A 288358-nucleotide genomic window follows, 5' to 3' on the forward strand; every position below is an offset into this window, starting at 1 on the left:
CTTGCGTGGGGTCATGGTGGGTGTACTGGAGGAAGGTTTCAGGGTGGGTAGGTGGGTTAATAGTGGATGGGTGTGTAGGGTGGGTTAATAGTGGATGGGTGTGTAGGGTGGGTTAATAGTGGATGGGTGTGTAGGGTGGGTTAATAGTGGATGGGTGTGTAGGGTGGGTTAATGGTGGATGGGTGTGTAGGGTGGGTTGATATGCAGACTGGACGACAGAGAGCTTGAATTATTATCACAGTCATGGAAGGAGTAAACGTGGCTTTCTTACCAATAATACAAATTAAAGTTTTATTTAATCAATTTTGAACGAGATAAGTCACTATACAATCTTTAACTACAGATATATGAAAATACTGGACCACGAATACCCTCTCCCATGAATATTGGTTTAACATTACACAAGTTTAAAACAAGTGGGATATTCTGTCTGTCATTCCTGTAAAGATTATGCCTCAGTTTACTGTAGGTGAGAGAGAGAGAGAGAGAGAGAGAGAGAGAGAGAGAGAGAGAGAGAGAGGGAGAGAGGTACATTCTCAATACACAAATAGTCATCATGTATCATCCACGGTGAATAATACATCGACTATAGGAGGGAACAACTCAAGCCACTCGTGAAATATGACAAGTTATCCAACACACCTGGCAGGGCAATACAAGATAATGTTCGGGGGGCTCTTCCTACACTACACCACTGTACTGAAGAAAGAGTATTCTGTGCGTCATGAACAGAGGAGCTCGTATACAAATAACGTAAGGAATAACTCTAGAAATGCGAATGGTTTTCTCTATGGTTGGAAATAAGTACAGAGCATCAATGAGCACCTTGGTATTGTGTGACCATCATCTTGACGGCTGTCCATCCACGCCTACAAGTGAGACAGCTGCGCACCTCACATTCCACCAACTTTATTGTTAGGTGGATGGTTCGTTTTCCTCGTCTTAAAAGAACTGACGTCATACGGTAACATTTTTTTTTACGTGTTCTTGTTTGTAATATGAGTAATACATAGCTAAGTGACATCTTTATACATTATTACCATTATTGTTTCCCTTTTGTTCTCTTATTCGTTTTAATTAGGAGGGAAGGTATAAAAGAACAGTAAGATAATATATATATATTCATTTACAATTTTAAGGCATTCCTGCAAACAAAATTGGTGTTAAGGTAAACTAAACTGTACCGCTACCGTTATAATTTTAAGCATTGGTTTCACCTTTACACTATGTAATGACTCAGACGTGGCAAGGTGACCCGTTAGTGGAGGAAGACAGTAACCTGAAATTCTTAATAAAGAGAACAGATGGTCCTCAAGTGAGTGCCCACGGACAACAGCTGGTGCCTTATTGAGGACAAGGAGCATGTCGTTTAGAGTTGAATCACTGGTATGTACTCCAAGAAGCGTGAAGCGAGGAGCTACCAGTGTATCGAGTATTACAGCAAGTGTGAGTGTAAAGACTCAAAATATCGAATCGTAGTTAGGGAACACTGACAGTATTTCAGAGGAAAGAACATTCTATAAACAATTTCAAGAAATTGCATCTCTTCCCTAAATTGAAACTTAAATGTCCTAGGGGTGGTTATATAACTTATTCTAAATATTTTACAAACAGTGAATATCCATAATTTAGCCCTAAATTTGTTATTTATAATAATGTGACAGCAATTACAGAAGACATCATCAAGAGGAAAGTAGAGCGAAAATCTCGTTTGTTACCTTCCTTAATACTTTGGTCCACTCCTGGGGGTTAAAATTCTTTCTGGCTGGAACAAGATAAAGAAGCCACAAGTACAGAAATTTATCAAAGCAAACTACTTTGGAGTAAAGACTGTGAACTCTTGGAATAAACTGCGAGACGGCACCGTGTCTGGGCTCACTTACGGACTGACTCGAGTAACACTCGTGATAAAGGAGGTACCAAAGGAGATTTGCACTCCACTAAGATTCTTATTCAGGACTGCAAATCAGCCAACGTCACCCCAGTACACAAGAAGGGTATGAAAAGTGCAGCAAAAAACTACAGGCCTATCAGCCGAGCATCACATATACGCAAACTCCTTGAGACAATTCTGAAGGACGCCATAATTCAACACCTGAGCGAGCACAGTCTCATCAACGCATCACAACACGGTTTCATGGAAAGAAAATCCTGCCTGAAAAACTTACTCACGTTACTTGAAACGATAACAGACTACTTGGACCAAAGCTTAGTAGTGGATGTGTTGTACATGGATTTCTCCAAGACGTTTGTTAAAGTTCCGCATGCACGACTAGCCTCTAAGATCCAGGTATATGTCATCACAGGCAAGATTTTGAAGTGGATTAACAGCTGGCTCGAAGACAGGCAACAAAGTGATAATAAATGGAGTACATTCTGAATGGGAAAAGGTTCTCAGTGGAGAACCACAAGGCTCTCTCCTTGGACCCACCTTGTTTGTGATCTACATAAACGACATAGATGAAAATATATCAATCCAAATTGTCAAGCTCGTGGACGACACGAAGATATTTGGGAAGGAGGCAAGTCATGGTGTTGTCGCAACAATGCAGAAAGACTTGCATGAGTTGTTCAAATGGTCTCGAGACTGGCAAATGCTCTTTAACATTACAAAATGTAAGACCCTACATGAGAACACGTGGGATACACCAGCCCTAATCACTACTATTCTGTTAATAACACTTTCCTGGATACTGTAGAAAGGGAGAAAGATCTTGGCGTTGTGATAGATTATTCACTGAAGGCAGAGCAACAAGTTGGGGGGGGGGGGAGCCATGAGAAAGGCAAGCGAAGATTTGGGAATAATAAAGCATTCCTTTGAAAACAAAGATAGGTAAAAGCTCCTTCAACTGTATAAATCTCATGTACGTCTCAGTCTGGAATACTGTACACAGGCATGGAATCCCTACCCCAAGAAAGACCTAACATCTCTAGAAAAGGTGCAACATATTGCTACTGAGATGATTCCAGAACTATGTCATCTCCACAATCCAGCATGAGAGGACATAACTACAAACTCTCTATGTTATCATGCAGAACAAACATAAAAAAATACTTTTTCACACAGAAGGTGGTAGAGCTGTGTGGAACTGTCTACCAGCCCAAGCTGTGGAATCAAGAACAGAACTTGGCTTCAAAATAATCCATGATAAAATTATCAAGAACAATGGAGGCCACTGGCCCCTCCCTCTAGTGGGTGACCATTAGGTAAAAAGAGTAAGGTAAATTGTTAATTACTACTACTGCTGTTACTACGACTACGACTAATGTTATAATAATAATAATAAATTATGTGATTAATAATAATTATATAGTTGTGCGAGCTATTGATAAACAATTTGGTGTGAACATACCACTAACTTTCCCTCTCGCACTGAACAGATGGTACACAGCCACTCGCCTGTTTTGTTCTCACTTCCCGTGTACACACGCACACGCACACACACGACTGTTGTGTTTAGACGGTAGTGTCGTTCTGAACAGTTTTTTTTTTATTGGGCACTCCCCTACATCCTTGTGTAAGGTGAAGCGCAGAAGCGTTTACAGCGCCCAACACGGAAGCATGCTAAGTTCATGCTTGCCTTTATGTCTCATGAGTTAAGGGCGTAGAAGTCTGAAGAGTCAAGGGCGTAGAAGCCTGAAGAGTCAATGGTCCTTCATATCAACACCCGAGGACGAGTTACTTCACCACGTGAACACCACACCATACGGTGTCCCCATGACCACGTGAGGTCCTTCATATCAACACCCGAGGACGAGTTACTACACCACGTGAACACCTCACCACCTGATGTCTCCATGACCAGCCCAGGCCCTGGCCATCAACTGCAAACTATAATAATTTGTATGTTCATTTCATGTTCCTTCTCGTTTCAGTAATGAAAGCTTTTGTTAAACGACCCACCCACCCCATGTCTTTGTATATAATAAGTCATTTTTGCCCAATGTATATTTTCAGTCTTCGGGCTGCAGAACTTTTTCAATAAACCGTTAATTATTATTATTATTTTATTATTATTGCAAACCGGTTACTGACTGCAATGCATCTTTTCGGACAGTGCATTGTTCAGTGTCCCTGGACTGAGGTATTAAGTGTGGATGACGTAGAGATTAAATGGAGAGAAGTCCGTCAGTCTACACGCAGCTGTCCTGTTGTGCATGTTGACGACACTGCTGGTCCCGTATCGACCTCTCGAGTCACCCCAGAGCTCACCAACGAAGGTGACATCCCTAATAACTCATATCATTGCATCATAGCTGGATGATCGTCATACTCGATTCTGAGTGTATGTGTGCGTAACTGTGTTTAGTTACTGTTTGTACATAATATTAAGAGACTAATTACTTATCCTTCTTGAGACTTTTGTTAAACTTCTTTATTCATTGTTACTGAAGCCTTTTCTTGTTGTCATAATATTTCGTGACTAACTCAGACGTGTAGTGAAAAACAAGCTCACTATACCGCTGTACCACCAACCATAAGACTGGCATCACCACACACACACACACACACGATACACATTATCCGCACTGACAGATCCCTGAATACTGCATGCGGGAGTGTTGTAAGTCTTGTTATTGTGACTCACAGAGCTTGTTGTCATACCCACTGCTCTTACTCTGGTTGACAATATAGCGGTCACAGGCAGTCTTAATCATCTCTGACCTTCTATTCTAATTAACACTCTGAGCTCCGAATACTACATGGTTGTTTCTTAAGACAGACACAGACGGGGATTCAGATCAAGCTGTTGAGGGATTTTTCTCATGTAAGTCTCCGGAAACACGACAGAGCGACTTTGATTTTGGATTGTCGAACAGAATTCAGAATATTGTAAATAGAAACGAACTTGCAGATGAATTTGAAGCAATATAAACAAGCAGAAACGGACATTAGTTTATCTCTTGTTTACCGTAGACGAAATGTAATCTGCATAACGTATCATGTATAAGATCCTAAAACCTGCAGATGTTCAGACGTCTAAAGTGTGCAGTTTACTTCCATACACATACACATAGCAGACGTACACAAGAACACACACACATCAGACGTACACAAGAACACACACACCAGCTACACAGTTAAACACATGCAAAGGGCATGTAGGACATACTAGAAACAAACACACACACACACACACTGACGGAGCATGAAGGTACAATACCGACTATAGATGCTGGGGGACTGGCCGGTACTGGCTTGACTGCTCTCCCGTACAGTACTAATTGTTGACCACTTACAGCCATTGTGTGATCCAGGATCTTCCCTCCTGCCCGCCATATAATAATAATAATGATAATGACTTATTACATACTAGGATATGGTGTGGGTGGGTCGTTTTGCAAAAGTTTTCATTATTAAAAGGAGAAGGAACATGAATTGAACATACAAATTATAGTTTACAGTTGATGGCCCGGGCTGCTCTCTTGCCCTACTATGTGAGGTTCACGTAGACCACGTGGTGTATTGACTCGTCCTCAGTGGTCATGGAGACACGGGGTGGTGTGGTGTTCACGTGGTGTAGTGCCCCTGTTACCGCAAGCAGTAATGACGCTCCACAAGGAAACACCAGAACATATTAAGCCACCACAACAGCAACACGCGACCTTCTGGAATAAGCAGCACATCATAACAGTATCTCATCACTCACATCACCAGCTCGTCAACCTCTCCAACCACAGTTAAATAAATATCTAAATGTTTGTTTTTCCATTCATATGACTAAAAATGCACAAAAATCTGTTCATTTCGTTTAAATTATTATATATTAGGTCTGTTAATTTGGTTCTAGCTTTGCACTTGATATGTTTGGGAATGTCTATAAGTGATTAAATAATACCAAGGAGGTGTTTTGAGAATGGGAGTGTTTGAGGACTGCAAGGTTGGAGTGTTTTGGGAATAACCCCGAAACACTTTAGTCAGTGTACCACCATTTACAGGGAGGAGCAAGTAGAAGTATTGTCTGAACCTTAGAGTCTTTGACCTTAAACAACAACCCAGAGAGCTTAAAACTGAGCAGCCATAACCTCGAGAGGGGAACCTGGAATGTGAGGATACAAAATGATAGCGGGAAGTATGCAGACGATTACAGGAAGATTAAAAAGTTACAGTGCGACAGTCTACCATTACGTGAAGAAAGATGGACAGGTTTGAATACCACTAATGGAAAAGAATGTAATTTCAAATATTAAGGTAGTGAACAAGATAGAGGTATTGGTAGTTTTATAAAGCAGAAGGTGGCTATTAGACAGTGTAAGACAGTTGAATTAGTCAAGTTTACTCCGAAACTCATGGAATTGGCAATAATTTATAGGAAACGAGGAGAAGATATCTTAGACAATGTAAGATTTAATGGAGGCAAAAAAACTGTGACGTTTAGGTATAATGAGTGATTTTACATGCAAAGCTGAGAAGGGGAAGAGAATCATTAAATAAAAGGCCACAAGGTTGGGTAACATGTAAAGGAGAAAAGATATTTTTTTTTTACAAAGATACAACGATCATACTACAAATACATGGTTTCTACATCACCCAAGGCATTTTTATACGTGAAAAATAATACTGTCAGGAATCAATTATGTTTTTGATGAAGAAAAAGTCAACAATCTAAAACCAAGATTTACCATGATAACTGTCAGTGAACTATCCCAAGCCATCTAACTGTACAGTATCATGGGGAGCGATGCTATTTTAGGAGGTAAATCATATCCTGTTTTTATGCGGGTAGGAGAGCTTGCTTGCTTGCTTGCTTACACATATTACTTATATCCGTGTCCAGACCTTTATTCGTTTATATGATCCTAAATATGTGGTAATCGAGCGGTGGTATGTAGCGCTCGCACACATGCTCAGAGCTCTGTAACTGTACAGAACCCAGTCCAGCCTAGTCGTCTCTCAAAGGTCAACACGCTTGGAAGTGCTACATCATGCTCACAGAAGCGAGTTTCGTTCATCTACAAAACGGAAGGAATGAAAAGTTGTACTGGGTCAGCTTGGTCTGTGCACGTGTCATGAACAACTTAAAACTGTTACCTCTGATAATAATGTTACGTGGTCACATTATAGGCTACACTTCTTCAGTACACATTCCTAACATCACCTGGAGTGTGTGCTATCATATCCTAGGGTTATCTGTCGGTTACACCGTTAGTGAAATCTTTAACTCTTTCAGACGACCTTCAGGACTACAGTAGCTCAGTGTTGCCTTAGTCATATACATATAATGTACACTGCCATCAGACGTCATCATAATCATCATGTTCAATAGTCTTGTGCTAATTACCCACTTCAAACGGTAGGTAATAATAATAATGAAAATAATGATGATTATACGTATTATTATTATTATTATTATTATTATTATTATTATTATTATTATTATTATTATTATTATTATCATCATCAGTGTCATATTTTTCTTTATTATCAACAAATAAGTGAAGATTGGCCTCCATAAATCAGTGTGAAGAAGTTAACGTCATCATCATCAAGACAATGTGTGGCCCAGTAAAACTACCACATCATCACTACTACCACTCTGATCTAACACCCACGGATAATGATGTGATTCTTGAGCCGGCAACATTAAAGAGCAAACGTTCGCGTAGCTTTTCTTCCAGATTGTTTCGTAGTGAAGATATGAGGACCTATAAGGACCCATGAACGACGATTCTTTTTCATGTCCAATGTGTGTGGCGTGGAGGGTGATAATGAAGAGAAGAACCAGAGAAAACACAAACATCTTGACTAGGTTGGGTTTCTTTAATTACTAACGTTTCGGAAATTTTTTTTTCTTCATCAGAGCCGAGAAAACAGACAAAAGGTTTAAATAATTACAGGTAGTATACAAGAAAAACGAAACATTATTCTAAACGTTACCTTCCGCAAAACTTTTCAAAGCTACACTGCATTACCGATTTAAAACCACTAAAATGAGCGGGAGATCTAAGTACAAAACTAAAATCAGAACAAATCAAAACATACAGAGAAAGTTACCTTAAATTGAGACGAGCCTTAGTGAGAAAAACACACAATTCACAGTAATGGTGGTCCTAAAAGAGTCAAAGATCCCAACACAGTAAACAGAGAAAATGTATACAGATATCCCATCCATGGAGATCGCATGAATGCTCGTATTACAAGAGAAACGTTGTCCTCACATGAAGATGCACGAGGTTTCACACGAGGAAAAGATTATAATATACAGGTATTCACGAGAGCTGCACGAAAGTTTGAAAGCAGTATGCTCGCATTTTTATGAGACACCCTGGTAGCCAATTTAAATTGATGGCATGCCATTAGACAGATCTGTAAAAACAATTCTATCAATACTGTTACCGCCACAGTATGATAAACTAGAAGAGAGAGAGAGAGAAGAGATATAGTGTTGACGACGAATTTGCTGAGGTGTTTTAATACGAAACAGATGGACCTCGCCTCCAGGCTGAGATTGCCCTCGGATTGCCCTCGAAGGTAGTCTACAGATTTCTACAGGACAGACAACACGTTGGTTCAGCCCACTAGACCCTAAAACGTGAGTGATCGTGAAGTATTAGAATCTGCTAAGAAATCCTAAATAACTTTAATAAGTATATTTATGTACTGTAATTTGATCATATTATACAAATTGTCTCCTGATCTATCAACAGTTATAACATGTGGGTTATATTTAAGATGTTAACAGGCTATGTACTGTATATTGATTGTATTATTCATACTATGTGTCCTGAGATAACAGCATTTGTTATATGTGAATTGTTCTTTGACAGGTTTTGACCGAATTATATGGTATGAGTCAACGTTGAGGGTTTATTTCTCCAGCATCAAACCAATAACGCTCCTTATCAAGCCTACTATTTATTTTTTTTAGCCGTTCGGGTGGTTGGTTCGTTCTTTGTTACTTTGTTATGAACTTATTGTACAGTGTTGATTTAAAGGGGAAACCAGAGGAAACCTGTGATGTTTGGACGAGGGGTTTGCAGTATACAATAGTGGAGCAGGAAGGTGGCCTGCTCACTTAGGTAAGGAATGGTCTGTAAATGGATCAAAGCCCACAATGATAAAAGTATTCGCGATCAACAATTTACAGTAACGACAGGAAACAGACAATTTTCGCTGTATAACATCTGTTCGATGTAAGCGTCCTGACAACATGTGTAGTGGTAGGGAGGAGAGAGGGAAGGAAAGGGGAGAAGTCGAAGGAAGCAATGTGAAAATCAGGCACCAAAGAATTGAAAAGTAACTTCACTGTGAAAAAATCAGTGAGTTTGTTGTGTGGAGTCGGGGGTAAGAATATCCTGGCAAAGTGGGGAGGGAGAGTAGGAGAGGGGCTGAGGCCGCGAGGAGTCGGGTAGCGTGAGAGGGGTCGTGTTGCCGTCAAGACCTCCGACCAAGTCAGTGGCTGTTCAACCTTCAGCTCAGTCGACTGAGAGTCGTAGTGTGGAGCGGTTCTGGGTTGCGTTCTCTCGTTAAATTGCCTAGCGGCGTGTTGGTCGGTTGTGCAAGTTATTTGGGGTTTGTTGAGTGATGGTGTCCCGCCGAAGATGATATAACGAATGGTGCTGAGTAGCAGAATCAACAGGAATATGAATGTCTATCACTTAGAAGGTAAGGGTTATATGTCCTTTCGTTATCTCAAAGTGATCTCAATACAGACAGGCATGGGTCAGTCAGCTTGGAGGCGCACAGCTTAACCGTACATAACCCAGTTTCTCTAATCCTTACCCTGCCCTTCGTGCTATAAGGATTTAATGAGTTCGTAGATGAAGTCAATTTTTTTACCCAACAAAATAAAAAGCATGAAGTGACTGATTGCCATGTGGCTTAATAATTAATTTCATATTAAAATGCAGTTACTTATACTGTTGCTATGATATATTTTCAACCGAGCTGGAGATTTTAATAGCCTTTTACTCTTTAGTTTTGTTTTACGTTGGAGCCTGTTTTAACATTCTTGTTCTTATAATATATGTTCGGTAGGTGTAGGATCTTTGAGCTTCGTATATATCGTCTTATATCTACTCTAAACAACAACTTTCATAATTTACCAGATACTGTGGGCATTAGGCTACCTATGGATGTCACTGTAATAATGGGTTAATGTAATATGTTGTTGATAACCTAAATTGTGTATAAGCTGTGTCTTAATTTTTCTGTCTTATTTATAAATACTGTAAATAGGATGATATTGGTGATTTAAGTAGAATGACTTATGTGACTGAACGATTTAAATGACGGTAATTTGATTGAAAGGTTGTGTACGCTGTGGCCTGACGAATTTCTACAATTTTCCTTGTGAATTATGGTTCATCACTCATCACTTCAAAATGATGTACAATTTGTGGACTAAAACTATAATACCGTTGTATGAAACGAGTCTGACTGGGAAAGAGGGTGTGGAGTATGAGGTCATTCATTTGTTGGGGGAGGGCGAACACCTTCTGATGTCATGGGTCAACCTTGACTGCTGCTCTTACAGTCTGTCGAAATACACAAGGAGCCATTTTCCTCCATTGTTCTTACACGGTTACATCCCCAGATGCTGTTGTACCTGGGGCAGGTGAATTCTTACACCCCGGGTGCCGTTTTTGCACTAGGGGGCCGTTCTTACACCCAGGGTGCCGTTTTTGCACTAGGGGGGCCGTGCTTTCACCCAGGGTGCCGTTTTTGCACTAGGGGGGCCGTTCTTACACCCCGGGTGCCGTTTTGGCACTAGGGGGGCCGTTCTTACACCCCGGGTGCCGTTCTTACACCCTAGAAGCCGTCCTACGAAGCGTAATGATTTCTAAAGATTCTTGGATAATGTAAATAACGGTGAAACTACTACGGTAATAACGATATATCGTTATTTCAGCTCAGCCTAATAAAAAAAGTAACCTCAGCTGAGGAAAGTCACACTTTGTAGTGACTTAAACTTGTAACATTGAAAGGCTTTACTTACTTTATTTTGTGTATGAATATTATATTATTTAAAGAGAGTTTGCTTTTTCTTTCAATATTGTAACATCCTGGGGGTTTTCTAAGTGTATTTTTGTTCAATTCAATTCAATATGAGTTTATATGTCTTGTCCCTATTACTAGCTAAGTATACCTTGGTGAGCTTCACTATATACCCGTATCATTAAAGAGAAATTACACTAAGTTTACCGCGCCCATAGTAACCGCCCGCAGGATTACCCAAGCTTATCAACACAACCCAAGCAAAACTGAACTCCATAGCTAACATTTTCTTGTTGCTGTAAGGAATATATTCTGAGTGGCCAGTTACTTCTATGGGGGTGGAGTTTATCTCGTGGTTCTTGGTGTAGGGTATCTGGTGCCCCTCAGTGGGTGACGAATGATAACGAATTGGCAACTATTCCCTGCTGAAAGTTTTACAGAACACAAGCTCAAATTTCCTGCCTTTCCCTCTAGTTACAACGGTTGGGTATCGTGGGCATGTAGTAGGCCTCGTGGTGCAAGGGCGTGAGCTGTGGGTGTCCCTTTTTTACAACATGGTTCTAAACTTTCATTCTAGGACCAAGAATGAAAGTTTAGAACCAGTTTTACAGGAATGCTGGAGTGGAATGACGATGCTTTATACACATAATGCAGTTTTATTTCAGTGATAATTGTTGTTGTGGGACCCAGAGAATATACATTAGACGGTTTTGGGACAAATACTACCTGAGCCGCGTTAAGACTTAGAGGAACGAGCTAGTTGAAGTTTGTTCACGGCAGTAGTAAGAAACTGTTAAGTAGTTTTGTCAGTGTTTTGTACTGTCTTGTTATAATAAGGTTGAAACAAACGAGTCATCGTGGCGGAGATGGACGGTTACCAGTAAGAAATATCGAGGATCGTTATATTAACCAGACGACAGTCGTGGTGCCATATAATTTATCTCGTTAACTTTTAACTCTTTGAAAAGCATCGGTAATGATCACAATTTAAAATAACTGTTTACGGGTTATAAGAGGATGCACCTGGGGCGTACCAACGGTAAGGAGGCATACCATATGTCCCAACGGGATGAAGAAAATGTACTAGTTGAAACTGTGTGTGAGAAGGACCTAGGTGTGTATGTTGACAATGAGCTGAAGTTCTCGGGCCATTGTGAGAAGAAGGTAAATCAGGCAAATAAATTATTGGGTCTTATAAGAAGGTCGTTCAGATATCTAGACGGTCCGTCCCTCGTGACGATCTTCAGGAGTGAAGTGCTTCCCCATCTGGAGTACTGTCACCCCATCTGGTCCCCGAGATATGCTAGGGACTGTCAGTTGGTTGAAAATGTTCAAAGGAGGGCCACCAAACTGGTGCCTGCACTTCGGCATCTCAGCTACCCTGAGAGATTGGAGCGCCTGAACTTGCCTAGCTTATACTACAGACGGGCAAGGGGGGACCTAGTTGAGGTTTATAAGCATCTCAGGGGGCACTACTCAGTTGAGTGTCCTTACTTGGAGCTGGCGGACGCTCGCCCCACAAGGGGTCACAGCTCAAGATTGAAGAAGCCGCAAGTCCAGAAAACCGTGAGGGCAAACTTTTTCGGAGTGAGGTTGTAAACTCTTGGAACAATCTACCAGAGAGTGTTGTGACGGCACCGAGTGTGAGCTCTTTCAAGACCAGACTTGACCAACACTGGAGCGGGTTCAGGTACATTCAGGAGCCGGTGCATGCCCAGTATTTGCCAACAGTGCGTGACAGAGACGTGACCGATCGCCCGGGCGGCTAGCGAGCCGACCTTTTGGTGAAGAATATAAAGGAAAAGAGACGTGACCGATCGCCCAAGCGGCTAACAAGCCGATCAGTGGCGAAGAGGATAAAAGTAAAAGTAAGTAAAGTAAAATAATCGGACCAAATAAACATTGTTTTTCTGGGATTAAAAACCCAGATTCAAATTAATGTACACTGTTACAAAATTCCAGCCTTATGCACGTACATGCATAATAAAACAGGTGATACAAGAATAACATAGAAGTGGCGCAACAATGTGAAATCATTATTTTGTGGGAACCGTTTTCTACCTTGATGAGGGTATTCATTATTATCGGCTAAATGGTTACTGGCAGAAATATTATCATTTAACAATATAAGGAACACCTGCAGATTATTCCCCAGCTTATTTCATCTTAACATTAATCACCATAATGCTAACTTAACCTGATCCCCCCAGGTAGCGTTAAGGCGTTGAATCATTAGGTGAAAGAAACGTGTGGGGGCTATCCTAATCCAGACTATTGCGGCTTATAGTCTATACATTCATAAATAAAGGAGGTTCCCAGAAACACAATAAACAACTAAGACAACATTTAGTCTGTCAGGAAGTTGTGCCAGACTTGTGGAAACAGGCGAATGTAGTACCCATATTCAAAAAGGGAGACAGAGCATCAGCGTCAAATTACCGGCCGATCAGTTTGACGTCAGTAGTGGGGAAATTTCTTGAATCAATTATAGCAGATAGCATCCGATCGCATTTAGAGAAAAGCAAATTAATCTACGACTCTCAACATGGGTTTACAAAAGGAAAATCTTGTCTAACAAATCTGCTGACGTTTTTTAGGAAAGTCTTCGAGGTAGTAGATAATGACGAAAATTACGATGTTATTTATTTAGACTTTAGCAAAGCATTTGACAGAGTACCGCATCAGAGGCTTCTGAGAAAAATTAAGGCTCACGGTATCGAGGGGAAAGTTTTAAATTGGATAAAATCATGGCTCACCGATAGAACGCAGAGCGTCAGCGTAGATGGTGTTAAATCTGAGTGGGGCTGTGTAACCAGTGGGGTTCCCCAGGGGTCAGTACTAGGCCCACTCTTGTTCATAATCTACATAAACGATCTAGATACTGGGATCAGCAGCGACATGAGCAAGTTTGCGGATGACACCACAATAGGGCGGCAGATTAATTCAGGGCAGGATGCAAATGCACTACAGGAGGATTTAAATAAACAGCAAGGGTGGTGTGAAAAATGGCAAATGAAATTCAACACCAGCAAGTGCAGCGTACTTAATATTGGAAGAACAAATACTGTCAATGTATACAGCCTTAACGACATCAACCTAGATAAGTCGACTTGTGAAAGAGACCTAGGGGTACTTGTAAGCCCGGACCTACGGCCTAGAAAACAGTGCGTTAATGTTCGAAATAAGGCAAACAGAGTATTAGGTTTTATATCTAGAAGTGTAAGTAATAAGAGTGCAGAGGTCTTATCGCAACTATATCTTGCGCTAGTCAGGCCACATCTCGATTATGCGGTTCAGTTCTGGTGCCCATATTATAGAATGGATATCAATTCACTGGGGTCGGTGCAGCGAAGAATGATGAAAATGATTCCGGGACTTAGAAACTTACCATATCAAGATAGGTTAAAGAAACTAAACTTGCATTCCCTAGAAAGACGAAGAGTGCGGGGAGATGTGATAGTAGTATTTAAGTGGGTGAAAGGAATCAATACAGGAGATATAGATAAAGTTCTTATAATATCCGAGCAGGATAAGACTCGGAGCAACGGATTTAAGTTGGATAAGTTTAGGTTTAGGAGGGAGATAGGAAGGAACTGGTTCACAAATAGGGTGGTGGACGAGTGGAACAAGCTTAGCAACTTTGTAGTAAGTGCTGGAACGCTGGAAAGTTTCAAAAAGAGGCTGGATATTCATGGATGATAGAGAGTGGTAGTAACTCTCGACAGGAGCTGCCATGCACAGGCCAACCGGCTTATTGCAGACTCCTTATGTTCTTACGTTCTTATGGGGGAGGGGGGCAAGTCCATCCTCTCTCCCACGCTTTTAAATAAATGTCAACGTCTATGGCTACACTATATCCGCGTTTGGCAAAATATATTTGCTAGTTTACACCAATCCCTCGATCACTGAGGCAGCTGTGTTAACTTTCAAAAGTAAAAGGTGTATTGAAGAGAAAGTGTTTTTTCACGCTTTGTGCATTACCTGTTGCGCTGCTGCCGCTGATGAATATTTATTATTATTATTATTATTATTGTAATTTGTTTACTACAACAATATAGGAAACTCTGGATCAGTTCTGCTGTTTCCTGGGTAATGAAATATAGTTATGGTATTGTTTATCGCCATAGTAATCATGTACTGACATATTGCACATCTAAATGTAAGGCCAGAAAAACAGATGTAAATGATGTTATCATGAAGTGACAAATATTATGATAAAGATGGCAGTATTTATTTAGAGTTGTCAACAATACTTTTATCCTTACATTACGTTATGTTATTCGGCGAAGGCTGCTTAATCTTTGGCAATATACTGTATTCCAGCACATTGCACCCTGATAGTAGTGTCACTATTTGTGGTTGATTTTATATATATATATATATATATATATATATATATATATATATATATATATATATATATATATATATATATATATATATATATATATATATATATATATATATATATACGCGTATAAAATACTTCATAATTATAACAAATGTATCCATTCATCCAGGCTACGGCTGACCTGGATTGCTTACTGTTATTCGTACTTCAATTTGCGCTCATTCATGGGTATATGCAATCTGGAGGTGGCAGGCTTGGAAGTGTGTGCGTTCATTATGTTTATGGTAGCTGGCTGTGTTCACTTCTGGTAAAGTAATTAGCCAGGATACTAAACGCCGGATTCAATTAACTTGCGCCGCCTGTGTGATAATATCTCTGGTGTTGTTTCCAGATTCCGATAATTAATACACGATTTTGATACATAAATTGCGAGCGGTAATATACTCGTGTGTGTGTATATATATATATATATATATATATATATATATATATATATATATATATATATATATATATATATATATATATATATATAATATATATATATATATATATATATATATATATATATATATATATATATATATATATATATATATATATTGTATTGATTCTCATTACCATCACCTATTCATTCTCACCTCCTCAACACCACCATCCCACCACCACACCACCCCCCCCACCACACTCTCACCACCTCCCCCACCACCCACACCCCCACCACTCTCACCTCCCACCACCCCCACCACCTCACCCACCACCCCACCTCACTCCACCACCCACTCCCACACCCACCTCACCACCCACCACCCACACCCTCCACCCACCACCCCACCACCCACCCACCTCCCACCACCACACCCCCACCACCTCACCCCACCACCCACCTCCCACCACCTCTCTCACCACCTCACCCACCACCCACTCACACCCACCACCTCTCCCACCACCACTTCCCCACCACTCCACCACCCACACTCCACTCCACCACTCCCCACCTCACTCCCACCACCACCTCCCCCACCACATCCCCACCACCACTCACACACCTCCCCACACTCCACCTCACCACTCATCCCCCACCACCACCTCCCCACCACCCACTCCTCACCACCCACTCTTCACCACCCACTCACCACCACACCCCCACCACTCCACACCACTCACTCACACCACTCTCCACCACCTCCCCACCACCACCTCCACTCACACCACTCCACTCACCACCACTCCCTCACCACTCCCTCCACTTCACACTCCCCCCCACCCCTCTCTCACCTTCCACTGTACAATAACTACGTATCGTCTCCTTCCGCTGACTCACTAATTGGCCACAGTCTTCCTGTTGCTGATGATCTTCTTGCTGTCACGAAAATACAGTTTGTGTTCTATTGAATGGTGGTAGTGATGGGAGATAGTCTCTCTCTCTCTCTCTCTCAGTACATTTATTTTCTCCGACTCAATTTCACACTCCTTCCTCCCTACAACTCTCATTTTTTTTTCTTTCCGGACCGTCTTCTTCCTTCCTTCCTTTTTTCCTCTTTCTAACACTTCCTCCTTCTCTTCCTTATACCCCTCTTCTCTATCTCTTCTTTATCCTTCAATCCGTCCTTAGTTCACTTCTTCCCTTCCTCTGTCCTTCCCTCCCTGGGTCGAGTTGCAGGAAACAGAGGAATGCAGTTTTTTTTGCCAAGAGACCCACAGCTCCTGAACTTGGCGAGGACGGTCTAGCTTACCCTCTGTCTCTCTATCTTTCTTTTTGTTTATCTCTCTCTCTCTAATTCTCTATCTTTCTTTAAATAGTTATCATCCTGTTTATCTCCATCTTTCTTTGTTTATCTCTGTGTCAATTCAATCTATCTCTTTGTGTACAAGTTATGAAATTTAAATTAAGGGAAGGAAATGTAGGATGATAGCTGGGTGGTGGTGTGGAAGGAGGTTGGTGGGGTGAGGGGTGGTGTGTGGGAAGGAGGTTGGTAGGGGTGAGGGGTGGTGGTGTGTGGTTGGTGTAAGGGGTGTGGTGTGTGTGGTTGGTAGTAAGGGGTGGTGGTGTGTGTGGAAGGGAGGTTGGTAGTGGGTGAGATGGTGGTGGTGTGTGTGGTTGGTAGTAAGGGTGGTGGTGTGTGTGTGGAAGGGGAGTTGGTAGTGGGTGAGGGGTGGTGGTGGTGGTGTGTGGTTGGTAGTGAGGGGTGGTGGTGGTGTGTGGAAGGGGAGGTTGGTAGTGGGTGAGGGTGGTGGTGGTGGTGTGTGGTTGGTAGTAGGGGTGTGGTGGTGGTGTGTGTGGAAGGGAGGTTGGTAGTGGGTGAGGTGGTGGTGGTGTGTGTGTGGAAGGGAGGTTGGTAGTAAGGGTGGTGGTGTGTGTGTGGAGGGGTTGGTGGTGGGTGAGGGTGGTGGTGGTGTGTGGAGGGAGGTTGGTAGTGGGTGAGGGTGGTGGTGGTGTGTGGTTGGTAGTAAGGGAATTGGTGGTGGTGTGTGTGGAAGGAGGTTGGTAGTGGGTGAGGTGGTGGTGGTGTGTGGAGGAGGTTGGTAGTAAGGGGTGGTGGTGTGTGTGGAAGGGGTTGGTAGTGGTGAGGGTGGTGGCGGTGTGTGGAAGGGGTTGAGTGATGGGTGAGGGGTGGTGGCGTGTGTGGAAGGAGGTTGGTAGTGGGTGAGGGGTGGTGGTGGTGTGGTTGGCAGTAAGGGTGGTGGTGGTGGTGTGTGGAAGGGAGGTTGGTAGTGGGTGAGGGTGGTGGTGTGTGGTTGGTAGTAAGGGGTGGTGGTGGTGTGTGGAAGGGAGGTTGGTATGGGTGGGGTGGTGGTGGTGTGTGGTTGGTAGTAAGGGTGGTGGCGGTGTGTGTGGAAGGAGGTTGGTAGTGGGTGAGGTGGTGGTGTGTGTGGAAGGGAGGTTGGTAGTGGGTGGGGGTGGTGGTGTGTGTGTGGTTGGTAGTAAGGGTGGTGGCGGTGTGTGTGGAAAGGGAGGTTGGTAGTGGGTGAGGGTGGTGGTGTGTGGTTAGTAAGGGTGGTGGTGGTGTGTGGAAGGGAGGTTGGTAGTGGGTGAGGGGTGGTGGTGGTGTGTGGTTGGTAGTAAGGGGTGGTGGTGGTGTGTGGAAGGAGGTTGGTAGTGGGTGAGGGGTGGTGGTGTGTGTGGAAGGGTGGTTGGGGGGATAATGATGGTAGAGACGTAGTAGTGTGTGTATTGTAGGAGTGTGAGGTGGAGGTGATAGGACAATGTTAGTAGTGTGTGCGGACGCGGACGCGCTTGGGAATGACGGTGGGAAAGTGGTGGTAATGTGTGTGTGACGGTGTGAGGGTGGTGATGATATCATGTGAAGGTAGTAGGAATAATGGAGTTTAGTAAGGGATATTAGTGTGTGTGTGTGTGAGGACTGTTGCTCTACCCACACTCGCGTCATGCTGCCAAGACTTTCTACGACTACTTGGTGATGTTCGACACGATGTGTAAATTGACATCGTCCTATAGACGAGAATTTAAACACTATTTAAACACAACTATTAACTTCAAAATGCTTTGCGGATTTCCTTTTGCTTGTGGAAATTTCTTACGGGACCTTGAGGCGTCTTTCCGGTCTTAATATGCCTGACAACATCCCCTTCCTCAGAATTTCTCAGATCGTCCCTTCTCATGTGACACAAGCGAAATGTTTCAACTATAGTTGTGTCTTGGGGCGCGCCCTGTTGTTTCTGACAATAGTCCCACGGCTCCTTGGAGAGTCTAAACCTTCCCTGCTGGCAAGTGACAGCTTCTTAAGAATCCCAAGGTGTCGAAGGACTTCCTTGTTTTTGTCCCTGACAGCTTCCCACTGTCTGGTGGTTCACTATTGTTTCTCGTGAAACTTAGTATTCCACGCGGCCTCTTTGTTCGCTACTGTGGATTGTCGTCCTCTGTGTTGGTACGTTCAAGTACTTTCTCTTTTTCATACTGACGTTCTCGTCCTTTTCCTGACTTTCTTTTTTCTAGCGCATCGTTTATGTCTTTCTGGCAATATTGTGTTTTCTACGGCATTCAGTTTCCTGATGATTTCACTTCTTGATATTTTGTACGAATTATTATTATTATTATATTTTTTTTGCTGTGTCCTCCTGTTCTCAACCTTCATCATGTCATGTACGGCATCGGCTGGCTGGCTGGCAGGTGTCTTTTTCTGTGTCCTTGTGTTGTTAGTTACGCTGTCACCGTGTTTTATGTTACCTTCCCTCAGCGTGTAGTGGATGGCTCTTTTCTATGTGACTTATACACTTGTTTTCCTGATTTTCATATCCATTCGTGATTTCCCACTTCTTTTCCGACATTACCATCTTTCCTCTTCTTTAAGGATGGGTGAGAGTTGAACAGAGAAGTGCATTATCGTGATGCTAGGGCGTGTAATGTTGTCAAGCACAGAACAATAATCTCCAAGTTTCACACTAGACAACAGTTACTGAATATATAGATATACAATACTTGTGGTTGTAAAGGGAAGAGGTGACAGGGAGGAGGAGGAGGAGGAGGTGTTGGTGGTTGGAGGTGCAGGGGCAAGGGTGGAGGCACTGTGGAGAGGGTCGGCAAGGTGGGAAGGAGCGAGACGGAGTTGGTGGTGAGAGTAGGCGAGGCAACAGGGTGAGGTGGAGATTGGCAAGAAAGTAGTGGTGGTGGTGGTGGGAGAAGGCGAGGCAGGCAACTGGAAATGATGAGGCGGTGGTGGTGGCCGGGTATGCAGGCTGAGCCATGGGTTGGGCATGGGTCAACGGCACCGGAAGGGGAGGGGAGGTAGTACAGAGAGTTGGTTGGGGAGGCGGAAGGATGAATACAGGAAGGGGCTGGGAGGGCTCGTGATGGGTGAGGTGGGGGTAGATAAGGGGTTGAGAGGGAGGTGGAGGGACCAGGAAGGGGGGTGAGTAGGAGGGTGCCACCTCTCCACGCCGACTTCCCCGTTAGCTTAGGCTAGGACTCGGGGGGACATTTTTTCCAACCTGTAATAATTATAATGTGTATAATACCGAACCAAATGTAAGGAATACAGTTGGGAGACTAGTGGTAAGTGAAATCGCCGAGAGTATAAAATATAATCCTCTACGAAAAAAAAAACCGGAAGTGGACACTGTTGCCATGTCAGGTCTAGATTAAACCTTATTGGACACATCGCTACAAGACCAGTGAGAATTAGAAGAGTCGTAAATACAATCACAGAACGTACTGGTAACACCTGGCGTTTTACAGTACACCCTTCGGTACGTTGTCAGCATATATGTAAAGCACACTTTGCCGGAGACTAGTAACTTAACTGTGTATTCAACCAGATCAATTACCAAATTAGTTCTTACTAATCACAGCTCAGCCTTTTCATTGCGTCCGGTCATTCGTAGCTTACATAAAAATCTATTTCCAAACAATTTAGTATAAACTGCTTGCAAGAGTATATAGCAAATACACGGTATAATTGTAGTACTGTAGAAGTGTACTGTAGGATGGGGTGGAAATATATAGCGACTTGGGGTCAACAACCATCAACAGGAGAGGTCTATTATTAATATGTCAAAGTCAGAGAGAATGGCGACAAAGAAAAGGGGCAACACGCTTATGTGACCTCTGGAGGACGTTCACTTGACGCGTTCTTCTCTGGTTACTCAGACCTCGCTAAGGTCTGCCTTTATTCACACGTAGTCACCCTCACCACAGTTTGAGTCAAGAAGGTTGCTGTGGTTGATCTCACTAGGATGATAAATTAAGTATGGACAAATTCGACTATTGTTGACATGTTGCAGTACCTAATACCAAGTACGTGTGTGGTGGCCTTGTTTAAGAATCGTCTCCAATAACCAGATATATCAGGTACCTGCAATAACCAGATATATCAGGTACCTGCAATAACCAGATATATCAGGTACCTGCAATAACCAGATATATCAGGTACCTGCAATAACCAGGTATATCAGGTACCTGTAAATAACCAGATATATCAGGTACCTGCAATAACCAGATATATCAGGTACCTGCAATAACCAGATATATCAGGTTCCTTTACAAAAAAAAAATCTTATCACAACTCATTGTCAGTTTACAATACATTATCCATTTTCTGGCTGTACTGTAATTAATGCATGACGCAGGATGTCTAATGAGGATTAAGGAAGATTTTAAAGAGATAGATTTACAAGTTTTCTCAAAAGGTTCCTCATCAACTGGTTTGTGATTATTATGTTGGTCTGCAGGCAACACCACCAGTCGGGTTGGTCACATGGTCACCTTTGGAGGCTCACACACACCTAGCAAAGCAGGATGGACACATGGGGTACTACATAGAGAAACATACACACAGAAACATACACACAGAGAAACATACACAGAGAAACATACATAGAGAAACATAGAATGAAACACAGATACAGAAACACATACATTTATTATTATTATATATTTATTATACACAGAAACATACACAGAGAAACATACATAGAGAAACACACAGAGAAACATACATAGAGAAACATACACAGAGAAACATACACACAGAAAAAACATACATAGAAAATACACATAGAAATATACACATAGAAACATACACATAGAAACATACACATAGAAATATACATAGAAATACACACATAGAAATATACATAGAAACATACACATAGAAACATACACATAGAACATACACAGAAACATACACAGAGACATACATAGAGAAACATACACAGAGAAACATACATAGAGAAACATACATAGAAACATACACAGAAACATACACAGAAACATACACATAGAAATATACACATAGAAACATACACATAGAAATATACACATAGAAACATACACATAGAAACATACACATAGAAACATACACATAGAAACATACACATAGAAACATACACATAGAAACATACACATAGAAACATACACATAGAAACATACACATAGAGAAACACACACACACACCACCGCCGGGCACTCACTTGAACTGGGCACCTCTGAGGGAGAGAGGATAGCAGTCCCGTCTGGCCACCAAGATAGGAACAAGTAAAGGAAATCCTGATGTTGTATTTATGTTTCCTTTATGTATATTGAACTATATATGAGGAGGAGTGTCACCGGGGCTGTGTTGACGTATTTATTTATTGTTCCTCACGCGTCTCCGACCATTCCTCTGTTACATATGAACTTGCACAACACCCACATAACTGCGGAGTAACACCACGTTCCTCCGTGTGTGTGATGCATGAATGACAGATTATTAAGGCGAAATTCAACAAACGGCTATCGGTAGTCCATTGCAACTCTCCCTCTTCCCAGTCGTTGCAACACTTGCACCACTGGATCAGGAAAAGGGAGAGCCAAGATGTGTGGGTGCAGCCTGCGCTCCTGCCTCACCACATAAGTCAGCTAATGTGCAGCCATCACCCAGCTCATCACACTCCTCATCATCATCAAACCCCTATACCCCAAAAGTCCTATGGCGACGGACGAGTGGCGGCAGGGACAGGCAGAGATGACTGCCGGGAGTCTCTAGTCACAACTTTGCACATGGAGCCATCCACATGTGCAACATCTGTGAACGACCTGCCGGTCTCGTATCGGCCTCTATAGTCACCTTAAAACTCACCAACGAAAGTGACATCCGTAGTAACTCATAACATTGAATCATTGCAGGATGATCGTCATACTCAATTCCGAGTGACAGCAAAGTAGTAGTAGTAGTAGTACTACTTCAGTATTACTTACTGTATATACTGGACAACGCTTGTTTATTTTAACAACTGTACCTGCCCAAGAAAAAATAATACATTTCATCGTTGTCATGAAAATGTACCTTTAGCAAAACCTGTACCGATATACATAATGGTAATAATAACAATGATAATGAAAATAATTATAAAATAATACAAATAATAATAATAATAAAAATATTACTAATATTAATTGCTGTGTCTCAGTAGCATTGAATGCTAGAGGACTAATGGTTCGTTACGGGTACAGTAGTTTGTATTCAGCGCGCAGGCAGTGAGGCCAGGCCGGCACTGCACCTGACCGCCTTTCACATCCCAACTAATTAGGTACCCATTTACAGCTGGGTATATATATATATATATATATATATATATATATATATATATATATATATATATATATATATATATATATATTAGATCTACAACGGTAACATGGAGAAGCGAAATCTTGATAAAACTCACAGAAAAGGAGAAACACTGGAGCATCTTAGCTTTCGTCTTTATGCACAACAGTACAGTACAGTATACGTATTGTTTGCTACAGCAAATATTTCTACCGGTAAGATGACGTGAGATGTGTCAAGACAGAGTGGGGGAGGCGTCCCAGCAACACACACTGACCCACGTCATCTTACCCCCACGTCCTTGTCAAACACCCTTCCCTCCCTCTCGCCTTTCCTCCACACAGTCCCTTATCCCCACCTCCCACCCAAGCAGGTTCACCCCACGATATTTTACCCTCATAGGTGTCTCAGTGGGGAGCCAGAGAAAGTGAGGAGGCGGAGGGGAGGGAGTGAAGTCATAGGAGGGGGGGGGTGAGAAGAAGGGAAGTGGGAGGAGGGGGCGGGGGTCGATGAATGAGTCAGGGGCAGAGTCTTGTTGCTTCCATCATCGCTTAAGTATCGCTTGTTGGGCTTCACTGTCCACACACACACACACACACAGAGTCTCAGTGATGTAATTTGATTATATTTCAAGGTTCAGAATCTATGTAACATTAAGTATTGTTTAATTTTCGGGTAACCTGAAAGATTTTTGCCCCCCACCCCTCCTCCTCCCCCCAAAAATCACCTTATGTTTAAACGCTCTTTCATTACTGAGAAGGGGTGACGGTTAGGTTAGGTTAACATAACTGAATAATCTTTGGTGAAATAAACTAGCTTAGGTTAGGTTAGCTTAGGTTAACATTAGTGTGAATAATCCTTTGTTTTAGCTGGAGATATGCTTACAATTACAGAAGTTGTGATTCGACATCTAGTGTTTCCGGATGCTTTTGTTAATTCCTTAAGATATCTGTTGGAAATCCACGTTTTAGTATTTTTTTTTGCTTATAGTTAAAAAATCCACTAAAGGATTTTTTTTCTTAACAGCTAAAATACATGTTTTATTCTTCTCACAGCTAAAATTCGTGTCAGTACCTCTCACCTCCAGCTATAATCCATACCCTGTAGCTGTTTCTCACAGCTAAATTCTCACCTACAGCTATAATCTATGCCCTGAAGCTAAAATCCGTCGTGTATTTTTAACCGACAGCTAAAATTTAATCTTGTTTTTGTCGCATCTAAAGCTAAAAATAAATATACTATACCTTTAAATTTAATTATCTTGTGTGAATGCAACTTACCGGTACTAGCTCAGTATTTTTCTATGCAGGTATTTTCGTCTATACGTATTTTATTAGGATTTTTTTTTTTAAGAAATCTGTAGCTTAATGGGAAACTATTTTGGGGGGTTAAATACGGGTTAAATTTCAGGCACAATTTCAATAGCTCAATTAATATCAATAGAACATTAGCTTTCAAACAAACTTTCAATGTCAATTAAATTTTATCAGTTTCGAATGACAAGATAAATGGCCTGTGTGCGTCAATCTACGAGGGCGGATATAAGGTAAATTTTAAATGGCAGGAGAATAACATTAATTTGGTGATTCATCGTAAACTTTAACTCTTGTAAAAAACAACGTAAGAAATACATAATAAGTTGTTCAAGTTAATCGTGTGAAAACTCGTGAGTCGGGTGATCAAAATACGGAGGAGTCATATTTTGCGAAAGGAAAAGATGTTGAATCTCTAGTCTCTTAATTAGTTCATTTATAATTAACGAAGATATAATTGATCATACAAGGGAAGTAAAAAAACAATGCTTGATAAGATTTGAATTGAAACAGTTTATTTAGCCAGAAAAAACACAGATACAGAGTGGATAATAATAACAATATTAACATGGCTGAGCCAGTTGAGAACCTGAGCTCTCTTTGAGGCACCTGATATATACTATACATTTATCTCAAGGAAGTATTATGTAACATTTAGTATCATCTGGAATAGTACAATAGCATGGTGGTAATAAGAACATCTCATAATGTTACCACGGTTAGCACTTCAATATTTATTTATCTTATTTATTTATTATTTTTTAGTTAATTTTTTTATTTATATTATAAGTATATACATGAATAACAGTGGAATTGAAAAACATAAGTATAATGGGGGAACAGTACAACCTGGGTTGTACAGTAATAAGGTTGAACAAGAGGACAGAGCTGTCAGGATTATGTTTAGTTGGCAAATATGTGTATTGCAATGGTAATTACTTATCTATTTACATGATAATTTCCGATAAAACGGTTTTGATGGTACAATAAAAGCAGGTACTGTAAATATAGTAAGTGTTACAAGAAATATTACTACTTAGACAATAGAAATTTTTAAAGAGACGATTTAAAGGAAGGGAGCGTAGTCTTTGCTCGGATGGGTGGGGGTAAGTTGTTCCACACCTTCACACCGTGATATTTTATGGAGGTCTGGGACTGAGAGGAGCGCATGGGGGGTGTTCTTAGTAGCTCTGGATGCTTTAGGTTGGATCCCTGATTATTCCGGAACTGGAAATAATTATTGTCAAGCAAGTGATTGATAGATTTGTAAGCAAAGAGGGCACAGCAGTAGGTGTTAATATCTTCGAATTTTAACATTTTCAATTTCGCAAATTTTTCGTATGTGTAATTTTTTCTTTTCTTTTCAAGTAGGTCATTGTTCGTACAACTCTCTCTTGTGCAGTGACCAGGGATTGTGTTTTAGAAGAGCCAGAGGCCCCTATAGTGTGTGACAGTGTATCAGGTGTTGGTAAACAAGATCACGATAGATTTCTTTCATTGCTGTGAGTGAGTGACTATCAGTGTAATTAATTGTGAGACGGTGTTATGTCAACTAAACTGTTTAGGTCCGTATTTTAGGTTCGTATATACACTATTCATCAACACTCAGAGAAAATAAACTTTATTTTCCCAGGAGACCTTGTTAGTTCCTGAGCGCATGCTGGGAGAAACACCACCACCACCTCCTGCCTCAGACTCAACTCACAAAATTTCGTACATTTACAGTTTCACTTAATCTTGGAACGACAGAATACGTTTAGGTCTAGTAGAGTCTCAATTCAATCACTATATTATCTGCCTAGTAGCTTGAGTGAGTCAGATTCGTTCTCAATCATGTCCAATAGTGGGAAAAGTAAAACGAACGAAGCCCTGTGAACCCGGAGACTGAAGTTAGTGGTCAGACGACATTTTTGTGCTCAGTACCTGTAGGTTGTCAGGTGTTGTTGCTACTGCCACCCGGGGATTCCTGACCCTCCCGCCGTACCCCTCACCTTCGCTTTATTCTACCCTCCATTCTTTGTCTTGGTGTTAATTATCTTCCCCCCCCCCTTCCTCGGTTTACTCAAATAATTCTCCCTCTTATCTCCTCTTTCTTGTTCCTCATTCCTCCTATTTCCCTTCTATCCATCCCTTCCTGTCCGCTCAAGTGGGGAGGTGACCAACTTGTATTAGTCAGGGAGGATTATTCACCTGTCTTCTTAAGTCCCTTGTGTCGTGTCTCACCATCATCACTCTGTTTGCTGTCTTTTGTCTCTTACAAGTACCAACGCTTCTTGTTTACCATATTGTTTATATACCTCTGCACTGTCTATTTACATTGTGCACCTGCAGTGTTTATATGTATGCTAACTCAATGTAAACTTTTCTACTGATTTTACGGAATAAATATTTATCTCGTTAGACTGAATTTATCTGTGAACTATCCATCTATCTTTCTTTCTTAATTGTTTGCAGGGCAGATCCATGTGGGGGTCCGGATCCCTCTTTTCATGAAAAAATTCAATACTTTTTCTTTAGTGTAGCATTGTACTCAGACATTATTGTATAGTAAAAATAATTACTAATGTCATCAGAATATTTCCTACTATCAAGTGCATATGGCTTCAAAATGCCCATGATGTTGGGTGAGATTTAAAAAATATATATATATGAGGAGGGGGGGGGGGCTTATATCCCATAAAAATATATAATACCGGCACCCAAGAATGTGGTTTCACGGTACAGTCGCGGAGTCACAGGAAAGAACATCTGAACTCACTTTACCCTTGAATGTCATTTGGCGTGGTTGTGTTGTTTCATCTCATGTGGGTCCGCGTTTCATTTTGGGAGGGAGCGAATGTTTTACCCCGAGTGTACCTATAGTGTGTATTCAAATTTTTTTATCGTTCTTCCTAAATATTCCTGGGAACATATTTACCGTATGCTGTAACTCATTGCTTTATTTATTCCAGAATTATTATGAAGATTAGATTTTAAAAATGTTTTCCAAATAAGGCGCATTCATAACATGGAAAAATACAAGTAGGACTAAAGTTTTCAGTTCACTGTAAACATTCTGTACTCTATATACATGTTTTATATGCATATCCCTAATTACTGTTCACAGGTCCTATTTTCAGTCATTGATTTGTCACTTATGAAGGTTGGAGAGTTAAAAATGTACGTACAGTAACATGAAAACCTTGCACAGCATTCATTTATGGCATTTTAAACGTGTCAAAAATTGCTGTTTTAAATCCTACCAACCCTGCACTCAAACCTTACTGTAATATACGGGTATCTGACTTTATTAACATATAAAAGCTACAAAGGTAACCTATACTACTCATATAGTTTACAAATAAATACTCACAGGAAGCGTAATTTTACTGTTCACTTGTGTCTGGTTGTTAGGTATAGCAAAGTTGTAAATAAACATATAATTATTAATCTCTCCTCCCTGACAGATGTTACACAGAGAAGAGATGAGAGTGACAGATGTTAGAGAATGGGGGAGATGCCAGATGTTATAAGGGAAAGGGAGATTGAGCGACAGATATTAGGGAAGCAGAGGGCGAGGATTGACGTGTTATAGCAGGTTGTGACAAAGAGTGTTAGGGGGTGAGAGGGCGACTTGAGTTTAACAGTGAACAGACAGTGACTTCGTTATCGTTAAAGGTCAGGGTTTGCTTTCATTACTGAGCTTGTCTGGATGACGTCACGTTCCTCCTACCGCCTCAGTACCCCAGAGTTTGTGACTTCAAGCAATTAGACCACACAATTTATTCCATCTAAAGATTAATCAGCATTAATACTAACCTAAACTGACCTGATCAACATTAAAAAATATAGATATATATATTCTGACAATACAAATATATTACCCATTAAGTTATCGTCTTTCTGTTGCAATTTTTATGTTTTAAATGAACTTAAATTTTATCACATGCATACAGATCACTGGGTAGGGAAAGGAAGGTCCATCTCGTTCTCAGGTATTTTGCCTCAAGAATCCCACCCATGTCACCAGTTAATATTTCCTGGGCAGTGCTTCTCTCCCTCCTGGCATCTCTTGTTTTGGATCTCCAGTCTCAAAGATTCTTACATTCAGTTATCTTGGTAGTTGGGGGTAAAGATGTAAGGAGGAAAGTTACTTTAAGCTAAGTCATAGAAAAGGCATCGAAAATGGAGTCGATATTGCCCCCAGACTCTACTTTAACTAGAAACTGGAGCCTCAAGAATTCGTATATTTATGTTTTCTTGCAGCCGAACAGAGTTGTAAAAAGTACTGGACTTTGTTACTTAAGTAAGACTATTGTTACATTGTTAAGTAAGACTATTGTTACATTGGCAAAATGTTACTCAAGTAGAAGTAAACAAGTACAGTATCTCATTCTTAAAGTACTCAAATACTGAAAGTAAAAAGTAAAAAAATATTTGTTTCAAATATTTAAATAAATCCAGAGTAAATTATACAAAAAATGGTTAACTAAAGACAAGAACATGAGACAGGTCACACTTGCTTATTTGAAAAACTTTCTCTTAAGATTAATCAATAACTGATTCTCAAAATTATAATTGTCTAATCAGGATCTTTTAGGCCGAAATATAAACCCAGCATGACCTACCGAAAGATAATACGTTCAGCCGCTCTTCTCCCTACAATCCATCGCAAGGAGAGTGAACTGGCTGAAAATATGTCCATCCAACACTATGATAACTTTCTTCCTTATCCACACAAGTATTGTCGACGTGGATTTATGGTCCAAAGACATAATGTTGCCTCTGCTTGCATTAGGTGGAGGATGACCCGCACGAGTCTTCTCTTCCTGTAAACTCTGTTACTGTCCCAGATGCTAACACCCTTCAACGTTACTGTATTGCCTTGACTGTCCCACTGTCAGTGACCTGTCACAGGACGAGTCACTAACCACTGTAAGTCATCACCTACTTATTCGTAATAATTTAGATTTAATTCTTGTACACTACCAACGCTTTGGTGGTGCTAACAGTCATTGTCTTTAAATCATATCAATATTGTCTTCATATCACAACCATAGCGTGTCCTGCGAGACAAAAGCACCAACGTTATAGTGTCACTGCATGGTCTTGTGACTAGGGTTGTCCCCCCCCCCCTGGGGTCTAATAAATCAACTAAATAATAAATAATATGCCCAACGTGACTCAACAGACGCTCACAAGCACATGGGGTGTTAAGCTTCGGAGATAAAGCTACATAATGTTGGGAAACACCTCAGTAGCTCCGCTCCATTCCATCCCCAAGGACCCACACCATACACTTTTACTATGGTTAAGAATTAATTATAAAATATAATACTAGTTTGCCACAGACATTAAAACTCTTTACTTGTTTGTTTGAGCCATGTAACGATTTTTATATTTCCAAATGTATTGGAGTAAAAGTATTAGAAAATCATAAGTAAAATTTTTTTTTTAGTGCTTAAATAGCGACAGTTAAGACCGTGACCAAAATGGCGTCGATATTACTCTTAAGACCGTCATTTGGTCAAGGGCGGAACCTTTTAACAAACGAACCTATAAGAAATTGAACACGAACAAAACTTTAGCGTAAGACGGAAGCAGAATTCAAAGCTCAAGGCCAATGAACACTGAGCCCTGCAAAGATCAACAAGTTCATTAAGATGTATGTATGTATCACTCAGTCAATTCTCTTATCGCCAGTTCTAGGTTGTCTCCCGTGTATAAGAGTCATATCAAAAGAAGCATTGTTGAATCTAGCCTCATTAATTCAGTACCCAATTTTTAACGTTTCTGATGGTCATTACACCTTTTCTGATATTCATTACACCTTTTCTGATGGTCATTACTCCTTTTTTATGGTCACTACACCTTTTCTGGTGGTCACTACACCTTTTCTGATGGTCACTACACCTTTTCTGATGGTCATTACACCTTTTCTGATGGTCACTACACCTTTTCTGATGGTCACTACACCTTTTGATGGTCACTACACCTTTTGATGGTCACTACACCTCTTCTGATGGTCACTACACCTTTTCTGATGGTCACTACACCTTTTTTGATGGTCATTACACCTTTTTTGATGGTCACTACACCTCTTCTGATGGTCACTACACCTTTTGATGGTCACTACACCTTTTGATGGTCACTACACCTCTTCTGATGGTCACTACACCTTTTCTGATAGTCACTACACCTTTTTTGATGGTCATTACACCTTTTTTGATGGTCACTACACCTCTTCTGATGGTCACTACACCTTTATAACATTAATGTTACAAAGTTATTGATTTAAGACTTAATTCCCCCAATGGCTGTGAACGATCCACTAGGAGGATTATGACAACAATACGGCTTCCTTGAGAGAGCGCAGTGTGTCGTAGGTGTGTGTGTAGTTGTGTAAGTCAGGTGTACAACAAATCGGTTCTTCACATTACACCACCAACAGCGCCTCTGGCTGTTGAGATTTACGAATAACGGTCCAATCCCTTGTTTACGTGTTACCTCACTTGTTTTTCACGGGGTTAATATTCCGTAGTTATTGGCGAGTTTGGATTTGATGAAGATTAGCTCATCCAGGCTATTTTAAAGTGCGGGGAGATATGATAGAAGTATATAAGTGGGTGAAAGGAATCAATAAAGGGGATATAGATAAAGTTCTTATAATATCCGAGCAGGATAGGAATCGAAGCAACGGATTTAAGTTGTATAAGTTTAGGTTTAGGAGGGAGATAGGAAGAAACTGGTTCACAAATAGGGTGGTGGACGAGTGGAACAAGCTTAGCAACTTTGTAGTAAGTGCTGGAACGCTGGAAAGTTTTAAAAGGAGGCTAGATAGATTCATGGATGATAGAGAGTGGTAGTAACTCTCGACAGGAGCTGCCATGCACAGACCAACCGGCCTATTGCAGACTCCTTATGTTCTTATGTTGACTCCTGGTGGCCCATGACGCCCACACAATGGCTGGGGTGACGACCTGACCACAGCCTCACACTAACGCAATAAAGCTCAATGGTTTTGTTAATTTTTTACAACAGCTGGTGGCTCTGTCGTGGGTTTTATTTAATTTGCTCGTGTTTGTTGTACTCGTATATAATGATACACTTAAATGTGGATATTGTTTTTTGCCGACAGTATATCAACTGGTGGGGTTATTTAAACTTGTGTAATGACTGGCCGGGTATCATTGTTTCTTCACTGAAATTTTGTCTTATCATTATTTTAGTGTAAGAATTTGTGTAATTAAATTTTCTATAATGGGAGTTCGTCAATTTTATTATTTAAAAATGGAATATAGTCCAGCAGGAAATTTTATGGAAGAAGTTTTCGTTATCGTGACTCGCCACCTACGCCCCCTGCAGCTGTTGCGCAAGGCGAGGCGCAGCTGTTAAGTGAGAGTGAGTGAGGAAAAGTCCCGTGCGCGGGTTGCCGCCTGCGACCAGTTGACCTTCATGCAAGTTGCCAAAGGTATGGGATTAGCCGATTCTTCCCTTTGCACGTAGCAGTACTAATTATTTTTAATATTATTATGTGTATGAGACAAGGTTACTAAATTAGCCTTTAAGTGCTTATTTATTCACAGTTTAAATTACATCATTTATGACACTGCCACCAGATAAGAATTCGCGTACCTGTACTGTTAGCTTACGTTATTACAGACATGCTGTACTGGACTGATGTTGTGGGTGCACTTTCTAATACTTATGGTTATCTACTCTAGAGTCTCGACGCTTGTTTCATTATATATACATGTGACGAATAGCTACAGAGGGATTGAGAATATTAAGGAAATGAAGAAACCGACGGGAAGTTAGCAGGGTTGGTGATGAGCACTGAGCAGGCCACCAAGTGGGGGAGTTTCACCTTCACCTGCCTGCGGCTTCCTGTAGAAGGGCTCCCGCATGCGGGTCTTGAAGACTGGTTCGTGATCTCCTCACCTCAATGTGAGTGGCAAGAATTTCACAACTACTCCACAGGCTGGTGGTGGCTGAAGGAACCTGAGGTGCGGGTTCATTGTTTGCCCGTTAGCGGGTTTCTCAATCTTGGAGTTTGAGAGTTCAGAGCACAACAGTACACAGAGATGAACCCACCACCAAACTCCTTCACCCTAATGATAAAACAGGCAAATTATAACTAGCTTAAGGTTATTTAAGTCCTTCCAGCTCGTGAAAACCAATCTCCCTTACACACACACACACGAGAGGAGTGGGCGGTGGGTGGGTTGAGGTCGCCAGAGGTTGATGTGTGTGGAAGGGGTGGTGTTGCCTTGAAAGGAAGGTGTGGTTAGGATAACAGAAACACTCTCTCTAAGTCCTTGTGTTAACTCACTTTATTACCCTCCAACTCATCAGGTGTGGTCAAGTTTATGAAAGGTTTAGTGGTTGTGAGGGGGAGAGTTGTGGTGATGACTAGGGAGGATATAAGGTTGAGAGAGGGCTGGGGAGGAAAGAGAGGGCTGGGGAGGATAGAGAGGGCTGGGGAGGAAAGAGAGGGCTGGGGAGGATAGAGAGGGCTGGGGAGGATGGGTAATGGTGATGGTGAAGGGTGTGGTAAAAGACGACAGGAGAAATGGTGATTGCAATGGTATTTTGTGGTGGTGGTGGTGATGGTAGGCTGAGTGATGGTAATTGTATAAAGTTGCAATAACAATGGTGGTTATGATGAATGGTGGTTGCTGTAGGATAATGATGGTTGTAGGTAGTGGTAGTGCACTGTTATAGCTGGTGTTGAATTAATTTTTAACATGACTCGAGTTTGTTGCGTCTTTCCAGGAGGAAAAAAAAAGATGCTAGTCACCTCACCTCTTGTCACTTTCTGCGCGAGTAAGGGAGAGTGATTCCTTAATACCTGTTCTGGGTTCGAATTCTCTTGTAAGCGACACGAGAACAATATCCAGTTAAGTTAGAATCTCAGTGTAATGTTGGCGTCATTCTTTCCTTCGTTTATCTTCTGTAAGTTAAGTGAATCAGTTATATTCATTGTTCTCATCCTTAATTTAGGGGAATATTTTTGGGGGGTTCGAAATTTAAATGCTTCTTTAGAGGGTTGTTTAAGGTTTTATTAAGGTTAGGTTTGGAAAAGATATGTTAGGTTGGATTAGTGTTAGGTTAGATTAGGTTAACGGTAGGTTAGGATAGCATAGGTTAGGGTAAAAATCATTAAGTTAGAACAGCTAGGGTGTCGAAATCTCCAGGTTAGCCAAAAGCCAGACCAAGAGCCGATTGTAGCGAGATGGTAAAACGCGGTTGGCAAGTTTCCCTTTTGTACTTTCACTCTCATGTCCAAGACGACAGGAGGCGACTTTCCCCACCCACTCGTCTCCCCCACATCACTTACGCTCAACCCTCGTCCGTCACGTCGCGGTGTGAGTTGGGGGTGGTGATGGTAGAGGCTGGAATAGTTTTAGTGAGGAGGGAAGTGAGGTGATAGTAGAGGTTGGTAAAGCATTTAAGAAAACTGTATAGGGTTAAGGAGAGGGGGAAAGTGTTAGAATGTTGTGGGTGGAGGAGTATAGGATAGGAAACACTGTGGAGGTAGAAGGATATAGTAAGGGGGGTAGGAGGAGAAGGAGGATGCTGAGGGAGAAGAAAAGAGACAGGGAGAAGAAAACTGTGTCAGGGAGAGTTTATGGAGGAAAGAGCAGTCAAACTATTGGGGCTGTGAGAAGGGATAAAGTGCATTAACCCCAACTGTTTAATGAGAAGGTTAACATCGTCATTACCCGTGATTAATGAAGGTTACGTCAGCCACACAATTACCTAGAGGGGGGGGGGAAATTAGGGGGTAGGGAGGGGGGTGGAAATCAGGGGGTAGGGGGAGGTTAATGATGGAGGGGTGAATACACACGTGAGGGAAAGAACTTAATAGCCTTATGAACGTCTATATATCCTAGAAACATCTGTACACTGTTATGACGTACACACACACACACACAAGGCGTCAATCTCCATATCTAGAAAATATGATGAACACGATAGCAAGAATTTCACTCCTTTACAACAAAGAAAAGTTGGCTGTAGATCTACTGTTTTAAACCTATACAATTGTTGACTTTATTAACCACATTTAAAGTTAGTGTGGTGAACGGATGGATAGATGGCAGTCACAGATCAAGTCAATCAAACAAGTGACCTTTGTTGACCTAGACTGTGAACCATGTGGTAGTGATGCAATGAAACAATTGAAACTGTTCGCTATCACCGTATGTTTTATGACGTTATCACAATGTAATGTGTTCCTTCTACTACTGGATTTATACAAGTAGCTCCGGCAAAGTTACGTCTGTAGGTAACACAATTTTTAAGTTGTTTTTTATGGCTTCTGTTTAGAGTGTAGTGTTGATGGAATCCACTATTTAACATTTTACACTGAATTTGTATTGAATATTAATTACACAGAATATGTAATTTTATGATACTTTCATCGCAGCTTCACGGGGATAGAGAGAAGAGAGAAATTTGGATCAAATGCCTGATTTGCTTATTGATCATCAAATTGAAGCCTCAAAGCAGCCCCGTCAAATGATTCTCTCGTGATACCAACAAATGTGTACGTGTCATTAGCTGAGAGACTACACCTGCCTGTTTCTGACCTTTACTAGTTAGTGATGATGGGTCCATAACGAAATCCCCACCGGACAAAATCCACGCGGACAAAAACCCCACCGGACATAAATCCCACTGGAGTCGGTGCAGCAAAGAATGACGAAAATGATTCCGGGACTTAGAAACCTTCCATATTAAGATAGATTAAAGAAGCTAAACTTGCATTCCCTAGAAAGACGAAGAGTGCGGGGAGATGTGATAGAAGTATTTAAGTGGGTGAAAGGAATCAATAAAGGGGATATAGATAAAGTTCTTATAATATCCGAGCAGGATAGGACTCGTAGCAACGATTTAAATTGGATAAGTTTAGGTTTAGGAGGGAGATAGGAAGGAACTGGTTCACAAACAGGGTGGTGGACGAGTGGAACAAGCTTAGCAACTTTGTAGTAAGTGCTGGAACGCTGAAAAGTTTTAAAGGGAGGCTAGATAGATTCATGGATGATAGAGTGGAAGTAACTCTCGACAGGAGCTGCCATGCACAGGCCAACCGACCTATTGCAGACTCCTTATTTTCTTATGTTCTTATGATATATAATAATAAGGTGGGGAGAAGGTTATACTATAGGGCATTTCAACATAGTGACTGTGCAAAAAGGTAACATTAACTGGGAGTGAATACACTGGTTGATTACGAGTTGTTGATAATTTTTACAATGGTTGGGACTGGGCTGTTCTTATAGCGATCTGTTCATGCTCGTATGGGCTGGATGCGGTTGTGGTGGAACAGCAACTCGCAGACGAAGGATCTCGGGTGGAAGTAGGAGCCGGTGTCGAGGATGGTGCAGAAGCTTCTCACCAAATATTTAGATGTGTGTATGTATAAATATTCTTAGACCACTACCGTGTGACTCAGGGCTCTGATAAGACTTCATTCAACAACGTAATAGGTGGAAAAGGTTACGAACATGTGTACCCAACGACCACACCGGCGGATGAAGGCATTGCACGATGAAGAGGCTTCTAAGGAGAAAACAAACAAACTGGTCTATCGGCAGTCCATTGTAACTATCCTCCCTAGTTGTTGCGTCACCACTGGATCGGGAAGAGAAAGCCATAACGTGTGGGAGCAGCCTGACTCTCCATGTAAATCAGCTTCTGCGCAGCTATCATCCAGTTCATCACTCTTTTGCCATTATTATCATAACCTCCAAACCGTCAAGAAATCCTACAACGGGAGATGAGTGGTAAGGGATAGGCAGAGATGACTGCCGGCAGTTTCTATTCACAAATCTGCACATGGGTGGCACGGATAAGACGCTCATATATGCACCGAGATTTTGCCAAGAGTGCAATCAGGTCGTGTCTGTGTGACTTGAGCAGCAACATTCAGGAGCCACTTTACTCACCCAGCCTACTCGATACTCTCCTTACAGGTTAACTGCGGTGAGAATCATGAAAAAAGTCAGATCAGATTCGGCAACCTACTGTGTGTTTAAGATATACCACATCAACTACAATAAAATATCAAACTCCAAATAAATTAAATGTATTATGAAGTGAGCGAGAATGATGAATGGGGGGGGGGTGTGAAGTGAGGGAATGTGGAGGTGGTGTGGGAGGTGAGGTGGTGTGGGAGGTGAGGGGCAAGGGAGTATATGAGGAGGGTGTGAAAGCCGAGAGGTGAGAAAGCGTGTGGGGGGGCAAGGAAATGTGGGAGGCTAAGGAGTGTGGGGGTGGTATGAGAAGTGAGGGAACGTGTGGGACTGGTTAGGGAGTGTAGATTGGCCTCTACACTGACCGCTGGCTGCTTGGTCCGTTAGACAAACATTGGAAACAGGAGATGAGATAAACATGGGGAGAGGAAAGACGAAGGAAGGAATAAAATTTAAAAAGAAGAAAGGAAAAACACCCAATCATTATACACCACTAGACAAAGATACAAAAATAAGTCGGTATTGAGTTAAAATAAATGAAATTGTGAAATCGTAAAAAAAAAACACCTGTATTTAGCTCTCGATCTTATTTTGTTATTTTTCCAGTTCATTTAATTACTAGTATTAATCTTTTTGAATTATTGTTTTTCTTCAAAGTTTTATCATATATATTACAAGGGAAGGTATATTGAGTTTAAACGAATTTCAGAGACACTTTACCACACATTAGTATTGAAAAATTGAACACAAACGAACATACCGCACACATTGTATCGGAGTACCACATGCCTCTGCCCCCTGCCCAAAGCTTGTACAGCAGGTCTATACACAAAATAATAAGTCTCTCTATCGAACACTGGCTCAAAAAGGACATAAGTTTTATCCTCGCTACCACCCTACCCTGTACCCTCAAAGTGACTTATCTCTGTACCCTTAGATACATAATTAAACCATTTGAGAACTATGGTTTAAACTATTAGTCCCCAAGAGGTTGACCACCGACCTGAAAGGGATTATAATACCTCTAAAGATATGGTAATTTTTGGTTTATATATCAATAAGACTTGTAAATAATGTAAATATTTATTATACCTAATAAATTAACAAATCGACTGTACGTTGGAGTATAGATCAGACGAGAGGCTCCGTATACGATAATTAGAACTATTACATGTTTGTGTGGGAAGTGTGATGAGATGTCTTGTTGTGCCTGTGAGTGAAGAGGACCAGAAAGAGGATCGAGAGGAAGAGTGAGAGGAAGGAGAGAGGAGGGGGAGGGGCGTGGGAGTCTGGGAATGAGAAGCCCAATTCAATTTATGGTTCTATTGTGAGAGGAGACGCTGGTGGTGGTTGATTCCTGCGTCCTGGTGGTGGACTCTCTCCTCTCTCTCTCTCTCTCTCTCTCTCTCTCTCTCTCTCTCTCAAAAGTTATTCTGTTGTTGGTGTCGAATTTAGGACTTATCGAACTCTGCCTAAAGACTCTGACAGCTGTAGTTTCGTAAACACGATAAACAACTTTGTATCCCACATCGATTTATCTACCTATCTACCCGTTAATATCTACCTATCTACCCATTAACATCTGCCTATCTACCCATTAATATTTACATATCTACCTATCTACCCATTAATATTTACCTATCTACCTATCTACCCATTAATATCTACCTATCCACTGCTTCTGAAAACTGTAGGGTAGAGAACTATTGGTAGAGAACCACACTTGTCCCCAGTACTTGACCAGTAAACTTCCTCCCTCCTGCCTAGCCCTCCCATCTTAAATTGTCTCTTCATGTTTCCAGGACGATCAGACATTACTCCAGGTGGTGACATAAAAACTGGAAATCTTAGCCAATCCAGGGTTAAAAAAAATGATGCTTGTTATATACCCCACAATTCTTCCAGTGACACTCGGATTAAACTCAAAAGGTTAAAGCCTCATCTTCCGGGATATCACCTTGATCCATTATGTGCTTCCGGGATAAAGTTATCATCACGTAAATTATTATACCGGATTGATATTTCGATCGTGACTGTTGGTTATTTGGCGGCTAGTTTTCTCCCTCTAGCTTACCACATCTATTTAAGCTATTTAACATTCGTCCATTAATTATTATTATTTCTTTAGACTTTATTATTTTAAGCCTTCAGTCTATCTATACCTTACTTTACTGATGCAGCCTCCACTCTCCCGGACTGTGCTGTACCAATCCGAATTTGGTTTATCCAGCCAGTCACTCACCCGGAGGGAGTGGGGGTGAGTGAGCCAGCTATGTCACAATGTATACCTTGTGTTGGTGGGACCTGACCGCGGAAGTGTTCACTCTGGCAACACATACCAGGCCTCCTCTGCGTGTGTGTGTGTAGTAATAATAATAAAAGGTTTATTGAGAAAGTTCTGCAGCCCGAAGACTGAAAATATACATTAGACAAAAATTACTTATTACATACAAAGACATGGGATAGGTGGGTCGTTTAGCAAAAGCTTTCATTACTAGAAGGAGAAGGAACATGATTTGAACATACAAATTATTAAAGTTTACAGTTGATGGCCCGGGCTGGTCTCCTGCCATACTGTGAGGTTCACGTTGGCCACTTGGTGTAGTGACTCGTTCGTAGGTGTGAAGGTGGTGAAGATGGTGGTGATGGTGTTAATTGTAGTGATGATGGAGGTGATAATGTTGATGATGATGGTGGTGGTGATGATGATGATGGTGTTAATGATGGTGAGGGTGGTGGTGATGGTGCCACACTATAGTCACACACCATACCCATCGGTGTCTCCATGACCACTGAGGTCCTTCATATCAACACAGATTACAGATTGCCCCAATAAACTAGCCCCCTCCGGGACAATTATCGCTCATTTGGTCGTAATATCTTCAATGGCCAACTTTTAGAATCGATAATAAGAGTGTTACTTATGCTCACACTACAGAAGTACATATTTTTAAAAGTTTTGGTCATGGGTCTTACGGTATATATTTTTTCCCCTTTAGATTTAAGTTTAACACGGTATACCTTGCTTATATGAGCAATAGGGGTTGGGTATAAATGGGACTGCCCAGTATGGGCCAATAGGCCCGCTGCAGTTTCCTCCATTCTTATGTTCTTATGAACCAAGAAAAACTGATCTCTTCATTTTTAATAGTTGATATTAAGTGTGTGATCCAGTTTAAGATACGCGTTTAGTGGAGATAGTGTACTAACCCCTTGTGTGCGGGTGTCTCCAGTCGGGGCCAGGACCAAAGGCCCCCCTAGGACAAAAGCCCCTCAGTAAAAGTGCAAAACAGGACAGAAGCCCCCTGTTTTTATGTTAAAGAGGGGGCCATTAGAAATATTTAAAATAAATAGATTTAAATATGAAATTATTACAATTTGAATAATTATAATATTATAAGTCTTTAAATTTTGATATAGAACATTATTAAATAAATAGAAAAGAAAAAAGACGACATATTTTACCTTCATGCTCATTCTGTATTTACTGAGGTGACCCGAGGGCCCAGTGAGGTCACTGAATGTCAGGGGAGTAATTACCCCAGTAGACAAAACATACGTCATTGTAGATTTAATAAACAATCCTTGTATACTTTTTTATAACTATAACAGAATTCCCGAAGGTTAGGCCAAGTTAAGATAGGTTAGGTTAAGTTAGGTAAGGTTAGAGAAGTGTTCATAAACTGTAAAAAAAATACAATAGTTATTATAAAAATTCATATTATTACTCCTGGGGGACTTTTGTCCTATGGGGGCTTTTGTCCCAGGGGGGCTTTTGTCCTACACTCCTCCAGTCTGTGTTCGCCAAATAAAGTATTAAAAGTAGCGTCCCCGTAGTGAAGGGGTTAAATACCTCAGTTATTGAAGCGTAATAATATACTAACGTGAAACAAATTTTATTCATGTAAATATAGAATTGAATTTATAATTAAGATGTACCAAACACGTTACTAAGAAGAAATAATTAATTTTAACCAAACTTAATTGTTGTTTTTTACTTAAAAGTTTAAAACTAGCGCAGCACTTGGCAATTACCTTCCTCTAGGTGACTTGATTATTGCAAATGGAAGGACTTTGGGGGTACTGGTAGACTACACATTACGACTACCCCCGTATAGTACTGTACACTAAATGGAGTTGATGAAACGAAACATACAGTAAGTCGACTCGTTGTGCCAAAAGATTAAAATAAAATAAACATGAAAAAAATTCCGTCCTGATAATAATAATAATAAAATTGTACAATATAACACTTGGATATTAATGAACAACAGGTTGGTAACAGTTCCAGGATCAGGGTTTTGGCGTCGCGGGGGAGGAAGAAAGAAACCTAACAAGGAGACTGTTTCACATTCCAAGTAACCGACGTGATGAAATTTAACGGAAGGATATACTGTATTTCATAATTTACTGTTGAATATCGTGGTGGGTGAGTTATCTAGGGTTTTACAACTTTCGTGACATATGCCTCCGTTATCAGCTTAAACTAGGCGTCGCTCTCACAGGAAGGTGCCATTAAAACTGTCCGACTGACTGACTGACTGACACGGGGAGTACAGTAGCTGCTGCTGCCGCCGCCACCATCCATCTCCGACACTCCACCATGACATTATCGACTAAACCACTAACGTTATTCACTGACATTACGTTTTGTTTTAAGACTTGGTTGTTCGTTTCCTCCTCCAACCATAATATATTGTCGCCACCAAACAATCAATATTACCACAACAATCATCACCATCAACCACAACAGTACCTCCCTAGTAACAACCACAATCATCATCACCCATCACCACCAACCACAACCATCATCATCACCCACCATCGCCACCACAAACAACCACATAAGTTCCCCAACCAACACAGGAAGAAGACACAGACAGACACACCCCTATATCAAGCCTAGCACCGACGTCTAGCCCAAGGCCGGACACTCATCATGTTACTACGGTTCCTCCCCCGCCTCTACTCTTCCCGCAACCGCCTTTGTAACGGGAGGTGGGGAGTGACTGTATAACTGTGATTAATTACCTACTTAAGTTCTGTTAGTGAATGCAATGTATTATCAAATTGTTAAGATAATATATTGCTTCACGAGGCATAAGAGAGCAATATTTGGTGTTAATTTGGTGTGCAGTCTACAAAGATTGCTTTAGTTTAACGATCTAACCCAGGGGTCACCAAACTTTTTTCACAGTGGGCCGGATAACTGAAAGAATGACGAGCGCGGGCCGCATAATCATTCTGTTCAATACTTGCAAGCCAGAACGAAAGCTCTGGTAACGTCAGAGCATAGGCGGAGCTACCACGAGCCGGGGAAGGACTTGGGATCCGGCCCGCGGGCCGTAGTTTGGTGACCCCTGATCTAACCTAACCTAATCTAAATTTGCCCAGCAGTTGCGTGGGACGCGGGGGAGGGGGGGGACTGGTTAGTTTTATTACGTCGTTCAAGGAAAATGAAAAAAATTGGAAAGTTAACTTATTCCTATTTTACTGAGCCAATGGGACACAATATTTGATTATCTGGCACTGACTAAACCTAAAATATTTTGATACCATACACAATGCAGAAAGGAGGCCTATGAGAATGGAAAAGGCCTAGTGATTAGATAGCGAAATAAAAAAAAAAAACTATGAACTACGGGTGAAGACTTGACTGGAGGTGGTGGGTGGGTGGCGGCGAGGCAAGGTTGACAAGGCGGTAATTTCGTAAGCAAGTGTTAATCCTGGTAATGGTAAAAGTGTATGAGGGAGGCGGTCCTTCCACGGTAATAGTCAACTGTTGGGATATGATGTTGTGAGTCCTGTGTCTTCATAAAGTTGGACACACACACAAACATCATCATCATCAACTGGTCATCGTCCATCCGTTCACCATCATTCATCATAGCCATCCATCCACAATTGTCATCATCTGTCATTCAGCATTCATCCATATGATTACCGTCATTGCTATCACACTTCACCACCACCAAGTTCCATATTTTCTCCCCACGAGTTGTTGCTTCATCCATGACGCAGAGGAAACCAAGCACACATTCACACGTACACCCACAGTTATATATACACACATACACACACACACAGACCGCGCTCGGAGCAAAGAAAACATACACAAACCCTACACTACATCAGGATATGCAAATATACACATAGGTACACAAATACAAACCAATACATATACACAGAAACTTTGCCTGTTGAGACGACTGGCAGAAAGTGTAGTCACCCCCTACCCGCCGGCCCGCACACACACACACACACACACACACACACACACACACACACCCCTTTTGTTCAACGACCCACATACCCTATGTCTCTGTCTGCAATAAGTAATTTTTGCCTAATGTATATTTTCAGCCTTCGGGCTGCAGAACAAACACTGTCAATGTATACAGCCTTAACAACATCAACCTAGAGAAGTCGACTTGTGAAAGAGACCTAGGGGTACTTGTAAGCCCGGACCTACGGCCTAGAAAACAGTGCTTTAATGTTCGAAATAAGGCAAACAGAATATTAGGTTTTATATCTAGAAGTGTAAGTAATAAGAGTGCAGAGGTCTTATTGCAACTGAATCTTGCGCTAGTCAGGCCGCACCTCGATTATGCTGTTTAGTTCTGGTGCCCTTATTATAGAATGGATATCAATTCACTGGAGTCGGTGCAGCGAAGAATGACGAAAATGTTTCCGGGACTTAGAAACCTTCCATATCAGGATAGATTAAAGAAACTCAACTTGCATTCCCTAGAAAGACGAAGAGTGCGGGGAGATGTGATAGAAATATTTAAGTGGGGGAAAGGAATCAATACAGGAGATATAGATAAAGTTCTTATAATATCCGAGCAGGATAGGACTCGTAGCAACGGATTTAAGTTGGGTTTAGGAGGGAGATAGGAAGGAACTGGTTCACAAATAGGGTGGTGGACGAGTGGAACAAGCTTAGCAACTTTGTAGTAAGTGCTGGAACGCTGGAAAGTTTTAAAAGGAGGCTAGATAGATTCTTGGATGATAGAGAGTGGTAGTAACTCTCGACAGGAGCTGTCATGCACAGGCCAACCGGCCTATTGCAGACTCCTTATTTTCTCATAAACCGTTAATTATTATTATTATAGTTACACATGCACACACATAGAGATCCTATAGTGTCTTGTCCTCGCCTGTGGTCATATACTGTGTTCTATAGTGTCTTGTCCTCGCCTGTGGTCATATACTGTGTTCTATAGTGTCTCGTCCTCGCCTGTGGCCATATACTGTGTTCTATTGTGTCTCGTCCTCGCCTGTGGTCATATACTGTGTTCTATAGTGTCTCGTCCTCGCCTGTGGTCATATACTGTGTTCTATTGTGTCTCGTCCTCGCCTGTGGTCATATACTGTGTTCTATAGTGTCTCGTCCTCGCCTGTGGTCATATACTGTGTTCTATAGTGTCTCGTCCTCGCCTGTGGTCATATACTGTGTTCTATAGTGTCTCGTCCTCGCCTGTGGTCATATACTGTGTTCTATAGTGTCTCTTCCTCGCCTGTGGTCATATAGTGTGTTCTATAGTGTCTCGTCCTCGCCTGTGGTCATATATGTAGTGTCTCGTCCTCGCCTGTGGTCATATACTGTGTTCTATAGGTCTCGTCCCTCGTGGTCATATACTGTGTTCTATACTCGCCTGTGGTCATATACTGTGTTCTATAGTGTCTCGTCCTCGCCTGTGGTCATATACTGTGTTCTATAGTGTCTCGTCCTCGCCTGTGGTCACTGTGTTCTATACTCGCCTGTAGTCATATACTGTGTCTATAGTGTCTTGTCTCGCCTGTGGTCATATACTGTGTTCTATAGTGTCTCGTCCTCGCCTGTGGTCATATACTGTGTTCTATAGTGTCTCGTCCTCGCCTGTGGTCATATACTGTGTTCTATAGTGTCTCGTCCTCGCCTGTGGTCATATAGTGTGTTCTATAGTGTCTGTCCTCGCCTGTGGTCATATACTGTGTTCTATAGTGTCTCGTCCTCGCCTGTGGTCATATACTGTGTTCTATACTGTGTTCTATAGTGTCTCGTCCTCGCCTGTGGTCATATACTGTGTTCTATAGTGTCTCGTCCTCGCCTGTGGTCATATACTGTGTTCTATAGTGTCTCGTCCTCGCCTGTGGTCATATAGTGTGTTCTATAGTGTCTCGTCCTCGCCTGTGGTCATATACTGTGTTCTATAGTGTCTCGTCCTCGCCTGTGGTCATATACTGTGCTTCCTGTGTTCTTTTGATCTTTAGTTTACCTGGATTGGTTACCGGTGAGTTCTTTTCAACAATTGACAATGCCAAATTAATGTAAGTTCTACCTGGGAACGAAGAGCGAACATTAATTTGTTTTATTCTGCTATGACTAACAACTATATTGCTTAATGTAAAAAAAAATGTGAAGGTAATTGGTATATTATTAGATTACGAAGCATAATTCTGTGATATAAATAAATTAGCAAGCTATAACAAATATGAAAGTTGAGTAAATGAAAAGAAGGTTGCTGGTGGGGTTGTTTGCAGCAACTTTTCCGCACTAGGCTAGATTGTGTTGCGTCAGGCCACTAAGCTTCCTTCCTCCTTATAACAATGAAATTTGAACAGTTGTTGCGCAAAATGTACAGTGTATAAAAATATTTCCAGTTTACAGTGCTAAAATAGGTTTAACAGAGATTTAACTAAATTAATATTATCAACATGCAAATGCAAAACTCATAAAGACAAGTTCTAAACACACAACACACCAATATACTGTAGTACTCAAGTACGGTACGAAAAGTGAATTTAAAATCCCATCTAAGTTCCTGTTGGACAAAAATGTGTCAACCATTTTCACCGAAACACTGTGAAGCAAAACAAACTAAAGCACCTAAAGAATTTACGAAGTGTGTGACTAATATATTGGCAGCTGGATAATGATGGTTGAGAGAGTAAAGTGCCCATTAGTCTGGGTCCATGACTTAGGCAATGTCTGAAACAATTTATTATAGATTATACCAGGATTTTGTTGGTAAATCATTATATAGTGTTTTTATTATTTTCATTTGTGCCTCATACTTATGACTCTAGAGTAACTTCACATTGACTGCACTGTTTCTTCTCTTCGTGTTGTGTAACGTAATATCTTCGTGTATTACTCTCTCCATTAAGACACCCAAGAACTTATTTTCCCCGAATTTCAGAAATAAATCCGATCTTGGCAACCATAAGGTCGCCATCTTCATCAGGAAGAATTTTACCTGTGATCGGATCTTCGTGTTGGGGGATCCAGCTAAGGGTCAGAACATTATGCTCACGTACGACCTGATTCTGGATTGATAACATAATATGGTGCTCTGACGTTCACGAGGCCCGAGGCTATATAAACACCTGGAATTCCCTATGTTTCAGGTCAGTTGGTGTGGTGGAGTCGGAGGAGAGTGTTATGGAATCTTCAGCGGGTGAGTATCGGGCGATGAGTCTTAGATGTTTGTGAAGATCTTGATAGCTCTTAAAAGGGTGGAAATTGTGATCGGATTGTGTATGTGTGGTGGTGTGGGTTGGGTGGGGGCATCCGTGAGTCAGTACCTACAAGTTATAGTTAACGAGATGCTGATGAGTGTCGAGGGAGAGTTGTAAGTCTAGACCATACTAGACTAGTGGTCTTGTTTCCAAGTTTTGTAAATCTAAATATATCTCACACAGACAGATAGACAGACATAGAGACAGACACACACACACGCACGCACTCTTGCCTTTGACCTTACCTTCCCTGGTTTCTCACTCTCCGACCATCAGCACTTTCCAAAAGCCACCTTTCACCACCCAGCGCCAGCATCACCCAGACAGACGCAGAATAGTGATATAACAAGATGTATTACTCATTGCCTCTCACATATAACGTGCAATATATTCATTTCTACTCCTGCACAACGTAATCTTTGTCACACATAACGTGCGCACTCACCCATGCTCATCTGAGAGGGCTGAAGCCTTTTCTGTTGAAATTCCATTTTGCAGACATCTACATAACAAAATTCACTTAACCCGGACTAACACTCACTGAACTCCCTGTCATGTTGTGTTTTTGCTGTGTCATATAACCACCACCAGTTCAAATCATCCTGCTTTAAATATCTTCCGTCATTAGCATTGGTACACAGGGCACCTTGATGGATAGCTATCAGACGTCTCCCTTCGTGTTTTATTTGCTGAGGATAAAATTAAATGTTGTTCTTCTCTCACAAATGACGACGACACTTGCAGTCTTACTATCAATCTATGTACAGTATAAGATTGTCTTAACATAAACATCGATTTTTTTTACTGATTCTACGGGTGATTTCTAATGTTAGTTCATGGATTTTTTTTTTTAAACTGAGATAATGACAAAAATACTCTGTACTTTGTATGCCGTTGCTTATGTTTACTTCTGTTTAACTTAAAGCCTCGTTACTAATTTAACAGTTAATACATATATGCCAGCGCCAGTTCCATTCAGTAACCGGAGAGGTTCCTTCTAGGCTACGAACCTGTTAAAGAAATTTTCCAGATATACTTATATCAGCAATAGGGTTCAAATAACTTTAAAACACCTTGTAAATTTATTATTTACTTTGAGTTAATTTATTACGGATATACTGTAGATGACACCATGTTCACTCATTTAATTAGAGCCTCAACCTTCCCATTAATACCTAATACTTCAGGCTAATAATACCTGTTAACCTAAAAATCTTCGAAACTTGTACCAGTCACGTTTTTAGGTTACCTGCTTTATATTTAGGTTACCTGGCCGCTTTTTTAGGTTCCTGCTCTATTTGTTAAATTTACCTGCTCATTTTTTAAGGTTACTTGCAATTTATTTTAGATTACCTGTTCGATTTTTTAGAATACCTGCTTTGTTTTTTAAAGTTACCTGCGCTTTTAGGTTACCTGCTCATTTTGTTAGATTACCTGCTCATTTTTTTAGATTACCTGCTCATTTTGTTAGATTACCTGCTCATTTTTTAAGGATTCCTCTGTAGTTGTTTTTTTTAAAGGTTAGAAGCTCATCACACCGGAAATTATATCAGTCACGTCTAAACCACAAGAGTAATACACAACAAAGGATATTCTGGGATTTCCTAGACAACAACAACTACGACGATAATCAATGATGATGAGATGTGTATTTTCCGGAGTAGGACACACACACACACACACACACACACACACACACACACACACACACACACACACACACACACACACACACACACACACACACCTACCTTTGATGTCTTTGGTGTATTCATGTATTCCTATCACCTGAAGATTAGTCCAGGCTCCTCTCCACGAGCTTATTAAATTTACCTGATAACTAAACACCTTCATGCTATACCTGAGGGGTTAGGTTTAAGTTTGGTTAAATTTTAGATAAAGATAATTTAGTTAGATGAGATTAGGTTTGGTTAAGTTAGGTTAGCGGTAGATTGGTCAATCTTAATATGATATAAACTGTGGGGAGTGTAACCAAATATGTTCATGTGATTCGAATATTCTGACAAGTTTGTAGTGTGTGTGTGTGTGTGTAATGTCAACACAACCAAGTACAACCCCCTAAAAAATAGGTTGTCTGACGGGTATGTTAAGACGCTGTTTAGATTTGCCCGTTGCTTGTTTTCAGTTTGTTTCGACCAAGCAAGCAAGCAAGCAAGCAAGCAGGTGGTATTTTCAACCCCTGATATAATGCATCCAATATGTAAGCATAATTTATAGTTTTGCACACTCGTAATGTAGGTAACGTGTAATGTAAATCTTAAATTCTAAACTTCTAGCACAAGTGTGAGTGTGTGTGTCAACCTTTGGTGTAATGGTCAGCATGCTCACATCGCAAGCGAGCGGACTCGGGTTCAATGCCCGGCCAGGGCGAAACTATGGGCAAATTTCTTTACGCCATTTGCCTCTCTCTACCCAGCATTAATTGGGAACCTGGATGTTAATCGATTTGCGGATCGTGTTCCGGGGTAATGGTTTGCCAGTGCAGTTGGCGAGTTGTCCGGCCTTCTCGGACTATTCCTTGACACTGGGTCATGCAACTCGTTAATTTATGACGTTGTTGTTGTGTTGGCGACAGCTTCTGCACCTTAAAAACAACTTCACGCCTAGGTGGCCCTTGGGCCGGCAATCCTCGTTACACGAGGGGCAACCACTATTATGTGTGTGGTGCTTAAGGTGCCAGGATTCTTACCACTGATGACGTACGCTGAAAAAAAAAGGACCTTGGGTTAGATTTACTAAACCATCAACTTGTTTGCGGCTGGTGCTGGATGTAGAAATAATATTGTTGTCTTTCGTTGAGTCTTTACCTGAGCGCTATTTCTCTGCTAACAATGATATTCTTCAATTTTTAGTGCGTTCGATCATTATGACAGCACCGCACACGCACGCACACACACACACACACACACACACACACACACACTAAATTGGCTGCTAGCTTCTGCACATTTTCGAGCTTAACGTTTTGTGACGTTTTCCGAAATATAAGGTCGAGCTTAACAGTATAGTATAGAAGCAATAAAAAAAAAAATACAATAAGAAGAAGTTAAGGAACACTACTCATGATTAAAGATGATTCGGCTGACTTTAACTCGGTAAAAACAAATTTCACAGTTGGTTAAGAAATAATAGGATAACTGCTCTCCCATCCCCCTAAACACGATGGCTCTGTCGTGTGATGATCAACTTGTTCTTTACAGCTGTGTTTTCTTTCCTCTCAGTAAGGTGTTGCCATGGTGTACTAGAGGTGGTGAGGAGAGAGATGTTGGTTCGGGGGCCAGTCAGGTTCTCGTGAGATGACAGGGTGAAGTTCTCTGCTGTTGGCAAGTAATAATAATGCTGATAATACTGTATATTAAGATGACTTCTTAAAACTTTTCATGACGTCCACCAAAATACTTAAACATCTCGTAACGTCCACCAAAATACTTAAACATCTCGTAACGTCCACCAAAATACTTAAACATCTCGTAACGTCCACCAAAATACTTAAACATCTCGTAACGTCCACCAAAATACTTAAACATCTCGTAACGTCCACCAAAATACTTAAACATCTCGTAACGTCCACCAAAATACTTAAACATCCCGTAACGTCCACCAAAATACTTAAACATCTCGTAACGTCCACCAAAATACTTAAACATCCCGTAACGTCCACCAAAATACTTCAAACTTCTCGTGATGTCGACTAAAATACAATAAAAAAAATATTCTGCACCTCGGGATCTGACAGTCTTCGCAGCGATCACTGACGGAGGCCATGTTAATTTGGTAAGGTTGGTACTTCTACTTGTGTTATGCATTGTGTAACCAGTACGATGTATTCTGTATATCATGTATAGTTGACAGGAATACATATCAAACCCATGTTGTTCAGAATTCTTGGTCCGGTGTGTCATATTGTAAAGGTACAGAATTTTTTGTTGACTACATGAACCATATTTTCAGATGTTCGTAAGTTTTTTTTACAATTACTGAAGCCAATATGACTGGCGGCGAACACGACTGTACACTGTAGTTCTGCTGCAAGTAAATGAAAACTCTCTAAAATATGGATATTTAGGGTCATTCTCAGTAGCGTCGGAGATTTGGTGTTCCCCTAATGCTGGCAACTGGTCATGACCCTCTTATCACCTTGCGCTGTATATTATATAGTCTACAATGTTCTGACAATAGACGAGTAATGCATATATACCACACACCCTCTATCGGCCTACGAGGGCATGTGGAAGGACCCTCAGCTTTTCTGTTGATATTTCTTCTTTTTTTCAGAATTTCTGCCTATCTGAAGAAATTTATACTCCGTAACCTACTAAGCATCCTGTGAAACTCCCTGCCATTGATTTGTTCCTCTATTATAGTACCACCGGCTTAAATCATGCTGCTTCTAATATCTTCAGTCTTTAACAGGGGGACACTTCGGGCAATAGATTCAACTGCACTTGCCAAAGAAAATATTGCTACAAATAAAAAGTGTTGCAAATTACCAGAAGTAGAGGTAGCAGTTGACCCACTTAAACCACACTTACATTACATCTCTCTCTGTCTATTGTAAGAATTGCGGTCACAACACACAGCCAAGTAATGTTAGTTGACAGTATATATTATAATTTAACACCAGCTACATGATTGCACACGTTCACAATAGCATAACTCGTCTTGTGGCTGGCGGTTTAAACCATTAAGGCCATTGCTGTATGTCTGTGGCAATCCCCATCTTCCCTAACCTTCACCTCTCTCTCTCTCTCTCTACCTGCACATGTTCCGGCCCGTCTCTTTTCTTCCTACCCCCGAGCCGTCCCATCTCCCCCTCCCAGCCGTCCCATCTCCCAGCCGTCCCATCTCCCTCCCAGCCGGCTAATCTCTCCCAGCCGTCCTGTCTCCCCTCCCCAGCCGTCCCCACCCCCCCCTCCAGCTCCATCCCCTCCCCAGCCGGCCACCCCCTCCCAGCCGGGCCCATCTCCCCCCTCCCCAGCCGTCCCATCTCCCACTCCCAGCCGTCCCATCTCCCTCCCCAGCCTGTGGGCCACACCCTCCCTCCCAGCCGTCCCATCTACCCCCTCCCAGTCCCATCTCCTCCCAGCCGTCCCATCTCCCCCTCCCAGCCGGTCCCATCTACCCCTCCCCCTGAGATCTCCCCTCCCAGCCGCCCATCTCCCCTCCCCAGCCGCCCATCTCCCAGCTGGCCACCCCCTCCAGCTGGCCCACCCTCCTGTCCCATCTCACCATGTCCTCCAGTCACGCCCACTCAACTTTGCTTCCACTTCATCTCCTACTATTCTCCAGATGGGCCAATCCAGTTCTATGGCACTTAGATAATTGCAGAGACAACTTGACACAGTTTACCTCATCTTAAAAGTGATTGACACATCAGTCAAATTATGCCAGTGTGCTGATTGGTCAACGTCCACCATAATATCTATTGATTGGTCAACGTCCACCATAATATCTACTGATTGGTCAACGTCCACCATAATATCTACTGATTGGTCAACGTCCACCATAATATCTACTGATTGGTCAACGTCCACCATAATATCTACTGATTGGTCAACGTCCTCCATAATATCTACTGATTGGTCAACATCTGCTGACTGGTCCTGGTTCACCCCTCCCAATACCCTCCCCTCCTTCTGTCTTCATCCCTTCCCCTCCCCTTCGTCTTCACCCAATACCCTCCCCTTCTCCCTGTCTCCACCCCTTCCCCTCCCCTTCTCCCTGACTCATCCCCTTCTCCCTTGACCCACCCCTCACCCCCCCTGTTCTCCCTCTTCTCCTCGTCTCCCCACCCTTTCCCTCCCCTTTCTCCCTGACTCCTCCCTTCCTCCCTGACTCCCACCCCTTTACCCCATGTCTCCTTCTCCCTGCTTCTCCCCCTCTCCTCGACCTCTCTGTCTCCTCCCCTACCCCGTCTCCACCCCATCCCTCACCCTATCTTACCACCGCTTGCTTGTACTGAACTAAACAAACAAAGTACTGGAAATACTCTTGAACACTCAACGCCACAACATCCTCACCACTGGGATCTGATAAACACCCTTTGTGATCTCTCCTCTGTACGTAATCTCCTTTGTGCTACCGGTCACAGGCGAGTATGGGGTGCATAGTAAACTAGCTTCTGTCCCCGTAAAAAAAAAAAAAAAAAATCAATCCCCACCCCTCCCTTCTTTATCTCTCCACCTCCCCCCACCCACCCACCCAGTCTTCTCGGGGAAGGGAAGGCGGTCGAGAGCCAGTGCCGTCCACACTGCCTCCTTATTTGCCGAAGGTTTAGAATACAGTTTGCTTTATCTCCACTACCCCTACCTTATGTGACAATGTGGCTTTTTTCACAACATCTTTAAGTCTAAGATGATGAAATTTAGTTTTTATAAACGTAATCAATGATCCATTCATTATTATTGTCCTCACCCTGTGTGTGTGTGTGTGTGTGTGTGTGTTTATTGGGCACCCCCCTACATCCTTGTGTAAGGTGAAGCGCAGAAGCGTTTACAGCGCCCAACAGGGAAGCATGCTAAGTGAACTAGCCATAAAGCATATGGACGAGACATATATTATATTGGGTAAAAATAGCGAAATCCAATCGTTGTTTTCTTCTTTTATTGAAAAAATATTGTTTATATAATTCCTGAGTGTAAATCAACCATAACTTCCACTATTTATGAGTGTGGAGGGAGAGGACGGCGGCTGTGTAAATAGACCGTTTAATCACGTCCGTTCGATGTAAGAGTATGAGTGTGACTGCCGTGAGTAGTGACCCATCGAGGGAGAACGGAATAGGCACGTCGTCCTCCCTCGAGGGAAGACGGAGCCATCCACGATGGCTCTCAAATAACGTCTTCCTCTAGTCAAGGATATCAAACTACTGCCGCTTTGGGTGGCCAGAAAGCCGGCTACTAAATGCCTTAACTCAGCATAATATGACGCAGCTTTCCGTGGGCACACCTTATCACGTGCACGGAACATGTCACCTCATAGCCAGTGGAAAGTTACAGGGGATGAATCAGTATATAAATCAAATGTAATTAACCCATTTATATAATTCTTCTGTTTATGTCTCATGAGTTAAGGGCGTAGAAGCCTGAGCAGTCAAGGGCGTAGAAGCCTGAAGAGTCAATCGTTTATGTCTAAGCAAGTTATTGGAAGCTCCAACAACTTGTCCCTGAATAGGAATTCGCAATTTTCGATTTAGAGCAGGTACCTACTTTGCTGCTAGGTGAACAGGGACCAAGGGAGGCTAGGAAATGTGTCTGAACAACTTTCCACCGGCCCGGGAATCGAACCCGTGATATCTTGCTTGCGAGGCAAGAGCGGTACCGTTCTACCTACCGGCGCCCCTATGTGTGTGTGTGTGTGTGCCTTTGGCAGAGTCCGTACCCGTGTCTTCAGCTGTAGGGAGCTGAAATTATCTACAAACTTGCATGTATATCGAGCAGTGGTCCTCCCCACCCTGCTATATGGCAGCGAGACATGGGTCACATACAGGAGGCACCTCAAGGCACTTGGAAACTTTCACCAACGTAGTCTACGTTCTATCCTCCGAGTTCGCTGGGAAGACAAGAGAACAAATGCCAGTATTCTCGCCGACACCAAATATGGGAGCATCGAGGCTACCATTATCCATGAACAACTACACTGGACTGGCCATGTTACCCGCATGGACGACAGTAGACTTCCAAAGCAGCTACTTTACAGTCACCTAACGAATAGTAAATGTAATGATTGCGGGCAACTGAAAAGGTTATAAGGATAGTCATAATACAACCCTGAAAAAGTGCCAAATCGACCCCCTCACCTGGGAGACGATTACTGCACACCGTAACGCTTGGAGCACCACACAAGAAGGTATTAATACTTTCGAGTTAGCCCGACTGCATACCGAGGCAGACAAGCGCCAACGCCGGAAAGATGCTGCCGCTGGCCCTCCAGCACTAGATGCAGCTCCCCACATGTGCATCATCTGTGGACGACCCTGCCGGTCTCGATTCGATTTCTAGTCACCTCAGAGCTCACCAACGAAGGTGACATCCTTAATAACGCATATCATTGTATCATAGCTGGATGATCGTCATACTCGATTCCGAGTGACAGCTAAGTAGTAGTAGTAGTAGTAGTAGTAATGTCTGTGTGTGTATTTGTTTTCCCCCCAAATAACCTTGATAATAAAACTTTGGTGCGTACAGTATTATTCAATTATCGCGCAGCCTTGAGGCAAAACATCAATATACAGACTTGTGTGGTAGACGAGTGAGGGAGGTATGGGGTGGGGGCTTGACTGTTTCCATCACCATTATCTTGCTCGCTCAGCCGCTGGTGATGTTACAAGTTGCATACAGAGTTGCTAATCTCTGGGCAAACGGCTGTGAGGCAGAGCAGTAATCTATATTGCTTGGCTCTGTGTGTGTGTGTGTGTGTGTTACCGTATACTATACTGAAGGAGACACTGGTCTTGATGTTTGCAAACCTATGAAGCCGAACATAACGTAACGTAACGTAACCTAAACCCTGTCTATCAAACCTAACCTGATATCTACTCAAAAGTAACATAACTTGATATTAAAAAAAATAGTCTCGAACTTAACCAAACCTATGTTTAATCCACACGTGAATTTTACCTACGCTTAAGCAGCACTTAAATTTAACCTAACCTTACCTTTAATTTAACGTATTCTTAACATAACCTTAAATTTAAACTAACGTAAAATACTATATTAACGCATCTTTTGCCTAACCTTAGCGGTAATCTTAGATGCTAACCTAATCTGACAAACCGATTCCAATCACCCTGTCTTAACTCAGGCTAAAGAAAACATGCCCAAAATAACCTAAATTAACCCAAAAGTATTAAAACTTGATAAAAGTTAAACCGTTTTAATGCTGTCAACTTGTTTCACGTGTTTTGATTTTATTTTCTCGCCAGGAATTATAATATGGGGTTTTCCAGTGTGATTCTGGCTTCAAAATACTCACCTGAAAAATAGACACCTCGGTTTATTTCACCTGGAGAATAACCACCCAAATTCTACCTAAGGGAGGGTAAGGTGAGCGTTAGGGAGGTTAATCTTCAGGTGAAATAAGCCAGGGTGTCTAATCTTTAGGTGACCTCTGGTCTATTATTATTACAATGGTAAAATTAATACTGCATACTGTAGTGAATTTTGTCCGACTGGATTTTGTCCGATGTAATTTCTTCTACAGGATGTTGTACTGTATACAGTAGCCTTGTGGGATATTTCATATTGTTTTTTGTTTTTTCATCCAGTGGGAAAAGCTTCACACGATAATAACCGCAGAGGAAACTGTGTGGTGTGATATTGTAGCTTCTGAGGCGTGACGGACGAGGTTGGTCATGGTACGGATGAGTGCGTGATTAGCAAGTCCTTTGTGTGTGCAGGTGAACGCCGGAGGTAATTAAGCTATTGTGTACTTGTGTCTCGGAAACAATCATGGATCTGGCTTAACAAATTTCACATACGTCAACTTGCCCATTTAGCTGAGACCTCAGAACACAACAAACATAGCTACGATACATAGAAGTATTCTCAGGTAACATACGTAATTGTTTTCCTCCTAGCAAGGGGTATGAACACGTATCTAATTGTCTTACGCATTTTACGACACAAATATTGTTCAGCAGTATACTTCCTACTGAACTTTCTCCACGACCTTAGGATACGCGCAAAGCTCAGTAGTTCGTTTTTCTTAATTCAAAGTTCAGTGATTGTTTTTGTTTTTTTTCAATTCGTCGAGGGCCTGTAATAGGCACTGGTATCATAGATATATTTGCTCAAGAGGAAGAGATTCTTTAATCCATCGGGAGATTGTGAGATTTATAAACTACAAAAATATTCTCTGGCCTAAACAGTTGTTCCTACCCGATTAATATTATTATTATTATTTTATTCATTAGTTTACACATTCTTGTAAACAACCTTATTCTTGTCTTCTGTAGTCTTGTTATGCTCTGGTATTTGGCCTCAAGCTCTTGTACATTTGAGCACATCGCCACGACTGTACAAAATAAGCAGTGACCCTGAGCTTAAGTAATCTATTCCTCACACACACGCAACTCGGGAAATACTGGAATACCAAGCGAGGCTGTTTGCTTTCATAATAACAACACATGATACTAACAATAATGATCAATAAAAATACAAATTAATGATGACAGTAAGCAACGACAGAGTAATAAATATATTTTTGTTAAACGAATTTCCAGTATACAGATACAAAGGAACAAGGAACAAACACGGCTACAGATAATTCATATTACAGTATTGTCTCGCCTCCAGGATATACAGTAATGTGTATGCATGTCATGACTCAGGCTGAAACTTTTTACTCCGAATCTTGTCCACGCAAGATACTGCACCAAACTAACTCACCCATCTTGTTACTGCGTAGAACCGTAGATAGTTAAGACAGAATCCTATTGTTGGCCTGTCAGCTCCTTATCTGGCTCAAGTTCAAACACAATGCTCAGTAATTTACATCGGGTGTATTAGTGAGTGATGATGTTTTACCGGCAAAACGTAGGGTTCACATTTCCAAAGGTTTTACGTGAAACTACATATTGTATTTATAACCGTATGCTACCTCTAATGAAGGTAGAGTAACAGCAATTTTGACCCCATTTTAGGTTGTCAAAACTACACCGTAAGTTATGTGAAACAGTCAGAATAATTTAGAGAACCTCATTTTGAAGTGATTTTTATAACCCAAAGCTTTAAGAATTCGGTCCCATTAATCGAATAACGGTTAACCCCTCTCCCCCAACTCTCACGTCAATTGTTTCATCCACAGATGTGTGATGAGAACTTCCTTGTTGTTAACTCAGACCCACGATTGACGGTTTTATTTTTTTACTCACGATCATTTTTTTGTATCAAACGGATTTCCTGAGTTGGTGTGTGTGTGTGTGTGTGTGTGTGTGTGTGTGTGTGTGTGTGTGTGTGTGTGTGTCTCTCCACACACAGGGTGGTGAAATGCGTCTAGTGTGGCAGCATTATGTTAGTGTTCAGGTGCAAGCACTGCTTGCTCCGTCTCACTTTCAGCTGCCGCCGCTGGCTAGCCCTCGTAGCGAATAGGGAAGCAACTTGCATAGGTCTTCCCCTACCAGTATACAGCCTCCTCACCGTCAAGACTCCGGCTGTGCCTCCTCGTGGCAACACACGGTAACTGGGTGCCTCGTTAGCACAGGCTAGATCAGCAGGGGATCTCGGAGTAGCAGTGGGCCCAGAGGGACGGTGCATAGGCTCACTGGCATGTGGACACGTCCTGGCGCCTACCAACCACCGCCCCGCTACCTTGGCAGGTATAAGGTTATGGGAGTAAACTCCGAACGAAAAATCTGCGGTGGAGCCCCGCATCAGGCAGACATGCTTACAGAGCTCCAACAAGACCCCCAACGGCAGTTTAGGAAGAAGAGGTGACCACCATGGAAACCCAACGACTACACCGGTGGACGAAGGCAATGCCTGATGGACAGGCTACTAAGGCGAAACCCAACAAGCTGGGCTATCGGCAGTCCATTGCAACTCTCCCTCTCCCCAGCCGTTGCAACACTTGCACCACTGGATCAAGAGAAGGGAGAGCCAAGATGTGTGGTTGCAGTCTGCGCTCCTGCCTCACCACATAAATCAACTAACACACAGCCATCACCCAGCTCATCATACCTCTCATCATCATCAGAACCTCTATACCCCCAAAAGTCCTATGGCGACGGACGAGTGGCAACAGGGACAGGCAGAGATGACTGCCGGGAGTCTCTAGTCACAACTCTGCACATGGGTGGCAGAGATAAGATGGGTGTTTATGCACTGGGATCTAGGCAGCAGTGCAATCCAGGCCTATCTGTGCGACTGAGCAGCCCTTCCGAGGAGCTACTCTGCTCACCCCACATAGGGAGGGGGCGAGAAAAGGTGCCCTAAACATAGCCTGCCTAAAAACCAACCTGATTGGACAACCGCACCCAGTAAGGTCATCCTTATGCGATCGAAAACACAATCAAAATCAGATCCAAACAAAAACAAACTATACAACCTCTTATGGTCGCTGCATGGAATGTCAGGACCCTTCTGGATACTGGCACAAATGCACGTCCTGAAAGAAGAACTGCTCTTGTGGCAAAAGAACTGGCTAGGTATAACATCGACATAGCAGCCATCAGTGAGTCCCGGCTCCCAGACGAGGGCCAACTCACAGAACGGGGGTCTGGCTACACCTTCTTCTGGAAGGGGAAGCCTGCTGCGGAGAGAAACAGCATTTATGGTGTTGTCTTTGCCATCCGCCAATGCATCCTACACAGGCTAACTGAAATGCCTATTGGGATCAACGAGCGCCTCATGACTCTTCGAGTCCCACTGAATCACCCACGTCATGCCTTCTTCATCAGTGCATATGCCCCAACACTGGATGCAGAGGATGACATCAAGGAGGCCTTTTACACCGACCTTGATAGAGTGCTAACCTCTATCCCCAGAGAAGACAAGGTTGTGCTCATTGGCGACTTCAATGCCTGAATTGGCAGAGATGCTAACATTTGGCAGGGAACCATAGGGAGAAATGGACAAGGCAAGTGTAATCCCAACGGCCTACTCCTCCTCAACAAGTGTGCTGCTCATAACCTCACTATCACCAATACCTTGTTTAGGCAGGCTGACAAGTTCAAGGGTTCGTGGCAACACCCAGATCCAACACTGGCATCTCACTGACTATATCATTGTCAGAAAAAGCGATTGCCGAGATGTCCTCATCACCCGTGCCATGCGTGACTCAGATCTCTGTGACACCGATCATCGACTTCACATCGCCCCAAAACGGCGAAGGCACCAAGCCTCCAGAAGAGGTTTTAATACTAAGCGTCTGGAGGATCCAGCGGTAGCACATGCTTTCAGAGAACAGCTCGAACGGTAACTACATAACTAAAGACGACGAAGGCCCTCAGCGCTGGAAAGAGCACTACCATTCATTGCTCAACCAAAACACAGATGTGGATGTCCTGACTACCCAGCAGGTCCCTCAGCATCCAGAGCTGACCCACCTCAGCTTTCCTCCATCCCTGGATGAGGTAGTTACTGCCATCAAACAGATGAAAAATAACAAAGCCTCAGGGCCTGATGGAATCCCAGCCGAGGTGTACTCTTATAAAGCAGAACCTCTGCTTACCAGCTGTCTCCTCTCTCTCCTGGAGAATATATGGGAAAAGGAAGAAATCTCCCAAGCTCTTAAAGAACAAGGGAGACTGGTCAGACTGTGGCAACTACCGTGGGATCTCGCTGCTCTCTGTAGCTGGCAAGATTATCGCTTGAGTCCTCCTAAACAGACTTCTTCCTGAGGCAGAAAACTTTCTCCCAGAACCTCAATGTGGTTTTAAAACGTCACGTGGCACCACTGACATGATCTTTTCTGCCCGCCAGATACAGGAAAAGTGCAGAGAACAGCGTTGTGACCTGTGCATGGCTTTCATCGACCTAACCCATGCCTTTGACTCGGTCAACAGGGAGGCCCTCTGATGGACCCTCAGCCGTTTTGGCTGCCCACCAAAATTCATCGCCATTGTGAGGCAACTCCACGATCGCATGAACGGCAGTGTCCTGCACAATGGCACCCAGTCAGAGTTCTTCCCCATCCAAACAGGGGTTAAACTAGGGTGTGTACTGGCACCAACTCTCTTTTCCATCTTCTTGGCTGCCTTCCTTACTCGTGCCAGTGCCAATTTAGCCAGCAGGGTGAACATCATGTACAGGGTGAAGGGGGGTCTTTTCAACATAAGACGACTCCAGGCAAGAACAAAGGTGTCGGCAGCTTCCATTACTGAACTTCAGTATGCAGACGACCTCACCCTTGTTGCTCACACTGTACACGACCTACAGGAGATCCTGAACACCTACGCAGACGCGTATGCACACTTCGGCCTTGAGATGAATGTTCACTCACGTGCCATAGTTTCGATGCCCCCTCTATCCCTACTCCTGGCTCGAGGGAAGTCGTAGTCAGGGCTGCAAACCGTATAGTGATGTTAAGTATAGTGATGCTAAATAAAGTGTTGTGAAGTCACTAAAAAACCTGTATCGTGCATATATTCTCTCAAATATTACATCATGAACTGCTATTCGTACAATCCGGCGAAGCTTCGAGCTACCACACCACTAAACGATTGGTGGGGGAAAGTGAGAGGGGGGAGGGGGGGGGGCGTTCGGTTTGAAGCCAAGGTTACGACTTCCATCGAGTCAAGAGTAGGGGTAGTGGCGGACAACTATCCCACTCGTTACAGTCCTTACAGGGATTTGTACGTTCCGGAGCTACGAAAAGGAAATTACTGATCTTAAATGTGGCTACGCATCGTGATTATGATTAACTTTGCGTCAGATGCATTTCCTGCCTAAATGAGAAACTCAAACTCCAGGGTATGGTATTTATTTATATGAACAATAACTTCACTATTAGTAAAAAAAAAAAAAAAATTGCCTTTTAAGTATTTATCTTGAAGTTTGTTTTTTGCTTGAGCTGTTGATTTTCATTATCACTAATTGTTTAAGTGTTTATTTATCTGTCAAAGGATATATCATTGTTAGGAAGAGCAATATAATAACCGTAGACGCCAAATACACAGTAATATTTGCTTTGAGTAAACAGATATTGTTGCACAGTATGTATATTTCCCGGGGTGTGAGAACGTTCCCCTCACAGGACAACCGGCTGTTGCCCTTCTTGGTTCACCGGACATTATCCCTTACCGTATTGACAACACGTGGCGTGTGTGTGTTTCACACCACAAAAAAATTTACGTAATATATAAAGTGCAGCTCGAAAAAAGAGCACATTACTGTACTTAGCACTGAACTCCCATTATAGAAGATAAACCCCAGAACAACAACACTAGTGGGATTTCAGTGTTTTGATTATGTTGTATTACATATTTTTAAAGATGCGTATTTAGGTTCTGACCATTTATATAAATACTGTACTTTCCAAAAACGTTTTATGTCAATAAAGCTCAAAATAGATTTAAATGCGAATCAAGCTTAGGCTGACTTGTTCATACACCAATGAACACACTGTTCATTCATACATACATACATAGCGCCAAAGGAAATAACATTAAAAGGGAATCTGAATAGAGTTCATTCAAAAGTCTGGCGCCATTGTTATTCTAAGAAAAAAATATATAGAATGAGAGAAATAGACGTAAAAATTTTTTTAAATCTACTATTATTTTTTGTTCTGTGCAATGAACGTTCTCACAGTACTTGGCTCCTCCCTCCCCTCGGCTCTTTAATGTTTCACATCCTCGCAGCTCCTCCCTCGGATAAAGTAACTTTGTTTGGTGCTTTGGGATATATAGAGTGAATTATGTTAGCGGTGGTTAAGTTACATAAGGATAGTTATTATGGATTAAGTTAGATCAACTCAAATAACATGGTTCGGTTAGATTTAGGTTACAAACACACACTGAAATCCACGAGAAAATGATTGCAACTTATTTGGTTTGGTGGACGAATTAAAACAAGAATAGAAATGGGTGAGGAACATCGGGTGAATGTATATATTGTTTTTATTTTTAACTAACATGCGAATAAAAAAAAGTGAAAGGTGAAGGAAAAAATACGAGTGGCGCCGAGAACCAGGAGCAGCACTGAGGTGAAGAAGGACGAAGGGGAAGGGGAAAGAGAATTTGTTATGGTGGAGAGGTAACGAGCCTAGCAGCTGGACGCACGCAGGCAGTGGCGTCTTGTCCACCCTCCCTCACCCCACCTCCTTGAATCATCCACCATATGCGTTCCACCCCTCTTATAATTGAAAAAGAAACACAGCATGCATAGTAGCCACATTTTACTACATATTAGCACCTTCACCACAGCAAGCCTAGCCCTAGAACCACCACAGAAAAGCCTAGCACCATAATCACCACATCAAGCCTAGCGCCAAAACAAAGGCAAACCTAGCACCATTACCGCCATAACAAGCATTGCAGTTCAACTTTACAAGACTAACATCAACACCCATAACATGACACCATAACCAGAACCTTGGTGTCATAATTACCACCACCACCACAACCTTAAGTGTCATAATTACCACCACAATAAGCATAACAACACCATAACCAGAACCTTAGTGTCATAATTACAACCACATCCTTGACCACCGAAGGGTCAAGACGTACCTGGCGCTCCTCTCGGAGCAGCCAGGTCAACTGTTAAGTTGGCCCATACCAACCCCCTCCCCTGAACCCTCCTCCCCACCGGAATATCAACAAGTTCTCGCCAGAAGTTACAATTTCATTTAGGAAAGGAACGGAACCAGTGTTAAACAGAGGTGAACAGTGGTGAACAGTGCTTAAGTCAGTGAGAACAACTCAACAGTAACAGTCGTACCCAAGTTAACCTTCACACAGTGAGGTCCCAGGTACCCAGTGATAACGGCCCGCGAGACCCAACAACAACCAGCGATGTGTTAATCCGTCTACGATAGGAAGGCCTGGGACCAAACCTCACTCATATAACACCATCTGTGAGGGAATTACTACACCACATGTCCCTCATAACACCATATGTGAGGGAATTACTACACCACGTCAAGTCCCTCATCACACCATCTGTGAGGGAATTACTACACCACGTGAGGCCCCTCATAACACCATCTGTGAGGGAGTTACTACACCACGTGAGGCCCCCATAACACCATCTGTGAGGAATTACTACACCACGTGAGGCCCCTCATAACACCATCTGTGAGGGAGTTACTACACCACGTGAGGTCCCTCATAACACCATCTGTGAGGTAATTACTACACCACGTGAGGTCCCTCACCATCTGTGAGGTAATTACTGCACCACGTGAGGTCCCTCATAACACCATCTGTGAGGGAATTACTACACCACGTGATGCCCCTCATAACACCATCTGTGAGGGATTACTACACCACGTGAGGTCCCTCATAACACCATCTGTGAGGTAATTACTACACCACGTGAGGTCCCTCATAACACCATCTATGAGGGAATTACTACACCACGTGAGGCCCCTCATAACACCATCTGAATTACTACACCACGTGAGTTCCTCCTAACACCATCTGGGAGGGAGTTACTACACTACGAGTTTGCTGTTCAACACCTACATTAATCTGTATGTTCACTGTATATTCCTTTACCTTTCTCTAATGAAGGCTTTTGTTAAACCACCAATGTATGTAATAAGTCATTTATGTCCAATGTATATTTTCAGCCTTCGGGCTGCAGAACTTTTTCAATAAACCGTTAATTATTATTATTATTATTATTATTATTATTATTATTAACTTTAAATTGGAACCATAACCACAAACTTATCACCACAACAGTTACAAGTTGAAAACCACAATCATGGCATCCTAAACACTCTAAAGTAATTTTGCACCATAATCAAGGTACTATAACCTTCCCAAGCGTTCACCAGTCACACGTTTAACACCCTTTTAATAACACCATAATGCCCTAAACTTATACCTTGTCACAGCACCAATGTTTTGTGACTTTGTGACACCAAATACTAGTCGAGAAGTGATTGGCAGTCCGATTTATTCATCTAGGACCATTATTTGACTTCATTCCGACTATATTTGGCTACATTTGGGTAATTAGTCGGACCCTCCTTGCTGCGTGCGTCTCTTCCACCAGTTATTACTATGAGTTTCTTAATTTTTTTCCTCTTATGTTGTTTATTCTTCTTTACTTCTTTCATTCGCTATTATTATCACCTTATTTTATATTTTCTAATTTGCTGGTTTTCTACCTATAATTATTTACCTTATTATTGTCTCTGTTTCCTTGTTTTATTTTATTTTTTCCTCTTGAAAGTTTACTTCTTTATTTCCCTTTTTATTATGATGTTATTGTAAAAAAAAAAAAGTGAGATCCTGAAAACATAATATGAACTGACGTCACTGGGGCTTGTATTACAGGCACAAGTGCTTATGATTAACGCTATTATTATTATTGTCGTTGTTGTGAAATACGACTACTTCTCTCACGCCTGCTTAAGTTTCAGTATATGTCATGAGTAGGCTTAGGATAATTATGCATATTTTAACTATTTTTGAGCTTAAGTGCATATTTGTAACTTTTCTTTTCATATGGCATATTCTTGAAAAGTTCTTTGGTATTTATGATAAATTGATAAATATTATATATATATTATAGTACTTTGTCATAATTTACTCATAAGTCTCATAATAATCATAAGGGCCATAGATAGTGACGTCTATACGGCTCAATAGCCTGTGGATGGCTAGGCCGTAACTTGCTGGTCAGTGAACGCGGGACAACTGTACATGATTGATTCGTGTATCGGACATGTGACGCACCAGGGTACAGAGGGTTGTCATTCATGAGTTCCAGCGGCAACTGCTTAGAGTTCTTGTTTTTACTCCATTGACAAGATCGCTCCGGAGATAATCCCCCCCCCCCTTTTTTTTTTACATGTAATACATAAACATACTAACTAATCTATAAAGTGGTCCTTTTGACATTGTTATATATACTTCCTGGAGGTTGCTGGTGGTCCGTGCTTCCGGGTCCTGTGTGTTCCACGTTAACGTAAGACAATCCCGCAAAATTTCACCAGAGAAAATTACAACTGACCATATTCGACAATATTTCACCACAAGATTAGTTGAGTTGACTGGATACTACTTGTTCGAGTTTCTATTATCCTTTTGGTGAGCTTTGGTTAACTGGGATTTTCCTTTCGTTTTAGAGAAATGATAAAGTTATCAAACACACCTACACATATCCCAGTAGACTTGCTTCCTGTTGTTACAGCGGTCCGAGCTTCCGGTGTCGTTCTTGCCTGGTCATAACGAATGTGTTATTGTTTCAAAAGATGACTTGTTGGCTTTCATAAGAACAAAGACGCTCATTGTGCGCAGATTATATCATTTATGGCTATCATGTACACGGTTACACTCTCTCACTGTTGGTGGGTGCTCTCTATTGCTCTTGGCCGGCAACAAGAAAATAGTGTGCGTCCTTCTATCCTTGTTGTTGTTTATCCGTCCATCTACTAAAAATAGTAATTTAGACGAATTTCTATCAAGTTGTGTGATGGATGAACCCTCCAAGGTTTCGAACGAGTTCCATGGTCGGCATTTTCCCTCGGTACAGTATTTTCGAGAAACAGTATATTGTTTTCTATTCCCTCTTCACAGCTACGGGTAACACTGACGGTAACTCGTTATACTTTTGTATTAGAAGACACACAAGCAGTAGTCTCAAATGCCTATAAAGCAAATGTAAGCAGTTCCCAGGTAGTAGGCAGCTATCAAACAGGGAGGTACTACCGCCTGGGAAGATATTGGAAGCATAATGTGTTGTCTAACGGTAGACCCTGCTGCCATATGGCATCACGAAAATTGTGACCAAGTCCCAGGTTGCTGATCTGTCTTTCTGCCACATTTACACACAACTGCAGGGCCTCAATTGTCTCTCTTACTATTGACAACACAACATATATAACCGTACTCACTCTTGATCTGATCTGTTCTATTCTTTCGATTCCTTTATTCTCCTCTGATGGCAGTTGACAATAATACTGAAGCGGGTCCTTCTCGGATGGGTCCCACTGGTCGGGAAGGTTGTGGACTCCAGGGCCGACCTGATTATCATCAAACTACTGGGGCCTCAACTGACGTCATCGTTGTTGCTGGAGGATCGGCTTTTTTCACACTTAATTTTTCCAACATTCGCGGCCTGAGATCCAATTTTCCTTCTGTGCAGCACCATCTATTAACCTCTTCCCCCGACCTCTTACTATTATCTGAACTTCAACTGACCAAAGCAGCTTCACCCAAACCTTTTCAAGTCTCCAACTACAACCTTTATACCTCTTTCCGTTCTAAGGGAGGTGTATGCGCCTGCTGCAACACACGCACACCTACAGCTCGACTCACGGATCTTGAATATTCCCTTTATGATGTCATCTGGCTCAAAATATCTCTACCACCTATGACTATTTTTATTGGTTTCCTATACCGTTCTCCCAACTCTACCAACTATTTAGAACTCTTTCAGTATCTCACTTCTTGCCATGAGTCGTTACTATCCACACACCCCAACACCGAGATCCTCTACCTAGGGGATTTCAATGTACATCACAGAGAGTGGCTTGGCTCTGCAAGGGATGACCCAGGTGGGCTCAGGCACTCTCGTTTTCCTTACTTAATGATCTGGAACAAACAATGAAACACCCTACACGCATGGTAGAAGCCGTACCGCTCTTGCCTCGCAAGTCAGATGTCACGGGTTCGATTCCCGGGCCGGTGGAAAAGTTGTTTGGACATACTTCCTAGCCCCCATTAGTCCCTGTTCACCTAGCAGTAAAGTAGGTACCTGTTGTAAATCAAAAGTTGCGAATTCGTATTCAGGTAAAGTTGTTGGAGCTTCCAATAACTTGATGACAAAAACCATTGACTCTTCAGGCTTCTACGCCCTTGACCCTTCAGACTTCTACGTCCTTAACTCATGAGACATAAAGGCAAGCATGAACTTAGCATGCTTCCGTGTTGGGCTCTGTAAACGCTTCTGAGCTTCACTTTACACAGGATGTAGAGGGGTGCCCAATAAAAAAAAATGATAATTACCTGTGTACTGTTCAGCTCTCGAACTTAAATTTATCCTTATCTATGCATTTAAGAGATCTTGGGTGATTATTATCGTGACATACACAGTTTTTAAACCCCCTTTAATTTTCCAATTTTATCGCGTTATGTTAGAGATATCTCCAGTCGTTAACCTGTATGTTAGTAACCCACTCCCTCCACCTGTATGTTAGTAACCCACTCCCTCCACCTGTATGTTAGTAACCCACTCCCTCCACCTGTATGTTAGTAACCCACTCCCTCCACCTGTATGTTAGTCCACCTGTATGTTAGTAACTCCCTCCACCTGTATGTTAGTAACCCACCCTCCACCTGTATGTTAGTAACCCACTCCCTCCACCTGTATGTTAATAACCCACTCCCTCCACCTGTATGTTAGTAACCCACTCCCTCCACCTGTATGTTAATAACCCACTCCTCCACCTGTATGTTAGTAACCCACTCCCTCACCTGCTAGGAGCCCACTGTCTTTTAAATGCTCCTAATGTTAGAAGCCCCACTATCTTGCCCATAAACCCACCCCTAAAGTATATTTTAGACTGGCAGTCATATTTGTATCGGTATAGTTTAATAAAGATAAATATATTGATGTAATACCTTTATGATATCAGGTTAACATTATGTAACATGTACGAATACGTTCATGATTTAGTTTAATGTTTCTGTTCATTTATATGTCATGGTTACTAACGTGGCTATCATGTTGCAATGAGATACTACAATATACGACTCAGAACGTTAGCTTCCATCTAAAGGAATTTGCATTTATCTGTATAAATGACGAAGAAAACTAACTGCAGTAAAATCACCCAAAAAAACAACATTTTTAGTTTAACAAATTTATTGGCAGAGCTTGTAGTACAGTTTGCCTATTCTGAGTAATTCAGTCAGGTCTTGACACTGAGGGTGGTATCACTTCTCACTGTCACGCAGGACAGAGGTTCACACACAAAGAAATACATCATGTTCATTAACAACTATAAATGTATAGAGGTCAGATTCATATGGATAATGTCACTGTTCACTGCCATGCAGGACAGAGGTTCGTACACAAAGAGTTGCATCATATTCATTGACAGTACATATACATATATGTAAACACACACACACACACACATACATATACAATACATATACGTATATACATACACATATACATGTACACGTACATATACATGCACACACGCACACATACATACATATACGTCGGTCAGATTCATGTGGGTAATGTCACTTTTCACTGCCATACAGGACAGAGGTTCGTACACAAAGAATGCATCATATTCATTGACACTATATATAGGTCAGATTCATGTGGGTAATGCCACTGTTCACTGCCACGCAGGACAGAGGTTCGTACACAAAGAAGGAAATACATCACATTCACCAGCAGCATATATGGGTCAGTGGATCACATACATTGGAGTCATATTCTAATTGAAGACTAATCAGTGTGGGCTAGCAAATTTGGGATAAACAGCAAGAATGTCCTCAAGCACACCTGATTCAATGAAGTAATTACATAGTTCAAGATACAGTAAGTCAGGTGGCCTGAAGTCTTTGACAGTGTCACATTCAATAATATAGTGTTCAAGTGTATGCTTTAAAGGTTTATCACAAAGTTTACATGCTGAGTGAAAAAACAACAGAAAACAGTATACTTTGGTAATCCTTCACACGATGACTGAGCTACGTTCTTTCTGAAGAAACGTAAACAACTGACGTCACAAGGCAGCCACTGTTGCCCGGCTCAGTTCGTCAGTGTTTGGGTCATCTGGTATAATCTTAGGATTGTCGAGTCTTTCAACTATTTGTATGAAATATGTATTTTTCACCTGGCAAAAATGTGGGATCATGGAAAGTCTTATGGGGTATATTAGACTTAAAACATTTGCATAATGCAGTTAATAAATATTTTTTGTGCTGATAGACTGGCATATCTCATCCAAATACAGCAGGCGAATTTGATATTGGGCCTTCTTAATGGTTGTTTTCTAATGCTTAATCTTGAGCACATATATACAGGTATGTTAACATGGGTATATTACAGTACATTGGATATTACTATTTTATACAATGAGATATCTTATACAATGAGATATATACAATGAGATATTTTATACAATTAGATATATGTAAATGTACTATTTCTGCATATAGTATTAAATAATATTACTAATTACTATAGCTTGACACTCCAGATGAAGAACAACCCAAACTGAACTATTCTTGTTTCTCGTAAGCTCACTACGACGAATTTCCAATGTTCGATTCTTAATGGAAGAAATCGTAAATTAAGTAAACACAATATCTGTAGTGTGAAGGTGTATACATGATGCAAATAAATTTTTCAGTAGGAGAGAGATTTTTTGTGTCCATCCAAGAAAGTGATTTATTATACGTGTGAAGTCCCCCCTTGCCCTTTTTCTAGCCTTCCATGAACGAACAAAAACTAAATATAATATCATTGTGGTGTCCTTGTTCCTAGCCGCTACCAGTACCATCATCACCAACCATGATTCTAGTGCTCATCCATGCGTCATTTTATTCCTTTAGCTTAGATCAGGGTAAAATATCTAGTAACGATGGGAGTCTTCGTGCGCTTTAGTTGTCATTTTGATTTTTTTTCCTGTGTCCTTTATCTTATGTGGGTTAAGTTAGGTTCATTCTCACAAGTTAAACGGATATTATTAACGTACGAACCTTTGAGAATCCGGACGATGAGTGCCAGACTTAACAACCATCACTTACACCAGCTTTCATCCCTCCCCACACCCCACCCACGCCCTCCTCCCCTTCCACCCACGCCCTTCGCTCCTTTCCTCCCCGCCTCTCACACCACCCACATCTCCCTTCCCAACACACTACCCACACCCTTCTCCCCTCCTCATACACAATTCAAGCCTTTCTCCCTCTTCCTCAACACAACACCCACATCCTGCTTTCCTCTCCCCCACACACACCCTTCTTCGCACACTACCCACACCCTCCCCCTCCACTGACGTAGTGGTACAGAAATACAAGTCTGTAAAGTCATAGATAGCCGTCAGTGCTGCCTTACCAGATCCCACGTCCGGTGTTGCGGGGGAGGGTGATGTGAGGGCGGGGAGGTGTGTGTAGGGGGAGAAAGGAATGGTGTGTGTGTGTTTGTGGAAACAGGCAAATGTAGTACCCATATTCAAAAAGGGAGACAGGGCATCAGCTTCAAATTACCGGCCGATCAGTTTGACGTCAGTAGTGGGGAAATTTCTTGAATCAATTATAGCAGATAGCATCCGATCGCATTTAGAGAAAAGCAAATTAATCTACGACTCTATACATGGGTTTACAAAGGGAAAATCTTGTCAAACAAACTCTGCTGACGATTTTTAGGAAAGTCTTCGAGGTAGTAGATAATGACGAAAATTACGATGTTATTTACTAAGACTTTAGCAAAGCATTTCACAGAGTACCGCATCGGAGGCTTTTGAGAAAAGTTAAGGCTCATGGTATCGAGGGGAAGTTTTAAATTGGATAAAATCATGGCTCACCGATAGAACGCAGAGGGTCAGCGTAGATGGTGTTAAATCTGAGTGGGGCCGTGTAACCAGTGGGGTTCCCCAGGGGTCAGTACTAGGCCCACTCTTGTTCATAATCTACATAAACGATCTAGATACTGGGATCAGCAGTGACATGAGCAAGTTTGCGGATGACACCACAATAGGGCGGCAGATTAATTCAGGGCAGGATGCAAATGCACTACAGGAGGATCTAAATAAACTGCAAGGGTGGTCTGAAAAATGGCAAATGAAATTCAACACCAGCAAGTGCAGCGTACTTAATATTGGAAGAACAAATACTGTCAATGTATACAGCCTTAACAACATCAACCTAGAGAAGTCGACTTGTGAAAGAGACCTAGGGGTACTTGTAAGCCCGGACCTACGGCCTAGAAAACAGTGCATTAATGTTCGAAATAAGGCAAACAGAGTATTGGGTTTTATATCTAAAAGTGTAAGTAATAAGAGTGCAGAGGTCTTATTGCAACTGTATCTTGCGCTAGTCAGGCCGCACCTCGATTATGCTGTTCAGTTCTGGTGCCCTTACTATAGAATAGATATCAATTCACTAGAGTTCGTGCAGCGAAGAATGACAAAAATGATTCCGGGACTTAGAAACCTTCCATATCAGAATAGGTTAAAGAAACTAAACTTGCATTCCCTAGAAAGACGAAGAGTGCGGGGAGATATGATAGAAGTATTTAAGTGGGTGAAAGGAATCAATAAAGGGGATATAGATAAAGTTCTTATAATATCCGAGCAGGATAGGACTCGGAGCAACGGATTTAAGTTGGATAAGTTTAGGTTTAGGAGGGAGATAGGAAGGAACTGGTTCACAAATAGGGTGGTGGACGAGTGGAACAAGCTTAGCAACTTTGTAGTAAGTGCTGGAACGGTGGAAAGTTTCAAAAGGAGGCTGGATAGATTCATGGATGATAGAGAGTGGTAGTAACTCTCAACAGGAGCTGCCATGCATACTGCATAGGCCAACCGGCTTATTGCAGACTCCTTATTTTCTTATGTTCTTATGATTCCGGAAATAATATCATGCCAACCATTGAAAGAATCGCATAATATTTGTTATGAGTCAATTGCAGATTTATGTGCATATTGATTTTCAAAAACAAAAGTATAATACAAGTTGGATAAGTCAAGTCAATACCAAGTTAGGTTCACAGGTACTGAGCGCGATATAGCATGCTTACCAACCCTTACTGAGTTATAGTCCCTTGAATTGTGTTGAATCTCTAAAATGGTACTCACTGCTTGTAGTTACTTGTTCCTTGCAGAACTTGTAATCCACCAGATCCACATTGCACATGAATCATCACATTTCACACTGATCTCGGTCCTGTCGGCATCCAGTACAAGAAAATGCTCCTTTTTATATAGCATGAAGAAAGTGAAAGTTTGTCCCAGTAGGCATGACTGACTGTGTAGTGGTTTACTCTCACTACAACCGCCGCCGTCCTCGCTTCAGCCAATCAGCAGTGAGTTCCATACCACAGCCTCCGCTCCTGAACCGCTCGCTGATTGGCCACCTGCCGTCCTCTCCGCAGCAAATTCCAGACCACAGCTTCTGCCCCTGAATCGCTCGTTAACTGGCCAGCTACCGCCCTTGCCACAGCCAACCAGCGGCGCCTTTCATCTCGCAACTCGAGATCTTGAGTAGGGATAATCGCATAAATACCCACCTGCCTCGCCGTGAAGGAACTGTAAAGCCAATAAATACTGTACCTTCAGGTCAAGCTTCAATCTTTCAATTAAACCAAAAAGTTAGGACCACCTCCTTGTGAACAAAAGTAGCAAGTTGGATCCTACACCTCTTCTTAGAAATTAAACTTCCCTACTATAAACAAAACGCTTCAATTCTCTAAAACAGAAACAAATTTCATTAAAAAGATGAGAGTTACCAAAGGACACTATCCTTGGCCTCTCCAACACTTGTCTTCTTGCCCCTTCCTTCCACTCTTATTAAAACAAAGGATACGTTGCTCAGCCAGCTCCACAAGAACCTGGCTAGAGGTCGTCACCCCTTCCTTGGAACAATGGCTACTGCAAAAATAAACATATTTTTAACTGAATGAAAAAGGCTTGAGAGCTAGTACCTAATCACGCAAGATGTAAGTTCAAATATAATATTATACCTCAGCATATCTGGTTGAGCCCGGATGCTGTCAATCTCTTACTTTCCTTCAAATTTCCTCCCTCTTTTTCCTTGATCCTAAACCAATCCTCCTCTCCCCCAAATTGCCATAAAAGTACTTCCAATCCTAATCCCTGCCCTCCCACTACTCCACGCTCTCAAACCGACAAGACCTCCTCTCAACAAGCTCCTCTACAACACAGCAACTCCCCAGCATCTTAGTGTACTGAACATACAATATATGTAAAGAAAACGCTATTGTGAGTTTCCTTTCTCACCTCCATCCTGAGTGCGAGATCTCCTTTATGAATGTGTATATGTGGCCCTAAGGAAAGAGAAAGCTGACACGTAAGAAAGAGAACTTTAACTAACTGCGCCACATATACTACACTACAATTGGTGACCCCGGAGTGATGCACTCACACAGGATGGACGAGAAATGGATCTCTCTTCCAGTCTTCAATCACAACACTGAAGTCTGGCGAGTACATGATGTGGAGGCAGCTCTCACCGGCTCAACAGCCACAGACGAACAGAAGTACGTCACCCTGGTCTGTTCCTTGCCGACAGAAGTCGCCACACAAGTATCAGAAGTCATCACCAACTCTCCAGATGACAACAAATTCGCACCTCTACGAGATGCTCTCAAGAGGCGATACCAGCAGTCTGGCACCAGTCTCCTGCAAGACCTATCAGGTATGTCCCTCGGCAACTCAACAACTGCACGTCTCTGGGATGAGATGCAGGGACTGAATTCTCCCCACACCGACATGCTTTCTGACACTGTTCTGTGCCAGCTTCATGCTCAGAAGCTCCCTGCAGAAGTTCGTCTCGCCCTGTCAGCACTGAACTACTCTACAACCTCTGCAGCCACGGCAGACAGCGTATTCCATGAATACACTTTTGTGCGCCATGCTGCTGCGGACAACTCAGTGGCCACGCCATCACTTAGCTCCCATCTCGTCAACCGGATCAACGCTCCTCAGACGAGCAACATCTCACAAGACATGAGGGACCTGCTACAGTCTCTACACTGCAGGCTGGACACCCTCGAGCAGCTCTACTCCTCCAAGCCTGCTGCTGCTCCTGCCCCATGCATTGTGTCCTACCAGCCCCGATGTCTCCGTCCTGCCTCAGAGGTTGCCGTCAGCTCCCAGCACAGTGCACCTACCCTCTGCTGGTTCCATCAATACTGTACTTTGGTGCTAACGCTAGCCGTTGTGAGGCTCCCTACAACTACTTGGGAAATGACGTCGCCGGGGATTGGTAGACGCCACAACCTCCGTTATTTCAGGAGTCTCACTGCTGCACATCACTGATCGCATTTCCGGCAGGAAATTTCTCATTAACACAGAGGCATCAGTCAGCATCATCCCTCCCTCACCGCAAGACATGTCAAAGTAACCCTCATATGATAGTTCGCCGCCAGCGATACCCCCATTGCCTCCTATGGCACACACATCCTCGCTTTAGACCTTGGTCTTCCCAAGACTCTGTGCTGGTCTTTCATGGTGGCAGAAATCTCTCAACCCTTCCTTGACTTCAACTTCCTCACCTTCCAAAAGCTCGTCACTGACTCAAGCAACCTCTGCCTCATCCACGAGCCTACATCACACACGATCTGGGGTACACGTGCTTCAGTCACCGACACCATCCCATGTCTCTAGCCGTCCAACGAGTTCTCTTACCTGCTCGAGGAGTTCAATGAACTTTTATCACCCCGAGTCTCTTCATCACTATCAAGCAGCACATCACACGCCTTACCCTGTTAGCGCACCCTGCCCCCATCGCCCAGACCACTCACAACAGATGCTTCCTCTACTGCCGTGGGTGCCGTCTTACAACAGGAGATCAATGGAACTCTCATACCCATTGCCTTCTTCTCACAGCGGCTTCACCCACCTTAACTCAAGTACAGTGCCTTCGATCGAGAGCTCCTGGCCATATATCTGGCTGTCAAGCATTTCCAGCACTTCCTCGAGGCCCTTCAGTTCACCATCTTCACTGATAACAAACCCCTCATCCATGCCTTGGCTTCAGCCTCCGGGGCTCATACACTTCGCGTTCTTCGCCAATTGGCTTACATCTCGGAGTTCACCAACGACATCCAACACGTCAAAGATACATCGACATACCCAGGCTCCCTTAGAAACCTTTCCTATACCCAAAGGACACTTCCAGGTAGTGCACCTCGACATCCTGGGACCACGTCCAGCATCCTGCGGCAACACCTACATCTCCAACTGCATTGACCGTTTCACCAGGTGGACAGAAGCCATTCCCATGCCTAATGCTACAGCAGAGTCAACCGTCCCTGCTTTCCTGTCTGGTTGGGTCTCCCGTTTCGGTCCTCCCACTACTGTCATCACTGACCAAGGAGTCCAGTTTGAGTCACAACTCTGGCATAGTCTCCTGCAGTTCCTCGTTACTACCAGGCACCGCACTACTGCTTATCACCCTCAGGCCAACAGCATGGTAGAGCGGTTTCATCATCAGCTGAAGGACGCCATCAAGGCACAGCACGACCCCTACAGCTAGACGGATGCTCTACCCTTAGTGCTCCTTGGCATCCGCGCATCACACAAAGAGGACATGGACTGCACTCACCCTAGGCGAGCCCCTTCGCCTACCTGGGGACTTCTCACTTACTCCTGACCTTGACCACTTCACTCCTGCTGTCTATCACAATATAATGCAAACACTACGACAGGCAGTTTCTGCATTCAAGGCTACTGCCCCATGCCAGCCTTCCCATCACCCTGAACACATCCCTCCTGCACTACTCATTGCTGAGTATGTCTTCATCAGGTGCAATGCTCACCTCAACCCACTTCAACGCCCGTATGACGGACCCTTCACCAGACACCTGGGAGGGGGTTTTCTAGGCATTTCGCTGAAGACATGGAGGAAGCAACTCAAATTTTGAGCTTCTTAGCAATGCAAAGATTTTCCTTTTGCCAGATATGGCAAGGTGAATGTCTGAGGGTACTTTGGACAATTGGCTATTGCCTTACAATGTATATTTAAAACAAGTTTCTCTAGGCATTAAGCATCACGACCATTGCCAATAAATTAAGTGATGTAACTCTGGTTTTTCTTATATATGGGGAAATATTATTGTTTTCTTTTGTCAGATGTGGCAATAACAATGTCACGGTCTTCTGGAGGACCTGATATTTTCAGAGCATTTGCAGGCATTTATCCATTTATCATAAGTTGTCTTATCTCTGGGAAATCTGTAATACTTGATGTACTCTCTGCTTGGGATCTGAGCATTACTGGTGCACCTGTATGTTGCACAAATAAGCATAATTGTAGATACATTGTTCCTGGGAACAGATGCGGGCACACACGAAGCTCACCAGATGACGTGTATTTACAACAGTGATGTCACCGATCTGTGCATTGTGGGTAAAATAAGTGCTTGGTGAACTATCCTTGGTACTACCAACAGCACCAGCTGGATGGACTGGGAATGCACCGGAATTGAGCCAACGACACTTATAAGAACGTTGTAACCTTGTAATCATTTGTCTGAAAGAAAAAACTTCTAATTTGATTTGTAACCTTTTTGTTTTATGTATTTGAAAGTTTGAGTGTGCCAGTTTTCTTTTCCACCATCATTTGGTATCTTAAGAGTAAATACTGGATTACCAAAATTGTTGTAGAGTTAGTTTAGCTTAATTTATCAATACTGTTGTTAAGCACTAACATTGTCTTCTGGTGTTGCAGGGTTTTTGTGGATGATTCGTGTGGGCCGATGGAATAAGGGACACCGTGCCCTCATCACCCTCATCATAGGGGCATCCCTGTGCCTGCTGGTGCTTGCCTTTACTCCGCACCCCGACGCAACACTTCACCGGAGCCCCTCGCATGGCATACGTCGCATCCAAGAAACCGACGACTACACAGGGCCTAAACATTCTGGTCAGGCGCCTCCAGAGGATAACCCCAGCTTGAGTTCCACAGGACCAGAGAACCTGCAGCAAAATTCCCCGCACTCTGCAGCTGTTCCTTCTTCGTCCGGCCCGTACAGTTTGCCGTTCCTCTCACAGCCGAAAATTCCGGCAAGTGATTTTCAGGCTTGTTGTGCAGTGCAGTAGTGGGATGGGTTATTAATACTGTACTGTACTTTAGGTTCAGATGATGTATCCTCAAAACTAAAATTATATTGGCCTGTTAAAGAAATGTTGTCACTCATTTGGTTATCAGAAAACGGTCTTGAATTTTAGATTTTTGAGAAATTTAACCCCTTTGGAACCATGCCATACATATTATGTCATGTAAAGCCTGGTTGACCTGGCTTTGATATAGCTCTTATGTCAAGATATGCCTGGACAGTATGGCACTATTGGGAGTGCTGGGAGGTTTGGCCTTCACTTCATGCACCCAGCTGAGATCTGGAATGAATATTGCCAGGTCTCCTTGGCCAAATTTCCCTGTGGCACCCTCAAAACATTCCCCTTTTGTCACAAAAGTTTTGTAATATATATATATATATATATATATATATATATATATATATATATATATAGCTTTAGCGCTCTTTTATTCAAGACGCTTGAATAAAGAAAGCAAGGTATATTTCCATTTTCCCGCAGATTTATCAAGATTTATCTATCCACGTTTTCATTGTGATTTACATGATATATATATATATATATATATATATATATATATATATATATATATATATATATATATATATATATATATATATATATATATATATATATATATATATATATATATATATATATATACTCTACTGTACATATTTATCTTAAAGTTTTTTGGTAACTTTAGTACTTTTTCATTTGTTTTTCTGTCAGTGTAACTTATTTTTAACATTCACCTATAACAGGGGTCACCAAACTACGGCCCGCGGGCCGAATCCGGCCCGCGACGTCAGTTCATCAGGCCCGCCGACGGTACTTGAATTTGCTTGATAAAACGTATGGAACTTGCAAGTATTGAACAGAATGATTATGCGGCCCGCGCTCGTCATTCTTTCAGTTATCCGGTCCACTTTGAAAAAAGTTTGGTGACCCCTGACCTATAACACCAAAACTGTACCCAGGAAACTTCCGGGATGCGCGATTTTTTCTATGGGATAAGAAAATTCGTCTCCTTACCTGGAAATCTCTCAAACCTGGCTAATGGGGAGATTACTACATGCAACATTCATGCAGCTGCATACTGTATTACAGTTGTGTGTGTTATATTTAACCCTTTCGCTGCACTTTCCACATTACCATTTTATTCTGGCTGCTGGCAGACGATTTTATCCAGCTTAGGGTAACCTCCCGAAGCCAAAGGGCTAAGGGTATTAACCCTTTTATTACACCAATCGGCTAATCTTGCATACCCCAAAAACTAAGAAAAAATAAATTAAAATAAAATACAGTTAAATGAAATAAAATAAAAAATCAGAAAAAAGTCATTTGTGGTTTTTGTTATTACGGTTTCTTTGAAAGTAGTTTATAGTGTGTGGAAATGCAAGACAAAGTCCTATATGGGCCACCTAAGTGACTAAGTGACGTAATCGACCATCATAGATGAACAGCTTCACTCTTTATGGCAACCACCCAAATGAAGAAAAAATAATAAAAAAAGTCTTAGGTACTTTTAGGAGTCCACTGGTACAAAGACGGGTCCTGGCGAGTGGTGGGTGGGGCACCTGATGTGGTAGGTGGGGCACCTGATGTGGTGGGTGGGGCGCCTGATGTGGTGGGTGGGGCGCTTGATGTGGTGGGGGTAGCACCTGGGGCGGGGTGGGGGTACACCAGGACGTGAGTGTCATATCTCATTTACTGAGCAACTGAGGTACATTGCTTGGCAGGGCTGGGAGACAACTGCCTGGAGTTGTCACAAATCGTTTTTCCCTCACTTATTAAATGTTACTTTCATTTGGCACTTTAAAGAATGGCGCACAATTTAAAAGGAATACAAGGCCACACCCAACATCATTCGGCAGGGTTAGTAAGTTGTACTTATGTACAGTACTACTGTGGTGTCTGAGTTCGCATGGAGAGTCTAGGAAAGTAGCATGAATTTTCACTTAATTAGCATACTTCAAGAATCCATCTTCCATGCAAGTTGTGATCCTCCTTTATATTACTTTGTTCTTGTTTAAGGTGAGGCTTTGTTTCTCCTCTTTAGTTCCAAACATATGTTACCTTATTTAATTACTTTGTTCTTGTACGGTACAGTTGGCAATGGACATTCCTCGAAACAAAAAGGAAGTAGAACATGTTATGAAGGCACAAGAGACAGCAATAACAGCCCTCCAGCATGGATACAAACTGACAACTAACCAAAAGAACCTTTTGGCAAACATGAACCCCAAAGATAAAAAAGTAGCGGAGGAGAGAGTTTCAAAGGTATTCTATTTATATTTTTCTTGTGGCTTGAAGTCCTAATTAAAGTTCTGTAACTGGTATTATAGTACAGTACAGTAGAATAGTCAGTCTCTGGGTTGAAAACTTCAGTAAACCCTTCAGTAATGTGGTGAATACTTATTCTTTAATACTGGTAAGTTTACTATAGTACCAGGTAATTAACACTATTTCGCAATTATCTGTATTCCTATTTACTGTGAAGTGTGTGTGTGTGCGTAATAATAATAATAATAATAATAATAATAATAATAATAATAATAATTAATAATAAATAATAATTAACGGTTTATTGAAAGAGCTTGGCAGCCAGAAGGCTGAAAATATACAGTTACATATTTGGGGAATGGGTTTCGAATTACAAGTAATATACATGTAACATAAGTGATACAAATAAGATATATAATAACTAGATGGGGAAAAGCTCAAACTACAGGGCATTTCAACATAGTGACAGTGCAAGAAGTAGTATTTACTGGGAGTGAATACACTGGTTTATTACAAGTTATTGATAATTTTTACAATGGTTGGGACTGGGCTGTTCTTATAGCGATCTGTTCATGCTCGTATGGGCTGGATGCGGTTGTGGTGTCGAACAGCAATTCTCGGGCTAGGGATCTCAGGTGGTAGTAGGAACCGGTGTCCAGGATGGTGTAGAAGCTTCTTACCAAATTTGCAGATGAGGTCGTGGTGATGGTCAGTGAGAGTCAAAAGGGTCAGTGTGTTGAGCGCTTCTTGATATGTGGAGTAGGAAGGGGAGAGGATAATCTTGCATGCCCTCTTTTGCACTTTTTCTAGGTGTTTACATTGTGTGGCATTTAGGGAGGAAGACCAGGTAGGGAGGGCATAGGTGAGCTTGGGAAGTATGAATGTTGTGTAAACACTGAGGCGCTCGGGTGCAGGAACTCCGAGGGACTTGAGTCGGCGGAGGAGGCGGAGATGGAAACTGGAGGATTTGACAACTTCACTAACATGTGGTTTCCAATTTAGTTTGTTGTCTATGGTGACGCTGAGGAGCTTCGTGGAATCTACAACCTGGAGTGTGTTCGGACCTAAAGTAATGGAAGGAGGTGGGACAATGTCGGAGGAGAGGTTGATGTGCATAACCATGGTCTTGGTATGGTTGATGGTGACATGGTTGTTGGTGGCCCAGTTTTGGAGACTGTTCAATAAATCCTGAAGGGTGGTATAGTCGGGAGCAGAATTGTTGACGCTGATCCCAATGGTGGAGTCGTCAACATATTTCCAGCGAGCAGGAGTTTCTCTTAGGGCATCATTGATGAGCATAAGGAAGCAGAGTGGTCCCATCTTGGTGCCTTGGGGGACGCCACAGGTGAGTGACTGAAAGGTGGAGACAGCCCCTCGGAAGCGTACAGCTCGGCGTCGGTCACTGAGGAAGTCTGTAAGGCATGAAATTTAAAATGTATGATGTATAATCTTAAGATTTAGAGAGTAATTCAAATTAACAAATACTGTACTGTACATTGTATACTGGTTCCCAATACAATAATACTCAATTCTTTTTAAGTTACGTACGATGCAGGAGAAGGCTTACTTGATGCATCTTCGAGCGAAGAAACAAATAATTCCACTAAAAGGCGGTGGCGAGAGAATTACGTCAACACCACGCATGCAAGTACGACTCCCAGTGTCCTTGAAGAAGCTTCCTCCAGAGCAGTGGCCACCACAGCACAGGATTTTCTCTAATTTGTGAGTTTACACCAATTCAATCTCATATACAGTACAGTAAGTCCTCGCTTAATGTCGTGGTTCCATTCCTGAAAACCATGATGTTAACGGAATCAATTTTTCCCATGAGAAATAGATAAAATATGGGAGTTATGTTCCCCAGCCTTCCTTTGCCCCATAAAAAACATTACATATACAGTACAGAAATTCAATGGCATTTTTATAGAAAATAAATAAATAAATAAATTATATATATATATACCGTATATATATACCGTGTATATATATATATATATATATATATATATATATATATATATATATATATATATATATATATATATATATATATATATATATATATATATATATAAAACAGGAATAAAAGACGAAAGTGCCCGTTGTTTCTTTTCCTGTGATTTTATCAAGATTTATCTTATTCACGTTTTCATTGTGGTTTCTATATATATATATATATATATATATATATATATATATATATATATATATATATATATATATATATATATATATATATATATATATATATATATATATATATACAGTATATATATATATACACTAAATAATTTTGTATTGTACTCACTGATGGACGGAGGTGTTTGGTGGGTGGTAGAGCGGAGGAGGATGGCGGGAGAGGAGGAGGAGGAAGGCTAGTTACTGAGACCCAGCGGGTGGCTCCTCTTCACCTTTCTCAAAACGGTTTAAAACCTCCATTTTTGTAGCAAGGCTAATGGTCTTAAATTGCTTCTTCACAACACTTGCATCAGTAGCACTTGATGGGTGCTTGGAAGCCATTTCAAATGGTTAGAGTACAATTTTAAGAGCAAAAACACTTAACACGCACAAACGCGTGGTAGCCTGACAAAGACTGGGGACGCCGTGACGCTCTGCAGGTGGGAGTGTAACGCATCAAGATGAGATGCGCCATACAAAGTAGTCCATGACGACATTATACTGAATTGGCGGGACGTTATGCGAATCATGGATATCTAAAGAATAGCGACGTTATAACGAAACAACGTTATCGGGGGCAACGTTAAGCGAGGACTAACTGTAATTGGAAATGGAATGGTTACTGGTTGAGAGACAATACAGTAAACCTTCAGTAGAAATGTATAAGATCTATTTCCACAGATTCCACGTAACACGTATTTATGATTTTGTATTTTTAAATAACCATCTCCATTTTGATCTACAGACTGAGGTCATGGCAATATAAATTGTAATACAGTTACTGTACAGTATAGCCTTGTCTCTGACATATTGGTATGCATTAATCAGAGACCAGTTACACCTGCACAACCAAGCTGATCATCAGGAGAAAACATTGGCATGATATACTAATGGAAGTGGCTGGGCACAGGAAACTAGTTGTAATGAGCTGGTGCACTGCAATCGTATTCTCGGCAAATTCATTTGCAGTTCTAGCTTACGCCATTGTACACCCTCCTGAGTTTGGGTCATTGTCTAGGCTAGGGGCTACCCTGTACCTGGGTTATGACCCCATAGACTTAATGGGATACTATACGAGTCACTTAGGCCAGACTTAAGGTGTTCGGTGACCCCTCATTGGTATACTCAAATGATGGGTTGGTTCTTTACCAGAGTGGGTATGAGCAACATGTGCCCACCATGGCTCATTCCCAACTTTTTCTATTCCCTCTTAATTAGTCTTCTGATGGTGAATGGTTTCCATTTCTGAAAAGTCTTTCACAAATTTGATCCCATTTTTCTATTGACTCTCATTAAAAAAGCTGAAATACATTCCACTTAAAAAAATATTCCCCAAAACATCTTAAAATGCTACAATGTTTTTAATGGCAGTTTTTGGTGTACATAATGATTGTATGCCAATAATAAACATGAATAGTGAAAAGCATCCAATACAGTACAGTAAGTACGTACTTGAAACTGCACCACTAGTTGTAATGCAGTGCTAGACTGCGAGGCCCAGCCAGGACATATGGTTTTAATTTTGTAGCGACACATCAACAGTGAGTCTACTGCACTGTACATATATACACTGTGAGATGATTTGCTTTCACCGGATTTAATTTTGATGAGGTTTATCAGAAGAAGAAATTCTTTCTACTGACATTAGATCAAACTCTGAGTTACTATAAACATCAGTGTTCCTTGTCAAAATAACCTAGCATCAGTATCTTGCTACTGCTTCACCCAGTGACCTTGTGAGCCATGATTATTAAAATATTACATGTACAGGTATTTTATTTTTAGCTTATTTAACCAGTCTTAATACAGTGCAATAATGTACTGTACAGTATGTTTTAAATTTAATTGTCTTTATAAACTGACCAAAACTGGTATGGAAAACTGAAATGCCTGTGTCAGCACCTCAACATCTTCCAATGCTGCAAAAAACAATTACAGTATATAAGGTTTCATTTTAGCTGTTCTTTAAGATGATACTTTACTGTAACTAAGTTATTAATTCAGTACACCAAGATACATTATCTGTGAGTCAAGAGCAGATAAAGCTGTAAGACATTCAATTCATTCACCAAGACTTTTATTTAATGGTTAAGTGTATTAGATGATCATTTTCTCAAACACTTCATTTGTCATTAGCATAGAACAAGGATTAGATTGTTTGCTTTTCATGTCCCTTTCCATGAATTATTGACCAATGGTCAAGATCTTAAATAAGCTTATAATACTAATTGTCAGTACATTATTGTTGAATCACAATATCCCACTGAGGAAATCCAGCCACATTGTTTTCTAAATGATAAAATTCCACCTCTTAGATAATAAAGTGGATAAAGGCTAATGGCTCAAATTTTCTCTTATGACATAAATCATGTTAATTACTTTCAATTCAGTTATTATAGGTGTTAAGAGTTGTTCCTATAACCAAGAGAGACTACAGCGAATAATTTTCTTTTTGTGTTTCCAGAACGCATTACCCATGGGTAAAAAATGAGGAGTGCGCCAACTACAGTATCACTTTCAAGCCCTCAGGATCACTCCCCACCCGAGCACTTGTCTCCTTCCCATCTTCTGGAAACACTTGGATCAGGTACATGATGCCTCACACAATGGTACTTTGTTTTAACATAAAAGCCATATTACTACTGCAAAACAAAGCTGAAGGTGAACAGGGGATGAGGAAAGTCGGAAGCTTCTAGAGGGGAAGAACAATAGGTATGGCGTATTGTTGAGAATGAAATGTGAAGTTGTGACAACACAAATTGGTCAATTGTAGAAATTTTGAATGATACTGTATAACGTAAAAAGTGGGACAATGTAATTGCAATTTATACAGTACCTGTACAGGAAAGCCTCCCATAACGATGATTCATATTTAAGACCCTGGTTAATTTAGGACCCAGTTCAATTTACACAATTATTTTCTTCGTATTTATGACGAAAATATTATAAAAAAATAAAGTAAAATTACATTTTCATATAAATAATAACTAAATCCTGTTATGTAAAAAAAAAAAAAAAGCTTTGCACACAGAGGCTGCCGGGCTTGTGAGGGTGATGCCTTCATCACTAATATAAACAGTCGCAGTTGGCGGGCCCTTTGTTTTCACGCATCTGAACAGGAAAAGGAGAAAAACATTCTCAGGTTTCTTACGGGATATTTTTCATCTCTATTCAACATGAGCAAGAGAGCAAGATATGATAGTGCTGGTTCAACAACTAAAAAAAGTGTATAAGCTTCGCCGAGAAACTAGATGTGTTTAAACGATATGAAAAAGGTGAGATGTCTGTGGATATTATATGGAGCAAGCAATGAATATATTATTATTTTCTGAAGAGGATCCATTAACAGAACAAAGCATTAAAATTAACAGGGGTGTGAAAAACACATAGGACCTCTACATACAGATGTACTGTATACGGTAATAAGAAAAGAAAGAGGCTGTGAAAGGTTCTTTTGACAGCTTTATTATTCAAAGGCCTAAACCACCAACTTCAGCTACACCAACAAATTCAGTATCATAAGCAGCTTCAGCAACAACTTCAGGTTCAGTAACAGTTTTAGCAATAGCTATGATATGATAGAAGTATTAAAGTGGATGAAAGGAATCAATAAAGAAGATATAGATAAAGTTCTTATAATATCCGAGCAGGCTAGGACTCGTAGCAACGGATTTAAGTTGGATAAGTTTAGGTTTAGGAGGCAGATGGAAAGAAACTGGCTCTCAAATAGGGTGGTAGATGAGTGGAACAAGCTTAGCAACTTTGTATTAAGTGCTGGAACACTGGAAAGTTTTAAAAGAAGGCTAGATAGATTCGTGGACAGGAGCTGCCATGCACAGGCCAACCAGCCTATTGCAGACTCCTTATTTTCTTATGTTCAGCTTCAACCAGAGTTGAACCTGATTGACGAAATCATCTGAGTAAAAAATCGCACAATATTCATTGGCTGTCCTTATGTTTTAGACTTTACCACCATTTGTGAGTAGAATTTTTTTTTTACATTAGTAAGTATTATTTGAAACATATATGAACAGTAATAACCGTTGCTTTCATATTCTTATGTACAGTACTTGAGAAATGACGATGTTTTCACATACGTATATGCACTTACATACGATGGCGTTCCCAATCTATTTCGTTTTTTTTTTTATTAATGGTTAGCTACTTCTATTGTTCCATTTATTAACATTAAGTAACATTAATACATACATATTCATTTTTTTACATTAATTTTACTACAGCAACAACCAGGGTCTTATTTCTTCAGTTTCTTATGTAGAAGTAGAACCATCTTCATTTGCCACGGGTGTTGTAAACATGAAGGAAAACAATGCTGTCTCGTCTCGTGTGTTTTAATATTATACGTATTATTAATGAATTGCATTGTTTATTTCGCATACATAAACATTAATTCAATCAAATACATATTCAGTAATAAACACTAATGAATCTTTGTACATATTCTTAAGATAAATGACGCGGTTTCCTTGAGGGCACAAGTATACATTGCCGTTCCACTATCAATCTCTCTTTTTCTTTAACATCAATGGTTACTTTTACTGTACATTAAATAACATTAATTAAAACAAACATATTTTTTTACATTAATTTTACTATAGCAACAACCAGGGTCTTATTTTCTTGTTTCAGATGGATAACTGACATTATGGGTGTAAACACGACAACAACAATAGCGTTGCATCTCCTCTTGTGTGATCTTATTATTGATTTATATTGTATAAGGTGCATTCATAAACATTATATAAAGATTATAGTTTGCATTTTTCATTAATTGTATTGTTTGGGGGAAAGAGAGGGTAAAAAGCCACACAAAAGTTATGAAAATGTCACATTGGGGAAGCATCTCATTATTTTTGCTTTATTATAATGGTAATTAATGATTCATGAAATGACGATACACCTTACACTGCAATATTGGAGGACATATTACCGTCGTTATTCGAGTCTTAACTGTCCAAACATTACTAGATCTTGCACATTGCACCTTTATTTTTTTTTTAAGTTACTGGCTCCCATATTAAAAAAAATCAACTTAGGGATCCTTCAAGTAGTCTTTTAAGTTGATATAAATCCCTTCTTCAACTTCTAGTACTATATGAGATTTAATTTATCAATTGTCAATATACAAACACCACAAGTTAAAGAAATCACCCCTCTAGTATATTATGGATTTTATCAAAGAATGGTCTACATTTACATTACTACTCTTATACTAACATTATCCCATATTGAAAAAATACCCATATACATGTATACTATTTTGGTGATTAAAGTATATCCCATGTAGACCTCAAGCTGGTAAAGAAGGGTACTGTACTATATTGTAAATTTATCATTATGTTGATAAAGGGTAATGTAGTGAAGTTAAGAGAGTACAGTAACATGTTTTGATGGAAGTGTACTTTTTAATTAAGATTATTTTCATAGGATATCAAAGTCCATCGCACTACCCCCAGATTGTTAATATAAAACCTGTTGTTGCTTCTAGGTATCTTATTGAAGGAGCTACTGGCATCTTCACAGGGTCACTCTATGATGACAGCTCTCTCACCAGGAAAGGTAGGGTAACTTTTTGTAACTTCAATTCAGTAGAACCTGTAAAATCCATTACTCTAAAACCTGAACATCTAATGAACTTGTTACCGCCAATGAGAAGAACCAGGAGATATTTAAGTTTCGGAGACAACTGGGTAGTGAACTTGGAGGGAAAGGGAGAAAGGTAGTTAATGGAGGTGCCAGGCAGGCTTGTTGACATGGTGAAGACGCTGGAATGTTAATAAGAACCAGGCGCCATACATAGCTCAGTGGCCCCCTCTACTACAGCAGGAGGGCAGAATACTCTTGTAAGTCGTACAAGGAACACCCCTACTCCTCTCTAAGACCCAAAAATACGTAAGTCTGTTTACGGAACATTAGTGCATATATGAGTTATGTTCAGGAATGTGCTCCACCCCTTGGTGGCCTTTCCGAGCATGTGGTAATGTTATACTCTATTTATAAATGGATTGGTAACATGATGAGAGCAGTTGGCAACAATATATTTTTTGGGTGATACTGTAATGTATTTCATTCATAAAGCGATTCCAACATTGCCACATGTTCGGAAAGGCCACCTAGGGGTGAAACATAATACCTGTGGGCAACTGTACAGTAGCTAAAACAACTATCTGTACATACTTTGTGGGAAACAATATTAGACCATGAACAAAAAAATTCTGGTATATGAGGGCTGTCACTAGTCACACGTAAAATTTCGGAGCATATCGCCCCCCACCTGCACAGATAGTTGTTTTAGCTACTCTACATATGCACATGGAGACCGTTGTCAGTCAGGCCATCTGACTGGTCGAACAAGCTGTCCTGCAGACTCGACCTGTATATTTCTAGACTAATGCATCATTTTACAGCCATATTACATTTTATTGCAGCCTTTGTTATAGTTATGGTGCAGTATTAGAATATTAGCATAAAGAACAAAAGGGGGCAAACAATGACTCATTTTATTTCCCATATGTACTATCAAAGCAACATACACTTGAGAGATGGAGAGATAACATTTAGTGGTACAGTAAAAGTATGGACCCCATAAGTCACTAACTTTCTCCTCCCTGTCATAAAATGGGACTTCATATTTTAATCCTTCCTTCCTGTTAACCACACTAGAGAAATGATTTATGTATGTTTATGTGAATACATGTTTACACATAACCAAGGGCACGTGGAAATGTGTCCAGTCCTGTACACATATTCATTTTTATTATGCATACATCTCCTTACACGTCCTTTTGTATGATTGCATTGTTTTAATTCATTGTGATAATTGTGTATCCTTCTGGTTGTTGCAGGCATGTATGGTGAAGGTATAGTATATGACTCTGGCATGACGATTCTCCAGAAAAGTCACGGATACACCACTGGGGATGCCATGAAACTGTCTCATGAAGAAAGGGTAAGTAGTTTTATTAAAGAAATTCAAATTAATGCTTCAGAGTAAAATTAACTTTTGTAATAGTTTTTTTTTTAAATTTGTCCACAGGGATTTTGAGTAGGCTATACTAGAACAGTCCTAACATAGTAGGAAACTATTACTGTATTAATAATCAATTACCAATTTGAGACATATTTAAGTTTTGGATATTTCTCTTGCTCTTTAGTGCCAATTCTTTCACTTTTAACTAAGTGCTCTACACCTTTTTTTCCATTGATGACAGCACTTTTACCAGAATTTTGTTTATCAGTGAGAGCCCTGCTGCTCTTTGAACTGCCTCTTAAAACTTGTTCCTTTATTGTGCCCTTCTGGATCCTCACCAGTCTCTACACATCCAAGACACATCAACATGCTCCTCTTAACTCAGGTTATGAAGTTGTATTCATGCATTTGCTTCAACTTTTTTCTAATTAGTAACAGACTATTTTGACATTATAGTTGCACCTGTCATCTAAAAAAATTAATTTTGCATTTTTTATATCTTTCAGCGAACAAAGAATCACATGGATGAGTTGAGCCATCAAGGCGTCTTGGTAATCCGCAACCCATTCAAAGCTCTTATCTCCCATCGCCATTTGGATGTTGGTGGTCACACAGGCTATGCTCCAAAAGCACACTTCCTGGGCAAAGGTATGTAAATAAAATTTTGTCTAATAAGAATTATGTATGAAAATGGAATAGTAAATGAAGACAGAAGTCTCACAGCTTAAGCTACTGAGCAGAAAGAATGCTTGTTAAGCATTTAAGCAGTGTACAAACACTGTAATTCTCGAGAGGATAAACAAATTTGTTATAATTTTTTGAATCATTAATTTCACCCTCTTTAGCTTGGATGGATCAATGGTATGATTCTTAGAAGAAACTAATATAAATTCATCTGTCCTCATGTTAGTTGACATGAGGGAAACAAGACATAATTTGCTCAAGTGCTTTAAAACATAATGTCACCGCCACGCACAATTGTGCGCACCAGCAACATGTGTAAGTGAAGATACAGGCAGAATAGAAAGAGTAAGAGGGAGAGAGGAGAGTAAGAGGGAGAGAGGAGAGAAAGAGGGAGAGAAGAGAATAAGAGGGAGAGAGGAGAGTAAGAGGGAGAGAGGAAGTGAAGAGTGTGTTTACAATTAAGATAACCAACTAAGCGACTGTAAAGAAAAACACTTTGTCCCTACGGGCCCACAGCTACCCATGAGATAAAAAGGAAACAAAACAGCTAAATTGTTACACTGGGGCATGGTAGTGTTTGTGGCATCAACTGTATGAGCTTGGCAGTTGTGTAATGAACCCCTACACTGTTCTGTGGTCTCTGTTGTCGTGTCGGTGTGACATCGCTCGTGCGTATGGAGCGTGTTTCAGTGACATTACTCGTGCGTACAGCACGCGTTTGTGACATCACTCGTGCTTATGGCACGCATCAGTGTGACATCACCTCCACCTGTGTGATCTCTATTGTCATGATGATAATAATAATAATAATTAACGGTTTATTGAAAGAGTATGGCAGCCGGAAGGCTGAAAATATACAGTTGCATAACTGGGGAATGGGTCTCTTGATTTACAAATAATATACAAGTAACATAAGTGATACAAATATGATATATAATAACTAGGTGGGGAGAAGGTCAACCTACAGGGCGTTTCAACAGTGACAGTGCAAAAAGTAAGATTGACTGGGAGTGAATACACTGGTTGATTACAAGTTATTGGTAATTTTTACAATGGTTGGGACTGGGCTGTTGTTATAGTGATCAGTTCGTGCTCGTATGGGTTGGATGCGGTTGTGGCGTCAAACAGAGGCTAATACACAGGCATACAGAGAGTACCCCAATAAGCGATGCATATAGGGACCGTGAAAAATTGTTGGTTAGTGAATCACCATTTATCGAAGCAATTAACCCCTAAAGAATATAACAAACTCAGGGGGTCTCACCCCCCCCCCAAAAAAAAATAATAAATAAATAAATAAAATCCCATCTACCCTTGATATATCTATGTCATGCACAATGTCAAGCAAGAAAATAAAGCAGACATATAAAGCAAGCATAATAAGCCTTAAATAAGGAATGTAAAACATAAATTGAGACTTATTTACCTGTGTTGAGGATGGTAGAACCAGTCTAGGGTGACAAGTTCAAGTCTCTACCAATCTCTGCTGATCCATCACCACTCTCATTAAGCCTTATCACATCACATCAGGCTGCCTAAAAGGGGCAGCACAAAAGGAACTATCACTGGGGTGTTTAGACCTGATTGCACAACACATGAAGTCGGAAATAACAAAAAAATACGAAGTCGGAGACACATGGTAAGTATAAACTAGTGCAGAGACGGGAATGAGTCAGAGGCAGTGAGCAGAGCCCTCTCGTGGCAAGAATTCGCACCGTACATCCACCCGCCAAATTCAAAACAGCTCTGCTGCTCCTCTCCTGATCGTCGAATCTCCGGGGTTTCAACGAAACTTGTGGGGTATAGTGTTTCTCCTATATGTAATCGGAGGTTATGTGAATCGGCGGTTATTGGGATGTGGATTTTCAGGGTATACATGTATTATTAATGCTTATTATTGACCATATTTGGGGGCTTTTCATAAGATAATAAAGCATATACAATACTGTATCTAATACTGTACAGAAAAATTTTCTCAAGCTGCACAACCATAATCCAGTATACAACTGACTTGGTTCCTGATGTTGTAAGTTTGCTTTTGCCATCACAACTATAAAGACCAAACAAAGGTTTTCTACACACTCAAATAAGTGGAAAAAACAAAAAATATTTTTACGGGTTTCTTGCATGCTCCTCTGTCATTTCATCAGTTCTCCCTTCACTTTTTCTACCACAGCTGTATCAGCTGATGCAGCCTCCCCAATGAGTCGTGCAGCATTGCCTTGGCCTGAATCATCAGGCCTTTCATTGCAGCTTTACATTGTTGCATGCCCACTACACAAATCTTTAGAGCATCCTTCATTTTTTGGTACAGTGGCAACCATAAATGCTGGGTGGTCTTGATATGGATGGTTGTGCATATGCTATAAAAGATTTGTCTGCCTTCAGTTTGAAGCTGCAAAACATGCTTTCATTTACCCAGTGTTAGCTTGCCACAACTGACAAACTTCACTGTCTTATTCATCCAAAATTTTTACTCTCTCATATAAATTAAATGTCTTTCTCTTCTTTTTTCACTTGAACTGGAAGCTGGTGAGTGTTTACTGTAGACATCTTGGTAAGTGGTGCATGTGGTAATTCAAGGGGAGTTGCAGGAGTAAGAGAATTTGTCCTTGACCGAGTGAACACTGGCTGAATGACACTGACTTTAACTGGGAAGGTGCTCATGCGCAGTAGTTAAATCGACTTGGCAGTTGATTTGAAATGGTTCCAGCCTGGCTTTTCTCTTGAAATAACACACATTCTCGCACTATACAGTACAGAAAAAATTAAATAATTAAGGTATCTGGTAAATAAAAAATGCCTAAAATTTCATGAAATGACCAGAGGCTACTGTATTTGTATGTAATAAAATAAAAATACAAAAATATATGTAGTTAGTAAGGATGAATATTTTATTATGAGCCACGAGGTATGTCACCCCTATGTCACTATTACTCATCATAACACCAATCCCGACTATTGAGCCGAGCTCATGGTGGCACGCATTATTCAAGAATGTTGCTACGGTACTCATCCACTGGGTAGGGCTACCAACATGTGCAAATGGGCAGGACGACCGGTGGTTGGTATGCTCTTGGTCAGCTGTCACATGCGGCACTTGATTTAATATGTTTCAGGATGTTATTACAGTGATATCTCCGTTAGCCGGAACAATTGGTGCAGAGCACTTCCGGGAATGTGAGATTTCTGGGTAACGAGACGACTCTCAAAGCCGGAAAAAATCCCTCATCCCCGGAATTTTCCAGGTAACGGAAAAATTTTCTCAGAAGTTCCAGAAATTGCCCATTTCATCATCTCTCAAACCTGGCAAAATATCCCCATCCCTGGAATTTTATGTAATTTTCCGGGTGCGAAATTTTTCTTGGAATTTCTGGAAAATGTGTCTGATTTTCATCTCTCAAACCCAAAAAGAAAACTCCCCCATCCCCGGAATTTTCTGGGTATCGGGAAATGTATCCCTCAGAAAATCGTTTCCAAAGCCGGAATTTTCCGGAAAATTCAAACCTTACTAAATGTACAGTATAGTATACAGTACATAAGTGTAATCACCTTTTGTGTCTTAACACTGCTTTAATGATATTCTTGGCTGATAAAAACTGGTACAGTAATGTATAGTACAGTACTGCACAACACGGTTGTCACAAAACAGCAGTGATCAAGTGAACAAGCTTGTACGATGGCAGCAGACAATGAACTCAGAGTGTCATGATGCAAGAATTTAAGAAGATAGGTTGTGAGATACATCAACCAATCACAGGCATTCCATGCAGTCACATGACAGTGGTGGCTAATCATAGCTCATGAGCGCTCTGAGCCTACCCACCCACTCACCCCTCTCGTTCCTGCATCTGATACATTCCCATGCCCAGAATGGAGAGATTTTTCCAGATTTTTCCAGAAATGTGCATGATAAAATCCTTGAAAATTCGTTCCCATGTCCAAAATGAAGAAATTTTCACCAAATTTCTTGGAATCTTCAAAAAATCTTTCCAGCTATTGGAGAGTTCCGGGATAGAAGATTCCAGCTAACTGTGCAGTACAGTACTGTACATAACCCTGGCATTATCTCTAATTATACAGACAACATCTGCTTGTAGAGGTTCTCTCCAAGTAAATGTTGATGCTTCTTCTAAAATACTGCCTGCAGTACTCAAGACTCGAGTAATGGTGGCACAATGTTTGATGATGCACGCTTATGATCAGCTGAGATTGTTTAATGCTTGAAATTAACCGACAATCTTTGAATATATATGAAAACAAGAATTTTTATTACCAGCAAACTCATTTCTCATCAGTTGTGAATATATTATCAATAAAGTGCATTATATCAAAATTTGGAGGGTAAAAAAAATCTGTACTCACTGGGACTGTTACTACACCCCCTCCTGATGAATTGTTCCAGAGATTCAGATAGGAGACCCAATCTACCGGGACTGCCTTTGGGCCTGTAAGCATTTCTGAATAACAAACACCATTGATGCTTCCAATTGGTTAAGTGGAGTATAGTGACTATGAACACCCCCTTAGATTCCAACCACACACACAGCTACTCTCAACCTTTGCAAATGGTGGCGGTTACTTTTGTCCAACTGGACCCTTCCTGACCCTATACCGTACGGTATTATGTTAAAGTAATAATATATTCTCGATTAGAAATGGTTGAGGTAAGTTATAGCACTTGCTACCATAAAATAAATCAAGCTGTGTAATCAGTTATTTTATGAAATGACTAAAATTTTAGTCAATTAGTGTAATGAATGATTCACTCAGGTTTCATAAGGTTGGTTAATATTTTTCTGTATAAGACAAAGATTGAATCAAGGTAAACAGTATTGATAATTTAACTTATATGTCTTCCGTTTTTTCCAGGTTGGACTGAGTTTGTGACTCTGAAGGTTGGACTATGGAAGGACTTCAATATTGACTGGTTGACACTTAGTAAGCCAAAGGATATGCATGTCACTTTTTATGAAAATCTAAAAATTGATCCAGTAGAGGAAATGAGAAAGATATTGCGTTACTTAAAATTACCTGATGATGAGGACCGACTCCACTGTGTAGGCTCCAACACTGATGGCCTATTTAAGAAAGCCTCAAAAAATGTCCCATTAGACTTTAATCCATTTACAAGTGAGCTAAATGATGTTGTATATAAAGCTATACATGAAGTAAATTCTGTACAGCAGGAAAAGAAGGGCTCCCACTTGATAAATATGAGCTATATGACCAACAGGAAGCAAATGGGATAATATATAGCCTATAGCGGTTAGGAATTTCAGAAAATTTTGAAAGTAATTCAGATGTGACCTCCAGTGTGAGACCATAGAAGACAAATAGCCATTTTTTGAGCAATTATCAATTTTAATGAATTATGAAAAAACTCCCAAGAAAATATTTCTAGCCAAATGCAAAAAATAAACAAACTACATAAATTAATGAAAAAGAAATACTCGTGGAACCTCATTTGTATATTGGACTAATCAGGTTGGTTTAATAAAGCCATTTTTCTGATAAACCCAATACCAGACTTTCTATTGGACACAGTCAACTGATACTAGAGCTTCACTGGAAGAAGTCAACTGAAATTGGACCTTCACTGGGAGTGCACCATGACTCAGGCGAATTTAAATTTTGGTACAGTCCAGTTACGTACTACTGTTTCTGTAGTACCTAGTTAAAAAATACAAATCATTAAACTTAGCATATATAAATTCCCCAAGTTACAAACATCTGACTTCCAAACACCAAGACACAGCATCTCTGCTTGGTGGCTATACTATACTGTATTACAAGAAATAAATTTAATGGTCAACACTCATGATCCTAGCAACACCACAAGTTGGACATGAACTTAACAACTGGCCCCACACACACACACACACACAGAGGATGTATAAGACAATTAAAACTACTCAATGTAATATTCGGTGGGGGGGGGGGAGGGGTGCTCATCAGTACAGTAGTTCTTGCTGTAAGTCATTAAATATTTACGGTGTAGGCATACATATATGTACTTTATGCCCATATATAAAGCAGCTTCAGTTTTCATTGTACTGTTCTATACATAGAGCACAGCAATTGGCCAAGCCTCGGACACACTATCAGATTTATACCAGTTTACAGTATCGGGTATCCTGGTCTCATGGGTGATTGGTGTCTGATAAACCTAATTTCCAAAGTATCGAATGTCCAATATAAGGAGGTTCCATTGCAGTAACCAAAAAAATAACCACCAGTACAGTACATCTATTTTCCATAAAACTTGAATGGCAAATTGTTACACATCTTGAGTCTCAACATAATGTCAATAATCTGATTCAATTTACAGTTTCATACCTAATTGTTATGATTAAAGACCATCAACAGTGGTAGGTGTATGTCAGTTATGTAAAATAAAGTGCTCAGCATTTCAGTTTTGCTCAAATATCAATACATTACGACCAATGTGTAAAATTATGAAAACATGGTCCTTGATAAAATAAATTGATGTACTGTACTACATTAAAATCATTTATTAATAGTGATTAATGGACCAAATTTTGATATTATAGGTGCATAGTAAGGTCTTCCACATGCAGAAGGACTGTTAAGTATTCTCTCCCTTAACTAGATATCTTTTAACATAAAATCTCCTGTAATCGTAACTGGGGGATTCTCTTCTCCATATTTGAAAAAAAAAATCTAGTCTGCCACATTGACCCCAGTACCAGAACATATCTACACACCACCTGGTACACCTAGGTTTTCTTTTGTTCAGATGGTGAAAGACATGTCTCCCATGACCTAAGGGCACATGGCATAGTACTGATTGGCTAATCTTTTAACTCCCCAGGGTTGCAAGGTATGCTGTGTTTTGTTCATTCTCTCCACATACTTTAGCCCAAATCCTCTTCTTCTTTTTCCAGTCTATGCTACAGGTTTGGAAGAAAAAAACAGCTGATGTTGAAAGATTGAAGTAAAGGAAAAAATAAAATAAAATAGAGCCAGTAAAATACCTAATGGAGGCCCCATAAACTAGGAAAAGTAAACAATTATGAAAAGGACAGAACAGTGAGAACAAGAAATTTTAAATAAAACTGGGGTTGATACTCTGGAATTTGAGAAGGTAATATTGCAGACTCTGACAGGTAAAACAAGAGTGAGTCTGTGGTGTACCAGTTCTTGGTGTAGACATGCATGATGCTGCACAAAGATAATGAATAGGTTGATTTTAGTAGCAGTACAGGTTGGGGGTTACAATTTGTAATGGTAACAGCTCTTGACTGTACATTACAGTACTGTACTGTATATTTTCCATTCTACCTCCTTTTAATTTTCATTTATTTATCTTTCAGCACACTTTTTCTTATTTTTTTTTACTATTATATTATAATCAGGAGAGTTTCAATATAAATTGGAAAATATGTGGTCTAGCTACTAACAGATTGGCAGAATGTTGTGTTAACTAAACTGGCTGCACACAATTAGTCCAGTTAAGGGAGAGATCACTGTATTCAGTACTGTATATTTTTGTAAATAATTTTAACATGTCCCATTTCCATTACTGCTTCCTTAAAGTATATTAATTACAACTTCTATCAATAACTTCATCCTTTTAATCATGTACAGTATCTGGTAAATTGAAATGAATGTATTTTACCTTTGATATAGTTATTAGTCCATATAGTTCTGATACAGTAAAGCCCCAAGTTAAGATGGAATGTGTCTGCCAATTTACCATGCTGTAAATTAAAGATGCAGTCATGGCAACAAAAACTATTTACATTCCAAAAAAAAGTAAGAAAATAAAAATAAAGAAAAGAGTGATCCATGAACCTAATTCTTTCTTTTTATGAGAGAAAAACTATACTTTCCATTCCTATAGAATTATAAGGGTCAATGAACAAAAACTCTTGGAACAATCTGCCAGGGTGTGTTGTGACGTATTCGAGTGTAAGCTCTTTCAAGACCAAGCTTGAACAACACTGGTACAGGTATAAATACATTCTGGAGTCAGTACTTGCCAACAATGCGGAGCGGAGATATGACCGACTGCTCAAGCAGCTGATGAACCAATCAGTGTGAAAAGGATAAAAGTAAATGTAACTCTCACCATTAGTGAATCATACTGGTACTGTACTTAATGAAGTGTTTTTGTGCTTTTGATCCTGTATTAAAGTACCTGTACTTAAAGCCTCCATCTCTTCCATTTCTACTTTGCCAGATTTTAATATTTTATATGGCCAATGCCAGACAATTATATTCAGCTCAGAGAAGACCCCATACACAAGAGGTTAATTGAGTTATCAGCATTCATGCGAATTTTTTTACCATGGATTCTCCTTTTTCCAGTGTCCATGAAATATCCACAGATCACACCTTTAATTTGTCATTTAAACTAAAACACTTTCTTTTAGATTTTACCAGCCCCATTGCTATCACTTGGTTGTTTCTTTCCACTCATTTTAATACAATTTTCAATAACAAGGCCTCACAAAAGCACTTTACTTACAGGCAGTCAGGATGACATGGTAGCAGAAGGCTGATTGAAATGATGCCAATGATGCACCATTTGAGGAATTTTTATTCAATTTTCCTAATATTTATAATGTTTTCACTAAAAAAACCAATGCTTATTGAATACCAGTCTACCCTGAATCAGGTCGTAATTTTTTAAGGAGTTATGTGAATTATCACAAGTCATACCATCATAACTCGGTGCTTTACTGGAATTAATAGCCTTTGAACTTATTTCACACCTGCTTGATATTTGTGAATCTCAGTTAAGCATGGTACAGGTGAAGTCAAATGAATTATTATATTATTATTATATTAAACAATTCTGATAATTTACAAAAGCTTTTCAATAGAAAACTAAGTGCCTCATATCCATCCCAGTTTTGGATGCAGTAGGATAGAATTTATTTTCTCCACAAAAAGTTTCCTGCATTCCTATAATTACTGGCGTGATATCACCTATTGTCATCTCATTTTACTATAACATCCATTTCCTCATGATAGCTGTAGTTTTTTAAACTATTCTAGTTCTAACTAAATTCATCATGTAAATGACTCCAAGGGTGTAAGGATATTACTCTTTGAAGATGCTATAGGCTTCAAACTGCTTTTATCAGGGATGCTCTTGCTTTTCATGATTATTTCTTGTGAGATTGATTATGACAAGGCATGGGTACTAAAAGTGTAGAGCTCATTATTTTGTCTACATTATTGCTCATATCTAAACTGTCTTTCTTGCCTTGAACAGTGTTACCTATACAGTACAGTATTTGATGGTTAACAAAATAGATGTTAGCAAAGTGTCGTTTTTGCCTTTACCTAGCAACTTCATTGTATTGATGAAAATGTAGTCAAACACAGAGACACACACATGCTTACTGTTTTCATAGTGATATCAGGATCTTGGGTTTTATCACAACATAATAGCCTACCTGAAGCCATGTGGCAGACAATGGTAAATAAATTTGGACTTGATTTTTACCATATACATAATAATCAGATGGTGCTATTATACTACTTAGTGAGAGTTCATACTAGAGGTCAAATGTTCAGTTTTCAGAATTTAGTGAATTGACCCATGAAAATAAGTCATCAGTTATAATGCAAATATTTAAAGACAAAATAAGCATAGCATTTCATATACAACTGTACAGTATTACAAGGATTTTTTTTTTTAAGATTTACTGTATACTGTATAGTAATGGCAAATACTGTAATGTATAGGCTTAGCAAGGAGGCACTTTGAGATAAATATGGAGACGAACATTTGTAAATGAATGAAATAAAATGGGTAAGCAATTCTATTTACATTCCAGATGATACACTGTTTGGTTCAGTTTTAAATGTACAGTACATTTATACTGTACGTATTTGCAATACCGTAGAGTACCTCAATTCAGTTTTACAGCAAAGCAGTGTTACATTAATGCCTAAACACTTCAAATTACTTGACTGATGCAGCTGTTCTTTCCAGCACACAGTCTAAAATTGTTTGCCTTTATTGCCCGAGGAAAGATGACATGGGTAATGTCATGTAATAAATGAAATTTTTTTTTATTAGTATTCAAATACAGTACTTGGTGACATTTCCTTATTGCCATAGTTTTAAATATGCAAACTTTAGTTATGGTGTCATTTTCGTGCTTTAAAGATTATAGTATTTCTAATTGTTTATTATATTTTGAAAAAGTTACCTCAAGATTGCATATAGAATATATTCATCAACTAGTCAAAACTTTTCATTGTGCAAATTAAATTCTTTTAATTCCTAAACTCTTGTCGCTCATTTCTTACCCACCTGTAGAAGGATGGAAGAATGTAATGACTGCCAAAATAATTATAAGATGAGTTGCATCTTGTCTGTTTTCCTGACATAAGTGAACAAGAAGTAATCAGAAAGTGTTTGATCATGTCTCTGGGCTAGAAGTTTCCCTGTCAGTCATGGCCACCCACAAACTTTCTGATCGTTTATCATACACTAGAAATCAGACACTATTGAATACTTTACCGATATACAGTTCATATGAGATAGTACCAAAAAACAGATTTTGTTGTCATTACTGTTCATGAAAAGAGCATACTACAGTACTGTGTGATACATGTGCAATATTGTTCCTTGTACAGTACAGTACATACAGTATTTTGACTCATTGTTCCAGATATTCTGAATTTATGTCAGTATTAATATATAATTTTTTTGGCACACTTGTTTTTACGATCACTTCAATATTCTCTTGTGAATAAAAGGAATCATGAAATAATTTCCGAGTTTTATTTTTCTTTGTACAGGTACAGTACAGTATATTGATCACTCGCTCTGTGAGAGAACTTTTGCCTTTCATTTGAGTGATCTCAAGTTTGATTTTCTGCTGAAGAGGGGTGACTTTCTTTTAAATAACCCTTAACACAGCAACAAAATAATTAAACTATTGGGTATATCCCTTCAATGGTCCAACTTCTCGCCAAAGGGGTGAAGTAAATCCACTAATTGCTCAGTGCTAAAAATTTATGGATCAGCATTAGCCCAGCCACACAGGCTCTGCTAAAAAATAGAACTTACCAGTAAAGAGTTATCTCCCATTTCTCACATACCAAGTACAGTTAACCCTCACTTTACGCGGTTAATGTAACCCGGAGGGTACCGCGGAAAGTGAGAAACGCCAGTGAATAGCATAACATATGGGATTAATTGAAATGGAGTCCGGCCATCCCCAAACTCCACTTTTTGATGACACACAACTATGTTGTAGTAAAAATATTATCTTAACTTTATGATGGTATGCACACACAATTAATAATTAAGAGAATATCAATAATATTAGGTTTTTAACACTTACATTATTAGTAGAAAAATGGCTGGGCACAAGGGATGGCGGTTGGTTCCGAGGCAGAGGGCAGATTATTGGCCCTCACCTGTGTCACTTGTATCAATTGTATCACTATCCACCACAGAGGCTTGCAGGGCCTCTTGTCAAACTCCCCAAAGTCCATATAAGTCCATATCCTCACCATAATTATACTACTACTTGACTTGGGCCGCTGTTGGGTGGCGGTGAAGAACTGGTAATGTTTTGATGACTGGGCTATTTTAGCGCACCATGTTCGCAAGAGTTACACAACATGGCGGATGGCGGAGGTTTGGATCAGCATGGCGCGGCTCGCCAGCCGCTCCTCACAGAAAGGGGTACATGCACCGCGGAATGAGCATCCTGGGTTCCGCAGGCACCGTGAACGTGGAAACGCTGAATGCGGACCACAGAAAGTGAGGGTTAACTGTATACCAGCGGCATATTCTTAAAGAATGCAAGGCATGCTAGAAAGCAAAATATATTTTTAAATAGTATCTTCAATAATACAGATGTAATTTTAGTCCTTTCACTCAAGAAAGTCGAGGAGACTCAGCCCCCTCAGTGCATTTATCCCCACATTATCTCATCACTGATAAATTGCTTTATCCTCAACGCCACTGATCGTCCAATTGGCTGCTTGGGCAACCTGCTGTTGCATATGAGTCCACCGACACCAACGATAACCATGTCGTTTTCAGATACAACAGTAAAAAGAAATGGAGATAGTTTCTAGTTTCTTTGGAATGATCCTAACAAGTGTCAATAAATGTGTATGTAAGCACAATAACTTACAAAAAAAATTTAAGTTGAAGCTATTATTTATAGTACAGGCAGACCCCAGTGTACATGGGGTTCTGCTTCCACTTCTGAAAAAAAAAAATTTTCATAGTGACTTTTCATAAACTGAGGTAGTTTCCCTTCGATTCCTATTACAAAAGCCAAGATATGCCACAAAAATCCTCAATAGTCTTTAAATGCCACAAAAGACAACAAAATTTGATTTTTTGGTGCATAATAAACAGAATACAGGTAGTCCCCGACTTACGACGTGGTTAGGGACCCAATTCCAGGTCGTAAGTCGGAATGGTCTTAAGTCCAACATAGATTAAAAAATAAATAAATAAAAAATAAAAAAAAAATAAAAAATAAAAAAATCTACAATGAAATACAGTACAGTAAAAGTAATAAATAACGAGGAATGGATACAGTGTGACTGAGCACTACTCAAATGTAGTCAGCTGAATGCACACGGCCCCCCATAATTTTCAGTCGACCCTCGTTAAAACGGACTAATAGGGGGGAAGGGTGTCCGTTTTAGCCGATTGTCCGAATTAACCGATTTAGGGGTTAATATTGCATTATACAGCTATGTGTATGTTTATTTGAGTGCCCCGTCATAGGAGTCCGTTTTCTCTCACTTCAGCACTCCTGAGTCGTCCGTTTTCTTAATCTTAGAGTGCACCAGAGACTGTTATATCTTAGTAGTGACAAAGGAAATTTGATATTGCAATTGTTGAGGCAACTTAGGTATGTCTGATTACAGTTGGAATATTCAAGATCCATTGTGAGTGATGTTTAAAGCTTCAACTGTCTTTATGGTTGGTAAAACTTGTCAAGTCTGTCAATCTGAATGGCATGTGTGAGGCCTTGTGTTTGTACAACCGCTAAATATATAAATATATAATGTTATGATAATTGTCAGAAACACATAGGCATAACGAGGTTTATTACAAAGTGATGAAAAGGATACTGTAGTGGCTAGTCCACAAAACATGTAGCCATGTCTCTTTATTTGAGTGCCCTGTCATAGGAGTCCGTTTTCTCTCACTTCAGGACGCCTGAGTCGTCCGTTTTCTCCTAATCTTAGAGTGCACCAGGGATTTTGTTATTTCTTAGTGACACAGAATTTGAAATTGCAACCCCAATTGCAACTAGGACAATCCCAGAACAGAAATTTGATATGGACAGTTCAGATTTCGTCCGATTTATCCGAAATCCGGATTTAAGGGGTCCGAATTAACGAGGGTCGACTGTATTTACAGGTATACATGGAGACTATATTAATTGGATGAAGCAGAGGAGGAGACAGGGCTGGGTGGGTCATCAATGTCGCTTTCTTCAGACAGGTTTATGTACTGTGGAAACTTGCTGGTTGAAGGTATTGGATCATCTTGAGGGAGTGAAGAGGCAGCACTGGTGGGGCATGAGGAGACAGCACTGGGGACTTAAAATAGATGTCCAATTTAGACTGCACAGTTTGCTTTTCATTATAAATTCTCTGTAGCAAAGTGCATCTGGATCATTCTGTCAACTTTGGCATAACGCCCATAATTTTGATCCATGCCATCAAACATTTGCATTCCATTATTAATTGTAGCAACTGCCTCTGCCATTTGCTTCACTGGAAAACTTTGGGTGCAGGTCCTTCTTCTACATTTAGACTGGCTTCTTCCTCTGCATCTGTGTGTAATTCCAGTTCGATGAGATCTTCGTTACTGAGCTCTTCTGTTACACTTTCAACCAACTGTTCAACATCTGTCCCTGGTCTAAAGTTCATCCACATCACCACACACTGAACCATCTCCAGTACGAACATACGCTCTTGTGGTGTTGAAGCACATGATATAGAGCGTCACTTGCGAACCTTAGTAATAACACTTAATCGGATGGCTGGCGGCCATATTTGTTTTGCGTAATTTGACACCATAAGAAAGTACTGATACCTTCCAAAGTGACAACTTCGAGAGCTCGACTCCCCAGACATTGAACCACCCGATCGAAACTTCTATCTAACCGGACGCTCTTGTAATGATAAGGACCGGATATTACATAAATGCTCACTAACAGAAAACTGAGTTGCTTCTGCAGGAAATAATGGGAAACGTTTTTATTCAGCTGATCAACAAAAAAATCACAGATGGTTCAGAGAAAATGGCTCCAAGCTCGACTCTGATTCAGCGCCTTTCAGGTGACCATTCACTCCAGAACTCATGAAGATATAAAACGACAGGTTGATATATCTTATAGGTAGAGGTTCTGGTATGATGAATACATTCTGAATAAATTACACGTAATGTCATGTAGATAATCAGAATTTATTGTATATGCCAAATAAATATTTTATTTGGTATATTACGATATATTTATTTTATGGGAAAATCTACTAAATGGCGAAACGAACCGAAATAACCACTAATTTGTACCAACTGACACCGTTGGTAGTCACAAGGGCGGGGAAGAGGGCCTAGTGGTAATTTGTGGTGTGTGGTGTGTAATGTGGTGTGTATGATGACGATAATGATGGCGTATATGTGATGACGACGATGATGATAAATAATGAATGATGACGATAATGATGGCGTAAATGTGATGACAATGATGATGAATGATGATAAATAATGAATGATGATGATAATGATGGTGATGATGAATAATGATGATGATTGATGCTGCTGAATGATCCTCAGTTATTATAAGACAATTCATCATCACTACAGACACACTTGGTTTGATTTACAGGGGTGAGGTTAGGTTAGGTTTCATTTCACCCCACATTATGGCTTCGTCCCCGTGCAATAATAACCTACCTCAGAGTTCCTCATTTACTATTTATGAATGTTCAGTCATACTAATTCCCTCAGTAACAAACCTCTGGATGAAAGGCTAAATATAAAATGATAATACACGCGTAGTTGCTAGTGGCGTGGTTGCTAGTGGCGTAGTTACTAGAGGCGTATCCAAAGGCTGAGTATTTTTGTTTACCATATATAAGAACACCTGATATCGGGACACAAGCCATCTGGGTGGTTAGTTTATCCAATGTTGGTGCAGGCGAAAACCGGAAATCGTGCTACGTCAGACATACATTTAAACCAGAGGCGATTCGAACCCTGGACTTGTGAGAGAGAAACACGCACGTTACTACATACAACCCAAGATCCAAGTGAACCCCTGCTGTTGGTTCGTCTCCTTCTCCCTGACTGGATTTTCAACCTGAAGTGATTGCCCTCGGTGGACCGCTTCCGAAATCCCACGTGAATCCTGTTATTCTCTACAAATACCACCTCTCCAGGATGGCCCACTGGTCCCCAGGTAGGGTCGTCTTCTACACTGATGGTTCTGTTGACCCCGCTACAGGTCGGGCCGGGGCTGTGCCCCTGAGCCGGTCAAACTGTCTCTTAGAGTTTCTGACGGGGCATCCTCCACTCAGGCGGAACTAATAGCCTTCCTTGCTGTCCTTCTCGCTGAGGAAGAAGCAGATGGTTTCTGCCCCTTGCTTGTCTGCTGCGATTCCAGGTCTGCTCTCGACGGGATCGCATTTGGATCAGGGGAAAATAAGGACCTCATCCTCCGAATACGAGGGTTAACATCCACACTTCAGGATGCAGGCCGTCCTGTGACATTCCTATGGATACCTAGTCATGTCGGTATCTTGGGGAATGAGGCAGCAGATGGCCTTGCCAAGACTGGGTGCAACAAGGCTACACCTGACTACGTTGTTCCTCGAACACTTTTACAGCTTAGGACCCAAATTCGCCGCAAACAGAGAAGCTCGGGAAGCAGCCATCCCCCTGGACTCCCCGCCCACCTGGTACGATGTCCTCCGTAAACTTCCTGACCTCTCGTATGTCTATGGGAAAGGGTCGCGGAAAGGGGACGTGATTGCTGCCCGTATCATCATTGGGTATGACTTTGCTTGGGAGATTGGTATCAACGCATCCCCTGAGCAACGCTCTTGTGCATTATGCAGAAGACCCGACAGCAGCACCCTTATCCACTACCTCCTAAGATGTCCCCACACACAACGCTTCCGTGACGCCTGCTGGACCACCACTCCACGACCCCCTGACGGAGACATCATGATCCTCCCCATACTGGCCAGATATTATGTAAATAACATTGATTAAGTGTTAAAGGAATATCCTTCCTTCCTTAGGCTTTGGTAAGCCCCTTTATAATATTTATACTGTATAATAGTGTATATACTTGTGACACTTGCTTCTGGTGTTATTGTACAGGAGTAAGAAAGTGGAATAAACAATTGAAATTGAATTGAATTGACCCAAGTGACGCGCTAGGTATTTACACTATCAAGGGCAAATAATTATATTGGAAATGTTGGTTAGTGATCCCATTACATAATTTACTTCAGCAATAGCAGCATATGGGCCCCGGTGACGATACCTACCACTCTTACCCTAACAAAAACTTCAAATGAACAAGGTGTTTAACATGACATAATCAGGCCGATAACCCTCATGTATGTATGTATATATGTATGTATGTATGTATGAATCTTGATAAAATCACACGGGAAAATGGAAACAACGGAGTACCTTAGCTTTCGTCTTTATTCAAGACATCTTCAGAGGCAACTCTGAAGATGTCTTGAATAAAGACGAAAGCTAAGGTACTCCGTTGTTTCCATTTTCCCGTGTGATTTTATCAAGATTTATCTTATCCACGTTTTCATTGTGGATTTACATGAAGTATGTATGAATGTATATATGTATGATTTTTACTCAATAAATTCATACAAAATCAAGGTCCCAGTACAGGTGGATAAGTACCCCGCACTGCAACAACAATGTACCGATACTAATTCTAGGATTTTATTCATATATCCACATATTAGCTAAGGTTAATAGCCATCTTAATAGCAATATTATCTGTCTATCCACATACTAGCTTAGGTTAATAGCCATCTTAATAGCAGTATTATATGTCTATCCACATACTAGCAGTATTATCTGTCCGAGCCACGGCATCCACAACTCCTGTACACACGGCGGAGAGCTACACTACCGCCTCCTCCTCCCTATCCACAGTACAACAACACAACTTGTTATCACCTTACCTTCACTCAACCGCTAATAACCACAACGTAGAGTCCTGGAAGTCCTCACGACGCCACAAACACGAGGTAATCCACAAACAGCAAACGTAAAACATGGAAATAGCGATCAACTACTGTATGACCACACACACACATGTTGCCACCACCACTGCCGTACCTCTAATGATCAATGGCGAGTGGCGAACCCGAGGTGCTTCGATTCCTTAATTCATTGGTTCGCTTTACTGATTCATATGAAAATAATCGACTGGACGGCAGAAAGAACACCATACACGATTGGTCCGTCATCTATAATCTCATTAATTTTCTTAAATCACTTCTATCCACCATTAGCTAAAATAAAACTGATAATTATTAACGAAAGATAGTCATAAGTTTCGAAGCTTCGTCAACGATCCGCTCTTACGTCACTAAACTAGTCCACAACCAAACAAGCAGTTGGCTTCCACGGTTAGCATAAGCGTAATACTGCCATTACAATTTTTATTATTATTACTATTTTATTATTATTATTATTATTATTATTATTTTTTATTTTTTTTTTTTATTTGGAGTTTTAGGCCGTGAGACGTGAGTTAATGTTCGACTGATGACTCGCTCTTTGCTCATGAAGAATATCAAAATCATCAAATATTAAATTATTTTTTTTCTAGGGTGTGTAGATGGGAGGAAGGGTGTGTGGATTGGAGGTAGGGTGTGTGGTTGGAGGTAGGGTGTGTGGTTGGAGGTGTGGATGGGAGGAAGGGGTGGGTGGATGGGAGGGAGAGTGTGCGGATGCGGGGAAGGTTTTGTTATTTATTTTAGATTATTTGGCTCTCTGAGGCTGGCTTGAAGTTTACGGCTGACTAGTTGAAGTAAACGGCTGGCTGGCTTAGGTGAATGGCTAGCTGGCTGAGGTGAATGGCTGGCTGGGCTGAGGCAAATATCTGGCTGGCCAAGAACCCCACCAAACAGATCCTCAATGCCAGACAGGCTGCATGTCGTCATTGGCAAGTACTGGGCAAGAACTGGCTCCAGAATGTATCTGCATCTGCGCCAGTGTTGGTCAAGTCTGGTCTTGAATGAGCTCACTCTCGGTGCTGTCACACTCTCTGGCAGTGTGCGCCAAGAGTTTACAAACTGAGAAAAAGATTATAAACTCAGAAAAAGTTTGCCTTGACAATTTTCCGAACTTGTGGCTTCTTCAACCATAAGCTGTGACCACCCGCCCCGCTAGGCTAGTGGGGCACGTCCCCCAGCTCCAATCATGAACCCTCGACTGAGTAATGCCCTCTGAGTTGTTTATAAACTTCAATTAAGTCGCCCCTTGACTACCTGTAGTATTGTAGTGGATTCCTCCCCTACAAGCACCGAACCTTCTCGAATTCCCCAGCCTACGCCTCCAGCACCGCCTACGGAGCGGGGGTCAACTATCTACCCACGCCTACCCCCGCCTTATAAGACCTGACACCGCTGTGACCAGCCTTTTTCTACCCAGTGCCACCAGCAAGCAACACCACCTCCTCCGCACCAGCCTGGCGGCTGCCGCTCCCACCAGCGATCTTGGCGTCCCTCAAGCCGAGTGTCCCTCCTCTTGGCACCCTCACCACCCAGCTCTCTCCACCCAATGCTACCTACCCAGCAACAAGCTGCATTGTACATTCAATACAATATGTATACAGTGAGCACATTGTGAGTTTCCTTTCTCCATCCCATCCTGAGTGTGAACCAATATCTTGTAGGAATTCGTGGTATAATGTTATCTAGCACATTGAAGTGGACTTCTCCCCTACAATCTCATACCTCCACAAAGGTATCATGTGAAGTAGGTGTTGCGTTGAGCGGCAAACACATAATTATAAATATTATCTACACTAACAATGATATATTAACATTTGCATATTTAAATATATTCGATATGCATAAATTTACAAATTCTTTTGTAAAATTTGTTTCAAGACAATAAGGTCTGTAATTAATTTACGAGAACAAAGAAAGACTTGACAATAGCTTCAGTAACTCTACACTGGTATTGATGACGCACATACTTAAACAGCTTGCCGTGAAATTAATCTACAGTACATGTATTTGGATTTCCCATTGGTATTGTTCTCCAGCAGTTACAGTTTAGCAATGATCATGCCTCTTAACATATATGATGACCTATCATCGAAATGAAATGGCTCTTACGAACAATTTGAATTGTGCCAAGTTGTGGTACCTGCCATCTTTTACTACTCTCACTAAAGTACTCCAAGACTCAGTAGCGATTAGTGCTTAGTGGTAGTAGTCACGACATTGCCCACAGTAAGTACACAATAAGCTGAAAGGTAGTATTTTTTCTTAAGAGTTGTGTACGGTTGTAGGCAGCTATCAAACAGGGAGGTAATACCGCTTGGGAAGATATTGGAAGCATAATGTATAGCCACATGGTAGACGGTCTACCATGTGGCATCACAAAAATTGTGACCAAGTCCCAGGTTGCTGATCTGACTTTCTGCCTCATTTACACACAATTGCAGGGTCTCAATTGTTTCTTTTTACTTTGACAACACAACATACATACAGTACTGTATATCGTTTCTCACGAGGCAATAATGCTGAAGGGCATTAGATATGGGTCTATTTAACCATATCACAGTTATTTCGGTTACACCAACTACGATCCAGTAACTGGTTGCCAAATAGGGTCCATTTGGGCAGGGTGGAAACTTTGGGCAAGTTTCTTTAAACCATATGCCCATGTCTACCCAGCAGTAATTGGGAACCTGGATGTTACCGTAATCAACTTGCGGATCGTATTCCGGGTTAATGGTTAACTAGTGCAGTTGGCAAGCTGTCTGGTCTTCTCAGACTATTCCTTGGCACTGGTTCATGCAGCTCGTTAACTTTGGGTGTTGTGTTGGTGACAGCTTCTACACCTTAAACAACTTCACGCCTAGGTGACCCTTGGGCCGGCCATCCTCTTTACAAGAGGGGCAACCATTAATTATTATTGGGGACGAGCTGCATCCCACCACGTGACGGCCTTCGTGTGTTACATTGTATACGTGTGTAGCCTAACCGTGAAACCCCACGTGTTTAAAAGTGTCCGAACTCAGTGTGTGTGTGTGCACAGGGTGGTATAATGCATCTAATGTGGCAGCAGGGAAGCAACTTGCGCAATCTTCCCTTGCCAGTACACAGCCTCTTCACCATTAAGACTCCTGCAGCACCTCCTCGTGGCAACACATGTTAACTGGGTGCCTTGTGGGCCTAAGCTAGACCAGCAGGGGATCTTGGAGTAGCAGTGGGCCCCAGAGGGACGTGTAATAGGCCCCTGTCTCATCAACAGAACGTATTATATAAATGGGTCAATACATCTGATATTATATTCAGATTCACCACCCTGTAACTTTCCACTGTCTATGAGTAAGACATGAGATTGACACGTGAGCGGGCAACTTACCCAAGAGGGCGAGACCCATAGCTCAGCATTCCTGTAAGCACGCACTGCGATGCCCCTAAGCTTCAGTAGCTCACCTCAACTCATATCGAAAGGACGTGACCAAACGTTTATCATACATAAACGCTGTCCCTTTCTCATTCACTCCTAGACAGTGAGACTTACGGTTGATATACACTCAGGAATTATATATACAACCTTTTATAATAAAACAAAGGAACTACCGTTTGGGTTTCGTTACTTAACACCCAAATATAAATATGTGTGAACGGACTGGTTAATTGGACAAGCAGCCGATTCATATAGGTGGCAAGCGGTGTGTACGGATTCTTCAAACTGGTAGTCGTATCATCCGTCTGTGTCTTGTGAAAAACAAGAAACCACACAGCAGTGACGCGTTACATAATCCGAGTGTTTAAAACTATATCCCGTATTGAGACGATATGTAGTGAGCACTCCTTATCTCTGTCACATACAAATACGTGCAGAATTCGTAATACAAATATTACAGCCTGTTAATTTTATATCCAGATTGAGCCGGTTGAGAATGGGCTTCATAAACATTTCCCTAGACAAAATTTACAGTGTTGCAGTGTTGAACAACAGTTTCGTAACCTGGAATTCAATTGGCGTTATTTCACTAGCAGCTGAGCAGTATTGTCATTGTCGTCAGCAGTGCATTCGGTGTCATCATACAGATCTCCATATATACGTGGAACTGTGTGAAAGAATTGCTTTGGCGGTTTTAGCCAGCGAACGACGAGTGTGATAACCAATCATCATTTCCTATCGCCGGAGGGAGGAACTCGCAATCAAATTGGACTCGTCTCTCACCAAAGCAGAAGCGTCATCTCGTTGCCAAAGGAAACCAGCAGCAGCGCGCGCATCCTAGGAGAGGCAACGCCCACACCCACCCACCACTCCGCTCAGAACTTTTGGAAGTTGCATTTTCTATACAGACGTACTACTCTGTATAAAATAAGGTAATTTAAATTACATAGTTTTTACACACATAGACTTACATTCGAGATATCTTGCCCCTTCACACCCTTAGGTTCGTCGGATAGGATTATTTCGGTGACAGAAGTGTCGAATGTAGATTAATGTAGAAGTGAAATCCACATAATTTACAGTAGTTGTAAGTGTCTCTGTCTTCTTATTGATAGTTTAAAAAGAGGTGGCTTTACAATTAATATTCATTGTTGTCTTATGCAAATGAGGGAGGCAAGTGATCACCTTACTGTTAAGTATTCATTGGGCCCAAAGGGGGTAATAGATAATTTCTAAGTTTCCCATGTCTAATGTAGATGAAATCGAACGCCCGGCACAGCTATTTTGCTGATAGCAACTCATCAATGATCAAGCCAGACGGGCGCGTTTTTGAGTATGGAACACAGTTAAAATGAGTCGGTAGGAAGTAGTGAGAAAGTTATGAACAACCCCGAATCATTTGACGACTTGAAGCAAGTCGTACCCTACGGTCTAGTATTAATCACTATAGTACCTCACCTAAGTATACTAAAGAAAACGGTTACCCCTGTACACAGGTGATGAATTATTGTCTGTTGCTAAATCATTTAACAACCTTATTAACCCAGCCTTCTGTTAAGAGTAAGAATACTATTTGCTTAATACTAAGCGCTAAAATGGCTTCGTCTAACCCTCACACCCTCACTATATACACCTACAGCTGATACTGTCATTAATATCATGCAGCGCGGCGTTATGTTCGAAATTTCACGGGACATACAGGAACGATTATAGGGTCCTTTTACTTTACTTGCATGTATGAAGATAGCGTAATACATAATAGTCGCATAACGACTGAAGCGAAGATAAAGAAACATATGGGTTCCCATATAACGCAGGGGTTTCACTATGCAGGCAGTCGTTTAAATACGCGTTTGGTTTACAAAGCCTGACGCAGAAAAGTTCAAGCGAACGCTAATTGGGATTATTGGGGGTAGATGCAGCTGGGCCAGCGCCGTCTGGAATGCCACAGATGCCTCTCTCCAGACTCACTTACACGCGACACGCTTAGCTCGATGCATCCTCCCACTATTAACATATAAACAGAAAACATCGTTGCAGGCCGCACATTGTAATAAGCGTGGCATGGAAGATTGTTTCAGCTCCCAGGTAATTGCAAATAAAGCCACACCCGGTGCGGCAGAACCTCAAAGGTCAAACAGAGGTAGCTAAAGCAGCACCTCACTCACTCCCTACCGAACAACGCTTGATAATTTGCTCTTTTTAGTATCGAACACTCTCATAGTTCGCGGGTGCGTGCCTGAAGTAAAGCTAGAGTGGACCTAAGTGAAACGGAGGTGTCGTATAGGCGCAAAACGAAACGTCCCCAGGACTTGAGTGTCAAGGGAAGACCAGCGCACACTACGCAAGGAGAGGTGAAGATAGGGGAAATTCCCACGCCCCTCCTTACAACACTTCGCTGGCGCTTAGAAAAAGTGGAAGTGTTATCCGGTACCGGTGAGTGGATAATAATACCAGGGTTGGCTCTTGATATATAGACACAGGTGCTTGCGCTAATGTATTAGCCTTGACATCGCCATCGAGTTACAGCGTAGAATTCCCTCACCGCAAGGGGTCAAATGGAAGGAGCCTAGTAAAGAGCTGAGCTAGAAGGAGGTTTCGGGTACTCAGCTGAGCATCAAAGGAATAGTGACGTTACCACTCAGATTCTCAAGGTGATGCACTTCGCGGACTTTTACATATAGTTCAGCAGTTCATTTTTGCCAGCTGACGGGTGCCCGGTCTACCAACTCTTCGAAGGCAATGATAGTGTATCCACGTAATAATAGTGTTACGTTTAAAGGGTGACACCGCAGCAGTGTTCAGAACTGTACTCTCACCGCTAGGACGAAGGTGTTGTCTACCAATCCTATTAAGAGGAGAGAGGCCGGATCATGCGTCAGAGATATATCTCGACCCCTCTGACACCCAGCGTGATTACAGCAGCAAGGTTTGGAAGATAGTACCTGCAATGTTGAAGAGTACTCTCCATTGCCAGAATGAGGAATTCACCAACACCAAAATCCTGTGTGAGCTAAAGTGTGAACATTAGTTTCATACGAATTCGTTCACTTTTGGGTGTGACAGGACGTGACTGCAGTTGTTGAGACTAGTCATCAGTAATGCAATGGCAGAATTCTTTCGCTTATGGCACGTGAACAACCCCCCAGTTACCAGCACCCAGCACCCACCCTAGTGATGATGACACATCCGGTCTGAGAGATGGTCTCAGCATTCTGAGGTATGGTGTTGTGGATGACGTTATTGTGTAACAATTAGCGGCGGTTTTATGTACTCAGGATTTTTGTGAGCATTGACCCAATCACCGGACCTTGGAATCCATGGCTACTGTGTCTACTGGCGAGACACACACACACAGAATCTACACGGGATTGCGGGAGCAATTTCACGATATCAAGAAATTAAGAAAGGATGTTATGTGTGTGATTTTTTATATGAATATCACAGCAATGTCGAAGTGCAACCAAATACAGAATTTACAATTCGAGGGTATTATTATTTGCGAATTGCCAGCAGACTCAGGCGGCCCAAGGATAGATCAAATAACACCACATGTGGGTGATCGATCATCCCTCAGGGCCAAGACTTACGCCTGTTAGGCAAGGCTACAGAAATAATGTGGCCTTGCCAGGGGAAACTAGGTCAGACCTTTAACATCCCATCATATAGCGTTAAAGGGAAGGGCAACCCCTATTTACGTACCAACATATAGACCCCCAACCATAGCCAGCGGCTGTAGTGCAGATATGGTACAGGGGCATTGGGTGATGTCTTAGACACTCAAAATCCCCCTTTAATAGCCCATTATTCCTCTCGGCCGAAAAGGGCCGGTGGATGGCGCCTATGGCGTTTCAGGCGCGTAAATGATGCGGCACTACTGTTTTTCCGGACTGGTGGTAACTTACAGTCTGCTTCTTTGGATGATCTAATAGTAGTCCGAAGTAAGGACGCCGATTCCCATCTGATAAAACTGCGTGAAGTTTGGCCGAACTCCACAGGACTCCGATAAAACTCTCAAAGTGCGAGTTTTTAAAATCCAGAATCCATTTCCTTGTGGTCATGTAGTTGACGGTGAGGGCATACACACAGTTAATGATAAAGTCAAGCTGTATCTCAGTTCCGCACGTCCTACCTCAAATGATCATGGCTGCGTAGCCTTCTCGGATTATCTGTGGTTATAATCGTTTCGCTTTATCCAAGGACTATGCAACATTAGCATCGCCCCGACAGGTTGCTCCAGATGCAGCTGTTTACTTATATAGGATGCACAGACACGAGGAAGAAGTATTACGGCATTGAGGGCGTAACCAATGCCCCGGTTCTCAACATTCCCAGACTACACTCCAACCTTTCACTCTCTGTACTGACGCTCCCAGGTGGAGTCGAACAGTGCTCATGCAAGAGGACACGCGTGGGAAGTTTAGAGTGATAGCATTTTGCAAGTCGCAAACTAATCGATGCTGAAGCTTACTTACGTTATTCGGCGACGACGCATAGAAACGTTAGCCGTTGTGTGGGCGCTTCAGAGTTCAAAGAGGCACATTTATCTTTGGCTACAAGATAATAACTGTTTTTATGATCATGCGGCAGTCACCGAACATTTCCATGGCAGAAACTTATCGAACCCGAATTAGCACGCTGGTATCTGACAATTCAGAGTTTGACCCCGAATTTGGGTATTTACCTGGGAGGAGGGCGAATGTTGTCGCCGACGCTCAGTCAAGAAATATAGCACCAGTTGTATCAACATTCACTCTTTTCGCTGGAAGATGAGCAACGACGCGACCCATATTGGTCAGCTGTTATTTTCGCTCTCCGAATCGGGCGAGGATGTTAAACTCCCCAAGTTATTTCTTCCCTTAAGTCAGTCTGAATTACGACGCAGCATACTCAATAAGGACGAAGGAAAATCTCCTGAGGGTAGTATAAAATAGTGGCGCCTGACTTTACGTTGCGCAAAGCATGGCCAGGCATTGTTCCACGATGTCCCACAAGCAGGTCACCAAGGTCTCGTGATAGCAGCGGAATTCACGAAAGAGTATTTCTGGAACACTATGAAGAAAGACATAGAATTACACGCATAGCTAATTGTTTGGCATGCGCTCAACATAAAAGATCGACAGGATCACCTGCCCCGATTCTACAATATCTGCACCAGACCGTCCGTTTGACACAGTCGCTGTTGACTTGTTACAACTCCCAATGAGTCATCAGGGATCGGGATACGTCTTAGTTTGTGTGGATCATTTTTCAGGTTCGTGAGGTGTGGTCGCTAAAACAAAACGGCCGGAAACGGTAGCCTATGCATTAGTGATGAATCTCATATGTCCATATACTACGCCCTAAGTTCTACTCTCTGATAATGGAACAGAGTTCAAGAATGAGCTAATAGAGCATATATGTGTTTACAATATGGAATTAAACAAACTTTTGACAGCTTATCATCCACAGGCTAATGGCCTTGTTAGAAAATTAATAAGTAGATGCAAAATACCTGCGTCCAATCGTTAATGGTTTTAATGCGCATGGGAGGATTGGTTACCCGCCCAGGTTGCAGCGATCGATTAATGGGTCAGTTAATGGCTCTACGGGCAAAAACACCCTACTATATACCTTGTCTATGGCACAGATAAACGTCTGCCTTACGACATCGCCCACAGAGGCGCCATACCGGTATATCGCATTATGATTTTCGCACGGCAAAAACAAATTCATGTCTTTACGGGAATTCTACCATAACCAGGGAAATGCGATCCCGCAGCTAGCGGCGTCCGCGGCCCGAAATGATCATCAAACAGCATAAACATGCTAAACCTATAGCACTGAACGTTGGGGACGCTGTTGTTATGTTACAGGTACCTGAAAGGAACTCAAACAGGCGTACTGCGAAATTTTATTCCGCGCCAATGCTAAAGAAGCAGGCAACAAATTCAAAATATGGAAGCCCTGTGCACAGATCGCAGATGTCGTGCCTTGAGGATCGTCTGAAGAAGGCCAAGATAAATGTCTTACCTCAAGTTGATGATAATGTGATTGATACATCCTTACAGACTGTTCAGAAGCAAAATGTACCAAATGACTATTGTATGAAACTACGTTCTGCAGTAGAAGTTAACTTTCGTACTTTAGTCAGATGGAAAACGTCGTGACCAACATCGTCAACGTGAGGCATTCTTCATGTGGTCTCAACACAGCCGATGAATTCGACAATAGTTTCATGGCGTTATGCGCTCAAGCACAATATCTCAACAGAATCGTGTTATTTCTCCAAACCTTTCGCGATTACTGCTCTAGAATCAAAGGTTAATGCAATCATAATGGAGTCTAACCAAGTTTCGAGGATTGTTACTAGGTTACAGAAAGCAATCCCGACGTTAGAATGGCTCCTTTACTTCACAGAATATTTGCATGCTGCTGAAATTTCAGTTCATAAAATTGTAACCTCTAAAAGAATGAACTAATAGGCAGCATTGTAGATGCGGGATAGGGCGTGTGGGCCTTGAAGCTTGTGCCTGTGCAGACGCTTCTTGAAGCTTTAAAATAGCCAAATTGCGAGTATCATTTAACTCCACTTTCAATGACAATGAGGTTCAATATCATTGTTACCCACTGTTGGAGTCAACCCTCACGCACAATGCAATTCTGATCCACATTCCTATCGCGAGGGCAACATGAGTTTACAATGCATGGCATTTAGAACGCCCTGGTTTGTGAATGACACACCTGTATACCTAAGATAGGCCTAAAGAACTTTCTTAGTAGATGAAGAATATTCATTGTTATCAATAGAGGATTCACGAAATTACTGTCACGGTGTAAGTCGTCTTATCTACACCTACACGTATGTCTAGCCTACATGTTTGCATTTATTCCTGCTGCAGAGGGAATATGTGAATTGGCAGTCATACAACCAAATGTACGCACAGCGTTAGCGCAATGCAGTTATAGGCCAGTTAGTCTAAAGACTGTGTTCCACGCTCACCTTCACAATGTGCAGTATTTGTTCTTTCCAAATCTCACTACTGTAATTTTAAAATGCCAAAATGGTGTTAAGCAGCTAGTTGTGAAAGGGCATTACAAGGCTCCTGATTACTGTGAAATCACTTGTAGTACATTACGGACCTTGCCTACTCATCAGCATTTTGCGTTAAATCGAAAACTCAAGTCTGCTTTAATTCCACTTCCTATAATGAATTTCACTGTCAAGGATATTCAAATAGTATCAGAGAAATTAAAAGTGTTAGCTTTCTTGAACGAGACACATTTTGCTGATTTGAATAATAACTTGCCATTTTATCTGTCACGGGAATTTGCACTACCAAGTCTTACGATTCCCTCTATTCTGTTAATTCTGGCAATAATGTTCCTGTTCTGTTATTACTGGGCAGTATCATCCAAATTCAACATTGTTCATAATATACTAACCCGTACGACACAAAAGTCTAGGTCCCCTGTAGTAGAGAATACCCCTACAGTAATTTCCCCAGCTTAGTGTCTACATATCTGTTTATAACATGGTTAGGGTTGTCTAGGATGTACTGTACTCTGTGAGTTATTTAGGCCTCACGGAGCTCGGCTGGTAGGTGACCGAGCGATGTAATAGGCCCCTGTCTCATCAACAGAACGTATTATATAAATGGGTCAATACATCTGATATTATATTCAGCTCGTTAACTTTGGGTGTTGTGTTGGTGACAGCTTCTACACCTTAAACAACTTCACGCCTAGGTGACCCTTGGGCCGGCCATCCTCTTTACAAGAGGGGCAACCATTAATTATTATTGGGGACGAGCTGCATCCCACCACGTGACGGCCTTCGTGTGTTACATTGTATACGTGTGTAGCCTAACCGTGAAACCCCACGTGTTTAAAAGTGTCCGAACTCAGTGTGTGTGTGTGCACAGGGTGGTATAATGCATCTAATGTGGCAGCAGGGAAGCAACTTGCGCAATCTTCCCTTGCCAGTACACAGCCTCTTCACCATTAAGACTCCTGCAGCACCTCCTCGTGGCAACACATGTTAACTGGGTGCCTTGTGGGCCTAAGCTAGACCAGCAGGGGATCTTGGAGTAGCAGTGGGCCCCAGAGGGACGTGTAATAGGCCCCTGTCTCATCAACAGAACGTATTATATAAATGGGTCAATACATCTGATATTATATTCAGATTCACCACCCTGTAACTTTCCACTGTCTATGAGTAAGACATGAGATTGACACGTGAGCGGGCAACTTACCCAAGAGGGCGAGACCCATAGCTCAGCATTCCTGTAAGCACGCACTGCGATGCCCCTAAGCTTCAGTAGCTCACCTCAACTCATATCGAAAGGACGTGACCAAACGTTTATCATACATAAACGCCGTCCCTTTCTCATTCACTCCTAGACAGTGAGACTTAAGGTTGATATACACTCAGGAATTATATATACAACCTTTTATAATAAAACAAAGGAACTACCGTTTGGGTTTCGTTACTTAAAACCCAAATATAAATATGTGTGAACGGACTGGTTAATTGGACAAGCAGCCGATTCAGACGGCGCATAGGCCCACTGGAATGTGGACATCCTGGCACCTATACCAACCACTACCTTGTGGATTAACCTTGGTAAGTACTGTATAAGGCGATGGGAATAAACCCTGAAAGAAAAATCTGAGGTGGAGCCCCTCATCAGGCAGACATGCTTACAGAGCTCCAACAAGACCCCAACGGCGGTGTAGGCGGAAGAGGTGACCACCACGGGAACCCGATGACTATGTAGTGGATTTCTCCCCTACAAACGCTGTTTGTCGCTGCATAGCCGACCCCACGAATTCCCCTGTGTATGCCTCGTAGTCTAGGTCAACCAGCTCCGCCCACGGAGCGGGGGTCAACTACTAAGCCACGCCTACCCCCCGCTATTTAAGACCTGACCTCGTGGTGATCGCTCTCTTTCTACCTACACCAACCAGCCAGTAACACCTCTTCCTCCTCTGCCTGCCTGGCGGTCCTCGCTCCCGCCGGCGAGCATGGCGACCCACAAGCTGTCCTCCTCTGAGCATCCTCACCAATCAGCTCTCTCTACATCACGCTTGTAACCATGCTGCCTTCCCAGCACCAAGCTGCATTGTACATCCAATACAATATGTATATAGAGAGCACATTGTGAGTTTCCTTTCTCCAACCATCCTGAGTGTGAACCCAAACATCCCATACCCCACAAATGGTGACCCCCGGAGATTCGCACTCACACAGGATGGAGGAGAAACAGATCACTCTCTCAGTCTTCAAGCAACATGGAAGACTGGCTTATCCACCCAGAGGCAGCTCTCATCGGCTCTACAGCTACTGTCTCTAAACCACAGGTTAGACACCCTAGAGCAGCTCTGCTACTCTAAGCAGACAGCTGCTCCTATTCCTGCCCCAACACACCCGTCCTGCCTCAGACGCCGCCCCGGCCCAGCAGTACCCCCTGCCGCTTCTCCTGACACGGCCCCTGCTCCTGAGTGCGGACCCACACACCCCTCTTTTCTCCCTCAGGTACTCCCTGCTAATGTCCTGCACCCTGCTGCTGCCATGGATCCAGCTGCTGTCACGAGCCCTCATCCACTTCTGCTGACGCAGCCCCTGCTCCTGACCCAGGCCCACACACCCCAGCAGGCGCATCTGACGACTCTGTACCTGCCGTGAGGGAAGCACAACATTCATCGCCTCCACACACCCTTTTTCTCCCTCTCTACTCCCACAGATATTGTGTATCTAGACAGTTGTCTCTAGCGACCTGCTCATCCACACCATCGCCGTTGTCTCACATGAGGCATGCACCGCCCGTTCTGCCTCACATGTGCCATGCAACCCTGCAGACAACAAGTCTCCTACACCGCCTGGAGGGAAGGAGGGAGTATTGTAGTGGATTTCTCCCCTACAAACACTGTTTATCGCTGCATAGCCGACCCCACGAATTCCCCTGTGTATGCCTCGTGGTCTAGGTCAACCAGCGCCGCCCACAGAGCGGGGGTCAACTACTAAGCCACGCCTACCCCCCGCTATTTAAGACCTGACCTCGTGGTGATCGCTCTCTTTCTACCTACACCAACCAGCCAGCAACACCTCCTCCTCCTCCGCCTGCCTGGCGGTCCTCGCTCCCGCCGGCGAGCATGGCGACCCACAAGCTGTCCTCCTCTGAGCATCCTTACCAATCAGCTCTCTCTACATCACGCTTGCAACCATGCTGCCTTCCCAGCACCAAGCTGCATTGTACACCCAATACAACATGTATACAGAGAGCACATCGTGAGTTTCCTTTCTCCAACCATCCTGAGTGTGAACCCAAACATCCCATACCCCACAACTACACCGGCAGATGAAGGCATTGCCTGATGGACAGGCTACTAAGGCGGAACCTAACAAATTGGGCTATTGGCAGTCCATTGCATCTCTCCTTCTCCCCAGTCACTGTAACACTTGCACCACTGGATCAGGAAAAGAACCAAAATGTATGGTTACGGTCTGCGCTCCTGCCTCACCACATTACTCAACTCACGTGCAGCCATCATCCAGCTCACCACACTCATCATCGTAAAAACCCCTATACCCCCAAAAGTCCTATGGCGACAGGGACAGCCAGAGATGACTGCCGGGAGTCTCTAGTCAAAAACTCTGCACATGGGCGATACAGATATGATGGTCGTTTATGCACTGGGATCTAGGCAGCAGTGCAATCCGGACTTGTCTGTGCAACTGAGCAGCCCTTTCGAGGCGATCAGTTGAGAGGTCCTTCCGTATGTTATCGTCTAGTGCCGAGAGTGGCGCCATCGTCTCTTCGCTTAGTACACAACAACACTTTCTCACTACTCTTATCACCCTCCTATAATTGCAATAACACTGCTTTTGGGGGCGGCAATAACACCTCTATCCCCAGAAAAGATAAGGTTGTACTCCTTGGTGACTTCAATTCCAGAATTGGCAGAGTTGCTAATATTTGGCAGGGAATCATAGGGAGAAATGGACTAGGCAAGAGTAATCCTAACAGCTTACTCCTTCTCAGCAAGTGTGCTGCACACAACCTCACTATCACCAATACCTTGTTTAGGCAGGCCGACAAGTTCAAGGGTGTAGTGGATTCCTCTCCTACAAACGCTGTTTGTTGCTGACGAGCTGACCCACGAATCCAGCCGCACCTCGTGTCAAGGTCAACCAGCGCCGCCTTACACGACTGAGGTCAACTATTAAGCCACGCCTATCCCCGCTATATAAGACCTGACCTCGTGGTGACCTACCTCTTTCTACCTACAGCCAGTCTTCAAGCAACATCTCCTCCTCCACTCCTGCCTGGCGGCCCTCGCTCCCGCCGGCGACCATGGCGACCCACAAGCTGGTCCTCCTCTGAGCACCCTCACCAACCAGCTCTCTCTACATCACGCTTGTAACCACGCTGCCACTTCCCAGCACCAAGCTGCACTGTACATCCAATACAATATATATACAGAGAGCACATTGTGAGTTTCCTTTCTCCATCCCATCCTGAGTGTGAACCAAATAACTCATACCCCACAAGGGTTCGTGGCAACACCCACGATCCAAACACTGGCACTGGTACAATATTTAAACATGTGTACTAACATTGTTTGAAATATCTATGTAGACACTAAACATTTTCTGGAGTCAAACTAATAACTTTCAATAAAATAAGCACCCGTTTCTCGCATAACAATGTTTCTCTCATTACAACAGGTTCAAGAATCGATACAATAAAGTATGTCTGGAGTGGAAATAAAACAAGTTGTATCAGCTGTTGATCTTGGTGAAGGACCTCATTGGGTGGAGAACAAACAGTGTCTCCTTTTTGTCGATATTGCAAATGGGAATATACATCGTTACTACCCCCAAACTAATAAGGACCAGGTTCTCCATGTAGGTGAGTAGACAATATTTTTTAATCTATGTAACAGGATCTCTCAACTGGGGATCCACAGAGGGTTTTATAGGGGTCTATGGCTTGAGAGCAAGCATGGTAAGTTAACCTTACTAAGCTACATTTACCACAGAGGTATAATTTTGAAGACGTTCAGAAAATATTTTGCATTTAACATACAGTAATTATTATACTGTTTGGATTAGTTTTCAGCAAATTTGAAATGTCACCAGAATTTTGGAATTAACTAATTGAAATCAAAATAAATCTGAAAACTCAAAGGGCAAGGGTTTACTGTATTCAAAAGAAAGGGCCTCACAAGCAGCTAAGTACTGTAACTACAAAAAGAGGAATGATGAGAAAAAGATTGAGAACCACTGATTTATATTCTTCAGTTATGAGAACAGGTAACTGGACCTTCATGTACGCGAGTGTAAGCACTAGGCATTTCATGTAGGTGTATGGGTAACAATATTTGACAACCATGGCAAACCCTTAGCACCAACTTGGAGTATTTTCATTTGTTTTCTTTGAATCTGTAATATCCAGCAATATCCTAGTTTTAATCATATTTTGGTTTAATGGAGAGATTCCACACTTGAAGTGTCTTTCAGAGGAAGGTGGGTCGGGAAGCAGTCTATCATTCGTCGTGCCTATTGAAGGCACTGAAGACTTATTGATTGTGGGTCTTGGACGATCTTTTGCTGTAGTTCAGTGGTCTGCTAGTGACCCTGATCAACACACAGTAAAGGTCAAAGGAATCCTGCATACTGTTGAGGATGCCTACCCCTTTAATCGCTTTAATGATGGCAAGTGTGACCCACAAGGCCGCCTTTGGGCAGGTGAGGATAATTTTATTTACTGTTTAGCCCACATCTCATTTCACTGAAACATATTTCTTATCTTTTATCATAATTTCCTCATCTTAAGTTACTGGATACAATATACTGCATTGTATTTACAATATAGTACTGTACATGTAATACCAAATACACTGTGTTTAACCATCCCAATTTAAGATGTAAAATGCTACGGGGAATATATATTCTGATTAAGAAATATATTCAATCCTTTATGCCCCCCTGAAAGACTGAAATGCCCTAAGGTTAAGAACCATTGGGGACCACTGTATATATATATATATATATATATATATATATATATATATATATATATATATATATATATATATATATATATATATATATATATATATATATATATATATATATATATATATATATAATATATATATATATATACAGTATAGAGCAAGAGAGCAGGGTATAGTATTAATAAAACTTATTTTCTCAACACAAAAAAGGTACAATGGATGGTGTAACAGATCATTCAAATGCTGATTTTGCAATGCACAAAAGCTCTCTGTATTGCTTGGACACTGATCTTAACCTGACTAACCAGGTTAACAAGGTGAGCTTTATATATACATATATATATATATATATATATATATATATATATATATATATATATATATATATATATATATATATATATATATATATATATATATATATATATATATATATATATATATATATATATACTATTGATGCACACTTATAAACAGTAATGAAAATAATGTACATTACATTTTTTATTTAGATGAACATAAATGTAAAAAATAGTCTGATTAATTTAGGGAAATTGGGTGAGGGTCAACCATACAGAAGCATGGTGGCAGAGATTCGATTTCTTGCTTTTGTAAAATATTAATCTTGTAATAGATCCTCAAATAATATAATTATAGCAGGGTGTTCTAAGTGTAAAGTACATAAGAACATAAGAATGGAGGAAACTGCAGAGAGTTTATTGGCCCATACTGGGCAGTCCCGTTTACACCCATCCCCTATCGCTCGTATACCCATCCAACCTGTTTGAAGCTATCCAGCGTATTCGAGTTAATGATAATGTTTGGTAACTTGTTCCACTCATCCACTACTCTATATCCAAATCAATGTTTACCTACATCGTCCCTAAATCGGATCTTAAATGAGATTGCACTTGATGTTCACAACATTCAATGGCAGGTTATTCCAAGAGTTCATAACTCTTATTCAAAAGAAGTTAGCTATAACAGTTTTCTGTACTTGTGGTTTCTTTAACTTGAAGCTATGACTTCTAGTGGTGCAGCCATCTGTTAGCTCTAGATCAGAACACTTGACTGAGTAATGTCCTTTATGGTGTTTACATAAGGCTAAATTTTCAGTTACAATATTTAATTTACCTAAGCTAAACCATGTTGCCTGTAAATATGTCCTAAGGAATATAAACACAACTAAGCCAGTAACAAATGTATGTTGTGAGAAACATGGTTTTATGAGTGAAAGAATGTTAATGCCGAAATTTATCCAATGCTTTATCCACAGTGCTCTGACAGTGGGTCACACAAAACATTACCAAATGATATTTTCTAAAAAATAAAGTACCCTGTATCTTAAATTCAAGAGGTGGGAAGCGGTGTTGTAAGCAGAAAAATTTCATCACTCAGATTTGAGATTTAAATCTGGGCTTGTATAGGCTATCCTAGGCATAGGTTATTGTAATGTAAGTAGGCATAGGCATCCAAGACCAAAAATATCTTAAAACTGAAACACAATTGGCACCAAGGTTTATAGATAAAGGATCCTCAATCTGTATTCTCAGGATGGTAGCTGTATCGTTCTATGTTGCATTTTGTGCATTTTCATTATAGGTTGGTGCAGTTGGTCAGAATCAAAAGTAACACAAACTCTTGCTGATTCACTTACCAAATATAATCAGTTAAGATGTTCCCCATTCAAAAAGGGGTTCTTGGAAGTTTGTCTAATTTGCTCTTGTTTTATACCTATCAATTATTTGTTTTTCTTTTACACTCAACCTTTCCAGCACAGTTATTCTCTCAGCACCCCTACATCTCTCAATATGCAACTCAGTCCCCCATCCACCAATCCGAAGTCTAACAATCTATTATCTTCTCCCCAGTCACACATTCATTCATGCTTATGAATTTCTTTCTCTCTCTGTTAGTCTTTTTCTCTCCATTTCTTTTCATGCCAGACATGCCATATGTATCCTTAATCCCATTTACTTCCCTATCATCTACAGCCATAACTGCATAGAAAATTTTTCATAACTATCATTTCATCTTTCACATTGTAACTCTCTATTCAGTTACTCGGGTCTTCTTACAACTTCCTTCATTCCCCTTTCTTCTCGTTTCCCGGTGTGTGAGCATCACAATGACCCAGTTGTCAAACTCCACTTTTAGTCAGCTCCAGGTTTCCTTTGAAAGTTACCACTGTATACATCACCATGTAACTCCACTTTTAATCAATCAGTAGCACTGCCTCACCATGTTTCACTCTTAAACTCTCAGGAACCTCTGAGTTTATGCCTCACACTTTCTTCAAAATCCTTTTCTTTAATTCCTCAACTTGTTCCAACATCTAGCTTATTTCATTCATAATTAACTTTAATAACTCTTCTTAGCATTACAATTACATGCAAGTACAGTTCATTCAAACACCCTAGTCTTCTTTCCTGTTTCTTCTTTTTTGATAACCGAAGTAGAAAAAGGTGAGGTTATCAAACACCTGTCCCTAAACTGAGGAAGAAAATACACCAGGTGATCTTTATAATGTTCAGTAATACTATACAGTTCTTGAATGTAAATTTAATGATGTTACAAGAAAAATTATGAGTTCACTTTGGTCCTCAATAGTCAGCACTACAGTTATGTAAATAATGAAAAAAATAATAATAAATAAATAATAAATGTTTTTCATACCTCTTTCTACTGAATATGTTTGTTGTTCATTATCAAAATATCAAAAAGTACATTACTGTTTGTGATCTTTGGATAAATTGGCATTGTGCTCTTGTATGTCTGTAAGTTTAAGTTTTACATAGATACAAATTATCTGATTTTGATTTTGACCTAATATTTGATTACTGAATTTTCAACTTTGCAGGTATCTCTTTCCAATGGATTAGCATGGAGCCCTGATCGGAAAACTTTTTACTACATTGATTCACTTAAATATTCAGTTGATGCCTTCGATTATGATGATGTCACTTATAAAATTTGTAAGTTTGTTTTGTGCTTTTTATATTTAAGTACAGCATCCTTATAGGAAATGCCTAAACATTTACATTTTTATTTGTACAGTAAAGGTGTTAGACTGTACAGTACCTAAGTTGCAATGATTTAATCTTCTAAATTTTAAATGAAACCAATATTGATTCCTTTCTCTCATCCCATGTTGGAACAGTAACTATGACAGCTGTTACAATAACTGTAACAAATGGGTAATGCTTAAGTAAAATGATCAAACCTAAATCTCTTAAAGGAAAACTTAAAAGGAAAAGTACATTTCCAAGTAGCACCAATAAGTTTCAAGTCTGTTAATAATAAGTTTTCACATGAAACAACAAATTTTTCAAAATTGAATTGTAGCCAAAAACTCCCACAAAGGGCTGAAAAAATTTGGCCAAGTGTGGGTAGAAACCAGGACATAATTGGTGAGCAGTGTGTTAAAAACAACTATGGAAAATGGGAATGTTGATAATGAGGAAATTAAGGTACTGTACTGCCACATAATTCTGTTTAATGAGGTTTATGATCCTATAAACACTGTAAGTACTATACTTCCCATCAGGTTATGTACAGCAAAAATCAAAAGTTCCCCTAAAATCCCCTGCCAGCATGATGTTTGTCTGTCCATAACACCTGCAGTCTGATCACAAAAAGACAATGTCTCCACGTGTTGGCGGAAAGAGCATCATCTGCATGTTATGAACAGAGAAACATCTGCAGGCTGGAGATTTTCAATGAACTTTTGATTTGGGATGTACAGTACCTATTATGTATAAAGGTTGCCTTCATCTATATCAGGGGCTATGTTGCTAGGTAAGTCCAGTATAGGCAAAATTTGTTTTGATTCCAGCCTCAGATGAAGTCCCTCTTTTGACAGTGATTCTGTTAGGCAAGTGTAGAGAACTACATGGTCAGTACAGTACTATTGGTTCAACCAACAGGTCCATTGATTGAAGTGTTGTTGGGAAATGTGTTATCTACTGTTACCCTACCAAACATCACAGCTTTCCTCCAGGTACTCTGGTTTCCTCCTGTGCTAACACTAGACAACAAAGTTCATTAACAAGAAACAGACTAACTGTCTGCACAAGTAGTAATCATTTAAGTAGTAAAAAAAAAAAAAAAAGAGGGGTGGAAGGACCAAGTCATTTAGGAGTACAGTACTGTATTGTACATATTATTAAGAAGTTCGGTCTTGAAACTGAGGTTTGAGTCATGGCTGCAGCGCTCCAGCTATTCAAAAAGTTTTGCTTTGATATTGGCTTACCATTGAACTGTTTGAACAGGTGGGCTATGATGGCTGAGACTCATTATTATAACCCAGGAATTCTGGGAATGGTACACGAGCAGTAGCTTGCATCCTGGTGGTGCCTTTGAGCCAGTGTGCTCAATTTGTTTTTCCACGACAAATTATGCGCTGGGAAGATGACGTCACAGTGCACAGATGCGTAGATGATATCTTTAGCCCAGTACTGTATACATGAAATTTGGGTGGTAAAAAGTTAATCTGGCTTTAAGTAGTCAGTACAATATAAATGAGAGAAAAATATCATGTAAAGCTATGAATGTCTTTTTAAGGAGAGTACAGTTCACTAATAGAAAAGAAGTTCATATCACTTGTGACTCTGATATTGAATATTTAGAAATTATTAGTAAGTGCAATATATGGTAGTTTTTTTACAAATAAATTTACTGTGATCTTAAGAACCATCATAGATGGCGGCTAAAAGTTAGTTGGTTTTTAAATGTTTCCACAATGACCTGACCTGCTAACAAAAAAGCCTCAGTGACATTACAGCTGAGCCCTCCTATTTTTATTGGTTTATTCTCGCAATGACCAGACCTGACAATCTGTATAAAAGCTCCTACTGATTGCTGTGTAAGCACAGTTGTGCTTCAAATTGAAGTGAAAACACCAAGATGAATAAGAAATGGGTAAAAAGAATTTAAACCGACACACACAATAAATTTGAATGTTTCAAAATGTTTATTTAACTTTTCTTATTAAAAAAGGTTAAGCAAATTTCTTCCAAAATTTGTCAGGGGTTAGTGAAAATTTCAAAAGTCATTTGCCCAGGACAAGTCAATGTTCCACATATCTGTTCAGCTTGCTTGATCAGCAGTAGGTTACCTATGTATCTTCATCATGATTCTGAAGTTTAAGAGTAAAGGTTGAAGATAATCCTTTGTTAAATTACCACATAACTAAAACACTTAGATAACCAAAGAACATGTTTCATGATAAAAAGTACAGTCACATAGTTAAAGACAAAATCTTCAATTTTTCGACCTTCAAAATAGCATTGATGTAAATGTAATCTATTATGCAGGTAATCGTCGTACTGTGGTGGACTATAAGGCAGCTGGGCTGGAAAACGACATCCCTGATGGAATGTGCAACGATGAAACTGGAAATCTATGGGTTGCTTGTTTCTCTGGCAATAAGGTACGAGTTTCTCCTGGTTAGCCACCATATTTATGATCATATAAACTTAATGATGAAGAGTAAAAAAAACCCTGCAGATGTGAAATGTATTTCCTACCCAATAAGGAGTCACCAGACAAACATTTCATACACTTTGAATTCTGTTTTACAGATAATTTGTATAGACCCAAAAATTGGCAAGATTGTCCGTACAGTGGAGTTACCAGCAAAAAACATTACTTCAGTCTGCTGGGGAGGAGCTGATTACTCAACTCTTTTTGTAACATCTGCCAAAACATACCATTCAGCAGAGGAGCTGGCAACACAACCAGCAGCAGGGTGCACATTTGCCATCACTGGTTTGGGAGTCAAGGGACTCCCACCTACCAACTTTAAAGCTGATCTTCAAGTGTTGAAGAATAAGATTGCCTCTTGTGGCATGTGAAGTTATAAGCTTTATATATATATATATATATATATATATATATATATATATATATATATATATATATATATATATATATAGTATATATATATAACTCCAGACCACTGGTTAGGACTAAATCCAGGTAGAAGTCCGACATAGATAAAATTTTTTTTTTTTTAATAAAAAATCTACAATGAAATACAGTACAGTAAAAGTAATGAATAATGATGAATGGATACAGTACAGTGAAAGTAATAAATAATAAGGAATGGATACAGTGTGACTTTAACTCTGACCTGACTTAAAAACTAGTTTCTATATCTGAGGCGGTCGTAAGTCCCGACGGTCGTAAGTCCACGTAGTCGTAAGTCGGGGTCTAGGTGTGTATGATAGTTATTTTGTGGGTCCCTTTTTTCTGACCTGACTTGGCTAGTCACGTCATCACCCTTCTCTTAAGCTCCTCTACGTGTGTGTTGGTGTGGGGATTAGTGGATGTCATCATTTTAACCTGACCTCATGTTTTTAGGTCACCCTGTATATTTAAGCCTCTCTCTGTCCATGTAATCCAGTTGCCTCTGAAGATGTCTTGAATAAAGACGAATATAATATATATATTTATATATATATATATATTATATATATATATATATATATATATATATATATATATATATATATATATATATATATATATATATATATACACTGCTCAGTATTTTTTGTTGTAACTCATTTATTGGTATTATTTTTTTTATTCCTCACATTTCCTTTTACCGTATATATTATCTTGAGAAAACTATGGCTACAGGAGGAAAACACACTTTTTTTTCTTCTAAATACTCCCTGCTGAAATGGGGGGTGTCTTATATGGCCATGCGTCTTATATGCTGTCATCTCCCACAGCCATATGCCCTTACACTCACTGTGGGTTTTTTCTAAGCCAAGCGCGTAAAGTTGAATCTGCATAATTCAAATGCATGTAAGATGCGACATGACTGTACTATATTACCTCCAGTGACAAGACGTGAAGAAATTTTGAGAGCAAGCAAGGTTATCAGTTGTCTACCCAAGCTGAACAAGAAATAAGTACACCTGAATAAATTAACTGGAAACATGTAATTAAACAAACAAAACTTAGGTTAATAATCTTCTGTACGTGACAGACGAGTACCATCCTCAAAACAAAGTATGGTATATAACGGTAACAATATTTAGCACAATAACTGAGTTACCTGATAATACCCTGCAATCTGTTACTCTACTCATGGATAAAGCATACTGACAATGAATGAAAAATGTTTATTTACAATGAGCTTCATACAAACACAATTAATAAAGTTTTACTGCCTGCTATGGAAACTTTTAAGGAATGATTGCTCAACAAATACCCACGTTTGTAGTATAGTACAACTGCCATTCTATAACATTAATACTTACAATTTATATGTATATATAAAAAATCTAAAAATTTTTACTTTTTTAATAATTATAACTTCTCATTACGAAAGTCGTTTTTTCATAATAAATTAAAACCTCAATTATTGCAACACTTTATACTGTACAACTATAACAAACGACTTAAAATACCCTTCTTGTTCATGTCATCATACTTCTTCATGTTGACAGCAATACTAGCAGTTACTTGTTCAGCTGTCTTGTTCTGCCCATAATAGTCCACAAAGTCTCCATCAGGATTCACTAAGTATATGATGATAGTATGGTCCACCTGAGGCAAAGAACAAACCAAATAAGAACAAATTGTTTTATCCCGCTCTCATGTTAGTTATCAAACAAGTATATTCAGTAATAGCATGACACCACCACAAATTACTTCCCTTTTCTGACACTCAAAGAAGGGTGGTACAGTATATGTTGAATCCGTGCATACCCAAATATTGTATCACAGACTCAGTACAAACCATCATCTTTATCATTACCATTTTACAGTCATTTTCCTTGCCTACATGGGATAGCCCTGATTACAGCTCTCCAAGATGCATGATCTTTTGTAGCCTCTCTCATCAGATTCTTATATCTAAGGCCATTTCTCATAACCTCTCTTACCCTTCATATTCTATCTTGTGCATCTCTTGACCCAATAATTAGTCTCTTCCACTCTTTCCACTTGCCCAAACCATCTTAGTCTACCTCTTGCCCAATCTCCCACTGACAATCTCCAGACCCAGCTGCCCTCTTGGCTCTTAATGTCACATTACACATCCACCTCACCATTGTTTTTTCAACTTATTCAAGCCTAAATAAGTGAACCTCTTTAACTTCCTGTGTTTCATATCCAAACAATATCACACTTCTCACATCAGTTACATTAATACGCTTTCTTGCAAGTACCGGTACATGTAAAGACAAGGCCCTCTCACTGTCAGTAAAGGCAATAACTCCCTAAACGTCTTTCAGTCAATCCTGTCTATTACAACCGAATATGCTTTGTCACCACCTCCAACACTGATCATTTCACTCATCAACATTATCCAGGGATATACAGTATCCCCAATGTTGAGCTTTTCTTGCCTTGCTACAGCCACATTACTTGCTAAGCCATTTTTCATGGCAGCTTACTTATCAATAAAAAGAAACTAAATTCTTTAACTGCAAAAAGTAGTAAAAATTGAAAGAGGTATAAAACTTCAAGAGGGTTGTCCAGGATTATTTAATGTGTTTGTTATCAGCAGATGCATAACAATCTGAAAGTTGCCCTGTAAAAGAACTAACAGATTTGGAAAATTTATTTTTACCAAAGCATTAATTCCTTGCCAGTGAGGTTCAGTCAACTGTTTACAAAACTTACCTATCTAAAAGGCACAATTTCCATTATTATTATTTTTTTACAACATCAACATTCACACCTTGAAAACTGCCAGTAATTATTTGAAACGGCAGTGATATAAATTTCAAAAGGAATTAATGTACATTTAAAGTACAGAACAAGATAACAGTAGAACGTCGATTTAAAGCGATTCAATTTGAGATCATCGATTTAAAGCAACACCTACAATTAAGTTCAATGTTGTGGCAAAGAGAAAGGGAAGAGAGATTATTGACTAAAGGAGAAGAGTTAATAAGGTACAGTATAGTCATTACTGTACTGTATTGTACTGCATGTATCCAACTACAGTACTGTATTGTATTATGTTTATTTATGGCTTATATTCATTGTGTACAGTGTTATCCTATAATGTGAGTTTTCATAATGTAAATTGGTTATACAGTAATGCACCAGTGTACTGTACTGTATTAGGGAGAAAAAAAATTTACAACGTGAAATGCAAATTGGGTACAACTATGTCGTGCAAGTAGGAATATGCAGTTGTACAGTACAGTATAGCTGCCTCTGTGTAGTGTCACACAAGGGGGTATGTGGGTGGACGCTTCTAGATGCACGGCAGCAATTTGGTAATGAAAAATCCACTTGGTAATAAATAAATATGATTTGGCATTAACCCTCAATAAACTCAAAGAAATAAGTGATCAGAAAAGATGCACTTGAATGAGGGCAGTGATGATTTCATTGCCCCATATGAATGAATTATTACTGATTCAGTGTAAACAACTTTATCTACACTTAAGTTGTATGTAGGTGAGGTATTAAGCTAATTGCTGTTTTCCTTCACACACAAAAAAAGTTTTACTCTACTGTATGCTAAAAAAATTTGGTATTGAAACACTCGATTTGGTAATGAATCTCAAGGGATCTGGTAATGGCGAGAACATTAGATCTGGCAATCCCACAAACCTCAGCTTTGTTCACCCCTGCTTACATATCACATGTGTTCCCTTTCATAAAAAGAGACAAACTTTTACTATATACTGTACAGTATATAATAAGTAATGTATCCAAAAGTATGTACAGTATTAATCAGAAATATAATCAGCATTGTCAAGAGACAAGTCTACTTACTATATAGTCATCATCATCATCCCTGGGCCCAGCACTGAAGTATACTCTGTAAGCGCGGCAGGCCTCCGAAATCTTCTCATCTGACCCTGTAAGACCTAACATCTTTGGATGAAACTCCTTTAAATACTCTCTAATGGCCTCCTTGCTATCTCTGTGTGGATCCACTGTGATGAACAAAGGTTGGATGTTGGGTGCATTTTCCATTCCATCTAAAAAAAAAAAAAAATATTGCGTAAGGCTTTCTTAAAGACTCAACAACCACAATATGTGAACTTTGATATTAAACATCAGCCAACTTGCTAAAAAAAGTCTTAAGTTAAGTCAAATACCACTCAAATTTTCTTATAAAACATTACAGGAATTTACCTATAGCATCAACTACAGCAGCCATCTTCTCCAGCTCATCAGGACAAACATCTGGACAATGTGTGAAGCCAAAGTAGAGCAGAACCCACTGGCCTAGAAAATCTTCACTCTTTTTGGGATTACCATTATGGTCAATTAAGTCAAAGTTTCCACCAATGCTGGCCTTTCCTAATACTCTTTTCCTTTCTCTGGCAAGAGCTAAAAAAAATAGTAATAATTAAATCAGAACATGGTTATTTTTGTAAAAGGTAATTGGAATGTAAAAATCTAAGAAGACTTACCAGAAATTATATCTTACACAAAATTCTCCTATTACAGGTACAGTACTTTAGGATATATAAATAAATATCATATATTTATTAAGAACATACCAAAGCAATCAATGTTATGTTCTTAAAAAAATATTTGATATTTTACTAATAATACATATCTATCTTTCAAATCTTTCAACATCTAAGACAGTAGTAATTATGTTGTCATAAATTTATTTCAATACTGTGGTCCCTCGGTTAACGAGCACCTCGGTTAATGAGATTTCGGTTAACGAGTTACCTTCCATAAGATTCTTAACTTCGGTTAACGAGCAATCCCTCGATTAACGAGTTTCTTACGAGCTGACCTGAACATGTTTTCGCTTGCATTTGGCAGTCCACCAGCTGTAGTATTAGTCCGCCAGTACAGTAATCGGTTCTAGGGTTTAAATTCCTTACCATTTTAGTAAATATCAAGAAGTTTATACTATTCAATAATTTTAAAAGTTTAATATTAAATTTTTTAGTAATTTTAACAATTATTGAACATGCCATCCAGCCTGTCAACACACCATACAGGAGTCAGACTTTGTGTCTTTTCAGTGGAGGTAATATCTTGCTTGAGACTCTCTTCAACTAAATGCTTTTTTCTGTGTTTGCAAGCAAATTATTGGTCATTTTGAAATTTATTTTACATATTGACAATATATAATGCAGTGCAGTGTTGATATAAAGAACAATCTTGAATTACACCAAGAGAACTAAAATTTTATGGGTGAAATGGCACCATGGGGTGACTTCTTTTCCACCCCAATGCCTTCTCTTCTCCTCCACCCCCATTCTAATTCCCATCATCATCATCATCCAGGAGCCTTCTATATACACACCTCAAAGTAAGTTTACTTTTCTACCTTTTTTGTTGAATTTAGGCAATTTTCGGTGAGCTGGAACCAATTACCCCAAAACCCATTGAAACAATGGTTTCGGTTAACGAGTTTTTCGGTTAACGAGCAACCGTCTAGAACGGATTGTGCTCGTTAACCGAGGGACCACTGTACTGCACAATTAATAAACAAAGAAATTTCAATAGTTTAATAAAAATTAATTATAGTACAATAGGGTCAGGATATACAGCAACTTTATATAAATTTTTTTTTTTATATCACGGCTACCAAAATTATCAACATTTTCCTATACTGTATACAGGTATAGCGATAATTTTTTTTATTTTGCGAGGGAAATTGAGCAGGAAATATTTCAAATTTGTCACTACAGTAGGGTCGGGATATATCGCGAGATAAAGGTCCAACGATGTTCGCTATACAGCTTCTCCCCGACTTACGACAGGGTTAGGGACCCAAATCCAGGTCGTAAGTCGAAAATAATTAAATAACACATAGAAAATCTAAAATGGGTGTCTCTTTTTCCTCTCAGCACCACAAAACTCTCACTTTTAAGCTTGCCAGCCATTTGAAAGTGAATTACAAACGAAAATTTTGTCAGTAAACAGCACAATTTGACAAAATTTTAGTACGACTGAGGCAGGTCGTAAGTGAGGGTGGTCGTAAGTCGTGTAGGTCGTAAGTCGGGGAGGAGCTGTATACTAAATCGCGATATATAATTTCATGTAATCAATGGGGAAATTAGGGTTAGATTCTGGAGGCCAATAAAAATGACTAAACTTGACTTAATAGAGTTTATTTTCTTACTAACTAGAGCACCAATGAACACTAGACTTGGGAACAACAGGCTGTTTCAATATCAATGAATATCAGATTCAACAGCTGACGCACCATCCCAGGAACATCAAACTAGGCAGCAGGCGACACATTGCCACCCTCACTTGACAATCCCACACCTACATAAACGAACAAACCAAAAATATTAGTTACAGTATTAAATCTTTTCCATGAAGCTCTCCATTCTCTTCACTTCAATTTTCACGTCACTAGCAACCCATTTACACTCACTTTAGAAGTTGTAATCTGCAGCAGAGTCGGCTGCTTACTTGTCACTAACTCAGAAGGACTGTGCTGGTGACAGGGGCAAGCGTGAATGAGTGAGTGAACAGCCACGGTGGCGCCTCTGGTGAGCAAATAACGCATTTGTTTGCCATAGTGTTAATTTGAAATGTTTCCTACCCGATTTCCATTGTGAAATAAGTAAATTTATCGCTATACAGTATACTATTGGAAAATGACGATAATTTTGGTAGTCGCGATATAATTTTTTTTTTAAATCGCAATACTGTATATCACAACCCTACTGTGCTACCAAATTTTTGAGATTTTCCAATATACAGTAGACTCGCAACTTTCGCTAGGGTTACGTTCCTGGGACCTCCTGTAAAGTCAGAAACACTTCTAAATCTTAAATATACACTAGAACTCATAAATCACTACTGTAATGTGATACAGTACAGGTGATTAATTTTTATTTCTTGTGCAAAATATATGACGTTTATATTCAAATTAGCCGTTGTCTTGCAAGGATTCTAGCAATGCAAATTATATTCTCCTAACAAAAAGAGAGAAAGTTCTCTCCTTAATGCCAAGGCAGGTAAATGAGGTAGGCCACCTACTATTTGAGGTAACATGTCTTACCTCAAAACTATGGCTTAGTAGTTAAGGTCTGATTCTAACTGAAACCAAGAAATAAGCAAATGCCTGCCTACACAGTCTGGTTCTGAAAATATGAAACCCAAGATTCTGAGACATACTAGACTAGGGAAGAATTCCCATCAAAACAAATAAGTAAACATGAACCAGGACAGAGCTCTCCTCCAATTTCCTTGGTCCAATTCCCTTCAAGTTAAAATCCCTAAAATGATGACAGATCAATGCACAAAACAACACTTGCCTTGGTGACCTGGAATGGCACAACTGTAGTCTTGACATTTCACTGCAAGAACCATTGTGAGCTGACTTTAAATAAACCTAATATTGTGCCATCATTATGACAAATGACATCATCATCATCAGAGAGTATCCATTCTTCATTTCAGTGATGATCCTCTGAAGGATTCCAAAATGCTATATGATTGGGTATGAAGGAGCCCCTTACCCCTTCACTATGGGGACCCCACTTTTTATATTTTATTTGGTTAATGCTAGGTAATTTTAATCAGCGCAGAGACCCTCGTACACAAGGGGTTACTAGCTCCCAGACAGAGAATAGCACACACAAATCAGACTTACCCTACAGCAGGCTTCAAGGTTTATACAGTATTCCCAAGATGGAACTGTCCTCATACCCAACTCCTTAAGGAACCTAGTACTGTATCTCTCTAGTAACCATAAACCAGAGCCCACAGTAATTTCCCCACAAAACATCAAATACAGTATGTATTGGGCTCAAAGTGCCCCATTTTTAGATCAAACTAATATTTTTCATTTCACAAACCATACACCCATCACATTTACAAAATCTATCTTCCAAGAATAGTAAAATAAACCATAAAATTTGGCTCTTTCTAGACACAGTGTTGGTAAAGGCCAAGAGAATCAACGAGTTACTAAATGGATCATTAGCTTATTGAAGTGTGTGGCATAACCATTATACAGTACTCTCCTAGTTTTAAACCTTACAGGATTGATGCACTTAGCTGTAGCTATAAACACAGAGATATCAGGCTTCTGTCTATCTTCAACCAGGGAGATGATTGACGAATGAACACAAGGCTGTATGGTCCAGTGTGCCTATTATCATTCAGTTCTCTTCCTCAGAGCCGTCACCACTGAACCCCTTTTTTAAAGGTTATAAAGTATTTGCAATGAGAGATGCACAGTAACTGTACTAATGATTTAATGCCAGCTATCAATGCTGAGGGTTCACTTGGGTTGTGACTGGTAGACTTGATGGGTACAAAACATGAGTCTCCTTGGTTTTGGTTATTCAAAACCTGGATACTAGGAAAACTTAGAAATATTATACCTTAAATATAATCCATACAAAACAAACAACAAGTGATGTAAAATAACAGAAAAAAATAAATGGGAAACATTTTCATATAGCTGTGCTAAGACAAGTACAGTATAAAATGCCAATACATTATCTGTAAATACATTTAAAATATAAATTGAAAGCAACATTGCAGGCATTGTTCAACAGTACAGTGCATTCAAAAATATATATGTTAATTAAGGTACAGTATGTATTGCATATAAAAAAATTTAAGCCATAATAACAAGAGTAAAATATAACAAACCTAATTCTTTCTCTTTTCTAACATACTGCATGAAACCCAAAACACTAGCCCCAATAATTCCTGTGGCTAGGAGGGACTTCCAGGTTATTGGTCCCTTCCCCTTGCTTCCAGCCTCCTTCCTTGGTGGTTGACTCTTTGGTGGTACTGTAGATAACAATCTATGATTCACCATAATTCTTGAAGATTTTGGATATTTCTGGGAATAAAAGGAAACACATAAAACATAGAGTTAGTCTTTATTTCCACATCCCTCCATAAATCCAACATATACTTTCTTCTTCTTCTCTTAGCTTCTGTCTATACTCTGCCTTAATGCGAATATTTGATAATACAGCAATAGTAGTAATAATAATAATAATAATAATAATAATAATAATAATAATAATAATAATAATAATAAAAATACAGTAAGAATAATAATAGCTGCTCTTTTGTTTCTCAAAAGCACCAGTTCTTTTATAGAAGTCACTAGTACTTGAAATACTATAAAGTCAAGGACGTGAGAATAAAAAATAAATAGCTACAGTACAATACAGTAAGATCTTGTATTCGCGAGTAATATAGACTGGAAAAATTGCGCCAAATTAAAATTCGCCAAATGCAAATACATAAACTAATGGGAAAAATAACAATATAGACTGGCCACTCTACATCAACCTCTGATTTTCCCATTTATAACCTCCAAATGATAAAAATTCGACCTTTATTGACCTGACTGTGTTTTCCGGAAAACCAGTACCGGGTAATCTTTCTTATCTCACTAGTTTTTAGGCCTTCCTCAATTAACTTAATCACACGCTGCTTATCCTGCATCGAGTACTTGGCAAACTTAACTCCCTTATGATCGTCCCGCTTCTCCTTTTCCTTATTTGGCCGCTTAGGTGAGTCTGTCCCACCCCCACCAACACCAGTCAGACCCCCAGTAGAGGTTGAGGTCATTATCTTGACTCGACAGGTGGTTACACCAACCAAAATAGCATACAATAACAGCCCGGGCGGTTGCTAGGATGGCGCGGGCTACAGAGCGATAGTTGCATTCCTGTAAACCACTTTTAAGTTCACCACCGGCAATTCAATCACCAGAACGCTTCATGGAAACATTCTTCTTACCTTGTCTTTCCATATTCATCGCTAACACAACAAAATTGGAGATAACAGCAAAAATCACGGAGCAATCGACAGAAACTGCGCGATTCAACTGATCACGTGATGTAAAGAGAGCGCTGGTGTAAGCATTTATTAGTCCGCTTTGCGAAACATTCTTTATACTTACTCTTTTCATACAGTATATTTATGGGTAACAGCTAAATTTGCAAAAAAGAACGAAATTTACAGAGTAACTCTCAAAAAACACTTCACAAACAAAAGACACAAATCAAATGAACATGTGATGTTGAACGTGAACTGTAAACATTGCCTAACCCCACGCCACGCTTATGATGTTGAGGATGTAATCAAAACATTGAGGATGGAATCGTGCTATAGCCAACATTCGTATGCAAAAGTTCGCGTTTTACAAACAGCATTCCCCTATTCATCAATTGAGGTTACAACTAATTCGCATTGACAAAACACGAGTTGTAGCAGAAAAGACTGTAACAGGTATGAGGGCTGTGATGTCATTCAAGACAGTGGCCAGCATTTCGCGTTCATCTGCGTGTACATCGCGAAACTCACGATATTTTACGCCAAACATAATACTTGGTTACATTAGGTAGTTCTCGCGAAATTCAAAAAAGCAAAATGAAATCTCGCAAAATATGAGATCTTACTGTACTACAAAAAAAATCACAAAAGGTGTGTCTGTATATTCTTAAATAGCAGCTGTGTATACATTTACCCATCTTATTGTTTGATTTGGTTAGGTTAGTTTAAGGTTAGGTTAGGTGGTAGTATTATCATTTTGGTCATCGAGCGAATTTTAAGATTTTAAGTTCTGGAATCAGTAGTTTAGGCAATTCTAAGACACTTTTCTTCAAAAGCATTTCTGTTGGAAATTTATATTTTTCGAGTATTTTCCTAAAATTTCGCTGGACGACCGAAACAATTTTTACCAGGTTAGGTCAGGTTAGGTTAAGTTGAAACTTTAAATAAACTTTTAATGCAATGAAATTGCGGCATTTTAAAATTCGTTTTCTATGAAAAATCAGCGGCAGTATAGTCGTCAATAATTACCAAATTTAATACCGGGTAACTTATGCAAAAAATTACCGGTCCGACTAATTACCCAAATGTAGCCAAATGTAGCCGCAATGAAGTGAAATAATGGTCCTACATGAATAAATCGGATTGCTAATCACTTCTCGACTAGTATTTGGTGTCAGAAAGTCACAAAAAATTGGAAAACTTACTTTAATCTGAGTTAATAAATCGCGTGCATGTACCGAGGGAGCGAGGAATTACCCAAATGTCGCCGCAATGAAGTCAAATGATGGTCGTACAAGTGTTATTCGGGCTGTGAATCACTTCTCGATTATTATTTGGTGTCATAAAGTCACAAAAAATTGGTAAACTAAATTTAATCTGAGTTGTGTTGTGTTAGGTTAGGTTAGATTAGGTTAGGTTAGGTACATGCACTTGATCTATTAACTCAGATTAAAGTAAGTTTACCAATTTTTTGTGACTTTCTGACACCAAATACTAGTCGAGAAGTGAATAGTAACCCGATTTATTCATGTAGGACCATTATTTGACTTCATTCCGGCTACATTTGGGTAATTAGTCTGACCCAAAAATCACTACCACCACAACGGTAATGGTGCTATTCTCAGTCATTACAAGTTTTATTTTAAGTCTTTTTATCTTATTAACCGATCTGGTGAGTTTTCAGACACACAGATATCACTGTAATATGTAGATAGACAATATTTAATAAGAAAGTGATCAATAAAGTTCATACCAGTTTATCATGAACATAACAGTGAACACTAGATAGGTACAATACAGTATTAAATTAATAAAATACATTGAATACCTGAAAAAATTGTAAGACTTCCTTCCTCTGTAGATAACCAAACTGCTTTGTTATACAGCTTAATAGTTGCACTGACATAACCATTCTTACACACCACAACTCAACACAAAATTAATGTAGAATAGAATTAGTCCACTACTGAGCTTGTTACATCAGCAACTTAATGTAAATATTAGAAATGAACTGAGAAACTATTGGCTATACTCTCAGGTTGAAGAGTGATAGTCCTACATGATAACTTTATTTCAATTTTAATTAGAAATTCATGGAAGAGATGGCGCTAGAGAAGGTGCACAACCAGAGCCATAAGATTTTTTTAGCATTTTTCTTGACTGAGACTAGTAGAGTACAACAAATGTTTTGGCAGTAAAAATCAATGTATAAATGCAAAAGCCAGGAGCAAAAAGCGTTTGACCATCAATGTTCTTTAATTTTTGCCCATATAGCCAGGGAGCAACCTACAGGGTTCTATATAAACATCTACATTTGGTAATTGTTCCTCAAAAACCCATAACATTAATTCTTTCAAATATCTTCTTTTTTCTAGAGCAGCTTCTTATATTGCATAATGGTGATAATGAAAATTTGGATAAATGTATAATTATTACGTTGTTCCTCGTTACAAGGGTGAGCAGGGCATCACAGCTGGGGGGGAAATTATGGAATTATAAGCAAAACAAGAAGAACCTAACCTAACCTAATCTCATTATGCTCACTGTGATTTCATTAGTAAATATTCCACAAACAACGGCATATGAATTAGGCCGACACCGGTGATTTAGTCTCGTTTGTCGCGGAACATTAGCACTAAATTGATATGAAAAAACACGAACAGGGTTAATATCCCGGAAATTTCTAGATATTAAAAAAAACGGCCGGGGGGAGATTTAAGGACACCAAAGTTAGGTTAGATTAGCATTAGTGTGTTTAATCACCAGGGATTCCTAATCTTCATGAGGTCCATTATTCCTATAGGTATTATTATTGCACACTTAGAGAATAATAAAGTAGTGTCCTTTCTTCATTCTTTTACCTTACTAATTTCATAATATTAATTATTATTATTATTATCATACATCGTTCCTTAGGTTAAACTAAAGTCCGTGCCAAGGGAGTACAATAATTTCAAAATTTAGTTATCACACAGGAGAGCCAAGTGATACTAGCCATTGAGGCAGTTGGCATAATCTATCCAGTGCGTTTATCACTAGCCATTGAGGAGGTTGGCATTACCTATCCAGTGCGTTTATCGTCTATTGAACCTTACACCCTTAACGTGCGTCCATCAGCGGGATTACGTGGTATATATTTCCTTACGTAACATTTAAATCCTTACTTATAATACCAGTGTTTTAGAAATCCCCCAAAATTTTAGAAATACAACCCTAAGGCCTGGTTGTGAAACATGGCAGACAGTGGGTTTTATACGTTCTTTACACCACCCACTCAGTGTTTTGAGTCATGTACTAAATTATGGAAGACAGAAGATTTCAGTGAGTTAATTTCTATATTGTGTATCTAATGTAGTTCTCTCTAATATAAATTATGTAGCATAGATTGTCAGTTTCATAATACTGAAGAGGAGTTAAGGTGGTGGCACATTGGGCACTTTCCTCCAAGTAAAAATGTAAAAATCATGAAACCATAATAATTTAAAATGTAACACAAACGGTGACATTTTTATTTATTCGTCACTTTAAAACTTCTTTAGTATCATTAAATAATTATTCATTACTGTTAAACAAACTTCACGACGTAATTTAGCTTTTGCAGATGGGCCAACAAAACATCCCAGGTCAGGTCAGATCAGGTCATAATGATGGTGTGGGGATTAGTGGATGACATCATGACCTGACCTCATGTTTTTAAGGTCACCATGTATATTTAAGCCTTAACCTTTCTACAGGTTAGGTAAGGTTTTCAAAGGTTTGTTTGGTGTTCTTTTTAGTACTTTACCCCACATTTTCTGTCTACCAATATCGTTGGTAATGTGGGGGTGGGGTCATATCGATTAAAATACTGTACTGTGCTCAAAAAAAAAAAAATTGCGACAGACACGTAATAAAATTCAGTATTTTTGTTCTTCTTTCTCCCACATTTTCTTTTTTCTGTGCTCTCTGTTTTTGCTGTTCAACTGGTTACGTGATACAATTTTTGTTTTCAGTCTTTAGTATCTAAATTTGTTTAATGTAAAACCATTGTATGTTGATAGGGTTCAGTTTTTCCTTCATTATTTTTTACACGATATAATGTTTTTTATAGGTTTCTTTTGGAGATTAAATTATTTACAAACCAGCATTTAAATCGTTCATCAACAATGCAACCAGATTTAATCTTACTACCTAACCAAACATAGCGCTCTTAAATTACGTTTTATTGTTGGGTTTTGGTATGGTCATTTTGCCCTGTAAGTCGAAATTTCTGAGGTATGTATGGGGGATCTTTAGGTGAGGAACTTTTCTTCTGTACAATTAACCTTTAAAGCAAAAAACGATTTAGGTGCACATATACGGCAAAGAAGTACCATAACTAACTGAAGCATACTCGTTTGTTTTATTTAATTCATTACGCCATGCGGTTAAACATACTTTGAAGTAGTCAGAAACAATGGTTGCTAGCGAACATGGGTAGTTTAGGGCTCTTACCTTTGTTTCTTTATAATAATAATGTCGGGTGGTGTTCCTTGCTTTTCACTGCAGCCTGCGCTCCTGTCTCACCACATAAATCAACTCACGTGCAGCCATCATCCAGCTCATATCTCCCATCATCATCAAAACCCCTATACCCCTAAAGTCCTATGGCGAGGGAGACAGGCAGAGATAACTACCGAGAGTCTCTAGTCACAACTCTGCACATGGGCGGCACAGATAAGATGGTCGTTTATGCACTGGGATCTATGCAGCAGTGCAAAGTAGGCCTGTCTGTGCAATTGAGTAGCCCTTTCGAGGCGATCAGTTGAGAGGTCCTTCCGTATGTTATCGTCTAGTGCAGAGAGTGGCGCCATCGTCTCTTTGCTTAGTACACAACACTTTCTCACTACTCTTATCACCCTCCTATAACTGCTATAACACTGCTTGTGGGGGCGGCAATAACACCTCTATCTCCAGAAAAGATAAGGTTGTACTCCTTGGTGACTTCAATGCCAGATTCAACAGACCTAGAAAGGTAAAACCTACATATACATAAATATGACTTTATTTTTTTTTTAAGAACTAGGGAAATTAATGCTAATATTGCTTTAACTGTCGACAGAGAAACACGTGCAGGAGATGATGCATGTTCTGTTGGCCGAAAACCAACGGGAGAAGCAGCAGGTTCATCCGTTCTTAACAGTGTTGCACGTTGAGTCTGCTATGTTCTTCATTTGGCAAGTCATCGACTTTTTCAAACTATCGGCCGAGGTTCGCTACATCGCTTTCGACATCTTTCAGCGGTAAGTATGTGACCGCGTTATCTGCGTACACGTATGTGGGTCTTCTGGTGGTTCAAGTGTGGCTTGTCTGGGGTTTCACGTACTGGTTCATGTGATTCATATGCTGGTTCATCTGGTGATTTATGTTGTTCGTCTGGTGTTTCATGTGTAGTATTTGTATGGTATATTTGGTGCTTCATATGTCCGTTTTTTGTCCACCTGTAGGTTCTTGTGTGTGGTCCACCTGTAGGTCCTTGTGTGTGGTCCACCTGTGGGTCTGTGTGTGTGGTCCACCTGTAGGTCTATGTGTGTGGTCCACCTGTAGGTCCTTGTGTGTGGTCCACCTGTGGGTCTGTGTGTGTGGTCCACCTGTGGGTCTGTGTGTGTGGTCCACCTGTAGGTCCTTGTGTGTGGTCCACCTGTAGGTCCTGTGTGTGGTCCACCTGTGTGTGTGTGTCTCTGTGTGTGGTCCACCTGTGGGTCCTTGTGTGTGTGGTCCACCTGTCTGTGTGTGGGTCCACCTGTGTCCTTGTGTGTGGTCCACCTGTGGGTCTGTGTGTGGTCCACCTGGGTCCTTGTGTGTGGTCCACCTGTGTGTGTGGTCCACCTGTAGGTCTATGTGTGTGGTCCACCTGTAGGTCCTTGTGTGTGGTCCACCTGTGGGTCTGTGTGTGTGGTCCACCTGTGGGTCTGTGTGTGTGGTCCACCTGTAGGTCCTTGTGTGTGGTCCACCTGTAGGTCCTTGTGTGTGGTCCACCTGTGGGTCTGTGTGTGTGGTCCACCTGTAGGTCCTTGTGTGTGGTCCACCTGTGGGTCTGTGTGTGTGGTCCACCTGTAGGTCCTGTGTGGTCCACTTATAGCTCCATGTATCGTCCTTTAGATTCGTGTAGCCCACCTGTGGACCATTGTTTGGTTAGAATGTAGGCCCACTTGCTGTGAGTCATCGCCTGAGGGTTTAGCCTTAGAGCTTTAAACGATGAATCTGCTTCCTCTTAGTTTGTCGGTGTTTAAATTGACAATTTCCTGCAGTCGTTCCCTCTGTCTGTCTATGGTCCAGATGGCAGTTTCCTGTAGTCCATCTATTCATCATCTTGCCCGGCAACTGTTTCGTATTTCCACTCCTTAGTTGACTTGTGATGAGCACATTAGTCTAGGTGTGGACTACTTGTATACATATCAGCCATCTGTACACTCGGTCAGTTTTTTTTTTTTCATATGTGGACCATCTATGGATCTATATGAGCAAAATCTGTGGATCTACATGACAGCCGCCGATAGATCTAAATGAGAACTATCTATGGCTCTGCACAAGCGCCATCTGTGGAGCCACATGTGATTCAACTGTCTTCACTAGTTTTCTATATCTTCTGATGTACTATACTGACAATCTATATTCCTGCCGTAGTTGCCACAGTGATAGTTTTGTCTTTATTATATGAAAACATTGATTTACCCTTCAGCACAAAACTCTGAGGTTATACTTTTGAGTTATATGACGTATTACCAAAAATTTTTGATTTCTCGTATAATAATTACGGCTAGAAGACGTATTGATTATTTTTTGTTAATTTTGATTGTTTATTATGATTATTCTAGGTTCATGCTTGGCTATACGGAAAGTCTTCTGGATCATGTGGTGTCAATAACTGCTGAGGGTCGCCAGAGGAACCGCCTCATAAAGGAGATGGAGAAGCAGCTGAAAGAGCAGGCACCCCTTAAGGCCACCATCTGTGTCATGATCGCCTCAAAGATTGTCACACACAAGACGGTAATCCTTGGTATTTTCTCAAGAATTTTAAGAACAGTATTGTACAGTACATCTTTTTCCCAGAATCTTTTAAGGTCCTTGGATATCACAAAGTTTCCAAGATGTCTAGCACACATTGTTTACAAAGTTTGAATGAGAATCAATCAATCAATCACAGTACCGTTTTCATATCTGAGGGTTGGACACTACAGGTCACCACTCTAAATATTCTCGGGCTGTTTTTAACAATCCTCCAAGGTTTTGTATCTCTCTGGGGAACCAGTTTTTGCCTTCCCCTAACCCTCCTATACCGTCAACTTTGTCCATTAATAAATTTCTGTTATTATCCCCTCGTCCCTAATTATCTGACAAAAGTATCTAATTTTTCTTGTTCTTTCAATTTCAAGTATTTTTCATAAAGTTTTTGACAATCTTAGTATCTACTTCTTCATTTATTTTCCTGTCAGTGTAGCTTATTCTTAACATTCACCTATAACACCACATTTCAAAGGCTTCCAACCTCTTTCTGGTGTCTGCTGAAAGTGTCCACCCTTCTGACTCATACATCCGTCCTTGCCGTATAAAGCCTTTCAACAGCCTTTTTCTCAATTTGAAGTTAATGTCTTTTTTCATTGGGTCTTTTAGATCATTAAATGCTGTTTTTGCTTGCCCTTTTCTTGCTTTGATTTCTTCCATACATGTACCACCGCAGCTAATTTTACTTCCCAAGTATACAGAATTTTTACTTGTTTAAATTCCCTATTGCTTACCATAATTCTTATTTTAGGATTTATTTTCGTTACATTTGATTAGGAAATCGGTCTTTCACTTTTATCCTCTTCACCACTGATCGGCTCATTAGCTGCTTGAGCGATCGGTCACGTCTCTGTTAAAGTACTTTTCTTTTTTCTTTTGTCCTTTTCACCAAATGATCGGCTCGTTAGCTTCTTGGGCGATCGGTCACGTCTTTACTACTGGGCATGCACCGGCTCCTGAATGTACCTGATCCTGCTCCAGTGTTGGCTAAGTCTTGTCTTGAAAGAGCTCACACTCGGTGTCGTCACAACACTTTCTGGTAGATTGTTCCAAGAGTTCACACTCTCACTTCGAAAAAGTTTGTCCTCACAGTTTTCTGGACTTGCTGCTTCTTCAATCTTGGGCTGTGACCCCTTGTGGGGCGAGCGTCCTCCAGCTCCAGGTAAGAACACTCGACAGAGTAATGCCCCTTGAGATGCTTATACACCTCAATTAGGTCACCCCTTGCCCGTCTGTAGTATAAGCTAGGCAAGTTCAGGCGCACCAATCTCTCAGGGTAGCTGAAGTTCAGGCACCAGTCTGGTGGCCCTCCTTTGAACATTTTCATCCAACTGACAGTCCCTAGCATATCTCGGGGACCAGATGGGGAAGCACTTCACTCTTGAAGATCGTTACGAGGGACGGACCGTCTAGATATCCGAACGACCTTATAAGACCCAATAATTTATTTGTCTGATTTACCTTCTTCTCGCAATGGCCCGAGAACTTCAGCTCATTGTCAACATACACACCTAGGTCCTTCTCACATTCAGTCTCAAATAGTGCAGTTTCTTCATCCCGTTGGGACATGTGATACGCCTCCTTACGCCCCAGGTGCATCCTCTTACACTTCGTGACATTGAATCTCAGCAGCCATTTCTTCGACCATTCTTGGAGCCCACAGAGGTCCTTCTGCAGCTCTTCACAGTCCGCTTGGTTCTTGATTTCTCAAAATAACTTGGCGTCATCGCAAACATTTGTACAGAGGAGTGTACAACGTCAGGCATGTCATTTATGAAACAAACAAACAACAGTGTGCTGTAACCACACTGTCCCTATTGGGTAGTCAATTCCTATATGGGACTCACGCTTTTCACTCATGTTTGTTGATAATTTTATTCCACTTTCAATTTATTCTAGATATGATACCGTATGTTAATGCAATTGTAACGTAGCTTTTATCTTTTTTCTCAGAGTTTGAGTACCCTCATGGCACAACGATGTCTCAAGCATTTGAAAATGAGTGCCCACATCAACGACATCAAACGCTCAGAGATAAGCATATTGAAGCAGCTGGACTGGCGGGTATGTTGGCAGTAGGTCCCTGTATTTCTTACTGTTATGCTGCTAAACTAAACGTGATTGATTAGCCATATTTTTTTTCGTGTATTTTTCGTTCTGAGGGAGCCAAGCTTTCTCGCGACTTGGCGCTATCCATTTTCTTCACCATTTTACTGACTTCAAGGGATGTGGCAGCGAAGTGAATACGGCAGTCCTATTGTCTACTCGTAAGTTGTTGGTTCGATTCCGGGGCACTCTCAGTCCGCCCAGCTGTAAATGGGTACCTGATATTATGCGGTCCAGTTCTGGTGCCCCTATTATAGAATGGATATAAATTCACTAGAGTCGGTGCAGCGAAGAATGACAAAAATGATTCCGGGACTTAGAAACCTTCCATATCAAGATAGGTTAAAGAAACTTACTTGCATTCCCTAGAAAGACGAAGAGTGTGGGGAGATATGATAGAAGTATTTGAGTGGGTGAAAGGAATCAATAAAGGGGATATAGATAAAGTTTTTATAATATCCGAGCAGGATAGGACTCGGAGCAACGGATTCAAGTTGGATAAGTTTAGGTTTAGGAGGGAGATAGGAAGAAACTGGTTCACAAATAGGGTGGTGGACGAGTGGAACAAGCTTAGCAACTTTGTAGTAAGTGCGGGAACTCTGGAAAGTTTCAAAAGGAGACTGGATAGATTCATGGATGATAGAGAGTGGTAGTAACTCTCGACAGGAGCTGCCATGCACAGGCCAACTGGCCTATTGCAGACTCCTTATTTTCTTATGTTCTTATGTTCCATCAGAGTAGAACGTTCTAGAATCTCCCAGTAATTTCTGGGTGATTCTAGGATGTTCAAGAAGCATCTGACTAGGCGTATAATTATAAACAGCAGCGAGCAGATAGCAGGCTAGGAGTCAATCGATCGCTTCTGTTAAGAGTGTAAAGAAAAACCAAGCAAAACTGAAAACAATTGTTCTGCAGGTATTGTGGAATTGGTGTGATTAATAAAAAGTGAAAAGACAAAAGAATTGTGCACTGGTAGTGTGCCGACTACAGTCTATATTCGAAGTGAGAAGTCCAGCTGTGCAGTCATTACCGGGTCCGACTAATTACCCAAATGTAGCCAAATATAGTCGCAATGAAGTCAAATAATGGTCCTAGATGAATAAATCGGACTGCTAATCACTTCTCGACTAGTAATTGGTGTCAGAAAGTCACAAAAAAATTGGAAAACTTACTTTTATCTGAGTTAATAAATCGCGTGCATGTACCGAGGGAGCGAGTAATTACCCAAATGTAGCCGCAATGAAGTCAAATGATGATCGTACAAGCGTAATTCGGGCTGTGAATCGAGAAGTGATTAGCAGTCCGATTTATTCATCTAGGACCATTATTTGACTTCATTCCGGCTATATTTGGCTACATTTGGGTAATTAGTCGGACCGGTCATATTACCGTTAACAGTGTTGTGAAGAATCAGTGCTTATTAAAGAAGATTCTAGTGCACAAGTGTGTTTCTGCGACCTGGTGGAAATCTACCTGCCTGTTGTTTGTCTGTACACTGATACCGATCGTCGGAAAATTACCGGAGACTGGCGGGCCAGCCACTGGTAATTCGACAACTCTTGTGAGATATCTACTGCCTCTGTACACTCGCAACAAAAAGTATCGGTGCATACTGTAGTGTGAACAATTTGAGGCCAGTGACGATAGGTATTGGGAAAGGCGAGTTGTTCCAGCCGTTGTTGGCAGCCCTGTAATCCAGCTGAGCAGCTACTATGGCCTGGTCAAGTGAAACAAACCGTTATAAATAAGGTCGGGAAGTGATAAATAGACAGTATGACATATGAGGAGCTCCCTGTTAACAAAATTATTTGTGATACTTGTGAATATTGCCACATTAATTTATGCTACCGAATAAACCACTCAACCTGGTCGTCCTGAGGGGTGGTGAAGCGTGGACGGCCGCTCCGAGACCTGTCGTCTGTAGCACCAGTTTCGAGGTATCGCCGAATCCATCGTGCAGAGGTGTTCCTGTGGGCACCAACCTGCCGGCTAATATCTGTGACGCTGAACCCTTCGTCATGACGGGCAATAATAGCTCCTCGTGTTCCCTCTGAGGTTTCCATGTCGTCTGGCATGTGTAGACCTCTACTGGTTCATATTGCCTCTGTTTTATACCCACGTTCACCGAGACCGAACCCTATCTCATCATTCAGTCGACACAATGCAACAATCCGAAAAGAGGAAACAAACACGCTGATTGTCAGCCATATGGCAACACCTAGTGGAGGGGGGGGGGGGTTATGAGGTTACACCCTTTAGGGACACTGTCTCCTGTACACAAGGAGACATCATGACCGGTATTGCACTTCACTGCATTCACTTCCCAAGTTGTAAACTTAGGTACAAATGAGTGAACTGGGAGTGCTCGGGAATCGAATCACCGCCCCATGGGGGAGCGTTGTTTCCAGTCGACTGCGCACTTAAAATAAATGTAATATTCGGTCGATAAAGACGAACCCACCATATGCGGACCTGATTTGTGATACAGCGTAAACGACTTTTGTGTATCATAAAAAACGAATTTTGGGGAATGGTGGATTCGTTAACAGTACGGAATGCCACTTTTATGTTCTACTGAATAAAATAATTTCTAAATCACAATGAATCTGAAATTTACTTCTCTTTGGTGATTAATGTTCTTCTTGTCCTCAGTGTCATAGGACTAGCTCCTTGTTGGAATACATTGGGCTGTTGATCTCAGTGGCTGGACTATGGGAAGGTGATGGTGCCTACCTTGCTGAGATGAAGAGGATCACCATTAGGCCAGTGCCTCTAGAAGAACTGTATGAAATGTCGACTAAACTACTGGATATGGTGCACCTCAACCATGAGAGAGTGTACCAAGATCTGTATACGTCCCTAACTGGATTAGCATTCATACCAAATAAACACAAGTAAGTTACAATGGAAGGTTGTGGGGAAAAGGTATGATTAAAAATATGGCCACTTACTAATATGGATTGCCGATTTAACTTCATTGGTATTGCATACTAGATGGAACCAGTTCACATCCGCTTGCCAGATGAAGATAAAGGCAAAGAAGTAAATGCAGTCACAATACTTAAATTGAATTAAAACATGGAGCCTGATAGAAGAGGGGATTAAATGTGGATTGTACAGCATTTGATGGCATTCATATCATTTTCTTGTCTTTCAGCTTAACTTTTAAGTCTACAGTATTTAAAAAATTTTTGGCTTAAGTATATATGCCGAGTTGACACAGGTAAGTGATGGCTTCTGCAAATATCAGTTCCAGTCAGTACATGTTCTTGTATACATACCAAACTAAAACTTCCCACATCTACTGTACGTGCCCATTACCCAGTACTACTTCTCTTTTTCCATTTTACTTTGCTTAATTCTCTTTGACCTGTTAGCCTCTTGGGTGTTGGCTACATCTGTTACACACTGTCGGTCTGTACTGGCTCCAGAAGAATGTATCTGCGCCTGTGTTGATCAAGTCTGGTCTTGAATGAGCTCACACATGGTGCCGTCACAACGCTCTCTGTCGGGTTGTCCCAAGAGTTCACTACTTCCACTACAAAAAAGTTTGCCCCGACAGCTTTCTGAACTTGTGGCTTCTTCAACCTTAAACTGTGATCCCTAGTGGAGCGGACATTCGCCAGCTCCAGGTATGAATATTTGACTGAATAGTGCCCTCTTAGAATTGTATAGATTTAAGTCACCCCTTGCCCACCTGTAGTATTAACTAGGCAACTGCAGGTGTTCTAATCTCTCTGGGTACCTGAGGTGTCTGGTGCAGGCATCAGATCGGTGGCACATATTTGGACATTTCCAATCAACTGACGGTCTCTAGCCTATCTCAGGTGCAAAAAGGGATGACAGTACTCCACTCGGGGGAGCACCTCACTCTTGAAGAGTGCTACAGTAGTTGCATGCTTACAAAGTCTCAGTTGCTTGACTAAACCTATATTTGTCTCGTCTGACTGCTTCTTGATTCTTTTTGTGCTTACATTTACCTGTGATGAGACAGCCTTTTACAGTTGTCACAGGCAGCTCCAGTGGCAAGTTCAAGCTCGAGGCAGGGTGGGGAGGCCGACAGTGTAAGAGAAGTCAATTTATATTTCTATGTACCTTTAATTTCTTTCTCTGAGTGAAGGCTCTTCCATCTATAGACGTTGCGAGCAAATGGCTGTTAAGATTCAATGTCACAAAATTTAAGATGCACCTAGGTTATACCAACAGTAATGAGCCGTATCACAAGCCCAATGGGACGAAGAAACAGAATTAATGGAGACCGATTATGAAAAGTACCTTTGTGTGTGTGTGTGTTGACAATGAACTGAAGTTCTCAGACCATTGTCAGAGAAACTCAGGAAGGTGAATCAAGCATCTAAGCTAACAGGTCTTAAAACAAAGTCGTCCAGATATCTAAATGGGCCATCCCTTGTAAAGCTCTTCAGGATATTGTAGATATTGCCACCTTCTTCCAAAATTTGGGTCCAAACATCCAGTACCTTGAGTACTTGTGTTAAGCAGGAGCGTCCTGGCATAAAACCGTGTTGGCAGTCCTTACAAGGTTTTTTCGTAGTAGATGTTCCATCATTGCATCTTATAATGCTCTCGGTACTTTACACACAATGCTGGTCAGGCCCACTGGTCAATAATTATTCGTGGTGACAATCGCCCTTTTTTTAATAATGAACTCACATAAGCCATTTTCCAATCACGGGGAACCTTGTGCTCATCCAGGCATTTGCAGAACAGGATCTTCAGGGGCTCAACAAGCCCGTTGCACAACTCTCTTAGCACTCTGAGATGTACCATGTCAGGGCCGGGACTCTTACGAACCTTTAGCTTTGACAATTAATTTCTTATACCCTCTTATACCCTCTTCTGAGAACACATTATGGATCAGCACTATCAAACTGTCTGTCCTCAAATGCAGGAAGATTGTTTGCATCCTTTCTTGTGAACACTGACAAAAAGAATCTCTTCAACTCCTCCTCTTTGTCCTGGTCAGAATCTGCGTAACTACCACATCTTCAAGCTTCAGGTCCAATATGCCTACTCACGTTTTTAATTTTGATTTTGTGTCGCGAAAAAAGCTTTTTGGTTTGACTTCATCTCACTCGCAATCTGCCTCTGGCACTCTTTCAGCTCTTCTACATTCTGACTTTCTGGCTTTGCCTGGTTCCTGGATCTGGTGTTGATCAGAACAGTACAGGGAAAAATTAAGAAAGAAATAATATTGATAATAATAAATCACCGTGGGAAGTGGTCATTTTAGGATAGGTTAGGTCATTTTTACCTAATTTGACAATTCTGCCAGAAACAAAATTAAAGTATTAGAATCCCAAATTTGCCATTCTTTCCTACATTTGATAAGAACACAATACCTGTACTCTTTCCAGAAAATTATTCCCTCTACAAAACAATTTTTCTTCCGAACATTATCTTCTCCGTTTCCAGTACATACTGTACTTTTTATTAGTCAACAAGAGAGCAATATCAGATTTATATGATAAGTGTCTGGAATTTTTTTTTTATTCATGTTAATATTGAAATCTGCTGATTTTTTTGTTAATTTTTTGAGAAGATACTGACACGCTGCCTGTTTAACAATACAGCTCCTCCCCGACTTACGACCTACTCGACTTACGACCACCAGGACATACGACCGCCTCAGTCGTACCAAAATTTTGTCAAATTATGTATTTTCGAGTCCCAACGTCAGTGATTGCACTGTGTACTGACAAAATTTTCGTTTGTAATTCACTTTAAAATGGCTGGCAAGCTTAAAGGTGAGAGTTTTGTGGTGCTGAGAAGAAAAAGAGACACCCATTTCAGATTTTCTATGTATTATTTAAGCATTTTCGACTTACGACCTGGATTTGGGTCCCTTACCCTGTTGTAAGTCAGGGAGGAGCTGTAAGCTCTTTCAGTTTTGTTTTCCTATTCCAAACTTTCTTGTTTCAGTTTCACAGGTTTTTCCATTATGTGATTTGGTAACATTATTTGTAATATTATAATGTTTCAGGACAGCATTTGGTAAAGTAGTAGCAGACCGTCTGCTATTGGCCGGATCAGTGGTAGCATCGGCAGCTTTTGTGCTTCGAGGGCTAGAGAAGTGTTCTACAGTTATTTTGTCAATTACCACATACACCCACACACCTTGCAAAGACTTAATAATTTTGGCATCATGCATAATGAATTGTGCAGGTTTGCCATGCAATATCAAGTCACTCCTAGATAATATTTAAATTCTTTATTATAAAAATAGATACCATACCCTTATGGCCTAAGCCTGTCTAGAAATTCGCGAGTAAACCCGCTGAATTCTTCGGGTTCATGGCACCCAGAAAAACCCTGATCTACTCTGGCGAGGACAATGGTCAGAAGAATAGCTTTCTCCCCCATAAGCAATTCTAGCCTTAAATAGGGGAAAGAAAGAAACTGTAGTGAGAACTAACAAGTGAACTGTCGCATACCATATTTGCAACCAGTTCAACTCCGGTTCAGTCTGTTAGGTGGGAATACACAATTCTAGATGCTAATTTAAAAGGAGTGAGTATTCACCTTCCATATCGTGTTTACATATACTCTGTATTTACAACCTAATCCAGATGAGTAGGCAACATCGAGGAACCTGGTATGCTAGAAGACCTTGTGTTCCTCCACACTAGGTAAGAGTGGTGTGTTCTCCCCTAGGAAATGCATAATTATACAACCTTTGGAGCAGTTTGTATCACTTACTCCTGAAATCCTGGTTTATAACAGAGCTTGGATAGGGTGACTTGGTTCCCACCTTCCTCTATTGGTTGTTTTGCTGGGGTCAGTGGGGTGTGAGAATTGGTTATGCAACTCGGTTGCAATTGAGCCTCACTTAACGGGTTGTGCATGCACTGTGTGACGTCTCACATGTTAGCTTTCAGAACTGCAGCATCTTTTTAATCCTATTTAAGGTCAAAAGTGGGGAAAAATTAAGTTTCAGATTACTGTATTCCTCCAGCTTCTGGTGGGCTTAATTACACTTATTTCTTTATAATTTGAGATATTTATTTGCAGTACCATTAGTTTTGTTGTAAATTTAGTTATTACCATCAATTACAAAATTATTTATTTTATACTGTAGTTCATACATTGTTAAAGGTATTTTAAGTTACTGTATCACCATGCCAAAAATATGATAGTACCTTGTATATACACTATTACAGGTTTCCTATTATATGTTAAAGGTTTTCAGTTGTATCTCCATGAGAACTATTTTTGCAATCACCAGTAGAGATTAAGTTTATATTCATATCTCGTATGAACTCTGGATAGAGGATTTTTATGTCTGTACTGTACAAATTATATTAAGGATTTTAATTTTCTTGCAAACCAGTATCAAAATATTTTTGACATGGTACATCTGATTTCAACACCCCTATTTTTATCAAGTTTGAGGAACACTTCTGTTCCTATGTTGCAAGGTATATTTTCGTACTTTTATTGGCTAGCTTAATTATAATTTATACAACTCAATATCTTTCTGAAACTCCAAAGGCTAGTTCATACAGTATGTAAGGTAAATCTCTATTTGCGATGGGGTTATGTTCCTGAAAATCCAATCACAGGTTGAAATATTGGAAATCAGGTTCATTATAATATGGGTTCAATGGGGTAGGTTCCTGACCAGTTGGACACCCATATGTATAAAAATAAATAAAAATAGAATACTACTAGCACTACAACACAATTAAACAACACTCACCACATCATAATAATCAAGTCTGATCATCATCACATGTCCTCCTTGAGGCTAAGGGGACTCTTGAAGGTGAAGTGAAGGTGTAGAGACACAGCGGGAACTGGAGGTGTAGCCTTTGTCCTGGCCTTGAAGATGGTGTACCACATGGGTAAGAATGGAGAAGGGTTTTGCATGGCTGTGGCCTTTGACATCCAGTAGACACGGTGCATTGGACCAGGAGGTGGGGGTGTCCCTCCAAATAAGATGATTGACAGTTCGATTTCCGGTAATCATCTGGTTGCATTAACCCGAGATGAGACTTTGCAAATGCAAGATGGCCGTCTTAGACCTGGTTGAGGTACACTTGGAGGAACTTATCACTGAAGCCTGCTTGGTCGATATTTTCCCACTGGACTTAAAAGCATTTGTAGAGGATACCCAAACACTGCATTAAAAGCACTTTTCAAGACCAGCTCCGTGATGTCACTCACTCCCCACTCTTCTAGATTTGTTGCTGTTGATGTGGTTTGATTCTCTCTTATTCCTGAGGCTAACTTGGGAACTCCTAGGAGCTTGACAATCTGATGACCTGAAACCAGAGTTGACAGTCTCTTCACAACCTTTTGCTTGTCAGATCTTGCAGGAGCTTTCCATCCCAGTGGACAACCAGGGACACATCAGCATGAAACTTAACCTTTAAATCTGCTACTAAACTGGCATGCCACTTCTTCCTTTGCCATCGAATAGAGATGTGGTTGATATCCATATCAGTAACATGATGACCCAGGCTGACAAGTACTGCTAAGACTGTTGCATTGCCGTCTAGCATCCTGGTCCTATTGAGATCTACTGCAAATGCAGGAGTCACAATGGTCCTACAAACACGTTTGGGAAGTGAACCACAAACTGCTCCTAGCAGGGCCAGATGAGAGGGAGGAACCTCTTGACAAAATCCATTCTGAGTCTTGTGGGGGCTATCCCTTCCAGCCCCTTATCCAGTTATACCACTGCACAGAGCAATGAACACTGCAATATTGAGTAATAGAGTGTATGGACTGCTTTGCATGACTACTCTCACTTATTGCTCTAGCCATGTCCTACAACTGCATAGTGAAGACCATGTATGCCTCGACTGATAGCAAGTACTTTGCACATCCAATCCAGTCAGTTGCATCCAGCAATTGCAAATAGTGTTCCATGCATAGGGTGCCTTTCTCACCGATTCATAAATTTGTAAATACAATATCTGATATGTCAACAGGAAGTGAAAAATAAAAAGGGAATAAAATTTGGTCCATTTTATTCTCAAATGGCACTTGTATATCACAAAAGGGAGTACAATAAAAATACTTGAGCTATGCAACCTCCTTCTGCATTTAGTAATTTTTTTGTTTTGAAGAATAAAAATATGACCCTATTACAAATTTCTAGATAAATCACACAATGAAGGTATCCAACTCATGAAGACTTCATGACAAACTTATTTGGCATAACTACTCTTCTTCTACCTGAAACATTAAACAGGCTGCTATACCATCACTATTGGGCTGAACTTATAACAAGATTAACTTTATTTGGCACTTCAATTTGTAAATTTAATACAGGTAGCTATATTTTGAAATATCATATTGTAGTTACGATTTATTTTTCAAGGTTAGGTAAATACCCATGAAAGTTCTTATGTAACTTGGTCATTACATTAACTACCGGTATCACATTTATAACCAAGGATTATATGGTTTCATTTATGGTTTGTCTTTCCTTATTGTCTGTGATGGTTACCTAACTTAGCCTCAATAATAAGTGGATAACAGTCTGAATTGTACATCTCCTGAGGTGTTTGGTGCATTTATGGCACGGGGTACATTATGCAGTTGGCTAAAAAGTTGCCTCTTGCAACACAAAGTACATCAGTTCCGGATATAAGTTACAATGCAAGATCCAGGGTCCAACTTGCTTATCACATTTCTGTACAATAAACAAATGGTGCAGATACAGCATAAAAAGTTAAAATATTTTTTAGAGGAACTTTCCTTTTAACATTAACTGTACATAAGACCACTGGATCAGTCCCGAGGTAATCTTGTGGAATATTTGTGGAGGGCCCACAGTTCAAGGTCCCAACCTATTTTACATTTACATATGGGAGTATTGGGGTGAGTAAATGCTGACCTGTTAATTAACTTGAGTTCATAAATCAACAAATGCCTTATTGGGTCCCATAAACATGTGAACTCACCCCAAGGAGGTTCTGTCAGGACAACACAATACAGGCACTAACTTAACAGCTCTTAAGTCATGTACAACTATTTACATAAGGCATTCATATCTTTTAACAACTTACATTGGTTTCCATTAAGCATACAAAATTGAACACAATATTCTCATTCCGTACAACAAGACAATATAAAAACACACCAATGGGCAAATCCTATTGGTCAATGGAATGGCCGCGTCATTAACATGTAACAAAATACTTGGCTTCTTCACGTCACTCCAACACTGGCCAACAATAAACTGGTCTCACTTTAGGAATGTTGAATGAATGACGTCATTATTCTGCATATCACAGTTCAAAATCCAACAAATAACTGCAAAATAACACTGTAATATTACTAATTGCTAAGATTCTTTACATAATTAATTAGGTGAACGAGTATAAAGAATTTTACCAAAATAATCAACAAAAAAATGAAACTGACTTTGTGTAACAACTCAATTCAAACTCAGGGCATCATGACAATGAGACAATGAAGATGAAAATGGTGAATAGTTAAACTAATGATTATTACACTACATGATGACAATGAAAGAATGTGTATGATCTTGCTAGCTGAAGGTTGATTGTCATGTTATGCAAGAGGCACTTGGGGAAGTCTCAGTCAAATCATATGAATCTATTTTGGGCAGACCAAATCATTTATACGGTACAGTACTGTATTTATGATCTGCAACAAAGTATTGAAATTTTTGGGGTATACAATAATGGTTAACAGGTGGCAGGAGGGTAACTGACTGAAGCAAAGTAACTCAATATGTTTCAATAATCATTCAGAAAATACCTAGTTAGATTTTTGTACATATTAACATACAAATTAAATTTTAAAAATGGAAATATTGATATGAGAAAAGGAAAAAATTGGAGCATATTTTTGACAAAGAAGAAAATTTTAATAATACTAGTCAAGAAACTTCAAGATACCCTGTACTGGTATAAGAGTAAAAGATACTGTAGTGATATGAGGTAATATTTCAAATCAGAAGTTGCAGGCAATCAATATACATAAAGTAAATTGAATTTGCAATTTAAACAAGGATGAGATATTGATAAGAAAAAAAAAATGTCAAAATAATGCATGAACTACTATGATTACAGTAATTGAGAGAAAGATGACAAGAGACCTTGAGAGAAGACCAGCATGGAGAGGGTAATGCCCTAACTAGCACCCAATTATTAAAAGTCACACATGTACTTTAATTTTTTATAAGGAAAATGTTGAGATGAGATGTATACTGTACTGTTAAAGGAAGCTTCAACAAATATGACTAAAAATGGCAAACTTTCGAATATTTTCAAACAGGTTACTTGAAGTCTGCCATACATAGGGAGAGGGGGAGAAGAATTAACATTTTGAGTGACCAGCTCAGGGTATCCCATACTGCAAAATCCAAGATTACTGCCCGGTGATAAGACTGAAAGGAGATATGTAGATTGCGAGTCAATTGCTTGAAATCTGTTTAAAGGAACTAACTGAAAATATGTGATAAGAATTATAATGCCTCTTTGAATTATCCACTATTAAAATATGAGAGCACTGGTCATCTCAAACCTATTAAGGAAAGCCTACAATGAAAGCACTGTAGGAAAATGAAAACCAATAATAAAAACTGTACAATGTCTATAAGACAAAGAAGCAGAGAATAAGGTCCTGTATGAGGGTAAGATTATCCCACAGCAGGATGAGTTCCAAATAGTTAATCATGCCCATATCAGGGATGATTTTTCAACTGAATCCTACAGTATACTGCTTATCAAACCTTCAAAAAGATTTTCAAGCCCAACAAATTTTCAAATTAAAGGCCAAAGTCCTTGGTTTTTTGTGACCCTGTCAGCAGTGTTTGCAGAAATGCCCAATAAGATGGACTTTACGGAGTTTTTTTTATATATTTAGATTTAATTATATAACTTAACTATCATTACAGTAAAGTCCATCATTTAAAATTTATTAAAATCTGAAACAAATGTCCATTTTGGGCATAATGAAAAATGTTGATGGGCAGAAGTGAGACTAACAAGAGCTTTCCCAGCACCATGTGTCCATGCCACCGCCGTTTGTAACCTGACCACAGAAAAAGTTGCACTCCATACTCATGTCTTATTTTGTACTGAGACCACAGGATCCACATCCTGAAGGCACAAAGCATCTCATCCACAGTAACCTACAATGTCCCTAAACTCCAACAGGGCTACCTAGGTGGTAGGCTGCTGGCACTGGATGTGGTTGTGGGGGGTGTAGAGCATGGGGAGTGGGTGGGGCGAGCAGCATGGACAGCCTCAGGTCATTGGAGAACTGGGACTGTGGCTGTTTTCTCTGTAGGTGAAGTGAGTGCAGAGAAATCAAAAGTTGTGGTAGGCAGAAGTGGAGAAACCACTGGTGGTGGAAGATGGGAGTATTGTGGTAGTGCTGGGAAAGTAAAATGATGATGATTGCGTGGTGATCCATAGTGTGGGCTCAGGCTAGCTAGGGGACTCAAGTTAGACCACAAATGAAGTGGTAGGTATGGAGATTTTGTGCCTACGCCACTGTATGGGGGTGATGGTAGATTTACTAATGGAGTATTTAGGCTCGATGCTGAAAATTGGCGTGGTGACAAGACTGGAGGAGATGCAGTAATAGACTCAATAGAAAGGGGTGATGGCTTGGGTTTTGGTCCTGAGCGTGCTTTTCCTTGCCCAGGACTGGTTCCAGTAATAGAAGTGGCTGCTAATGAAGATGCAGCTGTAGAAGCAATGCTAAGGGATGGTTTATGTTCCCGGACTGGAGGTGGTGTAAGGGGTGACAGAGGAGGTGGAGAAGGCAATGGTGACCTCTGACGAAACGGTGAACGCACGCGTGGCACGGGTGATTGCTGGTATGGTGGCACAGGTGAATGCTGGTATGGAGATCGTGAGCGTGGCGAACGTGAACGAGGACGTCTCTGTTCCTCTTCTCTCCTGCGTTCCTCGGCCTCCTCTTCTCGACGACGGCGACTAGCTTCTTCTGTCACTAGGTGTAATGGTGCTGAAGGTATACCATCCGTAGAGTCCTCTGAGGGTGGAGAGGGTGACCGCTGACCAAGGTCTGGTGGCCATAATGTAGGTGGTGGCTGTGATGGGGCAGGGGCTTCAGGCTCTGGCCTTCGAGCTAAGGCTGATAGGTACCCACCTAAACTTGCTGCAGCCATGTGTGAAAATGCTGCAGAATACATATGTGCCAAAGGACCTGTAAATTGGAAGAAAACTTCGTTTTAGTAAACTGTAAACAGTTTTTGAGACAATATAAAAAGTAAAATTAACATAAATGTACTTACAATTACGGTAACCCCCAAATATGTATTCTGTGCACCTTTGTCACATTCAGAAAAGAACATTTACACCCTTCTCCTGTAAAAATTTTCTACTGCTGAAAAGCTATCTAAGTAATGCTTGTAACATTTGCAGGATACAAACTTGGGAATATGCATTGGCCACTGCATAAGCAGTTATTATAAACTTAAAAATAATAATAAAATAGTTATATAAATATAAGGATACAATAAAAGTATATATATATATATATATATATATATATATATATATATATATATATATATATATATATATATATATATATATATATATATATATATATATATATATATATATATATATTATATATATATACATACAGTGAAATGGGAGATTTTAATCTTAAAAGGATACTGAAAATATGAAACAAACTTTTCCTAGCTATTTATATTTTATCCCTATTTTTTCTCACAAACAAACTTTTACATTAGAGTATTTGTATTATTCATATTCAGTTTCCATAGTTCAAATTTTAACTTTTGTATTACCTGTATTGACTGAGCTCAGAATACTGTACCTGAGAGTTGTATCAAAAAAGCATTTTTGCAGCTCTTCAATTCAATGATTAAAATCACATAATTATCAACATGCCTCAGAGAGGCTCATATTTAGATCAATTGGACCCAACACATCTGGAAGGGCAAAAAAATTACTTCACCCACTCACACAGCAGCTGTTCACATAATCATTCAACATTCTTCCATCAAAACATCGCATCAGAACCTTTATACCTGTAGTAAGCTGACAGCTTTACATGAGTTAAGTCTGCTATTCAATTCATGGACTAAAATTGTTGAAGATTTACAGTACGTAGTCAAAATATTGAATAGAAGTCAGCACACATCATCTTGCTTTAATTGCTGAGGTGGTTTGTGTAACGATAACAGTTATACTGTACTGAAGTTTCAGTAATTAAATTTATCTCATAAAAAATGAGATTCATCTAACATGCTGTCTGTATAAGGGGATATAAAGCAAAAGGGCACATTGAAGTACTTTGTGTTAAAATGGGACACTGTAAAGTAAGTACAGTACTACAGGTATGTGTTAAACTTTAAAGCCATACCATGGTCACTAACTACCATTATCACCATTTTACAGCCAATTTCCACATTTGCATGGGTTAGCCATTAAATAAACATCGAAAAACTGTATTACAGTGAAATCCCCATTAGCCGGAACAATTGGTACAGAGCACTTCCGGGAATGAGAAATTTACCGGTAACGAGACGTCTCTCTCAAAGCCAGAAAAAATCCCGTCCCCGGAATTTTCCGGGTAAAGGAAATATTGTTCCAGAAATTGCCCATTACATCATCATTCAAACCCGGAAAAACATCCCTCATCCCCAGAATTTTCCGGGTAACGGAAAAATTATCTCGGAATTTCCAGAAAATGCGCCTGATTTTCATCTCTCAAACCCGGAAAAAACTCCCCCATCCCTGGAATTTTCCAGGCATCGGGAAAAATTTCTCAGGATTTTCCGGAAAATGTGCCCCTCGGAAAATCGTTACAAAAGCCATAATTTTCCGCAAAATTCCGGCGAAGAGAACGATTTTCCGAGAAAATTTCAATTACTGTATACTGTCAAGAGATACACAACAATTCCAAAGCCATTTGCCATATTAATTTACATATGAACCTAACATTGTACACAAAGCTTTCGGATAAAGATAAATAAAACAAGAAAAACATAAAGCTATCCCTTCCTATTAATTCGATTAGTAAAGTGAATCGTGTAACCCAAAAAAAGATAAAATCATTCTGGCTTATTACACAAGTGAGCAAAATATATAATTTATGTGGAACAATCTTCACATATACATGACCATATTCCTTGTGCACCACTAAAACAAAGTTCCATGGAATTTCACAAAATTTTTAGGAAAATTTGATTTAATTTTTTTGTTATTATAAACTCACACAAACATACAGTACGGATGGCTAAAAACTACAACATATAATAGATCTGGTACAATATTTAGTTTGTCAGTACAGTACAGTATTTGTTTGATAAGGTCAAAGCAGATGTAAAAACGTGACCCATTATTGGAGTAAAGAAGGCTGACCCACTGATAGAAACTCATGACAATGACATTATTCCCATGATTAAGTGAACAATATGAACTAGTATATTTATTAATTGAATCTGCCATCAAAAAAACTAACCAAAAACTTACTAAGGGAGGAGTAGGAGCCAATGTGAGCTGGAGGAGGTGTAGCCAAATGGTGTGTTGAAGCTTGTGCAGGTGAGGGTAATCTGGACCCACCAGGATGACTACCAGATGGGGAAGGGGCACCTGGCTGTAGTCCTGATGCACTTGGTGAGTATGGTGACATACCTCCACTAGCAACTTTTGTGTTACTATTACTTCCTAGACTTTCCATCTTCACGTGGAAGGGAATCTTGTTCTCCATCTTAACTATTTCCGGAAAAGAAACAAATCTGGAAAAAAAAATCATACTGTACTTGTAAATAATGTATACCATCAAAAAAAAGTACAGGTACCAGTTAGTTTACTCATTTACTGTACAGTCGAGGAAACTCTAATCCTTCACTGTAGGTTGAGAATGAAACCTGTAAATATTCCCTTTACCAATAAGTTACCCAAGTTTCTAGTGCACACTGGGATTAAAAAATAAATAAAAAATATTGTTGCTGAGTTCATGTCTCAAGACAGTACAAAGAATGTTGACAGAAATGACCAAATAATTTTTTGATTTGCTCCCAAAGGATAGTTCCTTAATATCAAGCATCTGACAGATCAAGAAGTCTCAAGGCTGTTGAAGAGAATTCTCAAGAGGAATAGGAATATGCAGAGAATGTAACCATTCTAATATGGGATTCTTGGTGAACTAGGAAAAGTCCAGACAGACTCGTCTTGATAGTGTAACTGGTTAGGATAAAAATGTTAGGTCCGTTCAACTTACGGTACTCCAGAAAAAGTAGTCTTTTCGTCTCTTGACAAGAGGCTGCTTGTGAAATCTCAAATGCCTTGGAGACAATGCTAGATGATGGGCAAGCACTGACCTTTGCCTCATCTGCAGTCCTTTTTTCATCTCACGGTTAAGTGGTTAAATCAGACATTCAAATCAAGATACAGAGATAATTTAAATCCCCCCTTTTATGGCTTATGGATAGAACTTTTGTGGTGTACTCGAGTGAAGAGTATGGAATACCATCTTCTGATTTTTCAGTTTGGATATACAGGCATTGTATGTTGTCAAGGAGGTAGCTACCTGGTAAAGATTCCATGGCAGTTATTAACATTAACCAGAACTTACGGCTCCCCTCATTTTTCTCAATTCACTTAAATAGATTTTGAGGAGACACACGGCCTCCCATATGGACAACATGCCGGTATCTGCTGTGGCATGTATCAACAAAGATGGATCATTCTGTTCTTATCCTCTCTCGTTATATCCCAAGAGAATTTTCTGTCTGCTATACAGCATTCTTCATTCATCTGATACTCTTATATATTTTGGGAATATGGAATGTACAGCCAAGTGCTAGGCACCCCAGATAGCATTAGGTTACTGTACTTAAACTTTATGTAGGTTAAACAGGGGTGCCAAATCTTTAGGTGAGTACTTTGGGTGTCAAATATCTTATAACTGATATGTATAGTACAGTTATTTCAATGTAATGGACTAAGTTGTACTTACAAGTCAGATAAAGTCAAGGACAAAAATAAAGAAGGAGATTTGTATCTTATCCTTCATTTCATTTAATTTGGCTTGACAGACCCTGAGGAGGCAGAGATAAATTTCCTGTATTGAGTGCTCCTGACCATCAGTTATCTCTTATCACTATCGCCTTGACTATCAGAATACTTATCATAATCACATCCGCTGCCAACAACAAAACACTCCATAACATTACTGCCACTTGAACAACTTTAATTTTTGTGAGTACAGTACTGTAGGTGCACGTTAGCGAGTTTTCAAGTATTCTAAGGATGATAACTACAAATTTGTTTACTAGCATACTATGCTATATGTAATGTAATTTATGCTTTTCATGTTTACTACTGCCAGCACCCAGTTATATCTTCACCCCCAATATTGAAGATTGAGTTTTCAATACTGTGCCAGTATAGTTTAAATGTTGCAGAAGAAAAAATAAAATGGTACAGTATAGTATAAGTATAAAAGAGTCAACTAACTTTGAGAACACTCATTTCTATAGTATGGGTTCCATGACATTTGCTCATATGACATAGGCTCACGACATTAATGGAAAGGAAGACAAATGCTCATTTTTTTAAAATCACTACAGGTATTTATAAAAACCAATATACAGTACAAAACTGACCTAGCAGCAATGTGCCACTGCATCCAATTGGAGTACAGTAGTTATAATTTTAATATATTGTGGCATTTTTATACATTATGATTTGCCAATAAAGATTATAAAACATATACTGTACTGTGGTAACAATTTTACCACATAATTTGTATATTGGTTAAGCTTGTATACTGCTTATTATAAATTGGGATTTGCAAATAAATTATAAAAAAAAAGTTGTGAGCATTTGTTTTGTGAGTGTATTCCTTGTGAACAAATATCAGCACACCCCTTAGTATGTAATTGATGTTCTTAAATTTGTATCAAAAGTAAATTCTAATACAGTACAATACAGTAATTGTAGTATGTGTGTAAATACAGTAGAAATCTTATGAAACATTCACACAATGCATATTAACTTCCTTTTCAGTTAATTAACCAACTTCATTCATCATTTTCATAAATTGTATACAGGTATTGGTATTAATTTAAACAGCTTTATCTACTGATCAAGAGAAGCAGACCTGCTTTAATCCATGATACTGTATGTTTGTTTACCCCTGCCACTCATATAATCAACTTGATAATACTCTTTATCACATCGTATGAGGACACAGTATCTGTTTTTGTCATTGCCTAAAAGGACACCATCACCAGTATGCTTCAACACTATGGGTTCTCATAAAGAATTTTAATAATTGCAGTTGGATAAAAAGTAAGAGGCCCAATGAGGCATGAGTTTTATTTTGCAATTCCATTATATAAATATAATTAATACTGTACATATTTTACTTCTATTATTTGACATTCTTTCTGTATAACATGTTAGTAATACAGTATTATATTGTACAAATTTTCAACACTATTAGCCATTTATATACAGTACATGGGTATATGAACTTCAATCATTTCATAAAGCAGCAAATGCAATGCAGTCCTTCATCATCAACATTACAGCCATTTTCCAAGCTTGCTATATTTCATAAATACAAACAGTACAGTATAGCATTCTATCATTCCATGGGGAGGAGGAGGAGGAGGACTAGGTCTTAAAATATGGTTTAATGGGGGAGGACTGCCCGAACTGTGTGGGGTTACCCCCTTAATTGAAACCCAGTACAAGTGCTCCTCTACTTACGAACGAGAGACGTTCCTGAGGCTTGTTTGTAAGTCCAACTTTACTCTTGTAGATACCAAACATATTATAAAAAATAAAAAGATTAAGGTTATTTAGTACACCTATACCCTTTAATAGAGCCTTAAAATCTGCCTCACTCTTCTCCTCTTGGGTAATGTTTGTTCTATTTGGAATTTTCTTCAAAATAATCCAGTCTCATCCACATTAAACACCTGTTCTGGCAGGTAACTCCCCTCAGTGATGATGTTTGTATCTCTGAAAGTTTGTAAGTTGAACGTTCTTAAGTAGAGGAGAACCTGTACTATACCAATTGTTTACATGTCTGTTTAATATACATATATATATATATATTTGGCACACCTACGGCATACCAAATTCATTAGACACAATATTTACAGTCAGCAATACTACAATACAGTATACAGTAACATCAATGCTCATTGAATAACTTGACCACCCCATTTTGTTGGAATCAGAACAAGGTTAACAGAAATACGGAAAAATTCTTAACTACTTGCTGAACACTACTTCATAACCCAAACACTTATTTACAGTAGTGCAGTACTCCCATGCATTCTCCATAGATATTTATATACAGTACAGTACTTGCTACCTACAGTACATCCTTTACAACTACAAGATTTCCTGACTATATTATACCACTCCCTTATTACTTCAACACTACTATTGCAACACTTCCTTGTCACTACAACACCCCCTTACCACTACAACACTCCCTTACCACTACCACTACAACACTCCCTACAACACCCTTACCACTACAACACTCCCTTTCTACAACACTCCCTTGCCACTCCTTACCACACTCCCTTGCCACTACTCAACACTCTGCTTACAACACCCTTACCACTAACACTCCTTACCACTGCACTACCACTTCCTGCCCACTAGCCTCCTTACCACTCACAACACTCCTCACAACATACTACAACACTACAACACTACAACACTTTCTCCCTTCCCATCGCCACAACACTCCACACTCACTACAACACTTTACACTCTAACTCCCCTAACTACAACCCACCTTCCACTACAACACCACCCCCTTATCACACTCCCTTTACACTACACCACCACCCTACCACTCATCTACAACACACCTCTTATCCTACCAACACCCCCCTTTATCACTACAACACCACCACTTACAACACCCCTTACCACTACAACACTCTTACCACTTACACTACACCCTACCCACTCTCTTATATCCTTACTTATAACAACACACTACCCTAAACACCCTTACCACTACAACACCCCCTTATCACTACACTACCTCTTATTACCACTACATACACCCTGTACTATCACACTCTCACCACTACACTCACACTTTCTGCTTACCAACACCCCTCACTCCAACACCTATCAACACTCCTTTACACTACACCACTACAACACCCCTTACTACAACACTACACAACTACCACTTAACAACACACACTCTTACTACACTACCCTTACCACACCCCCTTACAACACTCCTTACACACACTACACTACACACCCCTATCACACCACTACCTTACCACTACTACAACACCCCTTACACTGCAAATACTTACACTACTTACTACTCTTAAACACCTCATTACCACTACAACACACTTATCAATACTCCTTATCTCTACAACAACTCTTACCACTACAACACCCCTTACACTACAACACTACCTCTTAAACACCCTCTTACCCTACAACACCCCTTACACTACCTATCACTACACCTACTTCTTTACTACTACAACACCCCCATATCACAACCCTTCACTATAACACTACCTCTTAAACACCCCACCACTACACAACACACTAGCACCACTTTTATACTACTACAACACTCTTAAACACCCTTACCACTACAACACCCCTTATCACTATAACACTACCTCTTAAACACCCTTACCACTACAACACCCCCTTATCACTACTAACCTTACCTCCTTAAACACCCATACACACCCTTACAACACCCCCTTATCACTACAACACTACCTCTTAACACCCTTACCACTACAACACCTACCTTACAACACCCCTTATCACTATTCACTAATACTACCTTAAACACCCTTACCACACAACATCCCTTTATCACTACCTCTAAAACACCCTTACCTTTTAAATCACAACCCTACACTCAACACCACTGCTACCCCCTTATCACTACACTACCTCTAAAACTACCTTACACACCCTTACCACTACAACACCCCTTATCACACCCCTTAACACACTACTAAACACCCTACTACTACCCACCTTACACACTAAACACTTACCTACACAACACTACCACTTACACACACACCTCCAATCACACCTTAACACCACCAACACCCTTATACTACAACTTCCCACTATAACTAACACTACCTCTTAAAACACCCTTACCACTACAACACCCCTTATCACAACTACCTCTTATCACTACCCTACTTTACTACACAACACCCTTATCACAACTCTTTTCACTACAAACTACCTTATACCACCACTAACACCCCTTATCACTACAACACTACTAAACACCCCTTATCACTGCAACACTGCCTCACACTACCCTACACACACACCCCTTCTACTACACACTATTAACACCTCCTCTCAACAACACCCTTACAACACTACAACACCCCCTTATCACTCAAACAACCTCTTAAACAGCCTTACCACTACAACACCCCTTATCACTACAACACTATCTCTTAAACACCCTTACCACTACAACACCCCCTTATCACTACAACACTATCTCTTAAACACCCTTACCACTACAACACCCCCTTATCACAACTCCCTATCACTACACCACTTCTTTACTACTACAACACCCCCTTATCACAACCCCCTTATCACTACAACACTACCTCTAAAACACCCCCTTATCACTATAACACTACCTCTTAAACACCCTTACCACTACAACACCCCCTTATCACTACAACACTACCTCTAAAACACCCTTACCAATACAATACAGTATGCCCTCCATAAATCAATATTCCCTCACTAAATCAACTATCACCATTCCAGTGGCCTTTACTCAAAAACATGTAATGACATAATCTCTAAAATCATGACAGTACACATCTCCCATATTTTATACAAGTATTTTAGGCACTGGATATATCATAAAAAATTATAAAGTATAATAAACTCACCTGTAGACGAACTTCTGCCCGAGAACCTTCTTGATGATATTCTTGTCATAATAATAGCGTAGTGCACGGGACAACTTGTCATAGTTCATATTAGTCTTGTTCTTGCGGAGGCCCCACAGCCGGGCCACCTCCTCGGCATTGAGCAGCTTAAATTCTCCCTCAGAGTTGGTCCACGAGATGATATGTTTATAATGGTTACTCAGGAGCAGTTCCAGCAAGAACTGCCACAGTGTGATGTTGTTCACCATTCCATCTATAAAGTAAAAGTATATACAATATATTAGTTACATGACGTATATACATATCTACATTTACAATACTTATGTGTACTGTACTTGCGTCTCCTGTGCTTCCTTAATTTGTAATTCAATTTTAATAAAAAAAATAAAAAAATAACCATTATCTTGGGATGTAATATTAATACTGTACTTAACAATTATCTTATTACTACTGACTCCCTGTTTACCATTACTTATACCATCTGTAGGATTACAAGAGTGAAATCAAGTCATTGCGTCAGTGATATTGTCTGATTAATTTCCTTGAGTGGTATCTACAGTATATGATTTTTAAGTGCTGAAAGAATGAGCCGGGGTCCATCTCGCAAAATCGTAGGTAATTCAGTTCAGCCGGAAAAAAAAGATGTCCGCAACGGGCATATAAATGTTTATATGAACACTTGAAGTCATCACACAAACTTCGCTTCTGGGAACATTAAATTACAACATCCAGTCTGATACAAAAGAGCTGGAAATTCTAATATGGCTGATGATGAATTCCCAATTCTTGTTTCCTCACTCGTATATGACAACATTTGTTGCTTCTATCTAGTAAGTGATGATTACACCACTAAATGAGTGTCCTAGTCATTCACTTGGTTTTATTTTACTAGTTAAGCTAACATACTCGTTTCACAAATAAAGCAAGGTCACACGCAGTAGTTCACTGTGGCTGGCCTAAGTCATGCGAAAATCTCTTTACAGTACTGTACTGTGAGGACACCCCCCTCTACTGTTCGTTCTTGCATTGGTCAATGTCTTATTGGGGAAGTGGGTGAACACAGAAGTTAGGGTGTGTTAGGAGAATCATAGTGTTGTGAGAAAAATTCACATTTAAACAGAAAATTCATACAGGAAGTCTGGTGAGAATCTATAAGGTGACGACTACACCCTAAATAGGTAATGTGGGGTCCAAAAATCTCTACGCCGAGCTTATATGAACATACTGTATACTCAGCTATTTTTTTTCATTTTCAGTCAGAAGCCTGGCTAAGACCATTAAATTTCATAAAATGTAACTTCCTGATTTTTTTTCCTCTGGAGTCTCTGGAACTCCCCATTACCTTAAGTTTATAACATTTATACCAATACCTATCTTGGGCTAATTTGATGTGTGTGAGAACGGTGATTGGGGATCCTGAGGCAGCACAAGGATGGATAATTGTGTCGTGTTAAAACACTATAGCTGACAACAGAAGCCTCTAATACTGCAGCACAGAATCGTAGCTGTGAAGGCGATGCAGGCATGGATTATGTCACCTATTTCAAAATAATATAAGGATTAGAACATGTTCGCTCTAGTATGCTGAGCTACAAGCTCAACGGCAGCTGATAGGTCAGACAACAACTTTGTTTACTGCCATCACCTCTAGTACTGGTGATCACTCTCTTTTACCTCATCATGGTGTGGGAGTGCCCGCCCTCAACGTCAGCCAGCCAGGGACCATGCCACGCTACCGCCCTTGGTGACCAGTGACGCAGTCTTTCTCCTTGTTCCACCCTGCACCCAACGTGTTCTCACTCCCACAGTGGTATCCTGCACCCACAGTGTCCTCACGCCCATAGGAGTACACTGCACTCTAGTGTTCTCACGCCCATAGCAGTAACTTGCACCCATTGTCTCCACCCCCACAATAGTACCCTGCACACAATATCCTCACAGCAGTTACCCTGCACCGTGTCCTAACGCCCGCAGCGGCGGGGATGTAATTACCACAATCAATCAATGAATCACGCCAACAAGAGTACCCTACACTTAGCGTCCTCACGTCCATAATAGTACCCTGCATCCACAGTAACCTTACGCCTCCAGTAGTAATGGCACCCGTACTGCCCTCACGCCCATGATGTTTTCGGATCTACAGTAGCACCCTCGAACACAATACCCCCATGCCCACAGTACCCTTTCCCCACAGTACCTCTCTCTCCCTCCCTGGGCAGCGGGCGCGGGCGGCGTCAACAAGGTATCTCCGGTGTAGCGCGCAACGTCACCCTGGACGCCATGCGGGCGGGGGCGGGAAGTGCCAATTGTCGTCCGATTACGCCCATTCTGCCAATTACCACGCCCATCACAGCCCGGCGTCACTGTCGCCACACGGATTGTCTACCACAATGGGGGGTCGGGTGAACCCTCCCCACCGTGGCTCAAGTTGCCTTCGCCAATTACACAACAAATAAAGTGTGCCGTAGAGTGGCCGTGCCTTGTTGGTGACGGTCATTGGAGCTCACTGTTGCCACGACCACTAAACACTATATCAAGATTCAAGAGTAACCATTTTGCATCTTAAAATTTGAAACAGATAATACCACCATTATAAATATAATCACATGATACAACAAAGGGGGATGTTAAAAATGAAATATTCAAACAGGTTCAGTCACGATAAAGAAATCACTGCATTAAGGTTAACTGAAAATTTTAGCACAAGATACAAGGTTTCACACCCAACAAACACCAAATGAATTATCAACACCATGTGGCAAGCAGAGGTTACCATACTGCACTACAACCTGTTACAATCAATGTTGAAAGGTTCCACGGACGAACTTTGGAATGAATTGATAAATTCTAAAATCAATATCCATCTAGACGAGCTACAGCACTTGGGATTCCAAGGGAATATAATATTAAAACTTGAGGGATTAAAATGAAACCCCAAGATAACCTACACCATTATCTCTGCATATCTAAAAATAGTTTCTCATCTATTTATGAATCTCTCTGAGCGACGACTTTAAGTCTATGATTGACATCGAAGTGATTAATGTAATCATACCGTACATACCCAGGAGGCTTTTCATATATCGTAAAGAATGTTTACATTAAGATCCAATGACAAGCACCGTTTTTTTTTCATCTGAAAATTATATGAAGTATTGATCTGATCCAGAATAACTGGAGTCACCTGACAATTTAAGGTTTGGTTCAGCTTCTTTTTTTTATTGAACAAAAGCTACATTTACAAATTGATCGCTCTGAAACTGACTCCTTTCCTTCATCAAATAATACGTTTCCTGCAATAGTGCAGAGTGACATGACAAGTGATAATCATCGTAATCAGCAGTGTTACCCAACCTTCTTTGGTAGGATGTTGGACTATTATTTACACACAAAAAATAAATCTAACCATAATTTACACATAAGGTTAATATGCAAGATACTTTTGCATATATGTATGTATGTAAATTTGTCAAGTACTAGTATTTGGATACTATAATCATAGAAACTGGATAGCCGTGTTTTGTGGTTTGGTGTACTGTACGTGTTCTGGTTTTGTTGTCATCATGCAGTTTATATGGACAGAACAACGTCGACTCTGACCGACTGATTAAAGTAGTTTCTGAAATAAAAATATGTTTTGGCATCTACAAACAAACTTAAGAAATCTAACTTATTATTTAATATTATACATTCTACAATCTTCCATGATATAACAGTGCAGTATTGTACACAATATCTCTATAAAAACTCAACTTGCTCGTGCACAAGTCAAAAAGTCTCGCTAACTGAAATGCAATTTATTACCCTAATCCTAATGCAATACGTGGTACCTAACCGTATGTGATATTTAATGAATAATTTTATTCTTTTAAAACATATCATAATTTTAAATAATGAGTTCCTCATTGCCAGAGGTCACTAGTGTGTAAGTATCGTGCGGCTGTGTGGCCGCAGCAGAAGTCCTCAACCTTAATATACTATTTTTTTTATAGTCGGCCACTCAACTGGCAAGTGATCAGTGATCGGCCGCAGCTGTATTCAGGCAACACAAGTCAACAATACACTCCACAGGATTGTATGAGCAATCAGAAATGCAGGACTACATTTTACTTTAAGAATTCTGATAAACAATACTGAAATGCTGGCTAAATCGAAGTTTAAATAAATTTATACTGCACTGAATAGTTATAATGCAAAAATGGAATTAGCGGCTCTAGCCTAATATTGTTTTGTTAAACCGGGAAACAGAACCCTTTCACCTGTACAAGTAGTTTCCTGGCAATGCTAAATAAATTATTCACATTAGAAATACAGAAATGGAGGGGAAAACAATTTACTAAATATTACGATATTATGTACAGTAAAGAAACAAAATAGCCTCATGTGATATTGTTATAAATAAAAAACTGCCTTTCGGGTGTTATTAAGGAAGCACAAATTTGGCTTTTTGCAAAACACTATAAAGGCTCACATTCCAAATACAAATGCACAGAACCATATCAAATCTAATGTGAGTTTTGTGCCTGGCTGATTTGAAAATTCAGCAAAATTTAGTTCAAATTTCATAGCAATAGCCTTCACAAGTTCTGAGTGCGAGTGTTGGTAATTTTGAATGGCACTTGTTAAATAAAAGTCAGCACCGTGAATGTCTGCTCGCAGCAGTACGTTGATTCGAACATTTAAAGAACGATGAAAGTTCTTTCCTCGAGTATTTCCTCCATCCACTTCTTTTTATTGTTCACCTATAAAACACGTAATTATAACAATCTTACCAGCCGCATGGTCCGAATTTTGGAGGTCGTTCCGCCCGGCGCACATATAACTACAGTACTATGGAAAAAAGAGGGTTGCGGACCCCTGTCCTCCAGTGTACATTAGGTCATTCAAATCAGTCAATCATAAGCCGCCGCTCGCTAAGCCATATTTGTTGTCTTTGCACAACAGGGAGCCAGCTTTGAGGCGAAACGTCACATCATTCGTATCGGGATAGTTTATGAGTCATTTAAAAGGGTAGCGCTAAAGCTAACCGATGAACAAACAAACACCTTGTCCATGAGGTAGCGCTAAAGCTAACCGATGAACAAACAAACACCTTGTCCCTTTACAAATACGAATAGTTGCTAATAGTGTGTGTCTAGCATGATGATGTAAGTGTGTTGGCGCCTGGTGTCGGCTCTCAAACAAAACAACCAAGCGGTAGCCTATTAACACGTAGTCACCCTGGGTGATGGACAGTCACTCGCACCTAGTAACTGGCACTGTCAATCATGACAGAAAATAAAGCACGAAATAACCGGTGTGAAGTTAGATACCGCTATCATTATTAGTAGAACGTCATGACGGAGTACTGCTTGACTAAGGTTTTGTTACATCACTTCTGTAACCTATTGCATATTTAGCTACCGAAAACGGCAGTGTTTATCATGCGATGTTTCAAAGGTATGTTCTTCCGTCATTAAAACACTAAAAATAGAGTCCATGATAGACAACATATGCTCAGAATGTAAACTTGCCTCACGAAAACCGGCATTGATAAGACTTGTGTCACGTCATGTACCGCCAACTGGTTAGGCGACTGATGAAATGTTATTGTGGTACGTACTGTACCTACTGGCGAGTTATAGTGGCGAGATTCTTTCATATTGACTTTTATTACTATTGGTATTACAACATTTTACTACTACTTTTTTAAACGTGGCCTCCTGCCTCCCCCAACAGCCAAACCTTCGCCCTTCTAAAGCCACATTACCACTCCACTTTTAATGCGATATATTCTACGTTCGACCTTCCCTGCCACATTATCACGAAACTAAAGAATAGGACGTGGAGAGTAAAGAAACGGAGAACATTTAGTGAATAGTATTCATGACATCACACTATACTGTATACAGTACTGCTTGGTGCATCACTGTTACCCCTACACTCCCAAACCTCAAAGTAACTATACAAATACGTTTTTTATTTATATACTGTACACCGTAATCATTTCATACTCATTCTGTATAAAATCCACGAGCAGAACCGGCTGCACATAGCATAAGCGTGCATATCCACACATGCCAATCAAATCTATCAATGATTCATATGCTCCTACTGACCTATAGTGCCGAGACGTCAAAATGATCTTACCGAAAGCTAGGGACAAATATTTCAGATTGAGGGAGCTTATATTGTAACCCGAATGAAAATGCGTTTGTCAAGTGACACTACGATATGCTGGTACAGTATTAAATGCGTTCCTGATGTAGGTGACGTTCTTGCATTACAAGGATAGGACATCGTTCCACACCCTGCTCAACTTGGGTCATTACTTGATGTACAACTGGACAAGCACTGGACAGACTCATTCAACCCCACCCCAATGAAAAATTAGTTACATAAAAACAAAATACGCGCAGCCGCTTTGTGTAATTTTTATATTTTGTAGTGTGAAGGACGGCTGACAGGTATAGTGTGAAGGACGACTGACAGGTATAGTGTGAGGGACGACTGACAGGTATAGTGTGAAGGACGACTGACATGTGTAGTGTAAAGGACGACTGACAGGTGTAGTGTGAAGGACGGCTGACAGGTGTAGTGTGAAGGACGGCTGACAGGTGTAGTGTGAAGGACGACTGACAGGTGTAGTGTGAAGGACGGCTGACAGGTGTAGTGTGAAGGACGACTGACAGGTGTAGTGTGAAGGACGGCTGACAGGTGTAGTGTGGAGGACGACTGACAGGTGTAGTGTAAAGGACGACTGACAGGTATAGTGTAAAGGACGACTGACAGGTATAGTGTGAAGGACGACTGACAGGTGTAGTGTGAAGGACGGCTGACAGGTATAGTGTGAAGGACGACTGACAGGTGTAGTGTGAAGGACGACTGACAGGTGTAGTGTGAAGGACGGCTGACAGGTATAGTGTGAAGGACGACTGACAGGTGTAGTGTGAAGGACGGCTGATGATAGTGAAGGACGACTGACAGGTATAGTGTGAAGGACGACTGACAGGTGTGTGAAGGACGGCTGACAGGTATAGTGTGAAGGACGACTGACAGGTATAGTGTGAAGGACGACTGACAGGTGTAGTGTGAAGGACGGCAGGGTGTAGTGTGAAGGACGGCTGACAGGTGTAGTGTGAAGGACGACAGGTGTAGTGTGAAGGACTGACAGGTGTAGTGTGAAGGACGACTGACAGGTGTAGTGTGAAGGACGACTGACAGGTGTAGTGAAGGACGACTGACAGGTGTAGTGTGAAGGACGACTGACAGTGAAGTGTGAAGGACGACTGACAGGTGTAGTGTGAAGGACGACTGACAGGTGTAGTGTGAAGGACGGCTGACAGGTGTAGTGTGAAGGACGACTGACAGGTGTAGTGTGAAGGACGACTGACAGGTGTAGTGTGAAGGACGACTGACAGGTGTAGTGTGAAGGACGGCTGAAAGGTATAGTGTGAAGGACGACTGACAGGTGTAGTGTGAAGGACGACTGACAGGTGTAGTGTGAAGGACGGCTGACAGGTATAGTGTGAAGGACGACTGACAGGTGTAGTGTGTAAGGACGACTGACAGGTGTAGTGTGAAGGACAACTGACAGGTGTGTAGTGTGAAGGACGAATGACAAGTAGTGTGAAGGACGGTTGACAGGTGTAGTGTGAAGGACGCTGACAGGTGTAGTGGAGGACGACTGACAGGTGTAGTGTGAAGGACAACTGACAAGTGTAGTGTGAAGGACGGCTGACAGGTGTAGTGTGGAGGACGGCTGACAGGTGAAGTGTGGAGGACGGCTGACAGGTGAAGTGTGGAGGACGACTGACAGGTGTAGTGTGGAGGACGGTTGACAGGTGTAGTGTGAAGGACGGTTGACAGGTGTAGTGGAGGACGGCTGACAGGTGAAGTGTGGAGGACGGTTGACAGGTGTAGTGTGGTGGACAACTGACAGGTGTAGTGTGAAGGACGACTGACAAGTGTGGTGGTGAAGGACGGTTGACAGGTGTAGTGTGAAGGACGGCTGACAGGTGTAGTGTGGAGGACGGCTGACAGGTGAAGTGTGGAGGACGACTGACAGGTGTAGTGAAGGACGACTGACAGGTGAAGTGTAGGACGACTGACAGGTGTAGTGTGAAGGACGACTGACAGGTGAGGTGTGAAGGACGACTGACAGGTGTAGTGTGAAGGACGACTGACAGGTGTAGTGTGAAGGACGACTGACAGGTGTAGCGTGGAGGACGGTTGACAGGTGTAGTGTGGAGGACGACTGACAGGTGTAGTGTGAAGGACAACTGACAGGTGTAGTGTGAAGGACGACTGACAAGTGTAGTGTGAAGGACGGTTGACAGGTGTAGTGTGAAGGACGGCTGACAGGTGAAGTGTGGATGACGGCTGACAGGAGTGGCGTGGTTGCCAGAAGGGCGAACAAGAGGTTTCCGGCTCTGTATTCACTATAGAGCATACGAGGTAGAGGCAGCCTCACACCCTTAAGATGCACCACCACCGTTACACACTCACCCTCTCTCTCTGTCCGGGGTTAAGTACCGTAACCAAGCGATCTTTCATTACCAAGGTGAGATTTAGTTATGTTTCACGAAGATTTTGATAGCCTTATGTAGGTCACTTTACACCGTTGTTAATGTTAAAATATGCTCCATCTTAAGGAGTGAAGTTGGTGACGCCTCAGACATTTGAGCTTCGTTAATCAGGGTAGGACACGCCCTTGAACTAAACTTACTAACCCTTGCACAGTATCATGCTGAATAGGCTAACAATTCAACGTGCAAACACCAATCATTATAATACTGTATAACAAGAACCACTGCAACACAACTAAACGAGAGATACTAATCTTACTAAGTGAAACATATGATAGATAATATTAGACATACAGTATTGCTGATTAACGCAAAGGCAACTGGGTTGGTACCCACGGGACCAAAGGCTCACAGTAACCGAATAGTACAAATAATGTATTTTATTGTTTTGGGAAAATTACAGAAATAAATTCTGGTAAAAATTGACAATTTCCAAAACAAACACTAGTGATTTTTCAGAGAGGATGTCTTGAGAGCCCTGATCATAACTTCAGTATCGGCCCTAGAGCAACTATTACCGGTCTACAGCTAAACAGTACCTGCATTAAAAAATATAAAATAAAATAAAATCTTTTTCGCTAGTCGAGGATGCTTGGGAAGAGATGAAGGACTTTCAGATAAGTTTGTTCCTTGAAATTTTATTACATTGCTGATATTATTCATGACATGGGGTTTGGAAACATTTAAACATGGGTGACCATTGAAATTCCCAGTCCAGGGCCTGTTGTTTGTTGCTTTACTGGTCGTCAGCATCGATGGTTCCTACGGCCGTAGTCTTGTTCTTAGGGCCTCTCCTTTTGTTCTTTAGTTTTTCTGATCTTCTAGGTCTGGTAATGACTCGTAGAAGTCGAAAAACTCTGAATTCCTTACTGCCAATATTGTATATCTGGTGCTTGTTCTTCCTTCTTCACTACAAGGAGACCCTCCTTGTAGCTCAGTTGTTTCTTATTTCGCAGCTTAGCTACCATGCACTCCTCCCTCCACCACTTGGGGACACTCCAGGTCGGAAGAATGAGAGCCGCCACAAGCAGCACATTTATTGTCGGTCGCCGAGCACGTGGTGTGCTAGGTGGTCCCACACGTGGTACAGACCTCCCGAGCCGGCCACATCTCAGCAGGATGTCCGTAGCATTGACACTTGTAACATCGTGTGGGTCTTGATACTTAGGTCTTAACTGAGATGGTCTCCCATCCCAGTAGTGCTTGTGGTAATGTCTTCGGGTAATCAGCCTTATGACGTGTAGTTAGCTGGACACTGATCAGTTGGGCCAACTCGTCTTAGTACAGGTGTTCAATTTCGGCATGGGAGATCACTCCCATCACCAAATTGTCGTCTTCGTCAATTTCTACCTCGATTGGGAGGTCGTTGATGACTTTGACGTCCGACACTTGCATGGCCTGTCCCCAATCGGAGGTCTCCTGCGGACGACCTTCGTAACCCCCTTGATCCCCGAGGAGTCGAAAACTTCCCCAGGACAAAGAGGTTGAGTTTCTTGGGGGAGGTGCGCTCGACCGGGTGCAGCCGAACCACCTTTACTTTATCCCAATGCAACGTCATGTCCGCGTGGTACCTCGGGAGCAGAGATACTATAGATGTCTTCACTCACCGAGGTTTTAGCTCCAAAATCGAAAAATGTTTAATCCGGCTCTGATTAGAAACCGGATGACTGATGAGGGAATAAGGACATAAGAATGGAGGAAACTGCAGCGGGCCTATTGGCCCATACTGGGCAGTCCCGTTTACACCCAACCCCTATTGCTCATTTAAGCATGCAACCTATGTTTGAAGCTATTCAGCGTATTCGAGTTAATGATGATATTTGGTAACTTGTTCCATTCATCCACTACTCTGTTTCCAAACCAGTGTTTACCTATTTCACGCCTAAATCTAAATTTTTCTAATTTAAAACCATTGTTACGAGTTCGCTACTGTACATAATTTCTAGGTGTTAGAACCTAGTCCTGTGCCTACATACGATACGATAAATTAAGCTTAATCCGGTACATACTAACCGATAAGCAGTGGTGCCATGCACTTATTTCAAGATTAACGCTTCACTGCCTTAAAATGATCAGAAACGAAAGTATTTATGAAAGCAAGAATAGCACACTACCACATTATAGACTTAATGACGCCTTGTAGTATGTTTTAAAATCGATTATATTTTTTTGAGTACAGTAACGACACATTGGTGATGGATGTGGTACACACATTTTCTCGATAAAAGAAAAACTTGCGCATCTTTCGTATTCTTTGAGTGTCGTGTGAGCCTTGAACGTGAAGAATGGGTCATTTTCGTTTTGTTGTTGTTCTCTATTACGATACAGGTGACAAAGAATAAATAAATAGCGTCTCTATTGTTTAATGGCACTGATAAATACACACTAATTGTTCATTTCATGAGCTTTAGTTATCACACAGGGGATAATAAAAGCTCTATGAGTCTTTGTGATGAGGATGTAAAATAGTTGATACTGTAGTCACGGATACAGGCTGTGAGCTGCCCCACAAAACAGTACCCAATATTGAGATACATTCGAAGGAAATCAGTATCGCTAGTAAATGTTAACCGATAGAACAGGCGCAGAACTTGTTTATTACATGGATACAATGACCCTGCCAGCCAACACATAAACTAGAAAATACCATTATTTACTCGTAAAAATTTTTGCACATTACATTCATCTGACAATTGTTCCTCGCTACCAATAGGACCCCTCAGTCCACCCATGCATAAATGTCCATAAACTGACTCGGGAATATGGCTAAAATATTTTTTTTTTTCTTTTAGTTCCTGAATTGTCGATATGTTTCCTCTTCTTATTGCTGCGGGTGACAGTGGCAGTCTTTGACAGCTCGGTACCATTATCATAATTATTTATATCGTTCATGATACCCTGGCGGAGTGTTCCCGCCACTGTTGTTGGGGCAGCTAGTGTGAGGGGAGAAGGCAGCAGCCACGTCCTGTGTTCTGGCTGTGTTGCTTCACCACGGCCGGATGCCGCTGTCCGGTACAAATATTATGCCTTAACATCTCTAACGTACTGTATGTAATATAAAGACTGGGATCAGCAGTGACATTAGCAAGTTTGCGGATGACACCAAAATAGGGCGGCAAATTAATTCAGGGCAGGATGCAAATGCATTACAGGAGGAACTAAATAAACTGCAGGGATGGTCTGAAAAATGGCAAATGAAATTCAACACCAGCAAGTGCAGCGTACTTAATATTGGAAGAACAAATACTTATAATGTATACAGCCTTAACAACAACCTATAGAGAAGTCGACTTGTGAAAGAGACCTAGGGGTACGATACAAAACCTAACCCCACCATCCGCGTCAAACGTCCTGCCCAGAAGTGTGGGGCAACAAGAGTGCAGAGGTCTTATTGCAACTATATTCAGGCTAGTCAGGCCGCACCTCGATTATGCGGTTCAGTTCTGGTGCCCCATTATAGAATGGATATAAATTCACTAGAGTCGAAGCAGCGAAGAATGACAAAAAATGATTCCGACTTAAAACCTTCCATATCAGGATAGGTTAAAGAAACTTAACTTGCATTCCCTAGAAAGACGAAGAGCAAGGGGAGATATGATAGAAGTATTTAAGTGGGTGAAAGGAATCAATAAACGGGATATAGATAAAGTTCTTATAATATCCGAGCAGGATAGGACTCGGAGCAACGGATTCAAGTTGGATAAGTTTAGGTTTAGGAGGGAGATAGGAAGGAACTGGTTCACAAATAGGGTGGTGGACGAGTGGAACAAGCTTAGAAACTTTGTAGTAAGTGCTGGAACTCTGGAAAGTTTCAAAAGGAGGCTAGATAGATTCATGGATGATAGAGTGGTAGTAACTCTCGACAGGAGCTGCCATGCACAGGCCAACCGGCCTATTGTGGACTCCTTATTTTCTTATGTTCTTATCTCTTCTACTTTCTCATCTTGTTGCATCTCTGATTCCACTATTTACGTGCTGCATAACCCAGTTAAAATCTATAATGTTTGTACTTTTCATGAAGGACGGTAATAATAATATAAACAATATAAATAAGTCAATGAACTAACAAAGATCAAAGGTTCAGTATCAACACCAATATATAAGGCATCATCGCAAAAAAAGCTAAATCACTTTAACTGGCCGCCCAACCTTTGTTAAGTCGAGCCACCGAGTCACCTAAGGTTATTATGATCACTTGTGAGAAACATGGCGTCATTATCAGCCCTTATGAGTCACTTGGAGTAATTATAAACAACTATGATTCACTTTAGGTCGTTATAAGCCCCTGTGAGTTGCTTGGCATCACAATGAACACTTTGGAGCACCTGTGAGTCACTTGGGGGTCACTGTGAGCACCTATGAGTCACTTGGGGTTCATTATAAGCACCTGTAAGTCACTTGGGGTCACTATGAGCACCTGTGAGTCACTTGGGGCTGCTATGAGCACGTATGAAAACACCGACAAGTCATGCACATGTTCATGAGTGCATTAATATGACGTTTATAAATAGGGGTGGCTTTAGATTAGCTTATTTTACCTGGTGACTAGAATACCTTAACGCTAACCTAGCACACCATAACCTAACTTATATCCTAATCCCTCCAGGTAAAGTTGGGGTGTTTAACCATTTGGCGGGATGAACTGGGGGTTTCTAATCTTTACGTGATCCCTTTCCTCTTCGGAGGGTTTAATAATATGGCAGAGCTTAATGTAACAATGAATCTTAACGAAAGAAATCCATACAACTGGTGATGTTAATAAGAAAAACGTTGTTCAAAAGCTATTACAGTATAAAAAAAATTTTCTTCGTATACAATGGCAACACCAACCCAAATTAGGATTATGTCAGGTCAGGTGGACAAAGGTATTGCGTTAACAGCTTGACCATAAGGATCCCCGAGTTCCTATGGATACCTGGGGCAAGAATCAAAACTGCTCAGGACATGAACCAAACTAATCTACTGTACAGTACCTAACCTTAATCATTATCTTTTATAATAATGCTGAGGTGAAACTCAAGTTTAGGTAGGTTAATTTGGTTCATTTTATGAGTGATAAATTATATAAAGCAGCAGTACGTACTGCCATCTTTTAACATGGGTTCTTTAGGTTACATCTTCACATCATGTGTTATTCACATGATTGGACACAGCTAGCGCGCATGTATACACACTCAGGACTGGGACTGCTGTATTTTACTTCTAGACGAGAGGCGACATGAGAAAACGCATGAAAATGACACATTCCTTTGACGGGACAGATAACACTCGTCAGTGTGGAACCGTCTTTCTGCAAGCACATAGCCTATCTATAAACACGCGGCATAAAAACTTTTAATTACGCACAGAGACCGTCCTCATGAGGGTTGGCAACCACGGCGATCGCTCTATTACCTGACCGACCATGGAGTGGATGGCGGTTACAAAGCAAGTAGAGACTAAATGGGAATGACTCTTGCATCAAAAAATAATCATCCCAGCACTTGCCATATAAGTGGTATATTGAAAACGTACCTGGAAAACCCATCATGTCTTCTTGTTACTGAGTCAATTGTAATTAAACATTGGAATTCCCTGGATTAAAAAAGCGTTTCTTTCTCTGCATTTTAACCCATTTCACTTTTTTTTTCAATATCATTATCAATTTCCCATTTCACTTGCTCCCTCTCCATAAAAGTCACATGGATGAAGCCTGTCCGACAGCCGAGCAGCGTCCTGGGTCGCCTCAACCCTCACAGTTACTAACTTCACGCATGCGTGTCCCTGGGTATTTGACGCGCCGTGTAAGGCAGAGTTCCGGTGCGCTCTCTCAGATGGCGCGCGTGAGCCACAACTTACCAGTCTAGCATACTTATGAAGACAAATCAAAATATTTAAATAGTTATATAAACATAAAGTTAAAATTTCCTTACACGTTGTACTCTTTTGTGAATAAAGATTTGTTAAAGACCATTGATTTATCAATCCTGAAATGGTTACAGTAACAAATTGGCGACTGTCAGCTTATCTGCGTTAACTTAGCGAAACTGAGATTAAGACGGAAGTGCAACATAACGACAGGATAATCAAATGGGTTTCAAATTTAAAAATTAATTATCGGCCAGTCAAATGCGCGAGAGTAGAGACGTAAATAATGCAGTGTGGGTTTGTGTCAGTGCTAAGTACTTTGGCCAGTCTCGTACACTGCTACAGGTGCGGCGGTGCTCAAGGATTTACATAAATAATGAAGATCACGTCGCATGGAAGATGCCAAGCTCACTCGCGCTCCTGCCTGTCTTTCCGCTCATGCAAGTGCCACTGGCTTAAATTAAATCTACTCTTAATATTTGTAATTCCTCCGTGCGGCTTCCAACCTTTACTGAAACTTTTAAAAGCATTACGAAAATGTTTTACGGACTCGAGGAACACAGCTCTATGATCGCCTTTCCTGACAGACTGACTCGCAGAGAAAATTCTCCCGAGCCGCAGGGAGGACCTTCCCGTGCCGGCCCTGCGTTACCCCTTATCAGGTGCCTTGGATCCTTCTTCCACCCCAGACTCTCCTGCATTCCCGGCCAGTTCACGCCACGGAGTCACACTGCACCCTTGGCTTGCATACACCCATCTACTCGCTACTATTCACTGATAACCAAGTAGGTTAAGAAGTGAAGTAACACAACCAATCCTTGGAATTGTGGGAGTTTAAAGTTTAAAGAATTTTAGAAATCAATCATTGCTTTAAGTTTGATAAAAAGTTTTTCACCTTATGAAGTCTGTTGGCCATATACACTAATCTCCCTTTGCCTGCCATTCCATAATTCGTAATCCCACACATAATTCTTTTAACATTGAAAGATTTTTTGGGGGTATGTTGATTCTGTTAACTTGGTTAATGTGATACAATTTCCTGTCCGAGAAATTTTGAGATTTTGGCCAAGCTGAGAAATGTCACAAATTCCCAACACATGAAGCTTCCACAGCAAAAGACTCACCGACACATGACAGGAGCGTATAGATGAGACCTGAATTCACTATAGAGGCTATAGTGAGTCCAGGTCTCATCTATCGTCACTGGACAGGAAAGAAGGTTGGTTGGATAGGCTTCGACCATTTCATGGATGATGACCACAACACTTGAAATATCAACGTCGGTGCTTATTTCATCAACTCTGGTTAGCCTGTCTGCCATAATGAAGTTGTTGGCTTGGACTAGCGTTTCCTCGTCGGTAATATCCGAAGGTCGTCCTAACCTGGTGTCCATCAAGGCTCTCGCGCCCACGCTTGAACTCCTTGGTCAACCATGTGTCGGCGAGTCTTTTTCTCAGTTTGGCTAAAATCTCAAAATTTCTCGGACAGGTAATTGTACCACAGTAATCAAGTTAACTGAATCAACTAACAGAAAAAAAGAAAGAAAAGTCTGACAGCAAGATCCTAGCCTATACAAGGTAACGATCATCAGCGATTATTATTTTGACCGTGTGGGAAAAGGCGCGCAACGTCACCCGAGAAAAAAAAAAGACTGAAACTGTTAACATAGAGTGTGTTCCTAAGTCTGGTTCTTTATTTCCTGGAGCCTGGTGTTAGTGTAGATATTCATTCTTTTAAGTGGTTCTTGTTTCATGATACTGTTGTGTTGGTGCTGATGTGGGGGAAGGTAGAAGGAAGAGGAGAAGAAGGGGAGGGGGTGGGGAGAACGTACTGACCATGTATGGGTCAGTTGGGTCACCCGTAAAATCTGCTGGGCGGGTGAGAGGGGAGGATATCAAAGCAACTGTGCCTTGATTTTTGTTCTTCTGTATTTGGGTTGGGGGGAGACTCAAATATTTTATGATTTTTTTTAGACGGACTGCAAAAGGTGTAACTATATTTTAAAACTTCTTTTTCTCTCACGTGTAAGAAATATTGGCATACTGATTGTGGTGAATGGTGGGGATAGTGGTTGGTTGGGGGGTGATGGTGGTGGGGATAGTGGCTAGTTGGTTGAGAGATGGCGGTAGTGGTGGTTGGTAATGGTGATTGGTGGAGATAAAGGTGATGTTGGTGGGGATGGTGGTGGTGCTGGAGATAGGGATGATGGTGGTAATGGAGAGGAGAACGGCACTTGTACTTTCAAGAGGTTGTGGGTGTTATGGGGAGGAGGTGCAATAATTTAAGGGAGACATCGTTTAAGGGAGCGAGGGCGTGACGGAGGCAGAAGAAGCGGGACCCTGTGTTAGGGCGGCCCACTCACGCCACCGTCAAGGACACGTACACCCTCATCCACCCAGCCAAGGGAACTCCCCGACCTACACCTTATACACACACTCATACACCTTATACACACACTCATACACCTTGTACACATACACTCATACACTCACACACTCATTCATGATCATAACAGAATTCAGAAACTTGAGTACAGGCACATTATTCATAGCATGTACACTGCACATGTAGTCCCCTTCACTAGTGCGTTTACATGGGCTCGTCATATAAACATTCCACAAATCATTACATTGAGATATTGTTTTAATGTTTTAATTTGATTCCATCGTATGTTTACTACTGCGAGTTTCCTTCTGTCGAATGTAAACAAACACAGCTCTGCACACTGCACAAAACCTGTCGAGTCCCTGTAAACGCACTAGTGAAGGGTACCTATCATCTCTTAACTTGTACGCTAAAAAAATGCATTCTTCGTCTCTAACGTGTACACATATCATTCACACCTCATACAATTATTTGGTGACACAAAATGAAGTCTTATGGACCCTGGAGGTGCAAAGACATAAATATTTATTGTCACTATTATTATTACTGTCTACTACATTTATTATTATCATTATATATCATCAATATTACTCACTTCCTTTTGTAAGACGTAAGAAGGATGAACAAATTATTATGAGCTTGGTAACACAGACATTACCCGAGTATAGAAGGGTAGACGGTAACACACACTGCCAGCCTCCCGCCACTACACTGCAGGAGGTTCACTCCCAAATCCAGGCTGATATAATTATGCATCTTTACAGAGAATGTCAGTATTCTTATAAATTAACGCACAATGTTTGGCGGATCAAACTGAAATGGGTGACTAGCGAAACGAACTTAAGTTCTGGAAGACAACCTAACCTAACTACTGGGACTTGCAAAGCTATAACCTTAGGTTAAGTTGGGGCCTAGTAGGACTGGTGTCCATTTGACCTTAGATAATCAAATTGCTGTTCACAAACTGCAAGCAGATGACTGCGAAAACTGCAGAAATGCACCAATAAATAGGGCGAACGACACCTGGTGGTGGGAGGATACAACAGCATTAGTACTGACCTCTGTTCTGCACGAATCCTGCCTACAAACACTAATCTTACACACAAAACATCCCATTCAGCCCTACAAAGCTTTACCCAAACGTATTGATTCCCACTTGGTTCTACACAGTTCCTGACAGTTAATATTGCATTAAAACAATAATAAGTTACGTTAGTCGACAGCAGAACACTTCCTGTCCTGACTATCATGAAATTACATTAGCTACTGCCGCGTGTGCATGCGCAAGAAACTTCTAATCAATTATATCTCCAGAGACGTTGTATGACCCTGTCGGGTCACAAGGTCATGGTCCATACCTGTCGTGTGTCACAGGGTCATGGTCCATACCTGTCGGGTCACAGGGTCATAGTCCATACCTGTCGGGTCAGAGTGTCATGGTCCATACCTGTCGTGTGTCACAAGGTCATGGTCCATACCTGTCGGGTCACAGGGTCATGGTCCATACCTGTCGGGTCACAAGGTCATGGTCCATACCTGTCGTGTGTCACAGGATCAAAGGTCACGCTCATCACACCTGTCGCAATGTTTTGAAACCTCTATTTACTATCTAAGGAGCCTGACAAGAAAAAGGGAGGCAGTACACAAAGATGATTAAAAAAGGACAAGAGGAAAGAAAGGAGAAAAACTACAAGGAAAGGAGAGGACAGAGACGGGAAGGGAAGTAGAGTGAAGGACAGATTAGGAGAGTGTTGTTCGCCTTGGTACATGATTATCACTCCCCTCTTGCTTTATAAACATCTCAGGACATTCACCCATACCCACCACGACTGACAAGCGCTGCAGAGCACAACCCCGTCAACACCTAAGCCTTAACACACCCCGTCAACAACCAAACCATAATAACACATCCCCGTCAACACTCAAGCCGTAATAAAAATCAGGGATGCGCTGTCAACACTCAAACAAAAGACGCGTGAAGGGTTACCATTACTATAAAGTGTTGGTGTTACTTGACTCAACAAACTTGGTTGGCGAACAATTTTCTCATTGACGGTTGGTTATATGCCCTTACTGAATGTTGTCCGACAACTAATTCAGACGCCAGGTGGACCACACAGGAGGAGGGGGGTATGTGGGGGGGTAGGGGGGTGGGGTATGGGGGTAGGGGGTAGATGGGGGGTTGATGTGAGGACAGGGTAGGTAGGGGGGGTGTCGGGAGAAGGGAGAGATGAAGCAGTATGACAGTGGGGAGGAGATAACGTGGGCAGGCGGTGGGACATATCACAACATGGGCAGGAGGCCACAACATGGGTAGAAGTCCACAACAGAACATGGGCAGGAGGTCATCATACAAAATAGGCAGGGGGACATTACATAACATGGGCAAGGGGGGAGGGGGGGGTGCACAGCAGGTATAGCGCGGCCGGAAAGCAACTCATGGATCGAGGAAGCGGCCGTCCGGCGGATGGGGGTAAGGGTAGGACCTCATTATGTCCAGTGGCACTTCCCGGCGTGAGACCAGTGCCGGGAAGAGCCAATTGTTACCCCCTCTCCTGCCCCTCCTCCACCTGCCTCATCTACTACGTGCTGCTGAACTTGTCCCAACACCATTATGTACATTAAGTAAATAAAAAAAATAATAAAATACACATCTCAAGGAGTCGACACAACCATGTCAGGCCACTGCTCCAATAATTTTACCCGGTAGAGGCAAGAGAAGGACAGGAAGACAGGTGGTGAGAGGAGAGGATAAGATTATTTCTCCCACATTACACGCTAAACACTGTACAGTCTTGTGTTGTGTTTCCCCAAATAAACTCTGAATGGGGTGACCTCAGTTATCTTCAGAGCGCCTTAAACTAGCTCTGAGGTAGCAGGTCGTTCACTAGACGCCCTGGGTCATCCCTTACAGATCGGTAATGGAAGTAGGCCTTGTGAACAACAACATAAAAACTCACCCTTGGCCTTGGAGGGTGACATGGCGTCGTTGGAGCCCTCTGAGTCTTCGGCGTCGAACCGCCGCGCCATCTCGTACTCTGAAACAAACACAAAATCACATATAAATAACAAATAAAATACGAGTACTTATCTAAAATATGTATATACCTGAAGAAATGTCCTACGTCAGGTAATCGAACATAAAACTCTTCAATCCGCTATCCCAAAACATACATGATCAATGTGTCAAGGTGGAAAAAAAAGCTTCTCTGCATAAAACAGAAGACACGGTACAGCGGTAGTAAGGCAGAATCCCTGTGTGCCGGTGGTCCCTTATCACGGTCAGATAGGACCCAGCCTCCACTCGCTACCTCTACTCCACGCCACACACACACACACACACACACACACTTCTCACATCTCCCCTGGGAGATCTGTTGGTCCTCCAGCACCCTATTACTCTATTGAGCCTCACTAAACACAAAGGCGTCATCACATCAGACGTCACTACAAACAATCCTATTCCTCTCAAGTGTCACCACACAGTTATCCTACACATGTGGCTAAAACAAATATAGTGGCGTGTTTTGTGGTACTCTGTCGCGCGTCACATCATGGGAATCAACAACGTAATCACCCACGTGAGAAAATCCAACCACAACCACTCTAACTTGACATCTGCACCACTAACTTCTCGTCTCAGGATTCGGTAAATAAAAGAGTATCACATATCCTGGGGAACTTAACTGTGCTTCTAGACATCACTATACCACACCTTTCTTTCTACAAATTTGCATCTTTTAATGTGGGTTTAATTTAACATGTTGTCACTTTAGCCTATAGTATGTTACATAAAAGGGGACACAGTGTTTACATATTATTATTCCTAAGGTTAGCTGATTCACGCTCAAGGCACCCTGAGTTCACGCAGCTGTGGATGGACACCTACTAATGTAACAGTTAGTAAAGGGAGGAGGCGCTATACTCGAGCGCCTTCCCCCTTAGTGTATCGTAAAGCTTAGTATTCAGTGAGTTGTGTCCATACTTCTCCTAACGGATCACCAGGCTTATACGACCTACTTTCACTTTCAAGTTATATAACTGATTCATCTACCTGTGATTACCTAACTCCTTAAATACTGACCCTTAGATAGACAATATAATTATTTCCTATGTTTCCCTACAATGACCACTCAACCATCGCTTCATCAATAAACTAAGTTGTTTTAATATTAGGTGTTTCAATTATCATGGATACTAAGCCCCGTTCCTACAACATACAACATTTTGTACAAACACATGATCTCTACCCACGAAACAGTAGCTACCATAAGTGTATTGTAATAAAATATTAACCACTTCACTACGGGGACACCACTTTTAATACTTTATTTGGCTAACGGTAGACGATCGTACACAAGGGTTCAGGAAAAATGGTTTATAGTTTTTAGTGGTATCCTACACAGTACTGGCGCTGGGGTTGTTCTGTTGGATCTGAGATGTGTTGGATACTGACCGACACGATGTAACATGGCTAACATACAAAGGTTACGTGAAAGTAGAGTCTCTTAGGCCTAACGAAACTCTACGGGCAGGAAGGATACAAGTTTTGTTTTTAGCCTCTGTTCTGAAAATCACTTCACCTGTCATCTACCTTCACCGAGTTATTGATAAACAAACGAAATATACGAGGCGGAAGGCTTGTGATATAAAAAAAATAACACCAAAAGGCATGGAGTGTTGTATCCATTCGGCCGCCACAACCCGAAAGCCCTTCTGAACAGCTTATCAGAATTCTCGCAGTTAATACAAAGACCCTGACAGACGATCACCTCACACAAAGGATCCAAGTTTCGTAAAACACCTAAATTCACAAATACTACTCACAGGACGTATAACATTATATCTCTATGAAGTTTTCAGTCAAGGAAAAAAAGCGACGATGAAAGAATTATGATGAAGACGCTTTAAATAATCGTGACATCTTTAAAGAGCAAAACAAGTTTATAATACTAGCCTATGTGTATCTGATAATGACAACTAATAACACTGATTGATGTATCGTCTTTCTATGTTATGACTTGATTGTTGTTGTCGAACCATGATTAACGGTTTGAATCGTTTTTATTCTAAAACATGTTATTTTCAGATATTATCCTCTGAGTAATGTTCTGTTTCTGAGTGCCGAGTGGAGGTTAGCACAGTATGTTATGTGGATGTGCGCGTTTAGTATAAAATATCTGTTTTAAAATGCATTATTTCTATCTTACTCAGATCCTAATTTCCCTTGTTGAAAACGAATGAAATATCGCTTTCCTAGAAAGCAAACTTACCCGAGCAAGATGAAGGCGTGGCTACAACTTAGGCAAGACATCACCACCACACTCCTGCTCTCCAAGCCAGTATAAACCCAGCTACCAAAAACTTGTACAGAATTCCTTGGTCATAGATATCGTGGGATTTGCAAGGCCAACGTGCCTACCCCTACCGGAGCCGAGGACACTCAAGGTGTGGGGGGCCCGGTGCTGAGCTGTGGCCACAATAACATCTCATTACTGGGAGGCAGCGAGCATATATATCAAGCCGGAGTCCAGCAGGGTGTAGCCACTCTTACCTGAGGCGCGTGGGCACTACCCCACGCCGCGCGGGGGAGCAGGCACCTTCACCATACTCATAACACATACATTTATCGGACAATGTCTGCAGTCAGCTTTCAAGGAAAATGTGCTCATTAGAATATGCGAGTCTTATAAAGTTTTTCACTTAAGGCATTTAAGAATTAATGGCCTAGACAGGTGAGTAAATATCTAGAGTCACCTTACTGGTGTTCTGGGAACTAACCCCCCCTTCCCCACTCCCCTAAATCCCCACCTGCTTGCATCCTCCACCCTTCCAGGTTGCTCAAGCCTCTTCATGAAGGATGTAGCGACATTATGGAGATCCAGCCCTTTCACAGCGGTGACCACAGTATTGACGGGGTGCAAGTTGAGGGGTGGTGGGTGAAGTGGAAGGGGTGAGGGAGTAGGCGTCAGTGGGGCACCTTCCTGTTGCTGGCGCGTCCGGCCCTCCCTCCCTCCCTCCCCACCACCAAGGTCGGCTGGCCTCACCTGCCCCGGAGGTCGCCGCCACCACCACCACCACAGCTCCTGCACCATCACCTCAACTGCTGGTGGTGGTGATGTTGATAATTTTCAACAAATAAATCAAACAATCCCATAAATTAGATTCATCTTAACGACCATTACCCCTACCAGGACAGAGCACTATCACACCCTCACCTGTCCCCTCCTCCCCCTCCCTCCGTCACCATAACCCCCACTGTGAGGTAACTTACTGTACGTACATTAAACTTGCCATAATTAAAGCCGCATCCTTACTTTATAAAAAAGTCCTCGTGTAATACTGTACAGGATAAACTTTCTACTTCAGTTAATACTTCATACAAGTAGAGGACAGATCAGGTGCTGCCTCACCTCTCTTGGTAATCCGTCTTTACTGACTCACGTGTTTCATCTCCTGTTTCCTGAATCCACAATCTGTCATCTTATGCACTCTGCCCCCCAGCCTTCAGCAGCAGCTAAAACAAGAAAATTCACACAGGAGAACCTTATGGTTTTTGTCAGGTGTTCCACAGTCAACATAACAAATTAGATTTTTCCAACTCTTTCTCTGTTACTTGAGATATGAATCACTTTCGTCGTTAAACATGCTGAGCGTACAACACTTCAGGTCGTTCCTGCCTCGAGTCTCAGAAACTCGTCGCCCCACTGTGTCGTGTTCCAACAGGTTACTCTGATTTTCTTCATAATCTGCAAGAACTTCATCCAGTTCACTCCGTCGAAGGCCTTCTCGCGGTGTACAGTAACAACGCACTAATTACTCAGCCAGCTGGGCCGCACCGAGATAAAAAGGAAAGGAGTTAGTTTTCCCCACAATGAATATTTTAATGCTATTACATTAAGACTATTCAATCACAACTCGGTATCTTTTAATTACAAAAATCTTATTTCTTTCTCGTAGTTATCCTTCAATAAACTTCCACTTTCTAAACTTATACTATCGTTAACTTTTGGGGCAGCGCGCCAAGAAGAGAAGCAAACCCCGGGGCCATCAACCACGGTTAAGGACCTGAGTGTGGGCCAGTACACGTATATCATGTGATGCATTAGTGACTCTCCTCCTTATCGCTGTTATTGTGCGATGTGTTGTCTCTTTGTCAGTCGCCCACACACTGTAGGTCACCTTACACCCACACACTTGACGCAGCCGAACATCCAAACACACTGCTGGCTATTTCATATCCACACCACCGCAGGTCACCTTACTTACATCCACACTTTTGACGCAGCCTTACACCCTAATACACACTGCAGCCTATCTCACATACACACACTGCAGGTCATCTTGCACCCGCACACTTGATGCAGCCAAAAACCCAATCACAGGCTGCAGGCTCTCACACCTACACAATACAGGCCACCTTGCGCTGTTTAGGTCAGTCCTCGATAGACTCACACGCTCCTCCCTCTCATATACAAATGTTACTAATTAGAACATTCACGCCATTAACCTTCTGCCCCCATAACCTAGAATACAATGTACAGTGCATCACCCACCACCCTCTAATATTACAATGTTTAGCATATGTGTGGCCTATAACTCATCATATTGGCAATCTCAATCTTATTAACAAGTCAATACTCGTTCTTCTTGCCCAGCAACACCCGTGTCAACCAGTAGTGTCATGAACAACGCTCATCAAGCCTACCATCAGCACACATACTAAATTTCATTAACAGCACAATGCTGAACTATCATGGACCACCAGGTGCTGGACCCGTGGCCAACTTGTTCGTATTTACACAATCATTAGTTCTGTTGATGTCTCTTCTCTATATATTATGATCGTTATTATATCATAAGCAGAGCTTAATGTTGCAATATCGGAACATGAAGGCCTTGGCACATTAAAAACAAATCCGTTGTTTAACAGTCACTATTGTAACATGTCAACATAACGTTCCGATATCGTGACGTTAACCACTTCTTATATTGTGTTACATTCAGGACGTGTCTAACTTCCCGTGACTGCTGACTCAATGTAGCTCTTGCTCGGGTAAAATGGCTTTGTAAGGCATTACATGTAATAGCCGAAATCAGACGTCCCTATTTATGTAAGTAATGATAGACATAAACTTTCATGGAATACTTTCCTAGCTGTCACCTGCGATGTTGCCACTTAACCTAACCTAGCCCCCTTTTTTTTACGGGGATTAGCCCACTCGGGCACAGGTCACTGACCTACATCAGGACTGGCGAAATATAATAATAACTATTATTATTATAAAAATAATTAATAAAAATTAATAACAAACTAATACAAGTAAAATAATAAAACTAATAATAATAACCACAAATAAATACAAAAACGAAAGAAAAATCAAGAGTGAGAAACGATATATAGTACTGTGTGTATGTTGTGTTGTCAAAGCAAGAGAAACAATTGAGACCCTGCAACTGTGTGTAAATGAGGCAGAAAGTCAGATCACCAACCTGGGACTTAATCACAAATTTTTGTGATGCCATATGGCAGCAGGGTCTACCATTAGACAACACATTATGCTTCCAATATCTCCCCTGGCGGTAGTACCTCCCTGTTTGGTACCTGATAAACCAACGTAATCACATGGGAAGACTACAATATACGTCAATATAGCACTCACAATTACTTCATCGACTATATACAGTAAAATAAAGTCCACAGCACCTTGTGTTTTAAAGTTTAATCTAATTTGGTTATTTCCAGGTTAGACGTTAAATGAAGTTTTACAAATAAGCCGAGAAAAAGCCTTTTGTATATTTCCAAGTTGGACAATTTTACAAACCTTTTAAAAGTGGTGTTGTCATACTCCAGCCATGAGAGTATAAATGTTTGGAATAACTCATCATTGACTTGGGATATTTGTTTTATAAATTCTTGTTAGCCATCCTCTTTATCTTCTCAGATGAAGCAACAGTTATTGTGTGTTTGCTTGCAGAAGGTCAGATCATCCGACTCATTTGGTTCTGTGGCTACTGGCTAGACTTAATAGCGTCTTGTACTCCTATTAGGGTAAACAAAGTATATGAGATTAATATTTTAAAGTGCACATTATTCTCAACAACCCCAAGGAAACATTACTTGCCTTAATAATTATTTTCAGTGACATGATTCTCGGGGTGCTATGGAGTTGTCCGTAAATGATAATTAATCGATGCTGTGTTTTGTACAGTAGTCGATGTGACGCAACTATGAGAACATTTTCAGGGAAACACTAATTTGTCCCACTAACTACCATTCTACGTGTTTGTTCGTTATTATACATAAATAAATACATACAGAGCAATTTTAATACTTTAATGAAAATAACACATGCGACGAATTACAAACAACTGCACATTAAACTTATCTTTAAGCAGCTGTTCCCAAACGTTTTAATTTAGTTTGGTAGTTAAAGAAATTCTTGTTTCACACATTCAGATTTATCACAGTATGGGAGACAACGATGATTTAGATCTATGTGGCCTAGACACAAAGAGAGATGCTTATATGCTTTCCTGTTTTTATTCGTACGATTGTTATGTAGTCGTAAATTAACTTTAATTATGTAAATAAATGTTGATGTAATCTTAGTGTGAGTGTTCTACATGTCCGGTTTTGGCATCATCAGTTTTCTGACAAAAAAAATAAACTTACGACCACAACTTCCCTTGCGGCGTAAACAGAATGGTGGGGTAGAAGCCACTCCGGAAATTCTTCAGAAGTCTCTGCAAATTGCGGTCTTAATTTCCGTTTGGCTCCGCACCCTTTCTCTCCGGTTATTTTGGTATGCCACCCACTGGTTGATTCACACGTCAGGGACCATGACGCACCCCAGTGGGCGTGGTAACCTACGCTGGTTCACAAAGACACAGAAAGGAAGGGCTGGCAAGGAGACTGAAAAGCAGAATGGGTGATAGAAAGAACACACAAACGCTGTGTCTGTTATTCCTCATGCTGTTATCCCAAAAAAATATGAAACAGTAGGCTACCTTAGGTATTCCGTATCCAAGAAGTTAATTTGGATACATCGAATAATGGACAAATCTAAGTATGCCGTGAAATAAAGGTAACAGTATCTTAACCTAATGTAAATGGGCCGAGTGTCATTATTACTCATATCAAAAATGGTCTACCCAAACAAAACCCCGAAGAACATAAGAACATAAGAAAATAAGGAGTCTGCAATAGGCCGGTTGGCCTGTGCATGGCAGCTCCTGTCGAGAGTTACTACCACTCTCTATCATCCATGAATCTATCTAGCCTCCTTTTAAAACTCTCCAGCATTCCAGCACTTACTACAAAGTTGCTAAGCTTGTTCCACTCGTCTACCACCCTATTTGTGAACCAGTTTCTTCCTATCTCCCTCCTAAACCTAAACTTATCCAACTTGAATCCGTTGCTCCGAGTCCTATCCTGCTCGGATATTATAAGAACTTTATCTATATCCCCTTTATTGATTCCTTTCACCCACTTAAATACTTCTATCATATCTCCCCGCACTCTTCGTCTTTCTAGGGAATGCAAGTTTAGTTTCTTTAACCAATCTTGATATGGAAGGTTTCTAAGTCCCGGAATCATTTTCGTCATTCTTCGCTGCTCCGACTCCAGTGAATTGATATCCATTCTATAATAGGGGCACCAGAACTAAACAGCATAATCGAGGTGCGGCCTAACTAGCGCAAGATATAGTTGCAATAAGACCTCTGCACTCTTGTTACTTACACTTCTAGATATAAAACCTAATACTCTGTTTACCGGAGGTGGGTGACCTGTGTCTTCAGTCCCCAAAACCAAGAAGACCAAGGACTCAAAACCCAACCCAAAAATAAGAAGCATTATTCTCAGCGGGTACAACAGGGCGAGAACTTTCTGCACCATCCTCAACACCAGCTCCTGCTACCACCCGAGATCCCTCATCAGCGAATTGCTGTTGACACCACAACCGCATCCAGCCCATAGTATGCCCTGTAGTATAACCTTCTCCCCACCTAGTTATTATATATCATATTTGTATCACTTATGTTACATGTATATTATTTGTCAATAAAGTGACCCATTCCCCAATTATGTAACTATATTTTCAGCCTTCCGGCTGCCATGCTCAATCAATAAATCGCCAATTGTTATTATTATTATTATTATTATTATTATTATTATTATTATTATTATTATTATTATTAATATTAATATTATTATTAATATTATTATTATTATTATTATATATTCAACATCAGTCCTAGGTGCGAGGAGGTGGTTATGGATGCATTAAGTCAGAAACATTTTTTTTTAAGTTTCGGTACAATTGAGAATCCGGTAAGTCTTAGAATCCTCGATACAATCTACGGCAAGACAATCCTGGTTTTAGTTCTCAGACTAAACATTTTATTAGCTACTCCACTAAACCACATACTGGAAATTTATCAGAGTATAACAAGAGGGAGGACAGTGTACCATATAGGTCTGTATGGCTGATGATTTAAATTCACTTAAAAAAAAAGTTTGCATCAGGATTATTACTTCCCATAAATGAATCAATAGTGTTTTTTTTTATAAGACGTTACAAAGCTTACCCTCACCCGTACTAAGACCCGCCAGGGGATAAGGTTGTAAGGTTTTCTATACTTCATGCTGGAGAGTTGAAGGCCATGATAGTGTTAGCATTTAGGTAAGATTCATAGTACTCAGGTGAATGAATGAAAATATAATACCGGCAAAATAAGAAATAAATGAGATGGGTTGTTTCCGTGGCAGTGTGGATGAAATAATGACTAAGAACAAAATTCCTGTTGCCTCTCCTGCTGAACCACGAACCCCGAGATTCAGACTCGTGAATCCAAAGCATTTATGAACTGAATGATGCATCGGTGTCCACTGCTTCGGGTGGTTCACTAGTCAAAATCTCGGGGTTCGTGGTTCAGCAACAGAGGCGACTGAACTTTTGTGGGTGACTGTACTAATAAACTAAACCCACCTAAGATTATATTCATTGTTTTTCTTGGGCTATTTTCTTAACTATACACGCTCTCCGTTTTGTGTGTGTGTGTGTGTGTGTGTGTGTGTGCGTGTGTGTGTGCGTGTGTGTGTGTGTGTGTGTGAACTTTTCGTTTTTCTTACAATCACAAGCATTACGTCACACAAAATGGGCAGTGCAAGTGTTTTTCGTGAAGGTACTAGCACCGGTGAAGGTTTTACACCAATATCATTCATATGGATGACTTGAGTACAGTACATCACTTGTGTGGATGACGACGGGGATAAAAACAAAGACATGCATGCGTTAGATCACTTGCCGTGTGTTCATTGTCTTTGTGAGTGAAAGAAGCTAGAAAATATGCAGGTACAGACTGGTGACCTGGATGTACTTAAAGAGGCGATCAGGATGTGTTCAGATGTGATTAGTATGTATTCAGAGAGGCGATCAGGATGCATTCAAAGAGGCGACTAGGATGGATTCAAAGATAATAAAGTTCGAGATGATAATGGCACTGGGTTGTAATATCCCAGCAGGTGAGTCACTGTAAGAAGAGGATGCAGTCAAGGAATTCGGATGAGTGTGAGGGGTTAACTGTACGGCCTGTAAGGAATACGGTGGCAGGACCAAAGATGTATACTTAATATATTAGAGGGTTAAAAATTCTAAATCCAGTGACGGGAATTTCTGGCATGGACGAATAATTGATGGAAGTAAGTCTGGTAAAATAGATATAGAAAGGAGGTTATATGTGCTGGGGGTTAAAAATATATCGTAGGTACCAGTTTGAGGACATGTTGAAGAGAAACACGATGTGCCCATGAAGGTAAAGGGATGTGTCAGAGGTTTACTGTGATGTGCAGGTGTGTGCAACACTAGCGAGGATGAATGGTAGTGACAGCTGTGGAGACACTTTTCAAGGTCAGGATAAGGACTGAGGAGTACAGAAAACGGCAGTATCATGATGGCTGTGACACGAGTCCACGACGAGCATTAAGCATCGTGTGGTGGAAGAAACTGTCTTAGGTGGACTGGCCCAGTGGAGGGACACCTAGAAGTAACGCGAGCTGGTCAAAAAAAACAAAAACAAAATAGTCTTGGGAGTGGAAAACTCAATATATCAGTTAGGAATGGTTTTCGTGAAGATGTACCACACAGGTAATAAACAGAGAAACGGAAAATAAAACTGCAGGCACCGGTAGCGATGAGTGAATACGAAATGTTTTACATGGATCATAATTATGTGTCGGTTAGGTGGAAACAGTTGTGCTGGATGGGGAGAAACTAACCAACGTAATGGGTATACATACCGATAAAGATTTAGACCAGCAACAATTCACATTTAGCCAAATTTACGCTTGCGTTTAATGTCACCCTAAAGTGAAGCTGTTGCCAAATTAACCCCGTCATCCATAGATGATGCTGCCACCATCTCTGACCGATGTCACCTTAAGGTGGCTGTGTTCCGAGACACTGCAATTGGTGCAACCTTCCCCACAAGGTGTCACCACCACCTCTACCTCGTGTTGACACCACGGCCACATGTTGCCACTCGTCTGGTTTTTGTCTTATCCAGGGATTACCAGAAACAATTCTGGCCCCTCGCTATCAGGTACACATTCACACCTCAACAACCCCAAACACGGCGGCAACCTACTGTACCATAAGGTCTGCATATGGGTCTTAGATATATTAAAAGAGAGTTTCAAACAGACATGGTAGGTGTCGCGAGGTGATTTTTGTGGCGTTGAAGGGCGTCCCAGAGCGTGGAGACAAGGGGGCACTGTGAAGCAGCTATGCAGCGTGGGAATCGTCCGTCTCATCTCAGCACCGTGCCGCCACCCACCACAGCCCAACCTTCCTACTAGAGATCTGTGGCCCCACTATTTACGCCCAATCCTCTCTCTTAATCTCATCTTTAGAACTCATCAATTTCGTCCAGATATGAGGCATGGCCCAGGGGGAAACGCGGCGGTGTGCGGTTGCTAAGTGGTTGTTACCAAAAGAGGAAAGAGGCAGCTATTCAGAGTTCATCCTGCGGGGTTATCTATAAGCGATGCAACGCTTCCCTTCACGCTCACTTAAAACACTTCGCTTCACCTACCACCCTCATTTTAATAATTCTGAATATATCACTGTCCCTCAGATGGAAGAGAGAACCATAGAGATGAAAGCGGCGAGTCAGACGAAAATGTATCATAAAAGAGATAGCCTAATCGACGAGACCAATTGGCAGACAGAAAGCGGATGAAGAGATGGGACGAGGAAGCCATATCCTGGATGTAATGTTCGGTTTTGCGCTCCCATTTTCCAGTTAATTAAATTTACGTGTTAGTACCGTGAGAATAACAGATAAATCTAGGTTACATTACCAACAGCCAAGGCTCCGGCGGACAATACAGAAAAAATCACCTTAGAAACTGTACAAATCACAGCCATGGCGGCGGTCGACTGACGCCGAAACCACCAGGTTAAGGCACCGGTAATATGAGAGGACACGACCAGAGGTATAATTAAGACATAATGTGGCCGCTTGTTGGCGTACGACCAACAACAAGTACTTCTTGTTGTATGTAAAGTGCGACCCACCGTATAGCAAGGTGTGGAGGCTCGTTTACCAATAGGATCGGTCATGAGACGGATGTTATAGGCGACACCAGGAGGTACAAACTCACAATGGATAGACCAGGATAGGGGGGGGGGGGCAGATCACAGGGAATACAGTGCTAGGCCTGGCGTAGAGCCACTAGAATCGACTAGGCCATGTGCTTATCCAAGAGATGGTCATAAGGATGACCCGGCTGGGAGACGAGTACTCAGACTGGGTGCTGGGCGAAGTCACTAGACGGGCGCTAGGATGGGTGGGCGCTAGAATAGGCCACAGGGCGAGTGCTAAGTAATGCCAGAGGATACATGGGTGGCGGGCGTGAGGGTGAGACAGGACAGGACAAGTAACATGTGGGGCCACACACTGCTCCCGCCCACACAACGCCAATTACCGTCTACCACACACACACACACACACACACACACACACACACACACACACACCACCACCAATACGATAGGGAAGTTTATACTGTTTTGATCGAGAAAGTTAAGTCAGTATGTCGCTGCATAACAGAAGTGGACCTTATGTGTCGAGTACATTAATTATGTTTACAGTACGAAGCTAAGATGTGTGATGTGTAGAGAACCAGACATTGGCAGTGAAAAGATGGCGTCTTTTCGGGGTCCACATATAAATTTGAAGTAGAAATTACATAGTGAGGACTCTTCTACATGATTTTTTTTCTGCTGTAAGCCTCTGTATATTGAATTATATAAAGATGTACAAATAATGTTTAGTGTGATTCATTTACGTCAACTATAATCTGCCTTACAAAATAATATTCTAATTTGGTATAAATAAGCGGTGGGAGCACAACCATTACCGTATACACAGATATATAATTGGAAACAACCACAAAGACAACATGTGCTTAAATCTCCATTAAACAAAGCTGATGCGTCCACTTGGTCGACTATTACCACCGTCCATGAGTGACAACAGCCCAGTTCCCGCACAAAAATGTATGGGACGGGAAAGTAAATTATTGTATTCTACGATAACTGAGGCAGTTCACCCAGCTGGGAATGGCTACCTAACTTTCAATGAGGGAAGGGCGGGCAGTCAAGTGCTGTACCGGCCACATTGCGTCACGTGAAAGCTAAGTTCACATTGTCCCTAACGAGCAGCTGTCAAACAAATGTGACTCAGTTCAATTATTCTTTGTGGTGGCGTACGGATGCCGGGATAACATGAAGCCCAGAAAAAAGGAGCAGGTTTGGAGTTACGGATGCAAACCTACAGGCGTCGGCAAGAGGAGTGGCGTTCCCCGGACAAGTGAAACACATACACGATGCTCCTTTGGGTCATCCCAGAGTGGAGTAGAACTGGCAAGTGCTGAGAAAATGACTGTCGTGTATGTTAATAAATTTAGCCTTCAAGGATGAACACCCATACAGTACCCCCAACCAATGATTATATCTTCGGTCGTCATCCAGGGATATGACAAATGCTTTGTTTATCGATATGCTGATCACAATTGTTCAAAAATCAAAGAAACTGATGAGCATTAACCATTTTATTGATAAGAAAATATTATGATTCTCTCTCCTTCAATGTTTATAATGAAAATAACTTATATGAAAGTGTAGTTGCTGAGAAACAACACAAAAGGAAAAAAAATATCCCACAACATGTAAGATGAAGCTTCAACTAAATTACACGCGACATGATAAGGAAGAAACCTATTAACATTCTGCACCGAACAAGTGGGTGGCGTTGGTGACAGCTGTGTCGTGCACGATCACTATACAGTACAGTGCACTTCACAGATAATACATAATTCTGTATCAAACTGTGGAATAAGGAATCAGTTCATTGAGAATTGTGGCATTAATGTGTTATTGATTATTTTCTTAATTCTGACTGACACTATGAGTCTTTTTTTTTTATCATACTTCCATTTAGGTCTTTCTCAATGCGTCCCCATTACTGTTAAAACTCTATTACATATAAGGTTTAATTAATGGACAACAAAACAAAAATACATACACTACAGTAAACGGCATTTGATGTATACGTTGTTTGGTGGAGGCGCAGTTGTCGTGGTTCAAGTGGCCATGAGCATATTTATGTTGATGTTGTACTGTGAGGGTGGTGTGGTACTGGTGCCGTGATGGTGCTGTTGGCTGGTGATGTGTGGCGCTGGTGTTGTTTGGTTGGTGAGCGTTTGGAAGTAGTTGTTGTAATGGTGATGGTATTGGTGTGGTGACGTAGTAGTAGTAGTGGTGGTGGTGAGGCCATGAAGACGTCAGCAGGGTAGCAATGCAGTCGTCACGGCCAGCCGGAGAATCCCCCTCCCCCCCCCCATCCAACCCTCCCCCAAGGCAGGCACCCACTAATCCCCACTTGTTGGCGTCTCCCCGCGATGACGGCTTTACTCCCCCCATCCTACCCAACACACACTAAATAACCACCTGTTTTACCCATCCTCCTCCCCACGCGGCACTTCCACTCCTCTACGACGTTACTCAACCTTCCTGAAATAGCAGCATATAAGCTTCCACACGCGAAGAGTTTTAGACCAGTCATACAGTGTGCTGATAAAAACTGGACAGTCGAGTAGGAGACAGAGAGAAAAAAAGATAATAAGAAGTGAAGTAGTCGGCACAACGTGAACGACCTCCCTGTTAAAAAGTACAAACTTAAGAGAAGAAAAATATGACTTGTGTAAAAAAAAACATAAATAAATAAAAAATAAGTGGAGCGTTGTGGTAACTGGGAGGGGCGAGGGTCAAGGCTTTGTCCTGGTGACAAGGAGGACACTGATGGACGCCCCGGGAAGTGTGAGGCTGCCTCCATCCCTGCCCCTCACACACCTCCATCCTTGCCCCTCACCCCTCACACACCTCAACCCTTAAACAACTCCTGCCTCACTACTCACAAAGCACCTAAGTTACTCATATAAAACCATAACAACGGTAAGCTCACTCACACATGTCAGCTTACTCACATCAGGTCAGTTTCCTCTCAGAAGTCAGCTTACTAAAAAGAATCCAGCGTCCGCACATCTAAAACTTACTCACAGATAATACACCATCAAACTTACGACACGTTAGGCGAACTCACACAAGTGGAAAGGCATCAGACAGGTACAGGGAGAAGTGACAGTGAAGCGGTGCAACTGGCTGTGGTCTGTTCAGTCAAGGCAGGAGCGGTATAACTGGGTTTGGGTGTCGTTTAATTCACGGTGTGGACTTTCGTACGCAAAAGGACGCTTAATGGTGACCCTGGCTGCCACCGGGAAGGAGGGGAAGGGACATGAATGCTTGTTTTCCGTCCGGGAGTTGTAAGAAAAACTCGCTAACTCAAACAAATAACGTTGGATTTTAACTAAACTTGATAGACAACACAATAAAGATTTGAGAAGAATTTAAGAATAATCAATAAATTCTGCCACCACTGTTGCAGAATGGACGTTGGAGTAACGTTACGTAGAACTTGGGGCAGTGGGTGGGAAGGAGGCTATTTTGTGAACACCTTGTCTAGTTGAGTCTCGCTTTTGACACCTTATTTGGCTATTGTCTTTTCGTTACACTTTAAATAAAACAATATAACAAGTATGAGCCTCCATGTGGTCCTAGCCAAGCCTAGTGAGCGGCTCGTCACCTCACTGCCACACCGCTCCTAAACGTCCATCATTTACATCTTCAGAGTTCCTTCAGCAATTCACACCTTGTTCAAGGGTCTATCAGCGTCGCCGACAATGTTCATATTATATAAACTACCAATCCACCAATTTGGGGATTTGGTGAAATAATTTGTGTTCATTTAAAAAAAAAAGTTTCGACATGAATAGAAGTCACTGTTATTAGGGTATCTAGAAATTATGCCCAGCAGCAGACTAATATCACTGTAATTCGGACATCCAATAAACCACGGGATCCCAGCTTGATACTGTACCACCTGCTGATGAACCCCGGCGCAATGGAGTATTTAAGGAGGTGGTTCGTTGTCTATAGCTCTTGTGTTGTTTTGCTGTTACAAAAATAGTTCGGTAAATATAACGTGTGTGTGTGTGTGTGTGTGTGTGTGTGTTGTGGGAGGTAGCAATAACAATGAGGATGACTCAGTGCTCACTGTGCATAGCCATTTGCTGTCACATAAACAAAACTGGGGAGTCGACGACAGCACCGATCTTAGCAGTCGACCAGTCGATAAGTCACTCAGTGAGTCACCCAGCCTGTCAGTCGTCCAGGCAGCCACTGAACCGTCAAACAAATCCGCCAGTAAAACTCAAATACCGAGGAACGACTCTCTCAGAAGACGTCGACACCCAATCGGCCAAGTGGTCTCGTAGGAGCATGTCAATTAAACAGCTACACCACGACACAAGATGATATTAGCCCAAAATATTAAAGAAAGATCCCTTGTCCCTTTATGCGTATGTCAGGAGTAAAATGAAAACCAAGGTAGGGAAGTAGTCAGCTAGAAATAATTCAAAGCCCCTGGGGTGGAAGGAGCACAGACCAAGGTGATAAGGAAGATGGCAAACGAGATTTTTCACCCCACTAAGCGCTTATTCAGGAAATGCTTGGATCAAGGTAAATAGATAAAGAGCCGTGGGACTGGAAATTAGCCAGTATACAAGAAGGGTAGCACAGGTGCAGCAGAAAACTACATGCCGATGAGCCTAACATCACATATATGCAAATCTTTCTTTGTGATGTCTCCCACCTCCAACACAAGAGGACATAACTAAAAGCTCGCCAAGTTATCATGCAGAACGAATATAAGGAAATACTGTTTTAACACAGAAGCCAATAGATCAATGGAATGGTATACCAACCCAAGCTGTGGAATCAAGAACAGTACAATACTACGCTTCAAAATGGCCTTTGAAATAACTATCAAGAACTATGGAGGGATCCTAACACTGGCCTCCTTCTCTCGGCATGGCCATCTCTAATGGGTGGCCATTGGGTAAATAAGGTGAGGAATTTCTTGTATTCACTAGATGGTAAAAATAGGCTCAGCGTACAGGGGTTAATATGAGAACCACAAACGGTAACATCTCTCAGAAAGTTAAAGAAACAATTAAATGAGTCAACTCCAAAATATGTCATTCAAACATGCGATCACTTTAACCCGGGCTTTAACTAAACAATTTCTGTCTACCTTCATCTGTCTATTTTCCCACCTGTCAACTTGTTACCGTTCTTTGTGTTAGTCGCCTCCACCTCTCACACACCAGCTCTCCGCCTGCCTGCACTGATCCACGATTCACCTTCCAACTAGGCTTCCTTGTCACCCATCTAGTCTACCCCTCTTCTTCACCACCTGCTACCCACCTACCATCTTCACCACCTGCTACCCATCTATCCTCCTTCACCGCTTGCCATCCACCACCCACGACGCCTGGCCAGTCTTGCCTGTCCATCAGCGCCACGACCCGAAACCAAAGAGGAATTAAGTAGTGATGGTTGGGTTAGCAGGCGTCGTCTGTCTCACCCACACACCATCACCTCACAACTTATTCACAATAGATTTTTTTTTCCACTCTAGCTGAAAAACGACTTAAGGAATGACTTATTACAGCCCATATATATGTTCAACAACCAAACCCTTTACGGTTAAGATATATTCGGGTATTTTGACGTCGTTAAAAGGAGATCAAATACCCAACACTTATCATGTTGAGGGAGGACAAGTGCTCTAACTATGCACTCCCCCACCCTTTACCTCTCTCTTCCCTCCTACAGGTATAGTAAGTTTGACATTCTTGCATTCCATTCACTTTCATTGTTTTATTCTTTCCCAGTGAGAGAAGATGAAACAACTCTGCCTTGAACATACTATTGTGTCGCCCTCTAGAACACTTGCTTGAAGAACTTGCCACGCACGCGGCAAGCGAAACGTGATAGCTAGATAATTACAGCCATGAACTGACACGACCACCTCCTTGCTAAGTCCACAACGACTGTAATGTAACCAGTTTGAAGAGCACGAACAGCTGCTTCGAGCAATGAGAAAACACACACACATGATAAATATAAATATATATATATATATATATATATATATATATATATATATATATATATATATATATATATATATATATATATATATATATATATATATATATATATATATGGCCAGTGACAACACTGTGAGCAGGACATAGAGACACCAACAATGACGGGACACCTGCTACTAATGACAGGCTACTGGACCCTCCCACCCGTCACCCAACACTCCGCCATCCCCTGCCGACCACACGCCTGCCCCACATGTGTTCTACACATCCACTACTACTTACAAATTAGCTCACCAGCCTGACAAAAACATGTATTAGCCTGGCCAAAGAAACGTGAGTAATGAAAGAAGTATAATTATTAACCTTTGTGAGAGGTTTAACCCCTCCAGTTTAGTGGTGGTGGTGGTGGTCCCGGTGCAACTATCCAATTAAAACACTGGGATAAATCATCAACCTAAGAGAGGTATCTCCCTTAATCTTCAGTTGTGGATGACTAATGTCTCAACTAACGTAGTGCTTAAGCTTTAGATGTTGAAGCATCGTAGTACATAATTATACACATAATATCAACAAGTCATCAATAGGAAGACGTACTTTCCGCATCTTTAATAGTTGTCTAGGCCTCAGGGGATGGCCTTACTTAAGGACCATTGTTGTTGAAGCACAGAAATACTTATTATCAAACATGTCAGTAAATGGTGTGGGTGTTGACCTGACCCTAACACCTGACGGAGGTGTTGGCGGCTACAGTTCACTCTCCAGCAGCTCACAACTCTCAAATGTTTATGTTAACCACCGAGGTCAGTATGATACATGTTCCAAACAAGACACAAAACGGATGCAGGTCAACCCCAGGTGCTTTAAGGTCAAACCAGATCATGTTCCTGCAAAGGATCACCTGAAGAATCTCAACCCCAGTTTATTGCACCTAAAGATTTACCAACCTAACACTAACCTATCCTAACCTCATCCCCTTAAGCGTTAGGGTGGTTAATCTGTAGGTGAAATTGTGTGTAAAACATTTCATCCCTCTGGGTGCAAAACTTGTACGCCATGGCTAATCTTACGTATCCATAAAGACGATTTTCTCAGTTGTCTCATGCTCGAGGTTAGGTTAGGTTTATCGAGTCATTCAATTCTCGGTCACCGCGAGAGGCAACTTGACGAGATGGTCGTGACCCATACTGTATTTTAGCCCGGTAAATCACCGTACGGCTCTGTAAGATTAACCTCGGCCAAAACTTATCAAAGGAAGGAAAGGTCGTATAATGTTACCTGCTGATGGTGGAGAGGCGTACAAAAAGTTACCCCCAGAGAGAGAGAGAATATACCGTAGCCTGGTTTCGAAAATTGTCTGTTGTTTAGCGTAGGTCCGCTAACTGAAGCACTAAAACATAAACAACAGCACTCCCACATGTTCATTAGAATTTTTTATCTGTAAACGGTGATGTGAGAAAATGCAGCAAGACCGCGCGCTAAGCCTGGTTAAGGTTGGATGAAGAGCGTGGTGTTGTTATTGGGGCAGTCTACAAGAACCAAACATCTCGAGCCACACCCAGGTTTGGTTGGTTGGTGTAGTCTGCTATCATCTTGTAAAACGCCGAAACAAAACCAAACCTAACTATAGAATCCTATGTCACGCACTTCATACAACCACGGCCTAGTTGTAGGGCATTCACTAGCGGTGCATTATGAGAATTCACCCAACTAGTTCTTGAAATGTGTCGTGAAAATAATGACGGTCGACAATGTCAAAACTGCCCGGGATTCGACTGTAACACGAAACGTTTTCCAATCTTCTTGTGCGGGACAAGGGCTGGGAGAGGAGAATCAACCTGGAATGCTTTATCCTAGCGTAACCAAACTCAGGTGGGTGATGAGACCAATGCCGTATCCCATGTGGTTCACCACCTGTATATATTGATACAGGCACAAGTGCGGGGCAATGTTACCTGGTCGTCTCATCTTTCTTTCACTAATTAGTTTATAATGGTACAGGAATATATGTTTCAGAACAAGTTGGGTAGATAAAACGTAATTCAAGATCACTAAACATTATCATAAAATCATATTATAAAGTTTCATTCCTTACTCTTGTGGTAATATATTTCCCCCTTTACTATGATGACTTTGTGTATGAAAGCGCTGACACTCACACACAGCCTCGAGGGAGAGCTGACGCTGTAAGAGGGAGTAGTGCTGCCTCTTGTTATTATGGCTCGCATGAACCTCCAACACACCTGAACACGTCATCCATAATGCCGAGGCGAGGTCATGCACACTACCTCCTTACTGCTGGCGCGGTACCTCCTGTAGGGATAGTGACTCCTCTGCCTTGGGGTTTTCATTCGCTTTAAAAGGTTTAAGCGTTGATTGTTCCTGTAACGAGTTGAGGGACGCATCTACTGTAGCTACAGTGCGGTCGAGTTGCAATCTCAACGTCACTTTCGTCCTCATATTTACATTACAGTTCGTCAGCAGGAGTGCCCGGCACCGTCAAGAAGTGTGGTAGAGCACCAGCCACCGTCAGCATCACAACATTCCCACACAACCAAGCCGTTCTGACCCACTCTAGATTTATCGCTCTTGACCTCCGTGGCTTCTTGACAAAGCTCGAGTTACGGTGACCTGGTCCCCTACTGGCTGTTGTTCCTGCTGACAGTCGGCATTCATCCCTACCTGCTGACCTTCCTTCCCCTACTGACCGCCCCTCTCCTACATCCCCCTACTGACCGCCCCTCTCCTATAACCATAACTTTCAATCTATGAGTAGCAACTCGGCCAACTTTCAGGAAAAATCATAAGAAAAAATAAAAGAGTTGATTACACAATCTATAAACCACAATGTGTAATGAACGGAAATGGCATTCAGCGCCTCTCCATCCCTTCCTCCCGGACAATCACTGACGGGTCATAACTAACACGAGGCACCTTTACTCCTGGACGCTGGGTGACGGCTTACCGGGTAAAAGGTCTCTTTAGCTTCAATAACACAGCCTACACTTTTTCTGTACAGTGAATATACGGTGTTACTATAGCGTGCGATCAACAACTATATCTTTAGTCAAACCTGACCTAACCTAACATAACCTAAATATCTTGTAGATCGCACGCTATAGTAGCACCGAATCTACTGTAGTGTGCAATGCCAAGGAATGACATCCTGTAACGCGAGACAGTAGAGTCATGTAGTCACGTCAGTGTGGAGGCTTATCCTGTCACCATTCACTCATCAGGTAGCCATCAGGGGATTTTTTTTTATACTTGAATTTTACTCAACCTAAAACCAACAGAAGTAGTACACACTTTAATACGATCAAATAATCACAGGAAAAAAAACACTTACTCCGCGACTAACGACATCAGCAGAAAAATAATATTGAGGACCACACACTTTTAGGTAGTGACGCAGTATTCTATATACCTTTAACATGATTTAAAAGCATGAATAATAATTATATATCCTACACCGGACCGGTAAGTTGATAAATAACCGGATATTTAAGTTTGATTAGGTTGGGTGTATCTGGGGTCGTACACGAGGTCTAACTGCCCGGCAAGAGTTACGTCGGTTAACATGGTCCACGCCGATAACATACAGATAAACGTTCTTGGTTATCGTGTTTCTATAAAAGCTTCCTACGTGAAGAGCTGTACCCTAATAGTTTGTTAAATGACTCACATCTAAGGAGAGAAACAGTTTACTACTGACACATTCCTCCATTATACAGTATCTCCTACTACAGTGTACTAATATACTGTTTTCTAATTCAAAGGAAAACGTGGCCATGTATTAGAAAACAGTACATAAAAACACTGTAGTAGGAGAAGATATTGGTGATATCTCCAGACGAGTTCCTCAAGTGGAGCACCTCTCATATAGCTGATATAACTCCCTCAGTAACCTCAAGATAACTTACCACTATCATACCTGCCTAAGACTGCCCTTAACACACTAGACAAACCTTTGAAATACTGTGTCCGTGTTTTTTGCTGACTTTATACTTATTCCACAAAGTATCTTTACGGAAGGTCCGACGAATTACAAAAATGAACACTACGACTCCAGTTCTCTCGGTAGGGTCGTCAAAGCCCTTCGTCTGTTGTCATATTGGCAACATCGTAAAGAAAATTTTTGCAGCGTGCGTACAGTCAGCAAAAAAAAAAACGTTCTGCACCCCTTTGGTCTGATGGCTTCTGCAACGATCACTGACTGAGCCCATGTTAATTTGGTAGGGCTGGTATTTCTGATTTTATGATGCCTTGTATAACCAGTCTGATGTATTTTTTATATCACACATAGTTAATACAGATAAATTAACAGGAATCCCCAGCGTAAATGAGTATTGTTCAGAATTCTTCGTCCGGTATGTCATATTGTCTAACACCATAAAGGCGCAAAATTTTGTTGTTGTTGTCTGTACGTCTTATAATTTGTTTAATCAAACCTCCTCTTTAGTAAAAGTATGAAAAACGTCTGTACGATAATTTCAGGACCAATATTGCTTTCAGCTTACATTATTAAGCCACCCACAAGATCTCTCGTGGATATTAACAATCCACATCAATACATGTAGCAAGGATTCCGTGACCATAAGCTCAATGAAAAACAAGACAATTAGGAATCCCAAGAAAATCGACTTGATCACCGAGAATCTTGCTGTTACATTAAATCTCAGTTACTATAAAGTTTAAGAATAATCACATCTATATCAATAATCAGTAAGTTAACACGACCAGCCGCCCTAACCAACATCGATTACAATATCTTGATTATCAAACTTTAATTCATTTCGGAGCCAGACGTCTTAATGTGAACACGAACCAGCAAACAAAAGATACCTTATTTATCAGTCGAAATCAATAATAATCACCTAATTACAACCCCCAAAGTCAACAAGGGATTCCATATCAATTCTAAACAGGAGAACCACCAGATTTCATGGTTATCCAACCTAGAATAAATACAAAATTTCTTAGTTACAAGTTGGGTGGTGGTGGAGGTAGGGGAAGTACACAAGCTAGCTGGCTGATTGCAGGTAGGTAAGCACTATCAGGTACTCCAAGTGAACCCCGGCAGAGGTCTTGTTTATAAAAACTTATCGGAGGCTTATCAGCACTCAACCTGTCTCTACCCAACCCACACCACATCTATCACGTCTTCCACAACTATAACTAACATTCATCATGTCTTCCACCACTATAACTAACCCCCATCATGTCTACCCCCACTATAACTAACCTTCATCATGTCTACCACCACTATAACTAACCCCCATCATGTCTACCACCACTATAACTAACCCCCATCATGTCTGTCTACCACAACTATAACTAACCTTCATTATGTCTACCACAACTATAAGTAACCCCATCATGTCTACCACCACTATAACTAACCCCATCATGCCTACCACAACTATAACTAACCCCCCATCATGTCTACCACCACTATAACTAACCTTCATCATGCCTACCACCACTATAACTAACCCCCATCATGTCTACCACCACTATAACTAACCTTCATCATGTCTACCACAACTATAAGTAACCCCCATCATGTCTACCACCACTATAACTAACCCCCATCATGTCTACCACCACTATAACTAACCCCATCATGTCTACCACCACTATAACTAACCCCATCATGTCTACCACAGCTATAACTAACCCCCATCATGTCTACCACAGCTATAACTAACCCCCATCATGTCTACCACAGCTATAACTAACCCCCATCATGTCTACCACCACTATAACTAACCTTCATCATGTCTACCACCATTATAACTATTACTATCACGTTCGCCACCTCTACTATGTCACTCCGTCATCATATGTAACCATTACCATTAACAGCCCTCCAAGCGTCGCTACGTCTACCACCACCATTATCACCAATTACTAACACTACCATTATCATCAATTACTAGCACCACTATAATTACTAACAACTATTAACACCACCACTACCATCACCACGTCTACCACCACCACGTCTACCCACACCACCACCAAGGCAACACAAATTATAGGCGTTTCTCCATATAACCTGCATATTATCAATGATACGATATATTACAGTGGAAACCAGGCAGATGTGTCCATAAAAGTTGAACGGAGACTCAGTACGTGAAGAAACAGGAACAGTTCAACCATTCCTTAAAAATATTGATACACAAGAAAATAAAGAGTCTGCAATAGGCCGGTTGGTCTGTGCATGGCAGCTCCTGTCGAGAGTTGCTACCACTCTCTATCATCCATGAATCTATCTAGCTTCCTTTTGAAACTTCCCAGCGTTCCAGCACTTACTACAAAGTTGCCAAGCTTGTTCCACTCGTCCACCACCCTATTTGTGAATCAGTTCCTTCCTATCTCCCTCCTAAACCTAAACGTATCCAACTTAAATCCGTTGCTTCGATTCCTATCCTGCTCGGATATTTTAAGAACTTTATCTATATCTCCTTTATTGATTCCTTTCACCCACTTAAATACGAATATGTTACACGCTCAAAACATAAAAATCTCATTTATAAACAAGCGTTCGATTAGGACGAAAATTGTCATGTTAAAAGATATATAAATAAAAATAATACCAATGATAAAGTTTGGCCACCCTTTTACACGCGCACAAAAACAAATCAAGTACGTTGTTGTTATGCTCCAGGTAGTCATGAACTTGGAGGGTAAAAGTTCAACAACAGACAAGATCCTCATCGTGTACAAAGACTAGGGATAACTTTACTTAGTGACACTCACATTTATCAGGAGACTACTTCAAATAATCCAGCCGATTATTGAATGGACTCGTCAGTATACATCTTACTTTAGTATTTAATATTAAAGTAATGGTTATAACACCGGACCCAAATAAACAACATTATGTTTACATTCTCAAAACACAAGTGCAGATGCAGGAGAGAAAATTACTACATCTTAGTATATTTGACTCAAAACTGTGCGATATTTGCCATTATATGAGGTCAAAGGTTTACCCACCTCAAATTGCCTCATCTCAAGTAAAATAATCTAAAGTCCCAATGCGGTTTTTGCAGAAGAAGATAAACAACACCAAATGATATAACTAAGTCTATCGGTTGGCAAGACACTGAGACGTTGTCCCACTCCCACCTGCAGCATTCCGGTTCAGCAACCCAAGTGACAAGACACACCACAACGCCAAGCTAAGGTTTCACAACACGTGTTTCTCACCAGCAACTCGGAAAACTTCTTTAAGCTAAGAGAAATAATGTTATGGCTGACTAATGACCATCACCACAGTATTGACTCCTTCAAAATAGAGGTCATATCGCCCCTACTTTCAGTGTCCATGCTTGTACACACGTCCCGCCTTCATTTATAATTCTCTACATCCGTATCTGAACAGCCTCCGACCCGAGTAATTACACTGTAAAAATCGTAAAAACTACTGAAGTAATAACCCGGATATAATAGGTCTCCTCTGTACCCTACTAAATAGCAAGGACAAAGGAACCGAAAACACCACACAAAAAATTTTTACTCTTTAGGTTGAGGAATGTTCAGTCGGCATATAATACTAATATACCCACAGCTCCAAAGAGTAGTCATCCACGCTAACATTGCAGGTTGGACCCCTCTTCTGCAAGGTGCCATACTGTATCTAGGTACATTCACCCAAAACAGTCCTGTCGCGAACCATGAACCCCGAGATTCAGACTCTTGAATCCGAAGCATTTATAGACAGACTAATGTATCAGTGTCTACTGCTTCGGGTTCACGAGTCTGAATCTCGGGGTTCATGGTTCGCGACAGGACTTTTTTGGGTGACTGTACATTTAAGGAAGTGACTGTCCCGCATCAGGTATTAAGTCTAGAGTAGAGCCTTAAGTCGACCGAGTACAAGTCATCATGGTCTGGATCTCCGACACCACAGTTTATGGTTATTATACAGGTAAAGTTTGCGTCGCCAGGTACCCCAGCTATATAAATAATGGTATACAAGTAACCTAATAAATATATATTAAAATTCGGTATTTCAGGATATGTTGGGGAAATGCCTCTTTTTTTGTCTAAGATCCAAGCTATTTTATTGTGGGTAACCGGCGACAAGAGCATACCAGGTTTCACAAGAGATGTCATGAAATCCATCAAACATTATCTAATCGCGCATTCCAAGGTTCAATAAAGTTTGAATGGGCTATTACTGTCGTTATTATCAGCCAAGCAAAACGCCATTTAAAATACCGATTGAAAGGGAACATTAACTACGACTTGAGAAAAAGGCTTCTGAAAGGTTTTATACGGCAAGGACTGATGTGTGGGTCAGAAGCGTGGACATTTCACTGGACACCAGAAAGAGGTTGGAGGATATTGAAATGTGGTGTTAAAGGCGAATTTTAAGAAATACGTTACACTGACAGGAAAAAAAATGAAGACATACTATGGTCTGCAAAAACTTCAAGAGAAATACTTGAAATGTAAAGAAAAGGAAAAATTCGATACTAAGGTCATATAATTATGGAATGAGTGACTAATAACAGAGATATTAATGGGCAAAGTTAAAGGTAAACAGAGACTAGGATAGCGGAATTAAATTAAAAACTAGTTTCCAGGGAGATACAAAACCTGAGAGCAGTGGTTCTCAACCTTGTTTGCCCCATGCACTCCTTTCACCATATGTCAGAATGTGATTCCCCCCTCCTTTCCAAGATTGTCTGCCTCAAAAAGTGCATTCCAAATAATATGCATATAATACTGAAAATCCTTTATTTTTTCCATATTAGTATCAGTTTCCCCCCCTGAAAACCTGAGGGGGGAAATTCCCCCCTGGTTCAGCACCCCTGCCTTAGAGGATCAGTAAAAACAGCCCGAAAACGTTTAGAGTTGGAGCACTGTGGTCACCAACCCTGATGTGAAAGGTGTTATAAAAAAAATATATTACGTACTAAATGACACAGCAGTGCCTTACAAATATTGATGCCGGACATTTAAGATTCGGGAGATATGACAGGCGTCGAGAAGTGTCTGGTAACCAACACACTTCACATAATAACCACTCTTAAGCATATGCCGTGGAATGTTAATCACAACTAAAACATTAAGGCTCGAGACGTCTTTCATCCCACTTTAATAACACAACTTTGTAATTAAACAATGAAATAATGTTCTGTAATTGTGCGGGAATATATCTCGTGCACAGTCTATCCAACCCCACGACGTTCACTTTCTCCCATTATTTTACAAGAGTTTTCATTATGGTACAAAGTCTAAATTCTAGTTCTATACAATAAAGTACATAATCAAACAATAAAACAATCTATCCCATAATAAACTGACAGGAGGATGAAACTTCCGAGTCATCATGACAACACTGACTCATTCAATCAGAACTAGTGTACTGTAAACGTCACTGCGAACAACAGTAATGTTACCAACACCACTGTAACCTGGACAAATAAATTCCTTTATAAAATATCATCACCAAGTTCCCCGGGAGGAAGAGCAAACTGTAGCATCAAGGACCACCCTTACTACCAGCATCTCCGTAACAACAATCACATCGCACACTTACCAAGGAGAATCATGATCGTTGGTGGAATGCGGCGGCGAGGGAGCATAGTCTACCGCGCCGTCTCCTCTCCCTCTCTCTCTCACACAACCAACTCAACTGCTGTCAATTACAATCTACACCGAGACGTCCGCGTCCACAGGGTGCTGGGGGGGTGGGGGGGGGAGGGGGACTGGCGGACCTGACGATGGAAGGTGGAGGAGGCAGGGATGGGGAGTCTGGGGACACCAGTTACTAGCGCTTTACTCTACTGCCAAATATAATGTAATTTTGAATATACTATAGTCGGATTTTTCTGCTATTAAACAATACTAACGTTTAGCTGCGGAAACAAAAAATATCAATAATTATCTATCACCATTCAGATTAGATACGTCACTAGTAGAGTCTCATTATGACTCGACAAGAAGTTTTTCCTCGTTATTGCAGTTTTAGGGCGCCAGTACCCGTGGAATCTAATATGGAAACTACACATCCTGACACCCTAGCCGACGTTAATGGTACAGTGTTTACTTAGTGGTGGCCTTACATTTGCCTAGTATCACCGACGCCTTATCTAAGGATCCTGCTATCATAATCTGCTTCCCCAGCTTATCAGCAGCAGGAGGTTGGGAGGGGGTACACAGGGGAGGACCGCGATGACCTGACAAGCACAGGGATAATAACATAATGTGTAGCTAGGCTGATCCCGTACCCCTTCTGTAACTACTACACTCGTCGCTTCTCCTGACACACAAATCATGATTAAATCCGCCCGCTGCCTCTCTACGACCGCCGCCCGTGACGTAACACAACCCTCACCTCACTTGTACACACTTCCTCGCGGATACACACCATTAATCCCCTCTTAGCTACTTACGTGTTCACAGGCCATCCTTATCTTAAACCTCATGTGACAAAGTAAAATTCAAATGACAAATAAAGTCGAAGGTAGAGGTAGCGTGTCCACGAAGGAGGAGGTGTTATCCTGGGCGAAGAAATGGGTCTGGTCAGGGTAAAACCAACACAACAGGATAGTAAACACTGGGTCCATACTCCACACAAATAATACTCCCGGTAATGGTCAGTTGATTCCGCCCTCAACCTCGTCTGACCAACCATCACCACATCCATGAGTGTTTACCCTTTTTATTAGTATCCCTTATGATAATCCTCTGTCATTTCACGTTTATTGAACTCCGTGAAATACACACAGAAGACACAGAGGTGATAAGTCCGTGAGAAACTTTGTAAGTTCTCTAAGGTTGAGAACAACAGACGATTACCAAGTGGAGATTAACACATTCTCTCTCACAGCGTTAATGAACCCGTGTTAGCATAATGTGCCAATAACTAAGAGAAAAAAACACCGAAACATACGCAATGGTTTATTTTGTGAAAAGTGACAGCAGTCAAACAATTGACACAACGAATCAAAAACGCCAATGATCCTGTATAAGCTACAGGACATAAGAATGGAGGAAACTGCAGGGGGCCTAATGGCCCATACTGGGCAGTCCCATTTACACCCAACCCCTATTGCTTATATAAGCATCCAACCTATGTTTGAAGCTATCCATCGTATTCGAGTTAATGATGAAATTTCGTAACGTTCCACTCGTCCACTACTCTATTTCCAAACCAATGTTTACCTATTTCGCGCCTAAATCTAAATTTGTCTAATTTAAAACCATTGTTAAGAGTTCGCTCCTGGTTGGATAGTTTGAGTACCTTTGTAATGTCCCCTTTGTTTAGCCCTGACTTCCATTTATACACCTCTATCATGCCGCCCCTCGCTCTACGTCTCTCGAGAGAGTGCAAATTAAGATGCTTTAACCTGTCTCAGTACTCAAGGTTCCTAATGCCCGGGATTAGTCTTGTCATTCTCCTCTGAATTCTTTCCAAGGATTCTATATCCATTCTGTAATACAGTGACCAGATTTGAACTGTGTAATCCAAGTGAGGTCTCACAAGCGCAAGATATAGTCATAAGATGACCTCGCTAGTCTTGTAACTAACACTCCTTTGTATGAACCCAAGTACTTTATTAGCCTTGTTTCGAACAAAAACACATTGTTTACTTGGCTTAAGATTCCTACTTATCATTACTCCTAAATCTCTCTCGCAGTCAGATTTCTCAATAACAGCATTGTTCATCTGGTATCTGGTTTCCCTGTTTACATCTCCTATACTGAGTACCTTACATTTGTCCACATTGAATTTCATCGGCCATTTTTCAGACCATTCGAAAAATTTGTTTAGATCTTCCTGTAGTTTTGCGGAGTCCTCGTCAGATTTAATTACACGTCCTATTTTAGTGTCATCAGCAAATTTACTTATGTTGCTGTGTATGCCGATATCTATGTCGTTTATGTATATAATAGTGACGTTGCTCCAATGGGATTTAGTGCCGTTAATGCTCACTAGCTGTTTCCTGTCCTGTAACCACGCCCTAATCCATTTTAGAATATTACCTTTAATTGCCATGAGCCTTAACTTTTCTTATTAGTCTCTCGTGGGGGACTCTGTCGAAGGCTTTGCTAAAGTCGAGATATACCACATCATAATTGTGCCCCTCGTCCACCGATTCGAAAACTGATGAAAAGAATGTTAATAGATTAGTTAGACATGAACGCCCGCTTGTGAAGCCATGCTGGGAATCATTGATCAACTTGTGCTTCTCCAGGTGACTTAATAGAGTTTGAAATGATTGCTTCCAGTAATTTGCCTACAATTGATGTTAGACTGATTGGGCGGTAGTTAGAGGATAGTGATCTATCTCCCTTCTTGAAAATCGGTATTGCATTCGCTATCCTCCAGGATTCTGGTACTACACCTGTTTTTAAGGACATGTTAAACAACTTTGCTAATGGCATACTAAGCTCTTCCTTACATGCCTTTAATACTCTGGCAAACATCTCATCGGGATCAGGTGACTTATTAGGCTTTAATTTGTCTATTTGCTTACTAACATCGTTACTAGTCACTACTATCTCGCTTAATTTGTTTTCTTCACTATGTCTGTATAGAGTCGGTGCCTCGGGTATCATGTTTAAATTTTCGGTGGTGAAAACTGTTGAAAAATATTTATTCAGATTATTGCTCATTTCTCCTTCGTTATCAGTTAGCTCGCCGGTATCTGACTGTATTGGTTCTATCTTTTCTCGTGTTTTAGCTTGATACATTTGATAGAATCCCTTGGGGTTTGACTTCGCCTCCCTTGCTATCCTCGGCTCATTATTCCTCTTTGCTTTTCTTATCTCGGTCTTAACACTACCAGCCAATACCTTATAATAATCTCGGAGGTAAACTTCGCCACGATTTATCCTCCTACCTATAGCTTTCCTTTGATCAATAATGTTCTTTAAATAATTATTTATCCATTTAGGGTCATTGTTGTTTGATCTGAGTATTCTGTATGGTATGTTCTGCCTTTGTGCATTAAGTAATTCATTATTTAAATTGTCATGGAACTCGGCAACCTCAGATCTCCTTATCAGGTCAGTCTCAACCATCAAGTCTCCGGGTAGAGTGAGGTCGCCCGATGTGGGTACATTGTAGGTCACATCATGTGAGATCATGTAGTTCACCCCCAAGCGTGATACCCCTTCTCTCAACTGCCTCTTCAAACTATCAAAGTTTGCCCTGCTGAAATCTGGGACTTTCGTGGAATTTTCCTTACGGCTGCCCTGAAAATGTAACTGGAATCTAATTTCTTTGTGATCGTTGTTAGCAGGTTCGTCCCCTACCTCGACATTACTAATGAGGCTTTCTCTGTTCGACAGAACTAAATCGAGTATATTATTACCCTGGGTGGATTCGGTTATATGTTGACTTAGGAAACAGTCCTGGATCGTTTCAAGAAAATCCTCTGATTCTGAGTTACCAGTAAGGTTAATCCAATCTATTTGGCTAAAGTTAAAGTCGCCTACTATACAGACTTTGCTGTGTATGGAAGCCCTGCGCATTTCATCCCAAATAAGTCGCTCATTAACTCTATCAAGATTGGAAGGTCTATATATTACTCCTGCGATTAATTTTTCCCTACCGTCGATTAATTCTATCCAAATTGTTTCTGTATTCCGTTCAGTTATTATTTCCTTATTTATTTCACACTTCAGATTATCCCTGACATAGATTGCTACTCCGTCTCCTTTCCTAATCTGCCTATCAGTATGGAATAATTTGTAACCTGCTATTTGGTATTCGACAGGTAACTCACGTAAGTCTTGGTTCATCCATGTTTCGGTGAATGCTATTATATCGATTTTTTCGGTACATACCAAGGCCCTAATATCATCCATTTTGTTTCTCATACTTCTACTGTTTGCATAGTAGACATTTAAGTTAGTCCTCTCTTTGTCGCATATAGGTTTTAACTCCCGGTCTAATTTAGTTTTGTCATCATTCCTAACGCTATTTCCCTGTAACCTTTCACTTTGCTTACCCGCTCCCACTGCAGTCTCCTCCACCCCCGTGCTCATATGTTCCCCTAGAAGTTTAAAGACTTGGATATCTTTTGAACTGCTCTCTCGAGAGACCCAGCCAGGGTTGCCTCCCCATCCTTAGACAGGTGCACCCCATCCCTAGCATAAAGGTCCCTTCTGCCATAGAAGTTGTCCCAGTTGTCAATGAATGGGACTGATATTGACTTGCAATATCTGTCAAGACGGCCGTTGACACCAACTGCCCTTGACAACCATCCATTGCCAACTCTCCTTCTAGGTAGGACACCACATATGATAGGGATCCCTCCCTTTGTCCTAATACGTTCTATAGCTGTCCTGAACTTATCAAGAAGCTCCTCACTCCTACACCGACCAATATCATTGCCTCCTGCATTGAGGCAGATAATGGGTTTGTTCCCATTACCAGATAAGATATTGTCCACCCTGTCAACTATATCCTCCACCCCAGCTCCTGGCAAACACACCCTCATCCTATTTTTATTTTTACCACAAAAAGCTAGATAGCTAGCCTCCTTTTAAAACTTTCCAGCATTCCAGCACTTATTACAAAGTTGCTAAGCTTGTTCCACTCGTCCACCAAACTATTTGTGAACCAGTTCCTTCCTATCTCCCTCCTAAACCTAAACCTATCCAACCTAAATCCGTTGCTTCGAGTCCTATCCTGCTCGGATATTATAAGAACTTTATCTATATCCCGTTTATTGATTCCTTTCACCCACTTAAATATTTCTATCACATCTCCCCTCACTCTTCGTCTTTCTAGGGAAAGCAAGTTTAGTTTCTTTAACCTATCTTGATAAGTATGGCTTCTAAGTCCCGGAATCATTTTCGTCATTCTTCGCTGCACCGACTCTAGTGAATTGATATCCATTCTATAATAAGGGCACCAGAACTGAACCGCATAATCGAGGTGCGGCCTGACTAGCGCAAGATATACTGTAGTTGCAATAAGACCTCTGCACTCTTATTACTTACACTTCTATATATAAAACCCAATACTCTGTTTGCCTTATTTCGAACATTAACGCACTGTTTTCTAGGCCGACTTCTCCAGGTTGATGTTGTTAAGGCTGTATAGATTGACAGTATTTGTTCTTCCAATATTAAGTACGCTGCACTTGCTGGTGTTGAATTTCATTCGCCGTTTTTCTGATAGATGCCTTGTTCTCTCTTCGTCAGTTGGGTAAATTTATATTATTTGTTAGGTTAGCCAGTTACAGTAATATTATTTGAGTATTTGGACACAACGTATAATGATGTTTTCCATACAGTCCCACTTCACTATCACTGAGGATAAATAATGGTGGTGCCGCCATATATGAAGTGGGGTAATCTCACTAAAACAGTGAATTTAAAATTTTATGTTTTATAAATATTCCAATTTTCTTTAACTAATCAACACATCAAAACACAATTTTACTCATTGATTTATTAACACCTGCTTAGTATTTCCAGTAGACGTAATTAATCCATATCCTGGACTACACTGAACCTTTAAGTGACTGAATGATTATCATACGTCTTCCTGCAACGAACTTTAATGCTGACAAGATGTTCACTTACGCTTGAGGAGTTTTACATAATAAGAACTTGGTAACAGTTGGAATATTGCCCGTCTAACCTTAAGTACTCAGCGACTGCCTAAACTAAACGACAGGAGAAGGGTTGCTGATTAATTTTTAATTTGCAATTTTGTTTTCACAAGCAAGAGCTAAGCATATACACGATGTACTTCCGATTTTATTAAGGGACTCCCCCAGACATGGACTTAGGGTCAGTGTTTCCGGCTAAGACGTTTACAATGAAATTTGTTAAATTCGCGCCAGCGGTGGTATACAACGACATATACTTTCCTGCTTATGGCGCTCTAAACCCGAATTATGTAATTTTCCACCTACGTCCCCCCCAAAGGGCACATAACTCACCTTTGCCATGACAGTGTAAAAAAGTGTACAGCGTATTATTCTGGACAGTGATACCTTGTATTGTATTTCTCACAGTCCGGTTTTTCTTCTCCATAATACCGGCTATAGACATTTTACATGACAGGCTGTTATGTGAGGCTGAGGGCTAATTTATTACAATGGAAAGTTTTCTTCTGTGAGATTTCATACAAAGGTAAGGCCTGCAACAGGGCTGATAATGCTTTTAACGTACACTGTATATTCAGTATTTTCAATTTTCCAGAGTTCGTTTCTGATTACCTAAGAACAATTAGGTTTTGAATTTGCATTCTTAACTACTAACACTTCCACAACGTTGTCTGGTGACCAGAGTAGTTGGTGTTAAATCTGAGTGGGGTCGTGTAACCAGTGGGGTTCCCCAGGGGTCAGTACTAGGCCCACTCTTGTTCATAATCTACATAAACGATCTAGATACTGGGATCAGCAGTGAAATAAGCAAGTTTGCGGATGACACCAAAATAGGGCGGCAGATTAATTCAGGGCAGGATGCAAATGCATTACAGGAGGATCTAAATAAACTGCAGGGGTGGTCTGAAAAATGGCAAATGAAATTCAACACCAGCAAGTGCAGCGTACGTAATATTGGAAGAACAAATACTGTCAATGTATACAGCCTGAACAACATCAACCTAGAGAAGTCGACTTGTGAAAGAGACCTAGGGGTACTTGTAAGCCCGGACCTACGGCCTAGAAAACAGTGCGTTAATGTTCGAAATAAGGCAAACAGAGTATTGGGTTTTATATATAGAAGTGTAAGTAATAAGAGTGCAGAGGTCTTATTGCAACTACAGTATATCTTGCGCTAGTCAGGCCGCACCTCGATTATGCGGTTCAGTTCTGGTGCCCTTATTATAGAATGGATATCAATTCACTAGAGTCGGTGCAGCGAAGAATGACAAAAATGATTCCGGGACTTAGAAACCTTCCATATCAGGATAGGTTAAAGAAACTAAACTTGCATTCCCTAGAAAGACGAAGAGTGCGGGGAGATATGATAGAAGTATTCAAGTGGGTGAAAGGAATCAATAAAGGTGATATAGATAAAGTTCTTATAATATCCGAGCAGGATAGGACTCGCAACATCGTTACTAGTCACTACTATCTCGCTTAATTTGTTTTCTTCACTATCTCTGAATAGAGTCGGTGCCCCGGGTATCATGTTTAAATTTTCGGTGATGAAAACTGTCGAAAAATATTTATTCAAATTATTGCTCATTTCTCTGTCGTTATCAGTGAGCTCGCCGGTATCTGACCGTATTGGTAGTTACAGCAGCCTTTTGACGTGGAGCGGCCAGTGTGCCCCCGTGTATATCATGTGGACGGGAGTGCAAAAAGTTACACGCATACAAAAACCCAAGACGGTGATAAGAAAGTATAGAATTGCTAAACAGTGTATAGAGTTTTAAGGGGATTCTACAAGACGATATTGACAAGAGATGGACATGCTCTGAAGAGTATTGAATCCCTTATCCTAAATTCGCCAACTTTTGGGTAATTTTGATACATAATGATCCACATTGGTCTTGGGTTCTGAGAAGTGTGGCCGACACGGGAGGCCTCAAGGGTGGGATAGAGTTGCTGTATCCTTGGAGTGAGTGAGCTGCCACGCGTTCCTTGGTTCCTCCTTGAAAAAGATTTATTAATTGAACTCAAGAATGTCGCTGACAGTCGTCTTCTTGTCAAGTGGTAGATCTTCGGATGACCAAGAAGTGGTTGTGAACTGCGTCAGCTCGTCAGTCAGGCAGTCACAGTCAAGACGGGTAGACATAGACTGTTAATAACGTTGACAGTAGCCTCGTAATGACTGTAACCAAGAAGGATGGTAGCCCAGACGAGAGGATAGTCTAGGAGTAAAGTTAACCGAGTAAATAGTCACGTTAGCGTAGTTGATATTCACGGTAGCCTAATTAGTAGTGACAGTAGCCTAGTTTGTAATCACGGTAATCACTGTGGACTATACAGTAGTCCACAGTGTACACAAGTGTTAACAAGACTTAAATGCTTGCCTGGTTGGTGTACTGACCGAGACCTGTTCGTCATTATTTTTTCCCTAGGGTGAGGTCGTGTAGTCTATTTATATACCCGCTTGGAAAATTGTGACTGTGCTTTATTTAAATAACACCGAAGATCCTCATTCCTACGTTAATTGCCGCAGTAACACCATATTTCCATCAGTCAGTTCGGTAAGTTTGGTTGTATGCTGGCGACCATATCGCTGTCACATAATATTGGAGAGGTTTGATAATGATCTTATTAGTCTTGTTAAATATTGTCTCCTGTGTGTAGTGAAACGTTAATGGTAGTGAGGCCTTAGGGGTGAGGAGGGGGTAGGGGGAGTAGAACGTGTGAGGAGGGCTGGAACGTGTGAGGGCTGGAACGTGTGAGGCTGGAAACGTGTGAGGCTGGAACGTGGAGGCTGGAACGTGTGAGGGTGTGGGGCTGGAACGTGTGAGGAGGGGCTGGAACGTGTGAGGAGGGGCTGGAACGTGTGAGGGGGGGCTGGAACTTTGTAGTAAATGCTGGAACTCTGGAAAGTTTCAAAAGGAGGCTTGATAGATTCATGGATGATAGAGTGGTAGTAACTCTCGACCGGAGCTGCCATGCACAGGCCAACCGGCCTATTGCAGACTCCTTATTTTCTTATGTTCTTATGTTCTTATGTGTTCACTACACCACATGTTCACTACAACAGTGCACCACGTGTTCACTACACATGTTCACTATAACAGTACACCACATGTTCACTACAACAGTACACCACATGTTCACTACAACAGTACACCACATGTTCACTACAACAGTACACCATATGTTCACGACACCAGTACACCACATGTTCACTACAACAGTACACCACATGTTCACTACAACAGTACACCACGTGTTCACTACACCACATGTTCACTACAACAGTACACCACGAGTTCACTACACCACATGTTCACTACAGCAGTACACCACATGTTCACTACAACAGTACACCATGTGTTCACTACACCAGTACACCACATGTTCACTACACAACTACACCACATGTTTACTGCAACAGTACACCACATGTTCACTACACCACATGTTTACTACAACAGTACACCACATGTTCACTACACCATGTTCACTACAGCAGTGCACATGTTCACTAAACCACATGTTTACTACAACAGTACACCACATGTTCACTACACATGTTCACTACACATGTTTACACAACAGTACACCATGTTCACTACACCACATGTTCACTACAGCACCATATGTTCACTACAGCACACATGTTCACTACAGCAGTACACCACATGTTCACTACACCACATGTTCACTACAACAGTACACATGTTCTAAACGCAGTACACACATGTTCACATAACAGTACACCACATGTTCACTACAGCAGTACACCACATGTTCACTACAACAGTACACCACATGTTCACTACAACAGTTCACTACCACATGTTTACTACAACAGTACACCATGTTCACTACACCACATGTTTACAGTACACATATGTTCAGCAGTACACCACATGTTCACTACAACAGTACACATATGTTCACTACAGCAGTACACCACATGTTCACTACAACAGTTCACACCACATGTTCACTACAACAGTACACCACATGTTCACTACAACAGTACACCACATGTTCACTACAACAGTACACCACATGTTCACTACACCACATGTTTACTACAACAGTACACCACATGTTCACTACACCACTACACCACATGTTCACTACACCACTACACCACATGTTTACTACAACAGTACACCATATGTTCACTACACCACATGTTTACTACAACAGTACACCACATGTTCACTACACCACATGTTTACTACAACAGTACACCATATGTTCACTACACCACATGTTTGCTACAACAGTACACCATATGTTCACTACACCACATGTTTACTACAACAGTACACCATATGTTCACTAGACAAGATCTTCACTTCACAAGATCTTCACCACACTACATTTCCACTGCTATATCAATATTCCAACCTAATGTATTTCAGTTGAATACATCAAAAACAGCTTGTACCCCTGAATTTCTTACTTTACGTCTCCAAGAGATCTTTATATAATATATTGTAATTTACAAATATGTTCAAACACATTGTTCTACGTAACGCAGCACAGCAACGGTTAGTGGAGGCGAGAAAAGCGGCACGAGACGCCGAGGTACGCCGGGCCAGGGCCTGGAGAGACAAGCAATTGAAGGCCAACTTAGCCACGAAGCTGTCTACCCCAAAGTCTCTAGGCGAAGATGACATGTCTGAAGGAATCTTAAAGGAGTGGAAGCGTCGGGGCTTCACTGAGTTACCTGTATTCACTTTTGAAGAAATGATTGATTTTCAATTTGTAAAAAGACTGGGGAAGGGCTCTCACGGCACCGCTAGCCTCGTCGAATGTGACGAAACAAATTTAGTTTTAAAACTCGCAGCTATGGATGAAGACGTCGACGATTATGAACGGGAGGCAAAGTTACATATGATTGCTGGCGGAGCAGGCGGTACCCCAGTCCTTAAAGGTCTGTGCAGGAAGCCCCTCGCTCTCTTAATGTCGTTCGTTGGGCACCAAAACATTGGGGCGTATATTTCACAAAACCCACCGGATACCCGGGCATTTTATAATATTCTCTCCTCCGTCGCTTACGAACTACAAAAACTGAATGAAACAAAAATTATACACAATGATCTTAAACCCGATAACATCTTAATACAGGATATGGATAATGGAATTAAAATAAATATCATAGACCTAGGTCTAAGTGGCATCTCTGGCCGTCACTTGTCCGTGGACCCCGAGGATGAGAAGACATATCCTTGGATGTGCCCCCTCTTATTCCGGGAAGGATCCTGCAGCCCCGCCACCGATCTGTACTCCTTCATCTATTTGGTGCAGAGTTGCATGGATTCCGTTATCGCCGACAATACGGTGAAAGAAGCCGTGATGAGGCTCGTCGCCGACACAAAAAGGCGAATCGTCGACAACGAGAACTGCCCCGACTACCCAAGTGTACTTGCCGACTTAAAAGAAATTTTAAAAGCATGAATGGTGCCACTATGTTCATCCGTATAATGAAACATTTTTAAAATGAAGGTATTTTTATTTCTTTATGGTTCCTTATTATTATTATTATTATTATTATTATTATTATTATTATTATTATTATTATCTGCTGACGGTTTTTAGGAAAGTCTTCGAGGTAGTAGATAATGACGATAATTACGATGTTATTTACTTAGACTTTAGCAAAGCGTTTGACAGAGTACCACATCAAAGGCTTCTGAGAAAACCTAAGGCTCATGGTATCGAGGGGAAAGTTTTAAATTGGATAAAATCGTGGCTCACTGATAGAACACAGAGGGTCAACGTAGATGGTGTTAAATCTGAGTGGGGCTGTGTAACCAGTGGGGTTCCCCACGGGTCAGTACTGGGCCCACTCTTGTTCATAATCTATATAAACTGCCCGCTGCAGTTTCCTCCATTCTTAAGTTCTTATGACCAAAACCTTTTCGCAGAATATGAGTAAAATTTTCAAAGTAATGAAACCTGATTTTCCTGATCCTTATGATATTTACATTACTGAGGATTATTTATTATCGTCACATATTTCAACTCTTTACAGATAGTGTAGAGGATACGGCCAATAAAAGTTATGAACCGTTCAGTTGGCGACATAATCATGAAAGTTGGCATGAATTAAACATTACAACTTAAATAAAAAAATAAAATAAAATAACGGTCAAAATTCAAGATGGCTGACAACTGTAGTGTTAATATGTAAATAAACATCACAGTACATGTAATTAGGTACAACTATTCACATAATGCTAAGATTATCCATTAACCAATTAAAATATGATTTATTAGATGAAATTAAAATCGTATTATAAACTTTATTCTATGTAATTAATCTTATTAATTTAGAATAATCGTTCATTCGAATTCATTAGTATTGTTTTTGCTTTTTGTAGAACACCATTTCAACACTTTCAAGCCACCAACAGGCTTGAAGGCTTGAAGGCTTGGAGGCTTTCCTCAATAATAAAGACAAAAGAAGGGGTTATTTTTCGTTATCAACTCATCACCTTTTTACGTTTTTTTCTTACCATTTAGTAGATCTCATCGAGTAACGAAAGAATATACTTGAATTAAGCGGCGCAGACCAAAAATAAACGCGATTTATTACTTGTACAAATCACGAATTTTTCCAAGTCCCAATTTGATGTTATGGTGACACGCAGCGTCACTCTCTTTTCGTTAACCACCCATTACCTGTTCTCACGTGAAAAATATAGTTTTTCGCAAGTTTTCTTGCTGTTTTAGACGATTCTGACATTTATCTTTGGGGCAAATCACTTTTTTTTTAGTTAGGTTAGGTTACCCAACCTCCTAACCTAACTAAAAAAGGTGATGGGTGGTTAACAACAAATAACCAAAGAAGGCGTGGCTGGAAATCACCATGAGAGTCAATGTTGCGTTTCCTGGTGTGGTGAGCAGCGGTAGAGTGAGACACAATGGTTCTCAGTGTTGTCCAAGTCAAGAAAGAAGATCTCTGCTATAAAGAGGGAATACACACAATATATACACATTATATGCATTAAATATATCTCTCCTTTCCCGATAAATGTGTTGCCGCCGCCGCTGCTGGTGGTGGTCGCCAGGGTATCAACCAACAGACGACTATTACGGGACTTAAAAGTGCTCCCGAGGTCTTTTAACTTAACAGTACTATTAAGGCCCTTAAAAGTTTTGTGTATGTACTATTAGTGCTTAACAGGAAAATGTCAGCCTTAACAACTGTTTGCTAGCACTTAAAAGTTTTGTGTATACCGGCCCTGGATGTTAATACATTTGCGAATCGTGTTGTCCAGTCTTCTCGGGCTATTCCTTGACACTGGGTCATGCAGCTCGTTAACTTAGGGTGTGGTTTTTGTGTAAGCGGCAGCTTCTACACCTTAAAACAATTCACGCCTAGGTGGCCCTTGGACCGGCCATCCTCGTTACACGAGGGGCAACCATTATATAAAGTCATACACTAAGACTTACTAGAGGTGGGGGAAGTAGAAGGAAAGTGACTGGTGGGGGTAAGGCTCCCCAAACTGGCCCAGCTTCCTACAAAATGAAGAGAGTAAAAAGGAATTCTACCCACTCCTGGAAGACAATTTAAAGAAAGTAGCAAAGAAAAATTCGGAGGATACCTTCACTTTTGGTCTTTATTGCAACCACAAGGAGGCAGACACTCGACTCTCTTCATGCAATCCATGCTGTCAAGAACAATGATGTGAAACGTGCTGCCATTTTATCAAATGATGTGGATATTGTAGTGATAGCAGCAGCTGTGTTCGATAAAATTGTATGAGGAGGGGTTGAAAGAACTCTAGGTTGCTTGGAAAACCTGAAAAACACATGGTTACTTATCCATGATTTAGTTAAGAAGCTTATGGTCAGAACGATGCAAACAAAGGCCTGCACTTCTTCCATGTTTTTAGTCTCAGGATTCAAAGACAAAGGCAAGAAGACATTTTTCCGAACATTGAAGAATTTTTTCGATGCCACTGTTGCATTTGTACTCCCCTACTAAACAATTATTTGAAAACACATTTACACTCGGCAAATAATTACAGTTTTAGCATAGGATGAAGCTAGCAGTCAAACGGAAGTTAAACAATGCTAAAGACACAATTTACCCAGATTCACAACCACTATGATAAAATCCTTCGAACAAAGGCTTCCCATAATCAGCAGAACCTTCGTGTGGGGTATCAAGCAGGCTATGTATGGGGTCAAGCCCTCAAGCCTAGTGTACAAGTGTTACCTCCAAGTGGGGCTGGAAAAGACGATCTGATGACACCTGGTACACTCGCTGGAATGACAAAGCTCTATAAGATGAAGCCCGTAAATAACCCAAAAGATGTGGCTGCAAAAGTGTGTGTAGTGGACAATGTCTATGCAAGTGGTCATCCTTGCCATTTACGTCACGTTGACCTTGTCATGACCAAATACCATAATGTAATCAAGGTGTGTACAGTATTATATCACAATTAACATATTTCGTTACTTTGCTGGCCGCTGTATATCATGTGCACCTTTTATCAAATAACCTATGTAGCTACAGCTTTTTGTAAAAAATATATACAATGAATTTTGTAAAAAAATTCGCGAATAAAAGTCAATGTTTCATAAGTATAAACATGGGTGTTACTGATATGTACAGTATAGTACATATTCTCGACCATGCTACGGCGACCATCTTAAAATGTCAGTTAATTTCAGTCTTTTAAGCGTGTCTTAAGGTAATATATACATGCCATATTTTATGTTTCTATCACAACACGAAAGAATTTGTTGGTTGTCCTCTACTGTACACTTAAGAACCTTGGTGGGGTTGAAAAGATATCTCATGACTCACTTTTTTCCTTTTAATCTGTGAATAGGAGTTAGGTTTCATTATTTCGGAAAATTAGGTGTGAGGGATTCAGAGTTCGGGGTTTGTGGGTGTCTAAGTGTTTCGACCGTGTTGGGGTTCTGGGTGTCGGAGTTCGAATGTTCAAGGTGTTGGGGCTCGGCGTGTTAGAATTCAGAGTGTCAGAGTTCGTGGTGTTAGGATTCGGAGAGGTTAGGGTTCGGTCTTGAGGGGTGGAGGGGTAGGAGGGGAGGGAAAGGTTTTAAAGCTGACCTTCCTTGTCATCCTCATTCTTAACTGGGATTACCTCCTTGGCTTACCTGACATGATGCTCTTATTTTTCCACGGCGGCGTCCGACCTGGAAGAAGGTGAAAAAAAAATATTGTCTTAGTATTATAATCGCTGTATCTGGGGCGAAATCACGTTCTATTCTGAATACATAATTATCGGATGAAATTATTATTTTTTATTGTTGGCTTATGAAAGAATAATCGATGAATGGGAGTCTGAGAGAGAGAGAGAGAGAGAGAGAGAGAGAGAGAGAGAGAGAGACTTAAACACGTGGGTGAGAAGATCTGGTTACAACTCAAGCCTACATTAAATATTCATAACCTAACCTAACCTAATCTAACCATAACAAACTAAACAGTGTGGCAGTATACATTATAAATTGCACAAAAAAAATCCAGTGTAATAGGGAAAAAGGCGATAGGGAATTCGTGTATAGTAGAAGACATAACAGAGGCAAATAGTATGGCAGTGTGAACAGTGACTAGGATGAATATAGTGTGTGATGGTGACAATATTGTATGTAATGGTGGTCACACACACACACACACACACACACACACACACACACACACACACACACACACACACACACACACACTAAAAGTAAATAAAAAGTTACATCTCATCAGCTAGCATATTGACTGACTTCACACAGGCATTGACGAACAAAGACATTCTCAACTACGGAACTAAATAAATAAATAAAAAATAAAAAAAATAAAACAATAGGCAAAAAATAAATAAATACACAATTTTGTTATTATCCTTTAAGACTGGGTTACATAATCATCTCGTGGCATCAAGATTGTTGCATTACACAGAAGTCACTACAGAAAACCCGTATAATGAATGGTTTGACGGCCACATGTCTCGAGCAAGCGGGGAAATTAATGTTATATTATTAAGAATATTACCACCATCATCAGAAACGGAGGCTCAGTAACACCTTCACCAACAGGACAGAGCCCGTAACACCCATTACCAGCAGGGCAGAGCCAGAAACATTATGACCACCATTATATACCTGGGCAGCCAGCAACTCTATCACCAGCAGCAGAAGAGCAGAAGTAGTTACAGCAGAGGACGCTGTAGCAGTGTGGGGGAGAGTTTAAGAGGGGGGGGGCGTGCCGGGGCTGTAGCTACGTGTCGTGGTACAGACGTGAGTTTGCTGGTGGTGGCGACGGGAAGGATGTACAAGCTACCAACTTAAAGGTCACGGGGGAAGGAGAGTCTTTTGTTTGTGGCAGCCCGCAAGGTCTGCTGGCACTGCCCAAGCCTTGGGAGTCGGGGGCGGGTACTCATGTGCCCAGAAGGTTCAGCAGTGTGTGCTTAAGAGTGGAGGGTTCAGGACCTGGAAACCCGAAGGCGGTAATCAGTGTACAAGGTTCAGGATCGAGGAGTGATATTCATGAGTGCAGAGTTCAGGATCTGGGACTCAAGGATGGGACGAAGTTCGTACGGTTCAAGAGTGGTACATTGAATGCCACTCACTGTGCAGGCTTTAGGGCTCATGACTGGCACTACATGAGTATGGCTCAGAATTCAGGAATGCTAATCACAATACAGTACGGGGTTCTGGACACAAGTGAAAGATTCAGAATGTAAGTTCAGGTCTTCAAACTTGTAGCGAGTATCAAGCTTCTAGACTCTGGGAATCCTAGCGGTGAGGCTGAATGAGGCCGTGTACTCGAGAACGTGTGTCTTGGTACTGTCCGTTATTACCCGACAATGCAGGCAAACTTTTAACTCCTGTTAAGGCCACTGACCCTCAAGCTAGATCCGAGTCGTGATGGGGAGTTTAAGCCAATAATGCCGTCGACCCAATATCAATCAGAAATAAAATGGTTCCTAGAGGATAAATCAAAGAGAAAATTGCTCCCCCCTTAAAAAAAATCCGTGAGGTTTGAAGTTTACAGTAAGTGAAGACAAATGGCGGGCGTGTCATCTCGAGGAGCAGAGGGGATGATGCTGGTACTATCAAGTCCACTTGGTCCCTGTCCTTAGCTCACTGTCTTGTCTCCCTTTGTATTGTGTTCTTTACCAGCCTGGACGACCCGGGTCACTTACAGGTCAAAGGTCCTCAAGGGCAACGACAACCCAGGCAATAAGAGACTGGAGGAGAAGACAGGATCACCCAAGATAACGATAAATGGCAGCCAACAGGACAAGCCAAGACCACAACAAAAACAACCAATAGAACACACAACCCAGGATAACAGGGGGAACAGACAAGACAAGCCAGGAACAGAGCAGCAGCAGACACAATAAACCAGGATACATCAGGGACGGCAGACAGGAGATACAACAACCCAGGAATGCAACAGGGGCCGCAGACACACAATGCAGCGAGCAGGGAGTGTAACAGAAGCTGGAGAAACACTAAACAGATGCCCACACGTCATAATGACCACCCCACTCCCTCACTCCACACTCCGCTCCGATTTTTCTCTGGTTTGCTGTCAAGACGCAGACTTACAAGACAACCACGGCGGGCGTCTCGATCATGAGAGATAAATTAACCGAGATTCAAAAGTATATTTCAGAACTACCATAGCAATATCAGATTTAGATACAAAAGTACAGGTAAAATAATTTTTAAATGGTGACAGAACTAACCTTCATTTCAAAGTTGCGAGCTAGGACTAAACACGCACTATACAATAAACCTTCAATTCATAGTTGTTAGTTATGACTAGAAATGTGCTGAACAGCTAAACACTTCATTACCGAGTTGTTACATTGTAAGTAGAGAGGAATATGTAGACAAAAGCGAGGAGAAGCCGGGAGTATCATTAGTAGTCACGTGTGCCCAGGCGGTAATATAGTATATCTGGCGGCCCAGCACGATCTTGCAATTTAAACCAGTTGTGACACAAAAGGAAAAGCAAATTGTCAAAAGGGGTGAGCGCAGGATCCACCATTTTTCTTTTAACAAGGTTTATCCTGGCCAAGAGGGGCCGGGGATGTGCCCGTGACGCCGCCCAGGGCCTTACGTCACCACGCCCGCCCGCCCGCCCGCACCACACCCGGGGCCCCGCCCACCCTAACTGCCCGTACCATCCCAAACTCTTCCCGCACTGACCTGAGTGAACTCCTAACCACGATCATGGTGCAGAATCTTTAGAAAACAACCTCTTGCAACGCCACACCACCACGCCTCCCTGCTGCACCATACCACGCCTTCACCTACACCACCACGCCTCCCTGCGTCCCTGCTGTATCATACCACGCCTTCACCACACCACCACGCCTTCATCAACCCACCATGCCTTCATCCACACCACCGCGCCTTCATCACACCACCGCGCCTTCACGCCAACACCACGCCCTTCACCACACCACCACGCTTCACCACACCACCACGCTTTCACCTCACCACCACGCTCTCACCCACACCACACACGCTTCCCTGCGTCCCCGCTGCTGTATCATACCACGCCTTCACCACACCACCACGCCTTCATCAACCCACCACGCCTTCACCCACACCACCATGCCTCCCCTGCTGTATCATACCACGCCTCACCACACCACCACGCCTTCATCAACCCACCACGCCTTCACCCACACCACCACGCCTCCCCGCGTCCTCGCTGCATCATACCACGCCTTCACCCACACCACCATGCTCCCTGCTGCACTCATACCACGCCACCACCACCACGCCTTCATCAACCCACCACGCCTCTATCCACACCACACGCCTTCATCACACCACCGCGCCTTCTACGTCAACACCACGCCTTCACCACACCACCACCACGCCTCACCGCACCACCACGCCTTCACCACACCACCAGGCCTTCATCCACACCCCACACCACGCCTTCACTCACACACCAATTAATGCCTTCACCACCACCCACACCACCACGCCTCACCACACCACCACGCCTTCACCACGCCTTCACCACACCACCATGCCATCACCACACCACCACGCCTTCACCACACCACCACGCCTCTCTACATCACATCTGTATCATGCCACGCCCTCAGCAACACCCAAGCCTTCCTTCACCATGCCGCCTTAAGCTACGTGTGCCTCAAGCTCCGCCCCCAACAATACGCCCATGTGGGTGGCGTGGGTGTGGTGTGGAGGGATCAAAGAGAGGCGTGGGCGGCGCGGGAGTGAGAGTGCCGTCATCAGTGCCATTTGCGCGGGCAGGCCCCCCCCTGCACACACACACACACACACACACACACACACACACACACACACAGAGTTATAGTGACGCAAGACACGCACGCGCACACACACACACACACACACACACACACACACACACACAGCACGCACGCACGCACACACACACACACACACACATACACACATACAGTTATAGTGACACGCACGCACACACACACACACCAGTTTTGTTGACATAATGGACTTCAATATGACTTCACATTGTGGTCCCGCCCTCACACTGTCGCCTTCCTTATGACGATCATTTTCTATTTGGGAGAGAAGACAATGGTAAGACGTGAGTATCGTGGGAAAGTGAGGGTGGAGTGGTGAGGGTGGGGAGAGTGAGGAGTGCGGGAGGGTGGAGGTGAGGGTGGAGTGGTGGAGTGGTGAGAGTGTGAGTGGTGGGGAGAGTGGGGAGGGGAGGGTGAGGGGAGAGTGGGGGTGGGTGGTGGGAGAAGTGGTGGGAGAGAGGGAGGGTGGAGGGTGGTGGGGAGAGTGAGGGTGGAGTGGGAGAGTGGAGGGGTGGAGTGGTGGTGGGTGGTGGGGGGGAGGTGGAGAGGAGGGAGGGAGGGAGGAGTGGAGGGTGGAGGGTGGGGAGAGGGGTGGGGAGTGGGTGGGGAGAGTGAGGGTGGGGGGAGGAGGGAGGGTGGGGAGGGAGGGTGGGGGAGAGGAGGGTGGAGGGAGTGGTGGGAGAGTGGTGGAGGGTGGGAGGGTGTGGGGAGGTGAGGGGAGGGTGGGGGGAGGTGGGAGTGAGGGTGAGGGTGAGAGTGGGGGTGGAGTGGTGGGTGAGGGTGGAGTGGTGGGGAGGTGAGGGGGAGTGGGAGAGGGTGGGGAGAGGAGGTGGAGTGGAGGGAGAGGAGGGTGGAGGGTGGGGGTGAGCGGCAGGGAGGGAGGGAGGGGGTGGAGTGGTGGGGAGAGAGTGGTGGGAGAGGAGGGCGGGTGGGAGGGTGGGGAGAGTGGGGTGAGTGGTGGGGAGAGGAGGGTGGGGGAGAGTGAGGGGTGGAGGTGGGAGGGAGGGGGAGGGGGAGGAGGGTGGGAGTGGGTGGGGAGAGTGAGGGTGGAGTGGTGGGGAGAGTGGGGTGGAGTGGTGAGTGAGGAGAGGTGAGGGGTGAGAGTGGGGGTGGAGGGAGGGGAGAGGGGGTGGAGTGGGGGGGGAGGAGAGGTGGAGGGTGGGGAGGGAGGTGGAGGGTGAGAGTGGGGGGTGGAGTGGTGGTGCCTCAACAATAGGGCTGGTCAGTGCCTTGTGTGGGCCAAGTAAATGGCCGACCCGACGACTGAGTGGAGTCATCATCCTGTTATGATCCACCGAGTCCTGGTGCTGTAGCCCCGCCCTGCCTCGCCTCGCCCTGCCCTCCCTCCTGCCCTGCCCTGCCCCGCCTCGTCTCGCTTTGCCGCCCTATTCCCCTTCCTGCCCTGCCCTGCCTCGCCTCGCCCGCCCTGTCTTGCTCCCTCCTGCCCTGCCCTGCCCTGCCCTGCCTCGCCTCGTCTCCTTTGCCCCGCCCTATCTTGCTCCCCTTCCTGCCCTGCCCTGCCTCCTCTGCCCCGCCTGTCTTGCTCCCTTCCTGCCCTGCCTCGCCCGTCCGTCTGTCTTGCTCCTCCCTCCCCTGCCCTGCCCTGCCTCGCCCCGCCCCGTCCTGTCTTGCTCCCTCCTACCCTGCCCTGCTTCGCCCTGCCCCCCTGTCTTGCTCCCTCCTGTCCTACCCTTCCTCGCCCCCTCCTTGCACGCTCCCCTCCTGTCATGCCTCGCCCCACCCACCCTGTCTTGCTCCCTCCTGCCCTACCCCTCTCGCCTAGCCCCGCCGTCCCGTCTTGCTCCCTCCTGTCCTACCCTGCCCTGCCCTGTCCCGGCTTGCTCCCCTCCTGCCCTGCCCCCTGCCTCGCCTCCCCCCGCCCTGTTGCTCCTCTCTTGCCTCACCTCGCCCTGCCCCACCCCCACACTTTACTACACTGACGCGCACCTGACTCAATTCGCCCTGTCTTCCTCTTGCCCCACCCCGCATTGTCCTGCCTTGTCTCCCACCTACTTCTCTTTACATTGTCCCGTCCCGCTCCGCCCTACCCTCCTCACACTGCCCTGCCCTGCCCTGCCCCGCCCTGCCCTGCCCCGCACTCTCTCTCTCCATACAATGCCCAAGCCCGCCCTGCCCCGTCCGTCCGTCTGTCCGTTAATGCGACCCTTCTCAGCACATTTACGACTTAATCATCCCTGGTGGTCTGACGCAACCACAATCCCGGTGGTCCACTGCTGGCTGGCACCCCAGATTGACAACAGTGCCACTCATCTCCACACTGGCACTAACAGTGACTGTGGCGTAAAAAAAAAAACAAGGTGCAAACAACTACAGTAACAAAAACAACTGAAGACACATACAAAACAAGTGGAGACATAAACAAACAAGTGGAGTAACACAAACAACTACAGTAACAAAAACAACTGAAGACACATACAAACAAGTGGAGACATAAACAAACAAGTGGAGTAACACAAACAACTACAGTAACAAAAACAACTGAAGACACATACAAACAAGTGGAGACATAAACAAACAAGTGGAGTAACACAAACAAGTGGAGTAACACAAACAAGTGGAGACACAAACAAACAAGTGGAGACAAACAAACAAGTGGAGTGACACAAACAAAAGGAGTGACACAAACAAGTGGAGTAACACAAACAAATGGAGACACAAACAAACAAGTGGAGACAAACAAACAAGTGGAGTGACACAAACAAAAGGAGTGACACAAACAAGTGGAGTAACACAAACAAATGGAGTAACACAAACAAATGGAGTGACACAAACAAATGGAATAACACAAACAAATGGAATAACACAAACAAATGGAATAACACAAACAAATGGAATAACACAAACAAATGGAGTAACACAAACAAATGGAGTGACACAAACAAATGGAGTAGTGTTAGTCAGTGTTGCTTCAGAGACAATCTTTCTCGCTTGATGCTGTGAAGTCCGTTGTAGTGCTGCTGGTCGTCTGACATCACCATACTCATACATTACCATGACGTCATCAGCCCCAGGGCAGACACCATACTGACTTTACTACTACAGAACTCTCCGAAATATACTGAACAGTCTCCAAAATTGGTCCACTACAAACCAAGTCACCATCAAACAAACCAAGAACATGGTAACACACATTAACCTCTCCTCCGACCATGACCAGACTCCCTTCATGCCACTGGACCGCAACATATTTCTCGGCATAACTATAGATAACAAATTAAACTGATATATTCACGTCAGTACTACCGTCAAATCTTCCCAGCTATCGTCTCCACAGCCTCCATCATCTCAAGTCCCTTTGAGTTCATGCGTCTGAGTTCTTGAATGTATACACAACATTCATACTTCCTAAACTCACTTATGCTTCTGCTGCCTGGTCTTCTTCCCTAACTGCTACACAAAGAGGACTCCTAGAGAGTGCAGAAGAGGGCGTGCAAGACTATTCTCTCCACTTCTTACACTACATGTGAAGAGGCGCTCAGTACACTAGCCCTCTCAACTCTTTCTGATCATTATCGTGACCTTATCTGTCAGTTTGGGACGAAGCTACTACTGTACACCGTCCTCGACACTGTCTTCTGCTACCACATATTGCCGTTCGATGCCACAACCACAAGCAGCCCATACGACCACGTACTGATCACTATAAGAACTGCCCTATTCCAACCATTGTACTTATCATTAACTCTCGTCGATTACTTTGTTCATTCCTTGCAAAAATATTTTTTTTGTACTGTAACTGCGCTGAAATTCCCTGTTAAGTGATCAACAACCTATTTATTGTATAGGGAGTTCACATTGAAATGAAACAACTTTAAAACCTTATGGTTGTTTATGTACAAATGTGAGGATGTTGAAACTTGCACCGTATATCTAAGCTTCTGCGCTTAAAGTTTATTTGAGTGTGTGTGTGTGTGTTTCAGATTTAATTATGATGACCGGAACAAGAAAAGGCGAAATGTGTGTTTTGAATGGCCGAACTGAAGTCACTTACCAGGGTGCAACGACGATTCCGTACAACGTCTGGCAAGGAACCACCTACCCCAAGACCTGTACCCATGGATGAAGCAATTTGGGGAGACTGGTAGTGTTAAAAAACAGCGTGGCGAAGGAAAGCCCAGAACATCGGAGGAGGATGTTGAACGCATACATGATGCCTTCCACAGAAGCGGTGATAGCCTCCGTAACCCCCGGCCGAGATGTTAAAAAATGTGTGGAGGGAAATTAAGTACTGTTGTGACTTAGTCCGTGCTAAGAATGGTGCGCATGTTGAATGTCTACCCTTACTCAAGCATACTACTGACTAAGAGTTGTATGAAAATTCCTGTTTGTATTATCCAATAAAAATGTATAAGGCTTCAAAGTTGTTTCATTTCAATGTGGACTCATACAAATCGTCCTGACCCCCTCAAATACAGTATATAAGTGACGTCCCCACATGCATTATAACATGCCACCTCAATTATCGTGTTATCAATGCACACATTCTCTTGACATCACCACAAGCAAAGCTGTGACATCATTAAGGTTACAACATACTCATATTGATGTCAGCATCTGCACTGTGTTAATATCAACACCTGCATCAATCATGTTGATATCCTCATTCAAACATACACTGGCCTCACACAAGACGAATTATTCACACTCACAACCGCACATTTACAACCACTTTTCCTGTTTTTATACTGATTCTTGTCAAAATATTTTACAAGTTTAAATTCATTGGACAAGATTTGAAGCTCATATTAGTATATTAGTAAACACATAAAAAGGTAAAGGTTTAAAAGATCATATCAGAATTCAATGTTGGCACGGTACTTTTTCTGAACCTATGTGTATATATACGATTAAAGACAATGTTTTTCTTGTGTCTGGCAGTGATGTACCCTTGTAGTGATGGTAACTTAGTAAAAGTAGGCTAGCAGCAATGGCAAGCTAGCAGGATAGTAGCTTCTTGTTTACTTGCACACTCACAAGCTATTAAAAAAAAGTATCGTATCAACTTTTAACACCAGAATTTTGACCCCATATTCGACAGAAAGAAAATTTCGTTGGTATTGAGGGGTGAAGCTGTCTATGTGGGACTAATGGAAGCAGATATCTACGTTATAGGAAAATTAAAGCTAAGCTGCCGTAAGTGAATAAGTGTTTAAACGACATTACTATAGGAGCCGTTCAACCGACATTACGGGACTAACCGTTTAACCGACATTGTGGGACTAACCGTTTAACCGACATTATGGGAATAACCGTTGAACCGACATTGTGGGACTAACTGTTTAACCGACATTGCGGGACTAACCGTTTAACCGACAATAATGGGGAAAAAATAAACCAACGTTACTGGTAAACTCGTTTAACTGACGTTGCCTCATAAACCGTTCAACCAATATGACTGGATAAACCATTTAATAGAAATAACTGGATGAACCAACCGACGTTACTGAAAAGGAAAGCTTTGTGTTATCCCTGAATCTGTGTCTTGCCTCACGACGAGGAGGTTGAGATACATAATGAACGTGGCCGTGGGCTTACGTTATGTTTTGAGTTGCGGTAAAAGCTCACACATGTGTATGACCTGCAACAAACACAAACTTCGTATTGATATGTAAGCACGTGAATTAAATCAGGAAAATTTGACTCTCTGTTAAGTTTAACAGTACTTCTGTGTCGTTTTGGCTGGTTCTATCACACCCTCAGACGTATCATCGATTTCTTCAGTTCTTGTTGTATTTCATGCGGTAGGTTGATGTCTCATGGTCGGATTATGCTCATTAAAGAACTTTTTAAGCTTCCAGTGCATAGTTAATTTTTCTAGCATTTCAATGAATTTCCGAGAAGTCTTACTGAATGGGTAAAAAAAACCCTAGAAGTTCTGGTTTACTGAACAACTGCTACTTGAGGACCTTGACAATTCCACGATAGTGCGTGAGACATTTGTATATATACTGAACTGTGCATATCTAATCCATCAAATGTCTTTCGTTTACCATACCTAAATTACTAAGTCCTGGGCTCCACATTCAGGTGTTCCTGCAGATGTTTTGCTCATAGCGAACTTGTTTAACGGTCATTAAAATCGAGTGTTGTACCAGAATCCTGAAGGAAAGTTAATGTATTACCGATAAAAAAAAGTTTAATATCAATTGTGGGAAAAATACTGGAAGCAATGGTGTCACTGATTCAATTCGAAATTACATAACAAATCTCAGCATGACTTTACCAGAGAGCATTCGTGTCCGACAAATCTATCATTCTTCTCAAGTGTTTTCAAATTTATTGACGAAGGATACGACCCTGGCGTGGTATATCTCGACTTTAGCGAAGCCTATGATAGGGACCCTCTCAGGAAACTACGTAACACAGAAAGCGGAGGCATATGACACTGGAGAAGAATATTAAGATTATGTCGGGGGCAACCTATTATATTCTATGCTAATAATATTATTTTACAATTTAATAAGTATGACCAAGGTGGGCCAAAAAATGGTCCCGGGACCACAGTTTCCCAACCCCTGGAATTGAGCCCTACATGGTTGACTGGCTGGGAAAGAAAGAGGCAACATAATAATGTCACAAGTGGCATACCCAAAGGCTCAATACTCAGACCATTACTATTTACATTAACGAAATATATACAGACGCCGAGAGAAACGTTTAAGTAAATTTACTGATGGCAGACGTAGGGCGTAAGATTAAAGTTAATGACGACTCCAAAAAAAACAAAAAAAAATTACAGGATAACCCGAACAAAATTTATAGTACAGGATTAATGGAAGTTGCTAAGGAACGGTAACCGGGGAACAAATTATCAGTTTAATAATGTAAATAATAGAGAAATCTGATTGTGGTTTAAGGTCCCTGATTTTCATTGGGTTTACGCCTAATAGAAAGCAGGAACCATAAACCAAGACAACAATGTACAAATAAGGCAAACAAAGTACTGTACTAGGGTAAAGAGGCAGATTAAGATACGTAGAGTGAGGGGCGATATGATTGGGGTGTACATGTGGAAGATAACGGAGGAGCAAGCACATAGCAAGGTTCTACTGCAAACGAATTTAAATATGAGCGAGAATAAGGTAAACATTGGTTTGGAAATAGAGCTGTGGTTAAGTAGAACAAGTTACCAAACACCACCATTAATTTGAAATCGACGCCGGTAAGCTTCAAATATACGTTGGACAGATATACAGTACAGTATGAGCGACGTGGGCTGGGTGTACAGTCAAAGACAAAAGTTGTGCGGAAAATTGGTGAAAACATCTCGTGAATGGCGCTTCATTCTTATGGTTAAACACTTCCTTGTGCATCGATATTCTGGGCGGGTACAACAAATCCTATTCTGTATTTACTTTAGTCTCGCATAACAAAACACCAAACAAAATTGGCCATGCAAATAACAAAGCAGAGATTCGATAGGGCCTGTATACATTTCCTTACTCATTACTATTCGTTTACAGAAACATTGTTCTGTTTTTGGAACTAGAAGAAACGGAAGCAATCTGAAAAGAATGTCAATTTATTTACTTTATTTCACTTTTTTTTAATTCCACTACAAAGGGAATACTGCACTAACTCGCAACATCAAGTTCAGCTGTTTACGAAATTCGTCAAGGAAACACACACACACACACACACACACACACACACACACACACACACACACACACACACACACACACACACACACACACACACACATAGCTTGAAAATCTACAGGCCAGAACATAAGAACATAAGAAAATAAGGAGTCTGCAATAGGCCGGTTGGCCTGTGCATGGCAGCTCCTGTCGAGAGTTACTACCACTCTCTATCATCCATGAATCTATCTAGCCTCCTTTTGAAACTTTCCAGAGTTCCCGCACTTACTACAAAGTTGCTAAGCTTGTTCCACTCGTCCACCACCCTATTTGTGAACCAGTTTCTTCCTATCTCCCTCCTAAACCTAAACTTATCCAACTTGAATCCGTTGCTCCGAGTCCTATCCTGCTCGGATATTATAAGAACTTTATCTATATCCCCTTTATTGATTCCTTTCACCCACTTAAATACTTCTATCATATCTCCCCGCACTCTTCGTCTTTCTAGGGAATGCAAGTTAAGTTTCTTTAACCTATCCTGATATGGAAGGTTTCTAAGTCCCGGAATCATTTTGTCATTCTTCGCTGCACCGACTCTAGTGAATTTATATCCATTCTATAATAGGAACCAGAACTGAACCGCATAATCGAGGTGCGGCCTGACTAGCGCAAGATATAGTTGCAATAAGACCTCTGCACTCTTGTTACTTACACTTCTAGATATAAAACCCAATACTCTGTTTGCCTTATTTCGAACATTAACGCACTGTTTTCTAGGCCGTAGGTCCGGGCTTACAAGTACCCCTAGGTCTCTTTCACAAGTCTAAGGAAGAACATAAACAGCCTGGGAAATTTCAGTGGTCTACGCTGGATGGTTGAAAGTTTAATCCTAAGAACGTATTTGTGATGGAACTACTGTAAGTACCAATGATGGAATTGGCGGACAAATACAATATAAAATTATAAATATACCCCTCCACATACGTTGACGGGGTGTAAATGCCCGTGTTGTTTTTTCGTACTTGCAAACGTGACTAATCACCATGTATCATATTATGTTACATCAACCACCCGCCATCTAGAATAATGAATGGCGTGTAGCCATAGGTTTGACGCGATTTTAGGGTTGCATGTCACTCAGTTTTGCCAGTGGCGCGAGTTTAAGAGGTCCTAATGAGACAACCACGTGTTGAGGTCGGTGTGGTGTGTTTACATTGCGACAACGCTCGCTCAGGGGCCGCCACAAAAACTGGTAACGGCACGTGCACCGTGTACAGCCTCCACAACTTCCTATCACTCCTATGTCAACAAACTCACGTCGAATTCCAGTCTGCGTTTATCATTAATCTGAATTATAACTACTATTAACTGATAATAATGTAACTTGGAACTCAAACATTTCAACGCCGTTCCTAAACAAGCTTAAGCCCTGACAACAACAGAATTAAGTTATTTATTCATTATTTGTCCCTCGAGTAACACCAGACATTTCTTTTTATACATAATGCGTAATTAATATTACCTGCAGCACTTATCCAGTAGAGGACGCCACCTTGGAGTTAATGTCAACAAATATACCGACCGTTGTTTATTACCAGAAGACAGACGCGTCACACAGTATTAGTGGTGCATTAAGTCTCGCCTCCATCCACCTGACAAGTGTCTCGGAGGACGTCTGTCTGCTCCTGTGCACCGTGGTGAAGGAACGCCGAGTGCACGACGAAGGACAAGAGGACGTGGAGTGAATAGCCGACGAAAGAGAAAGGAAAAAAAAGGATAAGCCAAGACATAAACTGAGAGAAGACGATAAAAATGAAATAATAAGGAGACAAACGATTGGTAAGCCATTGTTCTGTCAAGGAAATATTATAAAAATAAATAAAATTCTGCCATCCTGAATTATTTTCAAATACATTACAGGCGAACAACATCTTATTCTTAGGACACACGTCACCCAACATCTTGTATCGTGGTGGAGTGTTCAGCCGCACTCACCTCCAGATGTCCTTACACCAGGCACGACACAAGTTATTCACCGGCGTTTGCCAGAATTTCTTATATTTGAACTATGTGTTGATATTTGGCTATCTCGAGCTTGAGTGGTGCAAAAATCCTCAGCATCTTAATATATTATGGGAGATATGTTGTTTAGAAAGAGTATCCGTACAGATAAAAGAGGAATGAATATGCAAAATCAAAAATCAGCGGCTTTAATATTTATTGTCCAGGTTCAGTATCTAGTGTCAGTGAGCAGTCCATGATCGCAAGCAAGGATATCATCAGTAGAAATATTCTTGGGAACCGCACAAGATAAAAGAATATCCAAAAAATGTCTGGCTAAGATACACGTGGAATCATGAGCTTTGATGGCAGGCAGTGAGCAAGAAACGTGTTGGGGGGAAGCCTTCAGTGGCGGGGTGGTGTCCAGTACCTGTGAGGGAGGACACGCGATCATCGACGACTTTGATGTGAAACCGACTGGAGTCGAAAATATTGAACAATAAAAACAAGGGGTTAGTTTTTAAAGATGGGTTCGAAACTCATCACAAATACAAACTAGTTACCTGATAAAGCAGTAATCATAGCTATTCTTTTCCATCTAAAAACCTATAAATTGCCATAAATTTACCGATTTTGGTCGGTCGAATCAGTATTACCGATTAACTTCTCTCGAATTTCAGACCGATTCTTAAACCTAATTTACCGATACGTGAGTTTGAAGACCAAGGTGATGTACCGTACACTGTGACCCATCAAACAAGGTGACGTGACCCGGGGTGCTCCCCATCTGCTGGTTCAGGATGCTACAATCACGGGGTGGGGCTGGTGACGGGTGGGGCTGGTGGCGGGGCAAGGCTGGTGACGGGTGGGCTGGTGACGGGTGGGCTGGTGACTGGTGGGGCCAGGACGGGTGGGCTGGTGACGGGGTGGGCTGATGACGGGTGGGGCTGGTGGCGGGACAGGGTAGGAGAGAGGAGGGTGGCGGAGACGGGGCAGGCAGGCTGAGGACTCTGAACACCCATGTAGTGTGGAGATGGGGTTAGGGTAGGGCAGGGGCCCTGGCAATAGGGGCCAGTCAGCCATACCAACAGGTCATTAGGCTGCCATTACCCCAACCCCTACCACCCCCCCATCCCTCCCCAGCATCAACCTGTCTGACCTCTCACACCACCCCCTTCCTCCCTGTCCCCACCACTCACCCCCCTTCCTCCCTGTCCCCACTACTCCCACCCTCCCCATGCCCACTCTCTCCCCCTTGGCCACAACTAGGCAGCAGGAAACCATAAACTATCTAAGAGCGCCATTAAACTTGACAATTAAAATAACTTACCACAATCCCCAACACACCCTCCTCCCTCCCTCACGTCAGGTCAGAACAACCGCCTGCCACTCAACAATGCTTATATTAATGCGAATTCTAATACTCGGAAATTAACCATTATTATTATTATTATTATTATTATTATTATTATTATTATTATTATTATTATTATTATTTCTTGTTATAAAAACCAGCTTACTGTACATCATTATACTAAAAACAAACAAAAACAACAACAAAAGTGAGAAAACATGTGATAAGAGTCTAATATGTATTTACTAACACTGTGAAATATGTTGTGATGCAGAGGTTAGTATTTTCCTTGAGATAAATGTACAGTACCCTCGCTATACAGTTTGGGTGTTCACATTGTTTCTCCTTTTCTGGCTAAAATGTCTTAATTTCAAATGTCATTATTATTATCATTATTATTTATTCTATCATTATTATTATTTATTTTATTATTATTATTATTATTATATATTCAGTATAACAGCAAACTACCTCTACCTTAATTGTGTATCTCGTTTGTTTAATCCGGTTTATGTTAATTTCAAGACCCTTAAACTTTACAAGATTACAGTACAGTTATTATCTACTTATAGTGTGAGGTTTATCAATCACTACTCTCCTGTTTTATTTTTCCTCCTTCCCTTCCCTTCCCTTCCCCCCTTTCCTCCTTCCCTTTCCTCCTTCCCTTCCCTTCCCCCCTTTCCTCCTTCCCCTCCATTGCGATTTTTTCTCTTAAACCAACTCATTACGAAAGAGGAAAAGGAAGCAAACATGATAGGCAGATAGACAATGCATATAAACAGAGACGATAAACAAATAAACAGGATAGATAAAGAGACGATAAACAATTAACAGGATATATTGCAATACTACTTAAATACGTGCATTATTTACGGAAGATCACCACTACAGTATATTATATAAAAACCAGCCAGGGAGGGACAGTGAAGTTCAGAGATGGTGGAGAGAGAAGCAGTGACCTTAGAGAGAGAGAGAGAGAGAACAGTAAGAGATAATCGAGACAAAGAAGGAGAGGAAGTGAGAGACAAAGCCATCACCTGGGAGAGGGGAGGGGGGTGAGATAATAACCACAGGGAAAAGAAAAGGTGACTAAGATGAGGAAAAATAAGATACAGAAGGTTGGGGGGGAGGGGGAGGATGGTAGTAGACTGCACCACCAGGAGGGAACAAGGAGTCAGGAGGGTGGCAAACTCAGCACCTGCCCCCAAGACAGTTACGGGTCAGCCCCGACCCCTGACCTTCCATTGCCCCGGGTCACTACCGGGAAGGGAGGGGGACGAGGCCCTTACTTCTCCCCGCTCTAATAACTGCCTGGAGGAGGGAGGGAGGGAGGGAGGGACGCTCACCTATAAAGAAGGCGGAGATGAACAGGTACAGAAGCAATGGCGAAGGAGTAATGTTGGAGTGACGATGGAGGAGTAATGTTGGAGTGACGATGGAGGAACGGACACAGTGGCTCGGGTCTGATAGTTGTATATGAAAACTCAGGAAATTGCAGCTTGGTGCCGTAGTTACAACAGTACAGGAAGAGTCTGGTGCGCCCTGATACAACAAATATAAGACGCTCCTATCAAAAACTTTAGTGGATAAATAAACCAAAGTAAACAATTTCCGTCGACCATTTGATATAGTCAGAATCAAGTTACGTAATACAGCGTCCTTCACAGATGACGTAGACCATAGTTTACTGAAATTACAAAGTTTCCCACCACAATAGAGGAAACAGCAAGTAAGTAAGCATTAACTGCACTAAATCTGATTGGGTTAACGTCACTAGTGGAGTACCCCAAGGCTCAGTACTTGAACCAATACTATTTATTATATACATAAACGACATACATATAGGCGTAGACAGCAACATAAGTAAATTTGCTGACGATACTAAAATAGGGCGTGTAATTAAACTACTGGAAGATCTCAATTTTTTTTCCATGGTCTGAAAAATGGCAGATGAAATTTAATGTGGACGAATGTAAAGTACTTAGTCGAGGAGATGTAAATATAGAAACCAGATATCAGATGAACAACGATGCCATAGAGAAATCCGACTGAGAAAGACTTAGGAGTAATGATAAGTAGGAATCTTAAACCAAGGCAACAGTGTGTACTTGCTCGAAACAAGGCTAACAAAGTACTTGGGCTCATACAAAGGAGTGTTAGTTACAAGACTAGAGGTCATCCTAAAACTATATAAAACATAAGAAAATAGGAGTCTGCAATAGGCCGGTTAGCCTGTGCATGGCAGCTCCTGTCGAGAGTTACTCCCACTCTCTATCATCCATGAATCTATCTTGCCTCCTTTTAAAACTTTCCAGCGTCCCAGCACTTACGACAAAGTTGCTAAGCTTGTTCCACTCGTCCACCACCCTATTTGTGAACCAGTTCCTTCCTATCTCCCTCCTAAACCCAAACTTATCCAACTTAAATCCGTTGCTACGAGTCCTATCCTGCCCGGATATTATAAGAACTTTCTCTATATCTCCTTTATTGATTCCTTTCACCCACTTAAATACTTCTATCATATCTCCCTGTACTCTTCGTCTTTCTCGGGAATGCAAGTTAAGTTTCTTTAACCTATCCTGATATGGAAGGTTTCTAAGTCCCGGAATCATTTTCGTCATTCTTCGCTGCACCGACTCCAGTGAATTGATATCAATTCTATAATAAGGGCACCAGAACTGAACCGCATAATCGAGGTGCGGCCTGACTAGCGCAAGGTATAATTGCAATATGACCTCCGCACTCTTATTACTTATCTTGCGCTTGTGAGACTTCACTTGGATTACGCGGTTCAGTTCTGGTCACCGTATTACAGAATGGATGTAGAATCCCCAGAAAGAATTCAGAGGAGAATGACACAACTAATCCCGGGCATTAGGAGCTTTGATTACAGAGACAGGTTAAAGCATCTTAATATGCACTCCCTCGAGAGACGTAGAGCGAGGGGCGATATGATCGACGTGTATAAATGGAAGTCAGGGCTGAACAAAGGTGATATAACAAAGGTACTAAAACTATCCAACCAGGAGCGAACTCGTAGCAATGGTTTTAAATTAGACAGATTTAGATTTAGGCGCGAGATAGGTAAACATTGGTTTGGAAATAGAGTAGTGGACGAGAGGAACAAGTTACCAAACATCAATATTAACTCGAATAAGCTGGATAGCTTCAAACATAGGTTGGTTGGGATATATGAGCGATAGGGGTTGGGTGTAAATGGGACTACCCAGTATGGACCAATAGGCCCGATGCAGTTTCCTCCATTCTTATATTCTTATGTTAGTTTGGATTGGTTGCATTAGGTCCGATTAAGTAACCTTAAGTCAGAAAAAGCTTTAGCTGGGGGACGTCATGTTATATTAGATGAGGTCAGGTCAGGTGTTAAGTCTATAGGAAGGTCAGCTAAGTCAGGTATATTTTCCCAAACTAATTGTCGTCACGGTAACTACACTAATTTAAACACCTTGTATTTGTCCAGTCAACTATTGTATGGTGGGTTGGTGTCTGTGCACGAGAGCCAAAATGGCACACGTAAAGAAGAGAGAGATGGCAATCACCTTCAGGAATACTACTGCCAAAACCAGCACTCTGAGTCACCCGCATCCTCGACCACACACTACACTAGGCTACACAAGTCAACTGGTAAATTAATATAAAAAAAATGTTCAAAATTAAAAAAAAAAAAATCCAATGAACTCAGCTACGATAACAACAAATTTGATATAAACTAAGAAGTAAATAAGTAACTAGATGTATAAAACAAAAGAAATATGACAAACAATCACACAACAACTGGATGGATAAACTTGTCCGCTACATAAAGATACACTGAACCGCGTAGAACTCCGAAAAAAAAAATATTTACGCCATATCAACCCAACAAACTGGGCTGGATCATTAAACACATTATTATATACAGCAGACGATACTTATCAAGTAAACATAGTTATTAGGCTACCAGCGACGGTCGGCCAGTCAAAACACTCCCTGCATGTACACCCAACAATCTGTGCTAAAATACTGAGCATTCTTGCTAAATATAAACCGAACGAAATGTGCTGGGATAGTAAACATTCTCGCTATAAATAAACCCCACAAACTAAGCTGGGCATGACAAAATGTGTTGGTCTAGTAAACATGGCCAAGTAACACAGTAAACATAGGCCAAGTAGCACAGTAAACATGGCCAAGTAGCACAGTAAACATGGCCAAGTAGCACAGTAAAAAGCCTATAGGATGGTACAGCCATAAACATCCTACTTTAACACTGTACAGTCAATAATGAACTAGTATATGGGCCTGGCAAATATAGCCTCAAACACAGCGAACTGGTAAATATGGTCACATGCTGAACACAGTGTCTGGTAAATATAATTATACAAACAACACACTGCGTTGCCCCAGTAAATATTTCCTCTATATATATAACGCCAAGGCAGTGACTGGGGTTAGGCAGTAAACATGTTAGATACATATAAAATGTCATGGTCCCGAGCGACAATTGTCTCCCCTGAGTGGGCCCGTTGCCAAGTCTGGTCCTCCACTAACGGTCTACAACAAACTGGATCTTTTTACTCATAAAAAAACTCCTCACCTCCCAACAGATTATAAACAGGGATAACGAAGAAATATTAGTGCACGCCCAACACTTCACTACTAACAACAATATTAACTTACATTGATCATTGAAGTTAAATAATTTGAGATCATCATTTACTTAGTTTATGCTATATCTAAATCTGCTTACATTATATTGTTTAAATACTTTTAAATATTAGATAACAGGACACGTCACTTAAGGTCTTCAACATTTTAAATAGCAACACAAAACTTAATCGACCAACGAAACAAAGACCACTAAGCCCTTGATGATCACAAGAAGTAATGACCCATAAACACTTCAGTAAAGATAAGTGATACAATTAAATGTACACCAGCTGGGAGAACAGTTTGAATAGATGTGCACACAGGTACGAATGTGAGTGACGCAACACACACACACACCAACAGTCCGCCACCACCAGTAGATTTAAAATGAAACTCTTGAGATAATTCAGCCTTTGTTAGCAAGAAAGGTGAACCTAAATAATTAGTGTCTAGTATAGGAACTGACTCAATGTACATGTTTAAACCTTCTTAGTTGTTGAAGCACAGAAATTCTTCACAATAATTCAGAATGTCTTTAGAGCAACTTTAAAATAATGTAGTCTGCTTGGTTCTTGATAATCACTAACTACTTGCAGGGGTCACAGTGTATTTAAGGCTCATGGTATCGAGGGGAAAGTTTTAAATTGGAAAAATTATGGCTCACCGATAGAACGCAGAGGGTCAGCGTAGATGGTGTTAAATCTGAGTGGGACCGTGTAACCAGTGGGGTTCCCCAGGGGTCAGTACTAGGCCCACTCTTGTTCATAATCTACATAAACGATCTAGTTACTGGGATCAGCAGTGACATAAGCAAGTTTGCGGATGACACCAAAATAGGGCGGCAAATTAATTCAGGGCAGGATGCAAATGCATTACAGGAGGATCTAAATAAACTGCAGGGGTGGACTGAAAAATGGCAAATGAAATTCAATTACAACACCAGCAAGTCGACTTGTGAAAGAGACCTAGGGGTACTTGTAAGCCCGGACCTACGGCCTAGAAAACAGTGCGTTAATGTTCGAAATAAGGCAAACAGAGTATTGGGTTTTATATCTAGAAGTGTAAGTAACAAGAGTGCAGAGGTCTTATTGCAACTATATCTTGCGCTAGTCAGGCCGCACCTCGATTATGCGGTTCAGTTCTGGTGCCCCTATTATAGAATGGATATAAATTCACTAGAGTCGGTGCAGCGAAGAATGACAAAAATGATTCCGGGACTTAGAAACCTTCCATATCAGGATAGATTAAAGAAACTAAACTTGCATTCCCTAGAAAGACGAAGAGTGCGGGGAGATATGATAGAAGTATTTAAGTGGGTGAAAGGAATCAATAAAGGGATATAGATAAAGTTCTTATAATATCCGAGCAGGATAGGATTCGGAGCAACGGATTCAAGTTGGATAAGTTTAGGTTTAGGAGGGAGATAGGAAGAAACTGGTTCACAAATAGGGTGGTGGACGAGTGGAACAAGCTTAGCAACTTTGTAGTAAGTGCGGGAACTCTGGAAAGTTTCAAAAGGAGGCTAGATAGATTCATGGATGATAGAGAGTGGTAGTAACTCTCGACAGGAGCTGCCATGCACAGGCCAACCGGCCTATTGTGGACTCCTTATTTTCTTATGTTATGTTCTTATGTATGTTCTAAGAAGAAGAAGAAGCCATTCTTAGTCCTCGCCTTACCCTTCCCTCCTAGATTCAGTATTAATTATCCTATTCTTTCTCCTGTGAAGCTGCTGAAATTAATTGTATAGTTTACCCCATGAAACATCAATATTTCTGAGTGCTGTTGTGAAGTCTGGGTATCTAGCGGGGTTTTACTGCTTAGTCTGGTGTCGTGATCATATGACGATCCAAAGAAATCTATGCTACCTTTCAGCTGACCAAACCATTGAGAGAATTTATCCCCCCACACCCCTCCCTGCCCCGCTCACTCCAAGGGCTCCTGTACTACAACTCTGACCCGCGTCAGCCAAATTCTTCCCTAGCGCAGTTTGATTCTTGGTTAAATTTCTTTTATCGTTGTTAAATGTTGGTGTAGAGTCACGGGGAAGAAAGAAACTCTCAAACGTTATAATTAGCTGAATAAATCCAGTTGATTACTTCGCTGGACAGCTTCAAACATAAGTTGGACGGATATATGAGCAACAGGGGTTGGGTGTAAATGGGACTGCCCAGTATGGGCCAATAGGCCCGCTGCAGTTTCCTCCATTCTTATGTTCTCTTTACGCTTATATTATCTCTGTATCCGTCCTCAACATGAAACATTCCTACACACGCATCACCGCATTTCCACCTGCACATTTTTTACACACATTCCTAGCGTACCACCATAATCCAGGACACACACACACACACACACACCTGGACCCCCCCACCCACACAAACAGACTAATTCCCAAACGCACATTAACATTCCAACTTGTTCACCAACACAATCCGACACACATATCAGTACATTCCAACACATTCTCACCTGTACAGCAACTCATTCTCATAATGGAAACAATACCACATATCAATTTCCCTGCCTAAATTTCATATCAGAATCATAAGCTCTCCTTTGTTTAGGTCATTATTACACGAATACAAACTGATGTCACGATGTCAAGTTATTTTATCGGACTTCGGCTCTTGAGCGGATCACACTGAAAAGCTCATTCTGCTAACTGTGTGGTGTTATACCCTCATATGGCGAGCTATTTAGTGTCATACTCTCACACAACAGACTACAGTATATTGTGTCAAGTTCACTCACCAAACTGTTGTGTAATTTGCTCATACAACAAACAAAGCAATCACACAGTCACACCACAAAGTAATCATACATTCACACCACAAAGCAATCACACAGTCACACCACAAAGTAATCATACATTCACACCACAAAGCAAAGCAATCATACACTCACTACAAATTATACTGTTCCATAATCTGATGCACTAAACTCAAGCTATGAAACACGGCACCAATTATAACCGTGAGGATCGCCGCCAATTTATAGGTCGTAAACTAAGGACCTTTAGTTAAACTCACTGTACAAACTGTAGTGGTTTCTAATCTCGTCACCTCCAAGCATTCGTGTGTTGTAAGCTCAGAGCACAGGAACTGTTTGGCGCTGTAGCGGTTCTTGACCCCGGCTACAAATTAGTGAAATTTTTATACATCTGGCATCGTTTAACACTAGGTCTTGGGTCCCCGTTAAACACAACAGCACATGTAAAGTAGCCACCATAAGTACTGCAGCAGATACACGGCATACACAGGATTCCAGAAACATATGGACGGCATTTATGATAACGAAAAGAGCATACTGTACATCATCCACAAGTTCAGCAGCATATACAGTATGTTCCTTCCACAAGTAGAACAGCATATGTACATCATCCACGGAAAATATCTGGGGAAGAAGTTTTATGAGTGAGACAACCCCCACTGGTAGGAGCCGTGGTGGTCTATCTTTATTTAGTGGTGAGTTGGAGAAACACTCACGCAGGAGACGGGATGAACACAATATGGTTTAACACGTCGCGTGCCTTATGCCCCTTGTGATACTGCTACCTCTGTACATTCATCACAATATACAGGATTCTCACCATTCCCAACGCAACATGATTTTCAACTTTTTTTATGAAGACTATCTGAATTGGTCATTGTAGTGATGAGTCAACTGTGCAGTGTGTAATGAAACAAAACTTGCGCCAAAAGTATGTGGCTATGCTAGGATTGTACAGGAAAAATAAAGATGATTGTACCTCCGAGAAAAGTAAGTTAAATTCCTATATTGTAGGTTCAGGCTTTCATATATAGACATCCCCTGTCCTGTCCAGGTTCCTGTAATTGAGTTGGTCGCTGTGAATTTTCCTTGTCTTCCTGAGTTATACCAGTCCCATATGGCTTGGCTATCATCACCGTGGACGACGCTCGTTTCTAGGCTATCTTTATATGCTATCTAGTAAACAACATTTCGTTTCGCAGATTATAACTGTCTTTCTGTCATCACTAGATTCCTTTAGCCAACTCGCGTCTGTGGTAACCATTCCCATTATACCGCAATTATAATTTCTAGACTTAGTATTACCAGTTTTTTGGTTCAAACATTTTATATTTGATTATTACTGGAGCGTTGTGTCGTAGTCTAGTCTAAAAATGTTCACATGTTACGCTGCCGTGGCTAGACTCGTACCTATCACCACCTACTTACCATCAACACTATGGTTGCTTACCTGTCTACTGGTGTGATAAACTTCCCTTCCCAGAGTGAGTGGCAGGGCAGTGTTCACTAAGGTGGTACTGTGTTCCGGCACGGGCGTCCGATTCTTAATCCACTGTCCAATTAATATTTATATTACCCCGAGAGGGAAGCCAGCAAGCAACACATGACGGCCTGATAAACTTTCCTTATCACAACGTTTACCTTAAAAAGCTACTGCCAACCCTCCCATGTTCTGCCACACTCTTAATTGACACAATAAACCTTTTGCTGATGTTCACAACCGTCGTAGTCATGCTGCGTGTTATACTTCATTTTTTGCCTTAATATTCCCTGCAAAGACCTAGTGAATCCTGTACAGAATTTACAATGGCTTGCATTATAAATATTTATTGTGGTGTGTTCACCTGCGGCATAATATCTAAGAACGCACCAGTTTTTGTTTACGATAAGCCTAGACTGAATTAGATGATAATAAATATCGAAGGAGGTAAACTGTGAGGTCTGGAGTTTGTATAAGCTCATATACAACAATTACACGTACTATAAGTCAAACCAAAAAGGAGTATTGCTAGAATATCCCAGACACACAACTTATCTTAATTGACTCTTTTTTATGACAAACACCACCGTATGTAAATGTTGGTCTGTACTGACAATTAAACTAGCGAAGGATGCCAGAAGTAGGAGACATTGTGATGGCGTCAGCTGAGGCAGCGTCCCTGAAGGGTGAGTCAGGCAGCGTTCTTGGCTAGGCCAGCCAATCCGCGTGCCCCGCCACACACACACACACTACTCTACTCTACTCTCCCACCACAACACACATTTTGTGGCCTCTTTAATTTTCCCTGTTGTTTCTTGTCGACATATTTTCCCCACGCGAGATATTTGTTAGCGTAATTATCCCCATTTGTTGCTACTTGGGAGTGACTGAGAAATCCCAAAATAACTTAAAACTATGCCTCGACAATAAGAGTAACTGTGTGGTAGAGGTGGCACTGTACACTACCAACCTTACAACACTGTGTACGGTACTCAAAAACTCTGAATACCAAGCGTCCATCACGCGACGATAATGTACAGTTTATGCCACTTTTTACGATTTTTTGCGCATAGCTGATAATTTTTAGTGTATATTAAATGGGCGGGAAGCTGCGGATAACATCTGAACATCATCACCGATAACATAATACATCCTGACTAGTTCTTGTGAGTATAAATGAATAAGGAGTAGCAGTAACCCGAATGGCCCATGTAAAACTATTCCTTTCGATGAATGATTAATTATTTATTTGAACACAACAAGAATCAGCGCATCTCGAGTGCGTGTCAGTATCATGGAACCAACGCAAAATTTCTCCTCACGCTTTATGTATCAACTGGAACATATAACATTATATTCCCCCTGAAGGATCGAAAGCATAATAAAATATTGTTCTTACTCCTATATCGCCGTTACTTTTTATAAGAACATAAACATAAGAAAATAAGGAGTCCGCAATAGGCCGGTTGGCCTGTGCATGGCAGCTCCTGTCGAGAGTTACTACCACTCTCTATCATCCATGAATCTATCTAGCCTCCCTTTAACACTTTCCAGCGTTCCAGCACTTACTACAAAGTTTCTAAGCTTGTTCCACTCGTCCACCACCCTATTTGTGAACCAGTTCCTTCCTATCTCCCTCCTAAACCTAACCTTATCCAACTCAAATCCGTTGCTACGAGTCCTATCCTGCTTGGATATTATAAGAACTTTATCTATATCTCCTTTACTGATTCCTTTCACCCACTTAAATACTTCTATCACATCTCCCCGCACTCTTCGTCTTTCTAGGGAATGTAAGTTTAGTTTCTTTAATCTATCTTGATATGGAAGGTTTCTAAGTCCCGGAATCATTTTTGTCATTCTTCGCTGCACCGACTCCAGTGAATTTATATCCATTCTATAATAGGGGCACCAGAACTGAACCGCATAATCGAGGTGCGGCCTGACTAGCGCAAGATATAGTTGCAATATGACTTCAGCACTCTTATTACTTATACTTCTAGATATAAAACCTAATACTCTGTTTGCCTTATTTCGAACATTAACGCACTGTTTTCTAGGCCGTAGGTCCGGGCTTACAAGTACCCCTAGGTCTCTTTCACAAGTCGACTTCTCCAGGTTGATGTTGTTAAGGCTGTATACATTGACAGTATTTGTTCTTCCAATATTAAGTACGCTGCACTTGCTGGTGTTGAATATCAGTTGTAATTTTTCTGACCACTCCTGTAGTTTATTTAAATCCTCTTGTAGTAATACAGGTCTTAACAGTAATAAATAACCCGGGGAAGAATGTTTTGGCCGTGTGTGTGTGTGTGTGTGTGTGTGTGTGTGTGTGTGTGAAATAGCCACATCACCTCCGCTGGCTGTGCGTGGTAGATCATAATACTCTCCCCCTCCCTCGCCGGCAAAGCTCTCCTCTGATGTATTATAAATGTCCATAACAGCCAGCTAATGATCCTTTAATGAACTTAACCGTAAAAAAATGGGTTCCATCCTGTCCTCACAAAGTCAGTCTCTCTCTCTCTCTCCGTCTCTCTGTCTGTCTCTCTCTCTCTCCTCCTCTTAATTTTTTCCACCTCATCATCCTCCTCCTACCCCCCATCTTTCTCCTCCCCCACGCCTCTTGCCTCCTCCTCTCCTTTTTCCTCCTCTTCCCTTCTCGTCGCTCCTTTTCCTCCTCTTCCCCCTTCTCGGCTTTTTCCCCCTCCTCCTTCTCCTCATCTTAACTCCCCCATCTCTCCTCCACGGCAGAAATATACCCCGTCTAAACAGGATAAATTAACATAATCACAAATGGACCTTATTTATATAGTTAAAACCTTATAGAGATTACTGTACCACCACCACCATCACCACCACTAGCACCACCACCATCACTAGCACCACCACCACCGCAATCACTAGCACCACAATCACTAGCACCACCATCACAATCACTAGCACCACCACCACCGCAATCACTAGCACCACAATCACTAGCACCACCATCACAATCACTAGCACCACTACCATCACTAACAACCATCACAATCACCACCACCACAACTAGCAGCATTAGCACCAATACTATCACAACCACTAACTACACTACAAGCTCAACCACCACCACCATACAGTACGACCAACACTAGTATAACCATATCCATCCTGACCACCACCATCGTCCTCACCACCACAACCATCCTATCACCACCACAACAACTACTACAACCATCCTTACCACCACAACCACTACAATCACCCTCCTCACCACCACCGTAATCATCACCACTACCATCATTACAATCACTACCATCACCACAACCATTATCATCAACATCACATCATCCCAAGGCAACCAAGACCTCAGAGAAATGGTCAGCGGAAGGCCTGGCACCAGATGTATCGTGTGTGGCATACCTCTCATTATTAACTCCTGATGTGGCCCGGAGACACAGTGCCATACCTGGAGAAGACAGTGCCACACCAAGAGACCCAGTGCTACAAAAAAACAGAGTCTCACTTCCTGTGTTCAAAGAAAAGTGTTGCACCAAGAGGACAGTGTCATACCCCGAGAACAAAGGGACAGTGTCACACCCCAGAGAGACAGTGTCAAACCCCAGGAATAGTTACACTCCATAGACACAGTGTCAAACCCAGGGACAGTGTCAAACCCAGGGGCAGTGTCACACCCCAGGGATACAGTGCTACACTCAGGGACACAGTGCTACATCACCGGGACAGTGTCACACCCCTGGGACACAGTGCCATACCCCAGGGACAATGTCACAGTTGTCACACCCCAGGGGCACAGTTTCACAATCCAGCAGCCGGATCTGGCGTATTCCCTTGTCAGATATCAAGCAGGGACATCTCTCAAGACCACTGTGTAGGGAGGTAATAACTACAGTATACAGATTTCAATAAAAGAAAGTGTTTGCTTCTCATATGTGGCGCATTGTAGCACCTCGCGCACACTGTTAATTATATAGCTCCATTTACTGGCGACGATGGCTTCAGGGATGAAATATAAAATCAGATACTATTCCTGGTGTTTTTCCTGGCAAACTAATGTCTTTTTTATCAGAGTGAAGAATCCAAAAAGGAATTCTTAGATAGAAATAAGCAAGTCTTTACCTTCCCCGTATTTATTTTCATCATCACCACGTTTTACCGTTTATCAGAATGTTATCAACTTTGGGAATGAATCAGTTGTGTTTCATAAAGTGTTTGGGCAGACTCCCTGCACTTGATTTCCAAACATTGGTCTCACACCTTGACATGGCGAGCAATCAACAGGTTAAAGGTGGCCTTCACACCTGCACCCCCCTCCCCCCCCACACACACGCTAAGCCACTCATTCTACACTCGAAGGTAAACAACTCACATGAAAAAAGCGTTACCATAAGCTATTAATACCAAACGTTTACAAAGTTCCCGTAGGGTCATGAGCCACTGATGATGGACCTCTTGTCTCCCTCACCCAATGTCTAGTAAACGCCCCGTGACGGAGGTGTCGAGGTAAAACACTGACAAGTTGGGAATAGCGAGAGTGTGGCGTGGCGGGCTACCAGGAGCACGGGAAGGTGAGTCACAGTGCCCACGCTTATTTTAGAGTGCCAGAGTGCACTTATAGCTTCCGTGGTGTTGCTGTTGCCCCCCTCCCTCTACCCGGTGTTACTCCCTCCTTCACCGCCCTCTACCCGGTGTTACTCCCTCCTCCACCGCCCTCTACCCGGTGTTACTCCCTCCTTTATCCCCGGTGTTACCTTCCCATCCTCCTCTCACGTCAATACGTTTATCGACGGGACTTGATGAGTGCCACAGTGCCTCTGTGTGTATGTCCTGCTAATCATACGTTTACTAACATCGTCTATGAGGTGTTCCTTGTACTACACTCACCACAGTGTGTTCCCAAATGTTTTTTTTTTTTGGCGCTTTTGGTCTGCTCAAACCTCCACTTTCTCCTTATGCAGTTACCTCTGAATCATGTCGACAACATAGCTCACAGGCGGAGGAACACACTGGCGGAAGGAAGGCCGGAAACAAAGATGACACGGGTCATAACAACACACCTCCGGTCCTGGTGGCTGAAAGGGAAAGATACTAATGCACTGTATCGTAAAATTGTTTATTTTTCTCTTTTTCTACGTTGTTGACACGTGATAAACATCTCCCTCACTGTTACTCGTCTCCCTCTCTGCCCTGTGTTGACTCCCACGGCTCTCAGCAGCTCGGGCAGTGACCAAGATTTCCGGCTGAAGACCTGTGCAACTAGGCTAACACATCCATTATAGTCAGTTCATCAGGTGTGTCATTGACCCTCGAGTACTGTGACAAACACTTTACTTCCCCCCTGATACTCAGCCCACGTGGTGTTCCTCAGGTTAGTCAGGTGGCTGTCGTGACCACACCCGCACCAACAGTAACATAAAATAGGGAAGGCAGCTAATATGACGATACAGTATACACAGTCCTCACGCTACACCATGGATCACTTGGATACGCTGAGCTGACACACATACTCGCGGTCACCAGACAAAACGCATGAAAGAAAACATCCCAAGACCAAGGTATAATATTTTAGGTATTATACACAGTCTACGGGGCGACAGACACTCTTGCACGGCCTCACATCTAATGCCTGTAAATAATTAATCACTATATATATTCCAGACCTCACTATACATAAGCATTAGGTAAGGGAGACAGATTAACTTTATTCAACCAATAATGTCACTCCTTCATAAGTTGGCTGGTCGGGACAGGATAACCAAAGATACCCCACATATCTACTAACCAAGATGAAGTTCAAATTAGGTTATATCTATGTTGACCTGTAATGTGACCTCACCTATGACCGGGTACAATATAAAGGTGACCAATGTCTGCCTAAAGGAATTGACTTATCAAAACCCAAGACAATTTTACCCTGACTACTAGCAACACATTCACTAACCGAGGTAAACTGGCTACTGAACAAGGTGTCTCAAAGGTCGCCTCGCAATAAGGAAATTAATGTTCTATGGTGCCCGACCTATGAGACACCCTGTACTGTGTATGAAGATCCAGTGTATAATTCTTTACTTTGGTATAATACAACACAAAAGTCTTAACCCTTGAGAATAATCACGTAAGAGACCATAAACACGAGTCAGTCTGTGTATTAATTGAGTTGACATGAAATAAAATTCTCTTTTCCTCCATTCGAGTCTTTCTCACCCCCGAAAAAAAGGTCAGATCTATACATTGATCTCACGACTCAGGTGATTACTTGATTGTCAGTTACTATCAGGACTTTAGCGGTGGATGATACTACTAAATGCTGTTAAAACACGTATGTCACCACCACTAAGTCCCAGACAAGTTAACATCATCATCTAGTAGGGCCAACATTACAATATGTACATTTACTATAATTTTTTACACAGGTTTCAAAAGATTCAGAATTCTTCATGAAAAACTGTTACAGGAGTTGATGCCACACATGTCGGACAGGACGGGCGGACGGCAAGAAAACGGACTCTAGAACACAAAGCCCGCGGCCTATGGAGGTTATGGTGAGAGAACAAAAGACAATCGCGTCACAAAAGACCAATGTTGGCAGACGTGTGACCACTTCCATACAGCGTCGTCAACTGCCACTCCTCACCCGTTACACAAACACCATCACCACTCTCCCTTCTCTGGTGACATGTGATGCTGAATGTTTCCCTCATTGTCACCAGCCGAGGAAGACAAAAAAAAAGTCCTGCAATAGTGATGTGTGGTGCCGAATCACCATCACTGTCATCAGCCAAGGAATAAGGCCCCACTAGTGATGTGTGGTACCGAATCACCATCACTGTCACCAGCCAAGGAATAAGGCCCCGCTAGTGATGTGTGGTGCCGGGGCCGTCAGCGGGGCCGCCCCCACAACACGTAGGGTGCCGGCACTGTGCCAACACCCACACCACTTCCTCGTACAACCCTGCACGCAATTATCCTCCACTTACCATCATGGACGCACTCCCACACTACACGTCTCCCACCAACTTCCAACAACTTTACTCTCACACCTCAACACATAGTATGAGTGTTTGTAATATGCGCTCTTTGAGATACAGTATTCCAACCGTAACAACTCTTGATGTACTCAAATAAAAACTCGTCTTATTCTTTATCACACGAGACTGACACACGGTAACAGCCACATCCATGTAATAAAAAAGTTTAATGAGCATCACCAATAAATAATGAGACTCCAAAGACAATTAAACAAGAGGAAGGAGTGTGTAATGTGCACTACAGATGTAGCTCGCCACACCACCTAAATTATATAATGTGACGAGGTCGTAGTTGAGGTATCATCTAACAATAGTAAGTATTTAACAGTATAGCCACCATTGTGTTGTGTGTGGTGGAGTAGCTGGCGGCATTTCATCATCATCCACCGCCCGTACTGCTGACTCTCAACAGCTATACTATAATGGAGACAGATCACTCGTTATACAACTAACTCTACCTCGTATAATAAGTGTACGGCACATGTGATCGTTGCGCCAGTAATTAACGATAATGATGATGGATAACTAATGAAGGAAGAAGAGACAACAATTTAATAACATAATAAAAATACAAAACTAACGTGACCAGCACCTCGAGAAGTGAAGGAAGACGTCACCTAGTGGGCGTGTGAGGTCATGTGTGACGTCTAACAGGTGAGCTCGTGTAACTATCCTGGAGATGAAGAGCTTAACGATTGAGTCTGTTGTTCCTGGGTCCATAACACCTGACTGGGGAGGAGAGGAGGGGGGAGGGGGGGTCCGGATAACACAGGCGCGGGCCACCACACACCTGGCTCATCTCATCTAGTGCCAAGGCTTACTGTACCACTCCATCAATTGACTCATAGCCTCCCCCCCTGCCACTGTGCCACCCCCCCATCACCTGACTCACCACCTCCCCCCCTGCCACTGTGCCACCCCCCCATCACTACCTTAGTCACAAAGTGCTGCCATCAGCTGATCGCTGACACTACCTGATCAGACAACAGTGCCACTACCTGATCAGACAACAGTGCCACTACCTGATCAGACAACAGTGCCACTACCTGATCAGACAACAGTGCCACTACCTGATCAGACAACAGTGCCACTACCTGATCAGACAACAGTGCCACCGGTTGGTCTTACAGTATCACCGTCACGAGGAACACATCACGTCTCTCTCTTCGTAATAATTATGTTGTCTTTATGGCGTCACGTCAGTGGTAGGGGCACTCTATGAGACCATGACCCTTCATAGACATCAATATCTCGTCTAGTACACTCCATGATGATGATGATGATGATGATAATGATGATGATGATGATGATGATGATGATGATGACAAAGACGGAGGAGGTTTAAGCATGATAGTAAAGACACAGCATTAGGTCAATATCCTCTACGACAGGGTCCTCCTCACGAAGCCTCACCCCACCGCCGTCACCACTCACAAAAGCCGAGGTGAGCATTTAACAAAAGCCTGTATGGTGTCATAACAAGAGCTTAAGTCGTTGTTTAAGAAAGTCCTGTACATTGGGTAATCGGATAACTAATACCAGTACCATCATTAATCTAACCAAGGCCACTATAGTAAGTCAACGGTGTTAATACGGTAATTCAACAAAAGGCAGTATGGTAATTTAACAAATGCCAAAAGGCTTATGGTCTTACAAATCCCAACGACCCGCTCCCTTACGCAGACACATACACACGTACTGCCGGATAAGTAGGACTGAAATATCTGTAAAGCCGGATTACTAACCAAAAAAAAATGAGAAAACCAGACTGATCTCTCTCTCTCTCTCTCTCTCTCTCTCTCTCTCTCTCTCTCTCTCTCTCTCTCTCTCTCTCTCTCTCTCTCTCTCTCTCTCTCTCTCTCTCTCTCTCTCTCTCTCTCTCTCTCTCTCTCTCTCTCTCTCTCTCTCTCTCTCTCTCTCTCTCTCTCTCTCTCTCTCTCTCTCTCTCTCTCTCTCTCTCTCTCTCTCTCTCTCTCTCTCTCTCTCTCTCTCTCTCTCTCTCTCTCTCTCTCTCTCTCTCTCTCTCTCTCTCTCTCTCTCTCTCTCTCTCTCTCTCTCTCTCTCTCTCTCTCTCTCTCTCTCTCTCTCTCTCTCTCTCTCTCTCTCTCTCTCTCTCTCTCTCTCTCTCTCTCTCTCTCTCTCTCTCTCTCTCTCTCTCTCTCTCTCTCTCTCTCTCTCTCTCTCTCTCTCTCTCTCTCTCTCAGTGGGGCTACACACCCCTCACAGAAAGGAAGAAACAGTATGACAGAGACGTGGAAAGAGTGTACAAAAGTTGATAGTAAAACATAAGAGATAAAACGTAAAACCACTTACACAAACAAGTTCATATCCCCCAGAAGACGCACACACACACACACACACACACACACACACCTGCACAAGACAACACGTAAAGACACTCATGTTTACCAAGGGGTGTACAGCACAGTATATATATATCACATTGACTATTACACGACTGGTTGATTATGTAATACCGGATGTGCTATTTATACAGCCCACCAAACACTCATTTACTTAATATTATCTTATGTTTTATCATTCTTGTCCTCCCTAATGCATCTATATAATCCATTCATCTTTTTTTTTTCAATCTTCCACTCGCTTCCTATATTGTCTCCTCGTAACTCTCAATCCATCTACTCGCCTCGTAACTCGCAATCCATCCACTCGCCTCGTAACTCGCAATCCTCCACTCTCGTAACTCGCTTCCTATATTGTCTCCTCGTAACTCTCAATCCATCTACTCGCCTCGTAACTCGCAATCCATCCACTCGCCTCGTAACTCGCAATCCATCCACTCGCCTCAACTCTCGGTGGGGCAGATTTTTTTCTCACAATTAGTTCTCCAAATTCTCCTCATCGTGTTCTCAGTTTGGATCACTAGACTTAATTAATATTCCTTCACGCCATCCCCTTACACCCGGTGCTCCAACACTTGCCAACAATTACGTGTCTGAGGACCCCATTCGTTGTTCTTCCATGCATTAGTCTTTTGATTAATTTCTTTAACTAGACTTCCATTTGGCTGAACAGTATCTCCAAGAATATATTCGCTACTTCAGGTTCTTCATTCATGGTGACATACTGAGATTGACCTCCCGTTCCTTTTGTCTCTCCCACAGTACGTATGCTCTTGCTGCGTTCTTCTCCAACAACCTTCACCACACTATACCATCATTCTCTCCAGCTCTCTCTATGGTAACATCACAACATCGTCTGCATACAAAGGAACATGACAATTATCACTCTGTGTTACTAAGTCTCAGTTCTATTTAATACCGTAGTCATTAACTCTTACTTCACATTCATACAGTTCCTTGAATCAACTCACTCACACCACCGCTAATTCCTCCACTCGATGGCCTTCCATAAGCGTACGTGTTGCCCATACAGAGTTACTGTTGGACTTACCACAAGGCCTTCCTATTAACCCGATAACATGTCGTGTTCTATGGTACAGCTGTTAAGTTATCAGAAGTTACTACAAGCTATACTTACAGTGGTGGATCCACAGCAACGCAACATATCGGTAACATGTGTTGATAACTGTGTTAACAATGTTGTTAAGAATAGACGAAAATGTTTACAACATTTATGTTAGGAACATTTTCGCCAACAGAAATATGTTAAATAAACTGACATGTGGACCCATGGTGTGGATCCACCTTAAGATGCTAAAGGGGACGGTCTAGGTGACGGGGTAAAGGGACCACTGGGTGGTGAACCTACTGAGTATCTTAATAACCAGCACTGCCGGTATGACCATTCGACGACATCAGGTGTTCCCCTCCACGTCTGACGGTCGCTTGCCTGCAGGGATGCTCTTCCTGTGGCACTGTACGAGCAACAAGTACAGGAGCTAAAACAACTATCTGTGCAGGTGGGGGTCGATATACACCGAAATATTACGTGTGACTAGTGACAACCCTCATATACCAATATTTGTCGTCCATGGTCTCATATTGTTTCCCACAAAGTATGCACAGATAATTGTTTTAGCTACTGTACCTGGTAACTCCATATTGCCACAGCGAAGTAAACAAATTCTAAATTCCACGTATTTTCATATGTAAACAGCCCTTCCGGGTAATTATTTTTGGACGAAGTTTAAGTTTAAAAAAAAACAGATCCAAACGAAATTAAAGGCTTTGATTTGAACTGCGTTTATATTTCATTTGAGATGCTTGTGCCATGAGGGACTTCCCACCTATGCACAGTTGCCTCCATTAATAACAGGTACAGTGGCTGGTGTGTTTTGAGAGCTGTGGCATCACTGTTTGTTTACATCATAGTAAAATTAGCAGAATGTGCAGAACTACCCTCGCTGTAGTAACCAAACCAAGCAGTCCTCCTCTATCTGTGAATGGACGCTTTTTGCACCTTTATAGTTTTTATATAGATTACCGAGTAAAACGTCCCTGGCTACTGTCTGGTGGGCGGTGGTGCCACATCTCACAAAACACGCCAGCCACTGTACCCGTCAGAAATGGAGGCAACTGTACACTCGCTACATAAACTAACTCCATATTTTTGTTTGCCACACATTATGACACAACGGACGAGGGATTTTGACAACCTACCGAGACAACAGGAGTCGCATTGTTCATTTTGACACGTATCGGACCCCACCTTGCAGATACACTTTGTAACCAGTGTACCTCCGACTGTATTGTGTGGTACTGCCAGACCTCTATCATCTAGCCACTGTGATTTCGACACAAAATCCCACCATACATAAGACGGTATTACTATTTGTAACTTGAGTTGTGAGATTTTGTCCCATGAGAAACTGTCTGGTGGGATTGAGAAACTAATAAATCATCTGGTGAGACTTAAGTCTAATGAGACATTGTCCGGTGGGATTTTGTCCGCTGGGAAATTGTCCAAGGAGGGGTTGTAGGCGGTGTTGTCCTACAAGAACGATTCCCACTTAGACGATTTTTACCATCTTGGTTAAATGGTCAGGTCAGTTCACGTTACGTCAGGTTACGTGACGTTAGGTTACGTTAAATCGTATAAAGCGGACGATCGACAAAGTGCGGAGTGATCGTTGCAGGCATCCTCTTCCACCGCCGGAAATGTCTCCCACACCCAGCTTTAGGCTTGGTAACTGCTGCCATCGTCTTCCTCCTGTCTCTGGGTAGCCTCTCTTGTGTTCTATTTTCACCAACGTCATTCGATCAAACCCAAAGAGTTTAAAATTCAAACCATCCCATCTAAGTCCAAAACTCAATTAATTATATCCTTAGTTCAAGACGTTGAGTGTCGAAGCACAAAGTTGAATAACATCACCCAGCGGTAACACGTCGAGTGTCTCACCAACAGCAGAAACTTTCCTAAAAGAGTAATGGCTTTGTTCTTCAGTTCCCAGAGCCGGCCGCACCCATCTTCTAGAGTAGACAACCTTGACCCAACTTAACCCACTAATACTCGTAAATGACCTCGACTGACCTCTCCATTCTTGGTGACCGTCTCTCCATGTACTGCACAAGTCTTTCAACCTCAGAGTTCCACAACATATAAGACTCTTAGATTAACAGTCGATGAACTAAACCTTTATCGTGTTCAGGTAGTGTAAATAAAACTGCCTTGTGAGCGCCTGGCATGAATTCAGATCAATAAGAAAAATAGAGCATAACGGGTTCAGCTGACAGGCCAATAACCTTGTGGACTTTTTTCCCTGTACGAAGCATAAATTAATTGCCCCCAGGAGAGTAAATGCGTCCTGAATCAGAGCCACGTACTCATATCAACATTTTCTTTATTGCTGAAACGAAACGGGTCAAGGAAGGTCACCTCTGAAGGCAGCACTACACAAAGTTGCTCAGTCCAATGGAGGAAAAAAATCTGAATCCAGCAGTTCTTGTCTCCAACACGACCTCGTCAGCAGTCCGGGAGGGGAGGGAGAGAAGGTGAGGAGGATGTGAGCGAAGATGGAAAGGGTGGCGGCAGAGTATTATGAAGGGAACGAAGCTGGTGATGTGAAAAGAAGGATAAAGGGAAAGAAAAAGTCGGGGTAGTCTAATTAAAAAAAAGAGGAAGGTATGAAGTCAGCGAATGGGAGGAGTGGATGAAGGGAGGGGGTGAGTGTGGCGCGGTGGAAGGTGTGTGTTCAGTGACATCATTATTTACCCGGTGAGGCGGTGACCACGTGTAGTGCCTCGCCCCCCCCCCTCCCCACCCTCCCTTTACTCACAACATGCCGCTAATTCTTACAAGCTCACCCAGGATTTAGTGCGCACTGGCTTCAGGATGACTCACAAGAAAAAGAGGATGTTTACGAGGCTCTGAGAGAGGTGGGTGGGTGTCCTGCGGCCAGTGAGGGCAGGAAGCGCGGGAGCCAACCAGACTGGGAAAAAATATACAGAGGGGCGGTGAGGTGGCCCCTTAGTACACGGTTTGGCACCACAAGTGATCTCACTGTTAAATATAAATATTTTCCTAAGTTATTTTTCTTTCACGTCATATATATATATATATATATATATATATATATATATATATATATATATATATATATATATATATATATATATATATATATATATATATATATATATATAATCATTACTTCAGCAGCTGACAGTCTGGTATCTTTATAATACCTATAGTTCAACGGCATAAATGACAGTACCACTACTGAAAAAGACTAGTTTTCAACGAGAAAGTTTGACAATTTAGTGGCTGTGATTTCAGCAATAAACATAAAGAACTTAAAAATAACCTCATCTTATCACGAACACTTAGTGTGTTACAACACCGGTGTTACCACAGCCACGGGAAGCGGAGAAAGTTAACAGCTGATCAGAGGTTCAGCAACAATCCCACACTTAAAATATTAATCTTATTGTGGTCATGAAGCGGGACCCCGGCCACTCATCATTCTTCCCAGTACCAGGGAGACAACCTGTCACACCTTTATATATATATATATATATATATATGTATATATAACCTCAATGGACTTGTTACGTGGAAAGCGTAGTTTCATAACGAAGAGGAGAACCAGGGAAAACACAAACATCTCCACTAAGTTGGGTTTCTTTAATCACTAACGTTTCGGAAAAATCATTTTCCATCACCAGAGCCTAGAAAACAAAAAGGCTTCTGCCACAATAAGACTCCAAAACAAACACGTGCACTTTGTATACATCCTCGTCGGTGTCTCAAAAAATGAAGTCTTCATCAGCATACTACCTCAGTGGGTTGTGCTACAGTTAACATAACATAAGAACATAAGAAAATAAGTTGTCTGAAATAGGCCGGTTGGCCTGTGCATGGCAGCTCCTGTCGAGAGTTACTACCACTCTCTATCATCCATGAATCTATCTAGCCTCCCTTTGAAACTTTCCCGCACTTACTACAAAGTTGCTAAGCTTGTTCCACTCGTCCACCACCCTATTTGTGAACCAGTTCCTTCCTATCTACCCCCTAAACCAAGTTAAATATGTTTTGCCCTCTTTTGTGGGTCTCTGTACAGCCCAACGCCGGATCACTGTACTGTGTGGATCCTTCCTACTGGCCGCCGCCCACACACCATATATGCTTGAGGACCCACTGAGTCATAAACACTACACACGTCCCAGTGATACTTGCACTGACTCTCCCGTGACCACATCCATCACCCACACAATCAGTAACAAATGCTTGGAGTCTTACTGATCCACCCACACACTTTCACAAGCCAAGGACACGGTCTCAAACACTTAACTGAAGCACAATCACAAATAACTTACACCAGCTGAGTGCTTGGACGTCATTCATGTAGGAGGACAATGTTGTATGTCCTCATTGGTTTATTTCGTGTCGGGATTAAAACATCACAGGGTTGGAGTTGATACGTAAAGGATTACAGTTTGTGTGGATGGAGAGGAAGCCACACCTCTCACGGCTTGGTAGGGCATGGTGTAAGAGGAAGCGTAGGGGGCGGATGGCGGGGACTGGACAGCAGCTGGCAGTGGGAGGTAGAACTGAAAATGTCAGTCAACCAACCGGTCATCGCTGATACTCCGAGATATGGTCTTTATCGGTGATATTCATTTATACGTAATAATGAGGAAAAAAACATTATATTAGTTTGTAATGAAGAGGAAACACAAATACTACAATTCCAACCGCTTCACAATGCAATGTTAACTCGACACTGGAAGCAGCCAGACCTCATCAGCTAAGCGTTTTAAACCAAGTGATACAGCAACACTCCCACTGCCGAGTTAGCAGCATCAAGTGGTGGCATCTGGGCGGTGAAGTTTATAAATTCTCCAGCAGGGAACTTGGCCTTGTACCTGTTGTGTTTCCAACTGTCAGAGAACACCAGCAGGAATCACGATACATACGAGTGTGGTGTCGCTGAATGGGGAGGGGTCATGTATTTAAGGGACAAACGTGTCATTTATATTGGGAAAATTTCTGAACACATGATACACAACCATTAAAGTGATATCAAGACTTTATTTAAATATAAGACAGATATTCGCCATGGTCAAACAATATAACAAATATCCTGAGAAGCTTCATAATTCGTATTACATGAAGACTTTTGCGAATAATTTTCATATTAGTATAAACAAGAATCACGTGAAGATTAGCAACACCAGATTATTTAACTGTATGATTAAACACCCAAACCTAACTTAACATAACCACACTATAACCTTGACTTGACTATAACCTTAACCTTATTTAATTTACCTAATCTAACTTTAACTTAACCTAACTTAACCTAACCAAACTATAACCTTGACTTGACTATAACCTTAACCTTATTTAATTTACCTAATCTAACTTTAACTTAACCTAACTTAACCTAACCAAACTATAACCTTGACTTGACTATAACCTTAACCTTATTTAATTTACCTAATCTAACTTTAACTTAACCTAACTTAACCTAACCAAACTATAACCTTGACTTGACTATAACCTTAACCTTATTTAATTTACCTAATCTAACTTTAACTTAACCTAACTTAACATAACCACACTATAACCTTGACTTGACTATAACCTTAACCTGATTTAATTTACCTAATCTAACTTTAACTTAACCTAACTCAACCTAATCTAACTTTAACTTAACCTAACTCAACCTAATCTAACTTTAACTTAACCTAACTTAACCTAACCCCTCCTAACGACAAAACAAATCAACTCGAGGTTTGATATTTTGAGAATAAACAAGACGCCTGAAGGTAGGACACGTTCGTCCCCCACCGACTGCTGCATGTTGAGGCGCTAAACTCCTGAAACGATTGACAAGTAAGCCCAAGAGCTCCTGGGGGTCACGTGGAGTCATTATGAGCACCTGGGGGTCACGTGGTGTCAATACGAGCACCTATGGATCACGTGGTGTCATTATAAGCACCTAAAGGTCACGTGGAGTCATTATAAGCACCTGGGGGTCACGTGGTGTCATTATAAGCACCTAAAGGTCACGTGGAGTCATTATAAGCACCTGGGGGTCACGTGGTGTCATTATGAGCACCTGGAGGTCACGTGGTGTCATTATGAGCACCTGGGGGTCACGTGGTGTCATTATGAGCACTAGTGAACGAACAGACGAATATTTAAGGGTAGACATAAGGTCGGACAAGAGCAGAACTGAGAGCGATACGCCTCTCACAGTAATACGGAAGAGGGGCGAGGAGGAGGAAATTATGAACTGAATCCCTGATGAAAATAAAACTCGGTCGCTACGGTCGCTAAGTTTAGATGTATCGAACACTATGTCCATGTAAGGAGTCTCCGTGTGAGCGTTTAAGTGACCAAAGAGTATGTGTGTGTCCGTTGACGCACATCTCAGTGACGATGTCCGAATGTCTTTAAAGAAAAACAGGAGATGAGCTGACCGGGCTATGAGACAGAACCCTTCATAATCTTGCCTCTGACTGAGTACTACACTGCCCAAAATACACTAGTCTTTGGGAAAAATATACGAGACATCATGCAATCCAGTCTTGTGGCGTCACAGTCAGTAATATGATCGGGAAAGTACGTTCAGATACAAGGGTTTCACGTCAACAAAAACGTACACAGGAGGTATGTTTGACGTCACACCAAAAACAATCACGCAGCTTCTAGTTTGTGTGTGCAGCATCACGCGGGATATGACGCGGGCCCAGTTTAACACATGATGCAGAGTTTTCACGAGAATCTGACATTTAAAACGAAATTTATTCTGGAGGGACATCGCCTGAGCATGAGGATGTGGACTGTTCAAAGGCATAATACTAATAAATATAAATAAATATTACAGTTTATATTCTAAGAGGCAGAGACCAATGTATATTTTCTGTGCCACAAACCATAATGGTATATACACTCTACTACTCTGCTGTCTTATGATACGTAGAACACAGTTGTACTTCCCTATCAGGTGTCAGTTTTTAAGACGAAAACACACACACACACACACACACACACACACACTTTGGACAAGACTGTGTTGCTAAAAATAGTCGATATGTCAGGTGGATACATACAGAGACACACGTCCAGATGAACAAGTATCAACAGACTCTCAAACTGGGCCAGGTTATACACGAGTGATAACCCAGGAAAGGTCATCATGTGTGTGTGTGTGTGTGTGTGTAATGTCACGGCAAATGGTAGGAAAGGTGTGGACAAAATGGGGATGATTTGGCAGTAGTGAAGGAGTGTGGAGGGTGAGACAGGAGAAGTGTGGAGGAGAGGGTGAGGTAACGTGTCGAACACTGGACAAAATGTCAGGAGTTAAAACGATCCGACGATACTGAGTAATTTCCGTTTCCGTTTGGTTGTTAGCCCCAGAAAACAGCGATACAAAGATTATCATTACCAGAACCAAGACCCCACTGTGCTGACACTACCACCCAGGACCCCACTGTTCTGACACTACCACCCAGGACCCCACTGTGCTGACACTACCACCCAGGACCCCACTGTTCTGACACTACCACCCAGGACCCCACTGTTCTGACACTACCACTCAGGACCCCACTGTGCTGACACTACCACTCAGGACCCCACTGTGCTGACACTACCACCCAGGACCCCACTGTGCTGACACTACCACCCGGGACCCCACTGTGCTGACACTACCAGGACCCCACTGTGCTGACACTACCACTCAGGACCCCACTGTGCTGACTACCGGGACCCCACTGTGCTGACACTACCACCCAGGACCTCACTGTTCTGACACTACCACTGTGCCACCACCCAGGACCCCACTGTGCTGACACTACCAGGACCCCACTGTGCTGACACTACCACCCAGGACCCCACTGTTCTGACACTAGCACCCTGGGACCCCACTGTGCTGACACTACCACCCAGGACCCCACTGTTCTGACACTACCACACAGGACCCCACTATGCTGACACTACCACCCAGGACCCCACTGTGCTGACACTACCACCCAGGACCCCACTGTGCTGACACTACCACCCAGGACCCCACTGTGCTGCCACTACCACCCAGGACCCCACTGTTCTGACACTACCACCCAGGACCCCACTGTTCTGACACTACCACCCAGGACCCCACTGTTCTGATACTACCACCCAGGACCCCACTGTTCTGACACTACCACCCAGGACCCCCATGCTGACACTACCACCCAGGACCCCACTGTTGACTGTTCTGACACTAGGACCCCACTGTGCCAGGACCCCTGACACTCACTGTTCTGACACTGCAGGACCCCACTATGCTGACACTACCACCCAGGACCCCACTGTTCTGACACTACCACCCAGGACCCCACTATGCTGACACTACCACCCAGGACCCCACTGTGCTGACACTACCACAGGACCCCACTGTTCTGACACTAGCACAGGACCCCACTGTGCTGACACTACCACCCAGGACCCCCACTGTTCTGACACTACCACCCAGGACCCCCACTGTGCTGACACTACCACTCAGGACCCACTGTTCTGACACTACCACCCAGGACCCCACTATGCTGACACTACCACACTACCAGGACCCACTATGCTGACACTAGGACCCCACTGTGCTGACACTACCACCCAGGACCCACTGTTCTGACACTAGCACCCAGGACCCCACTGGTGCTGACACTACCACCCAGGACCCCACTATGCTGGCACTACCACCCAGGACCCCACTATGCTGACACTACCACCCAGAACCCCACTGTTCTGACACTACCACCCAGGACCCCACTGTTCTGACACTACCACCCAGGACCCCACTGTTCTGACACTACCACCCAGGACCCCACTTGGCTGACGGCCTTCACTGACACTCCTGACACCCTTCACAGGTAGCGTGGGGTGGTGTCATGATGAGGATCTAGGAATTTACCTGAACAGAGAAGAAAATCACTGAAGAACAAGAAAGACAATGTGAAACCAAGACAACTATTAGCTTAAACACCTTTACACGTTGAGGGTGTGGCCCCGGTGTGATCAAATAATAATAATAATAATAATAATAATAATAATAATAATAATAATAATTATAATTTGCCGTTTATTTAAAGAACATGCCAGCAAAAAGTTTGAAAATATACAGCTACATAATTGGGGAATGGATCACTTGATAGACAAATAATATACTAGTAACATAGTGATACAAATATGGTGTATAATAACAAGGTGGGAAGGTTATATACTACAGGGCATTTCAACATAGTAACAGTGCAAAAGTAAGATTGGCAGGGAGTACTGTGTGTGTGTGTGTGTGTGTGTGTGTGTGTATACGCCATTTGAGAGGGACCACCAATGAGTAATGTTGGCCACTAACGTCATACGGATGCTGGCCACAACCGGATTTCCCACGCGGTTTGCTTCGTCCTGAGAATTGTTACATCTTTGTTTTCCAAGACGTAACCAACCCTACAGTCCCGTTCTATTTTTCTCTTGCGTAAACTCTCTTCATGTTATAGCACTTAAGAGTTAAATCTCTTAGGTAACGCTTCTTGGAAAAACTAATGATGGCAGACTGTGCTTATAGCTGTGGCAATACTATTTGGTGTTTTTCTCGTGAGGGGAGGTGGAGGCAGGGTACAGATGGCGCTGTTTTCGTGCAGTCATAAAGATCCACTGGTTGATTGACTGACATAACACAGGGAGGTCAAGTGGGCAATAAGAGCGAAAAAATCTATTATCGCCACAGCCAGCCACAAGCTCTTAACTGTTGGCTTATACACCTTAACCAGTGCACTACCTTCCTATTACCACTCATAAGAACATAATAACAATGAATACTACGGTGGGCCAGTCGGCAGCGCCAATTTAGTTCCCAATTTGGTACCGTCAATGATATTATTTGCTAATTTGTTCCACTCTTCTACAACCCTTGGTTTCCGAATTAACCTGTTGATCTATTTCCTTCCTAAGAATAATTTTCATTAAATTAGATCTATTAGTGCTGACTTTGTTGTAGGATTAACGGTTTTATTTTATAGTTACTGTAAATTAATAATTGTTAAGTATTTTAATTTACCAAAATGAAATAAAATATACAGCACTGAACTGCCACCAGTAAGACGCTAAATGTATTACTGTTTTATCACAAAGTCCATCATAGTTCTAGTTTGATGACTTTTATTTAGTTACTGACAGTGAAAAAATATATTCAGGTATACTTCTAATTAGTAGTAGCTGTAGTGGCATTCTATTATTATTATTATTATTATTATTATTTCAGTGATATTACCAGCCAGCCGTTTTTATCAAAGCAATTATCGAAATATACAATGAAAGTAGGTGTCAAGGGTTCGAGCCTCGACCTGGACACACGTGAGAAGGGTGTTATCCAGTGTGACCCTCACTACCAAACACCACAGGTTTCCCGGCCCCCGGTTTCCTCCTGTACTAACACTGGATAAACCGCCCAAACGGCTAGTGAGCTGATAAGTGGCGAATATGGAAAAAAAAAAAAATTAAGGCTAAATCTTCAGTACACACTAAGGCACTGGCACTGCACTCGACCACCTTCATTTCCTCAACTGATACCTGGTGCAGTACCCAGTTACAGCCGGGTAACGAGACCAGTTGTATCCTCTTGTGTAGTGTGGGAGTAAGTATCAGTGTGAACAACAGTCGAAACCATGTGATAAGAGTGTCTAGTCATATAATAAAGCAGAGTCACGTAATAAAGAAATCTAGATAAACAATTACTATTTATATGTAGTTTTTTTTATTATATAGATTGAGTAACACTACACCACTGTAAGGAGTATATCTAGCGTCGTAACAGCTCAAGTGAGGCAGTATTTAATAGACACAAATCTTAAAAATAACGTAAGGAAATATAGATAGAATACATACTTATATTTTTAACTATACTTTAAAGATTATAACGGGTTAACATATCCTGGAGGAGGTCGACTGAAGGAGAGGTCAGTCTCCTGGATAAACCTAAAAACTCCATCACCTGGAAATGAGACAACTGCTCCTTGAAACACTTACTAAACTAGTGTTGCCTGATGATACCGGTACAGTGGCCTGGTGGCTCACGTGAAAAGCACAGTGGTTACACGTCAAATATAAGAGGAATTTGGGTTGAGGAACTACTAAAATATGACTAGAGTTAATATTTACATAAAGTCCATCTCACTTAACAATAACTACGAATCCAAACTGAAAAACCACAATCAAGTAGAACCGTTTACTGTGTGTTTTTCCTGTTTAACACGACTGAGTCTTGGCGAATATTTTCATTATCAACAGTTTAAACCACACACACACACACACACTAGCTCAATAAACCTCATCAGTCAGACAGTCAACAATGCCATAAACCTCCCCTTATGAAGTTCGCCAGCCACAAAACCTCACCAACACAGCTGGTATATAAAAACGGCATAAAGAGAAAATAAATAAATCAGAAAGAGAATTTGGGGTAATATTTTAAAGTCACTCGTGCAAACTCAAGACAAGTGTTGAGAACCTGTGTCCGGGTCCTGGCTGTGACAGTGTTTGCCCCTCCCCTCCCCTCTTTATTGTTCCTGATCCCCCCCCCCCCCTCATGCCTGTGCTGACCCCACCCAGAGAGCTGTTGACCCCCTCTCAGTTCCTGCTGCTGACCCCCTCTCAGTCGCTGCTGCTGCTGACCCCCTCTCAGTTTTGCTCTGACCCCCTCAGTTCCTGCTGTTGACCCCCTCTCAGTTCCTGCTGCTGACCCCTCTCAGTCGCTGCTGCTGACCCCCCTCTCAGTTCCTGCTGCTGACCCCCTCTCAGTCGCTGCTGCTGACACTCTGACTCTCTTCCCTGCATCAACCGTTGTATAATATTAAGCGGGTGCTCCTCGCCACGCCTCCACCATCACCCTGGCATGGCTTGTGCCTCCCACGCACACCTTATCCTTGTCGGGCTCCACCACAAACTTTCCAATAACGGGGGTCAGAAATACCTCAACACTCGTTACACTCCGTTATTAATTCGCTATACATACAAACATAAACAAACATACGAGACACATAATCCAACACCAGTACGATAAGTTCAACTTATATTGGACAGGTGACTTGTGTGGCTCTTGGCGCGGTGACCTCTACATCAGAGCTGTGGCGGCCAGACGTCTGCTAGGTCCTGTAACCCACACCCTGCCCACCCCTCACCACCACCATCATCACCACCCCTCACCACCACACTTAATTTTATCAGGAATAACAATAAAATGTTCAGTTCGAGGGCTGTAGTTACTGAAGACTATGGTAGACGATGACGAGGAGAAGGAAGGGAGGCACGTCACTGGAGAGGGTGGGAGGGGATGAAGGAGGAGCCTTGCGGTGGCCTGGGGTGCGGGGCGCGGAGGCTGCACCGGAAATGACGGTAAAGTGACGTATGTGTGTGGAGGTGGTGGTGATGACACGGTGGTGGTGGGGGTGGTGAAGTGATGGTGATGGAAGTAGTTGTTGTTGTTGTTGTTGTGGTAGTGGTAGTAAAAAAAAAGTAGTGGTGGTGATGGTAGTAATAGAGGTAGTAGTGGTGATGGTGGTAGTAATAGTAGTAGTCGTGGTGGTAGTAATAGTAGTAAATAAATCAATACATAACTCTACAAATATATTAACAAAAATATAAAACACGTTAACAAATCTACAGTTTAAAATTTATTCCAAAATAATCTCATCTACAATTTTAATCTACATACAAGATTCACGAGAGGGCAATAATGATACAGTATGTCTCATTAATACGACTAAACTTTAGAAGAAAAACTATAGACTCTGTAAAATATATGGCATTGAGGACATAACACCTGTACGTGGTTTAAGTCTCAACCCAAAACACTGGAACCTGGGTAGAATATTGGAACACTCACGTCATAGCTCAATTTCATAAGTAAAGATTTCATAAATATGCCAAATTTAAATATTGGTGAAAAAAAAAGAATAATACTGTTGTTGGAATAAAAAAAATATCTATGGAAGTATCAAGACTGAATCATTGTTGCAAGATGCTTTAGCAGTAAGAGGCATCAGCTCACATTACTCGTAGGACTGAGGCACAGAACCTCCTAGTCAAAACAATACGATAACCTTACAGTACAATTCTGGTGATAGTCCACATTCTCTGGTTTACAGTGTGCACTAAAAAGGTAAATAAAGGTACCAACAGAAACAACCGCAGAATTTACACTCAACATACGTGAAGAGAGACATATCTTTCTTGATAAAGTGACCAAACTATTTATTACTTGGTATGATGTACAATAGCTCATCATCTACAAATGTGACGCTATTTTCAGAAGAGTTTTGTCCAGACTTATTAATAATATACACTTAGATTTATGTATCTAGTAGTAGCAATGTGACACTGACACACACATACACACTGTGTGTGTGTGTGTGTGTGTGTGTGTCAGTAACAAGGAGTCAGCAGTAGCATGTCAGCCGGACACAGGGACACAGGTGTGTGTGTGTGTGTGTGTGTGTGTCAGTACCGGGTGGAGGGCGTGGCGGGGTCCAGGCCGCCACGCCCCTGGGCACCAAAGCAGGTTTGTGTCCGGCTGGGAGGACACCTTGCGCTGGCCTGCCGGGGCTGGCTGGCGTCCTGAGGCAACGCTGGGGGCACCCGGAGGCTGGGACCGCTACTCGCTCACACCACCACCTCCTCCACCATCATCCTGCAACCTACAATATTCTCTATCGATCCAATACAAACCTCTAAAACATCCGTGCGTGTTTGTGTGAGCTTGTAATTTACTCTGAGACGGCGTGTTATTACAAATCTTATAGCTTCATAACAGTACAGTATCATCGACGAAAAAACAAAAAAATAACTAAAATAAAATAAACTGTTTAGTACCCTAATAAATTTTTGAGTTCAAATTTTAACCGAGCTAGTCAATTCTGGATATGCGTTCGTAATGACTTAAAACTTAAATATTTAACACTAAATTAGGATGAAAGAACGCCTCCAGTTACAGAAATCCCAGTGCATTTTGGACACCACTTTCGCAGTAATATTGGTGCTGATGCTTTAGTTAGCTAGTCAGAGACGTTCTCACGTATCCATTCAGAGAAAAGGTTTACGTACCGGTATGAACCCTGGGAGAATTTGGGCCGTGGGCAGTACTACAATCACTCCTGGGCAACTGGATCCAGACGGAGTGGCAGGAGTGGGGCGCCCTGTATACAGTGGCTCCCGTTATCGTGCAGTACATGACACTTGTGACGTTATCAACACCAAGCTTTACGTCACGACTTTCCCGTGCCCTGGACTAACCCACCACCCTCTCCGACCATGCCCAAGGGCGTCGCGGCCACACCACCTGCTGTGGCCACCACTGACGTTCATCTTCTTTACTCCAACAATAGCATTAAATGAATCATATTTATTAACTGGAATCCTCAAATTCTACAAAACAAAATATGAAACAGAATATAACTTGTCTTGCCACCATAGCGACAAAATTATTAAATGAATCGTTCCGTTTTCTTGTTTACTATGGCAACTGTTCCGTGTTGCCACATTGTATTTTATTTGTAACAACACCCCCCCTCGGTTTCCTCACCTATATCAATCTAAATATAAATAAACAACCAAAAGACCCAACAAATACAAAGGACCTTCCGCCTTTACAAAGTTCCTATGAACCAGCCTGCTGTGTAGAGGCCAGAGAGACGACAGCACACTACAAGGTGAGGTTCAACTTAAAGCTACAGAGCAACTGAATGTTTGCTCCTAGTTAGCTCTGGGAACTGGTTACACTTCGTCAGTGAGAGAAGCACACCCACTCATTCGCTCAGTCAAGGCTATCAGTTTATCACGATTAAATGATGTAATTACGGGTTTCCCTTTTAATTTTCATATATACTGTATAAACTACAGTATTATTATAAACAATGACATCATACGCTGAGCTGCTGCACTGTACTAGGAAGTGTGTTGAAAGAGTGGCCAAAACGTTGTGGAACTGTTTAACGTAAATATCTTATATAAATACAGATACTTAAGCTCTTGATATTTTTTACACTTGTTATTTTCTTGGGTATACAAAACAAGATAAATAATAGCCCATAGTAACTGTAATGCATCCTACCAAGTAAAGACTCGGCCACTCTGCATTGTGGCGAGCGAGACTGCTGGGAATGTTGGAGTTGTGGGTAATAAAACGAAGGTGTGCAAGCCAGCTGGTGTGCGTCAGCTGGAAAAGGTTGTGTAACGTACAGTTAAGAGGTACATCAGCTATGGTCCCGATTCCAAGATTTAGATTCGGAATGCTCAAGTTGCCGACCGAACTATTTTGGACAATCAGCGATGCGACACAACTCTATTAGATGTTGTGGGTAAACAATGAGACGGAATGTAGGGCGGAGGGCGTGGTGGGCGGGGCGAGAGTCACACGGGGTGTACACACAACCGAGGCTGTGACAGTGCACACACAAACACCAAGAACCAACACCTCCCTCTCTACAACTCGCGGTAAGAGGAGGCATTCCGGAAATACCCCAGTCTGCTAGGTTTGGGGAACGAACATAATGAGATGTGAATCGCCTGTATAACATCCCCTTCCTGATGACATTGCTCATAATCACTCTATGGAACAAAAATCTTCTGTTGAGATATCGAATTTAAGATCTCTCAGTCAACGACCAATAACAGAGGACTAAGGTAGGTAGAGACGGAGCATTTATACGAGGAAACACTAGGCTGGTCTCGAGGGCGGGTTGTGGTACCCGACACTTAAAACTGGACTAGCACCTGCACCTCTTCACCGTCCCCACGACACACGTAAATAAACCTATATCTAGGCTGACATTAACATTATATTACTCCTAAAGATTCAAATTAATATCCACAATATTACTTACACTCTTACCATACCCGTCAACCTACCCACATTAATCTCATACTCTCATTGAGAAAATAACTAACTTTTAATTTATACTCATCTTCCCCCCCCCCCTACCTACACACACACACACACACACACACACCAATGTAAACTTCAAGGAGCCTTCAAATATTATACAGACGGAAGAATACTAATAAGACTCAATACAACACTAACTCTTTCATCTAACTTCTCTCCAAAAAGAGCTCACTCCCCACTAGCCTCGCCCCCACCACTACACACAAGTGCGGTTTGCAACATCAACTTGCTGTGACTCGAGAGCTCACTCACTCTCTCTCTCTCTCTCTCACTCTCTCTGTTACAAAAACATTAATCCCGTTTTTTTACAAGTGACGTCACCATCGCGGCCACTATTGTGAAGCTTGCCGTCTTGGGTATATTCATGAGTTATCACGTCACACTAACAAGGCTTCTGCTCTACTCTGCCACTTAGGTTCTGAAGTTTATGTATTATGGGTCAACAAAAGTCATTAAATGCCATAGTTATATATTATGTGATGATGAAGTCCAAGGAATAATCACACGTAGGGACACTGGTATCTGTATATCAAAGATGAACAAGAATGCAACGCAATTTCCGACGTTTGGACCTTGTTAAGAGTTCCTTTTAACTCCGGCATATCATGAACACAGTGTTTTTTTTTCTTCGCCGCAGAAGAAATTTTACCAATGGCAAATCCAGATTTCCTGATTAAATGTGTGTGTGTGTGTGTGTGTGTGTGTGTGTGTGTGTGTGTGTGTGACTGTGTGTGTGTGTGTGTGTGTGTCGTAATACAAACAAATAGACAAACACACACACACACACATGGCTTAAGTAAATGGGTGCCAGCACTCTCAGCATTCAGCCTCCGGTACACAAAAAGTCCCAGAATTTACCAAAAACAAAATTCATAACTATTAATTCGTATTTTTTTATGATAAATTTAAAATATTTGTTCAGTACAAAGGAAGAAAGTTTACAGACTAAAATCAGTTACTGAGATAAATGGCATACGAGGTGACTGACCTGTGGTTGGTGGTTATAATAAAGAAGATTCTAAGCTAATATGATCTCTGCCTGAATTTCCAGGACGGCAGCTTATATGATCTTATAGAGAATGAAGTATCATACCTTAGCTTCCTCACAAAAGAAATGTTACAGTATCCCCCGAGATGTGTCCTGGAGGATATTTTTTTTATTATAAAGCTTTACCCGTAAGAGAGGTACAGTGTTACTTGACTGTTGGCAACAATCCATAATAAATGGTGCAATTATTTGAGGCTTTCATGTTTCCTATGTGACATCGTGTGGGTTTGCGCTGTTTTACTCGACGATCTTGACCATCAACTGCGAAAAGAAACATGGCCACGCTTCTCTGCATAACTCTTGCAACAACAAAGACAAAATATCAGTGCTTCAGTGTGCATGCAACTCACCGGGATACCTCATATAGCTTCTGGGTGCTGAATTACACAACCATCATGTACAAACTAATTCATGTATAAAAAATGAAGCATCGTAGCTACATTTCTCTAGGTATAAACTTTTCACTGCGTCGTGCCCTCGCTTGATTCGGCCAACGAAACTATTTCTCTGAAGTGAATAAAAACGTATTTACGAGACGATTGTCGTGACTAAGCTCTTCCTTGTTTAGATGGAGACTTGTGTAAAGAAAGGTATGACAGCCAATTTACTCGCGGGTAAATGGTAAAATAAGTGAAACAAGTAGAACCTTTATCATGCTCTGGGTCAGAAGCGTGGACACTTTCACCAGAAAGGGATTGGAGGTCTTTGAAATGTAGTGGTATAGGCGAATGTTAAGAATCAATTACAGTGACAGGAAAACAAACTTCATGAAAAATACTTGAAACGAACAGTAAAAGACAAATAAGATATTTTGGTCATATAATTAAGGATGAGGGAATAATAACAGAAATAATAACGGATAAAGTTGAGGGAAGGAGGTCCAGGGGAAGGTGGAGACTAGGATCGCCATCCCTCAGACATGAGAACGGTTCTCTAACTGATTGATATCTCATAACTAGCACAATAAAATGACAGTTGACACAAATCTGACTTTTAAATCATTTCGATATCAGAAATGAGAAAAAAAATAAACTATATATGTTGAGGTGACAAGGGAGCGGCAGCCTACTGGGTACAGCGCTCGCTTCCTGGCCAGCGACCCTAAGGTTGTTAGTTCGTGACCAGGAAACCCCCCAGTTCACACCAACTGTGAATGGAGACCTAATTTTGCAGTGGGGAAGTTAGGGGACTCGAATGCACTACCAAAAAAGGCTTAATTAATAATGTGTTCTATTCGCACTGCTCCTAAAGCCTCACATACCTAATTTCATCCTCACTCAGGTCATAACAATTTCACCCTCACTCAGGTCATAACAATTTCACCCTCACTCAGGTCATAACAATTTCACCCTCACTCAGGTCATAACAATTTCACCCTCACTCAGGTCATAACACTGCTTTGGAAACAAACGTCTGGGTTTGTGATATTTACCGAATTTCTTACATATTACTTAAGATCATTAAGCCTTTGTCTTCATGATGAACTTAACCAATGCTCTAAGTGCATAAACGTTAAGTGTACCTCACACAACACACAGGAAGACCATGAGGAACCAGCAATCAGTCTGAGATGGAGCGGCAATTTATTATCTGATAATAAAGTTACCACTGCAGAAACGAAGTGTTAACATTAAATTTGGCATGTAAAAATATATATATATATAAAATAATAATTTCGGTGACATGCAACTATCACACTTCCTCTGAAAAAACACACAAACACGTACGTACAAACACACACACACACGTATGCACACACAAAACCACGATCGCCTTATTAATATGTATGCCCCCGCCAGTTCAGGGGCATTTATAGAAAATATACTGGTCTACTCTTATAACTGAACTGTACACATCTAATATATCAGTATAGTACATGAATATACTTTTGAAATATTAGTGTTCAAAGAAAGACAAGAGTTCAAAACAATAACATTTTATAAAGTGTATTCAAAATGTTCAAATAAAGTGTTCAGAGGTATGATAAGTGTTCAAAACTCGCATACAGGTGTTCAAGGAGTCAACATAATGGAAAGAGGGAAACTAGTTGAAGAAGATAGATGGAGAAAACCGATTATGAGACTTATGGTAAAAATAAATGGAAACCTCAAACCCAGACAAATAAGGCTAATAAAATACAAGGGTTCATATCTAGGGGCGTTAGTAACAGGCAGAATAGATATTGAGTCCCTCGAAAACATTCAGAATATGACAAAGTTAATCTCGGGTATTAGGAACCTTGAATATAAAGGCATTTAAGAAAAACTGAATTAGCATTTCCTTGACAGACGTAAAGTGAGGGGCGATATGATCCAGGTGTATAGTTAAATAACAGATGGTGATATAATTAAGGCATTTAAACTATGAAATTAGGAGCGAAAACTGAGTAATGGTGTTAAATGGGTGAAATTTGGATAAAGGCGGGAATTTAGTCAATATTGGCTCAGAAATGGAGGTGTGGATGAGTGGAACAAGTTACCAAACACAATCATGAACACGAACACTAATGATAGGTGTAAACAAGGGCTACTTACTATGGGTTAATAAAGCTGTAGTTTCTATGTTCTTATAAGTGAGTCTGACCTGACCTGACCAGAGGCTTCGGGTCATCTACGAACATCAACTCACCTGTAAAAGAGAGAAAAGAATATTAATTCAACATCACACATCAAACACTGAGATACAAGGGAAGTTAGTTTAACATCACGGAGACAAGTGAAGTCACTCAACATCACACAACAACCCAGACACGCTCGGGAAGTAACTCAATGACACTAAACACTAGGATACAGGTTTAGTACTACAGCAGTAATTTGGTCGTTTGATACCCTAGGTTAAGCTGTGACCCGACCCTTATTTTAATTTTGACTAGAAATATTAAGTGCCAGGTCGTTATCCTGTGACTGCTAAGTTCCATCGAAAGTAGTTCGCCAGTTTTCTTTTCAATTATAATATTTATCGTTTATTGTTTTTTAAGAGATGACCGTGAAACAGACATGCTCACACACTGATGATAATCAGACTAAACGGTATATACATACTATATATTGATGTCTACATGATATAGGATAATGTACAATATGTCGATTATGAATGTGCGTGTGTGTGTGTGTGTGTGTGTGTGTGTGTGTGTGTGTGAGTGATAAATTAACATACTGATAGTCCCTGTTCACACTCAGTACTAATGGGACAGTCAATGACGATAAACTAATGTGTCCGGTCTCTCCCTGTAGTACAGTATTGTAAAGGAACAACACACATGTAAGACTCCACATCTGAAGAATTAAAACTCAAAACGGTGTAACTAGTGGCCGTCTGAAACCTCTTTTGAACTAATTTCCCCGTTCTTGGTTTGGCAACAGAGGAAAAGCAGTACAGGCAGGGTACAGGCAGGGTGTTCACTATATGTACCGGAAGTCACTCGCACTACGTTCACGAAAGTATAGTTTTACATCACACCGGAAACACAGGCAACAGTGCTCTCAACACCGACGAAAAATACAATACTGTACTTAACGGTAGCACTAACACAGTTTAGGTTCAAACATGACTGACACACAACAGTTCTGAGCCTAGGGTGATATACAACAGAAGGTGGCGACTTAAGTATGCGTAGCTTTTAACTCACACCATACAAGGCTATACACATGGACTGTTGAGTGATGCGTCCAGCTTACTGTAGTCGGCGACGTTCCCTGGACTCTCCTGTATACACCCGTACATACGACTAAATATGTATCTGAACATTTGGCAGCACGGATGATGGATGTTGCAAAATCCCATACATTGCTTGCTAGCGATATTCCGTTTTATCCATAGTAAGTATTATTATATGCACATTCAGAAGAAAATAGATTAATCTTGTGTAGCGTGGTTCATGGTGGTGGCTACGTTGTGGCAGAAGTGTATTGATTATTTGGGAAGTCATCAGACACAATGTGCACAGATACTCCTTGATCGTGTGTGCACCCAGTAAGAAAACTATCTTTATAATTCTTGTGCGAAATAAAATGACACCACGAACGAAGGTTTTTGATAAAGGCCCATGATGCATACTGTTATTCATCAATCACATATCAACGAACTAAATCTTCTATTACGAATGAAATACTAAATTAGGCCTCCCAAAATAGGTAGGAAATGTCTCATAATCACGCCTACCAACCCTAGCGAGACAGCAAGATTGTTCAATTCGAAATCCACCGGACCCCTCCTGAAAGGTACTTTTTATATCGAGTGTACAGAGACGACTTCTCTGCCTCGTCAGGAAACAGTTTATCTTGGGACAGCTAGAAATGCTTCGTCATGCATACACAGACCTACAGTAGGTACACCTAACGATACATTTGTTTCAGGTCACCGAGGACGAGATTTACGATCAATATCTCTGGAAAAAGTCATAATCGATAGCCGAATTTTACAAAATAAAAAGCCTAGCTGATTATTTCCATCGTTTGCTTTATAAACAGACAATAATATATCGTCCTTTGGACACAATAATCTGAAACTGCACGTGGTGGAACAACAAGGCGAGGGTTGGCCTTGAACTTGGCACTTTGTTACAAGTGATTCCCTGAAGCCGAGATTTAAAACGCAGAGTTTGAATAAAACTGTACAGTACACTGCATCAGTGTTCCTCTGATGTTTTCTGAACACACCTGGCTGTAATAACTGACCATTACAGTATACTGCACTGCATACCGGCAAATAAAGTTGCAAATTACATGCTTTTAACTTTTCCTCATTGTATCGTGACTACATATATATATATATATATATATATATATATATATATATATATATATATATATATATATATATATATATATATATATATATATATATATATATATATATATATATATATATATATGCAAGTAAATCACTGTAGGTGCGCGTGATCTAGGTATATGCTGATAACCACAAGGAAAGAAGAAAACACGAAGTTCCCAAGCGCTTTCGTGTAATTCACATCTTCAGGGGTGAGTACAGACTGTACTCACACAAGACAACTCGTGTACACTCCTGCCTCCTACATAACAGAGCAGCGGCGTCCGTGAGGAAGACTGTGAGGGACGCGTGTCAGTGATCAGAGGAAGCCTACCCGAGGCGCCTCACTGCCATGGTACATCATCAACCTTAACGCGGCATGACAGCTAAGGTGGTGCTGACTCACCCACCACCTAGTCCTAGTTCACCCTCAGGACATGCAGATGTAAAAGGACTTGTAAAGTCTGTCAGTTCGGGTCCCACACATGTCATGTACCCGAAGATAAGCTATGGCATAATCTGAATGTTTGAGTATAAACCCCCCCGCCCCCATTTTTCCAAAGATAAACAAAGAAGCAGCCTGAAGACGGTGACGTGGTGGTCAACCTGCATAAAACAAGGAACGGCGTCACCTGCTTTATATCATAATATAATAATTGTAAAATATTCATATCCAGGACGAAACACTGGGACGGGGTTTAATACAGCAATAATCACAAGTACACTGTTTATTAAATATAATTATACAAGGTATCCCGTCCTTAACGTTGCCTGACTGCAGAACACCGGCTGAAGCATTTTCTGAAGGTGTTGTGTGATATTAATAAACAATGTACGTGATAATTCACAAAGGAATAAAACCATTACCAAGAAATTTTAAA

General features: G+C 41.5%; 6 protein-coding genes across 13 annotated transcripts; 4 read left to right on the forward strand and 2 right to left on the reverse strand.

Annotated features, from left to right (window-relative positions):
* The first annotated feature begins 1362 nt into the window (after positions 1-1362).
* On the forward strand, positions 1363-2999 carry LOC121874321. The gene is made up of 3 exons (XM_042378429.1): positions 1363-1386; positions 1958-2346; positions 2876-2999. Exons 1-3 carry the CDS (start codon positions 1363-1365, stop codon positions 2997-2999), a joined length of 537 nt encoding a protein of 178 aa, XP_042234363.1.
* A 6346-nt stretch (positions 3000-9345) lies between these two features.
* LOC121874310 lies at positions 9346-99464 on the forward strand. Of its 3 annotated transcripts, XM_042378409.1 has the most exons (11): positions 9346-9607; positions 45797-45891; positions 46005-46054; positions 76198-76532; positions 78678-78848; positions 80392-80573; positions 83494-83616; positions 86539-86609; positions 87896-87999; positions 88527-88668; positions 93577-99464. In XM_042378409.1, exons 3-11 carry the CDS (start codon positions 46039-46041, stop codon positions 93954-93956), a joined length of 1524 nt encoding a protein of 507 aa, XP_042234343.1. In that variant the 5' UTR covers positions 9346-9607; positions 45797-45891; positions 46005-46038; the 3' UTR covers positions 93957-99464. The 3 variants fall into 3 exon arrangements, with proteins under 3 accessions (XP_042234343.1, XP_042234344.1, XP_042234342.1); XM_042378410.1 differs by lacking the exon at positions 45797-45891; XM_042378408.1 differs by lacking the exons at positions 45797-45891; positions 46005-46054 and having other exon boundaries at positions 9347-9607.
* Positions 99465-108055: 8591 nt separating this feature from the next.
* LOC121874311 (regucalcin-like) lies at positions 108056-128281 on the forward strand. Of its 2 annotated transcripts, none has more exons than XM_042378411.1 (7): positions 108056-108195; positions 121095-121278; positions 121890-122117; positions 122600-122706; positions 125250-125364; positions 127705-127820; positions 127972-128281. In XM_042378411.1, the coding sequence occupies exons 2-7, from the start codon at positions 121119-121121 to the stop codon at positions 128242-128244; spliced, it is 999 nt and encodes a 332-aa protein (XP_042234345.1). In that variant the 5' UTR covers positions 108056-108195; positions 121095-121118; the 3' UTR covers positions 128245-128281. The 2 variants fall into 2 exon arrangements, with proteins under 2 accessions (XP_042234345.1, XP_042234346.1); XM_042378412.1 differs by lacking the exon at positions 108056-108195 and adding an exon at positions 110282-110311 and having other exon boundaries at positions 121092-121278.
* Positions 128282-129511: 1230 nt separating this feature from the next.
* LOC121874313 (protein SCO1 homolog, mitochondrial-like) lies at positions 129512-140131 on the reverse strand. Its single transcript, XM_042378413.1, has 5 exons — positions 139941-140131; positions 136967-137162; positions 132509-132706; positions 132143-132351; positions 129512-129952 (listed from the first exon to the last, which is right to left on the reverse strand). The coding sequence occupies exons 1-5, from the start codon at positions 140022-140024 to the stop codon at positions 129791-129793; spliced, it is 849 nt and encodes a 282-aa protein (XP_042234347.1). The 5' UTR covers positions 140025-140131; the 3' UTR covers positions 129512-129790.
* Positions 140132-142563: 2432 nt separating this feature from the next.
* On the forward strand, positions 142564-155634 carry LOC121874323 (cyclin N-terminal domain-containing protein 1-like). Its single transcript, XM_042378431.1, has 7 exons — positions 142564-142567; positions 143193-143373; positions 144949-145120; positions 147089-147199; positions 149894-150135; positions 153243-153342; positions 155569-155634. Exons 1-7 carry the CDS (start codon positions 142564-142566, stop codon positions 155632-155634), a joined length of 876 nt encoding a protein of 291 aa, XP_042234365.1.
* A 583-nt stretch (positions 155635-156217) lies between these two features.
* LOC121874314 (ETS domain-containing protein Elk-3-like) lies at positions 156218-231302 on the reverse strand. Of its 5 annotated transcripts, none has more exons than XM_042378416.1 (6): positions 231260-231299; positions 194785-195003; positions 188920-188997; positions 169161-169413; positions 162721-162986; positions 156218-160417 (listed from the first exon to the last, which is right to left on the reverse strand). In XM_042378416.1, the coding sequence occupies exons 2-6, from the start codon at positions 194846-194848 to the stop codon at positions 159495-159497; spliced, it is 1584 nt and encodes a 527-aa protein (XP_042234350.1). In that variant the 5' UTR covers positions 194849-195003; positions 231260-231299; the 3' UTR covers positions 156218-159494. The 5 variants fall into 5 exon arrangements, with proteins under 5 accessions (XP_042234350.1, XP_042234348.1, XP_042234352.1 ...); XM_042378414.1 differs by lacking the exon at positions 231260-231299 and adding an exon at positions 216100-216191; XM_042378418.1 differs by lacking the exon at positions 194785-195003 and having other exon boundaries at positions 231260-231302.
* Positions 231303-288358: the final 57056 nt, after the last annotated feature.

Source organism: Homarus americanus, unplaced genomic scaffold (genome assembly GCF_018991925.1).
Source record: "Homarus americanus isolate GMGI-L3 unplaced genomic scaffold, GMGI_Hamer_2.0 scaffold47254, whole genome shotgun sequence".
Lineage (NCBI taxonomy): Eukaryota > Metazoa > Arthropoda > Malacostraca > Decapoda > Nephropidae > Homarus > Homarus americanus.

What these genes read in the sequence shown, in the direction of transcription:
- LOC121874323 (XM_042378431.1), top strand. An exon ending in GCTTTCGACATCTTTCAGCG is followed by an intron (nt 143,374 to 144,948) that starts GTAAGTATGTGA and finishes TGATTATTCTAG; the next exon opens with GTTCATGCTTGGCTATACGG. An exon ending in GGCTAGAGAAGTGTTCTACA is followed by an intron (nt 153,343 to 155,568) that starts GTTATTTTGTCA and finishes TTTGCTTGTCAG; the next exon opens with ATCTTGCAGGAGCTTTCCAT.
- LOC121874311 (XM_042378411.1), top strand. Translation starts at nt 121,119, where the DNA reads ATGTCTGGAGTGGAAATAAAACAAGTTGTATCAGCTGTTGATCTTGGT. An exon ending in GGACCAGGTTCTCCATGTAG is followed by an intron (nt 121,279 to 121,889) that starts GTGAGTAGACAA and finishes AGTGTCTTTCAG; the next exon opens with AGGAAGGTGGGTCGGGAAGC. An exon ending in ACAAGGCCGCCTTTGGGCAG is followed by an intron (nt 122,118 to 122,599) that starts GTGAGGATAATT and finishes AACACAAAAAAG; the next exon opens with GTACAATGGATGGTGTAACA.
- LOC121874314 (XM_042378416.1), bottom strand. Translation starts at nt 194,848, where the DNA reads ATGATGAGTTATTCCAAACATTTATACTCTCATGGCTGGAGTATGACA. An exon ending in GTCACCCTCCAAGGCCAAGG is followed by an intron (nt 169,414 to 188,919) that starts GTGAGTTTTTAT and finishes TTTACTTTATAG; the next exon opens with ATGGAATGGTGAACAACATC. An exon ending in GGGCAGAAGTTCGTCTACAG is followed by an intron (nt 162,987 to 169,160) that starts GTGAGTTTATTA and finishes TTTTTTTTCCAG; the next exon opens with ATTTGTTTCTTTTCCGGAAA.
- LOC121874313 (XM_042378413.1), bottom strand. Translation starts at nt 140,024, where the DNA reads ATGGTTATGTCAGTGCAACTATTAAGCTGTATAACAAAGCAGTTTGGT. An exon ending in TAGAAAAGAGAAAGAATTAG is followed by an intron (nt 132,707 to 136,966) that starts GTTTGTTATATT and finishes TATTTTTTTTAG; the next exon opens with CTCTTGCCAGAGAAAGGAAA. An exon ending in TGCTGTAGTTGATGCTATAG is followed by an intron (nt 132,352 to 132,508) that starts GTAAATTCCTGT and finishes TTTTTTTTTTAG; the next exon opens with ATGGAATGGAAAATGCACCC.
- LOC121874310 (XM_042378408.1), top strand. Translation starts at nt 9,556, where the DNA reads ATGGTGCTGAGTAGCAGAATCAACAGGAATATGAATGTCTATCACTTA. An exon ending in TCTGGAAACACTTGGATCAG is followed by an intron (nt 83,617 to 86,538) that starts GTACATGATGCC and finishes TGTTGCTTCTAG; the next exon opens with GTATCTTATTGAAGGAGCTA. An exon ending in AGCACACTTCCTGGGCAAAG is followed by an intron (nt 88,669 to 93,576) that starts GTATGTAAATAA and finishes CGTTTTTTCCAG; the next exon opens with GTTGGACTGAGTTTGTGACT.
- LOC121874321 (XM_042378429.1), top strand. Translation starts at nt 1,363, where the DNA reads ATGTCGTTTAGAGTTGAATCACTG. An exon ending in CGTTTAGAGTTGAATCACTG is followed by an intron (nt 1,387 to 1,957) that starts GTATGTACTCCA and finishes ATTCTTATTCAG; the next exon opens with GACTGCAAATCAGCCAACGT. An exon ending in AACAGCTGGCTCGAAGACAG is followed by an intron (nt 2,347 to 2,875) that starts GCAACAAAGTGA and finishes TGTACGTCTCAG; the next exon opens with TCTGGAATACTGTACACAGG.